This window comes from Prionailurus viverrinus, chromosome C1 (genome assembly GCF_022837055.1).
Source record: "Prionailurus viverrinus isolate Anna chromosome C1, UM_Priviv_1.0, whole genome shotgun sequence".
NCBI lineage: Eukaryota > Metazoa > Chordata > Mammalia > Carnivora > Felidae > Prionailurus > Prionailurus viverrinus.
The window spans coordinates 171,558,870-171,784,771 of NC_062568.1; the positions used below are offsets into that span (position 1 = coordinate 171,558,870).

The following is a 225,902-nucleotide window of genomic DNA, read 5'->3' on the forward strand; positions in this document are numbered from 1 at the left end:
AATGAGACCCAAAAAAGTTAGACTTTCATCTACCATATTTGTATATAAACATTTATGTACTATCTACTATGTGTCAAGAACAAAGTGGTTTATTTATTTTTTTTTGAGCTGTATATTTTTCCTACAATATTTCACTACAAATATTTGCCACTATATATATCCAATGGATTAAATATTTTTCCATGGATGGGGCCAGGAATACAACATAGAGTGTGGTATAACTTTTTTACTCCCCCAGAGAACAAATTATTGTAAGAACTAAGCACTGATTTACCACTGAAACTCTGGAATGCAGCCCACCCCCAGGTTCCATATAAGTGGTTTGGTACTTGTTATGTCTACAACTCAGTGGTAAGTTCTGTAAAGGCAGAGACCAACCAGGTCCCCACAGTGTTCACTAAATACTTCTAGAACAAATTACTAATTGGTTATGGAGAAGGTGGCCTAAGTGCATCTGATCTGTAAGTGCCCACACCTGTGCCCATGCTGTTCTCATGGTCTGGGGTCCTTCTATGTACCTATTCTCCAAAGCCTGGGCCTTGAAAAGCGGGGCCCTTGTCACTTCTGGGTCACAACCCCCCCTGCACTGTTGGGCCTGGGAGGGACCATTTCCTGCAGATGAGAAGCAGATGATTGGCCAGAGCCCGAGAACCAGTCTTGGAGTGCAGAGTTCCTCATGCCCCGGGCCATCCAGCCCAGCCTCTATAGCTCGGAGACCTGCTGTGACCACAAAACCCTCTGGGAGATCAGAATAACCCTTCTTTGGGGATGCCTAGTGGCTCAGGCAGTTAAGCATCTGACACTTGGTTTCTTGGTCATGATCCTGCAGGTTTCGAGCCCTGCGTTGGGCTCTGTGCTGACAGTGCAGGGCCTGCTTGGGATTCTCTCTCCCTCTCTCTCTGCCCCTCACTTACTTGTGCTCTCTCTCTCTCTGTCTCAAAAATAAATAGGGGCGCCTGGGTGGTGCAGTCGGTTAAGCGTCCGACTTCAGCCAGGTCACGATCTCACAGTCCGTGAGTTTGAGCCCCACGTCGGGCTCTGGGCTGATGGCTCGGAGCCTGGAGCCTGTTTCCGATTCTGTGTCTCCCTCTCTCTCTGCCCCTCCCCCATTCATGCTCTGTCTCTCTCTGTCCCAAAAATAAATAAACGTTGAAAAAAAAATTTTTTTTAATAAATAAATAAATAAATAAACCTTAAGAAAAAAAAAAGGTAACCCCTTTCTCTCTCTCTCAAGCCTCTAGAAGGAGAAAGAGGAAGAAAAGAGAAAATCAACTAATATTTACTTTTTACATATTTGATCTTCAAAACCATCCCACGGAGGTTGGGGTATCATGAATTCGCACTGGTAGCCTGAGGGAACTAAAGCTCAGAAAGGTCTATGGTCACAGAATTAATAGAGAGAGACCTGGCCTAGAATAATAACAGTAAGAGTATCAGTAACAGCTAACAATTATTGAAAGTTTGCCACAGGCCCGAAACCGCCAACCTGTTCTAAGAATGTGCATGCTGTATATGGTCCAGTAAAGTCCATGTAGCCAAAGCAGGAGGAAACGAGAACACGGCTTGAAAGAAAGATGTTCATTATGCTCACAGATCCCAGAGAGGGGGCCACTGCATGGCGCAGGGCAGGGCCACTGGGAAAGAACCAGTGTTGGTCAGGAGACAGGAGTGGGGGAAAAGTCTAGGCCAGAGCCTTTATATTGGGATTTCTTCAGGAAAGGCAGGCAGGGTAAGCAGTTTGAATAATTCTAGCAGGCTCTGGGCTATAAGGGTGGTCTCTAGTTGCCTGGGACCCAGCCCCAGGATGATTTAGGGTTTGGCGTGTGAGGGTTAGGTAAGGAGGTGGGTAATGGAGAATAGACTCAGGACTCACTGGTTTGCTTATAAAAGGCAAGCTTATGGGTAGGTTGACATCATCTTTAAGAATTAGCTAGCTCTGGGACAAGCGGTGTCTTCCTGCATCTGTAAAGCCCCCAAATGCTGGAGCATCAAGAATACAAGAAACTGTAGTTAATGTAGTCGGCCCTGTGATGAATGGATGCCCAATAGATAAATACAGCATCTAAGGAAACATAGAACACAGTGCTTTTTGTGCACAGTGCTGTCTAATGCTCATAAGCACCCTCTGAACCAGGAACTGTTATTAATCCTACTGTAATTGTATTAACTGTAACCCTCATCCTACTGATGAGGAAACTGGGCTCCTGAGAAGTTAAGTGACTCGCCCAGTGTCATCCAGCTGATAGGGGGTAAGGTGGTGGAGCAGGATTTACATCTATCTTCCCATCACTCCCAGCCCACTGTGCGACTTTGATGTCCCCTGTACCTGTACCAAGCACCTGGCTCAGAAGGAAGTAGGAGGGAAGGTGGCCACACCTCCATCCCCTCCCCAGTCTGCCCTCCTGGCTGCTCTTTGTCGATTGAAAACTCTTCTCTGCAGAAGCCAGGTGCTCTGGTTTCTCCTTCAAACAGGAAGTTAAGAAGTGCTGGGATCGAAACCCTGGCTGACTAGGGTTTGCTGACTAGGGTCAGCTTACTAGCTGACTACCCATTGGAAGTTTGATTTATACAGGTTTAAGTGTTCTCATTTGTGAAATAATGATGATAATATCTTCCTCACAGGGGTGCTGTATAGACTGGAGGAAATCATGTATGCCAAGGACACATCACAGAATGAGTGCTGAATAAGTGGGTTTTCTACTGGTGTTTTGGTTGAGACCAAGGCCTTCATCCACACTAGGAAATTTTATTTCTCTCAGGGTACAGATGTCTCCTCTCAAGCCCAAGAAAGTTATTCAGCCTCCACCAGTGAGGAGAAGGAGGTGCTCTTTCCTTAGATATGTGAGGGATGACGTCTGGGTAGGGAGAAAGTCTCACTCCCATTTGCCTGACCTGTCCGACTGCCTCAGAGTCTGTTAAATATGACGGCCCATGCCTTTCTGTTGAGTCCAGGTTGGATTGCAGGAAAAGCTGGCCAGGCCATCAGTTTTTGTGCTTTATGTTCTACATAAGTGGAGATATTGTGCCATACACAAGGAATCTAGAATCTAAAATGTTTCACCTTCCTTTAGGACATATGCCTACCTCTATTGGCATACTGAAGTTGTCTAGTTCTGTCTGGCTTCAAAAGACAGAACCTTCTCTCTCTGTCATGTTTGGCTTCCTTATACCAAACAACAAATGACTTGAATGACCTTTTAAAATTGTTAGTGTTCTCTGGCATCCCAAGGGAAAGATGTGGCCTTTTCAATGAAGATGCCCCTAGATTAGTAGAAGGATGTGAGCCTGGCTGGGAGGGACGGAGGGAGGAAAGGTGTTGTGCAGAGAAGCTAACTATATTTTAGGCAGTATTTATTATCTCACCAGTCAAAGCTTCCAAGTGTACAGTCCCTGGACTTTCTCCCTGAAAGATACCAATATCAGACAAAATAGAATTTAAAGCAAACAAATATTGCCAGAGATAAAAAGGGTCATCACCTAATGACAAAATGATCAGATTACAAGTTAATGGAAGTTAATAATATAGCCTTAAGATCTATAAATTACGATTTTTTCATTTTATTTTAGAGAGAGAGTGTGTGTGAGCAGGGAATAGGGGCAGAGGGAGAGAGGGAGGGAGGGAGAGAGGCAGACAGAGAGAGAGAGAGAGAGAGAGAGAGAGAGAGAATCCCAAGCAGGCTCCATACCCAGTGCAGAGTCTGATGCAGGGCTCAATCCCACTACCCTGGGATCATGACTTGAGCCGAAATCAAGAGTTGGACACAACCAACTGAGCCAGCCAGGCACTCCTTATAAATTACAAATTGAAAGGACAAGAAGAAAAATACAAACCTGGTATCACATCAGTAGATTTTAACATGCCTCAATCAGTAACTGATAGATCAAACAGACACAAAAAAGAAGTACAGATATAGAAGATTTGAACTAACGGATTCTCAAGTTTGATTTCATAGATGTACATATAACACGGCACCATCATCTGCAGGATATGCATCCGTCCCAAATACATGAAAATGTGAACATGGAAATCAAACAGGTCATAAAGCACATCTCTACAAACCTCAAAGGCTTACTGTCATAACTCTTTATTCTCTGTTCACAAGAGTTATTAAAAATCAATAATACACTTTTCAACAAATGGTGCTGGAACAATTGGATATCTACATTCAAAAAGATGAGTTTAGACCCTTCACCACATCACACACAAAAATCAATTCAAAATGGAGCAGACAAGATTTAAGGCTAAAACTATAAAGCTTTTAGAAGAAAACATAGGAGAAATTCTTCCTGATCTTGGATTAGGCAAAGAGTTCTTGGATGTAACACTAAAAGAAGGATTCATAAAAGGAGAAATTGATAAATCAAACTTAATAAAATAAATGTTTATACTTTAAAAGACACTATTAAAAAGATAAAAAGATAAGCCACAGCTTGGGAGAAAATATTTGCAATTCATAATTCTGATAAAGGTCTTAGATCCAGAATATACAGAACTTAACTGAGTTCAAGAAGAAGACAACCCGATTTTTCAAATAGGCAAAGGATTTGAATAGACATTTCACCAAAGAAGATATATAAATAGCTAATAAGCATGTTAAAAAGGTGGTCAACATCATTAGCCATTAGGAAAATGCAAATGAAAACCGCAAGGAGATGCCATTTCAAAACCACCAGGTTGACTATAATCAAAAAGACAGGAGCACCTGGGTTGTTAAGAGTCGGTTAAGCGTCAGACTCTTGATTTTTGGCTCAGGTCATGATCTCATGGTTTGTGATTTTAAGCCCCACATCAGGCTCTGCACTGATAGCATGGAGCCTGCTTGGCATTCTCTCTCTCTCTCTCTCTCTCTCTCTCTGTCTCTGTCTCTCTCAAAACAAGTAAACTTAAAAAAAAAAGACAATCATAGCTGTGAGAGTGGATGTGAAGAAACTGGAACCCTCATACATTGCTGGCAGGAATTAAAAATGGTACATCCACTTTAGAAAATAGTTTAGCAGTTTCTTGAAAGTTAAACATAAATTTATTTTTAACAACCTAGTCATTTGACTCGTAGATGTCTATTAAAAATAAATGAAAACATGTGTCCACAGAGAGACTTGTACATGAGAGTTCATAGCAACATTAATTCGAAAAACAAAATGTATGCTGTCCACACAAATAATACTACTCACCACTGAGAGGAATGATCTACCGATATGAATGAACTACTACATGATAACATGCTCCAAACATGGATGAACTTCAAAAATATTACCCTAAATGAAAGAAGTCAAATGAAAAAAAGACCACCTACTGTATGATTCCACTTATATAAAATGCGCAGAAAAGGCAAATCTATGGAGACAGGAAGCACATTTGTATCTGCCTGGGGCTGGGTATGGGAATGAAGATTGATGAAAGATGGCATGACGGGTGTTTTGGGGATGATGGAAATGTTCTAAAATTGGATTGTGCTGATGATTGCACAACTTAGTACATTTACTAAAAACCATTGAATTGTATGTTTAAAGGGGTGAATCATGCAGTATGTAAATTATACCTAAGTAAAGCTTTTCAAAAAAATAACAAAAGATAAATAGGAAAACCTTATGCTGGGAAGTTAAGAAACATGCATGTAAAAAATCCAAAAACCAGAAACCCTTTTAGCAAACTAAGAATAAAAGAGAACTCCCTTAATCTGATGAGCAGGACCTATAACAATAATACTTAACACCAAAATGTTGAAAATATTTCTCTTTAAGATCAGGAACAAGACACGGATGCCTGCAAATCATGATTTTTCATTCAGCTTTGTACTAGAGGTCTTAACCATGGCAGTAGACAAAAAATAAAAAAATAAAAATAAAATAAAATAAAATAAAATAAAATAGATACAAAATGTATAAGGACTGAATGGAAGAAGCAAAGCTATCATTATTTGCTCATAATATGCCTGTGTACACAGAACATCTTAAAGTATAAGAAAATTTACTAAGTCAACAGGATACAAAATCCAGGTATAAAAATCAATTTATTTCTATCCACCATAAACAGAAAATGCAATAAAACAGGATACTATTTACAATAGTATCAAAAACTAGAAAATTTATAGGACTAGATCTAAAAAACAGATATTCAACCCTTATGGAGAAAAATGATAAAGACAATTGAAACAACATCTAAATAAATGCAAAGGTTCATGAATTGGAAGATTCAGTATCATGAAGATGCCAAGTTTATCAAATTGATCAATAATTTCCATGCAATTATAATAAAAATCAGAATTTCTTTTTCTGGAACTTGACAAGTTTTTGTCTAAATTTTTCATGACTTTTTTGAAGACCTATACATTCCTGAAGAGGAAGAAAAAGACAAAGACTTGCCAAGTCTTGCTTGGCAAATAATCAAGAATTATTATAAACTTACAGTAGTTAAGACAGAGTGGTATTGACAAAGGTATCACAGATTCAAATATATAAAGAACTTGATTTTTTATTACAGAGAAGGCATTTTAGTTCAAGGTGAAAGGATAGATTTTTCAATATGCAGTAATGGGATAATTTGCTACCCTAAGGGAAACGTAATTTTTGACTCTTATATTAGTCTTTAACCAGATTGGTCAGATATATATGAGAAAAGTAAAAATACATAACTCTTAGAAATTTACATTGAAAAGTCGGGGCGCCTGGGTGGCTCAGTCGGTTAAGCGTCTGACTTCGGCTCAGTCACAATCTCGCGGTCCGTGAGTTCGAGCCCCACGTCGGGCTCTGTGCTGACCGCTCAGAGCCTGGAGCCTGTTTCAGATTCTGTGTCTCCCTCCCTCCCACTCTCTCTCTCTGACTCTCCCCGTTCATGCTCTGTCTCTCTCTGTCTCAAAAATAAATAAACGTTAAAAAATTAAAAAAAAATAAATAAATAAATGTAAAGAAATTTACATTGAAAAGTAAATTTATTAAGATAGGGAAGATTTTTAAAAGACAAACCTAAAGATATAGATAAGCCATAAACAGGAAACAGATATAAATGATGTGTTAATAAATATTCAGATTGTATGAAGAACAATATGAAAAGACAAACAACCCAATTAAAAATGGGCAAAAAAAAAAGAGCAGAAATTTCACTGAAGAGGAAACACAGATGGCTCACAAATGCATTAAAATATATTTAATTTCAGTAATCAGGGAAATGCAAATATACACCCTAATGTAATACTATTTCACACCTACCAGATTAGCAATAGTTAAAAATTAATCAATACCAAATGTTGGAGATCATATGTAGCAATGGGAACTTTCACACATTGTGGATGAATGCATCAATTGGTAAAAGTCATTTGGAAAACAGGTGGTATTACCCAGTAAAGTTGAACACCTGCCTAACCTATGACCTAATAATTCCATTGCTATGTATGTAACCTAGAGAGAGTCTTGCACATGTGCATATAAACATTCAAGAATGTTGATCGTGACATTGTTCATAGTAATCAAAAACCGGAAAAAACATAAATGTCCATCAACAAGGCTTGATAAATAAATAATATTCCATTCATAACACAGAATGCTTTATAGCAAATTAAAAAATAAATTACAGCTATACTCAACGGCATTGAATCTTGAGAGCTTGATAACATGGGGCTCCAACTCACAAACTGCAAGATGGGCCGAAGTCAGATGCTTGATCGACTGAGTCACCCAGGCACCCCAAGACCTCTGTTTTTAATTGTGGCATCCTTAGATTTTATTGATTATAGCTTGGGGCTAAGGGAAACACAACATCCCTTTGCTAGAGCAAAATTGCCCTGACTCAGAACCCTCCTAAGAGTTTGGATGCCATCAGTGGTCAGAGAGTCAAGCCAGCCTTACTCACCCCAACAGGAGTCAATCCCTGATCTTGACCTCTTGATCATTAAGCTAACGACTAATAGTTCTTAGCACTGTTGCCCATATTGTCATCCTCAAGTGCCACATTCACCATCAATCAACCAATCAAGGCATTAACAAGCTCTGGACTTAACAATGAGATAAAACGAGATTTAATTACAAGTCAGAGCCAGTTTACTTTTTTTTATGTTTGCTTATTTATTTTGAGAGAGAGAGCATATGCATAAGCAGGGGAGGGGCAGAGAGAGGGAGAGAGAGAATCCCAAGCAGCCTCCATGTTGTCAGCATGGAGCCTGACGTGGGACTTGAACTCACGAACTGTGAGATCATGACCTGAGCTGAAATCAAGAGTCAGATGTTTAACCAACTAAGCCACCCAGATGCCCCAAGAGCCAGTTTACTTTTAACCTTAGGTAACTCCCTTTCCTTTGCTGGCATCTCTTCCCCCCTCTATAAAATATTACTTAGTCTAGATTAGAGTACTTGACCATTTTGAACACATACCTTTTTCAGAGGAACAGAAAAATTTCACATTTCCCAGAGATAATGATGTGAACCTTACAGGGGAATATTCTCCTCTCCCCCAACCTTGGGAATTTTCATGGCTGGTGGGGTTAGGTAGAAACAGCGTCACTAGTCAAGAACATTTTGTTGAACTCTGTTGTTCAGGTAGTAAAAAAAAAGAGAGAATTTGTGTTTATTTTCCAAAAATAAAATTAGGATATTGACTATGTTTTTTTTTTTCATTTATTTTGAGAGAGAGAGAGAGAGAGAAAGAGAGAGAGTGAGTGCACACTCAGGGGAGGGGCAGAGAGAAAGGGAGACAGAGAATCCTAAGCAGCCTCCCCCCTATTGGTGTAGAGTCCCACATGGCTCAAACCCATGAACTGCGAGTTCATGACCTGAGCTGAAATCAAAGAGTCTGAAGCTTAACTGACTAAGTCACCCAGGCTTCCCTTGACCATGCTTTTTAAAGCAAAACTTCCTCAGAGGCTCTGTCATTACCCCCAAGGGGTTGTGCTGCATCCCGTCGCTCCTAGAGTAGAGGATCACTTAATCAGATGACTGGTCTGTGGTTGTGTCCAGCTCTGGAGACTGGTCTGGGTGGGTGAGGTCTGGGAGGGAAGGTTAATGGGCTGTTCTCCTGAGCTCCTCACTCCTGCCCTTGCAAAGGCCCATCTCTGGTCTGAAGGTTCTCCATGATCACTGCAGATCCCTCTTTAGCCAGGCTCTGACTGAAGGGTTCTGTGCCAGCTATCTGCACCATGTTTTCTTGTAGGATCAGCCCCCACCCTCAGCTCTGAGAAGGAGAAATCATCTGAACACAAACATTCCTGATGATGTGGAGGGATCTGTTAATCATGGGCTTTCCTGGGGACCAGTTCTCAGCAGGATTTTTCTTAGCATTCCCCACATGAGACTTTTCAGTGGTCACTGCCCACTATGGGAGAGAGGGTCTGGAAAAGATCGTTAGGGCCTATAGCCCAGTGCCTTCCTCCCCTCACCCTGATCCCATCAGTTGCTTGAAGCCCTTCTGCTATGTGCCCCCAAGATGTCATCTAGCTTTTGTTTGTTTTTCTCTGGGAACAAGGAGTTTACTACTTCTAGAGGGAGACCATTGCATCTTCAAACATTTATGGTTGTCCGATTCCAAAATGCTGAGGAGTTAGGCCTTAGAAACAGTGATGTGACAGGAAGGAGGGAAGGTAGAAAAGCTTTTGAATAAATTGTTCTTTCTGCTTGAGTTTTCCTAATTGAGGTCTCTATATCTTGCAACCATTTATTGAGCAGTTACTACATGCCAAGCTCATTAATTATTTTTCATGTAAGATTCTAAACTTCCCCCAAACCCTATGAGTTAGGTATAATTAATATTCTCATTTCATGGACAAGGAAGTAGAGATTCAGAGCAGTGAGGCAACATGCCTAAAAGTTGCACAGGTAGTTAAGGTGGGGCTAGGAATTAAATCCCGGTCTGTCTGACACCAAAGCCCTTGCTCTCACCATGGTATTTGCCTGTTCTGCAACACTTTATAGCCTCTTGAAGGAAGGAGTCATCTTTGAGTTGAAAAAGCAAAAGCTCAAGGAGGTCAAGTGACTTACTGAGAGCATTCCTCAGTGTCAGAACATGCACCCTCTGCCCAGAGCCTCCGTGCATCGCTCGCTTTTATTTTGACTTTTTTGAGAAACCAAAGCTCAGTCCATTTCTTGTTCAATTCCTTAATCTGATTCCCTAACATCTGTGGTCCCATCTGCCCAAGATCATCCTTTCCCCAGTCACCGGCCACTATGGCTCTGCAGACAGCTATCCTGTGTCCCCCATCCTGCCTCTCCCATTCAGCAACTGCTAACCTCAGCACCTTCCCAAAGGACATGATCATCTGGCAGCCAGAGGCAGCAGAGAGCAAGAGCCTGATCAGGTTGTACAGGAAGTGCTGGTAGTGGAGGGTGTTGCTCCCCAAGAGGCTCTACTCAGTTACTGCCATGCAGCCTCCTAGGTGGAGGCAATTCTGCACCATAAAGGCTGAAAAATGACAGGATTCTTTGAGAAGTGTTTCTGGGTTTAGGGAGAACTGAGTAGAAAGGGGGAGACTCCAGTTCTGTTCCTGACTTGGCACCTGATTTCCAAGTGGCTCTGCCTAGTCTTCTTTCCTTCTCTGAGCCTCAGAGAGTGGAGCAGAATATCTCTGGGGCTCCCTGTGGGCTTTAACCCTGGGTTTTGAACCCTTGATCCCGATTTTGGTGGCTGTATAGGCCCAAACAAGTGAGAAGGAGCGGGCTGGAAAGCAGTGAGAAATCACCTGGACCAGCTGTGGTCTGCAGTCTCTTCTATGCCTGCTGTGAGGCAGGATGGGCCATGCAGGGGAAGGGTAGACATCAGAGAAGGCAGAGCAATGGTGAACCTTGAGCAGCTGGTCCCAAGCTCTGGAGCAGCCTTACAGGAGAAGTTGAGCATTTTATACAAGAAAGAAAAGAAACCCAAGGTTAAGCATGATATGCCAAGAGGTGAGTGACTAGCATGATGTACTAGATATTTTGCTGTGTCTGCACAGTATATCCACTTCTCTGCTCCCACACACAGCTACAGGGTTACCATAGAAATGGCGATTTTAAACAATGTGACCCTACCCCCTGCCCCTATTGGCCACAGGTGATTGGTCCAGACTGGGCCAATCAGAATCTTCCCTGGGAGTTTTGGATTTGGAGTGAAACAGAGCTGCTGGTAGCCATGTTTCCTTCACGAGGATCAGCACAGTAGCAGAAATGCTTCATCTCTCCATTAGAGAAAGAACAATCTAGCACAAATATCATCACCAATGTAGGCTCAATGAGAGCAGAGATTGTTGTCTATTTCTGTTTGTTGCTTTATCCCTTGAATATGTGTGGCATGTAATAATAGTGATAATAAAAGGACCATGTATATAGTGCTTATGATCAGACAAGTGTCCTAAGTGCCTCTCCCATGTAATTCACTTAATTAACATAACAATCCTAGAAGATAGGATGTTATTATCCCCATATTCCATGAGAAAACTGAGACACAGGGTATCCTGTCTTAAGTCACACAGATAGTTGGTCTGGGAGCCAGGATTCAAACACAAGTCATCTAGTTCCAGAGGCTGTGCTCTTAATCACTATTTTATACCACCTCTTAATAAACATGTTGATGAGGAATGAATGAATGGATCAGTCATGCAGAAAGGAGAGAGAGAATTCTGTCAACAATTGAGAACTGAGTTCATATGGTCTTTGCAGCCCAACTCTGCTCTTGCCCTTGGGTTCTGTGAAGGCCTCACCATCCAGTCTTATAAACGGGATTAGTTCCATGGGCATCTGAAGGGTCCTGTGCTTGGTTTAATGCTCTGCTGTCACCATCTCTGAATTCTTAATAATTTATCTTTGAATTTGTGTTTTATAAGCAAAGTTGGACAGGCCCGTGGAGCATGATGTGAGCAGAGAAGATGTGTGCAGTATAAATGAACCCCGTCCAGTTTCTTGCCCCTCTGCTTGTGTTAGTGTATGTGGTGTCCCATGAGCTCAGAATTCCGGTAAGCTGGCCACACACGGACGTTCAGCAAGACTCAAAGCAAGTCCAAGGAAAGCATGTTATGTCTATAGCGGAGTCAGCAGGGGTGCTGTCAGCCATGAAAACACATGCTTTCCTCAAACCAGAACTTGCTTTGAACACAGAAAGGAGACAGTGGTGTTATAAGAAAGGCAAACGGTCAAGGAACCTTATCATATCCTTTCTTACTGGTGTAACTTCCCTGTGCTAGCCAACCACGGATACTGAAAATGATATAGAAGAGAAAGGGATACCCATATAGTTCCTTTGCTTTTCAGTCCTTCCCCACCCGTAAGCCAAAGGTAGAGGATGTACTGATTGGTAGAATGTTTATGTGTCAAGAGACAAAGACAGTTGAATTCGTTTTGTATGGTGTTTCCACTGCTCCGGTTAAGAACAAAATATATATACATGTATGGGCTTCTAAATAAAAATTGTGTCCTTTTGGTGACTCTGCATACAAGATAAATGCTCCTCTATTTGCATTTAAGAGTGGAGCTGCAAATATAAAGGTGAACAGGAAAATTCATGTTAATAATTTAAATTTTTAATTTTTATTATTTCAGAATGACATTAAATAGCAAACACAACAAACAAACAAACAAAAAAACCAAAAAATCCACCATAATAAGTTGAGAGAGAGACTGTGGAAGAAAGAAAAAGCTTCATATTTAAGTACATTTAATGCACTTTTTTCCTGCTTTTTGAACAAAAACCTCCACATGTTCCCTTTGCACTGGGCTTCACAAACCATGTCATCAGCCTGCGTATAAGTTTCCTTTTTACCTAAGCCAGTTTGATTTAATTTCCTGTTATTTTCTTTAAAAAAAATTTTTTTAACGTTTATTTATTTTTGAGACAGAGAGAGACAGAGCATGAATGGGGGAGGGTCAGGGAGAGAGGGAGACACAGAATCCAAAACAGGCTCCAGGTTCTGAGCTGTCAGCACAGAGCCCGACGCAGGGCTCAAATTCTTGGACCGTGAGATCACGACCTGAGCCGAAGTCAGACGCTTAACCGACTGAGCCACCCAGGTGTCCCAGTTTCCTGTTATTTTCTAACCAGAGTCCTAATTAATTTGGAATTGGAATTTGAACTTGCTGAGGGTTTTAACTTTACACTTTGCTCCAGCTATTATATTCAAATGAATGGAAGTATAATGCAATGTATAGGTATTGGAGAGGTTTACAAATTTGGGCAAAGTCACATAGCTTCCAAGGGAATGACCTGAGATTTGAATCTGGCTCATTGTGACTCCAGAAAGTTCAAAAGAATTTTCTGTGATAATGCAAATGTTCTGTAACTGCTCAATATGGTGGCCACTAGCCACATGTGGCTATTGAGCCCTTGAAATGTGGCTACTACAACCAAAGAACTGAATTTTAAGCCATATAATTTTCATTAATTTGAATGTATATAGTGTGACCGTGCAGATCCAGAATTTGTGCCCTTACCCTGTAACCCCAATACCTGACTGATTCAGCGAGTGTTTGTAGCAGGACTGAGTTGCTCACTGGTTCCCTCTGGTTCACGGCTCTTTGATAGAACCTGGCACATAGTAGGTGCTCAACAAACAGCAGCTAAGTGGTTTCATGGGTGCTCAGGCCCAATTTCTATAGATGAACAGTCTAGAAAGGAGTGGCTGTAAAGGGAAGAAGGACAGCAACATAAGAGTCACGTTACTCCACTGTCTGAGGCAAACATGGGAAAGGACCAGCCTCAGCAGAGGTCAGGACAGCCTCTCAGTGACTAACACTCACAGGAATCCACACCAAGATGGGCAAGTTGTCCGCAGAAAACCTTCCCGGAAGGACCCAGCCTAGACTAGGCTGGGAAGGCTTCTCAGGGAGGAGATTAAGGCACCTCTGGTATGTCTCTGAAAAGCAGCCAACAAGCCCAGAGCTGTCATCACCATAACCCAGCTAGGAGCTCAGACAGCTCAACCCAAACTCATTTCGATACATGGAGGAAGGGGTGAGGCCCCAGGCCCGCTGGCCACCCCAGCACACTGCTCCCCTGCAGGTTCCAGAGCCAGCTCTTCCACCTCCCGCCTGGGCTCCTCTTTCAGAACACGTTCTCCTCTTGTCTCCCTCTTGACCAGCACCCCCTTCCTTGGGTTAACTCGTGGTTTACTCAGGCCTCTGGCTAAATGACCCTTCCTCCAGGAAGCCTTCTCACCCCCACCACCCCGGGCTGAATTGACCCCTCTGCTGGCACTGGAGAATCATCAATCACTAACAAATAAATCCACCTTGGTGCCTGCCACCACGCCCGACGCAGAGTTGTTACAGTGGCAACGGCTTGCCTGCAAACTCCCTTCTGCGGAGTAGAGCAGCTGTACTTGAGTACGGCTCACATGGGCTGCATTTTTCTTTACGTTGCATTACACTTCCACTCAACTGGATTGGGCTCGTTTTTCACAACACTCTTTATCTTCTCTGCCCATAGCATCTTAATCTGTGCAGCTCAAGTCTCCCAGGAAGCATCTCTCAGGCTTCTCGCTGCCCAACAGTTTCAGCTGCTCTGGAGGGCAACTCCTTGCTCCTTGGGGTGCCCCTTGAGCCCCTAGTCTAAGCCTTCAACTTTGAAGGTGAACCCTCAAGGTGTTTTCAAGTGACATGGTAACAGAGACTTCACTCCATTCTCATAGATATTTATTTCCTTGTCTGAGCCACTTAAAAGGGAACCAGGGTTCGTGCTCAGGTGGTGACGGCAGAAGGGCCTGAATAGGAGGAAAGAAGGAATGTTGTATCTGGGATAATTAGGGAAGGCTTCAAGGAAGATGGGGCATTGGACCTGCATCTTTGGAGTCAGAGGGAAGAACATTCCAGGCAGAGGAAATAGCATGAGCACAGGGGTAGAGGCCTAAGAGAAATGCAGGGCTAAGGGACTTGAAGTGGTTGGTGTTATAGAAGCTCCAGATCTCTCGAGCAGGAGGAGGGGGTGTCCTGAAGAGGTGAACCAATGCAAGCCCCTGGGGCCCTCAAACCCTTCCGTAAGAAGCAAGGACTTCATCCGGGAGACTGGGATGTTCCGAAGTTGTGTTCCCCAAACACCAGACCCATGGACTTCTCTGCTGCAGAAGAGGGCTAATATTCTGCATCCCTACTCAGTGACTTCCTCCAACATATATTAGTATTGTAAAACTTAATAGTATAACTAATACTAACTACCTGTGAGTGTCTACAAGGCAGCAGGTGATGCTCTGAGCACTTGGCATGCATCACCATATTTGACCCACATCACAACTCTATGAACTAGGCACTATTGTATGTATCATTCCTATTTTGTAGAGAAGTCAAGAAGTTTGCCCAAGATCACACAGTTAGTAAATAGACCTAAAGTTTGAACTTGAACAGTCTGACTTTGAGCTGTCCTAAAGAACTTAACTTTGTTCCATCCAGAATTTCCCAACTTGTTTTTAATTATGGAAAACATTTGAATATCTAGTAACATTGTAAGGCAATTGATTCTGTGGGCAACAAAGAGCTATTAAAGGGTTCTTGGGGCACCTGGGTGGCTCAGTTAAGCACCCAGACTCTTGATTTCAGCTTAGGTCATGATCTCAGGGTTTGTGAGATCGAGCCCTGCATGGGAGGGAGCCTGCTTGGGATTCTCTCTCTCTCTCTCTCTCTCTCTCTCTCAAAATAAATAGATAAACTTTAAAAAAATAAAAAATAAATAAAGCGTTCTCATCCTGGACTCTGGATTTGATTTGCAAATATCCTTAGTAAGCTCATTATTAGTCACTTACACTTTAGTGTGAATTAGTTCTTTCTTAGCGTTCCTTGGCTACAGGCCAGGCCAGGACACTGACTGAAACACAAATCCAAATCTCTACTCCAAATATTTTCTCTTTTCAACAGTAACTGTACCGTCTGGTTAATTGGAAAATGAGACATTCATTGGAGTTGAAGGTTTATCGGGAAATTCCTGGTTTTAAGAATCACAGTTGGGGGCGCCTGGGTGGCGCAGTCGGTTAAGCGTCCGACTTCAGCCAGGTCACGATCTCGCGGTCCGTGAGTTCGAGCCCCGCGTCGGGCTCTGGGCTGGTGGCTCAGAGCCTGGAGCCTGTTTCCGTTTCTGTGTCTCCCTCTCTCTCTGCCCCTCGCCCGTTCATGCTCTGTCTCTCTCTGTCCCAAAAATAAATAAACATTGAAAAAAAAAAAAAATTTAAAAAAAAAAAAAAGAATCACAGTTGGAGAAAAAACACCTCTCAGACTGGTAGCCACCTCACTCTCACTGCCCGAAGCTATTGGCAAAGAGAGGCCCTTTAGAAGATGTTTCTCTCATCCTTTTTTTTTGAGACTTTTAATTTTTTTTTTTAAAGTAGGCTCCGTGCCCAAAGTGGGGCTCAAATTCACAACCCCCGAGATCAAGAGTCACATGCTCCACCGACTGAACCAAAGAGGCACCGAACCCCTAACAGCCCCCACCCTGCCATTTCTCTCATTCTAAGGAGGGCAAGGCTGAGGCCCAAAAAAGGCAAGGTCACAGAGCTGGTTAAGTTGGGACCAACATCCAGGGGTCCCCCTCCCAGTCGTGAGCTCTGTTCACAGCTTCAGGGCCTGCACCCCAGCCCCCTCTGCCTGGACCCCCCAGCCCTCCCTGCCATTCCTCGCCCTCTCCTCTCCATCTTCCTCCTTCCCCACTTCATCAGGGGAGGACCCCTTGTGCACACGCATGCTCTCCCTGCTGCTGCCTGACTGCCCCTAATGAGATTACAGACTCCTGGTGAGACAGACTAGCGTTAATTCTCTGTAGCTTTAAAGGGCAGGCCGGGCCACAAAAAAAGAGCGAAAAGAAAACTTTGCTCACAAAAATGGCTAAATGTGGACGATGATCCTAACAGCACTTTGCCCTGCTCGGCACAGTGCACCCTGCTTTCACAAATAATCTCTGGATGGGAAGTCACACCAGCGCTAATGGTGCTATTATTATGTTTGTTTTTCAAATGGGGAAACTGAGGCACCCTGAGCTTATATGGCTTGCCCAGGCCACACAGCTAGTAAACGGCAGAGCTGGGAATTGAATAGATCCCTTGGGGCTGTGTCATTTTAAAAAATAATAGTCTATAAGAGCTGACAGGGTTCCCAGCTTCAGGCTTAAAGCAACCTGAGGAATACACATCACAGAGAATGGCCAGCCCCAAGTCTGAACCCAGATCCACTGGGTTCAAATCCTGTAGCCCCCATAATACGGCTGAGCACTTTTGAAGCCATCTATCTATTCATGTGGTGGAAATCAAACCAACATAGGCCTGAATTCCACTCTGCTACTGCTGCCTCTGTGAAAATGACCAAGGGACTCTCACTCCTGGGGTCTCCATTTCAGTAAAATGAAGGTTGGAGTCTTAGGGTTGTTGGGTGATTCCGTATGATTCACATAAGTCAAGCAACTAGAACAGGCCGGCGCACAACACATGTCCTTTGCCTCAGTTTCCTCATCCGTAAAATGATACGTATCAGTACTTACATCTCAGATTCGGTATTAAGATTAAGTGCGCTATTGCAATAACGTGCTTCTAGAATAGCACCTGCTATGTGATAAATGCTTAATTAATGTTAGTGATTGCTAGTATCCTCTTGCTTTGCCTCCAGTTCTTTCTGGAATGAAGTGGGGGTAAAAATCAAACCAACCGAGCAAGCGTCCCTCTGTTCCTCCTGCAAGTCTCTGGGCCCCTCCCTTGTTTAAGAGGTGCACTTGGCTTTGAGGCCCAAACCCCCAGACCACGTGGCCTGCTCTAATTTCCCAGGCCCTGATCTGTTCCTGGCTCCTAATGACGCAGCCGGTAATAGGATTGTGGCTTCCCTCTGGGGCAGACACACAGGCCATGGCCGTGGGGCTGGCGACTGGTGCTTAGCAACCCTGACCACCTGCCTGCTAAGCAGCCAGTGCCCCTGGCCGGGACACCGAGCCCCCGGCTGGCCTCACGTGCATGGAATGGTGCTGTGCTTTGTGCCAGCAGACTGGGCTCACCATGGTGCCAGGCGCCGTCCTGGCACGAGGGAGGGATGTGTGCAAGCGGAACGGACTGCTCATCCTGTCTGTGCTATCTGTCACCGTGGGCTGCCTTCTCGGCTTCTTCCTGAGGACCCGTCGCCTATCACCACAGGTCAGCCACCCAGAGCTTCACCGGGTCCCCATCGAGGAGGGGTATGTGGGCCTGAGGGATCTGGGAATCACAGTCCCACGCCCCGACTCCCTGGTGACATGACAGTGGGTGAGGCACTCTGCCTCTCTGGGTCCCAGTTTTCTCATCTGTAGCACGGGTGTGATAAAACACTGCAGGACTGGAGTGAGGTCCAATAAAATGGTGCAGGAAGTGGTTACAAATGGCATCACCAGGTGAGTGAGAGGCAAGGACATCTCCTTAGAAGAACCACAGGGCCAAGAGGCATGGGAACAGGAAGAATGAGGACGTGTAAGAATGCAAGGCAGGCATCAGAGAACACCTCTTACAGCAGCTCAGATGAACAGAGAGCCAGGAAGGGTACGCCAGGCAGAAGTAACAGCAGGAGTGAGATGCAGGGCCATGAAAGATTTGGGCATGGATGGAGCAGGCTGTTCATGGCAGCTGGAACGTACACTATGAGGCAGGGGCTGGAGCTCAGGGGCCATCGGGCCTCTGGATCCCATCACCAAGCACAGGCCCAGGACAACTAGGAGCAGTTTGGGGCAGGAGAGTGAAATGGTCAGATCTCAGCTTGGAGAGATCATTCTGGTGCTGAGTGCAAGCTGAGGCAGTGATACAGGCAGGGGACCAAATGAGAGGGGTGGCTGCAGGGGTGAGACCTACAGCACGATGAACAGGGCACTTGTGAGACCTGTTTCCAAAAGAGGAGCCCTCAGGATGTGGTGGCGGATTGGATGCAGGGCAGGAAATCAGGGCAGGCCCCCAGGTTTCCGGCCTGTGTGACGGCCTGAGCAAGGGCCCCTTTCCCTCTCGGCACCCATCTCCCACGGGACAGGGAAGGACACTCATATGGCATTAAAGAAAAGATTATTCTGACACTTGTTGTAACAGTAAGGGAGACTTTATTCAGGACTATTCAGGACCATGGGAATAGGAGAGAGAGAGCAGGCTTAAGTCCGAACACAACAAAGACAGCTGAGGATTTAGAGCCAATGAGCATGGTAAGGGGCCAACAGATAGAAAATTGCTAAGAGGAAACATGGAGGGTGAAGGGATTCCTGCGAAATCAACTTAGCAGGATTCTTGCTGAAGGTAAAGAGGGGCCATTCTCCCTAAACTGACTTGGCAGGATTTTTGCTATAACTGGGCTAGGCAGGCCGAAGACAAGGCTAAGGATGAGGCCTGGCCGAAAAAGGGCTTCAAGTAGCTCGTCTCGCGTTTGTGCAAGGAGTCTTTGCTGATGGGCTCTTGGAAGATCCCCTATTTCATAAATTTCCTCTTCCTGCAGCTCACAGATACCAGATGTCAATACACCTGGGGCTCAAGGCATCAGATTTGGTCCCCCATGAAAAGGGAAACACCCCGTCCCTGAGAACTGAGCCCCTATTACAGCAGTAACACTGTTACGCCACTCTCGGCTATTTAGGGAGAAGCATGGACTCTGGGAGCAGTGGTGGCTCCCAGACCCCGGACTCTGACTCTACTAGTAAATGGCTGTGACAGGCAAAATGCTGTCTCCTTTCTGGGCTTCGTTTTCCTCATCTGGAGTGGGGGGCACTGTATGTCCACCAGGATTGTTTTGAGAATAAACAAGGATTCATACAGCATGTGGAAGAACGAATGAATTACAGCGGTGCTGAGTGGCTGGTCCTTCACTCCCCTCTCCCTTATCTACCTGTCCAAGTCCGACCTATGTCCAGGAACCATCTCATATTCCATATATTATAAAAGTTCTTCCAGACCTGCCTCACTCTGAACTAATACTCTGCTCCCACACTCATGCCACGCTCAGCCTTCTGCTGTCACCAGCTGCCAGCTGTCTTGCTTCAGAGCCCTTTGTGCAGGTGTCTATCCCTCCCATCAGAATTTAACTTGATGAATATCACATGGGCTTTCACGAGCCAAAATGTGAGTCTAGTTCAGTGCTTGTCACAGAGACAACCCTTGACTCTTTGCCGAATTAAACTGGCAATGGCACAAACAATCTGCAATCTACTTTCTTTAATTTCCCTGAGCAACAAAAAATATATTTCCTGCAGGAAGATTATTTTGTGAAAACAAATTGGAATGCTTCTCATTAAAAGCCAAGCTCCTCCGGGGCCTCCTTTGCCAAAGCGGCCTGCCCCATCTGCTTGGAAATGCAAATGTGTTCCGGTCTGGATTAACCTGCCAGATAAATTGAAGAAAGGATGTGAAGTCTTAGAACAATTATTTGGCAGGAATTGGCTTTCTCAGCATCTTACTTTGAAATCCAGGAGTTGTTTCTGTGATCTCTGCCAGTGACTCAGAAACTAAACCCTTATTTTGTAAGCTTATGCAACAGTCAAAAGTCATAAACAATTTGCACAATGGAAGAATGTCCTACTTGTGAAAAGAACTTAGAAAATCACAGATTTTCTCTTTGGAAATAATATCTCATTAAAAAAATACAGATTATTTTGAGAGCTCCGGTGAAACCACGGTGAATTTACAGTTGCATCCATCTTCCTTTCCTTCCTGGAATCCCACTAAAATTTTAGTAATGGAATTGTTTAAAGAAATAAACTCCCAGGAGAATATGAAAGGAGCTAGTGGAGAAAAGAAGTCGAGCGAGTACAATAAATTAGGCAAGAAGGGAAGTGGATAGAGTTGAATGATTGCACTTAGTAGGAGCACAGAAAGCTAAAACCTGTGTCTGTAGAAGTAGATGCCACATCACTTTGGCTTAGAGGACTCTAGAAAGGTTCTGCACTTGAAAGTGCACAGAGCTGCAGGAGGCCACGTGAAGTATGGAGGTGAAATCAGGGGCATTGGTTGGAATTTTGTTAACCAGAGCAGTTAGGCCCCTAAGTCCCCTCCAGTTCATGTAATGGGGAGACTCCTTTCCACCCATCTCTACTGTCCTGCCTGTCCCAAAGAGCCAGAGAAGCTTGATTTAGGGATATCAGGCCCACCTGTGTGTGTTGGGAGAGGGGAGGTGATGAGGCACATGCTTCCCACCAATTAGCAGGATCCCCAAAGATTGCTGTCACCTGGGCTTAGACACACCCTCACCCCCTTGTTGGAGTTAGGAAGAGGCTTCTAACTTAAGCCTCAGAGAAAACATCTCCAAATTCTGCTCTCAAGGGGATTCCTCCCCATCCCATCCTATCCCCAATACAAAAGTCAGACTGTCACCTGTTACCTTCCTTTGAGGAGCCATCACTTGACAAGCTTCACTCATGCACACAGAAGTTCAGTGCCTCACACTTACATATGAGCAGAAGCCAAGGTCAAAGCATCTAACAGAAAGAGACCAAACAGAAAAGAGGGTCTCTATGAAGCAGAGACAATGCAGGAAATAGAAAAAACATTTAAATCTTGTCTTAAGATTTTTGGACATGTGAGAGAAGATATCGTGACTGTAAAACAGAACAGGATGCAAAAAGAAAGAACAATCTAAAAACACAAAAGAGTTTTTGAAATTAAAGATCTATGAACCAAGATAAAAATGTCAGTAGCTAGCATAAAGTTGCAGGGATCTCCCAGAACGTAAAACAAGAGATGAAAATAAAAGAAAATATAAGGAAGTCAGAGGTGTCCAACATCCAACTCCCTAATAAGAGTTTCAGAGAGAGCTAGCAGAACATATGGAGAGAAAAATTTCACAGAGAATATAAGACATTTTCTCAGAAGCAAAAAATATGCACACCCCGATGAATTAAAAAAAAGAAAATCAGAAAATCTCGTCCTGTGGTACATCACCTCATGAAAATTACAGAAAACTGGAAATTGACAGATATTCCTTCAATGGATCTGAGGGAGTAGAACAAGTCTCAGCTAAGGGATAGGAAGAATGGTTCCAAACATCATAAGCAACTCTAGAATCTAGAAGACAAAGGGGAGGGAAATTCTTTCAAACTAAGAATCTTATATTTGGCCAGACTACTATCGGACATAAGGGTACAATAAAGCATTTCTGTTCATGCTCATGGGACTCAGAAGTTTCTCTCCCATTCACCCTTATTTTTTAAAGACTTTCTGGCTCATTGGAAACCACAGTAGAATGGGACAAGGAGGCTTGATTTCTGGTCCCGCACAGTCACTGCTAAGTCTCCTCCCTCTCTTGGCTCAGCTGAACTAGATCTTTAAAACCGCTTTCTCAGCACCAAAATTCTATGAGTTGGGGCTTTTCAAAGTATCAGACTATTAACCAAGTGTTATGTTAAAAAAAAATGGTTCCAAGTACAAAAATTTAACTTGGATGGTGCTTGAAAGTCCCTGTACCAGCCTCACCCACAACCTTACCCTCAGGAAGGTGGCCTCAAGCATGGTTTGCTAGAAATAGCAAAACAATTAAATTGAATTTAAAAACTTAAAAACAGCACACTCAGTTAAATTTGAATTTCAAGTGAACAACAAAAATTTTTGTTGGGGTGCCTGGGTGGCTCAGTTGGTTAAGGGTCCGACTTTGGCTCAGGTCATGATCTCACAGTTTGTGAGTTCCAGCCTGGAATCAGGTTCTGTGCTGACAGCTCAGAGCCCACTTTGGATCTTCTGTATCCCTCTCTCTGCCCCTCCCCCAGTAGCACACTCTCTCACTCACTCTCTTTCTCTCAAAAATAAATAAACATTTAAAAAAATTATTTGTTGTTCATACGAAATTCATATGAAATTCAACTGGGCTTAGTGACCCCTTCTACTTCAGCTGTCAGGTTCTGGACATGTGACTCTGGAGACAGCTGACGGGTGAGGAGACCTAATCCAAGGCCCCAAGGGTAGGCTAGACCCAGTGGCCTGTGAGGAAGCCAATGCAAGAACTCTGCCCGGTAGGGGCTCTTTATACTGGATGGTGTCCCACCAACCCGATTCTCTCTCCTTTGCCAGGAGGCTGGCAAGAACCCATGATGATGCCAGGATGGGTTGGGGGTGGGGAGGCACCAGATAATGGGCCCAATGCAGAAGAAACTGACTCAAGAATGTCATGCTCTGTGGATGAGTCAGTCTCCCCATAAACTAGACTGGAATTCCGTTGCAGGAACTGTGCCTAATTCATTCTGGGGTACCCAGCACGATGCTTGGCCATATGGGCTGAATGAACGTGTGAACGGTATATGGCCCTGTCCTCTTGCCACTTACCATCTGCTACATGAATTATACCATGAATAGGCAGATGAATGGTGCAGAGGTGGAGGAGAGGTGTCATTTACTGTGATTACTGAACATTTACTCTCATCCAGGCACTCTGCCAGGTACTTTATGTACCTCCTCTCATTTAAGCCTCCAAGTGATCCTATGAAGTAGTTGTTACCCTTGTTACAGATGAGAAAAACTCAGAGAGATCGAGTAACTAGCTTAAGGCCACACAGCTAGTTACAGGGGGTCAAGATTAGAACCCAAGTCTGTTTGGCTCCAAAGCCAGTGGTTCCTCTGTGGACTCTGCTGTCCACGTGCTGGACAGGAGAGGGTGGGTGAATCAGGACTTTGAACGTTGTAAAGAATGGAGCAGCTGTGAGGTCGGTACTGCCTGCTATAACCCCAGCTCTTCCTGCATTTTCAGGAAATTAGTTACTTCCAGTTTCCTGGAGAGCTCCTGATGAGGATGTTGAAGATGCTGATCCTGCCACTGGTGGTCTCCAGGTGAGGGAGGGGCAGGTGTTTGGCTGGGAGGCCAGGGCTGGGAGGGGAGAAGATTCTGTACAGATTCAGTAGGTGCCATGCTCCTGCTGTGGGTGGCTGGCCTGAAAACAGTGTGATTGGGGGTCTTTATGAGCACTCGGGTGTGGCACGGGCTGCTGAAGCCTGGGTCGTTCAGTGGCACCAGTTATTTCAGTCCCATTCAATGGACTTTTTAGTGACTTAAAAAAGTGACTTGGTGTCATAGGACGTGACCTGGCTCCCAGGTAGCTCAGGGCCAGGGAGTTCAGGGATTGCTTTCCAGCAGAGGGGCTCTTTATGGTGAATGCAGCTGGGTGTGGGGAAAAGACAACTTTGGAGACACTCATGAGATAATATGCTGGCTCAGCTCTGCAACCTTGGATGTTTCCCAAACTCCTCTGAGCTTCAGTTCCCTCACCTATACAATGAGAATAATAGCACCTACTCCAAAGGGTTGTTGCAAGGACTGTACGAGACTATATACTTGCATGTGCTAGATGTTCGAAGGACTGGGTCACAGAGTGTGAGGAAGGGTGGTGGGAGCTGAAATTGGGGGGAGGTTCTTGCCCCAGCATGAAAGACCTTTTATGCCAGGCTTAAGAATTCAGACTTTACTCACTGGGGGAGGACCACTGGAAATCACTGGAGATCACCTGTCTCTACCAATGGCATGCTGTGTGGCCTTGAGCAAGCCCTTGCCCCTCTCTGCGTCTCAGATTTCCCCACCTATAACAAGCTGGCTGCTCCAGGTGGTGTCTAAGAACCCTTCATTGCTCTGAGGCTGTGGGTTTGGAATCCTCACCTCCCAGGACTTCTCTGCAGGGAGGGAGGTGCACACATCTCTGAGACCTGTATGTGTGTGTTGGAGGAGGGTAGTGGGCTCTGTCCCTTAGGGCAGGGTCATCGCTTCGCAGCCTCCCTGCTGCTGAGCCCTGAGACATGAGCCAACTCCTCTCCCCTTTCCCTCTAGTGAGGGGAGGCACTCTCTACTCCCCGCAGGGGCGCTTTGTCAAGTACAGTTCGACTTCCTGCAGGCTGCACTTAGGTCTCTCAGGACTGAGCCTCCATCCCATCCAAGACTTTGCTGAAATGCAGCTTCCCTCCCTCCAGAAGCTTTCCCTGATTCCCCAACCCACTCTGCTTGTCATCTCCTCTCTATGCATCTTTTGAGTCATTCACTGGGTCAGTGAATCTGTCAAGGTCACCAGTAGCTTCCATGTTGCTAAATCCAAAGGACACTCTCAGTTCCTGCTCTGTGTGACCTCTCTCTCCACAGCAGTTGCTACACTCGATAGAGCAGCTGATCCCCCCTTTCCCTCTTGAAATCCTCCTCTTGGTGCTCCCATCCCCCCCCCCCCCGCCTCTGTGGTTGCCTGCTCTCTGCCCCTTTATCCTAGCTTCTCTTCCTCTACTCCACTCTGAATGTCGTCGCTTTCGAGACTTCTCTCGTCCATTCTCATGGCTTTGAGGTACGACCCAGAAGCCCAACACTCCAAGTACAGATTTCCCCCCCAGACCTCTCATCTGAGCACCACACTTGAACTACCTATTTGACATCGCTCCTGGATGTTCAACAGGTGTCTCAAATTTAGTGTCACCAGCCTGAGATTTTACCCCACAAACCAGTTCCTTCTCCTGTTTTCTGCTTGTCATTACACGGCAGCTCGTCCACCCAGCTATTCAAACCTCCTTGCTTATTCCCGTCCCATCCCCACCACCAGCCAGTCTGCCAGTGACTGCGTCTGGTTCTGCCTCCCAGTGCCAACCCAGCTTCACCCCCACCACACGGGTCCAGACTCCACAGTAACCTCACTGGCCTCCTGGCTTTGGTCCTTGCTCCCCTCCTACCCGTTCTCCACCCAGTGGTCAGAGTGACCTCCTGAAAAGCCATCTGGGCCATGCCATTCATTAACCCGAATGAACATGACATTCCATGGCATTTAGAACAAACTCTCCCGCCCTTACCCGGATCTCAGAGGCCCTGCCTGATCCTTCCCTGCCTGCACCCCACCTCATGCCAGGCCCCACTCACTCCAGTCCCACTGGCCTTTTAGACCAGACCGACCCTCCCCCACCTCAGGGTCTCCACACATGCTGTTCCTTCTGCCTCCAACACTTCATATCTCTTCCTCTTGATCTGTTTTTTTTTTTTTAATATAACTTATTGTCAAGTTGGCTAACATACAGTGTATACAGTGTGCTCTTGGTTTTGGGGGTAGATTCCTGTGATTCAACGCTTACATACAACACCCAGTGCTCATCCCAACAAGTGCCCTCCTCAAGGCCCATCGCCCGTTTCCCCCTCCTCTTCCTCTTCTTTAGATCTCCATGTCACCGTCACTGCCTTAGAAAGGCCCGCCCCACCCGTCCCCCCTCACTACCACCTTCACTCTGCCTCACCACACCCTATTCCTTTCCCGGCACAGCCCTTACCATCCACTGTTGTGCTGTATGTATTCACTTGTTTGCTTGTTTCTTGATCTCCCACAGGGACTGTAAAGTCTGTAAAGGCAGAGACAGTAGTCTGCTGAGGTTCCACTCTGGACCTAGCCAAGTGCCTGGCACATAGTAGGTACTCCTTAATACTTGTCAAGTGAATCAGTGAAGGGATTCAACAATCAGGCATTGTGCTCTCTGGGCACTTGGCCCTGTCCTGGGTGCTGCACATACAGAGATCAATGAGGGTCAGTCCCAGCGGAGCTCACAGGCTATGAGGGAGAAAACAGACAGTTGCATGACAGCTAGGTAAGTGTGTCAATGGAAGAAGCAGAGGACTCTTCTCTTTTCTCCTTTCCCCCTGGATTTATTATGATATAAGGCACAGGAATCCTGTTAGGTGGCTTTAGGGTCCTTTGCCATGACAGTCCTTTACTGCCCAGGTGTCACCGCGTACTCAGAACAGAAATACCTCAAAGACAGAGGGTTTGCATGGACTTGGAGGCCCACAGACCTGGGCTCCCACCCTGGCGCTGTTGGCTTCTGGCTGTGTGATCTTGGGCAAGTCATTTGACTTTTAAAAAGGCCTGGAGTCAGTCAGAGACCTGGGACCTAGACATGCTGCTACCACAAATTATCACATGATCTTAGGTAAGGCACCTTCACTCTGGGCCTCAGTTTACCCAGCTTACCTAGCAACTAAGGGCCTGTCCAGCTCTCCAAGTCCTGTCTCTCACTAGACAGAAGTGCTTTCTCTGGGCTGGGAATGGAATGCGGTATTAACTTGAGAAAAGCCAGTGTGTGTTCACACATTTCCTTTGTTTATTATACAGTTTGGGCTCGTGCAGAGCAATCGTGTCACTGAAAAATGGAAGTGCTTTCATATTCTCCTACTAAGGGAGAATTGAACCTTCTTAAGGGGGAAAAATGACACATTTCTAAGCCCCAAACCCTCTGTCCTTGAACTCACCTTCCTTTAGCTTCAACTGTGATCCATCCATCCATCGGTCGCCCACAGTTTCCTGAGCGCTTGCTCCTGGCCACTTCAAGGCTGTGACCCCTGTCCTCCAGGAGCAGCCACTCCCGTGTTACCACTCAGGGCAGAGCAAAATCGCCAGAGCTGCCTTGACAGTTCAGAGGTCAGGGATTTTCTGCAGGGTAACCGCTCCAGGGCAGTGGGAGGATACACATTAAGGCACATTTGCTCCCAGGTCCGATAACCTGCAATTCTGGGTGCCAGGCCACCTCTTTTCCAGCAGAACCTGCCACCCCGTTCTTATGCCACGTCCCTGGGATCAGACTGGTTACGTCAGTAGCCCCTAAGTGGGCCGCATGCTTTTCTGTCTCCATACCTTTGCTCCCGTTGTTCCTCCTTCCACGAATGCCCTCTTCTCTTCCCAATTAAAGCCTCACTCTGCGTGCAAGACCCAGCTCAAGGTGCCGTGTGCAGTTCTCCCAGCTCTTTATTTATTGATAACGATTGATGATGACCGGTCTCCACTGCAGGTGCTGCTCATAACCCTTGGTGTACCCAGTATTGTTAGTTCAATGAATTCACAGTCACAGCTGGCACACTGCATGATAGGGTACAGACCCCTTTTTTTGTACAGTAGTGAAACAGCATTCCTATCTGGATGAGCCACTCCTAGGCCAAGAATTCCCTCTGCCAAGGTCACCAGTCGCTGTGACCCCTCCATGGAGAAGGACCATGTGCATCACTGTGTTTTTATGTGAGATACTGGGAGGGGGTCGGGTTCATTGTCCCCCTTGTCAATGGTGGTGGTCAGTGTAACAGATTTTTGCAGGAGACAGAAAATGAATAGACGAGCAAAGAGGGATGATGAGGTATAAAGAAATATGGGTGGTAATGGTGGGCAGTTGACACAAAGGATGATAAGATCCTATGCCTGCCTTCAGGAGTCTCACCATCTGGAAAGGGGACAGTCACAGAAACACTTTGTTTTAGAGAAAGGACGCCCAACTCGAGCCAGCCTGGGTTGGAGCCCAGCTCAGTCAGTCTTCCCACAGTCTAGCATCTTCCAGCTCTTGGACATCTTGTCTCTAGAATCCACTCCAAACCAGCACCTGGCCTGAGCCCCCTCCTCAGACAGGCATGCCATAGCCCAGCTGAGTGCAACCTCCCCTTGGCCAGTTGTGGCTTCCTAATTTGCAGTGAGGGAGGTGAGCAAACAGTACTGGTAGGTGTGGCTGAGAATCTGCAGGAGACTCCAGGGGAAGAGCACTTACTGGACGTGTGACCCTAATCAAGTCCCAGCATCTGAGCCTTAGTGACCTCCCCTGTAAAATGGGGACAACACCCACCTCCCTCACAGGGTTATTCTCAGAATGAAATAAGATCATGTACTTGGAGCACCCAGCATAGCTCCTGATATATTATGAATGTAGCATGTTTTCTCTAACTTATTAAGGCTTCTCCAAGGCCCAGATGAGATGTTTCATGAACCTGTTTTGCACCCGTTTTGCTCTCAGCAGGCAACCCCTTTGGGTGACCTGTTCTTCCTTCGTGCTTTCACTTAGCACCTGCAGCTTACGTGTCACTCTCTCTGGAAAGTCTCTCTCGACTCAGGCACACCTGGGAACACTGATACAGACCTGCGTGTAGGTCTGAGTCCTGCACACCTGTGTTCATGGCAGCCTTCCCAGGCACGTGGACGAGGTGCCATGCACGTCCACACGGCACACACACGTCACCTGTGCCCAGAGCCATTTCCCGTGTGATAGGGTTCATCCTCCATGAACCCTAGTGCTCACTACCTCTGGCTCTCCTCTGCCCTCGCATTCCTGCAACTAGTCAGGGGACAGCCTTTGTCAGTCTCCCATGCACACACATACCCCTGCTTCAAACAGTACACAAATTTAGCAATTTTCATTGACAGTTGGGAGCAAGATCACAGGTAAGGATTACACTGAGAAGTGTAAGCCCTTCAGCCATCTCGTGGTTCTCTCTCTCTCTCTGTACATTCGTTATCTATTACTATGGAACAAATTACCACAAACTTAGCCAATTAACACAACCCCCATTTATTATCTACCACTTTCTGTGGCTCAGAATCCCAGGCATGGCTTAGTTGGATCCTCTGCTCGGGGTCTCATGAGGCTGCAAAGTGTAAGCTGAGCTGTGTTCTCCTCTGAAGTCTTGGCTGGGGAAGAATCTATTTCCAAGCTCATTTGAGTTGGTGGCAGAAGTCATTTCCTTGTGGCTGTTTGTCCGAGGGCCCCCCTCCTTAATGGCTATCAGCTGGAGGCCACCTTTGGGTCCTAGAGGCTACTTGTGGTTCTCTGCCTGCTGGCTCTCTCCAAAGGCAATTCCCAACATAGTTTTTTGCTTCATCAAGGCCAGAAGGAGGATCCCTCACTCTCCAGTATTCTGAGACAGTCCTTTATAGCATAATCATGGGAGGGACATCCCATCACCTTTGCCATATTCTATTAGTTAGACGCAAGTTCCAGATCCCACCTACACTTAGGGAGGGAGAGTATACAAGGGTGTGGATCATTGGAGGGTCAGTTTAGGGTGTAGCCACTTCTTTCTTTCTCTCTCCCCACCTCCCTTCTCTCTACCCCTATTCCAAGACCAGCCAGAAATCCTGTCCTCCTCGTCTTTTACAAGTCATTTCCACGCATGCCCTGCTCTTGGACTGGGGCGGGGTGGGGTGCTGCTCAGCTCTTGGTCCAAGTAGCTTATCGAGGAATTTCTTCTAAACAAGGACAACTCTCTTACTATAAAAATAATTCTGAAGAAAATAAGTTTCTCAGGGGACCTGAGTGGTGCAGTCGATTGAGCATCCAACCTCAGCTCAGGTCATGATCTTATGGTTCATGGGGTCGAGCCCCGCATCAGGCTCTGTGCTGACAGCTCAAACTTAGAGCCTGCTTCAGATTCTGTGTCTCCCTCTCTCTCTGCCCCTCCCTTGCTTGTGATCGGTCTCTCAAAAATAAATAAGTGTTAAAAATTTTTTTGAAAAGAAAATAAATTTCTCTATCTCTTTTACAGGAACATCCCAGGGCCTACTATAGGTACCAGAGTAGGTACCTAATAAATGAATATTAAATGGGTTAAGAGCAGTGGAAGGGCAGCTAAGGCAGAATTCAGGGAAGTTTCATGACCAACATTTGAACTGACGCTTGGAGGATGGTTAGGAGTTGCCTTTAAATATTTTTTTGTATTTAAAAAATTCTATAGGGGCACCTAGGTGGCTCAGTTGGTTGAGCATCTGACTCTTGATTTGGGCTCAGGTCACGATTCCAGGTCGTGGGATCGAGCCCCACATCAGGCTCCATACTGAGCATGGAGCCTGCTTACTATTCTCTCTCTCTCTCTCTCTCTCTCTCTCTCTCTCTCTCCCTCTGCCCCTCTCCCCTGCTTGTGCTCCCTCTCTGTGTGTCTAAAATTAAAAGTAAATAAATAAAATCCTATACTTATAGGCACTTTAGATAATTGAGGGAAAAAATCCCCCATTACCCTTCAGTCTTAATTCTGCCACTGTTATCTTTTTTCCCTATAAATGTTTGCTCTTATTCTTAGTAATGAATCACGAGGCCCAGGGTGTAGGGTGTAGTCCTTGGCTGACTGCTTCAGAAGCTCACCCTCATCTGAGCCCCTGCGCTGGCTGGGCCAGTCCTCTGATGCTGACAAGAGGCAACCAAATAAACCAAATGCCAATTTATTCATTCACAAAGTTATACATACGACTGGTTATACATACAACTGCTAAGGAGCACAGGTGCGCACAGTCTGGCCGGAACGTTTCTCCCTGTAGCCTCACCACTTGGGGAACCCACTGGTTACATGTTTGCCCGCAGGACGATTTGAGTTTTTAATTGTAAAACCAGTGTGACTTCAGGTTTGCCACTTTAGTTATTTTCTGGGTCCCACCTGGTGGAGTCCCATCATATGTGCATTTAACTTAAACAAAATCAGTTACGCCCTCCCACATTCATGCTCTGTCTCTCTCTGTCTCAAAAATAAATAAACGTTAAAAAAAATTAAAAAACAAAAAACAAAAAACAAAATCAGTTACGTATGCTGTGGGAAACAGAGAAAAATAATTTAAAGGAGCAGGAGGCTGCCCCCATTCAAAGAGCTGTGCTCTTGAGGTGGGTGTGCTTTGCACTAAGCCAGTCTTGGTCCCCATGTGCCTCTCAAAGTGTGAGCCTCTCCCTGCAGCAATTGTGATTCTAGGGCATGAAGAGGAGATTGGGTTTGTTTTTTTCCCCTTTACATCATGGCTTCTGAGTGTACTCAGACTGCTTCAGCTGGTGTTCACCTAAAGAAACAGCAAACCCATTTCAAGTCGGGAAGAAAACTGCCTTGAGTGAACTTATATAAAACTATGCCTCCTCAACTTCGTGGGCAACTTAAGGGACCTTCAAGGCAAATTTTTTTTTTTTTAATTTTTTTTTTTTTCAACGTTTATTTATTTTTGGGACAGAGAGAGACAGAGCATGAACGGGGGAGGGGCAGAGAGAGAGGGAGACACAGAATCGGAAACAGGCTCCAGGCTCTGAGCCATCAGCCCAGAGCCCGACGCGGGGCTCGAACTCCCGGACCGCGAGATCGTGACCTGGCTGAAGTCGGACGCTTAACCGACTGCGCCACCCAGGCGCCCCATGGCAAATTTAATTATACTTGGTTTTTGCTTTATGTACTGACTTCAGAACTGAATGTGCTGAATATGGTCCTACTCCTCTGTACAGCGGGAAGCCTAGTGTCTTCCTCTTGAGGCTCGTACCATTGGCCAAAGTTAGCTTATTTCCTTCGGTGAGCTTCCAGCCAAGTAGATGGAAGTGGAACATTGGATCTTACCTCTAGCCCTGCTGCTCTGGTTCCTACCGCATGGTGTCGCTGTTGAAAACAGGTCCTGCATGGTCTGGTTCAAGTCGGCACAATAAGCAGGTGCATATTCCTGCTCTGGCTCCTAGACCCACTGAAGTGCCCAGTCGTTGTTCCCCAAGGCAGCCATGCCCTGAGCGTGGCTCCTTGGGATTGAGCTCTGGTCCCTTTTCTCCCACTGTTGCATTAGCCCTGGGGGCTTTTAGTGCCAGCAGATCGTGGTCATAGGCACCCTGGTATACCCTGACCCTAACTTCAAATCACAGGGAGCAGGGGTTGGGATCTTAGTCTCTTTTCTCTCAGAAGGCTCCTGGGCCTCTCATGCAAACTGATGCACCCTTTCATAGCTCTGCATGCAGCTCTTAAAGTCTCAAGGTCTTAAGATGTGCCCGTCAACCCACAAAATCTCTCCTTTCCCCTGGACTAAGTGTGCCTTCTCACCTTATATTTGCCATTTGAAAACGTTTTCCAAAAATTAAGTCGGCTGCAAGGAGACTATAGAAGAAGCCTCAGACAAAATTTAGAAAATCCCGCCTCCCGTCACATTGGCCTAGCAATAGTCTGATGGTTAGGACCTGCCACAGCATTGTCAAAGCCCTTGAATGAGGGCTCCCCTCCCATGGGTGGTGCTTGGGTAGGTCCTGAGGGCTTTGCAGCTCTCAGTGCTCTTCTCTGTGCCCCATTGCTGATTGATCCCATGTGAATTATGCCTCTTCCACTAGAAAAGTCAAGCCTTTGGAGCCTTGGGGGCCTTCCTTTCCTGTTTCCTCTCAATGATAGCACCTGTCACTACTCCGATCCCTTTTCCTTTTAATATACAGTTTATCTCAAAGAGTACTGGCAATTTTCTGTTCCTTTACATTCTTGGAGGATACCTTATGTTACTTTCTGCAAAAAGAAATCTAGGTGCTTTTTCTTTTTTCTTTTTCACTCAATGTGATGTCATAAGAATTGTCCATGCTGTACCCTCATCTCCATAATCTTGTTTTCATCTTGCACTTGGGCTGGAACAGAGTTTGTGAAGCCCTTTTCCTTTCACTTGACACTTAGGATGCTGCTGGATATCCTTTTGGGGCATCACTGTGTCCCACGACTCCAGAGTTACCTACCTCGAGTTCTCTTATTTACCACACTCTTGGCCTCGGCCATAGAATAGACACAATGCCACCTGCAAATTTACAAAACAGTTCCCAGCAGGTGCTTTCTTATTTTTGTTTTTTGGTGGCCCATCAAGGCCCCACCGTTTGCTTGTAAGCTTGGGGAGTCAACTGAGCCTTGTTTTCACACATCCCCAGACAGGCAACACCAGAAAGCAGGGGTGGGTCAGCCCAGCATCTGGATCCAGCGAGGGCCTCCAATTCTCTGTTTGTTCTTTGCCAAACCCTCCTCTCCCCTCATCCTTCAATTTCTTAAACCAGGCATCATTCAAGGGAAACTGAATCCATGTGTTTGTGATTCACTGATGCCGAACATGGCAGAATGTTTTGTAGGCTTCACATCACAGCAAAGAAATCCAAGTGCGTGTGTGGGTTTGTGTGTGACTGCGTGGTGTGTGTCTTTACATGTGCATATGGTGTGCATGTATGTGTGTGCATGTGCATTCCTTTGTATTTATTGTTTTCCTTTCCATTTCTTGTAAAAATTTGAAACTGATTTTTCTTAGAATCAGGAAATCATGTTTGGCCAAAGAAACCTAACACTCCCTTCTCCCCCTTCCTGAGGAACTCTAGCTTGGCAGAAAACTCCCAAACACCCACGTTCTAACTTATTGGAGATGGTCCTGGGCCGAGCGGCTGTTGAAGTCTGGTTTGGAAGCCAGTGTTCAGGGGGCAGCTGTCCGGGCTCCCCAGCACACAGCGAGTGAGAGGGAGGCTGGAGGAACGGGCAGCCTGTGTTCTGGCTCCTCCCCTCAAGCCGTGGGGCAACTTTTCTTAGCAGAGCTCAGCTGACCTCTCAGATGGGAGCTCTGGGATTCTGTCCTTGGCCCTCTTGCCCAGTCAGCTGACCGCCTTACTCATCAAGAAGGGGAACATGGCCCAGCTGTGGGCTGCGGGTGGGGTCAGACCATAAGCCTGGTGACTCCAAAAACCTCCCCAATTTTATCACCCATCGCAGACTCTCTTGTCTTTCCCCCTCATGGTAAAGAATTCCTACTCATCCTGCAAGGATCCATTCAGCAGCCACCTCCTCTGGGAAGCCTGGATTCCCAGGCTAGGCCAGATCCTGCGTCTGGCCCCTGCCAATCATAGCCATGACCCAGCGTTCTGTGTTGTCCAGATGAAGGTCTTTCCACAAACTGGATGGAGTTCCTTGAGGACCAGAAACTCACCTCATTCATTTCTGGGAACCAGAACACCCGGAGAAAGTTTTCAACATGGGGCAGGCTGGGAACATATTAGAGTCTGGGGATGTGCAGGAGGTTTTGAAAAGCTCCCACTATCCTTCTTCGTGGAGAACCATCGCACTGGAGGGTCTCATTCGACGTGGAGAAAGCCTCATTTGGGCTGCCCAGCCTGAGTCCTCGGTGGGTAGACACCAGGACCCCCCTGGTGGAGGGAGAGGAGGCAGGAGACCTATTTTCCCTTACTCTGCGGTGTGGGGTGGTTTTTCCTTCCTCTGGAGTGGGGCTCCTTACCATGGCACAGTGGCATCAGTCATAACCAGGCATCCCAAGGAAGTTGTTCCTAATGGTAGAGCAGAGTAGTCATCCTCCACAGGAGCACTCTGGCTCCCTCACACCTGACATTCTTTGCCTAGTGGAAAGAAAGGGGTAGGAGTTCAGCTCTCATGGAATCAGGAACTGGACTTGACCCTTATTACACTTGGGAATACAGCCTTCCTCAAGTGGTTGAGAATGGTCAATGGTCAGACCGTGAGCTCTGAGGGCTGCAGCTTTAGCTCCTCCAGCTTTCACTTTTGATTCAGTTGAAGCTTGTTATTTGCACATCATCTGTGAGCATGTTATTTGCAAGCCCCAGTTAAGCATTGTCCTGGTGCCCAGGGGCCTGGGAAGGAGGGACCCTCAGAGGGTAGTTGGGGATGACAAGACAGCAGTGTCCCACTAGACACAGACCCATGCCTGGCTCTGTGCCTGCCCCCCTCCGGTCCCTCGTCCTTTTCCCACCCCACTTCTGTACTCCGAGCTCACAGCATCTAAAATGGAACCAAAGAACTTTGGTGTGTGAAGCTCCAGAGGACAGAGCTGGGCCCAGAATGGGGAATTCTCTTCCCTGGAGGTGGATTTCATTCTGGCACCAGGAAGGACTTTCTAATAAGCATAGCTAGCCCATATGGAGGAGCTGACAGAAGGTAGTGGGTTCTCTGTCCTTGGAAATGTGCAGGCAGAGGCAGTAGAGAAATTTGTGCCCTTGGTAGGGGGTACCAGGTCCAGATGATCCCATCTTTAGCCAAGTGGGAGTCTGGGCACCCTGCCTCAGGTCGTAGAAGGAGTTGGCTTGAGGGTGAGGGTGTGGCAGAGCCATCTGGGAAGAGTAACGCGGCGCTAACGTGGCACTTGCTGTCAGCTGCTGGGCCTGTCATCTGCTCTGGGGGGGGAAACAGCAAGGCATGATGCTTGGAATGGCTGAAGGGATTGTCATGGACCCCCAGATGCCTCCTTCCAGCTGCCTTTCTGATAGACTCCCTGCAGCTGCATCCTGGGGCCTGTTTGGGGGAGCCTCCATGACTGGGTCAGCTGAGGCCAGAGCCCAAGGACTCGGCCATGGGGCTTCCTGTCTCTGACATCCTAGTGCCAGGCTGTTGTGACTATGGATGTTGTCATACTAGTGGACCAGGGTTTTTGTCTACTTATTGGGTGGCCTTAGCAAGTTGCTTGCACACCTCCGGTGACTGGGAGTTCACTACTTCTCAAGGTGGTCCATTCCAGGGCAGAAAGTTATTCCTAGTGCTGAGCTGAAATCTCCTTCCCTATAGCTCTCCCCACCAGTCCCAGCATTCCCCCCCACAGCCCCTGCCCCCTCAGCTGCTTCCCCAGGCCTGCATCTCTGTCAAAGCCACCTACCCCAGCTGTAACACACACCTCCCTCCCCTGTCCTTTTCCCAGTGGGTCTCCACCTCAGGGCAAGTCCATGACCTTCTCGACAAGCTCCCCAGGCTTCTGACCCCACAGCCAGAGGCCCACCAGCCCTTCGGCAGCCCCGTTCCCCGGCTGACTCAGCAAGCTAGCAGCAAACACACCCCAAAGTCCCCTCCCCGCTTGCTGCTGCTGCGGCTCAGCACCCCCCACAACCCCCACCCCCAAATCCCACCCAGAGTTTGTGCTCTCCCAAGCTGTGGAAGCCAGGTCTGGCCCAACACGTGTCCGTGCTCAGTTTTATCATGTCAGACTTGGCCCGTGGTCCCAGCCTGCTGGGGTCTGCTTAGTCCCAACTCCCTCATCCAACACATTAGCTGTCGTCTACAAATCTGATCCACATGCTGTCAGTGGCCTTGGCCAAGCCATTGATAAAAATGACCAGGAAGGAGAGGCAGAGGGAACAGCCCTGAAGCACACCTCCAGGGACCCTCTCAGATTCTCTTCACTCAGGAGAGGGCACTGCCTCAGAGAGTCACTCCCAAAAGCTCCCATCTGTTCCCAAAAGTTCTGGTGCCAACTGCCTTGACATCACACAGACACACAGTGCCAGAGGCATCCCCTAAACCTGGCAAGAGGACCAAAGCTGGGAACCCACAATGGATGCTTATGGTCATCAGACCTAAGGCGCCCTTTTAATAGTCTCGTCTAGAATTGCACCCTGGTTTGACATCACACACATCAGCAAAGCTGCACCCAGGCTAAGCCAGGTCCTGGGCTTCGAGGACCTGGAACTGAGCCAGATTCATACCTTCCCTGGAGGAGCTCACAGTCTGCTGGGGCAGGACGTCACTTAAGAGACAATGGCATTGTAGAGCAAATGCTAATAATTGCAATGTATTGAATGTTTATTATGTACCAGGCACTGTTCTAAACCTAGATTTACCCTCACAACGAACCATCATTTACCTCCATTTTATCCTCCAGTGGAAACTGAGGCACCCAGAGGCTCAGGAACTTGACAAGGGCTCCCGGCTATTGAGGGATAAATGTGGGAGCATACAGGAGCTGCCTAGCCTACCCAGGTGGGCTCAAGGGGCCCTTCAGAGAGGTGGTGCCCGAGTGGAGACTGGAAAGATGAATAGCAGTAGGAGGGGACAGGAAAGGAGTGCGGGAGGGGCAGAGGCAAGGGGACTGGGTTCCTCACTGCTTCTCTAGCACTCATTCCCTGCCAGCCTGTCGTATGCTGGATTGTCGGTTGGGCCCTGGAGAGTCAGAGGTGAGCATACCAGCAAAGTGCCCCGTAACAAACTGGGAAGTGCGGGGTTCCCTGGCGCAGAGGGTGAGGTGACCCCTCAAGGATGTCTTCCCAGAGGAAGTGACATCTAGGCTGACTGTGGAAAGGCAGGTGGAAATGTATCAGGTTGGGGAAATGTGTGTGGGGTGGAAAAGGGGGCATAGAGAGTTCCAGGCTGAAGGAATAACCATGCAAAGGTGGTTCAGGGAGCAGCAGGAGGCCAGGGTGGCCAGAGCGCACAGGTGAGGAGCACGAGACTGAGTCAGGCCACACTGGACCCAAGGCGTGAAGGAGTGTGCACAGTTCTGAGGGCAGTGGGGAGCCACCAAGGGCTTCAAACGGGGAGGCCCTCCCGTCCCCCCCAGCAGTCCAGGTAGTCTGTCCACTGTCCACAGTGCGGGGCACGGGCAGCAGTGGGTGCCTCCTGGTGGCAAGAGGGGTCACGATACCTACCTTAGCAGTTGGCATTACAACCAAATGAGGGTCAGTAAACAGCCTTTTGCTTCCTCAGTAAGGAGCCTGGCAGCTGCTTCCTCCCTTCCCCCACCCCTGCAAGTGAAGCAGTTACCAGATTGAAACAGGCTGGGCCCTTGAGCCCAGCCTGCTTCCCAATCAGTGTAATCTCTTGATCCACAATCCCTGGGCTCTGGGTGGTGGCCAGATGGCTCGAGAGGGAATCCCAGACCTCTCAGCTCCGTGAGGCTCTTCCCCAGGGCCTGCAGGGATCATGCTCCACGGAGTACCCAGCCAGGCTAGGAGTAGGTGAGGCAAGGTTACCTGTTCTCCCCTCCCTGTAAATTACAGAGCCAAAAAGGACATTGGAGCCTCATGAGGAACCTCCCACTCAGTCTAGAAGCCTCGATCTAGCATCCAAACAGGTGGCCATCCAAGCTCCACTTGGATACTTCCAAAGATGGGAAGCTCACCACCACAAATCTACCATGGGACAAGTCATCAACACTGAGAGTTGAACTACAGATGCATTATATGGACTGTATCACATTAAAATCATGGTCAGCCAAAACTAGAAGACACTTTTCTTCCCCAGGAGTTAAACCAAGTCTGTCCCGTGGAGAGGCAATGAGAGTGGGGGAAGCCCCACAGCGTTCTGAATCAGAAACCCCTGTTCCACGCCTGACTCTACAGCTTACCAGCTGGGTGGCTTGGCCAATTATCTCCACCTCCCTGAGTTTTATTTCCTTTCTCTGTAACTCAAACTGTGCAGTCCAATAAGGTAGCCACTTGTCATAAGTAGTTATTGAACCGCTGAAATGCAGCGACTACAACTGAGGAACTTAACTTTTTAAAAAAATTACTTTAAATTAAAAATTTTAAACCTGAGGCAGTGTAGAAATTGTTATATTGATTACACATTGAAATGATAATATTTCGGATATACTGGGTTAAATAAAGCTAAATTATTAAAATCAATTTCACAAAAAATGAATTTCACCTTTTTTTTCAGTTTTAAAAATTTTGGGGGGTGCCTGGGTGGCTCAATCACTTAAGCATCTGACTTTGGCTCAGGTCATGATCTCACAGTTCGTGAGTTCGAGCCCCACATCGGGCTCTGTGCTGACAGCTCGGAGCCTGGAGCCTGCTTCACATTCTGTGTCTCCCTTTCTCTCTGCCCTTCCCCTGCTTGCTCTCTCTCTCTCTCTCTCTCTCTCAAAAAAAAAAAAAAAACCATTAAAAAAATTAAAAAATAAAAATGTGACTACTAGGAAATTTAAAATTTTTAAAAATTGTGGCCTACATTGTGATTCTATAGGGCAACGCTGAGTTAGAATATTTTTTAAGGATCAAGTGAGGTGGATGTTCCAGTGTTCGCAGACAGTTAAGCTCCAGACAATTTATGGTTTCTGTGGCTGCCGGCTACTCAAGGGATTGTGTTTTCCCTCACACAAGCAAGCCATGCTCATTCTGGAAAGAATAGAGAATGTGAATAAACAGTAAAACAAAATGAAAATCACCCATAATCCCACCACTCAAAGATAGCTACTGTTAAACTCTCCAGAGTTTTCTTCTGTGCATATCCATGTGAGTCCTCACAAAGCCTCCATACCCCAGCCTGTACGTTCTCAGAAAGGTCACTTTATTTATTATTTATCATTTGTTTGTTTGTTTATGGAAAAGTCACTTTAACAGCTTGAACCTCCTTTCTCGTTACCGTGAGTCCTTGCAGTGGCCATTGCCACACGCGGAGTCCGGGGCTTTCCTCACACTTAACCTCCCGACCTTCTTGCCCTCCGCTAACCTGCGGTCCCCCTGCACTGCCCGCACCAGCCTGGCTGTTCTGTCGGCTGCTGCCAGCAGTTTCCTCCCCGTGAGCTCCCTTCTCTATGGCTCGCCTCTCTCTCCAGCCAGGAGAAGAACCCTTCCCAGTTTAGAGGTTCCAGAGGGGAACTGACTGGGGTCCCAGGTGTCGGAATCCTTTCCATTTTATCCATCAGCCCTCTCCTTTCCAGAGCGCCTGCGTCAGGTCCCCTCTTGCTCTATGTAGAACCCACACCCCCTCCCTTCCCACATCCTGGTCTGTCCCCGAGTTGGCACCACCCCTGAGTTAGACCTCTTCTTCCTGAGGGTGGCCTTCTCAGGGGCCCTTTGCTCCTTTCTGAAATCCGGTTGTCATGTACGCCCCTGTCCTGCACCAAGGATGTCCGTATCTGGACTGTACATTCTGGAACGGGATCTCGGTCACAGGAGGCTCTGCGCCCTGCAGGCGCCCCTCCACTTAACATCAAGTAGAAACATCTTTCCATTGCCACCGTCACCTCTAATGGCTGCTTAGAACTCCATTGCATGGATATGCTGTAACTTTTAATCTAATTCTGCACTGATGATTTCTTGGGTTAGTCCCAGCTGTTTGCTCTTACAAATACCACTTCGGTGTCCTGCAGCCAGGAAATTCTGCTGGATGAGCTGTACTGGACCCCACTTCTCCCTCCTGTCCCCCTTGGCCTGGCACTCAAGGCCACTCCCACTCCTGAGCACAGCCCTATCTGTGTGTCCCCCATATCACCATGCCTCTAATGTGACCTGAGCTCTGACCACACTAAACAGCCCAGTGTGCCCACCCTTGGCAGCCTCCCTCTTGGCTTCTGCTGTCTCACTGCCCGCGATATCGGCCCCATCTTCAAATCTTCCTCTTCCTCACAAGAACCAACTCAGATGTTCCCTCCTCCAGGAAGCCTTTCTTGACTCTCCTAGCTAGAAGTGATCCCTCCCTCCTCTGAATAAAGACAGTACGTCCTTGTCCCCTTGCTTATGCTACTAATACAGCCACCCTGTCTCCTGGTTCCTTGAGTCCACTTGTGCCTGTGTCCCCGCCTGTCTCCTTCCTGACCCTACCCTGCCCCCGATATCAGGAGCAACTTGAGGTTGGGGAGCGATTCTGATTTCTTTCTGTGAACACAGGGCATGGCACAGAGTGGGCATGTGCTAAAGGTTTGAATAAATACGTGAAGGAAAGAGGACAGGCCTGGAGCTGGGGCCCGAGTTCTGGTCCAGCTGGCCACTAGTGTTTTGTGTGACCTCGGGCAGGTCTCCCCCTCAGGGCCACGGCTTCCCTGTGGACTTGGCTGGGGGGATTCTGTTGTGGTCAAAGGACTGCTTGGCCCTGCGCCTATGTGCTGGCTCCAGTCTAGGGATAATGGCTCCCATGGATAATAATTGCAGAGCAACCTCCCGTGTCCCTTGCCCGCACAATCCCGTTACGAGCCCTTCAGGATTTATGTCCGAGACCCACCCTAAGCCCATCACTAACATACGGCATACTGGTTGACAATGGATGAACAGAGATTGTAAACATTCATTCATTGATTCATTATTTATTCCCTCCTTCATTCAGCAAGCTGCTACCAAGCTCACTGCGGCCGGGCCCCGTGCCTGGCTCTGTGGACCCCACATTGAGTCAGACCCGGGCCCAGTGCTGGAGGCACTTTCAGTAAACAGTCAGCAACTCAGTGAGGTGGGGGCTGGGGCAGAGGCCAGCACAGGGCCTGGGGGAGCCCAGGGAAGGAGCCTTTGCTCCAGCTGGTCATCAGGGAAAGCTTCCTGGAGGAGCCTTCAACTGTATCTTAACAGAAGAGCAAGCCTTTGCTACAGAGAGCGGGGAAGAGCTGGGCACTCAAGGCAGCAGCTACAGCCTGAGGTGGGGAGAGGTTCACCTTGACCCTGGATGCTGCCTGCGAGTAGTCTAACGATAAGAGGAGTGGGATGGGGAGGGATTATCCACTCTTGTTTACATGATTGAAACCAGAAAAATACGTCCTTTATCTGAAAGAATGAAAGGGCTTTGAGGAAAAATCCTTTTGGCAGCAAAGCAAAGCACAAGGATCTCCTTAACTAATCCCTCTGCCCCACCCCGCCAACTGCCCTGGATGGCAGGCAGAGAGCCCAGGGCCAGGCAGGCAGGGGTGGGGAGGAGCCGAGGGGAGACCCACAAGGGCCCTCAACACAGCCTCCCACAGTGACGAAGGGGAACCTGGGCCCAGCGGGTAACCCGGATGGCCACAGGGTGGCACATCTCGGAGAAACCATGGCCCCACTTTAGAGATGGGATCCTGAGGCCCAAAGATGTCACACAGCCGGTTGGCAGAGCCAGGGTGGGGACTCAGCCCAGGGCTCTAACTCACTCTCCTTCGTGAATTCATTCAGCAAGGCTGCAGCAACCACCTGTGCCCAGAGCTCACTCTGTGCAGGCACTGGGGACCCAGAGAGAAGTCAGACCTGCCCCTCTTCTCTCGTGTCCTCAGCCTGATGAGAGAGACAGGTAGACAGTGACAACCAGGGTCATGACAGAGGCCATGAGCTCCTAACTCTGGGGGAGAGGCAGGGAGTCCAAGAAGATTTCGCCAGAGAGGTGACATTGAGCTTGGTCTTATCTGGTGAGTAGCACTTCAGGAAGTGGAGGAATCTGGTGATAGGACACCAGCCAAAGGAAACATGCTGGCAAGGGCCTGGAGGTGTGAAAGTCTGTGGCTGGTGACTCTAGGTGTGGGCCAGAGAGCAGAGCAGAAAACCAGGATGGAGGGGCCATAGGACTGGATGACTAGGGGGTCCCCCATGCCTGCATGATCCCTCCAGCACTCTGAGGGTGCTGGGCAGAGCCAGGAGGGGGTGTGAGTGGGTACACCTGAGTGCCCGTCCTCCCCCCCCCCCCCCCCCCAGCCCTCAGACACTGACCCACGTTGCTCTGGCAGCTTGATGTCTGGCCTCGCCTCCCTGGATGCCAAGACCTCCAGCCGCCTGGGCATCCTCACCGTGGCATACTACCTGTGGACCACCTTCGTGGCAGTCATCGTGGGCATCATCATGGTCTCTATCATCCACCCGGGGGGCGCGGCCCAGAAGGAGACGACAGAGCAGAGCGGGAAGCCCATCATGAGCTCGGCCGACGCCCTGCTGGACCTTATCCGGTAATTTTTGCCACTGATACCCTACTTGGGGACGCCATGCCTGGGCTGGGGTCACCGGCTCCACAAGCCTGGCCCCACATGTCTACCAGAGGCAGGCTAGGGCATGCGGAGAGGGGTGCTCAAGGTCTGCTCTTGAGGACTGTGGTAACGAGAAGCCACCACAGAGGCCACGCAAACAGTGTCTCTGTTCCCTCAGCCCCTATGCTACCCACTGGGGTCACACTGCGCTGTCTGCCTCCAAGAGACTGGGAGCACCTCAAGGGCAGAACGGGGTCAGCTACCTGGGATCCCAGCCCCAGCGGGCGGCCTGGCACGGAACAGGCATTAGCAGGTGTTTGCTGACTGACCGAGCTTGCTTGTGTGCACCCAGCCTCCCCAGTGGCCACGCCCCCCCTGCCTTTTCCTTGTCGGTCCTCTTCTCACAGATGAGGGAGTGAGGCTCAAAGAGATGACGTGACTTTTCCAGGGTCATCCATCAGGCAGGTCATGGAGCCAGGATTCAATGTGGGCCTAACTCCAAGGGCAGTGATATTTGCCCCATGGTGCTCTGCCTGAGCCACGCAGATGCTATTCACCGTCTGTTCCAGGGACTGAGCCCTCCTCCCAGGAAAGCTTTGTAAACCCAGAGATGCATCCACATCTGATCCCCCCACCTTTCCCAAGACTCCAAGTGGGCCACCCCTCTCCTCTCCATCACTCATTCACTCTCTTGCCAGTGGCCACCCTGGACCGGGCACTCAAGCCTGGCCCTAGCCCTGGAGGAGGGAAAGGCCCACGAACAGACAGGGACAACATGGGGGTGGGGGCTGTGATGAGGGAAGCACAGGCTGCGGGTGAGTGCAGAGAGCAGACTCAGAGGCGGCAAAGGTGCCCCAGGTAAAGTGTGGGATGAGAGGGAAGGCAGGGGAGCCAGGAGCCCACACCGGGTTAAGGAAACAACTGTGCAAAGGTCCTGAGCAGAGAGGGAAAGTGCAGGGAAAAATCCTCACCCACTCAGCGTGGCTGGGGCACCAGGGCAAAGGGGAGTGGACATCAGTGTGAAGGATATTGTGACCCAGGCCGAAACTTGGGTCTTGTCCTAAAGGCCACAGGAAATGGGCTTGAAAAACAGAAGTGGCACGATCTGGAAGGCTCCCTCTGGCTGTAGAGTGGAGGTGGAGGGGGGCAGGAGGAGGAAGGGAAGACAGGCAGGGATGGGGCCAGGGTGGTGGCCATGGGCACGGGGAGACCGCAGACGGAGGATTGCTCAGACAGTAAAACCAGCAGGAGACAGGAGGGAGGCACGAGCAGGAGGGAGGAGGGGGTGGAGGAGGTGGGCGGTGCTGATTGTGAGGGCACTGGGGCCTCTGGCCTGAACACCCAGCTGGATGGCGGTGTGCTCACCGAGTCACAGGACAATGGCAGAGCAGGTGTGGACTTCCTGGGGAAGATGTCAGCGGATGGTTGGCTGCTGGATCTGAGTCTTTGGGAGAGTCCGAGTGGGAGACGGAGGTTGGGAGACTGGGCCGCCGACTCTCATTTTCTCATATCCTGCATCCAATTGGTTGGCAAATTCTGTCAGCTCTACCTTCAAAACTCCAAACCTTGCCCCTTCTGTCCTCCTCTGTCACTCTCGCCATCTCCCAGACCACCATCACCTCTCATCAGAGTATCCGACCTCGTCACCCTGCTTTCTCTCTGCTTCCCTATGGTCTGTTCTCAGCATAGCCTTTATTACTACCTGACATTATCCTGTCTGTGTACTTTTTCTATTTCTCCTTGTGACTCCCTCACTGGAATAAAATATGTTCCACGAGGGCTAGATCTTTACAAAAATCTGTTCCCTGCTGTATCCTGGAGCCTAGAACAGCGCAGAGGAGGTGCTCGGCGTTTGCTGAATACAGACATAGGACACAGGGTCGCCAGTGGGGCTGGGGTCTAAGCCGTGAGGAGACACACTGGTACAGGGAGGAAGTGCCAAGTGTGTGGCTCAGAGGCCCAGGGCGAGCCTTGACCCACATTAGAGGTTTGTGTAGGGCTGATAGAGCAGGAGCAAGCAGAGGGACGGGAGGGGAACCACACCAGGAGAACAGATGTCCTAGAAACCAAGGGAAGAAGAATTTCGAGAAGCTTCATTTCTAAGATCCATTATTTCTAAGATTTAGCAGCTATGATTCATCCTTTCTTGGATTCTATGATTTGAAACAGCCTTTCCTTGTGGTGGAAGGAGTTGGTGCTCGGGGAGTCCCCGCCCTCCCCACCACGGCCTCCCCTGCTGAGGGGCTGAGGGCTCTGGATTGGACACACGTGTCAGAGTCAAATGTTCCAGGAGTGGCTCCTGCTCTTGGTTGCTTTTCACGTGGTGAAAATTGATCCTTCTGGTTTCAGGCTTTCCCCCAGTTGCTCTCAACCCCAAGGCAAGTTGTTTTGCAAAGCTGAGCGGTTGGACCTCACTGGAGCCATTTCTTAGTCAGAGAGTGGGACTGCAGAGAGAGGTCACATGCTTCCTGGGACAGGAAACCAGAACCTTGGGGATGTGAGGTCTTGTCACTGTGTGGTCCTTCCAGGCCCCAGTTTCCCCATTGGTTTTCAAGATCCCTTCTCACTCAGTAGTTCTGAAACACAGAGGCCTACAAACCAGGGAGGAAGCTGCAGGGCATGAGCACAAGCTTCCGGAGGTGGGTTCTGGGAGATGGGGTTGGGGGGATGGTGCAGAACCCAACCTTGAAGACCTTGAACCCAGGCTGAGGGGTTGGCTTTAGAAACAGGAAGCTGGTGAGTTTGGGAAGGATGGATTGGAGCAGGGCAGAGTGGACAGGATGTGACTGGAGGCAAGGGGATGCTCTGTTTAGGGTGCAGTCACTTCCGCCCCACCTTTATGAAACACCTGCTCTGGGCGAAGACGTGGTGCTGAGAGCTGGGGAGGGGGCAAATGCAAGTCCTTGCAGCAGGCTGCCCTCTGTTTTAGGACAGACAGACAAGAACTGGAGAGCCACTCTTGGAGATCCTTCCTAGCTCTGATGTTCTGGGAGGCCGTGCAGCAAATGAGAACATCAGGAGGGAGGCTTCCAGGGGTCCCCTCACCCTTGCTCTGGCCCAGAGCAGGTAGCTATCTGGCGTTGATAACTGACCGAGAACACGGATGGCCAGGGCAAGGAACAGGGAAGTGGGGACAGGTGTGACAGATGAGAAGTCAGAAGGATGGAGGGGCCACCTGAACACTGAAAGAAGGACACAGCATAACTCAGGGCTGGCAAGACATGCTTCCATCTCTCAAAGATGATTCCAGAGGAACACAACAGGCCACATCCCCAGACGACTCACCAAGACATGAATTCATTTCCCAGGGCTCCAGAAAACTGACGTCTTCTCACAGTGCAAACTCACAGAAAACAACCCAAACAAGAGGAACACTAATCAGAGCTGGGCCCCTTCTTTTTTTTCCAATCTTATTAAAACACCAGAGAGATGAGTTAATGACCTGGCTCTGTTTACAGCTCCCAGTGACCCTCTCAGGGATTGGATGAAGTTCTCAGGGGCTGTGCTTGCAAAGGAACAATCCCCACCTTGGGGCATGGGTTGGTGACATGGGGTTAAGGGCAAGTTTAGAACATCGCAGTGGGGACTTAGAAAGAGTAAGTAAGGAGAAGCGCCACAGACTGTGGCCCTGCCCCAAGTGATGTGCAGGAAGGCGGGGGCCCGTGTATACTTGATGGGCGTGACTACTAATGTCTCCCAAGCACATTACGTCGGAATTTATGCCACCAGGAGCCCAGGCCTCATGGGGCAAATGGGAAGACTTCTCATGGGTATTCAAAGCCACAAGAAAATATTGTACATTTTCCTCTTCAGGAATCAAAAAGTATAATTCATTAAAGACTACAGGAAAAGTTCATTGATTACTAGTATGAGCACATGTATTAGTCAAGAGTTGCTGTCGGCTGCTGGTTAAGAGAAACCTGAAGCAGCAGAGGCTTAACTGTGGTAAAGGCTTTCGTTTTCTCCCAAATCAGTAGTCCAGCGGTGGGCAGCTCATGGTCATCAGGATCCCATGCTCCCCCTATCATGTTTATCACTTGGCTTTTATCATCAGTGGGTCTCAAGGTCCAAGAAGGTTGCTGAAGCTCTAGGTAGTATGTCCATGTTCCAGCAGGAAGAAGACAGTTGGAGGAAAGGACCAAAGGGTCCTGGCTGAGTAGGCTCCTTTTCAAGAGTTTTCTGGAAGCACCCCAATGACTCCTACTTTCTCTCACTGGCCACCCCTTTGGCAAGAGAGGCTGGGAGACAAGGTTTGACAGCAAAGCCCCGTTGGTCCCGTAAATGCCAGGGCACCTGTCGGTAAGGAAGGAGAGAATAGAGACTGGGTAGGTAACCCTGCCACAACCCACATTTTAAATTATTCTAATTTTAAAGGAGATTGTAAAGAAATGTACATACGAGGTGTAAGTTCCATTCGGTCTCTTACAACTTTTGAAAGTTCCTAGTTTCAGACTAAAGCAGGCTTCCCTCTAGGTTTCATTAGAAAACTACCTTGTAAGTCACTCGAACCTCCTGGGGTTGTGCCCAGGAGAGATTTTCAGACTATTAACCATTGGCACAGCACAGGCATCCTCCCTTTTGGTCATGAGAACCCAGGCCCAGTGGACCGTTGCATTCTGGCAGCTCTGTGTCTGGCAAGCCCCCGGCATTAACCCTGGCTTTGGTGCTTTGGGTCTGCTTGATGTCAAAAGCCCTTGCAGGCAGTTACTATTCTGTTGGCAGAAATCTGCTCATAACTTGGAAAAAAAAAAAAAAGCCTCATTTGAGCTTCTGAGATCCCGGCCCCTGACCCCTGCTCCTTCTCTCTCTTGTGACAAAGCTGAAATTAGTGGGAAAAGTCATGACCACTCTTTCCCAGTTTCTGCCTTGGTAGCTCCTTCTAAGGTCTCTTCCTCCTGCCATATGCTTACACGGAACCTATATTTTAACGACGGTGGGAAAAAAATGATAGTTTCTGCTTCCAACAGTGGCTGCTGCGATGTGAGGTTAAGGAACAATGCATACTCGTGTCCTCGTATAGAATTCCATGTATGTATGAGCAGGGTCTTGAAAAAGAAGAGATTTGCCAAGAACAAGAGTGGGTGGTAAGGTCAGTCCACATGGCCGATTTAAGGAGATGCAAACATGTGAACAAAAATCTTTGTTAGCATCCCCGACTTGGGAAAGATTCCTAGAGGTGGGTTGTCAAGACAAAGGTGTAATAGTTTGCAGACCCTCAGGTGGAATTGCAAGTCGCTTTACAGAAAGGTTGCTGCCAGAAACATGTGGGGGTGTCTGGGTCACCAAACCTCCTCAGCACAGAGTATTGTCATTCAAAATTCCTTTGCCAGCTTGATAGGCGAAAAGGAAGTCTAATTTATTGATGAAGTCGAGCATTTTTAAAAAGCTTTTTTGGGCTACTCGTGTTCCTTCTCTTGCAAAGTGAATTGCCTGGTCATGACTTTCGATCGTTTTTCTGTTGAGGTATTAATAGTTTTGCGGTCAAATTATTTATGCAGCAAATACTTGCTGAGGGCCTGTTATGCGCCAGGCACTCTTCCAGTGGCTGGGGACACAGCAGTGAATTAAACAGAGAGATCTCTGCCTTCCAGGAAGCTGATGTTCTAGAGAGAAGAGACAGGAACAAGGAGACAAAGACAAGATTGGTAAAAGCTCTCTACAGATTTAGGATGATAACACTTGGTCACATAGTTTCCCTAGTTTGTCATTTGCTTTATAATTCTATTTCTATGTGAATCTGTCTCAGAGAATTCTCAATTTATTTAACCTTTTATTTTGGCATAATTGTAAGTTTACAGAAAACTTACAAACATACCCTTCACCCAGTTTTCCCTGAAGTCAGCAAAGTATGGAATGATGGCACAGATGTCAAAACTAAGAAATGAAATTAGTACAACACTATTAACTAAATTGTAGACCGTGTTTGGATTTCACCGATTTTCCACGAATGTCTTTTTTTTTCTGCCCCAGAATCCCACCAAGGATACCATGTTGCTCTTAGGAAATTCTTAATTTCTTTTCTTTAAAAAAAAATTTTTAGGGGCGCCTGGGTGGCGCAGTCGGTTGAGCGTCCAACTTCAGCCAGGTCACGATCTCACGGTCCGTGAGTTCGAGCCCCGTGTCAGGCTCTGGGCTGATGGCTCAGAGCCTGGAGCCTGTTTCCGATTCTGTGTCTCCCTCTCTCTCTGCCCCTCCCCCGTTCATGCTCTGTCTCTGTCCCAAAAATAAATAAACGTTGAAAAAAAATTTAATTAAAAAAATTTTTTTAATTAATGAATTTATTTTTTGAGAGAGTGCGTGCGTGTTCATGTGCACAAGAGCGGGAGGGGCAGAGGGAGAGGGAGGGAGAGAATCCTAAGCAGGCTCCACAGTCAGCACGGAGCACACACAGGGCAAGGTCTCATGAATGATGAGGTTGTGACCTAAGCCAAAATCAAGAGCCGGATGCTTAACTGACTGAGCCACCCAGATGCCCCTAGAAATTCTTTTGTGTGTGTGTGTGTGTGTGTGTGTGTGTGGTAGATTTCTTTTTTTTTTTTAATATGAAATGTATTGCCAAATTGGTTTCCATACAACACCCAGTGCTCATCCCAACAGGTGCCCTCTTCAGTGCCCATCCCCCACTTTCCCCTCCCTCCCACTTAATTCTTAATTTCTATGTAGTAAAATCTATTGATATTTTTATTGCTCATTTTCTTCTTAGAGGGTCCTTCCATATTCTGAGATCTGAAAAATATTAACCTATATTTTCTTCTAGCTTTTTATGTTTTCGTTTTTTTAATTTCTTATTTCTTTAACCCATATGGAATTTATTTTGGCGCAAAGTATAAATAGGGATTCTAAGTTGTTGTTTTCTTTTAATAGTTGATTGGCCACACAGTGCTCTATAATAAATCCTTCCTTTCCTCACTGATCTGTGAAGCAACTTTTATCAAAAATGAAGTACTTAGGGGTACCTGGCTGGCTCAGTTGGAAGAGCGTGGGACTCTTAATCTTGGGGTTGTGGGTTCAAGCCCCGTATTGGGTGTAGAGATTACTTAAAAAAAATAAGTACACTTTTTTTTTTTTAATGAAATATTTAGATGGTTCTGTTTCTGGGCTATAGGTTCTGTTCTATTGGTTTTTCTGTTGACAGCTGTGTCAATATTGCACTTTAAGAGAGAGAGACAGTGTGAACAGGGGAGAGGCAGAGAGAGAAGGAAACAGAATCCGAAGCAGGCTCCACGCTCTGAGCGGTCAGCACAGAGCCCGACGCGGGGCTCGAACTCACGGACCACGAGATCATGACCTGAGCTAGGGTCAGACACTTAACTGACTGAGCCACCCAGGCGCCCCAATACTGCACTTTAAAATTATATCTTTACAGAAGGTGTTCATATCTGATAGGACAAGCACCCTCCTCCTTTAGCTTTATGAAAATAATGTTAACAAGAATTATGATCTCATTCATGTGCCAAGTCATGTGTTGTGCAGCACAGATAAGATACGAACAACTGAGTTTTCAAGGAGGCCTAATCTGTGGGAGAGGCAGACCCCTGAGCCGCTGCCACACTGCAGCAGGCTGGAGCACAGGTGATCCACAAGGGAAGGCCCACGGAGTCAGCCAGCAATCAAAGAAGGCTTGGCCTCTGATTAATTGGAGTACGAGTTAGCCAGAGAAGCAGGAAGGACATTCTAGGCAGAAGGAACAGTGTAGACGAAGGGCCGGCTGCTGGAGAAGTGTGCAGTGTTTCTAGGGAACTGGATGCAATTGCCTTTGGAGCTTTGAGTACTGGGGGGTGGGGAAGAGATGAGACTGGAGAGGGAGGTGGGGCTAGGTCACGGAGAGCCTTGCCTGCCAAGCGGGGTGTTCAGATGACCCCACAGGCCCTCCTGTGCTGGGTTGTGGAATTCTTCAACTGCTGACTCTCTTCCCAGGAACATGTTCCCAGCCAACCTGGTGGAAGCCACTTTCAAACAGGTAAGTGGATCCCAGAGCGATGGAGCAGGGCAGGCAGGACCAGCCTGGGCCAGGCTGGGAAGGGACAGGTTTCCCCAGCAAGTCTCCCTGCCTCCTGGGGGCCGGATGCTGGAGAGGAGGGCAGGTGGGGAGACCTGGATCCTCACGGCCTCCCATGGCCACACCCCTGCCCTGAGTTCCAGCTTCTGAAGAAGAGAACTTACAAGGGTGGGGGGAAGCCACTGTGCTCTAGGTTTACACCCATGCTCACGCCCACTGTCTCAGTCAGTCCTCACAGTAACCCTGCCCTCAGTGTGCCAGCCCCTCTCCCGGATGAGGAAACTGAGGCACAGAAGGATTAAAAGATCTGCCCAAGGTTGTACCACCAGTAAATGATGGCGCTGGTAGGAAAACCCGGGTCTGTCTGGCTTCTAAGCCTGTTTTCTGTTTCTTTTTAAAAAGAATCCTTTACCCCCGTAATAAGAATAGTAACGATGTTCAGTGTAAAATGTTAGGAAAATACTAAAAAATATGAAGAAGAAAATAAAATCATCTCTTGTTCCAGCACCAAGCAACACCAAGGTACACTTTTAGTCTTATTTCTCTGCATAAATATGCTTTAGAAAAATAAAATTAGGTTAATGGTGCATAGACAGTGTGTGTCTTGCTTTTCCCCACTCCCATTACATCATGAGCATTTTCCCTGGTTATTAAGCATTTCTTTAAAATACAATATTTGCAGTGAGACAAGAGCCCGTGATAAAGCCAGGCTATAGTTTATTACCATGCCCCCTTTTGGTAGGCTTTTAGGTTGTTTTCAAAGTTTTTCCATTTTTAGAAATTATGGTAAATATCCTTGTGCACAAATTTTTGTCTGCCCTTCTAATAACTTCTAATGCTTTTCCCCTTGTAAAATGTTGGCTGCTTAGTTGACAATCCAGCGACCATTTCCTGACCCCCTTGCCTGTGCTAGGCCCTGCAGTGGGGACTGGGGACTGGGGACACAAAGGAGGAGGTTGAGGGTTGGATAGGAGGCTCCAAAATAAGGAGTGGTGAAATCTTGAGCTAATCTCTGTATCTTTCCTAATCTCCTGGGTCTTAATCTATGAAATAAGCCACATAGTGAAGGGCCCTGAATGGTAAGCCAGGGAGTTTGGGTTTTATTCCAACAGTGACGGGAAATTATTGAAGGTGTGAGAGAGAAAGAGTGAATGTTCCTTTGCTTCATACCTGCCTGGAATGCCCTTTTTTCTTTTGGCAAACTCCTACCCATCCTTCAAGACCCAACTCAAATATCCCCTTCTTTGTGAAGCTGTCTGATCCTCTGAAGCAAAGTAAGTTACTCCCTCCCCAAAGCTCTCAGAGCAGAATTCACGTCTGGTTCATCTTCGTATCCCTGGCATCCAACACAGAAAGTCCAATGTTGGAATGCTGACGGTAGTGGTGGCAGTAATAACAGCAGTAATGGCCACATAAGGCCACCATACACCAGGCACTGCTGTAAACACTTTACGTGTGTTGCCTCATTTATTCAAACGAGCCAGATAGTATTGTGACCCCCATTTTACAGATGAAGAAACTGAAGCACAGAAACTTCTGGTCCCATATATTTCCTAACTGGTTTCTCCACACCACCCTGTGCCCCAGAAGGCTTACCTTATTGATACTGTGGTGTTGGGAGGCTAGAAATTTCCCTTGTTTGGACTCCCAGTGCCTGAGGAATGAGGATTCCCTGGGGCAGAGGAGGAAAGGTAGACAGCATGGAGGCTCAGGGCTTTGCAGCTGGGACGTCTTCTCCTCCAGAAGGCTTGGGGCAACCTGAGCTTTTCAAATAGAAGGCCCAAGTTTCCATCAGTGGCAGGCAGGGCTGGCTGGCTATTAGGTGGATGGAAAATGATGTTTGGAAGGGATAGTTGGGTGAATAGAAAATTATCTGGGTAGAAGAGGAGATGGTTAGAGAGGATCCCAGATGGGTGTGATGATGCATAGAAGGAAGGAGAGGGTGGAAGGGACTAAAAGAAGCATGGCTGGGTAGGGCGTACTTGGATGACGGAATCCCAGTTTTCTTTTTGGTAAAATCTTGATGATACTCCTGCCTACCTCACAGGATTATCGTCCATCAAATAGTTCTCGACTATATACAAATGTGCCTCCAAGATACTATTATTGTTGTTGATGATATTGATAGCAATATTTGGTCCTGACTCCTTCCTGGTTGGGGTGTCGCCCACTAGTACCGTACCAAGACCACCCCCGTTGTCAAATCCCCCAAGATGGCATCAGAGGAGGCCCCTCCTCGGCAGATCCTCATCTACGGGGTCCAGGAAGAGAACGGCTCTCATGTTCAGAACTTTGCCCTGGACCTGACCCCGCCGCCCGAGGTTGTTTACAAGTCAGAGCCTGACACCATCGATGGCATGAACGTGCTGGGCATCGTCATCTTCTCTGCCACCATGGGTATGTGCTTCCTCCCCTTCCTGGCAGTGGCCGGGAGCCAGTCCCTTCGTGCATCTACCCTTCTCTGCAACCTGCATCCACTAATCTAAATAACCTGGAGTCTCCCATCTTCCAGGTGATTCCTTTCTTTCCTACCCAGTAGAGTGGCTCAAGTCCCTATTCCATTACCAAAGGGTGTCTCCAGCCCTCCCCCACGCCAGTCGAAGCTGGCATTCCTCACTTGGAATTCTCCACTCCTGGGTGCTAGTTTCCTCTCCCTTAAAGAAGACCATGCCTCAGGCTTCCTCCCAGCAGCCTGTTCCATTTTACTGAGGTCTGGGGATACTAGGGCAGGGTGGCGGGTGGGGGGATGGTCACAATAAAGAACAGGAAAAACCTGAAAATCTGTCATCCATCACTGTCTCATTAAAGTCCTCATTTCTCCCTTCCATTTCCAACCACAGGGGCTCCCCACTGGTCAACTCTGTCCTCAGACAAGTGTGTGTCATTTCTCAGGGCCCACAGTTGGCCTCCTTGACCACACCCTCCCCTTTGCTACTCTTCTTGCCAAGACCTTCAACCATAGGCTATCACCACGAAGTGGTGAGGCCTCACTAGCAAAGGCCTTCCTGTACCTTTTAACAACAAAACAAAACGAAACAAAACAAAACAAAACAAAAAAGTATTCTTTTTCTTAAAGAGAACCCCCAAATAGTATAAGCTTCGGATCCCACAAAACCTATGGCTATGCCTCTGCCAACAGTGCCTTCACCACCATCACCAATACACACACACACACACACACACACACACACACACCTCTTTTCCTTCTTGGAGACAAGCCATCCAGAACAATCTAGCTGTCTTGCTAGTCCCTGTCTTGTCCTTCTAGGCTATCAAAGGTCATTGTGAGTCTTATTCTAAAATTGACATCTACCTCCCTCTTCGCCCTGGCCAAGGTCCTGGCGAGGCCTCTCCTCCCTCTCTGACTTGTCCACAAGGTTTTCTTCTCACTGTCCTACTGGTTGCTCATGCAGGAAATCTGGGGGCTGTTTTCTGCCTCTGCCTCTGCCTGGCCCGCATCCAAATCTGTCAGGTCTGCTTCCGAAACTTCTCTCCGAGCCCACATTTCCCTCTGCTCACTGCCAGCATCACAGTTCGAGGCCACCACAGTTCACCATTCACCTGGTTTCTGCAAGAGCCTCCTGAAGGGTCTCTGTCCTGGTGTGTCCTCCTCACGGGCTCACAAAGTCCTGCAGTGGCTCTCCAGTGCACTTGGAAAGGGGTCCTGAACTCTGTACACGGCCTGCAGAGCTCTGTGTGATCTGACCAGCCTGCCTCCCGGCTTCTCTGGTCCTGCTCTCTTCCCCCAGCCATGCTGCCTTTCGGTTCCAGGAAGGTGCCTCTGCAAAGATCTGCCCCTGCCCCTTCCTCTCCCCCTGCACCTTCCCCTCCTTGCAGGGGGACTGTGGTCTTCGCAAGCATCACGTCCTCGGGAAAGTCTTCCTAACGCCCCCAGACTGCTCAGGTGCTCTTTGTTACTCCTTAAACGTTTGACCGCATTGCAGTTATCTGTTTCTGTAACTGTTTAGCGTCTACACAGAAGCATGCGTAAGCTCCATGCAGGCAGTGACGGGCCTGGCTTGTTCCCCATTTATCCCCACAGACCACCACACTGACTGGAGAGAGCAGGCACGCAGGAAAACCTGCTGGAGAGATGGGTAGATGGCTGGGAATGGACTGACCATGGTGGGTAACAGAGCTCTAATCGTCTTGGCCCAAATGTCGGGCATGCAGAGGGGCTAGGGCCTCAGGGACCCGAGCATGTGCCAGAACGGTGTTTGGAGGCTCTCACAGCACATCTGGCAATCAGTCCCCAATACTGGATATTCCCACTCCTCCCCAGCCACTGCCTCTCTTAGGGGTGGGAACATATAAACAGGACCTCTGTTGGCAGAGCAAAAGAAACCCTGAGACCCTCTGACTCACTGTTTCCTGGATGTGTGTAACTGTCTATGTGTCAGTGTGTATATGTTCGTGTATGTGTGCCCAAGTCAGCACGTGCCTATGCCTGTGTGTGTCCACTTCCATTTGGACCTGCATCTGTGTGTGCCCACATCTGAGTGTGAGCAGACACACCTGCACAGCTTCTCCGAATGCGGCTTTCTTGGGTCCCCACGACACAACCTCCTTTCCCATCTTGTCCCTGATGTTGGGACGCAGCTGATACTAAGGCCCCATTGGCCGGGACTGTTGCAGGAGGCCTGCCACCAGACCCTGGGTCCCCGGCACACAGGTGCCCAGCCAGCCTGAGCCCTTATGTGTCTCCTGGTTCGGGCGGGAATAGCCTGGGAGGAGGGACAGAGCTGGCAGGGGACCTGGGTCTCAGCTCAGCCAGGCTTCCACAGGCCCTATGGGCAAGGGCTAGGTTGTATCACCTTCAACTTGGGCCTCTCCCGCCCATACCAGCAGGGCCCCCATGTCATCCCATCACCATGTGGTAGCTGTTCTGCGGATAGTGTGAGTTCAGGGCTTCCTGGGGCAGGAAAGAGCCTCTCTCTGGAGTCACATGAGCCAGGGTTCAAATCCCTTCCCTGCTTCTCCCTGGCTGAGTCAGGTGATGAGCCCCTCCAAGCACACTGCCGGTAAGCTTTCTAAGGACAGCCACAGAGTGTGTTTTGCTCTCCATTTTTGTGTCACCAGAAGGGACAGCTGTCACTTGTCACTGTTTCAGGAGTGGCCTGATGGTGCCCAACTGCACAGAGCTCACCTGGGGAATAGTACACACACGAACACTCCCCAAGTAAGAGAATGACAGGGGCTCCGGGAAAGCCTTTATTATTCATTCATTTGTTCGTTCATTCATTCAGTGATTATTGTTGAGCACCTACAACGTGCCAGCTAAGGAGATACAGTTCTTTCCCTCATGGAGCTAACCTTCTATTGGAGGAGACAGAAAAAAAAAATAATAACAGACAACTGGAAAATAACACTTATAAGTTGTAATAAGTGATATAAAGGGATCAGAAAGACATGATACAGAGAAGAATAAATGGAGAGTTTGCCAAGGGGAGAGGGGGACAGGCCTCCAGGCCATGTGGGGAGCTGGGCGGCCAGGGTTTCAGGCACCAGGACCTACATGGGAGAGGGCCCTGAGGCAGTGAAAAGCTTGACGTATTCTAGAAACGTAAAGGAGGCCAGTGATGCCAGAGCATAGTGAGGAGGTGAAAAGCAGGGCCAGATGGAGGTGGGAGGTGTTGACAGAGGTCAGATCAATCGGGGCCTGAAGCAGGGGGGATCTTGGTTATGGTGGGAGTGTTCAGGAAGTCATTGCATGGGGGGTTGGCAGGGAACATTTTTATGGATTAGAGAGGAGGATGAGATGAGGGCCCTGGTCCAGCAGTAGAGGCCCAGGAGAAGGAGAGGAGAGGGTGCAGGGAAGCACTGTGCTTGATCCAAGGCTGCTGGGAATTCAGCCAAGGCCCGAGGCCCACATGTGCACGCAGGTCTGTCCCTGCTGGGCCGCCAGCGTGTGCTGGCACATGCCACTGTGGTGCGTGCCTGTGCCTCGGTGTGCGGCCTCTGTGACATGCTTGTGTGTCTCTGCCCCTGCAGGCATCATGCTGGGCCGCATGGGGGACAATGGGACCCCTCTAGTCAGCTTCTGCCAGTGCCTCAATGAGTCCGTCATGAAGATTGTGGCGGTGGCTGTGTGGTAAGCCTCACTGGGGGCAGAAGTGTCCTCTTCCACCTTCACCCCACCCCCTTTCAGTCCTGCCCTGGGAAGATGGAGGGATACCACGGCCCCTTCCACTGCTTTCCTGCCCTGGAGGCTCAGCCCTGGCCACATTCTGCCCTGCATCCCCCGGCCCAGCCCTGACCAGGTCTAGTTCCAGCCCCGGGCCTGCCATTTCTGGCCCGATCAGGCCCACTGGAGGACAGTTACAAGCTAAGCGTGGCCTTGCTCTCCTGGCCCAGTTTCCCCATCCCATGGAGTCTCATCAGCTTAGCTTTTGGAGAAGGGAAACACTGGAAGTGAGAACCAGCTGCCACTCCTTGGTTCAGAGCTCAGGCCTTAGGAATCTTCTAGTCCGACCTTGTACAGTTTCGATGGGGAAACGCAGAGGCCCGCCCCGGGTCACGCATGAAGTTTGTGGCACCGCTGGGCTGAAATGAGGGCCTGCTGAGGGCGGGGGCCCTCCTCAGAGACCTGGACGGGAAGGCAAGGAGGGAGGCCAGAGGTTGTGCGGGTTGGACTGGTTGAGCGTCGTGGTATTAATGAGGCCACATGTACTGGGCACCTTGGTACAGAGTCCCATTCAGTCCTCACAGGATCCCCGGGCGGCCAGGGGGCAGTGATGCCGTGCCAGGACTGCCCGGGACCCTCGCCTGCCCGGCACTGAACTGGCCGCCTGCCCCCAGGTACTTCCCCTTTGGCATTGTGTTCCTCATCGCCGGCAAGATCCTGGAGATGGATGACCCCACAGCAGTCAGAAAGAAGCTGGGTTTCTACGCGGTCACCGTGGTGTGTGGGCTGGTGGTCCATGGCCTCTTCATCCTGCCCCTGCTCTACTTCTTCATCACCAAAAAGAACCCCATTGTCTTTATCCGAGGCGTCCTCCAGGCCCTGCTCATTGCACTGGCCACCTCCTCCAGGTAGCCCTGGGTGACGGGCAGGGTGGAGTGATGCTGGCAGCTGAGCTCCGTTCATCTGTCCAGCCATCACTTGTCCATAGCCATAGAACCATGGAAAGTTCAGTATGGCCCACTTCACAAACTTGGGGGTAGCTATGGACAGTGGTAAATGAGACCAATTTTTGAAATGCATTGCTTGAGGCCCCACCGGCCTGAATGGCAGGAAGCCCTTATGGCCTCTTAAGGCCTTCCCCTCCCCAACTGCCTGCATCCCTAAGGTGCACTCAGTCCACATGGCGGTGGCTTCCACACATCTTGGGGTCGGGACAGCTGATGGGGGATGAATCTGCAATGGCTGTTGCCTTTTGCTGCCATACGGTGCTCCCGTTGGAGTCAGGCCCTGTGTTGTTTAGGGTCTTGGCCTGTCCACGGCTGCGGGGACATCCTGGCTGGATGCCCTGTCCCAGCCTTGACAGTGTAACTCACCCGTGGGGATTTGAATCATGGTTCCACCGTCCATTGGCTGTGTGGCTGTGGGCAAGTCACTTAACCTCGCTGGGCACCAATTTCCTCATATGCAGTTTGGGGATCAGGGTGGTCTCTGCCTCTAAGGGTTGCGTGGGAATTAGTGGAGATAACTCACTAGGGGCACAAAGGCTAGCCTATGAGGTGGCATCTGCTCTCAAGGATCCCGGCCCACAGTTGAGTGCAGAAGCAGAGTTGGAGGCATGCAAACCCACCCGTCTGTCTACCAAGGAGGAGAAAGTGCTCTACATACTCTGTGAAGAAAGGGTGGTTCTCCCCACAGCATGTGTCCAAGCTCCACGTGGAGGACTCGCCTGAGCTCAGGCCCATGTCTCTTCAGAGCCTCGTTCTCCCTTCCAGCCCTTACTGCTTTCTCTTCTCTGGGCCTCAGCTTCCCAATCTGTCAAATGGGAGTGAGGGCCCCCACCCTTGGCAGCAGAAGTGCCTCACACAGAACTTAGGAGGAGCAGGGCCCCAGTGAGGCAAAGCCCCAGAAGCCTCGTCCAGGAACCTCCACGCAGGGCAGAGCCAGGAGGTGGAAAGGAAAGGCAAAGTCCCAATGGCTGCCAGCTCCCATACCACAGGCCAAGCCCTGCTGGAGCCAGCAGCCCTTGGCCACCTCCTGCTTGGCAGAAACCACAGCCGCGGGCCCAGCGCATCTGGGGAGATCATCGCAGGCTCTGGAAAATGGACGTGGGCTCCCCAGGCAGTGGCCTGTGGGAAAGGAAGGGCACTGTGGCCAAACCAACCTGAGTTTTAGTCTCAGCACGGCCACCAGGAGCTCTAGTAACAGAGACAGTAACAATGACAGTAGTGGCTACCACTGACTGCCTGCAATGTGCCAGATACTGCTCTAAGCGCTTTCTTGTTGAATCATCACCCTAATAGCTCTGTAATCTAGGTATTGTTTGGGATAAGGAAACTAAGGCACACACAGGTTAAGGAACCCGCCAGAGCCACTTGGCTAGTAGGAGGCTGGAATCTAAATCCAGCAGGGCCGGCCCCAGAGCCCTACTGTTAGCCACTTTATGCTTGGCACAGTGGTATGACTTTGGGTCAGCCCCTCCTCCCCTCCGGGCTTCAGTTTCTTCATCTGTAAAATGGACTCAAAACCCCTCCCTCACAGGAAGCTGTGAGGGTCAGATAAGAGCGTGTGTAAAGCACAATGCCTGGCGCATAGTAGGTGCTCTGCTGATGGTGGCTCCTTTCCTGACCTGTGCGGCTGGTGGGGGGTCTCCAGGGCCTAGGCTTGGGCGGGTCTGGCTGGGCCACTGATCACACACTTGCCAAGAATGCCATTTGAGACCATTTTCAAAGCTCCTTCAGCCTGTCCTCCCCCGTGATGGGTGGGCTGCCTGGGGTGGGGGCGAGCTTCCCATCCCTGGCACACAGGCAGCCCAGAGCCCCGGAGTACCCTGGGAGACAGTGGTAGGCACGCGCTGGCCCCTCTGCCCACAGCTCAGCCACACTGCCCATCACCTTCAAGTGCCTGCTGGAAAACAACCACATTGACCGGCGGATTGCCCGCTTTGTGCTGCCCGTGGGCGCCACCATCAACATGGACGGGACAGCGCTCTACGAGGCTGTGGCCGCCATCTTCATTGCCCAGGTCAACAACTATGAGCTGGACTTCGGCCAGATCATCACCATCAGGTACACACCTGACACCCCATACCCAGGGTGGATTGGCCGGGGAAGAGGAGGGCACTGGAAGGACCTTCAGGATTCTTGAGCTCTCAGATCTGATGGGGTCTCTGAAGTGCAGAGGAGGCAAGGGGTTTGTTCCTAGCCACACGGCAAGTTAGTGCTGGGATGTGGCCTGGCTTCTATGACTCAGGGCTCCTTCCCCAGTGTCACCCTGCAGAGGGGGAGCTCCGAGCAGGATGGGAACTAAGGTCCAGAGGAAGGCCTGCAGTCTGGGCATGCAGGGCAGGGAGGGGGCTAAAGGCAGGCAGAGGGTGAGCAGAGGCCAGGGGTGGGATGAGGGGACGGGGGGAGGGTGACTGCTAGTGTGGCTGGAGGTGAGGGAAGGGTGCTGGGGTGAGGGTCAGAGGCCGTGGGGAAGGCCTTGTGTGCCAGCCTGAGGGCACAAGTCTGGCCCCAGGAACCAGGCCCAGTGGGAGGCTGGGCAGAGCCATGCAGGTGGATGACCTGAATTTCTGGTCAGCTGTTTGGAACCTGACAGAGGCAGTGGCCCCAGGCACACGCTCTTCTACAAACTCCTCAGGAGGTTCCACTGGGACCAGAGATGGAGGCCCATGGAGTCACAGGACCTTGAGCAGGGACATGCCCCCCACCCTGAGAATTTCCTGATGTGGCATTCCTAACAACCCCTGCCCCATATGGCTGTCCCCAGAGGCCCTGGCATTCTGGACTCCTTCTTGGAGCCAGGGCTCCAACAGCGAGGCCTGCCCCTCCTGCTCCTCCTCTTCCTCTCCCTGCCCCTCCTGCAGCATCACGGCCACAGCGGCCAGCATCGGGGCAGCTGGCATCCCCCAGGCTGGGCTCGTCACCATGGTCATCGTACTCACCTCCGTGGGACTTCCCACTGACGACATCACCCTCATCATCGCTGTCGACTGGGCTCTGTGAGTGGGTTTGCCCCCTACCTGCCTCATCCCCCAGGCAGCAGGCATTGAGGGTGGGCCGGGAGAACTGCCATGGTTTGGCACACTGACACCAGCCTTTGCGGGGGCCAGTTTTTAAAAATGAAAATGTGCCTACCCTTGTTCAAAAATATAAAGAATTTCAAGGGGGTGAGAGCAGAGCATCAGACCAAGCCCAGGCCCTTTTGAGCATGGGCACAGTCCACATGTTCCTGAATCCAGCCGTGCATCAACTTGCTTTGGCCTTGCCCGAGCAGGGGCAGTAGGCTTGAGAGCACCGAAAAGGCACTTTGCCACAGGCTCCAACCTGGCTGCCGGCTGCAGGTGCTGCTGGGCTGGGCCCTGCCTGCTGCCAGCTCCTCTTACCAAAAATAGTGCCCACCACTCACTGCCCACCTTGGCTCACCAGGGACCGTTTTCGCACCATGATTAACGTGCTGGGTGACGCGCTGGCGGCAGGGATCATGGCCCACATCTGCCGGAAGGACTTTGCTCAGGACACAGGCGTGGAGGTGAGAGCAGTGCCTCCCTCCCAGCCTGGCCGTTGGGAGGGTGGAGCTGGGATGGGGGTGCAGGTCTTCTCACCAGCTGGGCAGCCTTCTGCCAATCCCTCCCTGCCTCCTCGTCTGGACACGGGGTGACCGATTCCTCTCGCAGCTAGCTGTTGAGCACTCGTCATCGTGGGAGGAGCAGTGGCAAACAAAGAAAGATAAACCCTGTCCTCAGGGAGCCTGTACCTTAGTGTGGGGGTGCGCTCTATCCTGCCGACAACAATGCAAACATTTGTACGTCTGCACAGGGCTTCGTGGCAATAACTATGTGTAACAGGCTGTCCCACTCCCATTGGGGTGGACAGGCAGGGGACCCACCAGTTCCCTCACTGGACTTCTCCACTAAGACAACCTCAAAAGGAAGCAGGACAGATTGGAACTGGAGCCCAGAGAGGCTGTGTGTGACATATCAAGGTCCCACAGCACACCTATAGGAAAACCAATCACGTGGTTTGCTCTTTCAGTCTTCCCTGGTGTCTAACCTCACTCCCTCCTGCTGCTACCAAGGCCTGTTTCCCCTCCCCAGAAACTGCCGCCCCGTGAGACCAAGCCAGTGAGCCTCCAGGAGATCGTGGCAACCCAGCAGAATGGCTGTGTGAAGAGCGTGGCGGAGGCCTCAGAGCTGACCCTGGGCCCTGCCTGTCCCCACCACATCCCTGTCCAGGTGGAGCAGGACGAGGAACCAGCTGCCACCTCTCTGGACCACTGCACCATTGAGATCAGTGAGCTTGAGACCAATGTGTAGCCTGCAGAGCTGCAGGGGCCAGGGGAGGCCTCCAGGTCTAGGGGCCAAGGGCAGGATCTCAACTCACTACTTTTCCGAGCACTCGACAGGAGCCAGGCTCACACACTCCTCCCACCCTTGAGAGGCCAGGATTCGCCCCACAGACCAGACAATAGAGTCTCAGAAAGGGAAAGACTGCATGTGGGAGCCCCAGCTGGAGAATTATGACCTGGCACAGCCAAGGCCCCAGCTATGACATTTCCACTGTGTTAACCTATGAGGGTGGCAGCAGGGGCTATATGGTCCCACTTTCTGGATCACAGAGTTGAGACCCCATGAGCTGAAAACACTTGCCCCAGGTCTCAGGGCAGGTAACGTCAGGGCCAGGACTCTAACTCGTCTTCCAGGCCCTGGCCACTCTCTCCTGGAGGACAGGGGCCTGCAGGGCCAGATGCCAAGGGTCTCTGCCCCTCTGCAGGAGCTCAGCAGCCACCACTGCCTTCAGTTTATGAAGATACAGCCATGTTCTGGTTCTGCCCCAGCTGAGTCCCTGCCCAGGCCGGTCACCCTCCCTGCCCCATAACACGTGGCCTCAGACAAACAGCCCTCCCTGAGGACGGCCCAGCCCTAGGCCAAGGCCCGCTGCCTGCCACGTGCCACAGCCTGTCCCATCTCCCATCAGTCTCACCAGTCGTGTCTCACAAAGCTCAGCCCGTGTGGAGACAGCATGGCCTCAGAAGAGCTGCAGGGGCCCTTGGACACATCTGGGCCAGTCTCCCACAGGACAGGTGGGCCAGCCAGGACTGGGGAGGCAGGCTTGCCTGGGATGCTTTAGTCAAGCTGCCCATGGAGCCTTGGGGTCACCACTCTCCATGAGCCTGTGTGATGAAGTGGTGTTAGATTTTCTACTCCTTTCTGTGTTCGCAAATTCAGTGATAACTAAATAAAGGTGTTTTGTTTTTCAATTTTGTGGGCTTGGTGACCATACCCTGGCCAGCATTTTTTTTAATGTTGACTTATTTTTGAGGTTGGGGGGAGGGAAGAAATGCGAGCAGGGGAGGGGCAGAAAGAGAGAGAGAGAGAGAGAGAGAGAGAGAGAGAGAGAGAGAGAGAGAAAATCCCAGGCAGGCTCTATGCCATCAGCCCAACACAGGGCTCGAACTCACAAACCGTGAGATCATAACCTGAGCTGAAATCAAGAGTCTGATGATGCTCAACTGATTGAGCCCCCCAGGCCCCCCAGCCAGCATTTCTTTATTGGGCTCATATAGGCTGTCAGACTGGCCTGACAGGGCAGCCAGCGTATGAACAGACCTGCCCAGGTGGCCAGAATGTACAGGCTTGTCCATGTAGCTGGAGTGTAGACAGGTCTAGCTGGCCTGTCAGTGTATGTATGGACAGACCTGCCTGGGCAGCCAGAGTGCAAATGAGCCTGTCCCTGGAGGTTGGAATGAGGACAGGCCTGTCTGACCTGTCATATGCAGGAGGCAGAGTGTAAATCGGGGGCTTTTGCTTTGTTTAAGGAGGGGATGTGCCCAAGGACATTTCCAGACTCTCTCCCTCATTGTCCTTGGCCCCAGGGTGCCTCCAGGAGGCTCCAGGGGACACAGAAGAGCCGTGGCCACACTGCCTGTTCTGAATGTGCTTTGGGGAGAACATCTAGCTCCAGAGTCTTGCACAGAGGAGCCCATGAAGACACTGAAGCTGGGGGAGGGGATGGGCTTCCCAAAGTCACTCAGAGAACCAGGAGGGCACTTGCCTCCCAGCCCCCGCTCCTGAACTCCTTCCTATCCTCCTCGCACGGCCATGATCTGAGGAGTCCAAGAAGGGCCCCGATCCTAGGATCCCCGTCTCGCTGCAGGGCTGGGGGCTGTGGGGTCCACCATGGGAGCATCCTTCCTTCACTCAGGCCTAATCACCTAAGAGAGGTCAGAGGTCAAGCTATCAGTCATTCCCACAGTGGTGTGGACCGGCTTAAACATCCCTTCCCTGTGTCACATCTCTAAGGCCCTTTTAGCAACGAAGCCTGGCCCACCACAAGGCAGGAATCTGGTCTTTGACAGGAGCACGCTTACACACCTCCGGTAGTGGGAGGTCATGCTTCCTGGGCATCTCACCACCTGTGCTCTGAGCCGGGGGCTGCCTTCCAGTTCCAACTCTGGCACTGTTGGGGGTGGTGGGAGCACTAGGCATGTCCGTCACTTCTTCCCCGGGGAAAGCCTGCAAAGACCTGGGCCCCCAAGTAGACCCTGCTCTAGGTCTCAGGCCTGCCTCTAGTCCCCTTCCCACCCCAGCCATCCTGGGGACAAACCCCATCAGTAGTGCCCACTCAGTGCACAGGCGGTCCTCTGGGTGAGCTCAGATGCTCAGCCTCTGGAAGCACGGAGTGAGCTCACAAGCCCAGTGTGGTGGTGCTGGCCGGACCTACTGACCCCCACCAAGCTGACAGTCACACGTGCCTCCAGGCCTCCTCACCTGTGACTAAACCCTGCGTCTCTGGACCTCTGCCTGTGTGATTACTTTGTGGGCCCAAGAACTGAACTTCGTGCCGACTCCTGCTGGTCTGGAAAGGCTCTCAGGTGCTTGTATCCTGCCCACCCCAGCCAGGCACTGGCCTGGCACCTGGCAGGAAGCACACACGGACACGGCCATAGGCTGCCAGAAAGGGGTAATGCTTTTATATTAGTTTTTCTATAACAAGAAAAATCAGTTTTGTTTTTTATCATTTTTTTTCTTAAAAAAGAATTTAAAAACCCACGGCACCCAGAATATCCCACAGGCCCAAAGAATAAAAAAGGTATGTCATCAGGGCTGCTGGGCCCTTCCTCCTTGCCTGGCACTGCCCTTCCGCCTGACTTCTGCCCAAGGCCCCAGCAACCCCAGGAGACTTTCCCTCTGGCCTCAGTGGGGTTTCCCATCACAGACATGCCTGTGGCCGGCCAGGGCCTGGCAGGGAGTGGCTGCCTGGGCAGCTGGGAGTCAGGGCAGGCAGGCCAGGGCAGCAGTCCCAAAGGTTCCTGTCCCCAAAGGGAAGAAAAGGAACAAAAGTCAGCTTCTGTGAGTTCCAGAGGGTGGCAGGCACCTGGCCACAGAGAGCACCAAGATAACTCTGTCTTCTCCAGTGGACGGACGAACAGACGGATGAGCAGGTGGCAAGCTGTTCTGGCCAGTTCTGGCTGGGGCAAGATATGTCGGTGGCATAGGCCACTGAGGGCTGTTTTCATGGGACTCGTGTGTGTGTGTGTGTGTGTGTGTGTGTGTGTGTGTGCGCGCGCGCACGCCTGCACATGCGGGTCCAAGGTGAAGGGAGCAGGCGCCCGTGAGTGCCAGGGCAGGGTCAGACCCTTCCCTGAGTCTGCAGGAGTCCAAGGGCATGATGGCAATGGAGGGCGTGGGATGGAGAGGGGAACTGTATGGTGGGCTTGCTCCGTGCAGCCAGCAGTGTGTGACTGTGTCATGTTGCCTGCACGTGTCTGGCCGTGGGGTACTACAGGAACAAGGGGGAATGGGAGACTGTGTGTCCAGCCTGTGTTGTGGCAGTGGGGTGCAGGGTGGCTGGTGAGGGTGGCACTGGGTGTGTCTGTGAGCATGGCAGAGTGGGGCTCACAGGGCACAGGTACGTGCTGCAGAAAGGGGTCTGGCGGTCCGGTGTCCTGTAGAACACGTGGGAGAGTCAGGGAGGCCAGGGCAGAAGTGTCAGCTTTGGGAAGGTGGATTAGAGCTGGGGGGCCCCCAGGGGACTCTGGGAGGGCCAGGCGACTGCAGGCAGGAGGCAGAGTTGCCCCTGGGAGCCCAGAACCAGCCGGCCACCCACTGAGAGGTGTTCTTGCTGATGTGACCAGGCCTGGTATTGACTAGAGGGCTTTTAGGTCCCTCTGGCCACTCCCCAGGGCCTCTCCCAAGGCCCCACTCAACAGACCCGACCGAGGCCAATGTCCTCCAGAGAGGACAGATTCTCTCCCATCCCAGGACTCCCCATCCCCCTCAATGAGGGATATAGCATCCTCACTGGACAGCTGTTCACCCCCATCATTGACCCCTGGCTCTGCCTGAGGACAATGCCTAGAGAGAAGGATCTCCACTTCATACTCCTGGGCTCCGAGAACAGAGGAAGGGGATTCCCAAGAGCCTCTTCTCCATGGTGGGATAACCGCCCCACGCACACTCTTCTGTCAGCCACACCTCCCTCTGTCATCCACCCATGGGATCCTCACCACCACCTTCAAGTCTCCACTCTGACCCAAGCCCCTGCTTTCAGTGTCCTAACAGTGGCCCAAGGGCCCCTTCACATGGCCACAGCCTGACCCTGTGACCCCTAGCTCAGCTCATTCTGATATTCCCTTCTGACCACATCTCTCCTCCTGGCTACTCACCACACTGTGCCCACTCTCCAACGTCCCTCTCCAGAGACCCTGCCCACCCACACTCCTCCTGTCTGCACCTCCTTCCTTCCCAGCCTGACCCCCGGGGTCCACGACTGCAGCCATTCTCTTGTCAACACCCTCAACGTCCTTGTTCCTTACCCTTCTGTCCCACACACCTGGCCAAAACCCCAGCCATGGATGGATCCAATGGTCCATCTTCTCCACACCCACCCCGGTCTGCTGAGCACCTCCTGTTGCACAGAGAAAACAGAAGGCTGAAGGCATCGGGCTGATGTGACTTCATGTTCAGCCACCAAGCCACTGTCCTGTGTGTGACTGCAGCCTTCATCCCTCCTGACACAGTGGAAGGACTGAGCCTCCTGCCAAAGCCAGACCCTCCTACTGTGTCCACAGGGCTAGCTTCTCCCTGCTCTCCTCTCTTACATCTTTAACTTCCCCTCCCATCAACTCTGTTTCTGAAAAGGGTGCAGAGTAAACAGAGTCCCTCCTGAACTTCACACCTCTTCCCCATGCCTCCCTCTCATCTCATCCCTTTACGGCCAAACTTCTTGACAGAGTTGTCTATGCTCCCTGGGTCCACTCCTTGCCAGCTACTTTCTCCACCTTCACTGCCCTTGAGGCTGCTCCCCCACAAGGTCACGGGTAACCTTCTTGTGGATAAATCTGACAGGCCTTTGATAGTGCTCACCTCCACCTGCCTCTCAGCAGCACTGACACAGCTACTCTCTCCACCAGAGCCGTGGGGATGCACAGGTGTAGACACATGCATGCGCGAGTGCATGCAAGCATGCACACGTCCTGCGCCTGTGAATGTGTTGTGGAGTACATGTATGTGTGTCTGTGTGCGCTCTGTGTCCTGAGTGTGTGTTATCCATGCACACGTATGCATGTTTGGACATATGTGATCACGGGTACATGTCGGTTGGTGCACTGTGTGCACATGTAGGGTGCTTGTGTTGCATATGCACATAATCTGCCTCTGTCCCACCTCCTTCCATAGCCGCTCTGTGTCAGCCCCTTCTGCAGGCTCCCTTGCAGCTGGCCACGGCCTGTCACTCTCCCCAAGAGAGCTCCCCGAGCTTCCTGTGGCCTCATGACTATTTCCAGGCTGATAATGTCTGGATCCCCATCTCCAGCCCAGACCTCAGCCTCCAGCCCCAGACCCACATACCTGGCCCACCTCTGGGCAGCTCCCGAGCACACTCCAGGCCCGCCTAACTCGACACTCCCACCACAACAAATCTGCTTCCCTAGTACTATCGTCCATCTGGAATTCAAGTTAGACCTGGGGGCCTGTCCTCTCCCTCACCCTGGCCCAGCAGGACTACTCTGGCCTCTGGAGTCTGCCTGTCGCTCCCCCAAATCCCTTCAGGCCTTCTGCTTGTCTGCAACCTCACTGCGCACCCCCATCGCCTCTGGCCCGGATCGCCACAGTAGCCTCCTCCAGGCCCCCACATCCATGCCCTGCTTCCACCATCCCAGTGCCTGTGCCAGTCCCATCAGGGCGCTCATCGCCCTGGCGAGTTCCCCAGCCTGTGCTGGCCTCCCACAGCTTTGCCAGCCTCTCACCCAGGGCCTATACCGGGATCAGGGACAGGAAGCTGGTGGGGAGAGGTCAGTGTACCCCCCCGCCCCAGACCACCTACCTATGTCAAATCCGGTTCACCCCGTCACTATCGCCTTTCCTCATCCTCCTCATCCTCATCCTCCTCGTCTTCCTCATCCTCTTCCTCCAACTGGCCCCGGTCCTTGGAAACGTCACCAAACTCAAAGTTGCCTTCTATGTCCAAGACCTGCAGGTGCTTCAGCCTCCGGAAGGCACTTTCCACCACGGAGCCCACAGCCAGCTTGTTAAACCTGTGCAGGCCACCCATTTGGGGTCAGTGTCAGAGGCCTAACCCTCAGAGTCCCCACACTTACCCACTCTGGATGGTAAAGGGGAGGGAACGAGCTCTCCAGGAAGATGGCACAGGAAGCATAAAAGATGTGCGGGGGCTGCTAAGAAGCATGGTGTGTCATAAAAAGTCCCAGCTATTCAGTGTGGCTACAGCTTGGCGGGGCAGGAGTGGACGCTGGGCCACTCATCCAAAAGGGGAAGGTCCCTGTCTGCAAATGCTCTAAAATTTAGGAGTGGCGGAAACGGGTGCCTCCTCTCAGCCTGGGATTACCTCCCTCTGGGATCAACCCCAAGGCCTGAGGCTCTGGTGCTGCCAGCCTGGGGTTACTTTGAAGCCTGGTGTGGAGTGGCACACAGGCAAGGCCAGGGTTAAGCTGGGCCAGGGACACACCTGGGTTGAAGGGAGGCAGAGGCTGGGCTCTGATATCAGGCCCCCTCGATTCTTTGTGCCTTGGTCCCCATCCCCCCACACGAGCTCAGGCATAGGTCACACTCCACCCCAACACAGCCTGGGGCCTTCTGGGCCACAACTCCCCTGGGAGGGCACATTCTGCCTCCTCAGATCTGTCCCTTCTCCTTGAGTTGAAGGGATGGTTAGGTAGGGTGTTGGGAAGAACCACCCTGACTCTACTGTACCAAAGCTCATTTCCTGGGGGAGTTGGCTCCCCCATCAGAATCATTCTAAACCCCCAGAGCTCAGCAAGGGCCTGAGCACCTGCTCTGCTGGGTCTGAGGCCCAGGGAACAGCCTGGCCAGCTATGGGCACAGCCATCATCCGTGCTCCCTGGTTCCCTTCCTGCCACGGTAACATCAATAATGTCCACATGCACTGCTTTTAAAGTTCCTGAAGCCCTTTTACAAACTCATAAACCTTACCAGGCTTGGCCAGGACTGTCCCCTCCCTTGAGAGCTGAGGACACAGAGGCTCGGTGGGGGGGGAGGGGTTCTGTGATGTACCCAGGGTCACAGAGCCAATCAGCAGTGAAGCCAGGCTTCAAACACTGACCTCTACCTGGGAGCTGTTCCCACATGCCTCAACTATCCCACTAGAGCCAGGGTTGAACCCAGAGGGGCATGTGCACTGCCCCAGGGGACCTCCTACCTGAGAAAGATGCCTTTGAGGTTGGGCGTGGAGTCGAAGGCATTGGCAGGCACAGTGCTAATCTTGTTGTTCTGCAGGTACAGGTACTCCAGTGACTCAGGGAGCCCCTCAGGGATCTCTGTGAGCTGATTCCCAGCGATGTCCAGCAGCTATATAGATGACCAGGGGAGTCAAAACACTTAACATCTTGCAAAGATCCCACCAACCACCTGACCTATCTAAATCTTATGATAACCCTGTGAGGTGGGGCCTTTAACTGTCCCCATTTTCCAGGAGGGAAAACAGAGGTTCACATGGATTAAGAGATCTGTCCAAGGCCACACAGCCTGTATGAAGCTGGAACCCAAAGCACCTGCCTCCAAACCCTTGTTCTAACTGTTATATGTCCTACCCAGCTCCTTCTGTCTTCCCACATGAACTCACAGCCAAGATATCTGAGTGTCACAGTCCTTCCTCCTTAGTACACCTGTCACCCCTATCAGACTGAAGATCCCAGAAGGGCAGAGGCCTGGGGTCCTCCAGTGGTTGCATATCCCCACACTGGTCCCAGATGAGGGTGAGGGTGGGGTCCATACAGGTGGGGTTGCTCATTTGTGGCCTTCAGAGGCCATGTGGGCAGGGGCCAAGAGCAAGGGTTCAAGGCCCACTGACCTAGGCTGGTCAGTCCTGGGATCACCACATGCCTGGAGTCCAGGAAGCAGGTGGGCAGGGAAATGGGGTGGTTTTCCCAGGAAGCAGAGCAAACATGCAGCAGGCAGGAGACCTGGACGTGCACGGGCCCGGCTCACTGCCTGCCCCTCAGGCTGTCTGCACATACTCGCTCTGACACACACCTGTGTAGGCACAGGTGGGATTCCATCATCTCTAATCTCCCTTCCTCACCCTGGCAGGAGGGGACTCAGGGTCAGGAACTGGGGGCCATGAATCTAGATTCAAGATTCAAGGGGAAAAACCAGCTTCACACCTTAGGGAGCCTCCCAGTCTACCCAGCAGGGCTCCCTGCTCCCCACTGTGTCCCCTCCACACAGCTCTGGCACTTCCTCATTCATTCCGAACATCCTCATGCCCGCAGGTGCTGGGGAAATGGAATCCACTAGAAGCTGCCTCTGGCACTGGAGGTCAGGGTGGCGGAGGAGATGCACACAGAATCTGACAATGACAGCTGGTGGAATTGGCTGTGTTGAGGGAGCCCAGGGGAGTGGCCTCGACCCAGGCTTGGGTCAGGGGAGTACAGCAGCCAGCACAGGCAGGGGCTCTGAAGCAGTGGGGGCAGCTGCTTATAGAAAGATCTGACAGTGTAAGGAAGAATCCCCCCACCGGACACCTCATCCCTGACTGAATTCACATACCTGCCCATCACTGGGGGCTTCCTGAAGGAGATGACACCTGAACTAAGTCCTAGGCATATTATAGGCTCTAGGATGGTAATGACCCACCATCTACCTTACTCCCTGTCAGGTTCTCAGTTCTAGAGCTGTGTCTTACGTGGTGGAGGCCCGGGACAACTGTGGCATGAATGAGTGAGGTGTTCCCAGGGTGCTATGCTTCCAGCAGCAAGGCCAGTATGAGTAAAGCCCAGTGTGGCTGGGAAACCGAGGAGCTCAGCCAGGAGCAGAGGCAGGCCAGCCCTGAGAGCTGTGGCAAGGATTCTGGTCTGGGTCTAAGAGCAATGGGGAGCCACAGAAGGGTTCTGAGCAGGAGTGTAAGGTGAGTGTATGTGTTTCAAGATACCTACCGACTGCATACAGAGTAAGGGAGTGAAGAGCTCCTATGGAGCCGGGGTGCAGGTGAGAAAGGGGGGTGGCTCGGGGTATGGGAAGCAGGGATGGAGAGAAGTGAGTTGAGAGATGCGATAGTAGAACTGGCAGAGTTTAGTAACAATGGATGTTGGGGGCACGTGGTGTGAAAAAGGGGGTGTCAAGGGCAGCTTCCAGGTTTCCTGTGGGCACCCCCTTCAGTGAGTTAGGAAATGCAGCACAGCGGTACCTAGTGGCTCAGTGGGTTAAGTGTCTGACTTTGGCTCAGGTCATGATCTCATGCTTCATGAGTTCGAGCCCCACGTCGGGCTCTGTGCTGACAGTGCAGAGCCTGCTTGGGATTCTCTCTCTCCCTCTCTCTCTCTCTCTCCCCCTCTGATCCTCTCCTGCTCGTATTTTCTCTCTCTCTCAAAATAAATAAACTTCAAGAGGAGCAAGTGTGGAGGGGAGGACGATGGGATTCGAGCTCCTTGAGAATGGGCTCCTGAGGAAAACCAAGAGGGATTGACACAGGTAACGGGATCCTGGTGTCTGGCACCCAGCAGGGCTGTCTGGGTGAGGAGAGACCCCGGCTAACAGCTGCTCCTGTAAGGCCAGCTGCCTACCCCCAACTACCCCTGCCCTACCCTCGGGGCTGGGCCCCACCTCCCTGCCCCCCATTCTGTGGGCTCTCCCCTACGTTTCCCTCAGACATCCTCATCCTGACAGCTCCCCTGAAAAACGTGTACTGTGAGCCTACCACATTGAGGTCCTGCGAACACGACAGACTAAAATGCCTGCCGCGGGTCCCAGCAAAAGAGCAGGCAACAAAAAGCAGATGGATGACCTAATGCCCAGGAAGGATGAGGATCAGGAAGAAAAACAAAGCAGAGGAGGGTGATAGGTGGTGAAGGAAGACCTCCCAAGGAGGTGACATTTGAGAGAGAGGGAGGGGACATGTTGGGAAGGGGGCCCCGTAGGGCAGCAGAGTGGGGGGCAGCTCCTGACCTCGCAGCACCTAGGCCCTGCCTCCCAGGTTTCTCAAGTTCCCTTTCAGCCCTCACTGAGTGGGAAGTTTCGCTCACAGCCGATATCCCACCTGACTCCAACTGTGGCCACAGCAGCCACACCCACTGAGCAGCCCGGCACGCCTCAAGCAGGCTCCCCCGGCCCCCTCTGCAGACCCTGTGAGGTCAGCCTGCCCCCCAGGCCTCACCCCCTCCCCTGCCCCAAGCCCAGCCTTTCCCAGCCACCTGTACCTGAGCCTTCAGATGGGTGAGCCTGACTCTCCAGTGCCACCTGAACTGGCCCTGCCCGCCCCCTCCCCTGCCTGTCCTCCTAAACCGTGGGCCCCCTACCTGCAGCCATGACTTCTTATCCCCACAGCCCTCTGCAAGCCTGTACCTGCAGGTGCTGAGCTCAGCCTGGCCATACCAGCCCATCACTGCTGTATCCTGGCATGCCAGCCAGCCACTTCCTTCGTCCAGCCGCCCCACCCCCACCCCCACCCCCCTCACGGCCAGTTCCTCCTACCCACCCCTCACCTGGGCCCAGAAGATGGGTGGGCTCGGGGCAGCCATCCCAGTAGCACCTCACGCGGGCATGACCCAGCCGCTCTCCCCTCCCCCTTACCTGGAGGTGGGCAAGGTCGGCCCAGGAGCGGGGGCCCAGGGCGCGGCTGCGCAGCCGGTTGCCGGTGAGGTAGAGCTCACGCAGCTGGGCCATGCCGGCCAGCGCTCCGCGCGCCAGGGCTGCCAGTTCATTGCGCTTGACCTTCAGCACGTGCACGTTGCGCGGCAGCCCGGGTGGCAAGGTGTGCAGCCGGTTACCGGACAGGTCCAGCGAGCGCAGCAGGCGCAGCTTGCGGAAGGCATCTCGGTGCACCTGTGGGCTGGTGATGCGGTTGTAGCTGAGGTTGAGCTCCTCCAGGAAGTAGGTGGTGGCGAAGTCGTCGCGGCCAATGCCGGTGATCTGGTTGTGCAGGATCATGAGAGTGCGCACGCGCCGGGGCAGGCCGCTGGGCACGCGCTCTAGAGCGTTGTTGTACAGGTGCACCGTGTGCAGCCGCTTAAGGCCCTGGAAGGCCCGCGGGTGGATGCCGCGCGCGTGCAGCTGGTTGCTGTGCAGCAGCAGGTACTCGAGGCTGCGGATGGGCGTCAGCACATCTGCGTCCACGCTCCGGATGGCGTTCTTCTCCAGGTGCAGGAGCACGAGGCTGCGCGGCAGCCCTGCCGGGACCCGCGACAGGTTGTTGCTGGACAGATCGAGGTACTCCAGGCTGGACAGCTTCCTGTGGCAGGAAAGAATTAGGATGGTTGGCCGAGGCCCACGGTGTTTGGTCCCACCCCTACTCCCAAGGGAGATGGTGAGGGACCTGCCTCTAACTCAACGCAGCTCTGTGACTAGCTCACTAGGGGAGCTCAGTCCTCTTGGAGCCGGTCCTTGGGTTGATTCAGTGACACGTTGGTGAAGGAAGAATCTAGCATGGTTTTTGACACATAGAAGTCAATTTGAAGACCAATTATTTAAGGCTTTTTGTGGCTACCCTGGGCCCTAAAAAATGAAAACATATTTGCCTTCAGCAAGTATACTCCAGTTTCAACTTTGTACCACGAAGCCAGCCTCACTGGAAGTGGGGCAGGCCTTCTCTAGACATATCACTTGTTCTTGGGGACAGACGTGTCAGCAAAGGCACAAGCCCAAAGTTCCTTCTCCAGGAACCTGGTGGGGGACAGGTAGGTGACAGGCATGTGTGAGAGGACCCGGCAGGGTGGGCCCAGGGAGCAGCTTCCCGGTTACCGTGCTCACACGGAGGGCCCAGGTGGGGCTCACCAGAAGGTTTCGTTGTCCAGACCCTCGTCAGTCAGGTAATTGTTCTGCAGGTACAGTTCACGCAGGTTGCTCAGCTCACTGAAGGCACCTGGTGGGATCTTCTCCAGCTTATTGTTCTGAGGGGTGGGATGGTGGGGAGTATGAGGGACAGCTGAGGGGCAGGGGCGGAGCCCTGGATGAGATGTGGAGGGGAGTCTAGGGGAACCATGCGAGGAGGCACAGGCCTGGAGCATGCTGCATGTGATATTGACAGCCAGGTACCCAGGCTTCTGCCTGGTTCTCCACAGTGGACACTGTGCCCTCCGGCATGTGCCTAAGGCCCCACAGCCTCACCACGGTGCCTGTGTGGGCCTGGGCTCTTCCCCCACTGCAGGACCCTGCTCTTTTGCTGCCCCTCCCCATGCTCTCCCTCCCACCTTGAGGTGCAGCTTATAGAGGGCAGGTGGCAGGTGCTTGGGCACGTGGCGCAGGAAGTTGCTGGACAGAATGAGGATCTCGACGTTGCTGGAGCCGTTGAACATGTTGTCCGGCAGCCCGGCATCCGCCAGCTTGTTGTTGTGCAGGTACACGGACCTGGGGGATGAGGCACAGGTCCTCACCCACCCATGCCCACTCCTCTTCCAACCAGCTCATCTGATGAGCCTTCAGACCTTGCTCAGGTTGGGCCTGGGCCCAGGGCACCCTCCTCCCATTTGAAGGACCTCAGACCCCACCTAATCCAGTCCCTCCTAAACAACCAAGGAGACCAAGGACCCACCAGAGGCTGCCCCCTCACGTCAGTGGCAGAAATAGGATTTCCTGACCCCCAGTCTGTGCTCCTCCACACCCTTCAAGGTTCTCAGTCATTGCCTGACTGTTGCAGCCCTGGAATCCTGCATGCCAACCCCAAGCAGCTGGCTCTGAGTTCTGCAGGACTTCCCACAGATGGGGGCTATCCCCACTACCTCTTTGTCTCAAGTGTCCACTACAGAGCCTGGCTCAGAGGAGGTGAACTCTCATTCATTCAGCAAATATATAGTGATTGTCCCTATGTGCCAGGACTGTTCTAGACTCTGAAGATATAAGCAGTGGACACAACCAACAAGACCCTGCCTTCATGGAACTAACATACTAGAAGGAGCAAAGATAAAAAATGAGAGAAGATATTCTAAACATAAAAGAACTCATTCTTGCTGTGTGGCCTCTCGTGGGCCTCAGCCTTCTCATCTGTAGGATGGGACCATGCACAGTGACCCCATGGAGAGAATCAAGTGAGATGACAGATTCAGGGACGGAAGCAGAAGCAGCACCAGGGATTGTCAGTACCTGCCCCCCCCCCAACCACCCTGCCCTGCTCACACACCTGTGCTACTCTTCCCAAAGCAGCTCTTGGGGAGGGACAGCTCTGTCTGCTGGAAGATGCTTCCTTCCCACAGGGGCTGAGGAAGGAGGGAAAGACCCCCCCACCCAGCTCCCCACAGTTCCACAGACATCACTCTCTGTCCTTGCCTCTTGGACTGATTGCTTTCACTCCTCAGATCCTGTGCCCCTGCAGCCTGTGGGCATCCCTCACCACAGCCCTGAGCAAGGGCATCATGCCTGCACTGCCCAGCATGCCCCTCCTCCAGGGCCTGTCCTCTGCCTGGCTTGGGGCTGGGAGTGTCTCAGCTTCTCCCCCTTCCCCAGCCTGAGCCCAGGGCCCCCGTCTGACCTCTGACCTCAAGTTTGGCTTCTGGCCAAAAGTGAGCCCGTAAATCTTGGTGAGATAGTTGGCAGCGAAGTCCACGCTGATCAGGGTGTTTGGCAGGAACCGGGGTGCCAACGTCAGCTGGAAAGGGAAGAGTTGGGGCAGAAAGACCAATGGCGGGCAGAGGCCAGCTCTGGGTCTCACTGCCTGCTGCTCATCTGGGCTTCTCTTTGCAACCAGAGCCATCTTTCTAAACTGGAAGCCCGTCCCACTCCCCTGAGTGTGCAAAAACAGAACTCCGTGGCCCCCCACAGCCCTAAACATTCAAAGCCTCCTAGGCCTGTCCCCTGCCCTGCCTGTCCTCTTGGCCTCTCCCCTCATTGCTCTCTGACACAGACCCTCTGTCCAGCTACAGTGAGCACCCACTTCTCCAGACACGCCCTCCCCCTGCCCAGTGTCTAGCCTTCATTCATTCAACAGTAGTCTCTGAGTCTGCAACACTGCAGGCATGCGTCCAGGAGCTGGACGTGTCCTGAGGAACAAGACAGAGAAGTGCCTCCACCCCCACCCCCAAAGCTTACATCTCAATGGAGAAGACAATAAACAAGGCACAAAAGTATCCAATAGTGATAGCCAGTTAAAACAGGCTGAAGACGGAATAACTGGGTTGGGTGCTCAGGGAACAGGTGACACTTAAGGCATTAAGGCACCGTTAATGCCATCTGAGGGGAGAGCACCCACAGCAGCAGGGGCAGCGAGTGTAGGCCCCACCTGGGGGTTGCCAGGTTTGGGGGCTGGAGGAGAGGGAGCGAGTGGGAATAGGAGTTGAGAGAGGCAGGCGGGCCCACACACAGGCCATCTGCCATGGGGAGAAGTGTGGCTTTCATTCTGCGTGGAAAGTAAAGCCTCAGGAGCTTTGACATGGGGAAGGCGGGTTGGAGGGGTGGAAAGCAGGTGTGATTTTTAAAGGTCACTCTGGCTTCTCTGTGGAGAAGGAGGAGCAAACAGGGAAGCAGGGCCATCGTGGTGCAGGCTGGTGGACTGGGGCCAGAGGGGAGCCAAGGGCATGCAGTGGGACTAGGCGTGGGTGAGCAAAGCGCCCTGGATTTGTGGCTCAGCTGAGCGGCGCTGTAGGTGGTTGGAGATGACCTTTATGGGGGGCGGGGGAGAAGGCCGCAGGAAAATTGGGCTTTCGGGGTTGTGGGAGGCAAGCAGAGTTCTAGTTCCATTAGACATCTAGGGGAGATGTCGAGGAGGCGGGTGGATCTTTGAGTCTCCTGTGGGAGGAGTGGAAAGGGCTGGCGGCTGCCACTGGACATGGCCATGATGTAGATGGGTGCTAAAGCCTGGGGAGGGGATGTGTCACCTCGAGAGACCTGAGAGAAGAGGCCAGGACAGAGCCCTGGGACACACCAAATATTTTGAAGTTGAGTGCCTTCGTGCCTTTTCTCATGCTCTCTCTTTGGCAGTGCCTCCCCCTTAGGGCCCCTGGCTGAAATCCCGTTACCCTTCATGGCCCTGCTCAAATGCCATCTCCTCCAGGAAGCCCTCCAAGTGGCTATCACCTTCCTGCACTTCTGTAAGGCCTTGGCCTCCGTTTTCATTATCTGACCACTCTGATGCCCTGCAGTGAGGTGTGAGGTCTCACCGGGACCATGTCTGAGCAGCAATGGGGACCCAGCGACCTGAGCTCAGCCTCCAACACCAGGGGACCCCTTACCTTGTTATTGGCCAAGTACAGGTAGTTGAGGTTGGTCAGATGCTCAAACGCCTCCTCCGGGAGCCCTTCAAAGGACAGGCATCGGTCAGAGCCCTGGATGAAGGAGATGCTACAAGGGAGCACACCGCCACCGACCCCCCCAGTGCCCACCCCACTTGCCAGGACCGGGAGGGCCCTCCCTGAGGCACGTTGGGTTCTGATCCCTTCCCAACCAGTCCCAGCAGCCCTGTTTTCTTTCCCCTTGCTCCCAGGAGCCCCAGCTCAGAGGAGCAGGTAGACAGTGTCTACTCACAAACGACCAATTCTTCACCTGCTCGGGGGCACCCACGTGGGAATGGGTCCTCATAAGGTCAGGCCACGGGGCAGAGGACCCATCCCCACCCTTCCCCATCAGGAAGGAGTGCTTTCCTCAGGTGCAGCCCTAGAGGATCAGAGACCCTCCTCATACCTCTGCAGGGCAGAGCTGTGGCCCCTGTGCCCCCCCACCCCCGCCACCATCTGGCCCATCCCTGTCCCAGCTGGCAGCTGTAGTGTCAGGACTCGGCTGTTGCTGGGAGCCCAGCCAAACTGGCCCTTCTCCAGTCCTGAGGCCAGCCTCTGACACTCAGTTCCGGGCTCCCAGACCCTCAGATGCTGGGACGCACCCAAGCATCTAAGGAGAGGGAACGGTTACATAAACCGTGCAGGGTCCCTCTGTGGAATACCCGGCTGCCGCTGTGTGAAATGATGGCCACTGAGAGTTTTTTGCAACATGAAAAATGCTGCTTTGCTAACTGCTATTTGGAGCAGAGCAATTATGACAGTTATAATATCTAAACTGTAAGCTCAGCTATAAATGAAAAAACACAAAGAAAAGAGACTAGATTGAATTGTGGTGATGGTTGTACAACTATGTAAACTTACCAAAACTCGTCAAATTGTACTTTTATGTTGGGTGAATCTTACAGCATATAAGTAAAGTAGAAAGAAACATACCCAAACGTTAGTAGTGATTAACTCCACGTGGCAGAATTATAAGTGGGTTTTTTCTTTTCCATTTTGTTACGTTTCCAAATTTTCTGTTATATTTTCATCATCAGAAAAAAATAACTTTTTACAATGTGAGTGTTCTACGCATCTTTGATTCTGAAGGCCTTCTGTGAATATGAGTCTATGAGAGGGGTGCATAGGTGGCTCAATCGCTTAAGTGTCTGACTTCTGGTCATGATCTCGCAGTTTATGAGTTCGAGCCCCGTGTCAGGCTCTGTGCTGACAGCTTGGAGCCTGGAGCCTGCTTCAGGCTCTCCCCCTCTTTCTGCCCCTCCTCCGCACGTTCTCTCTCTCTCTTTCTCTCTCTCTCTCTCTCTCTCTCTCTCTCAAAAATAAATAAATGTTAAAAAAAATATTAACAAAAATAAAGAGTCTATGAGAAAGGTCCTGGGAATCTCAGCCTTTCCCCTGACCCAACTCCCAGGTCTCAGAAACCCACAGGGGTGACTCTTAGTCAACCACAAGGAGCCCCTGGCCGTGAGGCCCTGCTGCCAGCCCAGCCCTGCTGTTTCTCGTATCCCAGGATCTGCAGGGTGGAGCTCTTCCCATGGGCACCAGTCCCCACCCCCTCGTGTCCCTCTCCTGGGCTCTGGGTGATCCCTCACCTCGGGAAGTCAGACGGTTGTTCTGGAGGTTCAGAGTTTCCAGTCGATGCAATCTGGAGAGCTCCTGGGGGTAGATCTTCTCCAACTGGTTGTTCTGGGGAGTAAGGGCCAGGGGTGGTGAGGAGGCAGGCTCACTAGAGGCCTGCTCCCACCCTCAGTCCCAGTCCCAGGAGCCAGTCCCTCTGCTGGGCACCTCCCTTGGGATTCACCCTCATGCCGACAGGCCCGGGTCTCAGCGCTGGAGGGACAGCAGTGACCACAAAAGGCATGCAGGTCCCACCTCCTAGGAGCCCAGATGGGAGCATCTCCAGGTGGTTCAAACTTGGAGTGCCGCCTCCCCTCTAGACCCGCTCCCTTCATGTTCCCACTGGATGACAGGCATCCGCAGCCCATTCTCCCCACCCCAAGCCAGAAACTACTTTTGGCTCCCTTTCTCGGGTTGGGGGGAGGAACCTGGGTCCTCACTCCCTTTGGAATGCTTTAAAACCTTCCTCCAAAAGTCTTCCTGAATTGGATTGGGGCCAGACTAGGAACTGCTATGGGCCCCACAGCACTAGTCCTTCTGTCTCCATCTGTTGTCTTTACCTGTTTAGATCTCTGCCTCCCCCATAGGCTGTTCAAGTCCTCCCTACACGCCCAGCATCTGACACAGCACCAGACGTATCAAGCATGCACCCGGGAGACTTTTATGAATAAATGAGTGAATGAACCAACAGTAAGTGTTGTCCTTAACTTGTCCCTTTCCCTCATGGGCTACCCTGGCCGCGGGCTCCCTCCACCATCACCCTAGACCTATCAGTTTGAGTGACCATTGGGCAGATCACTTTCCTTCACTAGCCTTGATCTCTGGAAATGGGTACGAGAGCCCCTCTCTCTCCTCCAGAGCTGCTGGGCCACACAAAGTTGGGTGCACCAGAACTCCCAGAGTCCCCCATCTGGAACACTGTGTCCCACTTCTCAAAATCTAGCCTGCACCTCAGCTGGGGAGAATACTCTATCCTCTGAGCCCCCAGAGCATCAATCAGGGTCGACTTTCTCTTGTTCTCCTGGCCTGTAATGGTGTCTGGGCACCCCGTCCATTCAGAGGGTCAGCAGCCAGGCAGATCTGTGTCCTTTTTTCCCTCAGTCCAGACTCCTCCAAGTAAAACAAAGCAGTTATAATATCACGTTACTCTGTGACTGGGACATCAGAGCGGGGAATGCCCTAGCACCTTGTGTCTGGGGTTGGGGAGCCACAGGAACTGGGGGTTCTGGGCCAGGAGCCGCGAGTGTAGAGGGCAGCCCCTGGTGACCGCTGTTGCAATGGCGGCTTCACCTGCAGAGACAGATGGTTGGTGTGCTCAGGCAGGTCCCCCGGGAACTCACGCAGGTCAATGCCACCACAGTCCACAACACCTTCTTGGGAGCAGGCACAGTCTCGGGGGCAGTTGATGGTGGCAGAGCCAGGCCCTGGCTCCTCAGGGCTCAGGACCAACACTGGCTCCTCCATGAATTCGTTCTCTTCAGGGCTCAGGCTGTGGGCACCACCTCGGCCAAACCCCGGAGACCTCACCGTGCTCACCGGTCCCAGCTGCAGCTGCAATGGCAACAGCAACAGGAACAGCAGTGCCCTGCTCCGGGCCATGGTGCCTGCAGGAGGGGGTGAGTCAGACTTCACCTGTTAGGGACAGCAGGCACAGGGCTAGGGCCTATGGGAGTCATACTAGGGCCCTCCTAGGCACAAGACAGAGCCTACCCAGGGATCCTGGGCACACGTCCGATCTGCTGCTGCCCTCCCTTCCCTACCCACCTCCCCCTCATCAGGGCTACCCTCTGGAGGGAGGAGGTGAAGCCCTGTCCGTAGGCAAGTCTGCAAAACTTCCAGCAGCCCTTACCAGTCCTGGCTCTGAGCACCGGACACCCACTTCACAGAAGGGGAATCTGTGGCCCAGGAGGAACTGTGACTTGCAGGCGTTGGCCAGGACTTTGTGGAGCCCTTGCTGCCCTGGCACAGGCGGGGCTGACAGGCCCTGTATCTCGTCCAGAGCCACAGGCCATGGTGGGCCAGGAGCAATGGGGCACATCCCAGCTCTTCGGCTTGCTGTTCTAGGATGTTCAGGGCTTGACCCTGTCTCTCTTCCAGCACCCACACCCCAGTCATACAGGTCTATCTAGAAGTTCCTCTCTCCAGGCCTTTGCACATGCTGTTCCTTCTGCCTGGAAGCCCTCTCCCTCTCTTGTGAAGTTAGCAACTTCTCTAAGAACTAACACCAGTGATGTGTCCCCTGGGAAGACTCTGAGCTGCCCCAGGACCCTCCATCACTGTTCCCCCAGGGTATGAGTTGGGTTGGGCTGTGAATATGTGAAGGTGTCTTTCTCCCATGTAGGGCTGTGAGCCACTCTCAGTGTCTGGGTGGAGCCGGGCGTAGGGCAGGCATCAGTGAATGGTGCTGCTGCCATCCCTTCCAAGTCCCTTCCTGATGTTTGCACTCTCAGCTGGCCTCACCAGAGCCTGCTGCCACCTGCAAGGGACCACTCCCGAGCACTGCATAGCCCCCTAGAGCAGCAGGGGTGGGGCATTGGGGATGGCCTCAGGCCATGAGGAAGATGCAGGGTTCCATCTTTAGCAGCCCATGGACCTAGCTGGTCTCTGGGCTCGTCTCTGGAGTTCTCTTTACAGAAAGGCACTCAGCAAACATCTCTGGGATGATGTGACAGGCCATAGCTCAGGTATGCTGACTCTAGGTCCCACAGACCCCAGTTTGAATCCCTCTCCACCACTTAGTGGCTCTGACCCCCCCCTAGGCCTATTTCCTCACCTTACAAGGCAGATAATACATCTAAACCCACAGCATCCGGGAGCAGTCAGCAAGGTGACAGATGTGAAGCACCTGATACCTTCTGGGTGATGCGGTGCTGCTGTCACTGCTGCAGCAATTACAAATGCAGGTACATGGCAGGCACTCAGCCCCAGGGGACCCCTGCCCCAGTTTGAGGCTCTCTCCAAGGCACTAGATCGGGGACCACACCCCACATGGCTAGAAGATGCTGGGCCTGGGTAAATTGGGAGCTGGCCACCGCTGCCGATGTCCGGTTAGGAAGGCAGGCACTGGAGCCAACTAGCCAGGGCTGCGGTCGGCTCTGGCTCTCAGTTGTATGACCCTGAGCAAGTTTTGTCACCCACCAAACCTCAGCTTCCTCACCTGTCCACCCTCGTGGAGACACCATGAGAGTCAGTGAGATGCACATACTGTATACCCTAAGTGCTCAATAAATGTTAGCTCTTCCTACCACTAATATCTGATCCATGGGCACTGCCCACCCCACAACCCCCTGCTTCTTCCTCTTCTCTTGTCCAGATCCTGCTTGTGCTTTTCAGTCCGGTCCCAGGCCCACCTCCCCGCAGATTTACAGACTCCAGCCTCCTACGAATTCCTGCTGCCCTGTGGCCATTGCAGTATTTCAGACACTGCTTTGCCTCACTCATTGGCTCAGCCAGCTCTCCAAGGTGAGGTCTTGTCTGCCCTCAGCCCTGTGCTGGCACAGGGGACACAAGTGAGGTGGCAAAGTTCCCTGCTCTCAGTCTAGAGGGGGCAGCAGAGCCCAATTCAATAACTACTGCCCCTCCCTCCACCCCAGACTGGGTGAGCCCTGGTAAGCCATAAAGAGAGAGAGAGACAGAGAAAGAGATGTGTGAGGAGAGAGAAGAGGGGCAGCAGCGAGGCTTGTCTGACTCCATATAGGTCTACGAGGTCTAAGCAGACTCAGACCCCAGCTGCTGGCCCGGCAGAAAACCAGGAGGCCTACTAGCACACGCACAGCTCCCCGGCCGCAGGGGTCGGTTGGCAGCAGTAAGGATCACTTGCCGCAGCCTGGCCCTATGCCCACCCTACCACACCCTTGCTTCCCCATCTCCTGACCAAACGGGCAATGAATCCTCAGCCAGTCTACAGACCATCATCCCCATGCACACTGTAACTCCTCCCCTCCCCCTCCCCCCTCACTAGCTCAAAAGCCTTCAGTCCCCGGAGCCACCAGCATTAGACCAGTGTGTGACCCTACTGCAGACCAGGGCTCTGGGAGGGGGGAGTGTGGGCACAGTCCCCAAATCAACCAGGGCAGGAGGCCAGGGAGAAGGTTCCTCCCCACATATCCTGTGCACTCACCGGACCAGCGATTTTTCCTCCTTCCCCTTCGGTGTGTATCCGTGAAGACCTATAAAACTGTATCTGTTTATATTAACAGTATGAACCATATTGAAAATGTTATCACCATCACTTTATAGATGAGGGAGCTGAGGCCCAATGGGATCGGCCAATGTAACACAGCTGTTAAATGGTGAAGCTGAGCTCCCAGCCCAGGGCCTTAACCACAATGCTACGTGGCCCCTTCACTGGGCCAAGCACAGCTGAGCACTAAGGACCCAGACAGAGCACTCGGGTTGGGCTCCCGCCCTTAAGAAGCTCACACCTGCACCGTCCAAAGTAGTGGCTGTATGTGGCTACTGAGCACTTGAAATGTGGCTAGAATGAATTGAGAGGTGCTATAAGTGTAATCCGTAGTATATACGGATTCCACAGACTAGTACAAAAGAGGATGTAGAATATCATGAATATTTAGGGTATCTCACACAACATCTCATTTATTTTTATATTAATTATGTATGTTGGATAAACTAGTTAAATAAAATAAGCTACTAAAATTAATTTTACCTGTCACATTTTATTTTTTTAACCTGGCTTCTAGAAAATTTCATATTACGTACGCAGCTTGCATTTATGGCTCACGTTATATTTCTATCAGGCAGTGCTGGCATGGATGTAATAGACATAGGTGTAAACTGAGTATTATAATCCCAGTGTCATCAGAGGTGTGATGGAGGGAAACCAGAGTCCATAGGGGCCCCGAGGACACCTAACCTTGCCTGGGGCCAACAAGGCTTCCCAGAAGAAGTGGTGCCTTATTTAGCCACAAAGGGTGAACATCAGGCAAAAGGGAGAGAGTGATATAAGCAAGGAGGTCAGCATGTACAAAGGCCCAGGTGCAAAAGAGCCCATGTGGTGACCTCCACCAAGCTGGCTAGAGCGTCTGGTGGGTGTTGGGGACAGGGAGTGATGCAGGTGGGCAGTCCAGGCCAAGAAGGGACTTGAAAGCCTAGTTAGGGAGAGGGATCCTTATCTTAGGATCTTAGGAAAGATGAGGAGCCATTGAAGAGCAGGAGAGTGGCATGGGCAGGTTTATGGATGGACCGGTGAGGAGCTCTCTGAGGCTGTGCAACGGTACAGGCAAGGCCTCACAAGCCTGGTCTGGACAGAGAGACGTGTTGGGATGGAGAGGATGAGCTGGATGGACAAGAGAGGGAGGAAGAACAGACAGGGCCTAAAGAGTCCCACCTCTGCAACTTGGGATCCTGGGCAGCCCCAGCTCCACCACCTGGTTTTCTGTGTGGCCTTGGCCACATCCTGGCCCATCTGAGTCTCGATTTGTTGTTGTTGTTCTTCTAAGAATGTTGAGCCAGATAAGCCCCTAAAGCCCCTTCTGTGTGCTCAGCCACATTGGAGCTGTGTGAGGGAAGAATAAAGGAGAGAGCGGGCCCCTGGCCTCTTCGTGTCCTGAGTGAGGAGGCCCTGGTGAGGCACAATTTACACCGCTGGTTCAGCAAATGGCCAGCTAGAGGGGCAGCTCGGCCTGCAGTGAGCTCTCTATCAGGGAGCGCCTTAGCAACAGAAGGGCATGGGCTCCACTCCTGTCGGCCATGTGGGTCTGGACAAGGCCACTTCACCGCCTGAGCCTCGTGATGGGCACTCCTCGTGAGATAAGGCAATGGAGATGGGCACTCCTCGTGAGAATTAAATGAAATGACATGTCCACCTGTTGCTGGCATCGGGCTAGTGCAACACACATGGGGTTCCTGTTACTGAGGAAGTCCCTGGGACCAGCTGCCTCTCACCGCACCTACCTCCCCTAGGGAACCAAACCTTAAGGCCCAGAAGCGCTTAAGTGGAGATTAAGGCAAAACTAGAAGAAGGAAGGGGAAGGGAGACCCAAATCAGGACACAGATCCTCAGCCCCTAGCGGCACCTTCTTCCTCCACTCAAATACAGTAAAAATTCACTAATCCCCCACTTGGTGCTAAGCCCAAGATAGCTGCATCTTATTGCCTCTAATAGAAATCCCAAAACTAAGACATAATCTTCCTACTCTGCAGATAGGAAACTCAAGCACAAAGGGGCTCCCATAGCTGCCCATCCCCATCAAACTCCTACTCAAACGCCCCTGCTCTGGGAAGCTGTTGCTCCCCTTTGGGTGAGGAAGTTCTTTGGTGCTCCCACAGCACCACTGGCCCACTGAATCCTGCAAGATTCAGCTGAGCCTTTCCTGACTCCCCAGGCATGGAGTGAGTGTTCAGGAAATGTTTGTGGAACGAAGAAATGAATTTGTGAAAGGCAGAGTTGGAAAAGATTTGCAAAATTATCTAGTCTGACCCCCTCAGTTCACAGATTAGTATGTTCAAGTTAAGGCCAGGACTAGAATTTGTGTCTTCTGACTCCTGCCCAGAGCCTTGAACTGCTCTTGAAGACTGAGTAGGAGTTCTCCAGATGGACAAAGAGGAGGAAAAGCACTCCAGACAGAGGGAAGGACATGAGCAAAGGCACAGTGTGGGGATGGGAGAAGAGGGAGGTGCCTTTAAAGAAAGGAAAACAGGGGTGCCTGGGTGGCTCAGTTGGTTAAGCGGCCAACTTCGGATCAGGTCATGATCTTGCAGTTCGTGAGTTCCAGGCCCATGTAGGGCTCCGTGGGGACAGCTCAGAGCCTGGAGCCTGCTTTGGATTCTGTGTCCCTCTCTCTCTCTCTGCCCCTCCCCTGCTCGTGCTCTGTCTCTCTCTCTTTAAAATTAAATAAACATTTTTAAAAAAATAATAAAGGGTAAACTGGATGGGGCAGGGGATTGAGGATGTGACCGGAGATCCAAGTCTCCAAAGGCATCAGCCAGTATGCTAAGGTGCTGGTGATAGGGAGCCATCAAGGGCACCAGGCAGGTCATGGTCAGAGGTCTTAGTATGACTCTATTAGGCCTAAAGGTGCCACCATTAGTCACCCCTTACCTAAGATTCAGATACAAAGCACAAAGTATTTTCCCACAAGATTTTGTGAAAACAGCCATTTGAATCTAACATTTCTCTTTTTAAAAAAAATTTTTAGGGGCGCCTGGGTGGCGCAGTCGGTTAAGCGTCCGACTTCAGCCAGGTCACGATCTCGCGGACCGTGAGTTCGAGCCCCGCATCAGGCTCTGGGCTGATGGCTCCGACCCTGGAGCCTGTTTCCGATTCTGTGTCTCCCTCTCTCTCTGGCCCTCCCCCGTTCATGCTCTGTCTCTCTCTGTCCCAAAAATAAATAAAAAACGTTGAAAAAAAATTAAAAAAAAATTTTTTTTAATGTTTATTTATCTTTGAGAGGGAGAGTGAGCGAGAGAGAGAAAGAGAAGGAGGACAGGCAGAGAGAGAGAGGGAGACACAGAATCCCAAGCAGGCTCCAGGCTCTGAGCTGTCAGCACAGAGCCGGATGCGGGGCTTAAACTCACAAACCCAGAGATCATGACCTGAGCTGAAGCCAGACGCTTAACCGACTGAGCCACCAAGTCTTCCTGAATCTAACATTTCTTAACTTGCACTCTAGACTAGAATAGACTGGGTCCTTAAAAGGGGACATGACCACCCAAAGGCTCTCCTGGTTCATAGCAGTGGTGGCTCTTGGAGCTGCTAAACCACTGCTTCACCTTCCCCCGCCTGCCCAAGTCCAAGAGCAGCTACTCAGGTTGCGGGGGGCCTCAACAGGTCCATGATGCACTCCGAGCGCCAGGCGCGCATCCCTCTATGCCTTGGGGACCCGGGACGGTCAGCGCCGCTCTCATTCTCCTGCCGCGTCTGCTTCTGTCCCTAAGTCGCAGCGGTTGCCGACTCCCACCCCCCAGACCAGGCTGATGCCAAGAGCTCGCGGCCGCCGCCACCTCCTCTTCCACCTGACGGCGCATCAGGTATTCTAACCCCCCTCCCCAGCCTGGCGGTTCCAAGACCTACAACCTGGCACTTCCGCCGCTTTCGCTGGAGGGCGCCGACCTCTCTCCTCGCGCTCCACTCACCCCCCCCCCCCGACCCCCATTCAGTCCAGCTGTCCCAGCGGGCAGGCAGCCGCGTAGACAGACGGACACCAGGTGCCAGCTGAGAGCTCTGGCTTGGCGAGTGAGCGGCGCTGGGCTGGGGAACCAAGCCCCGAGCGGGTCCGAGCGGCTGTCGCGCGGGCTCCGCCTCACCTGTCCGCCCTTCCTGGAAACATATCTCTGCCCCTCTCTAGGCCTCAGTTTCTCTGTCTGTGACGAGGGCGAAGGGAGAACTAACTGGGGTGAGCTGATATAGTAAGACGCGCGCCTGGGCTCTAAATACAGGGGTCTACGCCCCTCCCCAGTTCCACCTGCCCCCACATTCCCGGTCACCAGCCCGCGTCCTTCCACCCCACTCCCCTCCCATCCGCCCTCAGATTCTTTCCAGATGTGCGCAACGGGGCGGGGGGGGGGGGGGCGCGAGGGCTGGGACCAGCCTGTGGCCAGAGAGGAGACAAGGCCCCTGCCCGGGTCGCGATCGCGTAGGGGTCGCACTCCCAAGGTAGAACTCTCGGCCGCGCACCCGGTGCAGGGCTCCCACCTAGGGGACTGGATGCCGCGGCCCCGCCCGGGGGGAGCTGCGGGGACCATCCGGACCAGGCGGGAAGTCCGAGTCCGCCGCCCAGGCTCTGCCCGGACCCCTTGGCCCACCCGCGCCGGGTACCTGCTGCGCCCCCGCGCCGCGCCGCGCCCTGCCGGCGGTACGCGCTGTCCCGATTCGCCGCTGCGCTCCGCGGGAGCGGGCTCCTTCCATTCAAGTCGAGCCGTGAGCTCGGCGACGCAAGTTTTGTTGTGGGTTTTCTCCTCCCCGCCTCTCCCCCGCTCCCCCCTCCACACCGCGTGCATCTGCTGGACGCCAGCCTCCTCCGGACACAGGCGTAGGGTCCCCACAGGCGCGGGGAAGGGGAGAGGGCCTGCCCCCTCTGCTCGTGGGCTTGGCCGGCCCCACTTCCCGGGAGGCAGAGCCCCCGCAGCGACCCCTCTCCCCCTCTCCGCCGCGGCGGGGCCGCCGTACCAGGCCACCCCCCTCCACCCAGAGCCTGGGAAGGCGGGGTGTCTAGCCCGCAACGCTTCCTAGTTCCCGCCTTCCGCAGTGGAACTGGACCCCCTTTAGGCCCCAGCACCTGAAAGGACGGCTGGGGAAAGGGCCCCTTCACCCAAGTGCCTCTGAGCCCAGTTTCTTCCTCATGACTGAGGATTTTGCAACCGCTCCAGGCACGAGTACCTTTCCGTTCACTCTCCCACCCTGGGGTCCTGGGCCGTGGCTAACAGGGCGGCCAGCCAAGACCCTGCTGGGCCCCTTCCCGGAAAAGTTCTCCGCCCTCCCCGTATCCCCCGCCCCCACACCCACGTTGACCCTGGTGAGACTTGAAGGACGGTAAATTGGGCTGAGAGTAGGGTGCATGCGGACCCCAGTCGCAGGGAGACAAGGGGCGTGAGGAGTGAGCCCTGGCGGCACCATATTGCTCCCAGGAGCTGAAAACGTTTCCAAGTAAAGGAGCATTAACTACTAGCAGCTGAAGCAACACTGTTTGGCGCCAGGGGCTTTGGCCGTAGAATGTGGTGGGGCTAGGTTTAGGTGGTACTTGACATCTCCACTGCCTATACAAGCTCTAGCCTGTGGGCAGAGCATCCACAACTACGTTACCTGGCTGCCCTCCTACCGGACAGGGAAGAAGGATAAATAACTCAAACTTGGGACCACTTGCTCAACCTAATTGCCAATGCCCCGAATGAATGAATGGCTCATGTAAAGGATCTTTCACAGGCTTCTACTACTGCAACCTGATTGGACCACATACATTACACTCTGAGCTTGACAATCCTACAGGAGAAGAGCTGCTACTGGTGCCATTCCCAGGTAAGGCCGTTGAGAAGTGCTTAACTGAGTAAAATGGCCAGCTTCACCCTTCCTCACAGCCTGAGTTCTTTCCATGATGTCAACAGGCAAGTAACTTGAGAAAGCAAATGCAGAGCCTGCATTTGAACCCAGAGCTGTTTCCATTACATCAATAACTCAGAAACTTACAAGAGGAAAAGGAAATATTTTGCCTTCTTTGACCTCAGATTTTAGTTTTCTCTGAGCTCAAACTTGAAAGCTGCTGTGATTCACAGGATTGGACAGGGGCCAACTCAGAGATGCATCTCTTAACATTGAGCATAGATTCAAGTGGAGCTAGAAGAATAAGATTCTACTAGCTTGAATACCCAGGAACTAAAGAAAATCTTCTAGAAGGACAATGAGAACCAGCACATACCGACTACCTACTAAGTGCCAGGCACTGCGTTAAATCCTTAAATATCTTAATCATCCCAACCTTCTGGGGAAGGTATTTTCTGTTACTGGTAACTGCTGGGGCCAGCCACAGGGCACACGACATCTTCCCTACCGCCCAGAGAAACAGGCTCTTCTATGGAACGCCAAACCAGTGCTCACACATACTCTGTAGCTCTCTGGAGCTGTAGACACACACTAACATCACCTGTCTGAAATAGAATTTTTAGCAATCACTTTGAATATCTCTGGTGGAAAATGGAGGTGACCCTGGTGCTCTAGAAAGAAATCTTCTATGGGCACCTGTGGCTCAGTAGGTTAAGGGTTCAACTTTGGCTCAGGTCATGATCTCACAGTTCGTGGGTTTGAGACCCGCATCAGGCTCTGTGCTGACATTTCGGAGCCTGGGGCCTACTTTGGATTCTGTGTCTCCCTCTCTCTCTGCCCCTCTCCCACTTACACTCTGTCTCTGTCACTCTCAAAAATAAGCATTTTTTAAAAATTAAAAAAAGAAAGAAAGAAAGAAATTCTCTAACTTTCAGAATAGCTATAAAGAATTGAGGACTCCGAATCCACTTGTGTTGCTTTGGCTCCTTCAAGCCTCATTTTCTGCTCCTGTTTAATGTTATTGTAGTGCATGCTGTCAAGTACAAGCTTTGGACTTAGATTTGGATTCAAACCCCAGCTGGGTTCAAATGGAGATAAAAATAGTACCTACACCCTCACAGATTGTCTAAATTAAATGAGAAAATAGAATCAAATGAAAAAATGGAAGTACAGAACTCTGCACGGCACCCGGCACATGGTAAGTGCTCAATAAATGGCAGCTGTTATTGTTACAAAACTGTCACCAAACATCTATAAAACATGATTAAAATAGAAATGTCAAGTGGCAAGAATTAAACAGAAATCTCTGCATTATCCAGGCTAAGTGCCTTCTAATTCAAAACAATAAGAAACAAGAAAACTCAAAAGAGGGGAGTAAAGACATATATGTGACCAGAGAGAGCTAGGAGTGAAAGACAAGAGGGTTCTCATGGGGGGTTGATGAGGAAAAAGGGGAGATAAGGAACAAGATAAGGGAAGATAAGGTGTTGTCAATACTTCATCATCAGAAATGAAGAAAATTCCTCTTACTTTGAGCTGAGGGCTCAAGACCTTTCCTTATTAAGTAGCAGAGTCCCAAATATGGAGATATGGCAGCAGCTTGATTTTCTGGACATTTAGAAATCAAATCACATCGTGTTATTTTGTGTATATGGACACATAATCCTTCCATCTGAAGGCTTTTGATAAAAGACACAGCATCAAAGAACAAGCAGGGTATTATGGAAGAACTACAGGCCACGTCAGATACAGAAAAGGTCTTCTGGGCTCCTGGAACATCCCATACAAACCCTTTTTATTATTGGACTTTTTTTGCTGTATGTTTTTCATCTCTTTCCCCCACTGGATTGTAAACCATCCAGGGCAAGAACCTCATCTCATCTTCTGTAAGGTCCCTTTCCAGCCCCAAATACCATTACTGTAGTAGGCAGAGTGAACCCCCAAAAATACCCATACCCTAATCCCTAGAGCCTGTGAATGTTACACTATGAAGCAAAAGGGACTTTGCAAATGTAATTCAGGTTATGGATTTTGAAATAGGGAGATTATCTTGGATTATCCAGTGGGCCTAACCTAATCACACGAGTTTTTGAAAACATAGAACATTCTCTGGCTGGAGGTAGGAGAGATACAGCAGAAGGGGAGATCGGAGAGATGTGAAACATGAAGACTCAACCAGCTTTAAAGATAGAGGAAATGTAGGCAGTCTCTAAAAACTGAGAACCCTAGGGTGGCTCAGTCGGTTGAGTGTCCAACTTCAGCTCAGGTCACGACCTCATGGTTTGTGAGTTTGAGCCCCACATTGGGTTCTGTGCTGACAGCTCAGAGCCTGAAGCCTGCTTCTGATTCTGTGTCTCCCTCTATCTCTGCCCCTCCCCCACTCATGCTCGGTCTCTCTCTCTCTCTGTCTCAAAAATAAATAAACACTAAAAAAAAAAAAAAAAAAAATTAAAAAAACTGAGAACCCTAGGCTGCCAGCAAGGATATGGGGATATGCAATTCCACAGCAGCATGGAACTGAATTCTGCCAACATCCTGAGTGGTCATGGAAGCAGATTCTCCCCCAGAGCTTCCAGATAAGAGCCCAGGGCAGCCAACACCTTGACTTCAGCCTCATGAGACCCGGAGCAGGGAAACCAGCCACACCCCCCAGACTTCCCGAGTTACAGAACTGTGAGATAATATATTCATGTGGAGGTAAGCTGCTACATTTATGGTAATTTGTTATAGCAGCAATAGAAAAGTAATACAAACATTAATAACCAAAACCTGTACAGGGTACTATAGCATTTTCCCAGATGTCACTTCACTGAATCTTCAACAAGCATGATGGTATTACTGCCCCCTTATTTTAAGAAACCAATACTCAGGGAGGATAAGTAACTTGCTCAGGTGACCAGCTAATGAGTACTCTAGGTAGAATTCACACTCAGGTTCCAACTTCAGTGAGAGTGGTCTCCTCCATGGCAGCTGCCATTCTGTGGCTTTAAGGCTCTACTGTCTTAAGCTAAGTAAAAATGGACTTAAGAAAAGACTAAAACAAACAACAACAACAGAAACCTCTCAGGCAGCTTTCACGCTATGAAAACTGAAAAGCTTTGAATACTCATTTCTGTTTCTTCCAAAGATAGCTAGTAAGTCACAGAACAAGTCAAGTTATAAACAAGTATATATATATATATATATATATATATATATATATATATATATATATATATTTTAAAAAAATCAAATCTTCTTTCTGACACATAGAAACAAGATTTTGATAAAAGGCAAGAGGAGAAATCCTCAAAAGAGTGGCTGCCAATGAAATATTTTCTCCCACTCAAATGCTCTTCTAGCCACTGTTAAAGTACACCTTTCACAGATGCCCTGTTTTGCCAGCCTGGTTTAGGAACGTCTCTGTGTTGGAGCTTTTAGTCCACTCTTGACCAGTTTTTATTGTCAAGAAGTTCAACTGGTTTTTAGTCTGAAATTCCCCTTTTATAGTTCTACCCATTAGTTCTAATAACTAAGCAAAATAATTCCTCCCTCTTGTTGGTGTTTCCATCTCTCAAATATCTGTGAACTGTCATCACACCCTGCCCTTGGGTATCACTTTGCCAAGCTGAAGGCTCTTTCTGCCCACCTAGGTCAATCTTTCCCTAATACTGTTGCATCTTCACATCTGAACTTTTCCATATATTTCTGTTCAAATGAGGTGTCTGATCTTGAACAGAGTGTTGTACACACGATAAAAGTGCTGTATTCTAAAAGGTGAATTACACAATAATCTATAAAGAAAAAGGAAATGTGCCACTGTTTGGTAGTTAATTAGAAAACTGTAGCACCTACTGCTTCTCTGCCTGCAATTTAAATAAGTAGCAGATAACAATGAATTTCCCCCAATTTTACATAAAAGTTTATGGCCACAAATTCAGTAACTAAAAGGTCAAACACTACATGCTGCTGAAAACAGCACTGTGAATATTTAGCTAATATTTAAATGAGTATTAATAGAAAAGATTAAGTGGAATCATGTTTTGCAATACATTTTGGATATGATACATTAAAAAAAATATTTCTCCAAGAAGTCTGGCTAAAATTCCATACCAGATTAAACTCCCTGCCAAATAGAATCAGACACATTTGTAAGGGCCAGAAATCTGGCCCAGTATTCTCTGTTCTTACCAAGAACTAAAGAGCTGTTTGTTTGCAGTAGTCTCCAGATAGATATTAATACTGGACCCTTCCAGTAGATTTTGTAACTCTCTATTGAGAAAAACTCTTAAAATTTGGCTAGACGTGGCTGTGGTTCCTGATAGCACGTAATTCTTTCAGGGCTCTTATTAGCTGTTTAGTACTATACCCCCAATTCTAATCGCTTCTCGGCCTTTTGGCTAAGATCAAGTGTAGTACTATACCCCCAATTCCTAATTCACATCAGTGTGGTCTCTAAACAAAAGCAGTCCCACAGAGTAATTTACCCAGTAATTTACAATCTGGATGATTACCATTTTTTTCTAGTCAACAACATCCAGCAAATTCTTTGCGTTCAGAAAGCAACTATGCCACAGGGTAGCTAGAACTGTAATCTTTGGCTGAAAATGCAGACCTTCTGAAAGTCAAACTAAATATTCTATATCCATTCACTAAGTTATAGAGATTATTAAATTTTAGTGATTCTTGAAGAAGAAAATGTAAGGATGTGGACAGTCCAAAAAAATAAGGAAACTGTCCCCAATCCTGAGGCTAGCATAATATCTGAACTCAAAAAAAAACTGTCATAAAATGTTCCAATGAATGAGTTGCTTCCTGTTAAAAAATGTCTCATGTAACATTAGGCACCATCTATTGAGTACCTACTATGTGGCTTGACATTTTACAGCTATAATTGCTAATCCTTACAGCCAGCAAGGTGGACATTATCATTCCTTTTCCAAAAGGAGAAGCAAGCTCAGAGTCCTTACTTATTATTAGCTCAAGGTCCCAAAGTTGTTTAAGTGTCAGAGCTAGGACCAAAACCCACATCTGATGGGCCCATAGTTTCCTATACCAGGCTGCTCTAAGGTATTATTTTCTAAAGTTTCAGAAGATAAAGGTATTAATTACAGGATTTAATTTCATTACTTCTTTCTTCTAAGGTGACATATATAGGGAAAACACAAGGGGTTTATATTTATATGTGATTGAACCTTTCAAAAGGATTTTACAACTTAAAAAGAACTTTAATGGGGCGCCTGGGTGGCTCAGTTGCTTGAACGTCTGACTTCGGCTCAGGTCATAATCTCACAGTTTGTGAATTCGAGCCCCACATCAGGCCCCACATCAGCTCAGAGCCTGGAGCCTGTTTCAGATTCTGTGTCTCCCTCTCTCTCTGCCTCTTCCCTGCTCATGCTCATGCTCTCTCTCTCTCTCTCTCTCTCTCTCTCTCTCTCTCTCTCTCTCTCTCTCAAAAATAAATAAATAAATATTAAGAAGAACTTTAATGATCATTGCCTAATACTTGAGAAACTTTATTGATGCTTACTCCGGTAGACACTGTATTAATACAAGAGACACAGAGATGAATAACCGAGAGTTTCTACCCTCAAGATGTTTACAGTCCAATGAGACTATTAAAAAAGAATTAACAGTGTCCCCCTTTAGCAGAGGAAGAAACCAAAGACTGGTGAGATTTAAGTGCCTTACCCTAACTTAGCTTCCCAGAGGCAGACAGGACCTGATCCAAGTTCTTATGATCACACTTCAGTGACTCCTCCACACTACCCGGACCTCCACATTCAGCACCCTAATTGTGCTCTCCATTGTTGTTGTTCTACATATTCAACAAGGATTGTAGAAATCTGAGAGTCTGAATTCATCTGGATAAATACAGCAACGGGGTTAATGATTTTCATGCACACAGAACTTACTAGGCCAATTTGTTTTTAAAAACATGTAATAAAACCACAAACTGACTTTTCTTATTACTCGAGCTGCTTCAATCTTAAACTGAAAGACTATTCTAAGAAGCTGCAAATATTCTCAAAAAAGAGCAGGTTAAGTCAGGCTAAAGGAGAATTTTTAATGTTCTCTTTCATCATCAGGGCAACAGAAGGTCACTGTAATAGAGAATGTATTTCTGTGACAAGCTTTCTATACTCAGAAACCCCCTGTGAATTGTTTTCAAATGGTTATTCAACTTATCTCATTCATTTACTTAATGACAGCAAGCCAAGACTCTGTGCTGGGGGGATCAAAATGGATGCATGAGATGCAGTCTCTGTTCAGGGAAACAGAAACAAATTACTACAAAGGAATGATTAACTCAACTTGGGGCAAACAGCTTCCTGAAAGCTAAGGCATGAAAAGGAATTTGCCAAGTGGATTGGGGTGGAGGCAGGGAGAAAATGGTGAGGGTGGGCACAGAGAACAGCAAGATGTTGTTGTTGCAAAATATGTGCTATGCAAGATGACCTAACTTAGAGCTAAAAGTATTAGCTAATGTGCTTGCTCTGTATTAATCATTTGGAAACTGAGCATTTCACTACCAAATGGAACTTTTCTGTTATTATTCATAGCTCTTTATGAAACCAATTCCAATCTAGCTTTTAGCCCTACTACTCCACTGAAACTAATTTTGTAAGTGATCACCAGTGACTTCCATGTTGCCAAATTTAATCCAAAACACACTTTCAGACATCATCTTACTTGACCTTACAGAGCAAAGCATAGATGACCATTCCCACCCTTTGACTACATATACTCTTTTCTAGAGAAACTTCTCTTAACCTCTAAGCCCCTCTTCTTCATCCCCTTTGCCAGATAGATCCTCGTTCTCCACCTGAACTCTAAAGCTGAAGTTCTTCAAGGCTTACTCCATGCCCTCCTTTCCTCCCCAGGTGATATCAGCCATTCCTATAGCTTTAAATACCACCCAGATGCCCATGACCTCCAAATGTATATCTCTAAGCTGACCTCATCTCTAAGCTCCAGTTTTGTAAATCCAACTGCCTCTCTGATATCTTCACTTGCAAATCTCTCAGGCATCTCAAAGTTAGTAAGTTCAAAAGTGGAGCTTATTATTTCAGTGACTGTCCCTAAAATCCCTTTGTCTCCTGGTCATACCAGTCATGACCCACCATTCACCTGGAAGTCATTCTTGCCCCTACGTCCAGTCATCAAATTCTGTCAGCTCTCCCTCCACCTACTTTTCCACATCCACATCCACATCTGCCACCAACACCCTAGTCCAGGACACCATCTTCTTGCACCTGGATACCCACTCTTTGGCCCTCTCCCCCCAGTAAAGGGGTACATTCTCCACACAACAACTACAGTGACAGTTTAAGTTCTTTCATTCCCTTGCATACGGCCGTTCTGTCTTTCATAAATACTCTAACTCCATTCTCTCCAGGTACCTGGTAAGATTCTGAAATTAGGTGGAGCATGTGACTTTCTTTGGACAAATAAATGGGAGCAAAAGTGATATGTATCACTTTGGGGTGGAAACTTTAAGAGCCAAAGTGTATTTTGCCTTTTTCTCTTCCTCTGCCTTGACGATCACAATGCTCCAGATAACAGCTGCTGCATTAACCTGGGTCCTAGACTTAGGGTATAATGGCAAAGTGGATAGGCAGCAGGAGTGAGAAATAAATGGATGGAAAGCCACATCTTCAAAAGATTCTAAGTGCCTTACCATAATGAACAAATTCCAATACAATTGGTTCCTATGTATCTACCTGTCCAACCTCATCTTGGACCTATCCTTCCAGCTCACTATATTCCACGCACATTGGCTCCCTTCCCACCCTTCCATGCACTGTTCTTTGCACCTTTATATCTCAGTTTAAATATCACCTGCTCAGAGATGTCTCCTGTAACCAGTCTCAATGAAGGCCCCTCACTGTGATTCTTCATCACAGCACCCTGACCATTTCCTGCATGGCACATCACTGTCTATAGCAGTCATCCATCTCTTTGGTAAACTGTCTCTCCCTCTCGACTGTAAGCACCATGATGGGAAAAGCTCACCACTACCTCCAGTGCCCAGCATTGCACCTTCAATATATTACCCTATGTTTGGTAGACACTCAATAAATATTTGTTAATGAACAAACAAAAAAAGATTCCAAAAGTGGGACATAAGAAAATAATAGAGACTTCATATCACCTATCACAGAGGCAAGAGGAGGCAGTAGTTGTGGGAACAGTAAGCGAACTCACGTTTACTAAGTGACTGATGTACCTAACACCAATTTAGGTGCTTTACATATGTTCTCTCTCTAGATTCTCAATAATCCTAGGAGGCAAATATTAGTATCTTCACTTTATAGATCAGGCAACTTGAGACTCAACCTGCTCAAATAGCAAAACCACTAACAGCAGCAGTTTTAACCCAGACCTGTTAACCTTTCCTGCAAGCCACGATGCTTCCTTCCCTAGAAATTAAACTGCTACTAATAATATTTCATCATTATCTATTATACATATAAATTGCATACATATGAAAATATTTCTGCTCCAAGAGCTAGTTTTCTTTTGTGTTTGGTGTTATTTGTTTTTTGGTGTTTGTTTGTTTGTTTTAAGGTTCATCCTAAAGCCTATTTCAGGCATCTTTTGTTATCTGGCACAAGTAACAGCAGAATGATAAAGCAAATCCAAACTACAGATAAACAACAGGTATTCTGTTGGAACTTTTTTTCTTGGAAGTCTTTTTCTTCTCAGGGTAAGAAGCTACTATGATTAGGAAGTAGGTCTGAATTCTGTTCTGAATTCATTTTATGGAACTTGAGACCAATTTATGTTGGTTTAATATACTGTCTTTCCCCCGTCACCAGATGCTTTTCTGTTGGTCACAGCACATGCATGCAAAGCTGAATGGTCAAAGGGGATCTGACCCATAATCCTGATTTGATTAGCACAGGACCCAAACATCTAGCCAATAAACCTGGCTTTTTACCTTTGGCCACCTTTTGGTGAAGAGACATGTTAACAAAAGAAAGGTGGGGCCTGTATACAACCCCTAGAACACTTCTGCTGGGCTCTGTGGCCAGGATTATCAGAGCAGAAAGGACCTTAGAGACCCCCTACTTAATCCCCTCTTTGAAAAGTCTTCTAACTGGGGCGCCTGGGTGGCGCAGTCGGTTAAGCGTCCGACTTCAGCCAGGTCACAATCTCGCGGTCCGTGAGTTCGAGCCCCGCGTCGGGCTCTGGGCTGATGGCTCAGAGCCTGGAGCCTGTTTCCGATTCTGTGTCTCCCTCTCTCTCTGCCCCTCCCCCGTTCATGCTCTGTCTCTCTCTGTCCCAAAAATAAATAAACGTTGAAAAGTCTTCTAACAGGCCCAGCAGGCTGCTATTTATTTGCCTAGGAGAAACAAGACTCCTGGCTCCTAGTCCAGTGCTCTTCCCACTACAACGCACTGCCTCCTCTATCAAGACCTAGTGATCACATCAAAGTAACGAGCAGAGCACACCTAGATAACCAGACTGTCAATCCCCCAATGTTTCTCTTATTCTCTATCAATAAGACTTGCGCTGAACAAAAAGAATATAAACAATAAAAACAAAGGAGATCAGGAAGAGTTATTTTAATTTTCTATCAAACATTCTTCCAAAAGCATTTTACCCTGTATCTTACTGAGTTATAAGAAATAACATTAGCATTAGAAAAATCAGGAAGAAAGATAAATTAAATGTGGCTAATTAGTTAAACCAAACTTATATGAAAAAGGAAAATTATAACAAAGGACTGAGAGCTTTACAAATTTAATTAAATGAGATTATACTTTGAAAACTGTGCATCTCAAAGCCAACTTTATTTGTTCAATTATTTTTAACAACAGCATTTTATGATTAATACACTGATGTTTCAAGAAGGAAACTCATCTTAAAAATATTTTTATTTTAAAAATAGGCCTGTGTTCACCTATAGATTTTTTGCCCCCAGCTCTGATCAGATTTATTTTGATTTGGGAAGAAAATACCATCTTGATGGCATGAAATGCAAAATTCAAGTTTTTTAAAACATCCCAGTACAGAATTAAAAACTATTAATGCAAAATAGGTTAAGGACATTAACTGCACAACACTAATTACCAGCTACTGGTATTCGGTTTCTTCCCTAGTTCTCCCAAGGAAAACTTAAAGTCAATTTTCAGCAGAATGCTCTTTAAATATACTTTATAAGCAAAATGAGAGCTTTTGTTTACATAGTTTTTAGATCTCGCTGTTCCTAATTTTATTCTGAAACTCAATTTTACCCCAAACCATAATTACCATATTAACTTTGTAATGCACAGTTGTATGCAATTCAGCAAAAGCAGCAGTACACCAGCAGGCTCTATTCACCCAGAGTTCAGGAAAAACAGGATTGGTCACACCCATTTAAAAACACATTATTTGCCAGTGTGTGGTTTCCATCTAAGTTCTGACAATGAAATATATGGATATGTATCTATATATCTCATCTTAATTTTCAAAGATAGGCAAAGGGACTTCTTCACAGCTTAGCTTTGCCTGGCTGAAGCTGAAGATTTTGTAACTTCATAGCCAGACCCATGTTGCCCGTGATTTTCAATTTGCCTTGAAAGAATGCCTGTGAGTAAAAAGAAAGAAAATTTATTACTTGGTGTTTTTTGTTTTGAGAATGCTGATATTTCTAGACGATCCAGCCCTGAGATCATTTATTTGTCCAGGTCTCTTAAACTTTATTCAAAATATGAAACTTGGCTTTCCGGAATAGATTTAGAACTAGATTCCTTGAGGCACCTGGAGGGCTCAGTCAGTTAAGCCTCCGACTCTTGATTTTGGCTTAGGTCATGATCTCGTGGTTCACAGGTTTGAGCCCCACAGAGGGCTCTGCACTGACAGGTTGAGCCTGCTTGGGATTCTGTCTCCCTCTCTCTCTCTGCCCCCTCCCACTAGCTCTCTATCTCTCAAAATAAATAAAAATGAACTTAAAAAAAAAATCTAGATTCCTCAAAAGGAAGGCTCTGTAAAAGGCATGCTCTACAAAGAGCAGTCACATGGCCCATCTTTCCCAAATGTCTTCTCTTAGAAATTGAGTCTACCTTTATCTGCCTTCCTCACAGAAGGTACCTTTTCCAAATAGTAAGCAAAGTGGATTCATACTAGATGGATTTTGTCTTACCACACAATGTGTGTTTTATCACACACGGATCAAGAATATGAAATGAGGGTGCCTGGCTGGCTCAGTTGGTAGAGTATGTGACTCTTCATCTCTGGGTTATAAATTCAAGCCCCACACTGGATATAGAGATTATTTTAAACTAAAATCTTAAAAAAAAAAAAAAAAAAAGAATATGAACTAAAATTTTCAGTAGTTTGCTGGGAGAAAAAACACATGCGTAACACTAAGTATCACTTAGATACTTGTGAGATTCAATACAATGTGGATGAAATGTCGCCAATTTTTTTTGGTTTACATGATAAAGGATTTACCCCTACAGAGGGAGGCCAGGCAGCCTGCTGAGACGGAGGTGCTGGTGTTAGTCTTTGGCTCAAGAAGAAGAATCAAACCAACCCGAAAGTGCAGAGCCACAATTTGTTCCATTTAACAACTGCCTGGGATTAGATCACTTGATGTTTGCTAAATTTATCACGTAATAAAATCCCAGGAAAACTTAAGAGAAATAATAGCAAAATTGGGAACATAGCATGATTTTCCTGCTATGATCTCTTTTAACAAAACTGTCAAAATAAGGAAAGGCTAGATTAGATGAAAAAAGTTCCTGGTAGTCTTAGCTTTCTAAGCAAGTACATTAAGAAGTTAGGAGCTCTTCTGCCTCATCCATGAGAATGCACAGAGCTCTGCTTTTTCTACACCTTCTGGTAAGGGTGACTAATTCCTTTTTTTTTTTTTTTCTCTCCTCCTCTGTCTGGACAAACTAAATATTTCCTTTCTATATGGCACACAGCCTTCTGTCTGATGACTTAAAGGTCAAGTGTCTCAGAACACAATATATTTAACATATGTCCTTAAAAATATGGACCAGTAGTACCTAACAGAGAAACTCACCATCTTTCCTTTTTTTAAATTAAAAGAGAAAATGACTTTTTATTTACTGAGTATTATAGAGAAAACACGAATTTTCACCCTTTAGGGAGTCCAAGCATAAGGATCGCTTTAATCTGAACCCTAGGTGTTCTTCATGTGTGCTTTACACTGGAGAGCACACTGCTTTGTTTCAACTGTAGCCAAACACTGAAATTATAATTTCCAGTGCATTTAATGGTTTCCAATCAAATCCTCTAAGCATAACGGAAGGCCATTAGCATATTAATAGAAATACCTGCCATTTTAATCTTTAATTCCTTTGAGTGCTAACAGGTGTTCAAAATTTCAAAAAAAAAAAAAAAAAAAAAAAAAAAGGCTGAAGGATACTTTGCTTCCCTGAATGGATGGTAAACAGATAAACTGAGAATGGAGGCAGCTGACATGTGAAGTCTGATCTCCCTGCCGAGGAGGTGCACGGAGTGCACAGTGGAACAAGGAGCAGTGGGTGGGAAGGACAAGGACAGCCAGCTCCTATACTGGTGGTCTCTATTTTGTCCAGATTTTTGGAGCAGGCTCCATGGGAGGAGATGTCAGTACCAATGGTGTGTAATCAGCTGAAACGTCACAGATGCGAGTCTCTCGCTTGTCAAAGCATCAACTGAAACAGGCTTAGTTGCTTAGAGAAAACATTTTAAAAAGGAATACTAGTGTGAGTCAGACTCAGTTGTTTTATCCAATCTTTTGAATTACCAGGGGGCTGCAGGAATAAGACCTGAAACAAAGCTGGCTGAGGCAACAACAACAAAAAAACATATACAATGGAAAGAAGCATCAGTTTCTTTTTGTTATCTCTGTCTAATGAAAGCTTAGTGTATGTATCAAGTCTGTTCAACATTGTGTGACTAAAGAGTATAAAAAGACCCTTGATGATTTGGGAACCAGGAAAATCTACACAAGGCATAAATACATTTTAGACAAATACAGTTTAATCCAGCAATTGTTTAGTGATAACCTAAAAATGTCAGGCATCATGCTAAGTTCTGGAGACATGAAGATGAATAAGGCATGGTTTGTTCCTTTGAGACACTCACAATCTAATGGAGAAGAAATAGGCACATCATGACTAATATAATGTGGCAAGTGCTAAGCTTGCTTCCAATAGATGGCCAGGAAGAGCGACTGGCTATGGTTCCCCAACAACTTGTAAGGAGGTCTTAGGGGATAACATCTGGGCTAATTTTGAAAGGAAAGGCGTTTGTCAGGGAAGGTAGTTCAGACCAAAAGAGCATGGGGCAAAGAAAGATGCGGAATGTACGAGGTCATGCCTTTGTTCACATTGCTCCTTCCCCCTGGATTGCTCCTACTCTCCATCTATGCACGGTTGACTTTTGGTCACTCTTAAGATTCAGTTCAAGTGTCGCTTCCTCTGCTGTGAGGCTTTCTGTGCTGGTCCAGGAAGACATGGCTGCGCCATCCCCCCACGTTCCCCTGTCCACAAGCTGGCCATGGCACCATGGATACTTGGATATACTTAACTCTTCTGCAGGTCTGTCTCATACCAAATTGTGGATGCCCTGTGCATGGGAACTCTTTCTTATTCATCTGGGTATTTCCAGCACACAAGACAGTGCCTGGCACATAGCCTGCTCCACAAATGTTTGTCATTTGTTAAGTGAACATTTTAGGGAACACTGAGTTTTGTGGGTTTGACCACTTTGCACTTTATGGTATAAGGCTGAGGTGGGAGATGAAATGGAATGGGCTAAAAGACCCATCTACTAGGAGGAAATAAGCCCCATCATACTTACCGACTGAGGATTCATTTTACCAGTCATTAAAGCCAGTAAGTCGGAGTCAGCCATCGTGATTGTGCAGTCAGCCTTCTTATCTAAAACAGATATGTAGGAAGAGAGAGGAGAAAAAGGGAGAGTATTCAGTTTCATGTGTACATTTTAGTCAAAACCCACTGACAGCAACAGATCACATCCAGTACTGGAGTAGTGTGCACAAGAGTACTCATGTACTCTTCTGTGGCAGCCTGGTAAAAGGTGGCATAAATTACAAGCAAACTCAATATTTTACAAGAGGGAACTGATTATCATATTCATATAATGGGATACGATACAGTCATTAGATGATATGGATCTACATTTATTGACCTGAAAAAATGCTATTGTTATATTGTTCATGATACTGTTATACAAGCCAGTTGCAAAACAACTGGCTTGGTCTGGTTTTTGCTTGGTCTGAGCATGGTCTGGTTTTTGCTTCAAAACAGATATTCAGGGTGCCTGGGCGGCTCAGTCAGTTAGGCATCCGACTCTTGATCTCGGCTCAGGTCATGATCTCACATCACGGTTCCTGGGTTCAAGCCCCAAGTCAGGCTCTGCGTTGACAGCACAAAGCCTGCTTGGAATTCTGTCTCTCCCTCTCTCTGCCCTCACTCACTCACTCGCTCTCTCAAAATACGTACATAAACTTAAAAAAAAAAAAAAAAAAACCCTGACATTCAATTATATACATATAGGAAAAAACATCTATAAACTTAGATACCAATATATTAATAATAGTTATTGTGGCACCCGGACTCTAAGGAGTCCCCTGTGATGCCTGCCTCTTGGTGTTCATGCCTTTGTATGCCTTTGAGTGTAGGCATGACCTGTGACTTGCTTCTAGCCAACAGTATGTGGCAAAGGAGATGGGATGTCATTCCTGTGGTTTTGTTTTGTTATGTAAGATTGTCCTGCTAGCAGACTCACTCTCTCCTGCAGGCCTCAAATAAGCTAGCTGCTATGCTGTGAAGTGCATAAGCAAAGGGCCATGTGGCAGGGTGCTGTGCTTTAGGAGCTGAGGGCAGACTCTGGCCCATTACCCCTAAAAAACTAAAGTGCTCATTCTCCATAGCTGCAAGGAAATGAATTCTGCCAGCAACCTGAGTAAACCTGGACACGGACCCTTCTGCAGTCAAGCCTCCAGATGAGAACCCAGCCCTGGCCAACACCTTTACTGCAGCCTATAAGATCCTATGCAGAGGACCCAACTAAGCTGTCCTCAGCCAACTCACCCATGGAAACTATGAGGTAATAAATGTGTGTGTTGTTTTAAGCCACTAAGTTTGTGGTAATTTGAGATATAGTAATAAAAAATGAGTACAATTATCTATATCAGGGGTTATCAAACTTTTTCTGTAAAAGATCAGACACTAAGTATTTTAGACTCTGCCTAAAGCCAGTAGGTCTCTATCGCAACTCTGCCTCTGTAGCACAAAAGCTTCCATTGATAATACCTAAACAAAAGAGGTGTGGCTGTGTGCCAATAAAACTATTTCCAAAACAGGTAGTAGACAGAGAAGGAGAAGATATTTGCAATTCACAGATCTGACCAAAAAACTTGTATCCAGAATATATAAAAAATTCCTCTTATTCAATTAGAAAAGTTAGATAATCCAATACCAAAACAAGCAAATAATAAACAGACACTGTACAAAAGATCTCCAAATGGCCAAAAAAGCACATGAAACTATGTTCAACTTCATTAGTCATCAGGGAAATGTGAATAAAAGCATGGGTGAGATACTACTACATACCTACTAGAATGAATGGCCAAAAAGGAAAAAAAAGACAATATCCAATGCTGATTACGATGAGGAGCAAGTAAAAGGTCAATACAATGCTGGAGGGACAGTAAAATGGAACAGCCACTTTAAAAGCCAGTCTGGAAGTTTCTCAGAAGGCTAAACATACATTGCCATATGACTCAGAATCCTACTTTTAGGTGTTTACCCAAAAGAAATGAAAACGTATGTCCACACAAAAAACTTTATGTGAATGTGCCTAGTGGCTTTATTCAAATGGCCAAAACTGGGGAAAAAACCCAAATGTGCATCAACTAGTGAATGGATAAACTATTCAACAAAAAGAAACAACCCCTCTCTCCCAAAGCCTTGCAATGCCTCCAGCAACTCCACCTTTCACATCACCCACCTTCCACACAACTTGAAGTTCAAATGCGCTCTACACGGAAGCTCATTTTATACATGAAGAGCAGTCAAAGCAAAATTACGTCTGTGTTTTTTCATTTTAATGATTCCCTAATGCATTAAAAAAATTTTAATCAACGGGGCACCTGGGTGGCTTAGTGGGTTAAGCATCCAACTCAGGCCCAGGTCTTGCAGTTCGTAGGTTCACGCCCCATGTCAGGTTCTGTGCTAAAGGCTCAAAGCCTGGAGCCTGCTTCAGATTCTGAGTTTCCCTCTCTCTCTCTGCACCTCCCCTGCCCACATTCTAGCTCTCTCAAAAATAAACATTAAAAACAATTTTCTAAAATTTTTTAATCAGAGGTAGTGGATTCCTAAATGATTCTAAAGCCATCTGTAATTCTCATTGTTGTTTTGTTCTGTTTTATCCTTCCTTTCCAGCTTTGGGTGCAGGGAGGGGCAGGTGACACAAAAGATTTTTTTATTGTTATAATCTTTTCCAATGATCAGCTGAAGATCTGCACTGGAATACAACTTATGTGCCTTTTGCATTAAAAAAAAAATTTTTTTGGGGGCGCCTGGGTGGCGCAGTCGGTTAAGCGTCCGACTTCAGCCAGGTCACGATCTTGCGGTCCGTGAGTTCGAGCCCCGCGTCAGGCTCTGGGCTGATGGCTCAGAGCCTGGAGCCTGTTTCTGATTCTGTGTCTCCCTCTCTCTCTGCCCCTCCCCCGTTCATGCTCTGTCTCTCTCTGTCCCAAAAATAAATAAACGTTGAAAAAAAAAAAATTTTTTTTTTTAACATTTATTCGATTTTGAAAGATGAAGAGAGACAGAGCATGAGCAGGAGTGGGGCAGAGAGAGAGGGAGACACAGGATCCGAAGCAGGCTCCAGACTCTGAGCTATCAGCACAGAGCCTGACACAGGGCTCAAACTCACAGACTGAGAGATCATGACCTGAGCTGAAGTCAGACACTTAACCGACTGAGCCACCCAGGTGCCCCTGCGTTGTTTTTTTTTTTTTTTAAAGTAAGCTTTGTGCCCAGCACAGAGCCCAATGCAGGGCTTGAACTCACAACCCCCAGATTAAGACCTGAGTTGAAATCAAGACCTGAGCTGAGATCAAGAGTCCAACGCGTAACAAACTGAGCCACCTAGGAGCCCCCACTTTTGCATTTTTAAAGCCTGCTTCTTGAATTTAAGCACAGTGATAGTGTTCAAAGAGCTGCTCAGTCTATAACACGTTTGAAAAGATGTATCTGCACTTTGAGGTCCCTTTTGAATGCCATTTGCTAGGCCTCTCAAGTGTTTTCATTGCTATGTTCAAGCGCCTCCCAAGTCCAAGATGCTGGATGCCATATGGCATGGAAAACACAAGACTTTGGGCAAAGTCTGTGGGCTTGCATTGGGGGAGGGAAGGGAACAGAATTTATTTGTCTGATTTAGAAATAAGGCATTTCAGAGAAGCCATTATTTTCTGTGTTTAAGTTAAACTGCATTTTTGTCTTTTGGTTGATATGAAATGTATTGTTCCAATATAAAACAGTAATTATTTGACCTTTAGGGAGAAAAATAAGGAAGAAACTACTGATGTTACATGCAACAATATGAATGAATCTTGGTGAAAGAAGCAGGCTTAAAAAACTATATACTGGGGCACCTGGCTGGCTCAGTCAGTAGAGTGTGTAACTCCTGATCTCAAGGTTGTAAGGTCAAGTCCCACTTTGGGTGTAGAGATTACTTAAAAATGAAATCTGAAGGGGCGCCTGGGTGGCTCAGTTGGTTGAGCATCCAATTCTTGATTTCAGCTCAGGTCATGATTCTAGGGTCATGGGATCAAGCCCTGCAATGGGCCCTGTGCTCTGCCCCTGTCCCCTACTCCTGCTCTCTCTCTAAAAACAAACAAACAAACAAACAAACAAACAAAACCTTAAAACAAAACAAAAAACTACATACTATATGATTCCATTTATGACATTCTGGAAAAGGGACAGAAATCAGAGTAGTGGTTGCCAAGGCCTGAGGGTGGGAGAGGGGGATTGACTACAAAGGGACATGAGAACACTTTTTGGGGTGATGGAAATATTCTATCACTTGACTTTTGGTGATGGTTACACAAATATATGCATTTGCCTAAATTGATAGAATGATACCTCTCAAAAAGGTAGATTTTATTATATTAAATTATAGCTCAATGACAGTAACCAGTACTGTCAAAAATGTGGAGCAAATAAAACTCTCATGTAATGTGGAAGGTAATGTAAAATAGCATACACACACGCGCACAAACGGGCTATATTGTACCTTATGACCTAGTATTTCTACTGGTTATATGCCAAGTGGAAATGAGTACATACATTCACTACAAGACCCATATGAAAATGTTCATAACAGCTTTATTCATAAGACCCCAGAATGGAAACATTGAAAAGATTTATCAACCATGGAATGAATAAATTCTGGGGCATTCACACAGTAAAAACAAACTACTGCTACATATAACAAATTAAAAAATCTTACGATGCTGAGCAAAAGAAGCCAGACCTAAAAGATAAATATTGTATGAGTCCATGTAAATAAATTTCCAAAATAAATACAATCAATCTATGGTGACAGAATTTGGAATAGTGGTTTCTTGTGGGAGAGGACAGTGATGACAGGGGGCATGAGAGAGACTTCCAGAATGCTAGCAACATTCTGCAGCTTGATCTGGGAGATACATATTCATCAGTAAACATTTATCAGGCTATACACTTCAGATGTATGCTTTTCATTACAAGACCTCAATACAAATTTTACACAAAACAAACAAAAAAACAGGTGGTGGGTTGGATTTGGCCCACATCATTTGTCAACCCCTGACATAGATGGTGGGATTCCAGGAGAGTAATTTTTCCATTTTGTTTCTCTGAGTCTTCTAATTTTTGTTTACACTACGTGCATATTACTTATAATAGAAAGTTTTAAAAATATTAATTTTAATATCAAAGTACAATGAATAAAAAGACTGTATAACAAAGACTCTAATATCTCATTGCTAAATCAACCATGTCTACCTTGGACAAATAAGAATTTTCAAGTACAAAAGAAAAAATTCACCCAGAAAAATATTTGCCAGCACTCAGTGTTTTAGACAATTAATATAACAATAATCCTCTAATGGCTGGCTCCTCCTCAAAGTTGGCCTCTCCCTGAAACCAAGTCATTTTCTAGCTTATTATTCTGTTTTATTTTTCTTTGTGGTACTTATCTGAAACTACCTTATTTATTTGTTTAGGTGTTTTCTGTCTGTATTTGTCCACTAGAATAAATACTTCAAGGGACAGAGCCCTTGTCAGTTTTGTTCACTGCTATATCCCCAGGTTCTTGAAGAGTGCTTGACACATAAAGGGTAATCAATAAATACTTGCTGAATAATAAGTAGGCTATGTAGAGTTCAAAAGATTGTCAAATCATGGCCCAATAGCTAATAAGATAATCTGTGCCTTAATAAGAGATTAGAGGATGCTATGGTCTGAATGTTCCTGCAAAACTCCCATGTTGAACTTCTAATGCCCTATGTGATGATATTAGCAGGTGGGGAGGTCAGGAGGTGGACCTTAATGAATGGGATTAATGCCTTATAAAAGTCTCCAGGGGCTAACAGTGCAGAGCCTGCTTGGGATTCTTTCTCTCCCCCTCTCTCTGCCTTTCCCCCTGCTCATGCACATGCTCTCAATCTCTCTCTCAAAATAAAATACTTAAAAATTTATTTTAAAGATTCTCCAAGGAGGCCCCCAGCCCCTTCTACTATGTGAACCCACAGCAAGAAAGCACCATCTATAAATCAGCAAGAGGGTCTTGACCAAGGCTGACACGTTGACCTTGGACTTCCAGGTTCCAGACTGTGAAAAGGAAATTTCTGTCATTTATAAGCTACTCACTCTGTGGTATTTTGTTACAGCAGCCCAAATGGACTAAGATAGTGGTAAATTATTAAAATACAGCATGCCCATTAAATAGTTAACTTTTATTATAAATAACTATTTAACTATTATTAAATAATTAAAACAAGATTGAAAGTTAAAAATTTTTATTATATGTGTTAGAACTCAGGGATAGCCCCTAAAAAGACTGATATTCAATGGCTATTCCATCTTTGCTTCTGACTAAATCTTCTTATTACTGGAAAAAAAAGGTGTGAAGCTTTGAAAATGAAGGGACTTACTTACAGTCTAGAAAATCTAGTTCCCATGTAGATTTATATCACCAAAGAACAGGGAGAAAGTTAGCAAATCGAGATTGTTGGACTTGATTTATAATTGGATTTGATCCTAATATTCCAAGAAAGGACTCTTAGTCATTGAAAAGTAAGTTTAGAAAGTGAAGCCTGCTGCTGCTGTAATATCAGCATTTACTGAGCTTTCACTATGCTGAGCACTTCACATACATGGACTCATCTGATCTTTATAACAACCCTATAAGGATCAGAGAAGTAAAAAAAAAAAAAAAAAAATTGCCCATGATCACACAACTAAATAAGAGGCTGAGCTAGATCTGAAAGCAGATTCCTGCTGCTGCTAAACCCACACTCCCAACCGCTAAGCGCTATGGCTTCCTATTGTTACAGGAAGGATTCAAACATTCAGTGGCTCAGTTTTAACTGGGCATTCACCAGTTCGTCAGTATCTGATGAATCTAGATACTTTCACAGTTCCCTAAGCCCTTCTGCAGTCTTAGATGAGTCCCATGTGTTCAAGCAAAACTATTATTTAATATATGTTGGGGAGGAAGCCACTGAGCACTTACTATGCTAAAGCACTTTAATGATTTATGTCATTAAATCCCCACAACAGCTCCATGGATAGAAATTATTCTCACCATTTTCTAGATGAGACAACTGGACTCAGGGAAGGTACACATCCAGTAAGTGACAGAGCTGTGGTCTGAACCCAGTTTGGGTGTCTCCAAAGGCAATGCTGTTTCTACTGTACCTTGGGGATGTGAGACTCTGAGGCCTGCTATATCGTGTGCCCCACAAAGGGGCAGGGTTGAGGACTCAAGTAGATGCTGAGAGGGCAGAATAAAGGAATGAAAGATAATGGTCAAGTTAGATTAATCAAAGTTGGCTTCCTAGAGATATGCTATGTGAGTTGTTTCAAAGGAGAGAAGGGAGGGGCAGAATTCATAGACAAAGGCACCTAGGCAGGAAGAAAAGATTACGCAAAATGCATAAAATCTAAAGGTCCTTAATATAGTCATCTGTATAATCACTATCAAACTCTTAGAATATAAGCAAATGAAATACATTTAAGGAAATCTTACTTTGTCAACAGTAAGTAAAACTCTCAACACTGTACATGCCAAAAAACCTAGCAATTCTCTTTAAGATGCTAGTTCAAACTAGGACAGGTTATTAATGCTTTAACATAGCTGATCTCTAACAAATGGGCACTTGTTGGCTGATGTAATAGGAGCTGGCAATTTCCAGTGGTGGCTTTCACTGGGTAAGTCCATATTTCAACGCTACTCCTAGCTGCCAACAAGTGTCAGTTTCAGCAGAAATTACCTTGTCCCAGGGTGAAATCCCTTCAGGTCTGGGATGGGGCACCTAATATGGGGAGAGTTCACTGCCAGAGTACACAGGTAGTAAGGTTTTTTGAAATTATGCAATAGCTTTCCATAAGCATATTATCTTTCATGACAAACAATGATAACAAAATACAGGAGAAATTTTTTAAATATCACCTTATCACCTGCCTGGGCATATCAAAATATAATCCTGAAATAGCTATTTTCCAAAAGTTCTTTTTATTTCTATAAGCTTAAATCTAGATGAAGCATTTAGTTTTTCTTCCTATACAACATAAGAGTGGCAGTTCATAGAATCCAAACACATCATTATTTTTCTGCCTACTCATTTTGAGGAAAAAAAGGGACTATATATAATTCAAAAACTTTCCACAATGCCACCATGCTGCCTGCACAAGATGCTCTTACTACTGCCTCAGTTCTTCCATCATGAATCTCTAGTTGATTCCTTATTCAACAGTGCTACTCTTAACATTTTCTCCTGTCTCCAAGTTCTAAACTTTATTCCAAGAGCTCTGCCAACCTCCTTTCTACCCCAAAATGCCCCTGAATATTTACCCTCTCAGAGAAGGAAGTATCCATCCCTCCTTGCTGCTTGCTAAAGCTAACCTTCCTTCCTCCTGTGCTCTTGATGTCATCTACTCCTCCAGGACCTTCCTCAATAAGGTACTAGTAAGGAAACTCTCCCATCTTTGATAGACTTCCTTCTCCTACACAGCTTCCAGGTCCCATCAATTTCACCCCAAATATCCCTGGCAACTACAACATAACATTTTTTTTTCTCACTGCCAACACTGAGGCTCTTCTTTTTGCTCAGATGGTAGCAACATCCAACCTCCCAATTGCTCTCTCTACCTCTGATTTCTCCCTTTGCAGTTTGTCAGATCTAATGCACCAGCTTCATCCTCTAAAGCACAGCCCTAACTTTCACTTTCTTACTTAAAAAGCTTTAATTGGATTGCTTATATATCAAGTCACTTTCAAAGTTCATAGCATGGTATTTGAAGCTCTCCAGAAAGGTTGTCTCCATCCATCAGATTTCTTAAGTACACCAGGCTCTTTCCAACAGGAGGCGTGTAACATACAATACAACATACAAAATGTAACCTGCTGAATACGTACTATGCATCATTCATTCTGCTGTTCATTTTTAAATTACATCATTCATTCTGCTGTTCGTTTCTAAATTAAATTAAAACTACCTTGGTTTGTGAACATAATTCATTCCAGAAACATGCTTTTAATCCAAAGCACTTGTATATCAAAGAGAATTTCAAGAATCACTGGCTTAGTTGTAATCATGTGATGTTTGGCCTCACATACTACTTGTATTGCAAGACATTGCTTTATCAAGTTAAAATTTACTAGAAATGTTTGCTCATCTTACAGAACAGTCACAGATCAAGTTACTTGCCATCCAAGGTTTTACTGTATTTATTTATCAAAGACCAACCATATATCAGATACTCTTGTAGGCAATGAGGATGCAGCAGTGAACCTAACAGTCAAAAAGCTCTATCTTCATGTAGCTTATAATTCAAGTGGGAGAGATGGACAATAAGCAAATAAGTAAAATATTATATGGTATATCAGATGGCAGTAAGTGCTATAAATAAAAATAAGGAACTGGAGAGTGTTATGCTAAGTGAAATAAGTCATACAGAGAAAGACAGATACCATATGTTTTCACTCTTATGTGGATCCTGAAAAACTTAACAGAAGACCATGCGGGAAGGGAAGGGGGGGGGGGGAGACGGAGGGAGGCAAACCATAAGAGATTCTTAAAAACTGAGAATAAACTGAGGGTTGATGGGGGGTGGGAGGAAGGGGAAAGTGCGTGATGGGCACTGAGGAGGGCACCTGTTGGGATGAGCACTGGGTGTTGTATGGAAACCAATTTGACAATAAATTTCATAAGAAAGAAAGAAAGAAAGAAAGAAAGAAAGAAAGAAAGAAAGAGAAAGAAAGATAAAGAAAGACAGACAGGAAAGGGCAAGAGGAAATGGTAACAGGTATGAAGTATGGTTAGGGAAGGGGCTCACTGAGAAGGTGACATCTGGGCAAAGATCCAAAGAAAATGAGGGAACAAGCCATGAGGATATCTAAGGGAAGACGAGTCCAGGCAGAGGGAACAGAGTAGAAAGCCCCTGAATTGGGAACACCCGCATGTCAACAATGGCAACGAGTATCCTTCCTGTATGACTGGAGCAAAGTGAGGGAAAGTGTAGTAGAACAGAGAAAACGGAGGCTAGATCATGTGGTGCCAGTGTAAGAACTCTGGCTTCTACTGAGTGAGCTGAAAGCCTTTGGATGGTTTTGAGCAGAGGAGGGTCACAATCTAACTCAAGTTTTTAAAGGATCACTCCAGGGTGCCTGGGTGGCTCAGTCATTTAAGCATCCAACTCTTGATTTCAACGTTTGTGAGAATGAGCCCTGAGTCAGGCTCTGCGCTCTCAGCTACCAGATAGCTGATAGCACAGGGCCTGCTTGAGATTTTCTCTCTCCCTCTCTCTCTGTTCCTCCCCTGCTCATGCTCTGTCTCTCTCTCAAAAATAAATATTTAAAATAGTAATAATAACAATAGCAATAAAAATAATAAATAAAATGATCACTCCAGCTGGTATGTGGCGAAGAACCTGTAGGGAGCAAGGTTAGAAACAGGGAGACCAAGCAAAACAATGATGGAAGCTTAGACCAAGAATCTGCTGATGGATCAGACTGTGGAGTGTGAGAAAAAGAGGAGCCAATGATGACTCCAAGGGTTTTGAACCGAAGAACTGCTAGGACAGAGAAGCAATTTTTACGGAGATGGGTTGATGGTGAGAGGAATACATAATTAAAGGTGAGTAGGAGGAAATCAGGAGTTCAGCTTTTTTTTTTTTTTTTCATTTTTTAAATGTTTATTTATTTTGGAGAGAGAGAGAGACAGAGCATGAGAGGGGGAGGGGCAGAAAGAGAGGGAAACACAGAATCCGAAGCAGTCTCCAGGTTCTGAGCTGTCAGCACAGAGCCCCATGCGGGGCTCAATCTCATAGACTGTGAGATCATGACCTGAGCTGAGGCTGGATGCTTAACCAACTGAGCCAACCAGGTGTCAGAAGTTCAGTTTTATACATGTTAGCTTTGAGATACCTACCAAGTATCCAAGTAAACTTGTCAGTTAGATATACACCTTGGAGTTCAGTGGATGAGTCCATGGTGAAGATATCTGGGTGTTATCAGTGTAGGGATGGTTTTAAAAGAATGAGACTAGAGATCCCCAGGGAGTGAATGGAGACAGAACTGAGCCTTGGAGCACTCTAATGTTTAGAAATTTGGAGGTGAGAAAACAGGAAGAGAGGCCAGGAAGGAACAGGCAGTGGATAAGAGGAAAGCCTAGAAGTGTAATATCATGAAGACTGAGAACCACTCAATTTAGCAATATGGTGGTTACTGGTGACCTTGACAAGAGCAGCTTTGGAATAGTGATGAGGATACAAGCTGAATGGAGTGGGTTCAAGAAAGACTGGGATGAGGGGCGCCTGGGTGGCGCAGTCGGTTAAGCGTCCGACTTCAGCCAGGTCACGATCTCGCGGTCCGTGAGTTTGAGCCCCGCGTCGGGCTCTGGGCTGATGGCTCAGAGCCTGGAGCCTGTTTCCGATTCTGTGTCCCCCTCTCTCTCTGCCCCTCCCCTGTTCATGCTCTGTCTCTCTCTGTCCCAAAAATAAATAAACGTTGAAAAAAAAATAAAAAATAAAAATAAAAATAAAAAAAAAAAAGAAAGACTGGGATGAGAGGAAGTGGAGGTAGTGATTGGGTATAGACAGAACTTTCAAGGCCATGTAACCACATGCTACCACATGTGCTTTATAGGATAATTAAAAGATAATTCTCTTAATCTTTGCATCAACCTTATGAAATAGGTACCATTTATTATTCCCATTTAGAGATCAGAAAACCAAGGCTCAGAAAAGTTAAATAATTTGTTCAAAACCACAATCTGTGAGTGGTAAGGCCAGGATCCCAACACTAGTTTGTCTAATTCTAAAGCCTAAGATTGTCAACTCCGTGATGGAGCCTCCCAATCTTTGGGAGGAGGCAGCTGTGACATATTCCTGTTCTCAAGGATTCACTGGTTCTTTAACAAGGTCCTATACCTCTACAGCCACCCCTTTTAGGAAACACCAAAGCAGACCCCTATTTTCCCTTGTGAACTTGTCAGTGCTCCTGTAAATGAAGTCATTACTTCACTGACCTGAGTTAGGAAGCACTGATCCTTTGCCATTCTTCACATCCACCACCCAGGTGGCTTCTTTACCCCCAGGGCCATCCTTCACCTTGAAGGCAAAAATACCACCAATTTTCTTCACAAACTGTTCCCCTTCCTGTAAAGAAAAAACAAACAAACAAACTCTGGGAGTTATATGAAGTTCGTTTCTCTGGCTTTTTCCCCAAATTAAATGTTTAAATAGATACATGATGTGAACAGCCAGGCCTGCTGCAATCCCCAAGCTCCCTTAGGATCTTTTACCCAGAAAAATCTGAAAGGAACAGGCAACAACTCCCTCATCTGCCAAATCCTTTGTTGACAATGGCTTTCTGGATACAACTGGTGGAAGGAAAGGGAGGATGGGGGTGGGCACAGTAGCATGTTCTACTGAAGCAGCTTTCCTTTGTCCTAGTTTCGGAAAGATTCACTCTGGCCTGCCTAAATACTGGACCCCCCCTCCCCCCACACACACACCCCAGTCTCTCTCTTTTTTTTTTTTTTTTGCAGATAAATTCCTTTACATGTGTTTCTGGTTTTCCACACTTAGAACTTAAACATAACTGGTTCTGAAAGCAAAGTCTTTTTGGGTGGAGGGGTCAACTTATTTTCTGGGTTAGTATAGAGAATTATACAAGTAATATGTCAACCACCAATTACTTTTGGATCTTGGGGGAATGAAGCTGGAAAGTTATTTTAAGTTATTTTAAGTTACATTTAGGAGAAATTATTAACGACAATAATAATCTTTTCAGGGCTATAAAGTTTTCAAGTGCTTTCATATACATTATTTCCTTAATCTCCATAAACCCCTGTAAGTAGTTGGACAGGTACTAATATCAGCTCCTTGAAAAGAAAAAAACAGCTGAGATTCATAAAGGTTAAGAACACGTCAGACTATGCTCTATCTGGCTGCTGAGTAATCCACCTAATATAACTCATCTAACATTAACATAAGCCATCTAACACATCCAAGTGGAATTTCTTAAATGTGGCTCCCCATACCCTATAGAATGAAGTCTGTCTTTACGTATCACTCAAAACTCTTCAAAATCTGAGGGATGTTTATCTGTTCTTAGCTTCAGCTACTTTCTCATTCTCCTCAGTCTTCATGTTCTAACAATACTGATCATCCTGAATTCCATAACCACATGTGCCTCCATGCCTTTGCTCATGCCCCATCCCAGCTCACTCACCTCCTCCTAGTCACATTCTCACACAAACCTCATCAAGTCCCTGCTCACTTGCTAATTCTTCTGGGAAGGTATTTCTGTCTCTACTGGACACTTTGATAGCCCTTTGCCCAATGCATCCATGGTTCTAGTTAAAGCAGTTATTTTTTTTCCCCTGGGAAAATTTTTCCATGTTTATCTTCCGACTAAACGCTGTTCCTTGAGGGGCAAGGACATATGGCTAGTAAATTGCACGACCAGAACTCAATCCCAGTTTGGTTTAATTCTAAATTCAAGGCTCTTGTCGTTTGACCATACTGTATTACAAAGTAGGTTACATCAATATTTCCAACTTTAGCCTATGAAAGCAGTTTCTGTCTCCATAAAGGAATTTTTTTAAAAGCAAGTTCAAGTCTTCTCCACATTCCTTGAGATCTTTTATCTCTCAAGTTTCTGTGAAAACAATCTAGAAGAGGGAGTTAATAATCCTGATATAGTGGGCCACCCAAGAGCCAGGTTTCCCTTGGGGCCAACAGCTCATGAATGACTATTTCCAGGTGCATCCATGCCATCTGCTTGCATAATGCCTCAGGAATAGAGCTATGACAGACACCAACAAGTCAGAGCAGGAAAACCCCAGCAAACATTTAGGAATTCTACCTAACATACTTGGAGAGAAATTCCACCTGCCTCCTTAAAACAGATGTAGATTGATTTTGCACTTGTTGTTACTTTTAAGAATCAACTGATCCTCTGATAAAATAACATTTTTCACTGAAGAGGACGTGAGAGAGTAAGGAAATGGACAAGGAGAGAGCTAAAAGGGAGAAAATACACATTTTGTGAAACTAAAGATCATTAATACTAAGAAAGTTCTAAGTGTGTCCTTGAGTGAAGAAAAGTACTTCTTTCTGAGTAGGCAAAAGGTCAAGGAGTAGGGCCTGTCTCAAACTTAACTGGAACAAAAAGTTAAGACAGAATTCAAAGAAGGGCAATGGGGTATTGCTAACAACGACAAAAGTGGAAATAAAATCTCTTGCCAGACTTCCTTTGCTAATGCAGAAAATGCATGAATTGACAAAAGATTTCAAGACTTTCACTCTTTCTAGTCCTTACAAACATTTAGGAAACTTACAATCGTGGGAAGGAAACAAGGGGACAAAGTCCATGCAAGTGAGGTTATGGAGGGAGGAGAAAAGGATTAAAATGGGAGCAGGAGGAATACATTTGCAAAGTTAAAAGAAGATGGAATAAAAATGGAAAAACAGGGGCGCCTGGGTGGCGCAGTCGGTTAAGCGTCTGACTTCAGCCAGGTCACGATCTCGCGGTCCGTGAGTTTGAGCCCTGCGTCGGGCTCTGGGCTGATGGCTCAGAGCCTGGAGCCTGTTTCTGATTCTGTGTCTCCCCCTCTCTCTCTGCCCCTCCCCCGTTCATGCTCTGTCTCTCTCTGTCCCCAAAATAAATAAACGTTGAAAAAAAAATTAAAAAAAAAAAAATGGAAAAACAGCACTGGTTTGTTCATCTCAATAATGAAGTATTCAGTGATTGACATACAGCCATACCAGATACTCTCTAATTACTTTTATTTGATTTTTTTGACAGAATAAAGTTGGAAAAAATGGGGTAACTTGGCAGAAGCAATTATCTGATGGATTGCTCTGCAGGCAAATATTGGTGGCAAGAAAAAAAAATTCAAGTTGAACCCTTATAGAGTCCAGCTTCAGTTTAGTGGACATACAGAATGAAAGAAATTAAACAGTAATGAGAGGGGGGCCTCAGAGCTGGCTCAATCAGTAGAGCATGCAACTCTTAATCTCAGGGTGGTGAGTTCGAGCCCTATGTTGGGGGAAGAAATTGCTTTAAAAAAAAAACAATAATAAGATATTTTTTCCTATTAGATTGGTTTTTATAAACCAGCCAACATAGCACTAGAGAAGGTGTGAAGAAAAAACAGTCACACCCACGAACTGTTGTTTGTAAATTAGTGCCCTCTTTTTGGTCAGTGGATAGGTTGGCAATATATGCCAAAATGCAAAATAGATATCCAAACCAATAATTTCCCCCTTTAATTATTTATGCTAAAGTGATCATGGTGTTAAGTACTTATTTTTTTAACTTAAAAAAATGTTTATTTTTGAGAGAGAAGGAGACACAGAGCAGGGGAGGGGCAGAGAGAGAGGGAGACACAGTATCTGAAGCAGGTTCTACACTGACAGCAGAAAGCCCGAGCAGGGCTCGAACTCACAAACCATGAGATCATGACCTGTGCCGAGGTTGGTCCCTTAACTGACTGAGCCACCCAGGCACCCAGCATTATGTATTTAAAGATGAGTTAAAAAGGGAAATTTACTATACCACTCACTATTTTACTTGCAAAATTTAAATACAACCAATGTTCATCATAAGAGACTAGTTAAATAAATGATACATAAATTCAAAAGTGCACTAGGTGGCCATTAAAACTAATGGTAAGGATTTATATGTATGGGCATGGAACACACTGTTAAGAGAAAAAAGCGGGTTATAAAACAGGTATTTCCCCCCACCCCCTGCCACCCATGCAGGTATATCCCCACAAGATGGTGGCAAGACAGGTCTGCGGCTCCTGGGCTGGTGCCTGCCTGCTCAGAACCGGCAAACCTTGCTCTCTGTCTACCTCTGGAAGGTTGTTGATCATGAAAATCTTAGAAATACAGGGACCTTTGTCAAAACACCAGTCACACTGACTCTTTTCCCACCCACAGTTCAATCAATCACTTTAGATGTTAATAAGTTCTTTGTGCTACAATAAGGAGGAGAAATGCACAATGTATGCCTTTCACACTGTATCATGAATGAAATACACAGTTTAACTTTTCTGAATCCTTTTATTTCAACCCACTTTGGTCACCTTAATAGATGTTTAATTAGAACTGTGTGGCTGTGGCTATAACTGTGCCTTATTGGTCTGAAACTTAATATCAGTAATGATATCCCAAGATGCCTTTAGTTTTGAAACAATGAAGTAAATATGTAATCCCATCTAAAGAGAATAGCTCTCAAAGAAAAAAAAGAGAGAGAGAGAGAAAAAGAATAGCTCTTTTTGAAAAAAGTTAGTTAAATTGCCTTAGTGTGATTAGTATCTATTAAGAGCTAATTATTGTACATAAAAATAGATTTGTATACAGAGTATAATTTTAAAAACCCAACACATATTATATGTTCCTAGTTATGTAGCACTGTATAACATAGAGAGATGTCTGAAACAATGTCAATCACTGTTAACATTTTAGTGAACTCAAAGTAATGGAATTGCAGGGGATTTTTTTTTAAATTTTTTTTTTTTTTTAATGTGTGTATTTTTGAGAGAGACAGAGAATTGGCTGGGGGAGGCACAGAGAGAGAGGGAGACACAGAATCAGAAGCAGGCTCCAGGCTCTGAGCTATGAGCACAGAGCCCAATGCAGGGCTCGAACTCACAAACCATGAGATCATGACCTGAGCCAAAGTTGGACACTTTACTGACTGAGCCACCCACGCACCCCTGGAAATGCAGGGGATTTTTAATTTTTCTTTTCTATATATAGCATGAATTTCCTTTAAATTAGCATTATTTTTACAAGAAAAACCTACTTTGAAAAAGCTCAAGCACAAAAGATTTATTTTTAAAAAGAGTTTTGTTATTAGGCACATTTAAAGATACACTTTATTATTCTTTCTGAGGCACCTGGATGGCTCAGTCAGTTAAGCATCTGACTCTTGATCTTGCTCAGGTCATGATCTCACAATTGATGTGATCAAGCCCCATGTCAGACTCTGTGCTGCCAGCACAGAGCCTGCTAGGGATTCTCTCTCTTCTTCTTTTTAGTTCAGAAAGAAATCACACCAAAATAAATTAGAATCTCTTTACATACAAACTTTGTCCAAAATTATTATCTCCCCAAAAAAGAAAACTGAGGAGAGTGACAAGGATATTATTAGCCTTTCCTCTACAGTTCAGATTTTAACAGAATTTTACCATAGGTTCTTTATATTACTCAAGTTTGGAGATTTACACATCTCTGAAATACAGTCTTACCAGAACTAAGAAGAAACTATAATAGACACTCAGGAATCTAAAATACATGCAAGGGGTGCCTGGGTGGCTCAGTTGGTTAAGCTTCAAGTCTTGATTTTGGCTTAGGTCATGATCCCAGCATCCTGGGATCAAGCTCTACATTAGGCTCTGCAGTGAGCATGGAGCCTGCTTGAGATATTCTCTCTCTTTCTCTCTCTCTCTCTCTCTCTCTCTGTCTCCCCCCCCTTCTGCCCCTCTCTCCTGCTTGTGCTCTGTCATTCTCTCTCAAAATAAATAAAACGAAACAAAAAAAAGAAAAAAAGTCTAAAATACACTCAATACTTGACAGTATCATATAAATTTTCAACTTGTACCCTTTCATGGCAACGACTGGCTCAAGGCTCTAGGCTCAAGGTCCTCCCCGTAGTATTTTATACAAATCTTACTTACCTCTTCAAGTTTCTTCTCAATCTCCTTAAAGACAAGATTTGCCTTAAATCCATCAAACGCAGAGCTAGTTGGAGCAGCCTCAATTTGATGAGTTCTAAAAGAATTGGAGAAAAGAAATCAATTTCAACCCATGGAGTCATGCAGATATTAGGTTTTTCAATAGTTAACAATAGTAATTTTCAAAAGTCCTAAGAACAGAGATGTTGTGGCTCTTACCAAAGAAAACCATAATTAAGCCCATAAAATAATTAAGCTTTTTTCCCCATTTTTCTACAAATATTTAGTGCTCACTAGGTGGTAGGCACTGCCCTTAAAAATACATAGACCAAACTGGGAATGCAAGCTGGTGCAGCCACTCTGGAAAACAGTATAGAGGTTCCTCAAAAAACTGAAAACAGAACTACCCTATGACCCAGCAATTGCACTACTAGGCATTTATCCAAGGGATACAGGTGTGCTGTTTTGAAGGGACACATACCCCCCATGTTTATAGCAGCACTATCATCAATAGCCAAAGTACGGAAAGAGCCCAAATGTCCATCGATGGATGAATGGATAAAGAAGATGTGGTAAATATATACAATGGAGTATTACTCCGGTAATCAAAAAGAATGAAATCCTGCCATTTGTAACTACATGGATGGAACTGGAGGGTATTATGCTAAGTGAAATGAGAGAAAGACAAAAATCATATGACTTCACTCATATAAGGACTTTAAGAGACAAAACAGAGGAACATAAGGGAAGGGAAACAAAAAGAATATAAAAACAGGGAGGGGGACAAAACAGAAGAGACTCATAAATATGGAGAACAAACTGAGGGTTACTGGAGGGGCTGTGGGAGGGGGGATGGGCTAAATGGGTAAGGGGCACTAAGGAATCTACTCCTGAAATCATTGTTGCACTATATGCTAACTAATTTGGGTGTAAATTTTAAAAAATAAAAAATAAAATTAAAAAAAAATACATAAACCAAAGAAACCTACCCTCATGAAGCTAGTTGGGGAGAGAGATAATGAACAAGCAAAAAAAATGTGAAATATAGTTACTATGAAGAAAATAAAGCAGGTCAAGAAGATATAGATAAATTATATATGTGTGTGTTGGGTGTTCTATTTTAGATAGTCTGGTCAGACAGGCCTCTCTGAGGGGGTGATATTTAAATTAGGTTGTAAATTTTGTAAATGAGCTAGCCATGTAAAGATAAACGACTATTCAAGCAGCCTCCTAACCATTTTCCCCACCTCTGTTCTCGCCTCCCCCCTCCCCAATTCATTCTGCACACTGTTGTAAGAACTATCACCAAGCAACCTACAGTTGACCCTTGAACAATGTGGGAATTAGGGGTGCTGACCCCTGTGCAGTTGAAAATTCTCCAGAGCTTTTGATTCCCTAAAAACTTAACAACTACTAAGAGCCTATTGTTGATCAGAAGCCCTACCTATAACATAAAAGGTCAGTTAACACATATTTTGTATGTTATTTGTATTATGTTCTGTATTCTTACAATAAAGTGAGCTACGGAAGAGAAGGTGACATTAAGAAAATCATAAGATGGAGCACCTGGGTGGTTTATTCGGTTAAGCGTCCAACTTTGGCTCAGGTCATGATCTCACAGCTTGTGAGTTCAAGCCCCATGTCAGGCTCTGTGCTGACATGACAGCTCAGAGCCTAGATTCTGCTTTGGATTCTGTGTCGACCTCTCGCTCTGCCTCTCCCCTGCTTACACTCTGTCTCTCTCAAAAATGAATATTTTTAAAAATTAAAAAAAAAATAAAATCATGAGGAAGATGGAGCACCTGGGTGGCTCAGATGGTTAAATGTCTGACTCTCAGTTTCGGCTCAGGTCATGATCTCAGTTTTGTGAGTTCGAGGCCCACGACAGGCTCTGCACTAACGGTGAGAAGTGATGGTGGTCTGAACCCCAGTGAAGGCAGTCTGCCAGTGGAAATGGAGAGAAGGAAGTGCATTCAAATACATTTTAGAGACAGAATCCATTGGCTTTGCTACCAAAGAGTAATGAGGAGGATCTAAGGGTGGGGGGAAAGGACACGAATATTCAGGTGTTCCTGAATAACTGAGGGGGCAGCGGTGCCACATATGGATAAAAGGAAGAAAGCAGTGGAAGTAGAGGGGATCGAAGTTGCATTTTAGACACATGAAGTAGGAGATGTCTGTGAGACAAAAAGGCAGTTGGATATGAGAATCTGGAGCTCAGAGGAGAGGTTGAGGCTGGATGTAAAATGGGAATAACTATCAACATAATCAAAGTATTTAAATCCATGGGAACTGATAAGCTTCCCTTGAGGGAATTATAGACAAAGAAGAAAGGCCAGGACAACATCCTATGGAACTCCATTATTTAGAGAAGAGGAAGCAGCAGCCAATGATACAAGAGGTGTTGCAGAAGCTGAGAAAGGAGAAAGAATTGGGGAGGGAGGAGTAAACTATGTCAAATGCTGCCAAAGGTCAAATACCCACTGGATTTGGCACCATGGAGAGTAAAGGTGACTTTGACAAAACAATCTGAAGAAGTAGTGGAAGGCAGAAGTCAGATTATAGTGAATTAAAGAGTGAATAGGAGAGAGAAATACAGTGTGCTTCTTTTGAGATATTACTTTGAGAGGAACAGGGAAAAAGAGTGGTCTCTGGAGGGGATTACGGTATCAAGGAAAATGTACTTTTTGTTTTTCTTTTTTAAGATTAACATATCAGAGCATTTTTGCCTGCTGATGGTAGTGAACCAGGGAAAAGGAGCTAGAAGAACAAAAGACCTGAGAAGGTGAGAGAGGATGAGATCCAGGGGCCTATGATAAGAAGAAGAGGTGACTAAATGGAAGAAAGAGAATCAGATGGGTGCAAGTCTAGATTAGGTCTTGGAATGGAAGATGAAGGAGTCTGGTCTAATGGCTTCTATTTTTTCAACAATGTATAAGGCAAAGCAATCAGTTGAGAATAAGAGTGAACAAGTAGGTATGGGAAGTCTAAGAAGCCGAAAAGCAAGCCTACTAGAGGAATCATAATAATATCACTAATGAGGAATGGAACCCGCACCCCTGCCATGCTGAGATACATACAGTAAGTACTTAGAGCATGGCAGGCTACCCCACACTTCCATGCCTTTGTCAGTGCTACTTCCTGTATCTAGAATACCTCTGTCTTAGCCTTTATTTTATCCTTCAAGATCCAGGCCAGGAAACTCCTCTTCTGTAAAACCCTACTAAATGACAGCTTCTCCAGAGCAGATACCACATTTAAAAAATAAAATAAAAAATTGTGTCTCCTGTTCCCAGCATACAATTGGTAAACAGTGACTGAATGGAAGTGAAATTACATTGAATTCTCTCCCTTACCTAAATTCTTATGTTCTCCTGTTCCATTTAGAGCAGAATTATCTATGGTACACTATCTTCCAGTCAAAAGTCTGAATGAATGACCTCAAATAAAGTGGCCACAACTAGTCCTCCACAAGCCCATTTCATTTGTCTAACTTTGCAACTTTTAATCATCACTATGCCCTTTTCTAAGCTTGTCACTTCCTAATTGTATATGATAAAATACTAACTGATACACTGATAAGTAGCACTTTTCAGTGTACAAAGTATCTTGATACTTCATGGAGCAGAGTCCAGACTACAAGCTCCCACAGGCCACAGATACAAGTATCCTCTGCTATCCAATGGTTCCCTTTACGTCACTTTGCTTTTATGAAAGACCAACATTAATCTCTGTTTTTGCTGACCAAAAACAAAACAAAACAAAACAAAAAACCCAAAGAGGATTTTAGCTGCTACAACATGGTAATTGCTTCTTCACTCTGCACCATTTCAACTTTTGAAAGGTTTCATAGGAAAATGCTCTATTTTCAGATAGCAGGGGAAACTTCTTTATCTTGCCTCCAGATATGATGTGCTAAGAAGGATATCATCACTTCAGTGGTATTTTTTTGCAAAAAAATGTACAATCTGAATCTAATTATGAGGAAACATCAGACAAAGGCAAATTGAGAAACATTCTACTCCTAAGGAATGTACTTGTACTCTTCAAAAAAGTCAATACCAAGAACTACAAAGAAAGGCTAAGGAGTTGTTTCAGATTAAAGAAAGCTAAAGAGACATGACGACTAAGTGCATTCAGGATCCTAGGTTAGAATCTAGACAAGGAGAAAAAAATGAAGTTTATAGTATCTTTTATAAAGATACTATTGGAACAATTGTCAAATTTTGAATATGTTTGTTGGATTAGGTATTATTAGTATGTTATGTATATTAAATTTCCTGATTTTGAAAACTATACTGTGATTAAGAGAATGTCCTTGTTTTTAGAAACATACATTAAATTATTTAGGGATAAAGTATGGGGCGCCTGGGTGGCCCAGTCGGTTAAGCGTCCAACTCTTGGTTTGGGCTCAGGTCATGATCTTATGGCTCGTGAGTTTGAGCCCCATATTGGGCTTCATGCTGATAGTGCAGAGCCTGCTTGGGATTCTCTCTTTTCCTCTCTCTCTCTCTGCCCCTCCCTCACTTGCTCTGTCTCTCAAAATACATGAATAAAAACTTGAAAAATTTATAAAAAAAATTATTTAGGGATAAAGGGGCATAAGGTCTCCAACCTCCAACTACTTCAGAAAAAAATATGCACATATATAAATGTATGTAGAGAAAAAGAGATAAAGTAAATGGGGCAGGGGCGCCTGGGTGGCTCAGTCAGTTAAGCAGCTGACTTCGGCTCAGGTTATGACCTCACGATTCATGGGTTCGAGCCCCGCGTCAGGCTGTGGGCTGATAGCTCAGAGCCTGGACCCTGCTTAAGATTCTGTCTCCATCTCTCTCTGTCCCTTCCCTGCTTGTGCTCTCTCTCTGTCTCTCAAAAATAAATAAAATGTTAAAAAAAAAAAAAGCAAATGGGGCAAAATGTAAGCACAAATAGTAAAACTGAGTACAAGGTATATAGGAGTTCCTTGTAGTATTCTTATAATTCTTCCCTGTATGTTTTCAATTATGTCAAAATAAAGGGTTGTAGTTAAAATAAAAATTTAGAAAATGAAAAAGCTAATCACCTATAATCCTATCAATCAAACTAGTTTCCTATACTCAATTTTCCATATTGCTTCTTCTGGTCCTTCTAGTTTACAAGCATATATACAGCTGTAATCATTACATGGATACACCTTTACTTCTAACTTTTAAATTCTTATATCACTTAGGGTTTTCACACGTTGAGTTAAACTTTCAAGCTAATTTAGATAATTTTCCATAAACAAAACAACAACAACAAAACTGGAGCAATCTAAATATGCCTCAACCATGAAAAAGGGCATCATATCATCATAATTATGGGGTCTATCCATCAAGAAGAGCTCACAATTATAAATGTTTATGCATCCAATTTGGAGGCACCCAAATATATAAATCAATTAATCATAAACATAAGCAATCTTACTGATAAGAATACGGTAATTGCAGGTGACCTGAATACTCCACTTACAACAATGGACAGATCATCTAGGCAAAAAATCAATAAAGAAACAATGGCCCTGAATGATACACTGGACCAAATGGACTCGACAGATATATTCAGAACTTTTCATCCAAAAGCAGCAGAATACACATTCTTCTTGAGTGCACATGGAACATTCTCCAAGACAGATCATATTCTGGGTCACAAAACAACCCTCAATAAACATAAAAGAACCGAGATCATACCATGCATATTTTCAGATCACAACACTATGAAGCTTGAAATCAACCACAAGAAAAAGCCTCCAAATGGACGGAGATTAAAGAACATCCTGCTGAAGAATGAATGGGTCAACCAGGCAATTAAAGAAGAAATAAAAAAATATATGAAAGCAAATGAAAATGAAAACACAACAGTCCAAATCCTTTGAAATGCAGCAAGGGCAGTCCTAAGAGGAAAATACATTGCAATCCAGGCCTATCTCAAGAAACAAGAAAAATCCCAAATACAAAATCTAATAATAGCACACTAGAAGGAACTAGAAGCAGAACAGCAAAGAAATCCCAAGGCCAGGAGCAGAAGAGAAATAATAAAGATTACAGCAGAAATAAACAATATAGAATCAAACACACACACACACACACACACACAGTAGAACAGATTAATGAAACTAAGAGCTGGTTTTTTGAAAAATAAACAAAATTAATAAACCACTAGCCAGACTTCTTAAAAAGAAAAGAGAGAGGACCCAATAAGATAAAATCATGAATGAAAGAGGAGCGATCACAACCAACACCACAGAAATACAAACAATTATCAGAGAATACTATGAAAAATGATATGCCAACAAACTGACAACCTGGAAGAAATGAACAAATTCCTAGACACCCACAGACTACCAAAATTCAAACAGGAAGAAATAGAAAATTTGAACAGACCCATAACCAGCAAAGAAATTGAACAAAAAAATCTCCCAACAAATAAAGAGTCCTGGGCCAGATGGCTTCCCAGGGGAATTTTACCAGACATTTAAAGCAGAGTTAATACCTATCCTTCTTAAGCTGTTTCAAAAAAACAGAGATGGAAGGAAAGCCTCTAGACTCATTCTATGAAGCCTTGATTCCCCAAACAGACAGAGACCCCACAAAAAAGGAGAATTACAGGCCAATATCCCTAATGAACATGGATGCAAACATTCTCAACAAGATACTAGCAAATTGAATTCAACAGCATATTAAAAGAATTATTCACCATGATCAAGTGGGATTCATTCCTGGGCTGCAGGGCTGGTTCAATATTTGCAAATCAATCAATGTGATACATCACATTAATAAAAAAAAGGATAAGAATCATATGATCCTGTCAATAGATGCAGAAAAGCATTTGACAAAATATAGCATACTTTCTCAATAAAAACCCTCAAGAAAGTCGGGATAAAAGGAATATAGCTTAACATCATAAAAGCCATATATGAAAAGCCCATGGCTAATACCATCCTCAATGGGGAAAAACTGAGAGCTTTCCCCCTGAGATCAGGAACACGACAGGGATGTCCATTGTCACCACTGTTGTTTAACATAGTGTTGGAAGTCCTAGCCTCAGCACTCAGACAACAAAATGAAATAAAAGGCATTCAAATTGGCAAAGAAGAAGTCAAACTTTCACTTTTCACAGATGACATGATACTCTACATGGAAAACCCAAAAGATTCCACCAAAAAGCTGCTAGAACTGATACATGAATTCAGCAAAGTTGCAGGATACAAAATCAATGAACAGAAATTGGTTGCATTTCTATACACCAATAATGAAGCAACAGAAAGAGAAATCAAGAAATCGATCTCATTCACAATTGCACCAAGAACCATAAAATACCTAGGAAGAAACCTAACCCAAGATGTAAAAGATCTGTGTGCTGAAAACTATAGAAAGCTTATGAAGGAAATTGAAGAAGACATAAAGAAATGGAAAAATATTCTGTGCTCATGGATTGGAAGAATAAATATTGTTAAAATGTCAATACTACCCAAAGCAATCTACACGTTCAATGCAATCCCAATCAAAATTGTACAGGCATTCTTCTCAAAGCTAGAACAAACAATCCTAAAATTTGTATGGAACCACAAAAGACACCAAATAGCCAAAGTTATGTTGAAAAAGAAAACCAAAGCAGGAGGCATCACAATCCCAGACTTTAGCCTCTACTACAAAGCTGTAATCATCAAGACAGTATGGTATTGGCACAAAAACAGATACATAGGCCAATGGCACAGAATAAAAAACCCAAAATTGGACCCAAAAATGTACGGCCAACTAATCCCTGACAAAGCAGGAAAGAGTATCCAATGGAAAAAAGACAGTCTTTTTAACAAATGGTGCTGGGAGAACTGGACAGCAACATGCAGAAGAATGAAACTAGACCACTTTCTTACACCATTCACAAAAATAAACTCAAAATTGATGAAGGATCTGAATGTGAGACAGGAAACCATCAAAACCCTTGAGGAGAAAGCAGGAAAAAACATCTCTGACCTCAGCCACAGCAATTTCTTACTTGACACATCTCCAAAGGCAAGGGAATTGAAGGCAAAAATGAACTACTGGGACCTCATCAAGATAAAAAGCTTCTGCACAGCAAAGGAAACAATCAACAAAACTAAAAGGCAACAAACAGAATGGGAGAAGATATTTGCAAATGAAATATCGGATAAAAGGTTAGTATCCAAAATCTATAAAGAACTCCCCAAACTCCACACCCGAAAAACAAATAATCCAGTGAAGAAATGGGCAGAAGACATGAATAGACGCTTTTCCAGAGAAGACATCCAGATGGCCAAGTGACACATGAAAAGATGCCCAACATCACTCATCATCAGGGAAATACAAATCAAAACTACAATGAGATACCACTTCACACCGGTAAGAGTGGCTAAAATTAACAACTCAGGAATTCCCATTGCACTGCTGGTGGTAATGCAAACTGGTGCAGCCACTCTGGAAAACAGTGTAGAGATTCCTCAAAAAATTAAAAATAGAACTACCCTACAACCCAGCAATCGCACTACTGGGGATTTATCCAAAGGATACATGAGTGCTGATTCATAGGGGCACATGTACCCCAATGTTTATAGCAGCACTTTCAACAACAGCCAAATTATGAAAGAAGCCTAAATGTCCATTAGCTGATGAATGGATAAAGAAGATGTGGTTTATATATACAATGGAATACTACTTGGCAATAAGAAAGAATAAAATCCTGCCATTTGCAACAACATGGATGGAACTGGAGGGTATTAGGCTAAGTGAAATAACTCAGTCAGAGAAAGATAGATAGATATATGTTTTCACTCATGTGGAACTTGAGAAACTTAACAGAGACCATGGGGGAGGGAACGGGAAAAAAATAGTTACGGAGAGGGAGAGAGGCAAACCGTAAGAGACTCTTAAATACAGAAAACAAACTGAGGGTTGATGGGGGCGGGGGGCAGGGGAGAGGGGAAAATGGGTAATGAGCATTGAGAAGGGCACTTGTTGGGGATGAGCACTGGGTGTTGTATATAAGCAATGAATCACAGGAATCTACCTCCCAAACCAAGAGCACACTGTATACACTATGTTAGCCAATTTGACAATAAATTATATTGAAAAAAAAAGTCTTTATGTCAAATTATAAAAAATTAAAATAAAATAAAATAAAATAAAAAAGCCTCAACCAAGGAATGGATAAACAATCTGTGGCACATCCATATAATGGAATGCCTGCCACTCATCGATAAGGAACGAGTTACCAGTATGTGCAATAACATGGATGAATCTCAAATGAATTATGGCCAATGAAAGAAGCCAGACTCAAAGCCTTTTTGGTTCTTTTCACATGATATTCTGGAAAGGGAAAACTGCAGGGGCACAAAACAGATCAGTGGTTGCCAGGAGCTGGAGGGGAGGGGGAAGGGTTGACTACAAAGGTGAACAAGGAATTTTGGGAAGTGATAGAACTGTTCTGTATCATGATTACAGTGGTAGTTACATGAATGTATATGTTGGACAAAACTTGCAGAACTATGCATTAAAAAGGTGACTTTTACTATATGTACATTATACCTTAATTAAAAAAAAAAAAAACAAAGTTGGGTTTTAAAAATAGGTTTCATTGGGGCACCTGAGTGGCTTAGTTGGTTAAGCATCTCTTGATCGTGGCTCAGGTCATGATCTCATGGTTGGTGAGATCAAGCCCCTGCAAGGGGCTCTGTGCCAACAGTGCAGAGCCTGCTTGGGATTCTCTCTTTCCCTTTTCCTCTGCCCTTCCCAGCTCATGCTTTTCCCATACATACATACATACATACATACATACATACATACATACGTTTTATTTAACAGAGTATAGAATGCAAATCTATCCTCCATCTGTATTGCAAAAGCTCTCAACTTACATAAAATGAATAGAGTGTTATAATACAAAGTCAATACTCATATTCAAAACTGGTCTAAATTAAGGAGCTTCCCTCTACTTGCTAATGGGATGCTGCCTGATTCATGAATCACTTAATAAACTGAGTTGAACTTTTGTTCTTAATAGTAGGCATGATCATTAATTGCATTTCCAGCTCCTCTCTGGAAGATGGGGAGTGGGACTGAAAGTTTCAAGCTTCTAATCAAGGCTTGGTGTTTCTGGTGACCAGTCCCCATACCAGGGTCATGTAGGAGCCCACCCAGAGTCATCTCACTAAACAAAAGATGCTTCTGGTGAACTTGAGAATTTACAAGGGTTTCAGGAGCCCTGTGTCAGGAAACAGGGTCAAAGTCCAAATATTTATGTTTTCCGTTATCTCACACAAACCAAGACCTATTGTCCAAGGCAATGGAAGAACGACTCCAAAGGCAAGGAGATCATCAGAGCTACCCCTCCCTTCACAAACCCAGAGTGCAAGGACCTTAGGGGCAGAACAATTTAAGAAAGGAAGAGTCACCACTGCCCAGTGCCATCTCACTTCATGGGCTCTGCTCCCCCTCATTCTAACATCCCATTCCTCTGCCACCCTAGGCTGGGCTCTGACAGGCTCTGGTGAAGCATATGCTGCACCCAGCAAAGCTGTAGGGTCATGACTGCCTCCTCCTAAATTTCTAGGGATGCCTCCAAGATCCTCAGGGTCCAGGCAGAGAACCACCATGGGAGTGAGGCCACCATTGAGAGTCCCCACTAGGGCAACACCCAATGGAACCTTGGGGGTGAAGCCATGTCCATGACCCCAGACCAGCAAAGTCACCCATGTGCAATTCTAGACAATCAGAGCCACAAAATGAGCTGTGTCCAGCAAACCCATAGGAGCAGGGCTGCCTAGAGCCTTGGGGGCCCACACCCCACCCCAGTGTGTTTAGAAGGCAGGACCTTCATCTCAAAGTACCTGGAGGGCAGAACATGGAGACAAGGATTATTTTCAAACCTTAAGGTATAATGATGTTTTCCCTGTTGGAGTTTGGATTTGCTCAGGACTCTCTCTTTCCTATTTCTCCCTTTCAGAATGGGAGTGTCTATCCTGTTCCAGTCCCGGAATTCTACTTTGGAAGCACATATCATGTTTGATCTCCCAGGTTCACAGCTGGGGAAGAATTTGCCTTAGGATGAAACACACCTTGAGTCTCATCCATATGTGATTGAGATATTTAAATGACACTGTGGACTTAAGACTTTTGAGTTGATGACATGATAAAGACATGAATTTTGGGGGCCAAGGACAAATTTTGTTATAGCAACCTGAACAGACTGACAGCAGACCTCAATTTATGCAAGATACAACTCAAAACCAGACTGTAATAGCAGAAAAGAAAAATACTGTTCAAAATTGATCTAACTTAAAAGACAGAAAAGTTTAACTATAAATTAAATGCAATTGGTCACCGCCCTTAAATATGACTTCTCATTTTCTCAGTTCCTACTGCAGCACTGAACATTTTTTTAAAATGTTTATTTATTTTGAGACAGAGAGAGAGGGAGGGAGGGAGAGAGAGAGGAATCTCAAGCAGACTCCCCTCTCTGTGCTAAGCCCAGTGCGGGGCTCAGTCTCACAAACTGTGAGATCATGACCTGAGCCGAAATCAAGAGGCAGACACTTAACCGGCTGAACCACCCAGGTGCCCCAGCACTGACCATTTCTTATCCACCCTGCTGCAACTGCCTCCTGAGAGGATTCCTGACCTCTGGTCTCTCCACCTATCAACTCAAACTAATGCCTGACTGATCTGCTTAAGGCACAATATAATCACATGATCTTCTGTTAAAACTAATTCTGTGGGCTAAATTCCAAACTCCTGAAGGGAGCATTTGAAGGTTTCAAAACCATACCCAGTCTAGTTACAAATGTATCTTCTGTCACCTGCACACTATTGACTCTGCCCATCTACCAAGGCACACACAAAACAATCTACTCTGCACCCACACAGTACAACTACTCATCAAACCTTGTATCTCAACTCTCTGTACCCATCTACGTACCTGCCTGGAATATCCTTTCTCTACCCTTTGCTGGGCAATCCTAGTCATCTGGTTTAAATTAACCTTCTTCATCACTTCTCGACCTTTTGGCTAAGATCAAGTGTAGTATCTGCTCTTATCAGTTTAAATTTACCTTCTTCATAATAATTTCTTCCTCTGGGCTTCTACAGCATTTTGAAAAACCTATGTCTGCCTTCCCCACATACACAGAGGACCATTCTGGGGGCCTAACCATGTAGCAATTGCTCCATCAAAGTTAGCTAAATTAGAAACTAAGTAAATCAGATCATGTACAATGGGTATCTGCAATATAATGATTTATAAGAAATATTATTTGGTCATCAGATGACTAAAATATATTTCTCAGATAGATTTGGTCTTCATCCACAGTTCCTGAAAATGCTTCAAAGTCATAAAGGTAAACTGAGTGTCTTATTATTAATGAAGGTGACTTTGGACCCCACCACACACCACTACCATATGGGAGGGGAGAGGAGCTGGAGGCTGGCCCATGGCTGTTGACTTGGTCAATTATGACTATGTACTAAAGCCTCCATAAAAACCCAAGAGGACAGCTTTTGGTCCTTTTCAGAGAACTTCCACACTTAGGAAACCAGAACCCTTCCTCATACCACCAGATCAACCAGGCCCCAAGCTCCTTTGTTTGGGACCTCGCCCTATTTATCTCTTTATCTTATTGTTGATTTGTATCCTTTATCATATCCTTTAATACACTGGTAAATATAAGTAAGTGTTTTTCTGAGTTCTGTGAGCCTAGCAATTTGCTACTAATCTAGCAAATTAATCAAACCTAAGGAGGAAGTCATTGAAACCTCCAAACTGTAGCCAGTCTGAGGTTTTTGACTGGCATCTGAAGTGGTGGGTGTGGGTCAGTGTGGTACCTAACACTTAAGCTGTGGAATGTGATGCTATCTCTGGGTAGATGGTGTCAGAGGAGTTGAATTCAGACCTACTGGTGTCCAAGAATTGTTTGGTATTTGGGGATGGGGAGTGGGAGTTCCCACTCCCCATGTTGGAACTGGGTCCAGGAATCCTAAAATAGTGCCTTAAAATGACTTCATTTAAAGTGAAACCACAACCTCGCTTTAAAACTATATATTTGTGCCATCAGATTTAGAATCGTTTTCCCAACTTTGGCCTTTGTCGTGAGTTATGTTGGATCACTAAAACTATCAGTACTACCTTCAATATTTTCTTATTAGTCATTCTTTTTTTTTATGAATATAATTTATTGTCAAATTGGCTTACATACAACACCCAGTGCTCATCCCAACAAGTGCCCTCCTCAATGCCCATCTCCCATTTTCCCCTCTCCCCCAGCCTCCATTCACCCTCAGTTTGTTCTCTATATTTAAGAGTCTCTTGTGGTTTGCCTCCCTTCCTTTCTGTTTATAACTATTTTTTCCCCTTCCCTTCCCCTATGGTCTCTGTTAAGTTTCTCAAGTTCCACATATGAGTGAAAATATATGATATCTGTCCTTCTCTGTTATTAGTCATTAATTCTTATTAGTCACTAGTACAGGTATAGTTGTTTTTCAAACGTTCCATGTTATGCCATTTTGCTTCTACAAAAGACCTACATTAGTACCTGTTTTCTCTAACCAAAAGAAATCCAAAGAGGATTTTGGCTTTTACCAAAGAAGAAGCAAAAAGAGACGATAGAGTTCAATGTTCGTTTTGCAGCAAGCCATCACAGAGGCAGTGCATGTGTGGAGAGTGGCACTGTCCCCAAGCTCTTTCCCCAAGAACTACACTCAGCAGGGAACCACAGCTTTGAACTGTATCTGTGAACACCTGTGCTTTATCTCAATTTATTTTGTGCATCTGTTAGTAAGATGTGTCCTAAGGTATCAGAAAAGCATAAAAGAGGTTATTTGGGGGGTCTGGGAATACTCAAGAATTTTTCCATATAAAGTAATGGTAATTGCTTCTTTGCTTTATATCATTTTGGCTTAAAAAAAGTTTCATAGGAATGCTTTACTTTTGGATAGCAAGGGAAACCTGTACACCAGCTGGATTTGTTCATACTTCTGCTTTCCCAGAAATATCACTGTAATTATTTTGAACAATTCAATCTCCCAATTACTTAGTCTCCTGAAATTAAAAGAACTATGAGAATTCCATGTTTAAAATAGAATTTATTTCCCCAAATTCATAACCTTCTAATCCGAGCAAATTAGAGAGTTACACTAATATGCTGACTCAAGTAGCTATAAAGTAACTTTAAAGTTTGGATTTTACTGAGAGTTTTCAACTGCAAATATGAACTGGACGGAATTCCAGAAGACAGTACAGACTAATGATCACATTTAGGAGGAAACTAAAAAATTCAACATCTTAACACCTTTTTATGTGATTCAATTCAAGAAACATTCACTCTCTATGACAGAGATCCTTAGACGAGTGGAGTGATGTCACAGTCTTAGGCCTCAAAGATTTCATATGAGGGGAATAAAAATGTGGATACACTACAACTAAACCAAAACTAGATAAGGGTGCAGGAGGTGCAAAGTGCTGTGGATATTTAAAGGGAGACGGTACTCAAGATGGGCCTTAAAAACAATGGAATTTTCACAACAGAAATGATATTCCAGACAGAGAAAGAAAAGTGAAAGGACAGATAGAAGAGACTCAAGAGCTTATAAAACAGAATATAATCAATTCTGAAAAGAAGTGTGTCACATATCCTTTGTGGAACCAAAAGTGTGAAAAAAAATAAATAAATAGGGATGCCCGGGTGGCTCAGCCGGTTAAGTGTCTGACTTTGGCTCAGGTCATGATCTTACAGTTTGTGAGTTCAAGCCCTGCATCCGTGCTGACAGCTCAGAGCCTGGAGCCTACTTTAGATTCTGTAGCTCCCTCTCTCTTTGCCCCTCCCCTGCTTGTGCTCTGTCTCTCTCTCTCTCTCTCTCTCAAAAATAAACATTAAAAAGGGGCGCCTGGGGGGCTCAATCAGTTGAGCGTCTGACTTCGGCTCAGATCATAATCTCATGGCTTGCAGGTTCAAGCCCCATGTCAGGCTCTGTGCTGACAGCTCAAAGCCTGGAGCCTGCTTCAGATTCTGTCTCCGTCTCTCTCTCTCTGCCCCTCCCCTGCTCACGCACTATCTCTTTCTCTCTCTCAAATATAAATAAACATTAAAAAATTTTTTTAAATATATAAATAAAAATAAAAAATAAATAAACATTAAAAAAAAGAAAGAAAGATGGGGCACCTGGGTGGCTCAGTCAGTTAAGTGTCCAACTTCAGCTCAGGTCATGAGCTCATGGCTCATGAGTTTGAGCCCCATGTCGGGCTCTGTGCTGACAACTCAGAGCCCAGAGCCTGCTTGGGATCCTGTGTCTCCCTCTCTCTTTGCTCCTCCCCTGCTCACACTCTGGCTCTTTCTCCAAAATAAATAAACATTAAAAAAAATTAGGGGTGCCTGGGTGGCTCAATTGGTTAAGCATCTGACTTCGGCTCAGGTCATGATCTCGCAGTTCATGGGTTTGAGCCCAGCATCAGGCTTTGTGCTGACAGCTCAGAGCCTGGAGCCTGTTCCAGATTCTGAGTCTCCGTCTCTCTCTGCCCCCCACCCCCTTCCCTGTTCGTGCTCTGTCTCTCTCTCTCTCAAAAACAAATAGACATTAAAAAAAATTTTTTTAATTAAAAAAAGAAAGAAAAAATAAATAATTACCAAGAATTTCAGGAGAAAAGGGGAGCCAATTAGTGTTGACAGCTACATCAGGGTTAAAGAGAATAAGAACAAAATAAAGACAATATTTCATAATCAGATTGCTCTTGGCTTTACCTGACCTCAGGGGTGAAGTCAAAAACCAAGACAAATATTTCAGCATAGATAAACAAAAGTGTCCCATTATAAAAGGCTCATTATGAAAGAAAATAAGGCAATAAGAAAAATAAATGTTTATCATCTGTCAGAGCTGAACATGTTTGCTAACAGACAGGAGTCAATAGGCAAAGATGGAAAGACTCTAAAGGGAGAAGATATACTTAATATTTAGAACAAAGTTACAGAAAGTGGTTGGTAACAAAAGCATTCAAAGAGGAGAGCCTGGCCTTGGAAAGGAAGAGGGCCTTTTTGCCTATGGGAAGAACAATAACACTTCTCTGAGACAAGAGCAAGGAAGTTGAGGGATCCTGAAAGGCTTGGAACAGAAAGCACTTGGAGATTTGAGGAGCAGAGGAATTTGATAAGGACAGGAAGAAAATCAGCAAGAGACAAATAAAAGGAATTCTAGCAGCAGTGAGGGCTTGGCTGGATTCTGAAACATACATGTGCAGAGATCCAATCAGCGTATTTGATAACTTTCTCCAAACAACCTCAGAAGCCTGGGAGGATATGTACAGACAGAGAAAGCAAACTCTGAAAAAGGAGACCAAAAAAGTGACTTGCCTAAATTAAAATCACTCAGGTTAGCCGGGCTAAGACAAGTATTTTTAGTTCAGCACTCTCTTTTGACTATGCTGCCTCCTCTTTTGAACAAAATTTTTTAACAAAATTTTCCTAAGGCTGTTTAAGTTTAAAAGCTAATTGCCAGTTTTAAGGTTTTAAAGCCAAGCTATCAAAGCAATGTTATGATATACTTATTGAGTACTAAAGCAATAAAATTTGGACTTTTTACATATACAACGTCATCGGCTATGAAAAGTCAGGATTCATTAACAGACAAAACCCAGAATGCCACTTACCTGGCAGCTTCAGGAAAACCCATCTTGTACAGCGTGACAACCACAGCTCCTCCAATGCCTAAGTTATGCTGCAGAGCAACCTTTGCACCAGGAACTTGCCTTTTTCCGGCTTCCCCTCTCAGCTGCCAGCAGAGTTCAGCGCACTGAGCCAGACCTAACAAATCGAACACAGAGCAATCAGATTCCATTGCGTTAGAAAGCTGCCCCAACCAGCTTTCTCAAGCCCACTTTTAAAGTCAAGAAAATGCATGCATAAATAACTTCTCTTGAAGGGCAAGAGGGTTTCTGCAGCTAGTTTTCCCCCTTCCTAAGTAATCTCCTTACTTATTTTTACTTTATATAATGTATTTATTTTTTATAATTTACATCCAAGTTGGTTAGCACATGGTGCAACAATGATTTCAGGAGTAGATTCCTTAATCTCCTTTCCCATTTAGCCCATTCCCCCTCCCACAACCCCACTAATCTCTGTATTTAGACAATACCCAGGCTTAAGAAATCCCATGAACTCTAACCTGTCATTTTTTGGCAATGTTGGAAAAGAAAACACTGAATATACAGTTCTCTAACCCAGGTAAAATGGCATACAATAATTTAATTTTACCATTTTTAATGTATCAAAAGAAAAAAAAGGGGCGCCTGGGTGGCGCAGTCGGTTAAGCGTCCGACTTCAGCCAGGTCACGATCTCGCGGTCCTTGAGCTCGAGCCCCGCGTAGGGCTCTGGGCTGATGGCTCAGAGCCTGGAGCCTGTTTCCGATTCTGTGTCTCCCTCTCTCTCTGCCCCTCCCCCGTTCATGCTCTGTCTCTCTCTGTCCCCAAAATAAATAAACGTTGAAAAAAAAATTAAAAAAAAAAAAAAGAAAAAAAAATCTAAATTTGGGAGTTCACTTTCCCTAAAAAATTTAGCTAGTATGGGGAATTTTCCTATGATTTCCCCCAAACAGTTCTCAACAAGAATAGATTTTCATAAGAATAGCATTTTGTCCCCTGTATAACAAAATCAAAGGTTTTTAGAACTGGAAGGAATTTAATGATGTCAGACTGAGGAACTGTAAGATTAAATACTTTGTGAATGGTCACAAAGCAGGCTAATTCCAGAGTCAACTTTAGAATTCCTGTCTCCTGATTTATATTTGTTTGTCTTTCTAACAACCAGCTATTCAAGGATCCCTGAGTTAAGAAATGTTCTCACAGGATAGACTGGCTTCACCATCCCAGAGGCAAAGTTATATAGGTCCAACTATAACGTCTGTTCATCCACCTACATCACCAATCACAACTACTGATTCCTCAGTACCTGTGACAATTTCCTACATAAAGCGGTTAAAAAAGAAAACCACAGGGGCATCTGGGTGGCTCAGTCAGTTGAGTGTCCAACTTCGGCTCAGGTCATCATCTCAGAGTTTTGTGAGTTTGGGCCCCACACTGGGCTCACTGCAGACAGTGCAGAGCCCACTTAGGATCCTCTGGCTCCCTCTCTCTCAAAAATAAATAAGCATGGAAGGAAGGAAGGAAGGAAGGGAGGAAGGAAGGGAGGAAGGAGGGAAGGGAGGGAGGCAGGAAGGGAGGAAGGGAGGAGGGGAGGAGGGGAGGAAGGGAGAAAGGGAGGAAGGAAGGAAGGAAGGAAGAAAGGAAGGAAGGAAGGAAATTTAAAAAATAAATTAAAAAAAAAAAAAAAAGAAAAAGAAAACCATAAGCCCCAAACAGTGTCATTTAGACTGAGTTCCCAAACCCTGCTTAAGTCCTAATCTAACTGTAGTTTCGACCTCCCCCAGAAATGCAGTCTTAACCAGTCAGGAATTTTTTGATCAGTGCCACCGAGTCTGCCACCTGGGCCCTCTGCACCCCCCCAAAGATGAGGTAAAGCTGCATGATAAGACCCTTCGCTTTTCTTCTTAAGGGAAAGCAGTCTTGCCTGGAACAATCCTTTTCTTTTGCTAATAACTTTTTTGCCCCAGTCTCCTATAAAAACCTTCCATTTTGTACAACTCTTCAGAGCAACCCCCTACTTGCTAGATGGGATGCTGCCCAATTCATGAATCATTTAATAAAGCCTATCAGGTCTTTAAAATTTACTCAGTTGAATTTTTGTTATTTAACAAACCCTAACCTCCTCAAGAAATATAACTCCTGGGGCGCCTGGGTGGCGCAGTCGGTTAAGCGTCTGACTTCAGCCAGGTCACGATCTCGCGGTCCGGGAGTTTGAGCCCCGCATCAGGCTCTGGGCTGATGACTCAGAGCCTGGAGCCTGTTTCCGATTCTGTGTCTCCCTCTCTCTCTGCCCCTCCCCCATTCATGCTCTGTCTCTCTCTGTCCCAAAAATAAATAAACATTGAAAAAAAAATTTTTTTTTAAAAAGAAATATATTGGGGCGCCTGGGTGGCGCAGTCGGTTAAGCGTCCGACTTCAGCCAGGTCACGATCTCGCGGTCCGTGAGTTCGAGCCCCGCGTCGGGCTCTGAGCTGATGGCTCGGAACCTGGAGCCTGTTTCCGATTCTGTGTCTCCCTCTCTCTCTGCCCCTCCCCCATTCATGCTCTGTCTCTCTCTGTCCCAAAAATAAAAATAAATAAATAAATAAATAAAAAATAAAAAAAGAAATATAACTCCTACTTCTTATATCCAAGCAGTGTGTATATACTTACAGAATATATATCTTAAGCACTGTTTTAAAATAGGTAACTCCACAACCTATTAATGACTTTTTGAACTATGAACATTCTGAATACTAATGAAGAAGATCAAAGTGAAACTTTGGGGCACTTAATTTTACTAGAAATCTGCCATATAGAAAGCTCAACCATTTAATGAATATGAAAAAGGCAAAAAATATTCACACTAGTCTTATATACACATGGGCAGGAAAATACAGCTAGTCTTCTTCACAAAATAATAAATATACATAGTTCACAATATTAGAGAAAATACTCAACCTCACCTGATTAAATAGAAAAATGCCATTTTTAACGAAATTGGTAAGGATGTTTTTTTGTTTGTTTTGTTTTGTTTTTGGTAAGGATGTTTAAAGCATAATCCATATGCTGGGGAGACTAGCAAGACAGCCACCTCCATACAGTACTGGTGAAAGTTCAAATCATTACAACCTTTTTGGAAAGTAATATACAAAATTAAGAGCCTTGAAAATGCCTTGAAAACCATTCTATGGAAATAAGCACAGGTAAAATTTTACACACAAAGCAATCTCTATCACACTGTAACAGTGAAAAACTAAATAATCTAGAAGTGAAAGAACTGAGGAATAGTTATATAAATTATGAAGTATCTATATGATAAAGCACTATGTTTCTATTTTAAGTGTTTAATGAAATGTCTAACAATTCAGGAAAATTACTATTATGATAGGTAATATTCATAAAAAATGCAAGGAACCAATATTTGATGGGGTTTTGGAGTGATGGTGGGGTTTGGAGCTGATGGCCAAAAAAGAATTCTTGAAGACGTCTTTGGTGCAAAAAGGTGATTTTATTAAAGCATGGGGACAGGACCCGTGGGCAGAAAAAAGCTGCACTGGAGTTGTGAAGAGTGACGATTATATACTTTCAGGTTGGGCAGGTCAGAGACTGCGTACGTCTCCAAGGAATTTTGGAAGCAAGGTTTCCAGGACCTTGAGCGGCTAGCTGGTGTTAGGAAAACCATTTGTTACTGTTTAGTAAAACCTCAGTCCTGAGACCCTTCAGATGTATATCAGAGGCCATATGCTTGGAGTATAATTGCCAACATATCCTTGGGGGTTAAAGATAAAAGAGGTTTGCAAAGGAACTTTTATGTGTTTAAGGAGACTCACAGGATTCTGGGGGGTCAGGATAATGGTAAGCCAAGATTCCCTTTTGCTCCTAGCAAAGTGTCATCACCAAGGCAGCTGAGCTCCTAGAGAAAGGTCACTCTGCTTGTTTCAAGGACTTGTCAGTGGGCTGTAGGCAGTAAGGGAATTTAATTTTTCATTTGCCTTTGCTTCCAACATCACCATGGCAAGAACTTAAACCCACATCTTGATGAGGGCAATATTAGGGCTCCAGGAAACAGAGTCTAAGGTTTCTGGAGATTAGGCTATAAATAAATTTGCCTTTTTCTTATAGTTTAATAAGTTATCGTAAACTCAAGGAGACTCCTATCGTTCATGACTGTGATCTCTATCAGTCAACCATTTGCTTTCTTTCCTTTCCCCCGTTCTTGGGCAGCCAGCAGTGCATGAGGAATATCACACATATCCACCTGGGGCAGGAGGTGCTATTAGCCTGTAGTGGGCCCTCAGCTTGCCCCATGCTCCTTCATCATTACTGATCTACCCATTCATCCAACAAAGACTTTATGGCCCATTATGTGCCAGACACTGCTTAAGGCTCAGAAGACCCAGCAAAAACAAGATAGGCATAGTCTTTTCCCTCAGGAAGCAGATATTCTTGAGATATAAAGATGCAGGCATTTACAATACAGTCTACATTGGGAGTAGCATTACATTAATGCTACCGTGGGGGTGGGGACTAAGGAGGTAGGCAAAAAGAGGGAGAGAGCTGGAGAAAGAGAAAAAGGTCTTGCCATTTAATTGCTTTCAATAAAAGACGAGTGTTAGTAAGAGAGCATACTGATTATTTGAGCTTTCCGGTTGTCTACTTTCAGAACAAACTGGCGTTTCTTACATTTCTAGAATCTGGATCTATAAAGGCTAGAAGTCAAAAGTTGGCCTCAGAGGGGCACCTGGGTGGCTCAGTCAATTAAGCATCTGACTTTGGCTCAGGTCATGATCTTATGGTTGGTGAATTCAAGCCCTGCGTCAGACTCTGTGCTCACAGCTTGGAGTCTGGGGCCTGCTTTGGATTCTGTGTGTGTGTCTCTCACTCTACCCCTCCCTGGCGCTCTCTCTCTCTCTCTCTCTCTCAAAAATAAACAGACATTAAAAAAAAAAAGACTAAAAACAAAAAATGTTGGTCTCAGAAATCCATTTGCCAAGAAGGCACAGCAGTTACAAAAGCATTAGCCTAGGACTCTACTACCTATAGTCTGGTTGCTACTGAAAATAAACCATTCAAACATGTACCAATCACTCCAATAAACAGCTAATAAAGATAAGTACTAAGTCCAATGGAAAACCTCAGAGTGGAAAAACTACAGGGAAAAACATCTTGAGATACTACCTGAGTTCTTTTCTTTCTCCTGCTTCCTTGAACCCATCATTATTCCTTATACCATTAAGACAGTCAAGTACAAAGAAGTCATAATTCAGCTTCAGTTTACATTAGACATCTAAAGGCCTTAGCATAAACAACATAAAAAAAGCATGGTTTTCTATTATTGGAGCCTGGCTGAGAAAGAAAAGGTTTGCTGAGCTTCAAAGAGCAAAAAGCTTTAATGGACTCAACATGCACTGAAAGATGTGTATTTATGTAAGAGCAGTTTTTCCCTTTAAAAGTAATCAATCTAGAATATAATATAAAATATAGTTCAAAAAAAGTAATATAAAGAAATTTTTAGACACACAAAGCTGAAATATTTCATTACCATACTCAACACTGATGCTGTATAAATGTTAAAGTCCTTTAGCAGAAGGAAAATGGTAGCAGATAGAAAAAAAGGATCTACGTGAGGGAATGAAGAATACTCGAAGTGGTAACTACATGAGTAAATGGATAAGGTTTTCTTTTTAATTGTTTAAATCTCCTTATTTATTTTTAATTTACATCCTGTTTAAATCTCTTTAAAAGATAATTGATTGTTTAAACAAAAATAATTTCCTATGGGGTTTATAATATATGTAAAAAATTTCAAAACAGTATTATATGCCCTAACAGGAGAAATGAAAATATACTATTGTAAGGTTTTTGTTTTTGTTTTTTACTATATGTTAAGTAGTATAATAGACTATGATAAGATAAAAATGAAATAGAGTCATAAAAAGTAATCCAAAAGAAGGCTGGAAAAAAAGGTAAGAGAAAATAAAGATTACCAGGGACAAAGAGAACACAAATAACAAGACAGACTCAAACCTAACCCTATTAATAATCACGTAAAACGTAAATAGTCAAAACACCCCAATTAAAGGCAGAGATTGTCAGAAGAAAAAAAGCAAGACTCAACTAAATCATGCTAATGCACTTTAAATATAAAGTCACTAGGGGCGCCTGGGTGGCGCAGTCGGTTAAGCGTCCAACTTCAGCCAGGTCATGATCTCACGGTCCGTGAGTTCGAGCCCCGCGTCGGGCTCTGGGCTGATGGCTCAGAGCCTGGAGCCTGTTTCCGATTCTGTGTCTCCCTCTCTCTCTGCCCCTCCCCCGTTCAAAAATAAATAAACGTTGAAAAAAAAATTTTTTTTTAAATAAATAAATATAAAGTCACTAAAGAAGGTATACAAATGGCAAATAAGCACTTTAAAAATGCTCAACATCATGAGCCATCAGGAAAATGTAAATTAAAACCACAAGGAGATGCCACTACACATTGGTTAGAATGACTAAATGTAAAGATTGACCATACAAAGTGCTGATGAACATGTGGAAGAACTAGAACTCTCCTACACTGCTATGGGAATATAAAATGGTATGACCACTTTGGAAGTCAGTTTGACCATTTCCTAAATGCCAAATTATGGAAAGATCCCAAATGTCCATCCAATGATGAATGGATAAAGAAGATGTGGTATATATACAATGCAATATTATTCAGCCATAAAAAAAGAATGAAAGCTTGCCATTTGTAACAACATGGATGGAACTAGAGTGTATAATGCTTAAGTGAAATAAGTCAGTCAGAGAAAGACAAATACCATAAGGTTTCACTCATGTAGAACTTAAGAAACAAAACAAATGCTCACAGGGGAAAAAAAGAGAGAGGCAAACCGAGACACAGATTCTTAACTATAGAGAAAAAACTGATGGTTACCAGAGGGGAGGGGGGTAGAGGGATGGTTTAATTAGGTGATGGGGATTAAGGAGGGCACTTGTTGTGATGAGCACCTGGCGTTATACTGAAGTGTTGAGTCACTAAATTGTACTCCCGAAACTAATATTACATGTATGGCAACTAACTGGAATTTAAATAAAAACTTTTACAAAAAAGTTAAACACGCACCTAGTATATGATCCAGTCATTCCATTCCTAGGTATTTACTCAAGAGAAACCAAATGTTCATAGAAAGATTTATACATGAATGTTCACAGTTCACAGCAGCTTTATTTGTAGTAGCCAAAAACTATAAACAACCCAAATACCCATCAACAATAAATTGTGATATATCTATACAATGAAATACTACTCAGCAATAAAATGGAATGAACTACTGATACATGCAAAAATATGGATACATCTCAGACAAAAAGAGAGTGCATACTATAGGGTTCCATTATGTAAAACTACAGAAAATGCAAATTAATCTACAGTGACAGAAAGCAGATCAATGGCTGCTTTGGGATGAGGGGTGAGGAGTAATGAGAAGGAGGGATTACACACACGTATATATGAAGAAACTTTTGGTTGATGGATATATTCACTATCTTGACTGTGGTAATGGTTTCACAGAACTTATTAAATTATACATTTTAATATGTTCAGTTGATTATATGTTGATTTTACCTCAATAAAGCTGTTAAAATAATAAAATAAAATATGAGATATGTAGGCCTGATCTTCCTTCTCTCTTCTTTTTACTTAGCAAGAACAATAAAAGCCAGGGCCTGCTCCTCCTACCTATCTCTACCTGCCAATAGGTATCAAGAGAAAATGCTCTCACTTGGGTTCCATTTCTCCTGGCACTGGAGAGTATTCATTATAGTCCAACAACTAAACTTACCTCTCCTCACACCTCAGTGGCAAAAGTCAAAATTCTAGGCAATGGGAATGAGGACAGGTGGCCTATAGGATATGAAGAGAGGTAAAATAGATGCTCTGGTGAAAAGCTATTTAGGCTTTATTGACTTACTGACTTTTTAGAGTCAGTATTATATTTAGCTCTTGCCAGTCATTGTCCTAGGATGTATTTCTTTTAGTGACCTCTTACAGAGTAAAAGAGGCAAGCCATAGTTTGAGTATGCTAGGTCCCCTGGCTCAAATTCCATTTACTTTCATTTCATTTTCACCTGAATCTTTAGAGCCTATGTTTATAATACCTATAAAGGTATTAAAACATGTAAAGAAAAATCACATGATAGAATAGTATGTGTACTGTTAAAAACATCCAGAACAATGCAAATTAAGGAGGAGAAATAACTGTATCACATTTGGGGATCCAAGCATCTTAGGATTCGAAAGGATCTAAGAGGGGTGGCTCAGTCGGTTAAGCATTCAACTTCGACTCAGGTCATGATCTCACAGTTTGTGGGTTCGAGCCCTGCATCAGGCTCTGTGCTAACAGCTCAGAGCTTTAGATCCTGTCTCTCTCTCTCTCTCTCTCTCTCTCTCTCTCTCTCTCTCTGTCTGCAACTCCCCTCCCCCTGCTTGCACTCTGTCTCTCTCTGTCTCTCAAAAGTGAATAAATGTTAAAAAAAAAAAAAAAAAAGAAAGAAAGAAAAAAGAAAGAAAGGCTCTAAGAGCTCATCACATCTAAGGCCCTAACAAATGAGCAATCCCCCCATGACATTCCCATCACGTTGTTAACTTGTATTTTTTGTGCATAGCCTAGACTGTAATTTCCTATATCGGCCCAAAGTCAAGCTTCCCATGAATTCTTCCTATTTTTTCCCATAGGAGACAAGTTTATCCCCTCTGCCCCATATCACCTTTCAGATATTAAAAGAACAATTAATTCAACCATCCCCTTTACATGTGCAAACTCTTGTACTGAGCACTGTTTGGGGTACAGAGACAAATGAAATATGGATTCTGCCTTTATAGGCTCTTAGTCAAATGGAGAGATTTTTCTTTAAAAGCCATAAATAATTACCATATGTACTATATAAGTATAAATGCCAAAAAAGAAGCACTGAGAAAGTGTCATGAGTTCAGAAAAGGGAAAGATTATCCAATCTATGGAAAGGATGAAGAAATTAGGGAAAGTTTCATAAGGTAGCTAATACTTGAAATGGACCTTGAAGATGGGCATTTCTCCTGAGGAAAAAGCTTTGTAGTGAAGGTAATGGTTAAGAGCTTAGACTGTAGAAATACATTGCCTGAGTTTGAATCCTAGCTTTACCACTAGTTTAGTGACTTTGGGCAAGTTGCTCTGTGCTGTTATTTTCCACTTTGATAAAATATAAAATGGACATGAGAATTAAATGAGGAATACTTAGAACAGTGCCCAGCACTTAGCGCTGCGTAAATGTTTGCTGCTGTTGTTATTCAGAAAACATCAAAGACAGAGCTTGCACAGGTGAGAAGGAATTAAAGACGTCTTGGAAAAGCAAACAGTTCAGGTTATTTTAAACATTTCTTCCCATTTCTGCATCTCCACATCCAAAACCCAGCTAGATATAAATGCTAGCACAGACCCTCGCCTGTGGTAGGGAAGTAATAAATCTTCACCTTGCCATTTCTCTTTCCCTTTTTCTTCTCATAGTTCTGGTTTATTCTTTGCCTGAGTTTCTGTAGCAGGTGAATATTTACATTTCAATAATTCATCATCCCTATTCAGGCTTCCAATCAAGTCATCAACATCTGTAAGATCTATAAGTTTGCATAGTAACTATTTGCATTATCACATTATCTGCCACTTGTATACTTCAGGAGGGCAATGTTTTCTTGTATATCCTAGCCCTAGATCCCAAACCCAGCTGTGCAGGAGAAGCTCTTAGCAGATCTTAAAAATATATAAGTTGTTGGGCTCAACTAGACCTAGGAGAGAGAATTTCCAAGGGAAGGCAAGAGTATATACATTTTTAAAAGCTATAGGAGATTCTATATCAGTACCTCACATAGACACGATGTTTGAGAGTCAATTAATTACAGCACCTAATGATAAAGTCGGCACACAATAAGCATCTGTTGAACTTTCATGGACCGAAGATCAGGACCTAAAACCAGGTTGAAGCCACAATGGAAAGGCACTAAATGCCAGGCTTAATTTAGTTTGGCACAAAAGGCCAAACTAAATAACCAACCTCCAGCTTCAAAACAACAATCCCTTGTAAGGAACTCTATCTCAAATCACTTTCATGCTCTTTCAGGAGATCACAGACATTAATATGCATGTTCAAAAATTGGAAATAGCTAATAAGCTAAAATGAAATTTTACTTATTCATTTTATCTATTTTTAAAGTTTATTTATTTTGAGAAAAAGAGAGAGAGAGAGAGTGAGAGAAAGTGGGGGAGGGACAGAGAGAAAGGTAAAGAGAGAATCCCAAGTAGGCTTTGTGCTGATAGCCAACACGGGGCTTGAACTCACAAACCATGAGATCATGACCTGAGCTGAAATCAAGAGTCAAATGCTTAACCAACTGAGCCAGCCAGGCACCCCACTTATTCATTTTAAATAGCGTTCAGTAAGGGTTAATGCAATATATGTGAAAGCACATTAAAAACTAAAATAAAATATGAGGGGCGCCTGGGTGGCTCAGTTGGTTAAGCGGCTGACTCTGTTCAGGTCATGAACTCATGGCTTGTGGATTCAAACCCCACATCGGGTTCTGTGCTGACAGAGCCTGGACCCTGCTTCAGATTCTGTGTCTCCCTCTCTCTCTGCCCCTCTCCCGTTTGTGCTTTGTCTCTGTCTCTCAAAAATAAATAAAAATGTAAAAAAATGTATAAATAAATAAATAAATAAGATACTATTATTTAGACACTAATAATTTAAAAACCTAAGTTTTAATGTGATTTTTCTAATTGAAAATTCTGAAAGGAATTCATGATTTTAAACTGACAGTAAATAAAATATTCACTTCAAATGCTTAAATCTTTTTTTTTTTCTATTACAGGTCCTGTTATGGCAACTAGAATTTTTTTTTTATGCAGATCTGTACAAGTTAAAATTGGAAACTATATCATGAAGCTTTAATTTTAAAACTAATCCTCCAATACTGAGTTTCCACCAAAGTAACAATATCTTACAACTAAACTAATACTATTTGTAGAAGAGAACCTTCCATCTTCCCCACTCCGTCATAAAAGTCAGTATGTTTTGGAAGCACTTGACTATTTTCTGATTCACTTAGAATCCTATTGCAATTTGTTATCCAAGTAACCAGGGCAAAAATATTTAAACTGCTCAGAGCTATCATCCTGATATATTTTCCAGGAGTCTGAATTCTTTCTTGGGCTACAGCTAATAGCTCTGTATTTACTTAAGTATATCCAAATTCTCAATATGTAGCAGGTAAACATTTACACTTCAATAATTACTCATCCCTATTCAGGCTACCAATCAAGTTATCAAGATCTGTAAGTTTTTCCCCAAAAATGCTACCCCACCACTAACATTATTCCTAATGACTGATGATAACAGGAAAATTTTACCAACAGTGTAGACTAAAATATTGGAGAGGGTTTTCAAAGGATATTGTAGAAGGTATAATACTCTTTGAAGTATTTAAAAATTGAGTAAATTCTATCTTCCTGAGGTATTTTAGGTTAGCTTTTTAGTGCTAGGGGAAAGAAGTAGATGACCTGTCAAGATTGACAACATTGTTTACATTTAATATTTTAAAATCCAGTGTTGCACACAAGATTATAAAAAAAGAAGTACTCTCACATTCTGCTGTTGGGACTATACACTGGTATAATCTTTTTTGAAAAAATTTGGCAATGTCTACCAATTTTTAATGATATACTATCCTTTGACATAGTGAGGCCATTGTTTTGGATTTATCCTGAGTATACATACAAAAGTGTACAAAGACACAAAGATGCTTATTGCAGCATTGTTTATAGTAGCAAAATTGACATCACATATGTCTAGTAGGTATGCTAGGTAAATTTCTTATAATGAGAATACTGTGCAGGCATTAAAAAGAATAAAGAATATCTATAAATGATAATATAAAAAGATTTTAATATGTAAGTAAATAAAGCTGTCTGCAATGTAGTAAATATACATATATAATACATACATAAAGAAAAGCTGTGGGGTGCCTGGGTGGCTCAGTCGGTTAAGCACCCAATTCTTGATTTTGGCTCAGGTCATGGTTCATGGGATGGAGCCCATGGGACTCTCTCTCCCCTTGCTCTCTGTCCCTCCCCCACTCATGTGCATGCACTCTCTCTCTCTCTCTCTCAAAACACATAAATAAACATTAAAAAAAAGAGAAAGGCTGCATACAGCCAAGATATGGAAACAATACACGTGTCCACCTATAGATGAATGGATAAAGAAGATGTGGTATGTAGATAGATAGATAGATACACACACACACACACACACACACACACACACAGTGGAATATTACCCAGGCATAAAACAGGATGAGATCTTGCCACTTGCAATAACATGGATGGACCTAGAAGGTACTATGCTAAGTGAAATAAGTCAGAGAAAGACAAATACCGTATGATTCTACTTATGTATGGAATCTGAAAAACAAAACAGATGAATGAATAAACAAAAAGCAGAGATGGATCCATAAATACTGAGAACAAATTGATGGTACCAGAGGAAGGGGGTAGGGAGATGGGCTAAATGGGTCAAGGGGAGTGGAAGACAGGCTTCCAGTTATGAAATGAGTAAGTCATGGGGATAAAAGATACAGCATAGGGAATATAGTCAATGGTATTGTAATAGCATTATAGGGTGACAGATGGTTCCTATACTTGTGGTGAGCATAGCACAATGTGTAGACTTGTCCAACCACTATGCAGTACTCCTGAAATTAATGTAACATAATGTGTCAAGTATACTTCAATAACAAAAAAAGAAAGACTGTATAAACACACACTTAAATATGCACTTGTATAAGCATAACAATTTGAGGGAGAATATAAAAAAAACTATAAAAGAGGTTGACTCTGAAAAATAGAACTAAGGGTAAGAAGAAAGAGAAAGACATGCTAAATGTTAAACTTTGTCATCCCATTATAATATTACAAACCATGACAACACTTTAGAGAACTATTTGGCAGCTTCTTATAAAGTTAAACATACATCTGCCCTCTGACTGAGCAATTTTACTCTGGGTTATTAACCCAAGAGAAATGCAAAAGGTGTGTCCACAAATAGACTTGTACAAAAATGTTCATAGCATCCTTATTTATAATGCCCTCAAGCAAGAAAAAACTCAAACATCCATCAACAGGAGAATGGATAAACAAACTGGTATATGGACTACAATTTAGCAATAAAAAAGAATGAACTACTGATACAGGAAAAATCTGGATCAGTCTTAGCCTGATTGAGGGGGAAGAGTTTGGAGAATGGGGAAGATGTTTGAGGGAAGTCAAGGTCCATCTATGTTGTAGCATCTGCCAATACTTAATTTGTGGCGTAAGTATATTCTATTGCATGAATATAACACATTTTGTTTATTCATTCATCAAATGATGATCAACATCTAGGTTATTTTCACCTTTTTGGCTATTATAAATAATGCTGCTATAAACAATTGTGTTTTTGTGAGAACTGTGTATTTTATTATATGAAAATTATACCTCAATTTTAAGATATAATATGGAGTGAAAAATCATATTGTTACTACAAAGCATGATTTCTGAGTTTCAGTGAATAGCAGAACAAATTAATTATAATGGCAAACAAATTAATTATAATGAAAATATGTTCCTTCAGAGGAGAAAAAAGTTATGTGTCAATAAAAACAGTTAGCCTGAGGGGCACCTGGGTAACTAGTTGGTTAAATTCTGACTCTTGATTTCAGCCTAGGTCATGATCTCGCAGTTCATGGATTCAAGCCCCACATTGGGCTCTATGCTGACAAGGTGGAGCCTGCTTGGGATTCTCTATCTCCCTCTGTCTCTGCTCTTCCCCCACCCAAAAAATAAATAAATAAACATTTTTAAAAAAAAAAAACCACACAACCTGAAATGCCACATTCATCTCTGGGATGAAAAAAGTTTCAAAAAAAAAAAAAAAAAAGAAAAAGGAGTTTTTTTTATATGAGAGTGAGGAAGCTGTCTGAAAGAAGAATTTAAATCACTGTCTCTATTGCAAACTGCTACTTTTTGTCTTTTTAAAAATTTAGTTCCACTGGAGAGTGTGATGCTAAGTGAAATAAGCCATACAGAGAAAGACAGATACCATATGGTTTCACTCTTATGTGGATCCTGAGAAACTTAACAGGAACCCATGGGGGAGGGGAAGGAAAAAAAAAAAAAAGAGGTTAGAGTGGGAGAGAGCCAAAGCATAAGAGACTGTTAAAAACTGAGAACAAACTGAGGGTTGATGGGGGGTGGGAGGGAGGGGAGGGTGGGTGATGGGTATTGAGGAGGGCACCTTTTGGGATGAGCACTGGGTGTTGTATGGAAACCAATTTGTCAATAAATTTCATATATTAAATAAATAAATAAATAAATAAATAAATAAATAAATAAATAAATAAATAAAAATAAAAATAAAAATAAAAATAAAAATAAAAATAAAAATTTAGTTCCAGTATAGGTAACACATAGTGTTGTATTAGTTAGAAGTATACAATATAATGATTCAACAATTCTATAGATTACTCAATGCTCATCAATATTATTTTACTCTTGCCACACCTGGGTAGCTCAATCAGTTAAGCATCTGACTCTTGATTTTGACTCAGGTCATGATCTCACAATTTGTGAGCCCCACTATCAGTGCAGAGCCTGCTTCAGATTCTCTCTCTCCCTCTCTCTCTCTCTCTGCCCCTCCCCTGCTCATTGTCTCCCTCTCTCCTCTCTCTCAAAATAAACTTAAAAAAAAAAAAAAAGGTTACTCTTAATCCCCTTCACCTATTTTACCCCCCACCCCCCACCCCACCTACCCTTTGGTAACCATCTGTTTGTTCTCCATAGTTAGAATCTCCTTTTGGTCTTTTTCTTTGTTCATTTTTTTTTCTTAAATTCCACATGAATGAAATTATATGGTATTTGTCTTTCTCTGGCTTATTTCACTTAGCAGTATGCCCTACAGATCCATCCATGCTGTTGCAAATAGCAAGATTTCATTTTTTTTTTATGTCTGAGTAATATTCCATTATATATAGTACATCTTTATCCATTCATCTATTGATGGACACTTGGGCTGCTTCCATAATTTAGCTACTGTAAAAAAAGCTGCAATTTACATAGGGATGCATTTATCTTTTCAACTTAGCGTTTCAGTTTCTTGTAGGCAGCATGTAGATAGTCTCGCTTTCCTATCCATTCCATCACCTTCTGTCTTTTCATTGGAGTGTTTAGTCCGTTTACATTTAAAGTAATTATTTATAGGTATATACTTATTGTCATTTTGTTACTTGTTTTATGTTTGTTTTTATAGTTCTTCTCCGTTCCTTTCTTCTCTTGCTCTCTTCTCTCACGGTTTGCTGGCTTTAGTGATATACTTGGATTCTTTTCTCTTTATTTTTTGCATTATGTATTACTGGTTTTTGATTTGTGGTTACTATTAGGTTTATATGTAACATTTTATGCATACAGCAGTGCATGTTCAGTCGATAGTCACTTAAGTTTGAACCTATTATTTACTCTCCTCCCCAACCCCATATTTTAGATATAGGGTGTCATAATTTACATCCTTTATTCTGTGAATCTCTTGACTTATTTTTATAAGTATACTTATTTTTACTGCTTTTGTGCTTCCTACTTTTCTTACTCCTACTTATGGTCTTTCCTTTCTACTCAAAGAGTCCCCTTTAACATTTCTTATAGGGCTGGTTTAGTGGTCATGAACTCCTTTAACTTGTGTTTCTCTGGAAAACTCTTTATCTCTCCTATTCTGAAAGACGGCCTTGCTGGATAGAATATTCTTGGTTGCAGGTTTTCTTTTTTTTTTTTTAAGCACTTTGAATATATCATGCCATTTCCTTCTGGCCTGCAAAGTTTCAGCTAAAAAATCAGCTAACAGCCTTATGGGATTTCCCCTGTATGTAATGGTTTTCTTTTTTCTTTTTTTTTTAACATTTTTATTTACTTATTTATTTTTATTTATTATTATTTTTTTAATGTTTATTTATTTTTGAGACAGAGACAGAGCATGAACGGGGAGGGTCAGAGAGAGAGGGAGACACAGAATCGGAAACAGGCTCCAGGCTCCGAGCCATCAGCCCAGAGCCTGACGCGGGGCTCAAACTCACGGACCGCGAGATCGTGACCTGGCTGATGTCGGACGCTTAACCGACTGCGCCACCCAGGCGCCCCTTCTTTTAAGGTTTTTGGTTGGGTCTTTTGTCCCAATTATCAGCACCTCAGGCACCTATGTTGTTAAGCCAATTGTTGTTAATTATTCTTAACAAGTGATTCTGGAGAAAATACTCTGCAAGTTCTGTGTCAGGTTACATAAAGACAAGCATTTTAAGAATGGTTTACCAGGGAACTGTCAGGTCAAATAATGACAATTCTTTAAGAATGGGGCTTTGAAAGAACTCCAATTCCATTTTGACTCCTCCAGTGCTGGCCAGGCTGCTGGTTTCTACCATGATTGCAGGCTACTGCTTTCAAGACTACCATGGAGCTGGGGCAAGGGGGAGTGGTATTACAGCAAGTCAAAACGCCATTAAAGCTTAGTGTTCTTATGGAGATTCAGCAGACTGCTTTTAAAAATGTTCCCCCAGATTGTTGCAACCCTTTGGTTAATTTCCAGAGTTCTGTAAAAACTTGATCTTGACAATTTTTTTTTTATTAAGTAGGCTTCACACCCAGTGCGGAGCCCAATGTGGGGCTTGAACTCACAACCTTGAGATCAAGACCTGAGCTGAGATAGAGTTGGAGGCTTAACCAACTGAGCCACCCAGGTGCCCCAGTCTTGATAATTTTTGCAAATGTTCTTAGTACTTTTATAAAGGAGAGTATTTGTCAGATATTGTTATTCTGTCACTCCCAGTGATATCACTCTCATTCCCCTCATTTTCAGATTACTTCGAAATATACTGGATTGTTCAGAGCAATAATAACAATAGTATACTGTGGGGTTTACAAATATTTTGGAAGTGCTTGGAAATATGCTGTTGTAAAAGTCCCTTACATTATATGTAAAATGGCATAACATTATTTGAAGGTAGACTGTGGTTAAATTAAAGATGTATGTTGCACATTCTACAGCAACCACTAAGAAATAAGAAAAAGAAATAATTCAACAGAAAAGAGAAAATAAAATACTAAAAAACACCCAATGAACAAAAAGCACAAAAAAGAGAAAAGAACCAAAGAACAAACCAGACAAAATAAATAACAAGGTGGCACCTTATACTGTAACTATCTATGTGTGCACATTTGTCTACCTCTTACTCTCTGTTTACAAGTATCTATTCACTAGATAATAAGCTTACTAAATTTAAGTGGTAAAGAAAAATAAACCAGTTAATTGCTATAATGAATACACTATTAATTCTAACTTCTCTATTTTGGAATTTGTAATAATTTATAAAATATTTAATATATAAGACAATATGAAAAAATACAAAGCTCAGCTATCTTCATAAAAACAAATCCCAGATTTTAGTACTAAATTATTTTATAAACTTTTTTGGTATAATTTCATTTTACAATTAAGGAAACTAAGATTCAAAGTGATTAATTGACTGATAACTAATCAAAATAGTCACATGGCCAATCGGCAGTAAAGTCAAAGTAAAATTCTTATTTCATAACTTCTAGTCCAATTCTCCAGAGAAAAAAATTTCCATGTAACACCAACCACATATACAACTATATACAAATAATGTGCTCATTTCAAGTTATTCTTATCCATCCAGCAGGTCTAGCAAGATCTCTATTTGGAACATTTTAATTTAAATTGTACACCTATTTGAAAATAATCAAACTCAAAAAATATATGTATGTTGGGGCGCCTGGGTGGCTCAGTCAGTTAGGTGCCTGACTTGGGCTCGGGTTGTGATCTCATGGTTCATGGGTTCGAGCCCCACATCAGACTCTGCACTGAAAGTGTGGAGCCTGCTTAGGATTCTCTCTCTCTGAGCCCTCCTCTGCTTGCACGCTCGCTCTCTCTCTCTCTCTCTCAAAATAAATAAATAAACATTAAAAAAATATTTTAAAAAATATATGTATGTTGAATTTAGAGTTTCATGTAATTCAAATTTTCATCAGTTAAGATTATTAAAATGCACTATACTTAAAGGAAAATTTAAAATAACATGACTAAATAATCATTTAAAGCACTGGCTACCAGGTTCAGAGAATACAATCCTTCATTCAAATCAATGGCTAAACCATTCACACTTATATAAAAAATGATAACAAAAAAATTAGGAAATGTGTGTGTAGTATTACCTGTAGCTCCCAGTGGATGTCCCTTTGAAATCAATCCACCACTAGGATTTATGACCCACTTTCCTCCGTAAGTATTATCTCCCCTATCAACCAGTTTTCCACCTTGCCCTAAAGGAAAAATAATATTCACAAAGGTTAAAAATAACATTGGTCCAAGTGATACTTTTTTTTTTAATTTCAGTATAGCCAAGATCTTCTTATAGTAAACATTTCTTAACAGTTCAAACTAATATCAAACTGATATAAGTAAGCACTTCTGTTTTAAAAAAAATTTTTAATGTTTATTTATTTTTGAGAGAGAAAGAGAGTATGGGGGAGGGGCAGAAAGAGAGGGAGACACAGAATCCAAAGCAGTCTCCAGGCTCTGAGCTGTCAGCATAGAGCTGACACAGGGCTTGAACCCACAAACACTGAGATCATGACCTGAGCCGAAGTTGGATGCTTAACCAACTGAGCCACCCAGGCACCCCCTGATATAAGCACTTCTAAAAGCTACATAATAAATACTGAGTAATAAAGATTTATATTTTAAGAACATTTCATACATTAAACAGAGTTCCTATTTAGAATTGCTTAAGAGCTCTCTGGCTTCCAAAATTGCTACAAATATAACAGAGATTCAAAGACCCTGAAGAATGGAAGTGGATCCAATACTATAACTAAAATAATTGCATCAGCTTTAAAAATCCATAATTGTGCCCAATGTATTCATTTTTATTTTCAATTGCACCGTTATATGATCTATAAACATTCCCAGCAAGCCGAGGGGAGAGCATGGGACATGAAATGAAGGGATGAAATGAAGTAGATGAAAATACTGTTGAGCCATAAGCATAAGCTTAAAAGAAAATGAAAATTACATGCTTGGTGGCTTCAACATTTCTATCAACTCTCTGGTCATTCTTCCAGGTGGTTAAGGAGTAAATAAAAATCCATGTAGGCTATAAAATATTCTTCCAGCTGGTATTTCTGATAATGAAGTGGAACCTCCAAAGAAAGATGGTGGTTATGGTACTGTCAGAGATAGCTAATAGCTTTTATGTCCTCCCTTTGTGTCAGGCCTTGTTCTAATTATTACATATATCTACATAATTTAATCCTCAACACTATGAAGTACATGTTATCATTCCCATTTTACAGATGAGGCAACAGTCACATAGATGTTAAGTAACTAGCCAAGGCAACAGCAGGGGACTAATTTAGGATTAATCATCAGGCAGCCTGGCTTCATAGCCCATGTTCTTAACCAATATATTTTATTGCCTTCAAAAACCAAAGAGTTTCTCTATTGGTAAAATGAAACACACTAATCACAAAATTTTTTATGACTCACACTTCTTTTTTTTTATGAGTTTATTTTTAAGTAATTTCTACACCCTATGTAGGGCTCAAACTCACAATCCTGAGATCAAAAGTCACATGCTCCACTGACTGAGCCACCCAGACACCCCTATGACTAACACTTCTAATTTCACTTTAAATCTAGGTTGTAGATTTGGGGCGCCTGGGTGGCGCAGTCGGTTAAGCGTCCGACTTCAGCCAGGTCACGATCTCGCGGTGTGTGAGTTCGAGCCCCGCGTCGGGCTCTGGGCTGATGGCTCAGAGCCTGGAGCCTGTTTCCGATTCTGTGTCTCCCTCTCTCTCTGCCCCTCCCCCGTTCATGCTCTGCCTCTCTCTGTCCCAAAAATAAATAAAAACGTTGAAAAAAATTTTAAAAATAAATAAATAAATAAATAAATAAATAAATAAATAAATAAAAAATAAATCTAGGTTGTAGATTAAAAACCATCCACTGAGGCATTCTTTTATTTTTTGGTGTTTCTGACATAGAGCCTGATACAAGGCTCTGGTCATAACAGGTATTCTACCTGCCATTACTGCTTTTAGAACTCCTAAATATTGTTACTATACCAAGTAATAGCAGACTGAATACAAACCAACCCCAAGAATGGAATAATTCACTGCATTTTCTTTTTTATAATATATACAACCTATTAAGTATTAGAAGATTCCACTGGCAATATCTTGAGCCCATCAACTAAAAGTGATCCAGAGATGAAAGTACTGTAACAACCATTCTTATGGGCCACCGATAAGAAAATAAATAGAAAGCAATTATGTGCCAAAAACTGCACTGGAAACTAGGGGATACAGCAATAATGAAGCAAATATCCCCGTTCTAATGGAATTAACTTCACTGTCAGGAGAGGTGTAAGGAAGAGACAGACAATATGTAATGAAAGTAAGATATATAATAGAGTGGTGATAAGCACCATGGGGTGGGGTAAAGGCAGGAAAGGGGGTACAGTAAGTGTTGGGACCAAAAAGACAGGGTAAGGAGTTCACATTTTAAACCAAATTATGGGAGAAGTCTTCCACTTTGACATTTGGTCAAAGACCTTAAGGGAATAAGGGAGCAAATCATATGGATATGTGGAACAAAGAAAGGCCCTGTGCTAGAAGTAAGTCTGGAGTGTTTGAGGAAAGAGCCCAATGCAGCTGCAGCAAAGTAAAAGAGTTGGAGATGTAGAAGTCAGAAAGATGTGAGAGGGGAATAAAAGGGACCGATCACATTTGGCTTTTACTCCTGAATGAGACGATCAGAGGAATGATATTGATCTGCTGTATGCTTTTAACAGGACCATGAAAGCTTCATTATAGGAAATAAACCATAAGGAGACAAGGCAGAAGAAGGGGTGCCAGTTATGAGACTACTGCAATAATGTAAGTGAGAAATAACGGTGGTCTGGACTAGGCTGGTAGTGATAAAAAGTGGTAAGATATGGTTGTATTCTGGATATATTTAGAAGGCAGAGTCCATAGCCACCAGGAATTAGAGATGGATTCAAAGGGGGCTATGAAAGAAAGAGAGGAACTGGAGCAACAGGAGGATGGGGAAGACTGAGGAAGGAGGAAGTCTGGGTCACAGCAGAAACTCAATTTGGACTTGGATTTGAGATACTAATGAGACATCCAAAAAACTCTTGAAAAATAGGCAGCTGGACATATAAGTCTAGAGATCAGGGAAGTGGTGTAAGCTAGGGATATAATTTTGAAAGTCATCATCATATATCAAAATGTGTATATATTTAAAACCTTGAGATTATGTTCCAGTTCTACTAAAGCAGCATAGCATATATATTCACTATAGCCTGTGTCTCCCACTGTTTACAATATAAAACACTAGATAAAATACAAAAAACAACTACTTGAAGACTCTGAAAAGTCAACAAATGCAGGGGAATCAAGGAGAGTTAAAACTTGGAGAAGCCACTATACAAGGGTAAATTCCAAGTTTTCTCTTTTTAGGCTCTCTCAACAGCTTTGTTCCAAGGGTGAGCACCATCCTGGAGCATTACTGGCAGTAGGGAAGCATAGGTAGCCAAAACTCTAACAGAAACTCCATCTTTCTAACCAGAGGAACCAGGAAAAGAAACCCATACAGGTCAGAGAGTAAAAGAGAAAGTTCACAGAGGAGAGAGGCAGAGAAGAGGATCCCTTATTTCTATGTATTAGAAGTATTAGGCATTTCGTGGGTAGAAACCAGGAATGCTGCTAAACTTCCTGCAATACACAACCCCCAAGACCAAGAATAATCTAATTCATCAACAACATTGAGGTTAAGAAACCCTGCAACCACTAAAACAAAAACAAAAACAAAAACCAAAAAAACTGGGGGTGTTAAATGGGTGGCAGATGAGCATTAAGGAAGGCACTTCTTGGGATGAGCACTGGTGTCATATGTAAGAGATGAATCACTGGGTTCTACTCCTGAAGCCAAGACTATACTGTATGTTAACTAACTTGAAAATACAATACAATACAATACAATACAATACAATACAATACAATTAAATTAAATTAAAAAACAAAGAAACTAAAGAGATATGGCCAAAGTTCAATACACAAAATAAAAGTCATACTAAATGTATTCAAATAGGGGTGCCTGGGTGGCTTAGTTGGTTAAGTATCTGACCCTTGACTTTGGCTCAGGTCATGATCTCACAATTCATGGGATCAAGCCCTGCATCCAGCTCTGCACTGACAGTGTGGAGCCTGCTTGGGATTCTCTCTCTCCCTCTCTCCCTCTCCCCCACTTATACGCATGAATATTCTCTCTCTCTCTCTCTCTTTCTCTCTCTCTCTCTCTCTCTCTCTCTCTCTCTCTCTCTCTCAGAAATAAATAGGGTCACCTGGGTGGTTCAGGAAGTTAAGCCTCTGACTCTTGATTTCAGCTCAGGTCAATGTCCCACAGTTTTTGAGTTTGAGCCCCACATCAGGCTCTGTACTGACAGTGTGGAGCCTACTTGGTATTCACTCTCTCCCTCTCTCTCTGCCCCTCCCCATGTGCTCTCTCTCTCTCAAAATAAATAAATAAATAAACTTTTTTTAAAAAACTATCTTTAAGAAATAAAAATATACATTTAAAACCAAAAAATAAAAACATAAAATAAAAATATTCAAATAATCCGAAAGAAAGCAGGAGAGGGAGAACAGAACAAAAAACAGCACAACAGGTAAGAGATAAAAGTGGTCAAGTTAATGATCTTAATAATCTAAGTCACACTGTCCAACAGAAATATAATGCAAATCACATATGTACTTTAAAATTTTCTAACATATACTTTGTTTAATATACATTTTATTTAACCCAATATATCCAAACTATTTCATTTTAACATGTAAGCAGTAAAAAAATTAATACTTTACATTCTATTTTTCATATTAAGTTTTCAAAATCCAATGTGTACTTCACACAACACATCTCAATTTGGAACAGCCACATTTCAAGGATTCAATAATTATACATAGTTAATGGTTACTGTATTAGAGCAGATTTAAATACTCCAGTAAAAAGGTAGAAATTGACAAAGGCTAAAAAATGATACACTACTACCTACAAGAGATAAACAATATAAATAGATTAAAAGCTAATGAATAGAAAATATATATCATGCAAACAGTATGCATAAAAAGGTTGGAGCAACTATGTTAGTCAGACAAAAAGAGACTTCTAAACAAAGACTATAACCAGACATAAAGCAAGATATTCATAATGAAAAAAACAGAAGATATACAACTATAAATGTGCTTGTGCTTGCAAAATAAAGCAAAAATTGATAGAACTAGAAGGGAGAGAGACCATTCCACAATTTATGTAGGAGATTTTAACACCCCTCTCAGCAAATGATAACAGCAAAACAAATAAATCATTAGAGACACAGATCTGAAAAATCCTATCAATCATCTCAATTTAATTGATATGTTTAGAACATTACATCTGATAACTGCAGAATCTGCATAATTTCCAAGTGCAATGATAGATAAATTCACCAATATATACCACATGTTGAGCCATAAAATAAAAATCATAAATTTGAAAGGATCAAAATCAAAGTGTATTCTCTTACTATAGCACAATTAGAAAGCAATTAACAGTAATATATCCAGGAAAATTCTAAATACTTGGATATTAAATTTTTTTAATGTTTATTTATTTACTTTGAGGGAGGGAGGGGCAGAGAGAGAAGGAGAGAGAATCCCAAGCAGGTTCCATGTTGTCAGCACAGAGCCCAACGTGGGGCTCAATCTCACGAAATGCGAGATCATAATTTGAGCCGAAATCAAGAGTTGGACACTGAACCAAATGAGCCACCCAGGTGTCCCTCTCCTATTATTCTTTTAATGTCTATAGGATCTATAGTGATAACTTCTTTTTTATTCCTTGTATTGGAGATTGGTGTTCTTCTTTTATCTTGATCCTACCTAGGTAGAGGTTTGTCAGTTTTGTTGAGCTTTATGAAGATTCAGCTTTGGCTTTGTTAATTTTCTTTATTGTCTGTTTTTTCCATTTCATTGATTTTGGCTCTTCAATTTTAACTTTCTTTAACTTACTTTGGGTTTACTTTGGTTTTCTTCTTTTAAGTTTCTTACAAGAGAACCTTAGGTCATTTATTTTAGATCTTTCTCCTTTTCAAATGTAAATATTTAAAGTTGCACATTTTCCTCTAAGCAGTATTTTAGCTACCTTCTACAAAATTTGATATATTTCATAATTATTCAGTTCAAAAATTTTTTTAAATGTTTAAAATGATTAAGCATCTGACTCTTGAGTTCAGCTTAGGTCATGATCTCACAGTTTGTGGGATAGAGCCCCAAGTCAGGCTCTGTGTTGACAGCATGGAGCTGCTTGGGATTCTCTCTCTCTCTCTCTCTCTCTCTCTCTCTCTCTCTCTCCCCCTCCCCACTCATGGTTGCTTTCTCTCGTGCTTTCTCTCTTTAAATAAATAAACTTAAAAAAAAAAGAATAATACGAGAATACTTCACACAAGTTCAGACAATAAATTTGACAACTTAAATGAAATGGGTAAATTTCTTTAAAAATACAACTTACAAAAATTGATAGACACTGGAAGACACAGAAAATCTGAAGAGACCCATATCTATTAACAAATTTTTTATCAACAACTTTCCCAAAAAGAAAACTTAAAACTACTTGATTACATTGGTAAATTCTTTAGGTTACACAAACTTTGTCAGAAAATATAGAATGGTTACAGAAAATATTAAATGGTCAATTTGTTTTATGAGGCCAACGTAACTCTAATGCCAAAACCAAGAAAAGAAGAAAACTAGACTTTCTCTGTCTGACTTATTTTACTTAGCATAATACCCTCTACATCTATCCATGTTGTCACAAATGGCAAGATCTCATTCTTTTTTATGGCCAAGTAATATTCCATTGTAAATATATATGTATATATATGTGTGTATATATGTATATATATGTATACATGTATACATATGTACGTATATGTGTGTGTATACACACACACACACACACACACCATCTTTATCCGGTCATCTACTGATGGACACTTGGGTTGCTCCCATATTGTGGCTGTGGTAAATAATGCTGCAATAAACATAGGGGTGCATATATCTTTTCAAATTAGTGTTTTTGCTTTCTTTGGGTAAATACCTAGTAGTGGGTTACTGGATTGCATGATGTTTCTATTTTTTTTTATATATTTTTTTGAGAGAGAGAGAGAGAGAGAGAGGGCACAAGTGAACAAGAAGCAGAGAGAGAGAGAGAATCCCAGGAGGGGCAGAGAGAGAGAAAGGGAAGAGAGAGAGAGAGAGAAGCGGGGCTCACTCAAAGCAGGGCTCCTGTTCATCCAAAGCATGGCTAGTGCTCACCCAATGCAGGGCTCAAGCTCACCCAATGTGGGACTCAAACTCATAAACTGTGAGATCATGGCCTGAGCTGAAGTCAGATGCTTAACAACTGAAGCACCCAGGTGCCCTCTATTTTTAATTTTCCGAGGAACTTCCATACTGTTCTCCACAGTGTTTATAACAATTTATATTCCCATCAACTGTGCATAAGTGTTCTCTTTTCTCTACATCCTTGCCAACACTTATTTCTTGTCTTTTTGATATTCGGTATTGTGACTGATGGGAAGTGGTATCTCATTGCGGCTTTGATTTGCATTTCTCTGACGACGAGTGATGTTCACAATCTTTTTCATGTGTCTGTTGGCCATCTGTATGTCTTCTCTGGAAAATGCCTATTCAGGTCCTCTACCCATTTTTTAATCAGATTATTTGGGTTTTTTCATGTTGACTTATATAAATTCTTTATATATGTTGGACATTAACTCATCAGATATATCATTTGCAAATATCTTCTCCCATTCAGGAAGTTGCCTTTTTGTTTTGTTGATAGCTTCCTTTGCTGTGTAAAAGCTTTTTATTTTGGTGTAGTCCCAAAAGTTTATTGTGGCTTTTGTTTCCCTTGCCTGAGGAGACATATCCATTAAAATGTTGCTAAGGTTAATGTGTCCAAGAGATTACCACCTATGTTTTCTTTTAAAAGTTTTATGGTTTCAGGTCTGAACTTTAGGTCTTTAATCCATTTTGAGTTTATTTTTGTGTATGGTGTAAGAAAGTGGTCCAATTTGGCTGTCCAGTTTTCCTAGCACTATTTACTGAAGAGACTGTCTTTTCCCATTGTATATTCTTGCCTCCTTAGTTGTGGATTAATTGACCATACAAGAAGTGGGCTTATTTCTGGACTCTCCTGTTCCAGTGATCTATGTGCCTATTTTTATGCCAGTGTCATGCTGTTTTGATTACTACAGTTTTGTAGTATATCTTGAAATCAGAGATTGGGATACCTCCAGCTATTATTCTTCTTTCTCAAGATTGCTTTCGCTATTTGAGGTCCTTAATAGTTCTATACAAATTTTAGAATGATCTGTTCTAGGTACACCTTGGTGGCTCAGTTGGTTGAGCATCTGACTTCAGCTCAGGTCATGATCTCGAGGTTCGTGAGTTCAGGCCCCACATTGGGCTTGACACTGTCAGCAAGAAGCCTGCTTTGGACCCTCTGTCCCTCTTTCTCTGTCCCTTCCCACCTTGTGCTCTCTCTCTCTCTCTCAAAAATAAAAATAAACATTAAAAAAATGAAGTATCTGTTCTAGTTCTATGAAAGATACTATTGGTATCTTAATAGGGATTACATTGAATCTATACATTCCTCTGGGAATATTCTTATGGATATTTTCACAATATTCATTCTTCCAATCCATAAGCATGGTATATCTCTTTGTGTCATCTTCAGTTTCTTTCCTCTATGTCTTATAATTTTCAGAGTATAAAACACTTTCACCTCCTTGGTTAAATTTATTCCTAGGTGTTTTATTCTTTTTGGTATAATTGTAAATGGAATTGTTTCCCTAATTTCTCTTCCTGCTACTTCATTATTAGTGTATAGAAATGCAAGAGATCTCTGTATGCTCATTTTGTATCATGCAACTTTCTTGAGTTTACTTATTAGTTCTAATAGTTTTTTAGTGGAGTCTTTAGAGTCTTCTATATATAGCATCATGTCATTTGCAAATAGTGACAGTTTTACTTCTTCCTTACCAATCTGGATGCCATTTATTTCTTTTTTTATCTGAATGCTGCAGGACATCACATACTCTTTTGAGTGGCTAAAACATTTAAAACTGACCATATCAATATTGGTGAGGATGTGAAGCAACTCAAACTCTCATACACTGCTTATGGTAATGAAAAATAATACAACCTTTTTATAAAAGAAAAGAAAAAAAATCCTCCAGATCTCACCAACTAGTTTTCACATTTTCCTTTCTGCAAGTCTTTATTCAAACACAATATGGGGGAACGTGGGTGGCTTAGTCAGTTAAGCATCCAACTCTTGATCTCAGCTCAAGTCAGGATCTCAGGGTTCGTGGGATCAAGCCCTGCACTGGTCTCCACATTAGCATAGAGCCTGCTTGCGATTCTCTCTCTCCCTCCCTCTCTGCCCCTTCCCAGCTCTCATGCATGGGCACGCTCTCTCTCAAAATAAATAAATAAACTTAAAAAAAAAAAGAACCAAGGGGCACCTGGGTGGGTCAGTCAGTTGAGGTGCCCAACTCTTGATTTCGGCTGAGGTTATGATCCCAGGGTCATGGGCTCCAGCCCCATGTCCAGCTCTACACTGACCATGTTGCCTGCTTAAGATACTCTCTCTCTCTCCCTCTACCCCTCTCCCCCGCCTCATGCTCCCTGTCTGGGAAAAAAAAATACAATGTGAAATATCTGGAAGTACATATGTAATTTTTATCCTTTTTTTTTTTTTTTTTACTTAACAATTCATTTTAAGTTCCTCTGATACACATAATACAAATTATTTGTATAACCTATTACCTCAGTGGTGGTATTATCCAAGACTACATGCTCTAAAAAGTCCAGTATTGGGATAGCTTACATTTACTTTGCACAGTATGGCAGAGTCAACATGAAAGGAAAGGCAATTAGTGAATTCCTTTTTTTAATGGCAAAACTGAAATGTCCTCAGTGACTTTACTAAGTTAATCTGCATCTCACCAAAGATATTACCTTCTGGACAGAGTCCCAGTGCTTCATAAGTAAGGAGTTCATTGACAGAAAAGCAATCATGAAGTTCTATGACATCAATATCACTTGGTCTCAGGCCAGATTTCTCATAGCACTTTCTAGCAGCTTCTTTGCTCATATCAAAGCCAACCTAAAACCAAAACCACATATAAGTAAGTTAAGGGCATCAAAATTGGGACTTTTATATACGATTTCTGAGAGATTAACATGTATAACCTTTACAGTTGAAAACTGACTATGCAAATTAAAATCTCAGTTGACATTAATAATCAAATCTTAGAATGATTCTCTATTACATGGAAAGTCTAAATAAAAGAATATTCAGGATGGAGAATGTACATATTAAATTGTATACTATAAAAAACAGAATTTTAGGGGCGCCTGGGTGGCGCAGTCGGTTAAGCGTCCGACTTCAGCCAGGTCACGATCTCGCGGTCCGTGAGTTCGAGCCCCGCGTCAGGCTCTGGGCTGATGGCTCAGAGCCTGGAGCCTGTTTCCGATTCTGTGTCTCCCTCTCTCTCTGCCCCTCCCCCGTTCATGCTCTGTCTCTCTCTGTCCCAAAAATAAATAAAAAAACAAAAAAACGTTGAAAAAAAATTTAAAAAAAAACAAAACAAAACAGAATTTTAGGGGCACCTGGGTGGCTCAGTCGGTTAAGCATCCAACTCTTGATCTTGGCTCAGGACATGATCTCATGGTTTGTGAGTTCGAGCCCCACATCAGGGCTCCTCACCAAGAGCATGGAGCCTGTTTGGGATTCTGTCTGTCCCTCTCTGCCCCTCCCCTGCTCTCTCTCACTCTCTCTCTCAAAATAAATAAATAAACTTAAAAAAATATAAGAAAAAAAACAGAATTAAAAAAAATGTTTATTTATGTTTGAGAGAAAGAGAAACAGAGTGCAAGCAGGGGAGGGGCAGAGAGAAAGGGAGACACAGAATCCAAAGCAGGCTCCAGGCTCTAACCTGTCAGCACAGAGCCCGATGCAGGGCTCAAACTCATGAACTGTGAGATCATGACCTGAGCCAAAGTTGGATGCTGTGCCACCCAGGTGCCCGGAAAAAACAAAACAAAACAAAACAAAACAAAACAAAACAAAAACCAGAATTTTAAATAAATATATAAAAAGGACTTAAAATTCCTTAGGCCATATCTTGCACAGTTATAAAAACTCAGTCAAACCACACCTTGTTGTTGTGGTAAATAGTTTGAAGAGATTGAGCAATAGATAATTATGATTCAGATACACTAAAAATATAAGGAATTTCTATGTGACAACAAACAATCTTCTTTTAAAAAATCATATAGGATAACATTTTTCCAAACCCATGCTCTTAACCCCCTTTGGTCTCAGACAATAACAAGCAAACTCTCCAAGGCATAAAATTGTGGTGTAAATGTATTACACAGAAAATCTGAGAAGTTCCACCTCAACCACATCCCAGCTTTGTGATCTTGGGCAAGTTATAGAGACATTTTCAAATTCAAAGCATTGTTGTAAAATCATTTTGTAAACTCTAATTACCTTATCATTGTTATACATTTGTGTATACGTGCACGGGTACATTTTTAAATATGTATGTGTATATCTTCAAATATTCAACTAACTCTACGTCTGAATTGTCATTTTTTAACTTCTTCCACATTTACTCAATCTTTAATCAAGATTTTTAAAGTGCTAAGGTCAAGAAAGTTTCCTGAAAATATCCTTGTTTTTCCCTTAACTCTGTAAGAAAGGAGTTGTGGGCATATCCAGTCAACTCAAAAAAAAAAAAAAAAAAAAACCACCAAAATAGTACGTCTAGTTAATTAAAAGTGCACTTATGGCTCTATCACAAGAAGCATATGTTCTCATCAGTTATTTTCCCTTAACAGATTCTTAAGGATGGATTATAATATTAAATATTCTGGACTGAATTTTCTCAAGTAAGTAACTTCCAGAGCTAATGACAACATGAGGTCACCTTGAAATTTTAAAACAGAAAGCCCTCAATTGATAAATAAAATAGAATCTCAGACATACCATTTTAATAATGCTGTTTTCTTCAAATGAGCTTGGCAAATCAGTTACCATCTCTTGTGCCACAATTTCCACAGCTTTGGATTCTAGGCCATATTTCTGTACAAATGTTTCACTAGCCAAAACTGCTGCTGCAGCACCATCTGAAGTGGGACTAAGAGGAGGTAAAAATAATCATTTACACCCAGTGCACCTCTATCTTAGGATTTCAGACCAAGAGTTCTTTCTATGTGGAAAGAAAAGCTGATTATGCTTGCTGGTCATTCCACTGTCTTCTTTGTGAAATCTATAGTTAAAAATTATACATGCTTCCCACCTGAGAACTGAATCTCTATCAAGAACTTAAACACTATCAGCCACTGCTTGGTCTGTAAGGGTCTCTCCCAAAACATTCTTAATGCAAAGAATCCTGAATTTACCTTTGCAGATGCATAAGGCATCTTCTGGTGACTTCTGAGGAGTCAACAAGGTTTTTCCTATTCTAGTACAATAAAAATCTTCTATGGGCCTAACTAGCTCTAACATTGTTATCTCCAAATAATCAGTCTTGGAATCCTTTTGAAACTTGGAAAGGACAGAATAGGAAATACCAGAAAGTCCAAACCAGAAGGTGGGGTTTAGTTAAGAGATCTCCTCAAAATAGATTTTTTTCCTTATAGCAAAGCTGTGAAGGAAAATGGCAAACACAAGAAGACTTCTCTGAGTTCAGCTGGACTTTATAAATGGGCAGACCTTCATATTGCAACAGATAAAAGCTGACCCCATTTATTCAATTGCATCCTACCAGGGTCTTCCAGGTGGTAAGCAGGAGCTATACAGTACCAATTCAACCTTCTGGGAAACAGATATTGTCAAGCAATTTTCAAGATGCAACTATTATTATTATTAGAGCTATTTTTTTCTTGTTTTAATTTTTCCTATTTTATGTTTACTCTTAGCTACTATAACTGAGTAACATTTCCTAAGATAGAAGCATACAGTAGAGAAAACAAAATGCTCAAGGGAGAAACTCTGGACTCTACTGGCCTCCTAAGCCACATTTAAATGAATAAAATACAATTTTTAAAAAGTAGGTAGAACTCAAGAATGAAGGAAATGAAGTACATAATTTTCCAAGAGAAAAGACAGTCTGTCTCCAGATAGGAATAGGAAGTAAAGGGGCCCCTGGGTGGCTCAGTCAGTTAAGCATCTGACTCTTGATTTCAGCTCAAGTCATGATCTCATGATCGTGGGACTGAGCCCCACTTCGAGCCCCACTTCAGGCTCTATGCTGAGCTCAGGCTCAGTGCTGAACATGGAACCTGCTTAAGATTCTCTCTTTCTCTCTCCCTCTGCTCCTACACGTGCACACTCTCGCTCTCTCTCTCTCTCTCTCTCTCTCTCTCTCTCTCTCTCAAAAAAAAAAAAAAAAAAAGGAATAGGAAGTAAGGGCGCGCCAGAGTGAGGACTTCATTAGTAGGAGCTCTATACAAGCAGATACAGTTACAGATATACCCAGATGGAGCAGTTACTTCTATTAAATATTAAAATATGGTTTTCTTACCAACATTGTAAGATAGTCAAATAATCAAAAACTTCTCGAGATTTCATCACTTCGTCTAAACTGTATTCCTTCTGGAACTGGGAATTCCTAAATACAAAATAAGTAGTTACAGAATACGAAGTAGCAGTTATAATTTTTGTTGAAAATGTTCTGATCCAGAAGTCAGAGAATAATATGTAAATATTATTTTTACAAACAAAAGATAGGCTTTTATGAAGAGTTTCAACCTTTTTTTTTCAATAAATATTAACTTTTTATTATGGTTATTATGAGTAATATAATAAGTGCTACGCTAAAACTGGTAATACTATAGGCATCTTCATTTAATATATATATATTTTTTTCATTTAATATATTTTGACTGTTCTATTAATATAAGATTCTCTTTTATTTTTTAATTTTTATTTATTTTTAACTTAAATCCAAGTTAGTTAACATATAGTGTAATAATACATTCAGGAATATAATTTAATGATTCATCATTTACATGTAACACCCAGTGCTCATCCCAACAAGTGTCCTCCTTAATGCCCCTCACCCCTTTAGCCCTTCCCCTGACCCAACCCCCTGCCAGCAACCCTCAGTTTGTTCTCTGTATTTAAGAGTCTCTTATGGCTTGTCTCCCTTCTCTGTTTTTATAACATTTTTGCTTCCCTTCCCTTATGTTCATCTGTTTTGTATCTTAAATTCCACACATGAGTGAAATCATAGGATATTTGTCTTTCTCTGATTGGCTTATTTCGCTTAGCATAATACACTCTAGTTCCATCCACATTGTTACAAATGGCAAGATTTCATTCTTTTTGATCGCCAAATCCATTGTATATATACACCACATCTTCTTTATCCATTCATCCATTGATGGACATTTGGGCTCTTTCCATTCTTTGGCTATTGTTGATAGTGCTGCTATACACACTGGGGTGCATGTGCCCCTTTGGACCAGCACTCGTCTTTCCTTCGGATAAATACTTAGTAGTGCAATTGCTGGGTCATAGGGTAGTTCTATTTTTAATTTTTTGAGGAACCTTCATACTGCGTTCCAGAGTGGCCGCACCAGTTTGCTTTCCCACCAGCAGTGCAAAAGAGATCCTCTTTCTCTGCATCTTCGTCAACATCTGTTGTTGCCTGAGTTGTTAATTTTTGTCATTCTGACAGGTGTGAGGTGGTATTTCATTGTGGTTTTGATTTGTATTTCCCTGATGATGAGTGATGTTGAGCATGTTTGCATGTGTCTCTTAGCCATCTGGATGTCTTCTTTGGAAAAGTGTCTATTCATGTCTTTTGCCCATTCCTTTTCTGGATTATTTGTTTTTTTGGTGTGGAGTTTGATAAGTTCTTTATAGATTTTGGATACTAACCCTTTATCTGATATGTCATTTGCAAATATCTTTTCCCATTCTGTTGGTTGCCTTTGAGTTTTGTTGATTGTTTCCTTCGCTGTGCAGAAGCTTTTTATCCTGATGAGGTCCCAATAGTTCATTTTTGCTTTTGTTTCTCTTGCCTCTGGAGACATGTCAAGTAAGAAGTTGCTGTGGCTGAGGTCAAAGAGGTTGTTGCCTATTTTCCCCTCTAGGATTTTGATGACTTCCTGTCTTACGTTTAGGTCTTTCATCCATTTTGTGTTTATTTTTGTGTATGGTATAAGAAAGTGGTCCAGGTTCATTCTGCATGTCGCTGTCCACTTTTCCCAACACCATTTGCTGAAGATACTGTCTTTTTTCCATTGGGTATTCTTTCCTGCTTTGTCAAAGATAGTTGGCCATTAAGTTTGTGGGTCCATTTCTGGGTTCTCTATTCTGTTCCATTGATCTATGTGTCTGTTCTTGTGCCAGTACCATACTGTGTTGATGACTACAGCTTTGTAATACAGCTTGAAGTTTCAACCTTTAATAAGTAAGTTGTTTGAACTGAATTTTTTAAAAATATGAACTCCAACATACAATATGTTGTAAAATAAAAATGTGTTTAATCTTCATCCTGGCTTCCTAGCATGGAGCTTCTAAAACCTGTGCAATTTCCTGAGTGACAGGAGTGTCTTTGTTATGCTAATATGGTGACATAGTGGGCCCCCTGTTAACTGTATGGGGGGCGGGGGCTGGTCACCAGAAACACCAACTGTGTGAATATAGGGGTTAGGACTTTTGAGCCAGTTTGACCCCTAAGGAGAAGGGAGGGGCAGGAGATTGAGTTCAATCTTGTGTCAATGATTTAATCAAGTACGTCTGCATAAAGCCCCAGCAAACACTCTGGACACTGAAGCTTGCTGAAGCTTCCTGGTTGGTGAGTACCTTCACATGCCAGGAGGGCAATGTGTCCTGACTCCATGGGGAGAAGGTACAGAAGCTCTGCTTTAGGAACCCTCTCAGACTTTGCCTTATGTGCCTCTTTGTTTGGCTGTTCTTGAGCTATATACTTTATAATAATACTGTAATCATAAGTATAGCACTTTCCTGAATTCTGTGAGGAACTCTAGTGAATTATCAAACCTGAGAGGTCATGGAAACCCCTGTATTTATAGTCAGTTGGTCAGAAGTACAGGTGGCCTGGAGACCCTACTTGTGGCTGGCATCTTAAGTGAGGGGAGTCTTGCGGAGGACTAAGTTCTTAATTCCTGGGGTCTGCATCAACTCGGGTGGTTAGTGCCAGAATTGAATTGCAGTATACCCAGTTGGTGCCAGATCAGTTGGGGGTTAAAATGTAATACCACCACCACCACCACCACCACCACCACCACCACGAGAATTATTAAATACTAGTTCCTTAAGAGCAAAACAAAATTACTTGCAATTCAGCCTTTTGTGGGGATGATATTATACAATTACTTTTAATGAAGATGAAGGCTAATGGAGTTCTTAAATAAATGTAGAAAACCTGTAATAAATTATCTGCATACTTCAAAACACATTTCCTTTCTGTGAAGAAGAAACTTAACCACTGCAAAGAAGAAACTTATTTTTATTCCCTTTGGCTCCTCTAACAATAAAATGAGATGATTTCAGAAACTGCTCTGGCAAAAATAGCAGAAGCAGTAGACACCACAAAGGAGAGTCTATAAGCAAACTTCAACTGGTATGGAAATGAACAGCAATTCAAATGTTTAGAAATAAAGGCCATGTAACTTAGATCTGCATACTAGTATCTGTACCTTTTCTTCTAAAGTTAACTTTGATCATCACCAACTTCCATAAAACACCTAATTTGTGCCAGATCCTGTGGTAGGCATGTGGGACATAGGCCTAGTCCTTACTCTCAAGGAACTCAGTATGAATCTGTGGCAAATAAATACAATATGATAAATACCATGACAGAAATGTTATACAGAGTGCCACGAGAGCATACAAGATGAGCATCAGACCCAGATACCAGAGGGAGCTTTCCCTCTGGGGTTAGCAAATAACAGGAAGGAGGAGACAGAGAATTACTGGCAAAAGAATCAGGATACGCAAAGCCTCTTGAGTTAAAGTAGCTCACTAAAGCTAGGGCATGAAGTTTGGGAGGAAATATAGTCACAAGGTGACAAAGATGGAGCAAGAGAAATAAACAAAGATCAGATCATGAAAGGCCAGTATATGGTATTTACATTTTATACTAAAAACATTGAGGAACTACTAAAGGATATTAAGCTGGAGTGTAACAATCAGACTTGTATTTAAACAGGAAGGCTATTGGGGCGCCTGGGTGGCGCAGTCGGTTAAGCGTCCGACTTCAGCCAGGTCACGATCTCCCGGTCCGGGAGTTCGAGCCCCGCGTCAGGCTCTGGGCTGATGGCTCAGAGCCTGGAGCCTGTTCCCGATTCTGTGTCTCCCTCTCTCTCTGCCCCTCCCCCGTTCATGCTCTGTCTCTCTCTGTCCCAAAAATAAATAAACGTTGAAAAAAAAAAAAATTATAAACAGGAAGGCTATGGTACAAAAAAGGGATGGTAAAGGGCATTATCAAAAGCAACTAAACTAAGAGATGAGAGCAATAATTAAGGCAAGAAAGGCTAAGGGCCTAGAGTAGGGAATTGGAAGTTAAAGATAGAAAGAAGGGATGAGTTCAAGAGACAGTAAGGACGCAGCATTCTGTTCATCCTCAACTCATCTGCAATTCATATGGGACACTGAGGAAGAAAGCAGAGCTAAGAATGACTTCTAGTTTTCTATTATTAGGTATATATTGATGTCATTCATGAAGAATACTAAAGTAAAAATAGGGTTGAGAAAAAATGATCAATTCTGTATGGCCATGTTGACTCTGAAGCACTTATAAAGCATCTAAGTAGAAACAACTAGGAGCAAGTTATAGACACGGGTCTGAGGGCTCAAGTGGCATGAACTATCCCTAATTCGACACTACTTATCACAGATTCTCACTGCCTTTAAGTATTCTTATAATTTGTGAGGAAACACTTGAGAAGAGTTTTATAATTCAACCTTCTTAGAAATATGTAACCGGGTATCTATAACAACTAGTGAGCAAACATAGGATTCTCTTTCTTTCCTCGCCAAGGAAAACCTAGTGCAAGAAGTTGGCATCTGAAATTTCTGAGCAAAACCTAGAAGGCTATTCTTGGCTGTTACAAAGAGTTTTACATGATGAAACGGACATCCAGAAATAACATTTGCCTATTCAACATAATTGAGAACTTACAATATGAAATGGAAGACCACTGGGGACAAGGAACTTATCTATCTTGTTCACTGCTGTATCACTAGCAGCTAAAGGTATGTTGCACACAGTAGGCCGCTGAATACATATTTGCTGAGTGAATGAACTCCCTTTAGAAGAATGCTATAATGAGTGGATAAATGATGCCTGGTTAGGCAGGGTGTTAAGTAAGAGAAAGACTTTGATTCTCTAGAGAAAGTTAAGAGCTACTCCTTGAAGCCTCAAAGCCAAGAAACTGCAGTGTTGTCAATTCCTCAATGTATTGGTATAGTTCCTTACTACTTAGGAAATAACAAGGATATTTGAATGGTTCTCCAAGTTCTAAGGACAAAGAATTTGCTCTAGATCATTTTCATGGGCTTAAGACTACTTATTCAAACTCTACTATTCAGGTGCTTGCTTCGGCAGCACATATACAAACTCTACTATTCAGTAACAGCAAAGTTTTATTGAACATATACTGTGTTCCCATACCCTGCTAGATGCTAGCGATACAAGATAAGACAGAATCTCTGCTCAAGGACCATCATCATCAAAGAAAGACTTATAAATAACTAAGTGGGACAGGGTGATGTGTTATAATAGAGGTATACAGACAGTGCAATGAAACTCATGAGAAAAAAAAAAAAAATTATGCCCAGGAAGCTTTAAGAAGGTGTTTAGAGAAGGAATGACATTTGGGTTGGGGCTTGATGGGTAAATAGATATTCACCAAACAAAAGAAAGACAAAAGGATATTCCAGGGAGAGTTAACAGCCTAAGTAAAAACACAGAAGTGAGTACTGTATACTACACTTGGGAAAAAACAAGTGATCTGGTGAAGCTAGAGACTGTAAATAACCAGAAAGTAGTATGAAATAAGACTGGCAAGGTAGAGTGGGCCAAATTATAACAAGCTTATTAACTCATATGAAGGAGTTTCTATTATATCATATAAGCAATGAAAATTCACTAAAACTTTATCAGCAATCATTCACATTCTTTCTTAAGCTTAAATAAATGACATTCTAAATATAAACAAACCCAAAGCTAAAACTGTAGTTAAAAGTTTACCTGGGTACAGGCCTTTTATAAGAAAAATAATGAAACATTCTAGTTAATATCTTTGATGTCTTCCCCTTACTTTTTAAGTATAAAGTTGTATATTACATAGCAGGATAACTCAGATTTTTACAATTTCATATTTCTGAAATACTTACGGGTTATTAACTGAATGTTTATGATTTTTCCATCCAATTTTTGCAAAATGTTCAACCTTTGTTCCTGTAGAGAAAACAAGTAAATGCTTTCATATTGCTTATTAAATGTTACAATGGTACGCAGTGTCCTGCCAAATATTTCTGCATTTTCCCTTGCACAGATTGTCAATATTGGTCATGTCAACAGCTGATCCCTCACATAAATATTTAATTAAACTTGTGTATATTTAATGAATTGAATCCACTAATAAGCATATGAATATGAATATGAAAAGCACTGAATATGAAAATAGTTCAAACTGGTTAATTCTATCTAGTATAAGTGAGAGTCCAGTTTCAAAAACCAGAATATATAGCCTGGGATTCTCAGTGGATATAGGGCAGGAAAGCACTGCCAGCAATTTTTTAAGGAGTTTGCCAAAGTATCCCAATGCCCCTGGGCTAAGTGAATTTTACAACCCACACCCTCCAGGACCTGGTCCTTCTCCTTCCTTATGAAAAGGCAGAAGAGTCTTTAGAAAAGTTATAACCTAGGGGTACCTGGGTGGCTCAGTTGGTTAAGCATATGATTCTTGGTTTTGATCTCATAGTTTGTGAGCTTGAGCCCCACATCAGGCTCTGTGCTGACAGTTCGGAGCCTGCTTGGGATTCTCTGTCTCCCTCTCTCTGTTCCTTCCCCGCTCATGCTGTCTCTCACTCAAAAATAAATAAATAAATATTCTTTAAAGTTTAAAAAAAAGAAAAGAAAAGTTATAGCCTAACAAGAAATATGTATGTTTTTAAATTCTTTAACAGAAAGTTTAAAGATTAGTGTCAGAAAAACAAAAGGATGTATTAAGGAAGTTAAATACGCAAAAAGTTTTTACTACTTTAAAAAAGACAAAGCAGTATAAGATAGGTTTTGAATCCTGCTTGAGAGCCAGAAAAACCAAGGAAGGAAAAGGAACACTGATAGCAGCTGATAATGTTATGTTAATAGATGATGGCACAGGAAAATGAAAAGCCCCCATTTCTGTTTCATCTCTATCATCTCTGTCAGGAAGATGATCTTCAGAGCAGAAATGACATACATATAATTGAGCAAATCTTGTCTCAATTCTAATAAAAAAGGAAGAAGGCAGAATCCACACTAGTGATCTCATACAAAGAAGAGTGATAATCAGGTGGCAGCCAATATGGGTTCAGTAGGAACAAGCCATAGAAGATTAATACCTGTTTTCATTGGTTTGACTGGTAGATCAAATGAAACATAGTATCTGATTATCAGCAAGACAATTAAATTTTTTAGGACATCTTTTGGGACAAGGTAAGGAAATACTATACTGTGGGTTTTGGTTTTTGTTTGGGGGGAGCACAATGATGTTACTTTAAAAAATGAGGATTCTGTCAAATACGTTTAGATAATACTGGGTTAAACAAAGTGAAACAGGTTTCTTTATGGCAAGACATTCAGAGCCTTTACTATTATTATATGTGTATCATGACTGTCCAAAAGGGGGTTAAAGAATCTGAAGCATCTCCCAACTTATCTGACCCACGAAATAGAGAATCTTATCAGGTTACTGTCCCACAGAACACATATTGGGAAACCACCAACATTGACTAATATAGGTTAACCTGCAGAAAAGTCTCTAGTGCTAACCTCTAACCTCAGCCATGCTCTGGCTAATATGTCTACCAAAAATTGGATTAGAAAATTAAAGGCATGTTCACCAAACCTGAATGTGGGAAGGACTGCTATAATATTGAATCCAAATAGATTCAACAAAGCTTATTAATGGGATGGATCAGAATATATTCAAATTAAATGACCAATTCTATTCCTGGATCCCCAAAACAATCTGGGAAAAGGAGCAGCAACTATGAGAAATGCTCTGAGGTTCTGTTTGACTACAAGTTCAATATGATTTAATAGTGTGACGCAACTACCATAAATGCTTACATGTGATCCCAGTATCCGCAATTAGACTTGATGAATTATGAAACAAGTCAAATGAGAACAGTTACACAGTTAAGTGAGAAACAGTTAAAAGGAAGTTAAGCACAAGGTCTGGCAGGTTTCAGATATTTGAAGAGCTATAGAAAGAGGCTCACCTCCTGTGAGCCTCAGAAGACAGAAACAAGACCATGGATGGAAACTATAGGGAGAGAGATTTGAGTTCAACATGGAAAAGACCGCTGTAACAACTGGAATCACCCAAAAAATGGAAGGAGTGACCATTGGTGGGACTAGAGTGATGAAAATGTTCGGTGGGACTGGAGTGATGAAAATGTTCTGAAACTAGAAAGTGGTAATAGTTGCAAAACTCTGAACACATTAAAAATCACTGAATTGTATACTTTAAACAGGTGAATTTTATGGTATGTGAATTATATCTCAATAAAGCTGTCATTAAAAAAAGAAAATGAATTAAATTCCCAACTCAAAAACTAGAAAAACAACAACCAAAGTAAACCAAAAGAAAGCACAAAGAAGATAAAAGCAGAAATTAATTGCGGGAAAAATAAAAAGAGTAGACATAATCAATCAAGATCCTGTTATTTTGAAAAATTTAACAAAATAAGGGCACCTGGGTGGCTCAGTAAGTTGAACGTCTGACTCTTGATTTCAGCGCAGGTCATGATTCCAGGGTTGCAGGATGGAGCCCCATATTCGGCGCCATGAGCATAGAGCCTGCTAAGAATCTCTCTCTCACTCCCTATGCCCCTCTCCCCTGCTCATATGCAGGCTCTCTCCATCTCTCTCTCTCTCTCTCTCAAATTAAAAAAAAATTTAACAAAATAGACAAATACCTAATTTAATTTTAAAAAGGAGAAGCAACGGGTTGCCTGGATGGCTCAGTTAGTTAAGCATCTGACTTCAGCTCAGGTCATGATCTCGCGGTTTGTGAGTTTGAACCCCACATCGGGTTCTGTGCTGGTAGCTCAGAGCCCGGAGCCTGCTTCAGATTCTGTGTCTCTTTCTTTCTCTCTGCCCCTCCCCTGCTCACACTCTGTCTCTCAAAAATAAATAAACATTTAAAAAAAAAGGACAAAGCATGAATATACAAACATAAAAAATAACAAGAGGGAAATATCATTGAAATCGAAAAAATTGTAAAATTGCAAAAGACTACTTTTCAGACTTCAGTACAAAGATTTGGAAATCTAAATGAAGTGAATAATTTCCTAGAGATACATAAACTACCCAAAATAACCTCAGTGAAGATAGAATATTTAAACATAAGGAAACCAAGCAACTACCAAAAAGGAAAAAAAAAACAAAAAACAACAACAACAACAAAAAACAGGCCAAGATGAGTTCACAGGGAATTCTATCAAACCTACAAAGATTAGGTAATCTCCATGCTCCATAAAGTGTATCAAAGCATTAAAAGTAAGGAGAGGCTTCCTATTTCTTTTTATAAAGGAAGTATGAAATTAACATAAAATCACTTACAAATGTTGATTTGAAAGTACTATATAAAATAAAATAGTGACAGAATCTAACCCCACATTAAAAAAAAGTCAATACTTCACAACCAACTGGCATTCATTCGAGATATGCAAAGTTGGTTCAATACCAGGAATCCAGTAATAAAATATTCTAATAATAGACCTAAGTGCAATTAACAGAGGCTAGAAAAAGCCTTTAACAAAATTCAATACCCATTCCTGAAAGAAAAAAAAAAACTCAAGAAAACAACTGATGGATGCTTTCTGAACACAACAAAATTATATATTATATATTATACTATATATATTTAATCATAAAAAATTTTATATTACATATCTTTTATATATATAAAAGATCCTGAGGCCATCAGCCAGCATCTTACTTAATGGGATAATAACATCTGCCATAATGGATTGTTGTGAGAATTGAATAAGAGAATATAAGTATGGAAAGTCATTCATTCATTCATTCATTTACTCATTCAACAAGTATTTATTGAGTCCTTTCTGCCCACAGACACTGCTGAGTAAGCATCATTAAAGTCTCCCCTCGCACTGCCATCATGTCTAAGTCAGAGTCTCCCAAAGAGCCTGAACAGCTGCGGAAGCTTTTCATCGGAGGTCTGAACTTTGAAATAACCAATGAGAGTCTGAGGAGCCATTTTGAGCAATGTGGACCGCTTACAGACTGTGTGGTAACGAGAGATCCAAACACCAAGTGCTCCAGAGGCTTTGGGTTTGTCACCTATGCCACTGTGGAAAAGGTGGATGCAGCCATGAATGCAAGGCCACACAAAGTGAATGGAAGAGTTGTAGAACCAAAGAGGGCTGTGTCGAGAGACAATTCTCAAAGACCTGGTGCCCACTTAACTGTGAAAAAGATTTTTGTCGATGGCATTAAAGAAAATACTGAAGAACATCATCTAAGAGATTGAATAGTATGGGAAAATTGGAGGGATTGAAATCATGACTGACCGAGGCAGTGGCAAAAGGAGAGGCTTTTCTTTTGTAACATTTGACTATCATGACTCTGTAGACAAGACTGTCATTCAGGGGCGCTTGGGTGGCTCCGTCGGTCAGGCGTCCGACTTTGGCTGAGGTCATGATCTTGCGGTCCGTGAGTTCCAGCCCCGCGTCAGGCTCTGTGCTGACAGCTCAGAGCCTGGAGCCTGTTTCAGATTCTGTGTCTCCTTCTCTCTGTGACCCTCCCCTGTTCATGCTCTGTCCCTCTCTGTCTAAAAAATAAATAAATGTTAAAAATTAAAAAAAAAAAAAAAAAAAGACTGTCATTCAAAAATACCATACTGTGAAAGGGCACAACTGTAAAGTAAGGAAAGCTTTATCTAAGCAAGAGATGGCTAGTGCTTCCTCCAGCCAAAGACATCGAAGTGGTTCTGGAAACTTCAGTGGTGGTCATAGAGGTGGTTTTGATGGGAATGACAAATTTGGCTGTGGAGGAAACTTCAGTGGGTGAGGTGGCTTCAGTGGCAGTCAAGGTGGTGGTAGATATGGTGTCAGTGGATATGGCTATAATAGATTTGATAACAATGGAAGCAACTCTGGAGGTGGTGGAAGCTATAATGATTTTGGCAATTACAACAAGCAATCTTCAAATTTTGGACCCATGAAAGGAGGAAATTTTGGAGCCAGAAGCTCTGGACCATATGGTGGTGGAGGCCACTTTGCCAAACCACAAAACCAAGGTGGCTATGGTGGTTCCAGCAGCAGCAGTAGCTATGGCAGTGGCAGAAGGTTTAAATTACTGCAAGGAAACAAAGCTTAGCAGGAGAGGAAAGCCAGAGAAGTGACAGGGAACCTACAGGTTACAACAGATTTGTGAACTCAGCCACACATAGTGGTGGCAGGACTTAGCTGCTACAAAGAAGACATGTTTTAGACAATACTCATGTGTATAGTCAAAAAACTCGAGGACTGTATTTGTGACCTGTACAACAGGTTATTTTAGTTTCTGTTCTGTGGAAAGTGTAAAGCATTCCAACAAAGGGTTTTTTTAATCATGACATTGAATAAACATGTCCTTTAAAAGAAAAGACACACAAATATTTATTATTTACATATGGTAGGGACTGTAGAAGAGAAAGGGGAAAAAAACAACAACGTTCTTCTATCTAGATTACATGCCAAGCACTGTGCTAGGCTGGATATATTGAGAGTAAACAAAACAGACATGGATCCTGCTTTCATGGAGTTTACAAAATAATGAGGAAGACAAAAATTAAACAAGTAAAACTACACACACACAAACACACACAAACGTTTATATATATATGAATATAAATAGTGCTAAATGCTATGAAGGAAAGCAATTGGGGGCTATCTATGAATGAGAATAATAGGAGGGACCTGCTTCAATTTGAATGGCCAAGGACAGTCTTTCTTTGTAGAATAATTATAGAATACCTGCTTTGTGCCAGGCACTGTTCTAGGTAACAAGAAATGAACAGGGAATAAAACAAAAGTGAGTGGCCTTATGGAACTTAGATGCTAGTTGGAGGAGACAATCAGTAAGAAAAAATATATATGCCAGGTTTTATAAGTGTTATATAAAATAATTCAAGAGGAGACACAGAGGATAGGGAGTTCCAGGAAAGAGGGTAATCAAAGAAGCAGATGACAACTTTTAAGCAAAGACCTGATGGAAATAAAGGAGCTAGCACCAATGATATCTTAGGGTAAAGTATTCCAGAAGTGGAAACAGCAAGGCCCTGCCTCAAGCAGGAATGTGTTCACTGTTTTCAAAAACAGAAAGGATAATGTGGCTGGAGTAGAGTGGTGAAAGAAAAAATGGTAACAGATGAGGTCAGAACACTAATGAGGGTAGGGGAGCAGATCGTGCAGAAGTTTGTAGGCCACAATAAGACGTCTAAGCTTCAATCTGAGTATGATGAGAACATATGGAGAGTTTGAGCAGAGGAGTGAACTCATCTGGCTTATATTTTAAACACATTGCACTGAAGCAGGGTTTAGACTGTTAAGTGCTGATATAGCTGATATAGGATATAGCTGTTAAGTGCCGTGTTGTCACTCCCCCTGCTCAAAATAAAGTTGTTTCTTAACTATACCTGTTTGCTATACTCCTGTGACAGCAAGGGACACTTGGTCTCATACACGTCAATAAAATTAAATACTGATTTGAATGGCGATTCTTGAATTAAAAAACAACAAACAAACAAACAAACCACAAAAACAACAACAACAACACAACAACACTGCTCTGGCTATATAGTAAAGAACTGACTGCAGAGATACACAAGAAGAGGCAAAAAACCAAAAACAAAACAGGACTCCTATAATCCAGATGAGAAATTAGGGTGACCTGCACTACAGTAGAAGTGGTAGAAAGGGTGAGAGATGTTTACTGAGAAATGAGTGAAAAGGTTTGCCAATATACTCATACTGTCAAGTTCAAGCAGAATCAAGAACAGCCCCATGGTTTTTGGCCAAATGTCCTAGAAAGATAGAGTTACCATGTATTGAAAGGGGAAATCTTCAGGAGGAACAGAGGAGAAGGGGGGAGTTCAGAGAAAGAATTAGGACTTCAGTTTTAGACCTATTAAAGTTGAAATGCCTATTATAGACATCCAAGTGGAGATACCTTGGTAAAGTGTTGGAGATATGAGACAGGATTTTTTTAAGACCTAATGGATGAGGACAGCCAATCTTGAAAGAATGGAGTAAATAGCACTGTAGCCAAAGGGAATATGAGACTCTGAGGCAGAAAACAGTTTGGTTTACTGAAGACAATGAAAGAAGGCCAGGACAATGGGAATGAAAACAACAAGAAATTATTTTTTAAAATACAGAGTCTCATTGTTTTACAATAACAAATAATGAATACATATTTTAGTACCTAAATGCTACAGACTGTGTCCCTGACAAAAATCATATGTTGAAGCCCTAAACCCCAATGTGATAGTATTTGGAAACAGGACTACTGGGAGGTAATTAGGGTAGTGAGGTCACGAGAGTGAGGTCCCCATGACAGATTAGTGCCCTTACAATACTCTTAAGGGGCGCCTGGGTGGCTCAGTTGGTTGAGCGTCCAACTTCGGCTCAGGTCACGATCTCATGGTTTGTGAGTTTGAGCCCTGCGTCAGGCTCTGTGCTGACAGCTCAGAGCCTGAAGCCTGCTTCGGATTCTGTCTCTTTCCCTCTCTGCCCATCCCCACTTGTGCTCTGTCTCTCTGTCTCTCAAAAATAAATAAATGTAAAAAAGAAAAAGAAAAAAGAAAAGCAATACTCAAGAAGGAGAAGAGAAAGATGTTTCCTTCTCTCTCTGTCTCATTCTCTCTCTCTCTCTCATTCTCATTCTCATTCTCTCTCTTTGCACCTACACAAAAGAAGAGGTCAGGTGAGTACACATGGAAGGGCAGCCACCTACAAACCAAGACAAGAGGCCTCAGAATAAAATCTATCTTGTACCTTGATCTAGGACTTCCCAGCCTCCAGAACTGTGAGAAATTAATTTTTGTTGTTTGAGCCACCCAATCTACGGTATTTTGTTACGGCACCCAAGCAGACTAATATACTGGAACTGAGGTTACACTAAACAAAAATGTAAAATACATGAATGGCTTTGGAACAAGGAAGTGGGTTTTAAGGAAACTGCTAGTGAAAGCCTAAATAAAGTGCCTTAAAGAAACTATTAGTAGAAGCCTCCAGATCCTGTGAGGATGCTGTTGGTGAGGGTTTACAAAACGATAAAAACCTTACTGAGGAACAGAGGAAAGGAGATCCTTGCTGCAATGCTTGCTGACACTATAGTAACACTATTATCTCCAGTTATGTGAAAATCAGATAATAACCAAAATATTGAAGGTGCCACATGATTTCTTCTTGCTATTTATAGTAAAAATCTATACTGCTATACTGAAGAAAGGGCTGTTAAACAAAAAGAATTCAGGACCTGATGGCATTGAAAGTTCAAGCCTCTCAAAGTGGGAAAAGATGCTAAAATTAAGTAACAGTCTTTGAGCAAAGATCAAATCCAGGGCACTGCTTGTAAAAAATGGTACAAGGATGAAGCCCAAGGTATGACAAATCTTTTGCTATGATCTCAGAAATATCAAAAGTGACGCCTCAGAATATAGTTCAAACAGACAATAAAGCCCTCTAAAGAAAAAAAGGTTGTGCCTCACAAATCCTCTCACTCAAAGAATCAAGAAGCTTAAGAATGTTGTCCCTCAGCTGTTTCAGAAGGGACCCAAGGTAGAAGAAAACTTATCTTTATCTTTTTTTAAATGTTTATTTGTTTTGAGAGAGAGAGTGTGTGTGTGCAGACAGGTGAGAGGGAGGGGGAGAGGGAGAAGGAGAGAGAGAATCTCAAGCAGGATCACAGAGTCTGAAGGACTTGATTCCACAACTCTAGGATCAAGACCTGAGCCAAAATCAAGAGTCAGACATTCAACCAACTGAATTTGAAGTTTATTTATTTATTTTTGAGAGTGGGGGTAGAGAATGAGCAGGGGAGGGACAGAGAGAGGAAAGAGAGAGAATCCCAAGCAGGCTACACACTCAACACAGAGCCCAACTTGGGGCCTGATTTCACAACTGTGAGATTCAACACAGAGCCCAACTTGGAGCCTGATTTCACAACTGTGAGATTAGGACCTGAGCCAGAATCAAGTTGCTTAAGCAACTGAGCCACCCATGCACCACCTGTATATTTATGTTTTGTGTACTTCTCTGTATTGAGTTATAATACCCATCAATGACAAATTTTTTGATTTTTAAAAAATGCTGGGTTCAACCCGCTAAGCTGATCCCATCATTTCCTAGCAGGTCACAACCCACAGTTTGAAAAACTCTGGTCTAGGGTTAAGAGCTGTGGTAATAAAAGGAACTGGAAGGAGTCTGGAGTCTTTGTTTTAGAGTCTGCAGGTAGAAATGATAGGACATAATGGGACTGGAGGGACTGGAATAAGAATAAGAAGGGAGAAGTGTCAAAGATGACTCATGTTTCTGCCTTGAACATCTGAATAAATGGAAGTGCCACTTAGATGAGGAAAACTAGAGGAGGAACAAGTTTAAAATTATGGGAGAAGAGAAGAGTTTGCATTTGAACATGTTAAATTGAGATGCCTATTAAATATACAAGCAGATATCCAAGATGCCACCTGGTTATGTAAGTATAGAAGCCATCACTGACTGCCCTAAGTTTGCCTTCCTCACCCCACCCTTGTTTTTTTTCTTCACAAGACTAATAACTACCTGAAAATTACCTTCATTTTTTTCATGTGTTAATATCTCTCCCGTACTAGAAATGTAAGCAAAGACTTCATATTTCATCTGCTTATTTATAGCTTATGAATGAATACACTAATATACTTAATTCTTTTTCCCTCTTAAATGTCCTTTGAGGTCTGACTTTGCAGTTTCCTACAACAAAAGAAGTGGAATGTATTTCCCTATCCCTTGATTCCAAGTTTGCAATGTAACTTGCTTTGGTCAACAGCTGAAGTCTCACAAGGCTTTACATGCTGCAGATTACTCTCTTGTCCTCCTGCTGTCACCATGAAAAGGACATGCCAGGGCTGGCTCTCTGGTCCCAGGAGGAAGAAAGATATATGACCCAGTCAAACAAGAGTAGAACAGAGCCTCCAGTCATCCTATAGTCATATGATTAACCCAAACAAGAAAAGCTGAGTTCAGCTTAGATGAGCTGATTCCTAGTCAATCTCCTTACTTGTAAAAAATAATTATTGTTTAAAATCACTGAGTTTTGGCATGGTTTATTACAAAGCAATAGCAAACTGATATACCGATGTATCCAATGCCTAGAGCAGTGCCTAGAATATAATGACAGCCCAAATAATATTTTAAATGAATTATTTAATTGAAAAAGAAATAGATAAGGAATAGCCAAAGAGGTAAGGAAAACCAGGAGAATGGGGTGTCACAAAAGCCTAGAGAAGAGTATGTTTCAAGAAGGAAGTAGTCAAAAGGGATTAATGGTGTTAAGGTCTATTAAATTAGGATTAAAAAATATTTACTAGATATGGCAACATGGTGCTCAATAGTAGCCTTGCGAAAGAAGGGAAGCCAGAATGGAACAGACTGAGTTTTAAAATGCAGGAAATAGCATTAAGAAAGAAAATTCTCAGGGTGCTTGGGTTGCTCACTAGGTTGAGTGTCTGCCTTCGGCTCAGGTCATGATCTTGGAGTTTGTGAGTTCGAGCCCCATGTTGGGCTCTGTGCTGACAGCTCAGAGCCTGGAGCCTGCTTTGGATTCTGTGTCTCTCTTTCTCTCTACCCCTCCCCTGCTCATGCTCTGTCTGTGTCTCAGAAATGAGTCAACATTAAAAAAAATTTTTTTAATAAAAATAAATAAATAAATAAATAAACAAACAAACAAAATTCTCATGGCCAAAAACTGGCAATGTTCTTCCCACCATTCTTCCTTGAAAATTTTTTTCCTTTCTAATTATTTGATTTTGGTTATCAAACAACCTGGGATATTTTTCCTGCAAAGAATAAGAAAGCTGAACTTCATGTAGGATTACTTACTTTCTTATCTCATAGTACATAGCAAGGCACTGGTTCAGGGTCATACCATTAAAAAAAAAAAAAATCCTAGGGGCGCCTGGGTGGCTCAGTTGGTTAAGTGTCCGACTTCAGCTCAGGTCACGATCTCACAGTCTGTGAGTTCGAGCCCTGTGTAGGGCTCTGGGCTGATGGCTCAGAGCCTGGAGCCTGCTTCCGATTCTGTGTCTCCCTCTCTTTCTGCCCCTCCCCCATTCATGCTCTGTCTCTCTCTGTCTCAAAAATAAAAAATAAAACATTAAAAAATTTTTTTTAAAAATCCTATCTGTACTATCCCATGCTTTAACTAACTGGCTAAGGCAAGCCAATCATTGATTATCAGTCAAAAAATTAGGATGTTTACCTACAAAAGGCAAATCAACTATGAAATTTAAACCTCATAAAACATTACAAATGACCAATGATGGACTCTTGATGAATTCAAGCACTAAGAATAAAATTTGACTATATAAACCTATTACCAAGAGCAAGCTTTAAGTCTCGTCATATTCAGAATGGATACACCTCAATTTATAATTCATGATTATAGGGGACAAGACTTATGTTACTTTTCCTATTTCAATTTCTTGGTATGGAACATTCTAGGTACCTCCCATATGATATCCTATACATAAATACCTTCTCTACAATTAAATCCTACATGAACTATTTCTTCAATTTAATTCAAAAACCACTTTATATTTTATAGATCCTGATATTTTCCACAGTTCCTAAATAAATTCCTATTGTTTCTCTTCACATGCATATAACTATCGATAGGCCTTAAAATGTTTTTAACATACCATATTTTTCCATGTGTTCTTTTCCAGCAAACCCAAACATCTGAGGAGCAACTGGTTTGGCACACAATCCATATTTTTTTATCAGGACCTCAAGATGCTTATCAACTGGATTGGTCTTTTGTGAAGTCTAAGAGAGGGGAGAAAGAAATAAGTACTTGACATGCTAAGTGTCTCTTTCAACTATTACAGTGTTACTTAAGACGTCTGCTTATTTTAAGCCATAGTAAACCAAAAATAAGCAATGTGAATAAAGTCAGTCAGGAAATACTTTGCAGGGAAACATGGAAAGGAAAAATAATCAAGTGAGGTGTTAATTTTTTCATGAAGTATTTATAAAGAATCCAATATGTACCCATACTACTCAAGGTAGTATGCTCTGCTCATCTGGCATTTACAACTGAGGCAGGGAGGGGACAAAAGGTGATGAAGATAAAACTAAATTAAAATATAAATAATAATGCTATAAAGAAGAACAAATTCAAGTAAGGGGATAAAACTGAACGTAGGAAGTGCTACTTTAATTTTTTTTTTTTTTTTTTTTGAGAGAGACAGAGTGTGAGCGGGGTGAGCAGGGGAGGAGCAGAGAGAGAGGGAGACACAGAATCCGAAGCAGGCTCCAGGCTCTGAGCTGTCAGCATAGACCCCAATGCGGGGCTCAAACTCACAAACAGTGAGATCGTCACCTGAGCCGAAGCTGGACACTCAACCATCTGAGCCACAAGGCACCCCTAGGAAGTACTATTTTATACACAATAGACAAGGAAGGTCTCATTAACAAAACGATATTTGAGCAAGAATGTGAAGCAGTAAGGAGTAAGTTATTTGGGTAACCTTGGGAAAGGAGCATTCTAGGCAGAGAGAACAGCAACCAAAAAGATCTTAAGGCAGAAGCATGCTTGGGTTTTTGAGAAAAGAAGTGAATTAGGGCTAAGATAAAGAGTGTAATCACCTCAGAGAGTGTAATCACCTTTGTTTCCTAGTTCTACAATATAAGAACATAGTTACTACCACAAATATTTCACAAAGGGAAAGCTAACAGTTTCTTCTCAGTTTCCCTGCTAGACCATGAACTCCCTGAAGGCAGGAATCTTTTCTCATACACCTTTGCACATACACCCAATGACTAGCATATGGCCTGCCACACAGCAAACATTCTATACTTGTTGAATGAATAAATGAGGATTATTTTTTGGTCCACAAGGAGTTCCAAAGGGAATACTGCTAAGCCCTTCTCTTTGATTAAGAAAATATAGGGGTGCCTGGGTGGCTCAGTGGGTTAAGCATCTGACTTCAGCTCAGGTCATGATCTCACGGTCTGTAAGTTTGAGCCCCACATCGGGCTCCGTACTGACATCTCAGAGCCTGAAGCCTGCTTCGGAGTCTGTGTCTCCCTCTCTCTCTGCCCCTCCCCTGCTCATGCTCTGTCTCTCTCTCTCTTTCAAAAATAAACATTGAGGGGCGCCTGGGTGGCAGAGTCGGTTAAGCGTCCGACTTCAGCCAGGTCACGATCTCGCGGTCCGTGAGTTCGAGCCCCGCGTCGGGCTCTGGGCTGATGGCTCAGAGCCTGGAGCCTGCTTCCGATTCTGTGTCTCCCTCTCTCTCTGCCCCTCCCCCGTTCATGCTCTGTCTCTCTCTGTCTCAAAAATAAATTAAAAAAAAAAAAGTTAAAAAAAAATAAATAAAAATAAACATTGAGAAAAAAAAGAAAAAATATAGGCCTAAAGAAAGAAAATTATTTAGTTAGATATGATAAACACTTGACAATCCAAATGATATTTTGATAGAAATGGGTCTTGTGAATCTCTGAACACAGAAATATTAAAAATAAGAGTTCTAAAGAAATTTTTAAAAACAAAGAGAAGGGGCCCCTGGATGGCTCAGTCAGTTAAGCATCTGACTTCAGCTCAGGTCATGATCTCATGGTTCATGAGTTCAAGCCCCAAATCAGGTTCTCTGCTGTCAGCACAGAGTCCACTTTGGATTCTCTTTCTCCCTCTCCGCTCCTCCCCTGCACCCTCTCTCTCTCTCCCTCTCAAAAATAAACATTAAGAAAAAAAAGTTTTTTGGGAATGCAAGCTGGTGCAGCCTCTCTGGAACACAGTATGAAGGTTCCTCAAAAAATTAAAAATAGAACTACCCTATGACTCAGCAATTGCACTACTAGGCGTTTATGCAAGGAATACAGGTGTGCTGTTTCAAAGGGGCACATGCACCCCAATGTTTATAGCAGCACTATCAACAACAGCCAGATTATGGAAAGAGCCCAAATGTCCATCGATGGATGAATGGATAAAGAAAATGTGGTATATATATACAATAGAGTATTACTCGGCATCAAAAAGAATGAAATCTTGCCATTTACAACTACGTGGATGGAACTAGAAGGTATTATGCTAAATGAAATTAGTCAGAGAAAGACAAGTATCATATGACTTCACTCATATGAGGACTTTAAGACACAGAACAGATGAATATAAGGGAAAGGAAGCAAAATAATATAAAAACAGGGAGGGAGATAAAACATAAGAGACTCTTGGGGCGCCTGGGTGGCTCAGTCGGTTGAGCGTCCGACTTCAGCTCAGGTCACGATCTCACGGTTCGTGAGTTCGAGCCCCACATCAGGCTCTGGGCTGATGGCTCAGAGCCTGGAGCCTGCTTCCGATTCTGTGTCTCCTCTCTCTCTGCCCCTCCCCCATTCATGCTCTGTCTCTCTCTGTCTCAAAAATAAATAAACATTAAAAAAAATTTTTTTAAAAAAACATAAGAGACTCTTAAATATGGAGAACAAAGAGAGGGTTGCTGGAGGGGTTGTGGGAGGGGGGATGGGCTAAATGGGTAAGGGGCACTAAGGAATCTACTCCTGAAATTATTGTTGCACTAGGTGCTAAATAATTTGGATGTAAATTTTTAAAAATAAAAAATAAAATTAAAAAAAGGTTTTTTTAAAGAGAAAATGTTCACTGCTAAGTAAAAAAGGGGTGCTAATTAAAACAATGATATATAACTTCTGCTTCTAGACAAGATGGATTACAGAAAACATATTTATCCTTCTAGCTTAACCATCTAAAAGCTTGGACAAAATATATAAAGCAACAATTTTCAATGTACAAGTATAAAGCACAGCATAGAGATCTCTAAGAGAAGGAAAACAAATAAGATGAGCATTATGATTTTCCCCAGATTGCTACTTGGAAAGAACAGGGAGGAGTAACATGGAGTCCAGCAATCTTCCTAAGTTGAAGAAACAGAGTTCAGAATTCAAAGAGACCAAGCCATCTAGAATTCACAGAGAAGGGGACTGGAGACAAAAAGAGACAGACAGAGAACACATATGTGCACATGCTCTGAAATGGATAGCAACATGCAGAAAAATGAACCTGGACCACTTTCTTACACCACACACAAAAATAAACTCAAAATGGATGAAAGACCTAAATGTAAGACAGGAAGCCACCAAAATCCTCGAGGAGAAAGCAGGCAAAAACCTCTATGATCTTGGCTGCAACAACTTCTTACTCAACACATCTCTGGAGGCAAGGGAAACAAAAGCAAAAATGAACTATTGGGGCCTCATCAGGATAAAAAGCTTCTGCACAGCAAAGGAAACAATCAACAAAACTAAAAGGCAACCAACAGAATGGGAAAAGATATTTGCAAATGACATATCAGATAAAGGGTTAGTATCCAAAATCTATAAAGAACTTATCAAACTCCACACCCAAAAAACCCAAAAAATAATCCAGTGAAAAAATGGGCAAAAGACATGAATAGACACTTTTCCAAAGAAGACATCCGGATGGCCAACTGACACATTAAAAAATGCTCAACATCACTCATCATCAGGGAAATACAAATCAAAACCACAATGAGATACCACCCCACACCTGTCAGAATGACAAAAATTAACAACTCAGGCAACAACAGATGTTGACGAGGATGCAGAGAAAGAGGATCTCTTTTGCACTACTGGTGGGAAAGCAAAATGGTACGGCCACTCTGGAACACAGTATGAAGGTTCCTCAAAAAATTAAAAATAGAACTACCCTATGACCCAGCAATTGCACTACTAGGTATTTATCCAAGAGATACAGGTATGCTGTTTCAAAGGGGCACATGCACCCCGATGTTTATAGCAGCACTATCAACAACAGCCAAAGTATGGAAAGAGCCCAAATGTCCATCGATGGATGAATGGATACAGAAGATGTGGTATATATATATATATATATATATATATATATATACACACACACATATATACATGTATATATATATACATATATACGTATATATATATATACACATATATACATGTATATATATATACATATATACATGTATATATATATATATATATATACATATATACATATACACACACACACACACACACACAATCGAGTATTACTCAGCAATCAAAAAGAAAGAAATCTTGCCATTTGCAACCACGTAGATGGAACTAGAGGGTATTATGCTAAGTGAAATGAGTCAGTCAGAGACAGACAAATATATGACTTCACTCATATGAGGACTTTTAGACACAACATATGAACATGCGGGAAGGGACACAAAAACAATATAAAAACAAGGAGGGGGACAAAAACATAAGAGACTCTTAAATACAGAGAACAAACAGAGGGTTGCTGGAGGGGTTGTGGGAGTGGGGGATGGGCTAAATGGGTAAGGGGCATTAAGGAATCTACTCCTGAAATCATTGTTGCACTATAGCTAACTGACTTGTATGTAAATTTAAAAAATAAATTAAAAAAGTGTATTCCAAGAGTTTTATGGAATAAAAAAAAATCCAATTAAAAAAAAACTAAAGTGAAATTACACACACAAAAAAACTCAATTAGCAGAAAACAAAGAGAAAACGGGAAAAAGAAGACATTGAACAACAACAACAAAAAAAAAACAAATAGCAAGATAGTAAGATAGTAGATTTAAACTAGTGCTGTCCTTGGGGCTTCTGGGTGGCTTAGTCAGGTAAGCGCCCGACTTCGGCTCAGGTCGTGATCTCACAGTTCATGAGTTTGAGCCCCACGTTGGGCCCTGTGCTGACAGCTCAGAACCTGGAGCCTGCTTCGGATTCTGTCTGTGCCTCTCTGTTTCTGCACCTCCTCTGCTTGTACTCTCTCTCAAAAATAAATAAACATTAAAAAAATTTTAAACTAATGTTGTCCAAATAAACATTTACTAACAGGCTCATGAGGGTTGGGGAGGCATAACTAATGTATTTGCCAATTTTTGTGATGTAAATACTTCCACTACAGCCAATTTAAATCACTGAAAGCAAAGATGAGAAGAGTTGTGCACAATCACGCAAGAGTCTCGCAAGCTGGTAGAAGCCAGTAGGTATTAGTTTCAGCTATTAATTTAAACCCTATATATCAATAGCCACATTAAATAAAAAGGATACAAAAAGCCCAGTTAAAAAGAGGAGACTGATAAATTGTTAAAAAGCAAGACCCAACTATATGTTGCCTACAAAAATCTAATTCAAAAACCACACTGATATATCACCTCATACCTGTTAAAATGGCAATTATCAAAAAGACAAGAAATAATAAGTATTGGAAAAAGGGAACCTTTGTGCACTACAGGTGCAAATGTAAATTTCAGCCACTATGAAAAATAGTATAGCAGCTCCTCAAAAAATTAAGAAGAGAAATACCATATGATTCAGCAGTTCCACTTCTGGGTATTTATCAAAAGAAAACAAAAACACTAACTCCAAAAAATATATGCACCCCCATGCTTACTGCAGCATTATTTACAACAGCTAAGATATGGAAACAACCTAAGTGCTAAGTGCCCATCAACAGATGAATGCATAAAGACAATGCGGGCTATATAGACATATAGATACACACACACATATATACATATATATATATATGTATATATATATACACACACACACACACACACACATATATACACACACATATACATACATGCACATACATATAATAGAATATTATTCATCCATAAAAAAGAATGAAATCATGGGGTACCTGGCTAGCTCAGTTGGTGGAGCATAAAACTCTTGATCTCAGGCTTGTGAGTTTGAGCCCCAAGTTGGGTATAGAGATTACTTGAAGGAGAAGGAGAAAGAGGAGGAGAAAGAGGAAGAGGAGGAGGAGGAAGAAGAAGAATGAAATCTTGCCATCTATGACAACATGGATGGACCTTGATGCATTATGAAAAACTAAGTGCAATAAGTCAGAGAATGACAAATACCATATGATCTCACTTACATGTGGATTCTCAAAAAACAACAACTGGCTCACAGATACAGAGAACAGATTGGTAGTTGTCAGAGGGTAGGCAAAAGGTACAAGCTTCCAGTTATAAAATTAAAAAGTCATGGCCGAGGCAGTGGCGGGGAACCTGGCTGGCTCAGTCAGTAGAGCATACAACTCTTGATCTCAGGGTTGTCAGTTCAGACCCCATGCTGGGTGTAGGGATTACTTAAAAATAAAATCTATTAAAAAGTCATGGAGATATAATGTACAACATGGTGACTATAGTCAATAAGACTTTACTGCATATTCAAAAGTTGCTAAGACTGTAAATCTTAAAAGTCCTTAAAAGTTCTCATCATAAGAAAAAAGTCTTGTAACTAAGTTTGGTGACAAACACTAACCAGACTTATTGTGGTGATCATTTCACAATATATGCAAATATCAGACCATTATGTTGTACACCTGAAAGTAATATAATTGTGCATCTCAATTACACCTCAATTTTAAAAAGCCTAATTCAAACAAAGACAGAAATAGGAAAAAGGATGGGAAAAGATATACTATTCTAATTCTAATCAACAGAAAGCTGAAATGCCTATGTTTATATCAGACAAAATAGATCTAAGATCAAGGAACACTACAATAAAGAGGATTATCTCACAATGATGAAGGGGTCAATTATCAAGTACCTAACAATCCTAAATGTTAGTATACCTAATATCAGAGCTTGAATACATGAAACAAAAACTGACAGAACTGAAAGGAATAGACAAATCCACAGATTTAGCAGAAGATCTCTATACTTCCCCTCTGAATAACTGACAGAACAAGCAGGCAGGAAAATCAGTAAGGATATGAAGATTTGATCAATATTAACAACCAATATGACTTAGCATTTACAGAACACTCCACCCAATAACATCAGAATACATATGAAAGTGCACAGACTATTTATCAAAATAGACCATATCCCAAGCCAAAAAGTAAGTCTCAGTAATTAAAAAGTATTCATATCATACAAAGTATATTCTCTGACCACAGAGATTTAAAATAGAAACAAATAGGGGTGTGTGGGTGGCCTGGTGCCTGGGTGGCTGGATGGTTAAGCATCAAATTTTGGCTCAGGTCATGATCTCACAGTTGGATCATGGTTCCAGCCCCGCATCAGGCTCCTGCTGTCAGCGTAAAACCTGCTTCTGATCCTCAGTCTCCATCTCTCTCTTCCCCTCCCCTGCTTGTGCTCTCACCCTACTTCAAAAGTTAATAAACATTAAAAAAAATGTTTTTAATAGAAACAGAGAACAGAAAGATATCTGAAAAATGCCTAAATATTTAAAAATTAAACAACATGCTTCTAACACATGGGTGAGAGAAGAAATCACAATGGAAAATTTTTTTTCAAGTTTTTATTTAGATTCCAGTTAGTTAACATACAGTGTAATATTAGTTACAGCTGCAGAATTTAGTGATTCATCACTTACATACAACATTTGTTATGCTCATCATAACATCCCTCCTCCCCACCCGCCTCCCCTCTGGTAACCATCAGTTTGTTCTCTACAGTTAAGAGTGTTTCCTGGTTTACCCCCCCTCCTTTTTTTTTTTTTTTTTTTTGAAATTTAAAAATAATTTGAAATAAATGAAAATAAAAGTATGACATAAAAAAACGTATGGTATGGGGGCCCCTGGGTGGCTCAGTCGGTTAAGCATCCGACTTCAGCTCAAGTGATGATCTTGTGGTTCATGAGTTCAAGTCCCACATTGGGCTCTGTGCTGACAGCTTGGAGCCTGGAGCCTGCTTCGGATTCTGTGTCTCCCTCTCTCTCTACCTTTTGCCCACTCTCTCTCTCTCTCAAAAATAAACATTAAAAAAATTTTTTTTTAATTTACAGTATGCTGCTTAAGCAGTGTTTTAAAAGAATGTATTGTATCAAATACCTACATTTGAAAAAAGGCCAGATTTAAAAGCAATGACCTAAGCCTCCAACTTTATAGACTATAAAAATAAAGAGCAAGTTAAACCCAATGTAAAAAAAAAGGAAATATTAAGGATCATAGCAGATGTAACTAGAAAGTGAGCAGAATGAAATAAATAGAAATTAGCAGAATGGAACAGAAAACAGAAAAAATAGAGAAAAACCAATGAAAATAAAAGCTGGCACTCTGACAAGATCAATAAAATTGGTAAACACCTTTTATTTTATTCATCATGGGAAAAAGAGAGAAGACAAAGATTAACAACATCAGAGGAAGAACAAGGACACGTCTAAAAATCCTATTTTAGGGGCACCTGGGTGGCTCAGCCGGTTAAGCGTCCGACTTCAGCTCAGGTCATGATCTCAAGGTCCATGAGTTCAAGCCCCACGTCGGGCTCTGTGTTGACAGTTCAGAGCCTGGAGCCTGCTTTGGATTCTGTGTCTCCCTCTCTCTGTGACCCTCCCCCATTCATGCTCTGCCTCTCTCTGGCTCAAAAAAATAAATAAACATTTAAAAATAAATAAATAAATAAAAATCCTATTTTAGATGCCTGGGTGGCTCAGTTGGTTAAGCGTATGGCTTCAGCTCAGGTCGTGATCTGTGGTTCATGGGTTTGAGCCCCACATCAGGCTCTATGCTGACAACTCAGAGCCTGGAGCTTGCTTTGGATTCTGTGTCTCCCTCTCTTTCTGCCCTTCCCCAGCTCTCTCAATCTCTCTCTCTCCCAAAAATAAATAAACACTGCGCAAGGATGACATGCAAATTCGTGAAGCGTTCCATATTTTAAAAAATAAATAAATAAAATAAATAAATAAATAAACATTAAAAAAAAATAAATAAAGATCTTACTTTAAAGAGATACTATGGGAATAACATGATCAACTTTTTGTCAATAAATTCAACAATGTAGATGAAATGGACAAATTCCTTAAAAGGCATTATCAAAGCTCCCTCAAAAAAAAAAATAATGACATAAATAGTAATATATTTACTAAAGAAACTGAATTACTGGGGTGCCTGGGTGGCTCAGTTGGTTGAGCATCCAACTTCAGCTCAGGTCATGATCTCACGGTTCGTGGGTTTGAGCCCCGCATCAGGCTCTGTGCTGACCACTTGCTCAGAGCCTGGAGCTTGCTGCGGATTCTGTGTCTCCTTCTCTGCCCCTCCCCCGCTTACGCTTTGTCTCACACTGTTTCTCAAAATTAAATAAATGTAAAAACAAAATTAAAAAAAAAAAACTGAATTACTAAACTTAAAAGGTTAAAAACTTTCCCATAAAGAAAACTCCAGACCTAGATGTGGTTTTTAATAATTTTCAAATACAAGTTACCAAGATACTTATCATTCACTACTTAAGAAAAAAAGTCAATTTTTCATGTGTCATAAATATCAGGTACTCTCATTAGGCATCACCTAATCTTATTTCATACTCTTCTCCAGTTGCCACCCTCCAATCCAGTTTTTCAAACTGTCCCCTAAACATATTATATTAATTACTTTTTTTTTGTAGGCTCCATGCCAATGTTGGGCTTGTAGAGTCACATGCTCTACCGACTAAGCCAGCCAAGTGCCTCTGAACATATTATATTATGTTTATTCCACCATCCATGACTTAGCTCATGATGTTTTCTCCCATACCCAGAAAGATCTCATGCTTCTCTATCTTTAATTATCTTTATTATATTATTATAATTATCCATATTTATTATATAAAAATTTCATATAATTATTATCTCTTATTGTCTTTAAGACCCAACCTAACATCTCCTACTTTCTTAAAATGTTCTCTAATGAAAATGGGAAATAGCTCTTGTTGATTTCAATGCCTGTGGTTACTAAGAGATACTGTCACATATATTTAACTTAAGGTAGAGGTCCTTTAATGTTTGAACAGAAAGAACTGAATCAGATTGACCTCATAAGTCTTAGATGAATAGGCTAAAAGTTATCTTCAACTCATTTTCTAACAATGATTCTAGTTTTAGGGGCGCCTGGCTGGTACAGTCGGCAGAGAATGCAACTCTTGATCTCAAGGTCATGAGTTAGATGTTGGGTGTAGAGACTACTTAAATAAAACTAAAAAAACTAATAATAGGGGCGCCTGGGTGGCGCAGTCGGTTAAGCGTCCGACTTCAGCCAGGTCACGATCTTGCGGTCCGCAAGTTCGAGCCCCGCGTCAGGCTCTGGGCTGATGGCTCAGAGCCTGGAGCCTGTTTCCGATTCTGTGTCTCCCTCTCTCTCTGCCCCTCCCCCGTTCATGCTCTGTCTCTCTCTGTCCCAAAAATAAATAAACATTGGAAAAAAAAATTAAAAAAAAAAATAATAATAATAAAGCAATGACTCTAGTTTTTGTTTTTGTTTTTTTTAAGTTTATTTATTTTGAAGGGGGTTAAAAGAGGCAGAGAGAGGAGAGAATCCCAAGCAGGCTCTGTGCTAACAGCACAAGCCATCCAGGCACTGGCAATTTCTAATATATATATATTTTTTTTCAAGGATAATTGCTTCTTAAATTATATACATGAGGCACCTGGGTGGGCTCAGTCACTTAAGCATCTGACATTTGATTTTGGCTCAATCACCATCTCATGGTTCCTGAGATCAGGCCCCACATTGGACTCCATGCTGACATCCCAAAGCCTGCTTAGGAGTCTCTCTCTCCCTCTTTCTCAGCCTCTCCCCCACTCACATATGTATGTTTGAACACACTCACTCATTCTCTCTCAAAATAAATAAATATTTTTTTAAAAAGTAAAGGGATGGAAAAGATATTTTATTCAAATGAAAACTAAAAGAAAGCTGAGGTCACTAATATCAGATAAAATAAACTTTAAGACAAAGGCTATAATAAGAGACAAAGAAGGTCATTAAACTAAAATCCACTTCTATTAATTACACATAAGATTCAAATATTCAATCTAAATAAAAACGCTTAATCATTTTGGCTCTCCTCTACATTCACATGTTGATATACTTATTAAAGTATAATTATGTCTGGTCTTATTATTTTAAGTCAGGTTTAAAACCTCAAAACCATCTATCTAATGATAAAGGGGTCAGTCTAACAAGATGACATAACATTTGTAATTTTTCATGCACCCAACACAGTAGCACCTAAATATATAAACCAAATGTCAACAGACCTAAAGGGAGGGATAGACAGCATTCAATAATTGTACACAGAACTTTAATACCCTACTTTCATCAATAGATAGATTAGTCAGACAAAATCAATAAGGAAACATTGGACCAGATGGACGTAACTGACATATACAATACATTCCATCCAAAAGCAAAAGAATACACATTCTTCTGTGGTGTACATGGAACATTTTCCAGAATAAATCGTGTGGTAGGCCCTTAATAAATTTAACAAGACTGAAATCATCAAGCATCTTTTCCAACCATAATGGCATGAAACTAGAAGAAAACTAGAAAATGCACAAATATGTGGAGATTAAACAACATGCTACTGAACAACCAATGGGACAAAGAAATTAAAAAATATCTTTTTTAAGATGAATTAAAATGGAAATAAAACAACCAAAAATTATGGGATGCAGCAAAAGCAGTTCTAACAGGGGGAAGTTCATAGTAATAAACTCCTATACGGAGAAATGAGAAAGATCTCCAAAACAACCAAAAACAAAAACAAAAACAAAAAAAACCCACATGACAAAACCCTAACTTTACACCTCAAAGAACAATAAAAAGAACTAAGCCCAAAGTTAGTAGAAGAAGAACATAACAAAGATCAGAGTGGAAATAAATGAGACAAAATATCAAATAGAAAACATCAATGAAACTGTGGGACCCAAGGAATTTAACAAAACTCCCCTATCCCTGGACAAGCAGAGCAAGACTAACTCCATTTTACGCTACACCCACCATCTCATGTATAACCCCCACATGACCTACTTATTGCTTAAGACACTCCCCTACCCTAGTCAAGCCGCAGAGCACACTCTTACTGGAAACCGGCTCATATAGGAATATGGAACCCCTAACTGCCAAAGAATGTAAACCCCGCCTTTTGCCCGCCAAACTTGAGTGCCAATTCCGACCAGAGTGATAGGCTAGTTCAAACAGTTCACTATAGGGTAAATTGTAATTCAATTGCCACCTGCATGTGGACTAACATCACTATGCAACTTTCTGTGTGTTACAATCTCATTGGCCATTGGCCCCTATAAAACTGCTATGCCTCTTAACCTAGGGGTCCAAGTCCCTGCTCCGCTGTGTCAGGTATACTTGGGCCCAAGCTCGAGCTTGCAAATCAACTCTCATGCTTTTGCATCGGTATCGGCTCCTTGGTGGTCTCTGGGATTCGAAATCGGGGTATTACAAAACTAAACACTAGTTTTTTGGAGAAGATAAACAAAATGCCCAAGCCTTATCTTCTCTCACCACTTCTTCTCCATTAATTCCAATTAAACATAATTATATCTTATCACACTATCATCTAAACTCTTTTTATCTTTTTTCTCTTTAGAGTGTATACTAAATAATTATTTCTAACCTAGTCCAGTTTCACTAATTCTCTTTTTAGTCATGTGTAATCTGCTATCAAACCTATCTTCTGATTTCTTACTTTTAATCATTTTATTTTTCTTTTCTATAAACTCTACTTTTTTTTCATGACTATCATGTCCCTTTTTGCAGTTTCCAATATTCTTACAATATTTCCAATTATGGTGCCTTGTTTCTTTAATGCCTGGTTATTACTGCATGTCTTAGATAATTATTTGAAAAGTTCTCAAAGCCTCCAAAAGAAGATGCTTTCCTCCAAAAGAAAACTCACACTTGTGTCTGTTAAGTACCTAGGTAATTACCATTCTGGAACCAATTTAGACTGAATTCAAAGTTTGAGGTTTCTCTAACTGTCCTGTAATGAGAATTTTGGTAGCAATCTCATATGAGGAATATCAAAGAAAGATTTTTCAGTGAAAGGTTTTTCTGGTGTTTTGTTTTTGTTTTTTTCCTTCTCTTTTTTCTCCCCTATTCTGCTCGGTACCAAGACAACTCTCACAGGAAAAAAAGACAGTTTTTCTTTAGATTTGCCCTTACCCAAAGGGTTTATCCCCGCAGGGCCCCAGTTTAATGTGCAGAGTGAGTATTAAACTTCTGATCTTGGGAGGACTACTTGCCTCTTCACTCCAGGGGACCATCAAAATTAAAGCTCACAGCTTCCTGATCAAAGGCATTCAAGGCAAAAGTGCTTCAAATACTTCAAACTCTCTGGCATTCATCTGCAATTCCTCTCTCTTTAGCACTTCCTTGCCTTTAGGATTTTTTCTTTATATTCCAATACTTTGTCATCTCTAGAACTGGTTTAAATAATTTGGCTTCCCATTCCCAGAATCAGAAATCCCACACTTTATTAATCCTCTTCAATTTGTTAAGTTTTTGAATTAATGACTCTCAAATAGGTAAGTCACCTCAAATTCAATCATTTGACATTTCTGAACATCAGGTTTATCATTGACAAAGTAAAGAGGTTGAGCCAAATTATCTCTGATTCTTTACTGTTCTAAAATACCAGAATTTATGCATACATATACAATGTCACATTTCAGATTGTGAATATATCAGCTCATTTAATAACTATGCCAAATTATGCTTTCTGTTGCTTATTAACAGGTTCTTTTATAGTAGTCAGATGGGCAAAGTTTTCTCACAGTACTATTAACAACTCCAGAGTAACAGTAAGACTCACATTTGATAAAGGGGAAAGGGAAAGGGGTCCCTTCTCCATCTTCTCAAACCCAAGAGCCAAGACACAATCTGCCATACCTTGAAAGAAAAATGTAATCATTAGGAAAAATTAAATTTCAAGACACCTAACCAAATACCATTAAATACTTTAAGTAATTTATATAAAATTGAAAAAGATGCTATAATCTGACAAAATGTTTAATAAGTGAAAAATTAGAGTAAATTCTTATATGATTCCAGATAAGAGGAAAAATTACGTATTTAATTCTTTTATTCTAAATAATTTGTATGCTAATAAAACTTTTTATTAATATGGAAATATGGTTCAGTGAAAACAAATATAAACAACCAATTTTGGGTTTTTATTAATTATTTTTTAATGTTTATTCATTTTTTGAAACAGAGCGTGTGCACGCACACGAGACAGAGAGAGAAAGAGCGCCGCATGAATGGGGGCATGTAACAGAGGGAGACACAGAATCCAAAGCAGGCTCCAGGCTCTGAGCTGTCACCACAGAGCCTTATGTAGCACTTGAACTCACGAACTGCCAGATCATGACCTGAGCCAAAGTCATACGCTTAACCAACTGAGCCACCCAGGCGCCCATAAACAACTAATTTTGAATTTTAAAACAAATAAAATTTGAAAAATTTTTAAAGGATCCTGATTAAAATCTTAACAGAATTATTTTTGGAGGGAGGGGATGCCTTAAAAATGATGTTAAAGTTCAACTGAACAGCAAAATAAGAATTACCAAAATTTTTCTTTAAAAAAAAAAAAAAATGAAGAAACCTAACAAAGTGAGGGGCACAGAGGACTCAAGCATTATCAAACAATAAGACATTATAAAGCTCCAACAATTAAAATAACAGTGGACGGGCACTCGGGTGGCTCAGTTGGTGGGGCATCCAACTCCTGATTTGGGCTCAGGTCATGATCCCAGGGTTGTGCAATCAAGCCCCAGGTAAGGCTCTGCATTGAGTGCCCTGAGTGCGGAGCCTGCTTAATTAAAACTCTCTCCCTCTGCCCCTCTCTCCCACTCGAGCACTCTCTCTGTTTATCTCTAAAAAACAAAACCAAACAGGGGTGTGCCTGGGTGGCTCAGCTGGTTAAGCACCTAACTCTTGACTTCAGCTCAGGTCATGATCTCATATTCATGGGTTCAAGCCCCACACTGGGCTCTGCACTAACACTGTTAGTGCTTGGGATTCTCTCTCTCTCCCTCTCTTTCTGCCCCTCCCCTGCTCTTGCTCTCTCACTCTCTCAAAATAAATAAATAAACTCAAAATAAAAAAATAAAACAAAACAAACAAAAACAATAGTGGAGTAGTAGAGCAATAATCAACAATCAACCAACAGAACAGAATAGAGGGCCTAATAAAATACATTGGAATATTTGGAAATCTAGAATATGATATATACTCAAGAGAACTAAAAACACATGGCCACTAAAAAATGTACATAAATATTTATAGAAGCATTATTCATAATAGGCAAAAAATAGAAACAATCCAATGGCCATTAATTGATAATTGGATAAACAAAATGTGGTCTATCCATACAATGGAACATTATTTGGTCATGAAATATAATGAAGTAGGGATATATGCCACAACACAGATGAACTGTGAAAACATTATGCTAAATGAAAGAAGGCACAAAAGGCTATGTATTATATGCTTCCATTCATTTAATGTTCAGAATAGGTAAATCCAGAAACAGAAAGTAGCTTAGTAGTTACCAGGTGTTTAGGAGAGGGGAAAATGAAGAGTGACTGCTGATAGGTTCAGGGTTTCTTTTTGGGGTGATAAAAACGTTCTAAAACGCTAGATAGTGGTGATGGTTACATGAAATCTGTGATTATACTAAAACACACTTAATTGTATAGTTTCAAAAGGTGAACTTATGGTACATAAATTAGATCTCAATAAAATTTTTATTTTTTATTTTTTTAGTGTTTTCTTTTTCTTTTTATTTTTGAGAGAGAGAGCGTGAGCAGGGGAGGGGCAGAGACAGAGGGGGACAGAGGATCCAAAGTGGACTCTGTGCTGATGATAGCAGCGAACCCAGTGAGAGGCTCAGACTCACAAACCGTGAAATCATGACCTGAGACAACATCGGACACAACCGACTGAGCCACCCAGATGCCCTTACAGCTGTTATTTTTTAAAAAGATCTACATTATAGGGGTGCCTGGGTGGCTCAGTTGGTTAAGCATCCAACCCTTGATTTCAGCTCAGGTCATGACCTCACAGTTCACAAGATCGTGCCCTGAGTCAGGCTCCATGCTGACAGCGCAGAGCCTGCTTGAGATTCTCTCTCTCTCTGCCCCACCCCTGGCATGCATGTGCACAAGCACACTCTCTCTCTTTCTCAAAATAAATAAATAAACTTAAAAAAACAATTTAAAAAAAGATACACATTATAAAAGCAATCCCTCTGGGGCACATGGGTGGCTCAACTCGTTAAGCATATGACTTTTGATTTTGGCTCAGATCATGATCTCATGGTTTGTGGGTTTAAGCCCCACCTCTGGCTTTGTGCTGATGGCCTGGAGCCTGTTTGGGATTCTCTCTCTCTTTCCCTCTCTCTGCCCCTCCCTTACTTGTGCTTTCTCTCTCTCAAAATAAATAAATAAACTTTAAAAATCAATCACTCAATCAATCAATCAATCAATCCCTCTGATGGTCATAGAGAGAAATGATGAAAGGGCAATAGATATTGCCCCATGTCTATTTAAGTACAGTAGACAAATAAACAATCCTCACCACCCTGTATCAGCTGCCGGGCCATAAACAAAGCAGTAGAACCAGTAGCACAGTTATTGTTGACGTTAATTATAGGAATTCCAGTCAGTCCCAAACTGTGATAGATAGACCTCTGTCCACAGGTAGACTCACCTGTACAGAAAAAGAAACAAAAACTGTAATATCTACAACATGGGAATTTATGAAGCTGCAATCCAACATAATACCACAGTATGGTTGTTGTTTTTTTTCCAGTATTATGCCTTTGCCTAGCACACAACACAGGCAGAACAATAAATAAACTGACATCTTACTCAGAAAAAGGTTTTGCATTAAGCATCATTTACACTCCAAATATGAAAAATCCTCAAAACACAGTATGATATGTACTTTCTCTACATGTTACAATAGGAAAGTAGAGAAATGACCAAATAATAGCGAACAATTCAATCTGGCTAGTGCTACATGATAAAGGAAGCAATGTTTCATTTATACTTCTTTACAAATCTTTAAAACTATACCATCTGATTAAAAGGCTATGACTTTCTCAGGGAGCCTGGTTGGCTCAGTTGGTTAAGCGTCTGACTCTTAATTTCAGTTCGGGTCATGATCTCAGTTTGTGAGTTCAAGCCCAGCATCAGGCTCTGCGCTGACAGTGCGGAGCCTGCTTGGGATTCTGTGTCTCCCTCTCTCTGCCCCTTCCCTGCTTGTTCTCTATCTTTCTCTCTCAAAATAAACAAACATTTAAAAATAATAGTAATTTAAAAATAGAAATAAAAAATAAAATAAAATTTTAAAAGGCTATGATTTTTCTCTTCATATAAAGGTTCCACAACTTCAAAAAGTTTAAAAGATCCTATGAGGCAGGTCATTACAAAAAATAGTGATCCAAGCTGAGTACACATTTGACTCCTTTTGCCAAGTAACACGGCCACCAAGGCAGACATGCTAGAGCAATGTAATGGGAACATCTGAAGGTATAGACTCTTCAGAAGTCTTCAGGGAAAACAGCAAAGTTCAGGACCTCCTTTTCAATAAATACATTGTGTATCTCTCTGACCTAGTAAATTTCCCTTTGAGAATTCTCTTGGTATCTTGAAATCTCAAAAAAATAACCACAGATATGCACACAAACTCACCTACGGTTATGCTTACTATAGCCTTTTTTCAAAAACTTTTTTTAACGTTCATTTATTATTGAGAGACTGAGAGAGACAGAGCGTGAGCGGGGGAGGGGCAGAGAGAGAGAGGGAGACACAAGTTTGGGAAGCAGGCTTCAGGCTCCAAGCAGGCTTCAGGCTCTGAGCTGTCAGCACAGAGCCCAATGCGGGGCTCAAACCCCTGAACTGCGAGATCATGACCTGAGCTGAAGTCAAATACTTAACCGACTGAGCCACCCAGGCACCCCAAAGCCTTTTATGATAACTAGAAATCAGAAAAAATTTAAAATGTCCCATGAATGAATGAATGAATAAAGAAAGAAAATGTCCAAGAACAGGATATCATTACTACTACTAAATAAACTGCAGTAAATCCCAAAGACTAGAAAATCATACAATCATTAAAAAGGCTGTAAAAAGACTGGGTACATTCTAAATGTCCATTGAAAGGCAATGGATTCAATAAATTATGATATATCTATTCAATGGAATTTTATGCTATCATAAAAAATAGACCAAGGAAGCTCTTTATGATACAATTTGGAACAGTAGCCAAGAACTACTAAGTAAAAAAGAAAAAAAAATTTAAGATACAAAATAGTGTGTATATTATGCTACCAGGTATGTAACAAAAGGGGAAAGGGGAACTTACACACTCACACATACTTGTATATGTACAAATCACTTCTGAAAAGATACACCAGAAATTAGTGAAACTGGATGACTAAGTGAAGGTAACCATGAGACAGGGAGACAGGAATAAGTGTGAGATTTTCCACTATATAACCATCCACCTTTGGTATTTTTGTACCATGTAAATACTTCATCAAGTCCAGGAAAAAAAAAAAAAAACTTAATTGAAAAAATGCTGGGGCACCTGGGTGGCCCAGTGGGTTGAGCGTCTGACTTTGGCTCAGGTCATGATCTCGCGTTCCGTGAGTTTGAGCCCCGTGTCGGGCTGTATGCTGACAGCTCAGATCCTGGAGCCTGTTTCAGATTCTATGTCTCCCTCTCTCTCTGCCCCTCCCCCACTCTCACTTTGTCTCACTCTGTCTCTCAAAAATAAATAAATGTAAAAAAAAATTTTTTTTTAATGTTAATGATAACATAAAGGAAAACCTAATGGAGAATACTGACAATACTAAAATGAGAAAAGTAGGTTACCAAAAAGTATGTATACTAGGACCTCATTATTTTTTTTCTTTTTTAAGTTTTATTTATTTATTTTTTTTTAAATTTGTTTTTTTTTTTTTTTTCCAACGTTTATTTATTTTTGGGACAGAGAGAGACAGAGCATGAACGGGGGAGGGGCAGAGAGAGAGGGAGACACAGAATCGGAAACAGGCTCCAGGCTCTGAGCCATCAGCCCAGAGCCCGACGCGGGGCTCGAACTCACGGACCGCGAGATCGTGACCTGGCTGAAGTCGGACGCTTAACCGACTGCGCCACCCAGGCGCCCCAAGTTTTATTTATTTAAATAACCTCTACACCTAATATTGGACTCAAACTCACGATCCAGAGATCAAGAGTTGCACATACTTCTGACTAAGCCAGCCAGGTGACCCAGGACCTAATTTTCTTGAAGAGAAAGTTGTATATGCATGCATACTCACATGCATTCATATTCACTGAAGGACAACACCAAAAATTAATGGTGATAATTTCTGAACTGGACAATGGGATTACAGGTGATTTCTTTTTTCTTGTCTTTTTCTGTTTCCTTTTTTTGTTATAATTAGTGTATATTCTTTTCCTAGTTAGAAAAAGTTTGATATGGGAATGCAAGCTGGCGCAGCCACTCTGGAACACAGTATGGAGGTTCCTCAAAAAATTAAAAAGAGCACTACTCTACGACCCAGCAATTGCACTACTAGGTATTTATCCAAGGAATATAGGTATGCTGTTTCAAAGGGACACATGCACCCCAATGTTTATAGCAGCACTATCAACCATAGCCAAAGTATGGAAAGAGCCCAAACGTCCATCGATGGAGGAATGGATAAAGAAGACGTGGTATATATACACAATGGAGTATTACTTGACAATCAAAAAGAATGAAATCTTACCATTTGCAACTACGTGGATAGAAATAGAAGGTATTATGCTAAGTGAAATTAGTCAGTCAGAGAAAGACAAATACCATATGACTTCATTCATATGAGGACTTTAAGAGACAAAACAGATGAACATAAAGGAAGGGAAGCAAAAATAATATAAAAACAGGGAGGGGGAACAAAAGCATAAGAGACTCATAAATATGGAAAACAAACAGAGGGTTACTGAAGGGGGTGTGGGAGGGGGGATGGGCTAAATGGGTAAGGTGCATTAAGAAATCTACTCCTGAAATCATTGTTGCACTATATGCTAACTAATTTGGATGTAAATTAAAAAAAGAAAAAGAAAAGAAAAAAGTTTAATAAAAAATTTTATTGGATACAAAAAAGTAAATGTTTACAAATTTTAAAATAACAAAGAACAAAAATTTATCTTCTGAACGGTATCTTTATATGGTAGAACTATGGGCAATTTTTTGTTTTTTAAAGATAAACAATTTTTTTTTAATTTATCTCCTGTTTTGGCAATAAACAATGGCAAAGACATATATTAAACTAGGCTAACACATAAGGGAAATCTAGGAATGATAGGAATAAGACTCTGAATTCTGATTTTTGAGGGTTAAAATTTACAAATGCCTCTGCACTGTTTATGAAGTTGCTGCTATATTAGGTGAAACACTTTTAGAATATATAGTTTACCACATACCATAAACGTAGCCAACACATGCCTGTTCCACTAATGAATAAGGGATCTTTGCATCAGATAAAGCTTTCTCGCCTATAAAAACAAAAGCGTTTAATCAAATAGTGCTTTGAGTATTTGCTTTAGGTGAGTAAAAATTAAGTTTAGAGTTTTCCCAGAGTAGATCTACCTCCAAATAGTCTACATGCAATTCAAATGACAAACCTTCATCAAATCCTCTCAGACCTCTCCATTGAGAAATAACCATTTCTTCCTCTAAGCTACTACATCACTTTTCCATACCTCCTTTATGATACTTATATACTAACTATAAATATATTAAACCCCAAAATCTTAAACCCCCTTAGTGGCAAGGTCCTTGTCTTACTCATCTCTGTGGCTCCACTGTACCTCTAAAGGGCAAAATTGGAAAGAATATCATTATTGGGGGGCAGGGAGGACGCCCACAGAGCCCCTTGCTGTCACACTAAACAGTTGGATAGTACATAAAATCAAAGGCCACTGTTTGCCCTGGCTATCTAGCTAAAAATTAGCCCAAGCTCTTTTCCCTTTGTCCTTCCTAATGAATCAGTAAGCAATTATCTATTCTTCTCCTTGACCCAGGATTCTTTTTACGGTTGCAAGGTTGTTCCACAATCAAGATAGACTACACAGTAACATCAATGTTCAAATACCTAAATTTTCTATTTTACCTGCTTCTTTTGCCAAGTCAGGATAGTCTCTTGAATTCTCAAGTCCAGGCTTTAGGAACTAGAAATATAGAAGGAGATAATAACAGAAGCAAATACAGTTAGATTTTTCTCACAACAGAGCACTGCAGAAATTCATTCATCTATTAGCTTACACAAAAACACACTGAGCACCTAACATACTGAGCACCTATCATGTTCCTGGACTCTGACAATAAATAATATACAGTCCTTGCACTCGGGGAGCTTCTATCCAACAGAAAACAGAAAATTATACTAGTGTCCATAAGTACAGAATAATTTGGGAGGGAAAACTACATAGGTTCAGAGGGAGGATTAGAAAGGCTTCCCAGAGGAACTGACATTTACATTAAGTCTTTTAGGATGGAGTTTTGCCAAGTCAAAGAAAACAAAACTTCTAGGGCAAAGGTCTAGAAGTGAGAGAGTATGGCTCAATCCAGGTACTATAAACAAGTTTATATTGCAGCAGTTGAAGTGCAAGTAAGTTACAGCAAGTGACAGGTACAGAAGAGTAACTTAGGTCCAAATGATGGTAACCACTAACATTAATTGGGCACTTACTGTGTTATGCATTATGCTAAGCACTTCACATATATTAACTCATTTAATCTTCACAATAATCCTAAGAGGTGGTCACTATTATTATCATCACTTTACAGTAAGAAAACTAGGGTATATAGAGAGATTAAGTAATTTGCCCAAGGTCACATAGCTAATAAGCAATGAAGCTGAAACTTCAGACAGTCTGGCTCTGGAGCCAACTCAGGGAACGTTATATGCATTCCTTTGACGTCTGAGCTTTATCCTGAAGACAATGGATTTTTTTTTTTAAGAGACTGGAAAAAAAACAACGAGATACTGCTACACACCTATTAGAATGGCCAAAATCCAAACACTGACAATACCAAATGCTGACAAGGATGTAGAGCAATAGAAGTCTCACTGCTTGTGGGAATGCAAAATGGTATGTCCACTTTGGAGGACAGCTTGGTGGTCTCTTACAAAACTAAACCTTCTCTTAACGTTAATCCAGCAATCCTTGGTATTTATGCAAATAAGTTGAAAACTTATGTCCACAACAAAAGCCCACAGAGGCACATTTATAGCAATTTTATTTTTTTTATTTATTTTTTTTTTTTAAGACTACTGGCATATCTAGCTTATTTATTTTTTTCTACTGATTATGTGCCCCTTAAATATAGATACTATGCTAGTTTTTGGCTTCATATCCTAGATCTGTCTCTTCTACTCTTTTTTTTTTTTTTTTTTTTTTTTTATGAAATTTATTGACAAATTGGTTTCCATACAACACCCAGTGCTCATCCCAAAAGGTGCCCTCCTCAATACCCATCACCCACCCTCTCCTCCCTCCCACCCCCCATCAACCCTCAGTTTGTTCTCAGTTTTTAAGTCTCTTATGCTTTGGCTCTCTCCCATTCTAACCTCTTTTTTTTTTTTTTCCTTCCCCTCCCCCATGGGTTCCTGTTCAGTTTCTCAGGATCCACATAAGAGTGAAACCATATGGTATCTGTCTTTCTCTGTATGGCTTATTTCACTTAGCATCACACTCTCCAGTTCCATCCACGTTGCTACAAAAGGCCATATTTCATTTTTTCTCATTGCCACGTAATATTCCATTGTGTATATAAACCACAATTTCTTTATCCATTCATCAGTTGATGGACATTTAGGCTCTTTCCATAATTTGGCTATTGTTGAGAGTGCTGCTATGAACATTGGGGTACACGTGGCCCTATGCATCAGTGCTCCTGTATCCCTTGGATAAATTCCTAGCAGTGCTATTGCTGGGTCATAGGGTAGGTCTATTTTTAATTTTCTGAGGAACCTCCACACTGCTTTCCAGAGCGGCTGCACCAATTTGCATTCCCACCAACAGTGCAAGAGGGTTCCCGTTTCTCCACATCCTCTCCAGCATCTATAGTCTCCGGATTTGTTCATTTTGGCCAGTCTGACTGGCGTGAGGTGATACCTGAGTGTGGTTTTGATTTGTATTTCCCTGATAAGGAGCGACGCTGAACATCTTTTCATGTGCCTGTTGGCCATCCGGATGTCTTCTTTAGAGAAGTGTCTATTCATGTTTTCTGCCCATTTCTTCACTGGGTTATTTGTTTTTCGGGTGTGGAGTTTGGTGAGCTCTTTATAGATTTTGGATACTAGCCCTTTGTCCGATATGTCATTTGCGAATATCTTTTCCCATTCCGTTGGTTGCCTTTTAGTTTTGTTGGTTGTTTCCTTGGCTGTGCAGAAGCTTTTTATCTTCATAAGGTCCCAGTAATTCACTTTTGCTTTTAATTCCCTTGCCTTTGGGGATGTGTCGAGGAAGAGATTGCTACGGCTGAGGTCAGAGAGGTCTTTTCCTGCTTTCTCCTCTAAGGTTTTGATGGTTTCCTGTCTCACATTTAGGTCCTTTATCCATTTTGAGTTTATTTTTGTGAATGGTGTGAGAAAGTGGTCTAGTTTCAACCTTCTGCATGTTGCTGTCCAGTTCTCCCAGCACCATTTGTTAAAGAGGCTGTCTTTTTTCCATTGGATGTTCTTTCCTGCTTTGTCAAAGATGAGTTGGTCATATGTTTGTGGGTCTAGTTCTGGGGTTTCTATTCTATTCCATTGGTCTATGTGTCTGTTTTGGTGCCAATACCATGCTGTCTTGATGATGACAGCTTTGTAGTAGAGGCTAAAGTCTGGGATTGTGATGCCTCCTGCTTTGGTCTTCTTCTTCAAAATTCCTTTGGCTATTCGGGGCCTTTTGTGGTTCCATATGAATTTTAGGATTGCTTGTTCTAGTTTCGAGAAGAATGCTGGTGCAATTTTGATTGGGATTGCATTGAATGTGTAGATAGCTTTGGGTAGTATTGACATTTTGACAATATTTATTTTTCCAATCCATGAGCAGGGAATGTCTTTCCATTTCTTTAAATCTTCTTCAATTTCCTTCATAAGCTTTCTATAGTTTTCAGCATACAGATCCTTTACATCTTTGGTTAGATTTATTCCTAGGTATTTTATGCTTCTTGGTGCAATTGTGAATGGGATCAGTTTCTTTATTTGTCTTTCTGTTGCTTCATTGTTAGTGTATAAGAATGCAACTGATTTCTGTACATTGATTTTGTATCCTGCAACTTTGCTGAATTCCTGTATCAGTTCTAGCAGACTTTTGGTGGAGTCTATCGGATTTTCCATGTATAATATCATGTCATCTGCAAAAAGCGAAAGCTTGACTTCATCTTTGCCAATTTTGATGCCTTTGATTTCCTTTTGTTGTCTGATTGCTGATGCTAGAAGTTCCAGCACTATGTTAAACAGCAGCGGTGAGAGTGGGCATCCTTGTCGTGTTCCTGATCTCAGGGAAAAAGCTCTCAGTTTTTCCCCGTTGAGGATGATGTTAGCTGTGGGCTTTTCATAAATGGCTTTTATGATCTTTAAGTATGTTCCTTCTATCCCGACTTTCTCAAGGGTTTTTATTAAGAAAGGGTGCTGGATTTTGTCGAAGGCCTTTTCTGCATCGATTGACAGGATCATATGGTTCTTCTCTTTTTTTTTGTTAATGTGATGTATGACGTTGATTGATTTGCGAATGTTGAACCAGCCCTGCATCCCAGGAATGAATCCCACTTGATCATGGTGAATAATTCTTTTTATATGCCGTTGAATTCGATTTGCTAGTACCTTATTGAGAATTTTTGCGTCCATATTCATCAGGGATATTGGCCTGTAGTTCTCTTTTTTTACTGGGTCTCTGTCTGGTTTAGGAATCAAAGTAATACTGGCTTCATAGAATGAGTCTGGAAGTTTTCCTTCCCTTTCTATTTCTTGGAATAGCTTGAGAAGGATAGGTATTATCTCTGCTTTAAACGTCTGGTAGAACTCCCCTGGGAAGCCATCTGGTCCTGGACTCTTATTTGTTGGGAGATTTTTGATAACCGATTCAATTTCTTCGCTGGTTATGGGTCTGTTCAAGCTTTCTATTTCCTCCTGATTGAGTTTTGGAAGCGTGTGGTTGTTCAGGAATTTTTCCATTTCTTCCAGGTTGTCCAGTTTGTTGGCATATAATTTTTCATAGTATTCCCTGATAATTGTTTGTATCTCTGAGGGATTGGTTGTAATAATTCCATTTTCATTCATGATTTTATCTATTTGGGTCATCTCCCTTTTCTTTTTGAGAAGCCTGGCTAGAGGTTTGTCAATTTTGTTTATTTTTTCAAAAAACCAACTCTTTGTTTCGTTGATCTGCTCTACAGTTTTTTTATTTTCTATATTGTTTATTTCTGCCCTGATCTTTATTATTTCTCTTCTTCTGCTGGGCTTAGGCTGCCTTTGCTGTTCTGCTTCTAGTTCCTTTAGGTGTGCTGTTAGATTTTGTATTTGGGATTTTTCTTGTTTCTTGAGATAGGCCTGGATTGCAATGTATTTTCCTCTCAGGACTGCCTTTGCTGCGTCCCAAAGCGTTTGGATTGTTGTATTTTCATTTTCATTTGTTTCCATATATTTTTTAATTTCTTCTCTAATTGCCTGGTTGACCCACTCATTCGTTAGTAGGGTGTTCTTTAACCTCCATGCTTTTGGAGGTTTTCCAGACTTTTTTCTGTGGTTGATTTCAAGCTTCATAGCATTGTGGTCTGAAAGTAAGCATGGTATAATTTCAATTCTTGTAAACTTATGAAGGGCTGTTTTGTGACCCAGTATATGATCTATCTTGGAGAATGTTCCATGTGCACTCGAGAAGAAAGTATATTCTGTTGCTTTGGGATGCAGAGTTCTAAATATATCTGTCAAGTCCATCTGATCCAATGTCTCATTCAGGGCCCTTGTTTCTTTATTGACCGTGTGTCTAGATGATCTATCCATTTCTGTAAGTGGTGTATTAAAGTCCCCTGCAATTACCACATTCTTATCAATAAGGTTGCTTATGTTTATGAGTAATTGTTTTATATATTTGGGGGCTCCGGTATTCGGTGCATAGACATTTATAATTGTTAGCTCTTCCTGATGGATAGACCCTGTAACTATTATATAATGTCCTTCTTCATCTCTTGTTACAGCCTTTAATTTAAAGTCTAGTTTGTCTGATATAAGTATGGCTACTCCAGCTTTCTTTTGGCTTCCAGTCGCATGATAAATAGTTCTCCATCCCCTCACTCTCAATCTAAAGGTGTCCTCAGGTCTAAAATGAGTCTCTTGTAGACAGCAAATAGATGGGTCTTGTTTTTTTATCCATTCTGATACCCTATGTCTTTTGGTTGGCGCATTTAATCCATTTACATTCAGTGTGATTATAGAAAGATACGGGTTTGGAGTCATTGTGATGTCTGTATGTTTTATGCTTGTAGTGATGTCTCTGGGACTTTGTCTCACAGGATCCCCCTTAGGATCTCTTGTAGGGCTGGTTTAGTGGTGACAAATTCCTTCAGTTTTTGTTTGTTTGGGAAGACCTTTATCTCTCCTTCTATTCTAAATGACAGACTTGCTGGATAAAGGATTCTCGGCTGCATATTTTTTCTGTCTAGCACCCTGAAAATCTCGTGCCAATTCTTTCTGGCCTGCCAAGTTTCAAAAGAGAGATCAGTCACGAGTCTTATAGGTCTCCCTTTATATGTGAGGGCACGTTTACCCCTTGCTGCTTTCAGAATTTTCTCTTTATCCTTGTATTTTGCCAGTTTCACTATGATATGTCGTGCAGAAGATCGATTCAAGTTACGTCTGAAGGGAGTTCTCTGTGCCTCTTGGATTTCAATGCCTTTTTCCTTCCCCAGTTCAGGGAAGTTCTCAGCTATTATTTCTTCAAGTACCCCTTCAGCATCTTTCCCTCTCTCTTCCTCCTCCGGGATACCAATTATGCGTATATTATTTCTTTTTAGTGTATCACTTAATTCTCTAATTTTCCCCTCATACTCCTGGATTTTTTTATCTCTCTTTTTCTCAGCTTCCTCTTTTTCCATAACTTTATCTTCTAGTTCACCTATTCTCTCCTCTGCCTCTTCAAGCCGAGCTGTGGTGGTTTCCATTTTGTTATGCATTTCGTTTAAAGCGTTTTTCAGCTCCTCGTGACTGTTCCTTAGTCCCTTGATCTCTGTAGCAAGAGATTCTCTGCTGTCCTGTATACTGTTTTCAAGCCCAGCGATTAATTTTATGACTATTATTCTAAATTCACCTTCTGTTATATTATTTAAATCCTTTTTGATCAGCTCATTAGCTGTTGTTATTTCCTGGAGATTCTTCTGAGGGGAGTTCTTCCGCTTGGTCATTTTGGATAGTCCCTGGAGTGGTGCGGACCTGCAGGGCACTTCCCCTGTGCTGTAGTGTGTAACTGGAGTTGGTGGGCGGGGCCGCAGTCAGACCTGATGTCTGTCCCCAGCCCACCACTGGGGCCACAGTCAGACTGGTGTGTGCCTTGTCTTCCCCTCTCCTAGGGGTGGGATTCACTGTGGGGTGGTGTGGCTCGTCTGGGCTACTTGCACCGTGCCAGGCTTGTGATGCTGGGGATCTGGCGTATTAGCTGGGGTGGGTAGGCAAGGTGCTCGGGGGCAGGAGGGGCAGGCTTAGATCGCTTCTCCTTAGGTGATCCACTTCAGGAGGGGCCCTGTGGCAGCGGGAGGGAGTCAGATCCGCTGCCGGAGGTTTGGCTCCGCCGAAGCGCAGAGTTGGGTGTTTGCGCGGAGCGAGCAAGTTCCCCGGCAGGAACAGGTTCTCTTTGGGATTTCGGCTGGGGGATGGGCGGGGGAGATGGCGCTGGCGAGCGCCTTTGTTCCCCACCAAACTGAGCTCTGTTGTCAGGGGGCTCAGCAGCTCTCCCTCCCTTTGTCCTCCAGCCTTCCCGCTTTCCGAGCAGAGCTGTTAACTTATGACCTCCCAGACGCTAAGTCGCGCTTGCTGTCGGAACACAGTCCGTCAGGCCCCTCCGCTTTTGCAAGCCAGACTCGGTGGCTGTGCTTGGCCGGCGAGCCGCCCCTCCGCCCCGGCTCCCTCCCGCCAGTCCGTGGAGCGCGCACCGCCTCGCCGCCCTTCCTACCCTCTTCCGTGGGCCTCTCGTCTGCGTTTGGCTCCAGCGACTCCGTTCTGCTAATCCTCTGGCGGTTTTCTGGGTTATTTAGGCAGATGTAGATGGAATCTAAGTGATCAGCAGGACGTGCGGTGCGCCCAGCGTCCTCCTAAGCCGCCATCTTGCCGCCGACCCATTTATAGCAATTTTAAATCACTGCCAAGACTTGTTAAGTAACCAAAATGTCTTTAGTAGGTGAATAGATAAATAAACTGTGGCACATGGAACACTACTCAGTACTAAAAAGATATGGACTATCAAGCCATGAAAAGACAGAGGGTGGTGCCTGGGTGGTTCAGTCAGTTAGCATCTAAATACTGGCTTTGGCTCAGGTCACGATCTCACAGTTCATGGCACGATCTCACGGTTCATGGCACAGAGAATTCCTTGTTGGACTCTGCCCTGACAGTTCAGAGCCTGATTGGGATTTTCTCTCCCCACTCTCTCTGCCCCTCCCATTTGTGCTCTCTCATGCATACATTTTCTCTCTTTCTCTCTCTCTCTCAAACGAATAAACTTTAAAAAAACAAAGAAAAGACATGGAGGAATTTTAAATGCATGTTACTAAGTGAAGAAGTCAATCTGCAAAGCCAACAGACTGTATGATTCCAACTATACGACATCCTGGAAAAGGCAAAACTATGGAGATAGTAGAGATTAGTGCTTGTCAGAGGTTGAGGGAAAAGAGGGATGAACAGGCAGAGCACAGAGGATTTTCAAGGCAATAAAACTATTCTGTATGATTTTTTTTTAATGCTTGTTTATTTTTTGAGAGAGAGAGAGAGAGTGACAGCGAGGGAGGGGCAGAAAGAGAGGGAGACACAGAATCTGAAGCAGACTCCAGGCTCTGTGCTGACAGCATAGACACAGGGCTCGAACCCACAGACCATGAGATCATGACCTGAGCCAAAGTCAGATGTTTAACCAACTGAGCCACCCAGGCACCCCATATTCTGTATGATATTACAATGGATACATGTCATTATACATTTGTGCAAACCTAGAATATACAACACCACAACGGAACCCTAATGTAAGCTATAGACTCTGAGTGACAATGATGTGTCAGTTTAGGTTTACTGATTATAACAAATGCCCCATTCTGCTGCAGACTACTGATAGCGAGTGAGGCTGTGTATGTGTGGGAGCAGGGAACATATGGGAACTCTACTCTATACTTTCTGCTCAATTTTGCTGTAAACCTAAAACTGCTTTGAAAAATAAAGCCTTATCTTTTAAAAAAGAGAGAGACTGGGGTGAAAAGAGCTGCATTTTAGATTATTATAGATGTAATGTGGAGAAATGAATGAAGGGAATAGGCAGGAGGCAGTGAGGACAAATGATCCTGAAACAGTCCAAGTAAGAGTTGACTAAGATAACAGCAGAAAAGATGAAAAAAGTAGACAGATTTAAGAAACATAAAAGAAGAAAATCTACCAAACTAGGTGGCCAACTAAATAAAGTGGAGTGGTTTGCTGGTCAGTGGAGGTGCTAGCAAAAAATTGGCTTTCAAAAAATTTTGACTGCAAGCCACAAAAAATCCATATTACAACAAACCCAGTAGACACATATATACATACATAATTGAAGCTAAATTTTCATGAAATACTTATCCTTGTTATACTGATAAAATATTTTCTATTCGATTTCAAGTTTTTAATGCTAGAAGCAACCTACCAAATTTACTTTTCAACCTCCCAGTGAGTCACAAAACCAGTCTTAAATATTATATAGAGACTTGACTTAAATGCCACATTTCATTGCAGTGCTGAAATACATCTGTTGAACTTGAACCAAAAGAAAACATTTAACATTTCTTCCCATTCTGTCTCATCCAATTTCTTCATAATTCCTGCATTAGGGAATCCTTCATAATTCCCTAATTCAGTACCTAAAAATTGCCTATTCCACCCCTACTTATTCTTCAATTCACTATCCACAATCAGATCATTTACAGAGAGCACTCATATACAGAGAACAGTATGCTAGGTTCTAACTGGTTATACCAATTCATGATTAAATTATAACCCATGTAGTGAAACAACTGCACTTTCCCAGTGCTTACTGAAATCAAGGTAATTTTTAAATGACTAGCCAAGCAAATAAACACATACAGCACTACTTCTTCAAAATAAAAAGCATAGTTAGGTGGAAACTACCTAATGTCCATTAACAGCAGACTGGATCAACTGTGGTATGTTCACACAGTGGACTACATGACATCAAGTAGAATGAAAAATCCATAAATACACATACAATTATGGATAAATCTCACAAATATAATGCTGAATAAAAAAGCCAGGACTAATCTATAGCATTAAAGGTCTAGAGTCAGGATAATGGCAATCCTTGCAGGTGAGGAGTCAGTGACTGAAAAAGCGCACAAAGGAGATTCTGAGGTGCTGGTAAAGTTCTATTTTTTTTTAGTTTTTATTTGTTTCATCAAAGAAATGCAAAACAAACAAAAAGCACCATAAGGCATTAATAAAAACGGCAATTCAGTTTCACTACTCTCCACACACTAGTCTTACTTGTTCCCAAAACATCCACTTTTAATTCTTTTAGACATTTCTTTTTTTTTATAAACTGCCATATTTCTAAATGTTCTTATACTATCATTTCTTTATCAATTTCAGAAATTATATCACCATCTCCAAAAAGGGCCAGTGAGGATTAGGTCTCTTTAGCCCCCCCCCCCCATATATACATTTACACTTACTCCATCCCACTTATACAATTGAATAATTTTTTATTTAATCAGTACTCATTGTTTACTTCATTAAGTAAATATTTTTTATTACTGGGCCAAGTTGTGTGCTATACTTACATTTCCTATGGTACAATTTTTTTTCTAGAGTTATTTTTAAAAGTTTTAACCTTTTGGGGGCACCTGGTTGGCTCAGTCAATAGAGCATGTGACTCTGAATCTCGAAGTTGTGAGTTTGAGCCACAGGCTAGGCATAGAGATTATTTAAAAACAAATGAATAAATAAACTTTTTTTTTAATAATAAAAAAGTGGCGCCTGGGTGGCTCAGTCAGTTGAGCGTCCGACTTCTGCTCGGGTCATGATCTCACGGTTTGTGAGTTCGAGGCCCACGTCGGGCTCTCTGCTGACAGCTCAGAGCCTAGAGCCAGCTTTGGATTCTGTGTGTGTCTCTCTCTCTGCCCCTCCCCTGCTCATTCCCTCTCTCATTCTCTTTCAAATAAATAAATGTTTAATAAATAAATGATAATAAATAAAAGTTTTAGCCTTTTTAAAGATTAATTGTAAATAGCAGAGATACAGAATACCACACACAAAACATGAATTACTCTAAGGCAAACACTCTTGCAACCACTGACAAAGATTCACCAAACTCTAGCCAGGCTCCCCTGAGCCCTCTTCTCTAAGCCACCACCTTGGCTTATAAAAAACAAACATTAGCACAGTTTCTAACAGCTCAAGTCCACATCCCTAGGATGACTCTAGCCCTACTTAAAGTGCCTCAAGGCTACCAAAAAGAAGTTACTGTTTGTTCCCACAAACATAAGAAGATAGGACCCCTGTCTCCAAGTCTCTGTGGGAGAGTGGGAGCCCAAGTTTGGATAAGCACCAGTTAGCAAACCCAAGTGGATTTCACATGGACCAAGACCCCCCTTCCTCCTTTTTGTAAGTTTTCATTTCCCTAGCACTACACTACTGGACCCCAACTCACCACCCTCCCTATTCCCTCATTTCCCTTTAAAACACCCAGTCACCTCTGTATACATCAAAACTGAGTGCACTTCACACTGGACTTTCCCTTTCACAGTCATATGTTACTGACTGAAATATGTCCTGATGCTTTACCTAGTGTCTGCCTTTCCTTACCTTTCACACCACCACCCAGACCGATAAGTTGAACTTTGCTTCCATTTTTACTCCAGAAACTCCTCTAAGCACTCCGTCCCAATCTCAATCTCCTCTTACTATCGTTCTCTTACAGCAATCACTTCTTTGTAATATTTCATTACTTTATCGGCCAAGTATGTATCTGTAGACACTACAGTTTAGTCTTGCCTTTTATCAAAATTCCATGGGTCTTTTAATTCTCTTTTAATCTACAGGTCCTCCTCCACTTTCTTTCCCTCTCAATGTATCTGTTTAAGAACCTAGAACATTTGACCTAGAGCTGCCCAGATAAGTGTTGCTTTAGCAAACTTGTTTCAGTTGTGTGTTGGGCTGGGGGGCGGGGGGAATGTAAAATGTATTTCTTCTGTAAGTCATGAAATTATCATACATTAAAGTATTAGGAAAATCAAGTGCTTATTATTTGGTCCTAACTATAAGGGCACCAGAATTTAAAAAAAAAAAAAAAAAAAAAAAGTGACCAGAATAACTTAGAGCGAGTTGAAGAACTAGGAGAAAATATAGTACTTGGGTACTTTGCTATAGACTGAATGTCTGTGTCCTCCCAAAAGTCATATATTGAAATCTAATCCCCAGGGGCGCCTGGGTGGCTCAGTCGGTTAAGCGTCCAACTTCGGCTCAGGTCATGATCTCCAGTTGGAGTCCCGTGTCGGGCTCTGTGCTGACAGCTCAGAGCCTGGAGCCTGTTTCAGATTCTGTGTCTCCTTCTCTCTGACCCTCCCCCATTCATGCTCTGTCTCCGTCTCAAAAATAAATAAACGTTAAAAAAAAAATTAAAAAAAAAAAAAAAAGAAATCTAATCCCCAATATGGTTGAATTTGGAGGAGGGGCCTTTAGGAGGTCATCAGGATGGAGCCCTTACAAATGGGATTAATACACTTATAAAAGAGACCCCAGAGAGCTCCCTCACCCCTTCTGCCATGTGAGGACACAGCAAGAAGATAGCTGTCTATGAACCGGAAAGCAAGACCTCACAAGATACTGAATCTGCCAGTGCCTTGATCTTGGACTTCTCAGCCTCCAGAACTGTGAGAAATGAGTATTTGTTGCTTAAGCCACCCATGCTACAGTATTGCTGTTACAGCAGTCCAAACAGATGAAGTCAGACCACTTCTTGAAATAGGTAGAAGGTAAATCTATGAAAAAAGGGCATATCAGAAGGTAAGCAGCATAAGCAAAGGGACTTGGGCTGCTATCAGCCAGGTGGTGGTTGTGACTTAGTTGTATTAAAACCTGTTGGGGCGCCTGGGTGGCGCAGTCGGTTAGGCGTCTGACTTCAGCCAGGTCACGATCTCGCAGTCCGTGAGTTCGAGCCCCGCGTCGGGCTCTGGGCTGATGGCTCAGAGCCTGGAGCCTGTTTCCGATTCTGTGTCTCCCTCTCTCTCTCTGCCCCTCCCCCGTTCATGCTCTGTCTCTCTCTGTCCCCCAAAAAATAAATAAACGTTGAAAAAAAAATTTTTTTTTAAAAACCTGTTGACATCCACCATAGAAATTCTAACTTATTTCCTATACTGATAATAAAATCTCATTACGAGAACTTCAAGTTGTATGGGGAACTCAGCTATTCACATTAAGAACCATCACACAGGGGTGCCTAGATGGCTCAGTCCATTAAGCCTCCGACTTCAGCTCAGATCATGATCTCATAGTCCCTGAGTTCAAGCCCCATGTCAGGACTCGTGCTGACAGCCTGGAGCCTGCTTCGGATTCTGTGTCTCCCTCTCTCTCTCTCTGGGAGACACTGCTCACACTCTGTCTCTCTCAAAAATAAACATTTTCAAACATTAAACAAACAAACAAAACTATGCTGGCTTCATGCTGAGAGGCTGAGCGTAATTCCAGGAAAGAAGCCTGGCAGTCCCACTCTGGCTGATGCTTCAGGTGCTCACTGCCTCTCTAACAACTCCCCGAAAAAAAAAAAAAAAATGCTGAATGCTACTTTCACTTTTTGCCTTTTTCTAAAAGCGAAAATCCTCTTCGAATTTCAGCTAACGAAAATAGGCACTAACACAGGTCTCTGAAATACAGGTGAAAACGAAACGGCACAACCTGTACTTGCCACAAGTTCAGCCGCACCGAAGCAAAGGTTAAGGATGGGACTCTGCGGGAAAGTCGGGAGGATCAGAAACTTCTTGGAGAAGCTAAGATCCGAACCAGTCTTTTAAAAGTCCGAAGTCAACCAAGCACAAGGAGTAAGAACAAGAGAAGGAAAGCAAGAGAAGCACAGAACAGAGTGCGGGTGAAAGTAATAAAGCAGTTTGGCATGACTCTCGCTTAGGAGCGGGGAGGGCGTCAAGAAATGAGGCCAGGAGCCTCTGGATTCCTGAGAACCAAGCAGAGTACCACTGCGGGGACAGAAAGGGGGTCGGAGGATCCAGGAAACCTGCCACTTGTGCCAAGACACTGCACATCACCGTTTCTCCTCGTCCACACTTCTAACTGTGCCTGTAAAGGAATCCTACGGGGAGTACTCCTGGGTGTGGAGAGCTGGGGACATTCCCCTTTCCGTACCTGCTTCCCTTTCCACTGTAAGGAAGGACCTTGCCTCGTCAAAGAGCCACATACCTTGGGATTCCACTCAGAATCAAAGGAGGTGTGGGTTTTCGGTTATGTTGGGGTGTCCATCACAAAGCCTGATCCAGGGAGAACGGAAAAGGCGGAAGGGGAAAGAAATGGCCACAGGAACCACCCCCCAGACAGCGCCGTACCTCAGAGACAACCCTGCACCGCAACCCATCCGAGTCGCCACTCTCATGCCAAGAAGCCGGAACGGGCCAGTGGGGTGCCCGGGGCACCCTCCCGGTAGGAAGGACAAACCGCCGGCCAGCGCCAGGCCCCTGACCTTCCCGCCGTGCCCCTGTCACCTCGGGGCTCCCCGACTCCTCGGCCTCTCCGGCACAGAGCGAAGAGGTCCGCGGCTCTGTTTACCTTGGTCATCCCAACCCCCACCACGAACACCCGGTGCCGGGGCCGAGGCTTTACGGCCGTAAGGAGCATGGCTCAGACTGTGCGCTGCGGCGGCTGATGGAGCAAGCCCTGAGGAAGCCGACGCGGGCGCTCACGGACTAAAGCGGCAGTGACGCCTGCGCTCACCCAAGAGCTAGGGGCGGGGGTGGGCGGGGGCACGCTCGGGCGGCGGGCACGCTCGGGCGGCGGGCACGCTCGGGCGGCGGGCACGCTCGGGCGGCGGGCACGCTCGGGAGGCGGAGGTGGAGCCAGAGTAGGGCGCCTGCGCGTGCGCAGAGGCGGCCGGTGGTGGCGTTCTTTTCGGGGAGGGGGGCGTTCAGCAGTTCTTTGTCTGCGAAGCTCTGGACCCGGCTCACAAGCGGATGGGAATCTGAGTCCACATCACACATCAGGAAAAAGTTTCATAACCTAGTACAGCCATTCGGGTTTACGTTCTCTATAATGAGAGGAGTAGCGCCTGAGGCTGAGAGCAGAGGGTGGCCTGAAACCGGACTCAGAAAAGCGTAGCCTGAGGAAGGGTTTTGGGAGTGTTCTAATTGTTCTGTATCCTGTTACTGTTGGTACTCAGAAGAATCAGTGCAAGCGCAAAAAGTCCTAAGGCTGTACACCAACAAGACTATGGGGAGTGTTTTACTGGATGTCTTAAAACAACCAGATTTCATTTCACTAGCTATGTGACCTTTCTTGTTAATCTCTGAATCTCACTCTTGTTTTGCTCCCGCAAATTATGCTCAGAAACTGAGCTTTTGTCTTTGCCGATGGTTTATTTAGCACAGATTTGCTGTAGGGATTCTAATTTATAATAGTAATATTTCACAAGCCAGTAGCATACGGTTAACGTCTCTTAATAAGCTCATAAAGAAATAACATACTCCAAACCAAAGATAGGTTAACTACGTTATAGTTCCAGGCATAAGGGAGATGAAATAAAGTCCAAGTTTAGTTGTGATGTACTTTCTATGAGTTAGTTGGTCCTCTGTAAATCAGTCCTTCCAACTAAGCTGGGAATCAGCTGCCAGCTTAGGTTCCTTACTGCTGAGGCACACAGCTAGCTGGCACCGAGTTGACCACTACCTAGGAAGAGTAGGCTTGCCAAGGCAGAACAGAAGTCTGTCTTCCTGAGACCACTGTGCCTTGAATACCACTCAGGACCAAGGGTAGGGTGGCCACCCCACATGAGCAAGTGTCTCAAGACCTTCAGAGATCTGTTTTGATCAGCAAAGAGTAGCCTTGCCCAAACAGAACATTCTCAATAAGTCCTCATAAATTCTTGGTATTTAAAGTTTAAATGTCCATTATATCATAGTTGCTCCTCCATATGTTCCTATCTATAAGCACTCAGCAGCACAATTCTGCTATCATCTTCACATGGCCTCCCAAGTTCACCCTCAGATCAGAACAACTGCACATAAGTCATAAGTGGATTTGAAATCTTCACAAACCAACACATTCTCATAAGGTGTTTTGTGAAGATGATCCTAATAAATACACAACAAGGACCCTTACTCAGGACTCCTGTCTCCTCCTGGACATTAACCTCTCTCATATTCAATTCTGCATCTGCTCCCTTGCTGGACAAGAGAGAATTCCAGACTCAAAGTCTGTGACACCTATGGCCGTACTGTTATTACCACTTTGTCCTATGCCCATTGCTGCTCTGCTGATCTTTCTTGGAGACCTAGGAATAATAATAATGTAGAGGAAGGGGGCACTTTGTTATTTTAAAAACCAGGCACCAGATTTCCTCTTAACAAAAGGAATTATTTTATTGGTGTATTAGTTTGCAAGTGCTGCTATAACAAAGGACCACAGGTTGGATGGCTTAAACAACAGAAATTTATTTTTCCACAGTTCTGGAAGCTGAAAGGCTGAGATAAAGGTGTCGGTAGGTTGATTTTGTCTGAGGTCTCTCTCCTTGGCTTACAGATGGCCATCTTCTCCCTTTGTCTTCACAGGTCTGTCCTCTATACCTATCTGTGTCCAAATTTCCTCTTCTTATAAGGACATCAGTCATATTGGATTAATGTCTAGCCTAATGATCTCATTTTGAACTTAATTACTTTTTTGAAGACCCTATCTGCAAACACAATCATATTTTGATGTACTACGGAATAGGACTTCAGCATACGAAATTAGGGGGACATAATTCAGTCCACAACAGTTAGCATTAACCTCATTAAGTATGAGAAGTGGGGTCCCATAGTTGATCCCCAACCTTTCTTTCTCATGCATTCTTGTGTCTACTATTCTTTAAGGAGTGAAGGAGTTGGAGTTGTGTCCACTAATATATAGAAAAGGGACACAGAGGGATGGCCAGATGATCCATAACCTGAATTAACTCATTGGAAGCAAAGGCAAGGGATCAAAAATGGCTAGGACTGATACAAACCCCAATTAATCTTTTAGGTCACACAGAGGAACTTAGGGTTTCCCATTAGACCCAGGAAGGAGATGAGAGCACATTTTTGCTTAAACCTTACTAGACATAGTGATGACCTCAGCAAACACCAATGACTTTGAAAAGAGAGAATGTTAGGGGTGTCTGTGTGGCTCAGTTGGTTAAGCATCTGACTTCAGTTCAGGTCGTGATCTCATGGTAGTGAGTTCGAGCTCCGCGTCAGGCTCTGTGCTGACCGCTCAGAGCCCGTAGCCTGCTTTGGATTCTGTGTCACCATCTCTCTCTGCTCCTCCCCTGCTCATGCTCTCTCTCAAAAATAAATACACATTAATTTTTTTTTGAAAGCCATGGCCTTCAAAGAAATAAAAAGAATTTTATTTCTAGATCACCTAATAGTGCAGCCATTGGCTGGAGGCATGAATTATTAGTGACTTTGGGGTCATTAACAAGTGGAAGGCGAGTGAGGTAGAGTGTTCACTGAACACTCTTTATTGATCCACCCAGAATGAACTAAACAGGGCCACTGATGACCTCTGCAAAAGCACTTTGGGTAGATAGTGGAGGCAGAGGCTAGGGATTCACATTCACAAATATTTTTGCCATCTAATTAGTGAGCATAAATTTGGGATGATTGAAGAGTAACTGGGAGGTGAGGCAGTGAAGCCCATGAATGTAGACAACATCAGAATGAATAAATGAAATGACATTTAAAAAATGGAATAAGAAGCAAGGTTCACACACCACCATTCAATCATCATAATACCACCATGACATAGTGACAAAGATTCTCTTCTTGACCAAATTCTAGCCATGCCCCTCTGAGCCCACTTCTCTACTAGGCCTCAACCTTGGCCTACAATGACTTGAACACTAACATAGTTTCTAGCAGATCAAGGCCACATTCCTAAGATAACCCTGGCCCCCCTTAGAGTGCCTGGAGGAGAACACTTAAGCCAACTGTAGAAATTAATAAAGGAAAACCCTCACTAAAATGTAGTCAGGAGGCCAGAAAGAGGAGTTCTCATGCGATACCCCTGGACATCAATTACAGGAGGAATTGTCAATTATAATAGACTCAACAGGAGAGGGTGTACATTGTATCTCCTACAAGAAATCCAGTAGGTCAGCCGCTCAGCCCATGAGAAACTGTGATCACTCTGACCTCTTGCTTTTCTCCAGTGGGTTTTGGTTTTAAAGCAACCACTCCCAACTTCTCCATAAAATATGGTTTCCTCCTCTGTTGGACTAGCCTGTTTTTTTTCCCGTGGCTTGTTTGTCCCAAATTGCAATTCTTGGCTGTTCCCAAAGACACCTATTTTTGCTGGTAAAACAACTTTTATTTTTAAGGTCAGCACTGCCAAAAGAATTTACTGCTTGTTTCAGCCAACACCTGAAGACAGCACTCCCACTGTCTGTCACCGCTGCCACCAACCCCAGTCTCTGTGGGAGCCTAAGGTTGGATAGGCACCAGTTAGCTAACACAGATGAGTTTCACGTGGCCAAACGCCTTTCCTGATTTTTGTAATTCTTCACAAGCCCGGTTCACCCACCTCTCTCGTTCTTCTTTCTCCCTTTAAAATTCTCAGGCACCTCTGTACAAATGGAAGTTGAGTTCAGTTCACATATGA

The 225,902-nt window shown here is 43.8% G+C and overlaps 3 protein-coding genes, 1 non-coding gene and 1 pseudogene across 9 annotated transcripts; 3 read left to right on the plus strand and 2 right to left on the minus strand.

The window, feature by feature from the left end:
• The first annotated feature begins 17,906 nt into the window (after window positions 1–17,906).
• Window positions 17,907–62,173, plus strand: SLC1A7 (solute carrier family 1 member 7). Its single transcript, XM_047868883.1, has 11 exons — window positions 17,907–18,041; window positions 23,581–23,660; window positions 42,503–42,718; window positions 50,654–50,696; window positions 52,910–53,132; window positions 56,727–56,826; window positions 57,534–57,767; window positions 59,730–59,924; window positions 60,725–60,859; window positions 61,287–61,389; window positions 61,955–62,173. The coding sequence occupies exons 1-11, from the start codon at window positions 17,907–17,909 to the stop codon at window positions 62,171–62,173; spliced, it is 1,683 nt and encodes a 560-aa protein (XP_047724839.1).
• Window positions 46,612–88,090, minus strand: PODN (podocan). 5 transcript variants are annotated; one of them, XM_047870494.1, is made up of 11 exons: window positions 87,926–88,090; window positions 80,440–80,781; window positions 79,125–79,218; window positions 77,491–77,555; window positions 75,802–75,911; window positions 74,521–74,677; window positions 74,105–74,220; window positions 72,905–73,562; window positions 69,537–69,685; window positions 68,184–68,394; window positions 64,804–65,805 (listed from the first exon to the last, which is right to left on the minus strand). In XM_047870494.1, the coding sequence occupies exons 1-10, from the start codon at window positions 88,013–88,015 to the stop codon at window positions 68,211–68,213; spliced, it is 1,965 nt and encodes a 654-aa protein (XP_047726450.1). In that variant the 5' UTR covers window positions 88,016–88,090; the 3' UTR covers window positions 64,804–65,805; window positions 68,184–68,210. The 5 variants fall into 5 exon arrangements, with proteins under 5 accessions (XP_047726447.1, XP_047726448.1, XP_047726450.1 ...); XM_047870495.1 differs by having other exon boundaries at window positions 80,440–80,753; window positions 87,926–88,053; XM_047870493.1 differs by lacking the exon at window positions 87,926–88,090 and adding an exon at window positions 83,270–83,318 and having other exon boundaries at window positions 80,440–80,753.
• A 10,589-nt stretch (window positions 88,091–98,679) lies between these two features.
• On the minus strand, window positions 98,680–221,996 carry SCP2 (sterol carrier protein 2). 2 transcript variants are annotated; one of them, XM_047871455.1, is made up of 17 exons: window positions 221,838–221,992; window positions 214,990–215,058; window positions 207,945–208,002; window positions 207,256–207,327; window positions 203,354–203,485; window positions 200,586–200,662; window positions 186,648–186,774; window positions 174,868–174,931; window positions 169,019–169,105; window positions 167,479–167,629; window positions 165,441–165,588; window positions 155,529–155,636; window positions 137,235–137,388; window positions 120,573–120,666; window positions 114,903–115,032; window positions 102,932–103,011; window positions 98,680–99,701 (listed from the first exon to the last, which is right to left on the minus strand). In XM_047871455.1, exons 1-17 carry the CDS (start codon window positions 221,904–221,906, stop codon window positions 99,606–99,608), a joined length of 1,716 nt encoding a protein of 571 aa, XP_047727411.1. In that variant the 5' UTR covers window positions 221,907–221,992; the 3' UTR covers window positions 98,680–99,605. The 2 variants fall into 2 exon arrangements, with proteins under 2 accessions (XP_047727411.1, XP_047727413.1); XM_047871457.1 differs by lacking the exon at window positions 214,990–215,058 and having other exon boundaries at window positions 221,838–221,996.
• Window positions 132,592–132,708, plus strand: LOC125174332 (uncharacterized; annotated as a pseudogene).
• On the plus strand, window positions 181,308–181,433 carry LOC125174250 (small nucleolar RNA SNORA63). Its single transcript, XR_007155364.1, has one exon. It is a non-coding gene; the product is annotated as a small nucleolar RNA SNORA63 (small nucleolar RNA).
• Window positions 221,997–225,902: the final 3,906 nt, after the last annotated feature.

Coding starts and splice junctions, on each gene's coding strand:
- SCP2 (XM_047871455.1), bottom strand. CDS start 221,906: ATGCTCCTTACGGCCGTAAAGCCTCGGCCCCGGCACCGGGTGTTCGTG. Junction 174,932..186,647: donor AGAACACATGGAAAAATATG/GTATGTTAAAAA, acceptor TTTTCTCTACAG/GAACAAAGGTTGAACATTTT. Junction 167,630..169,018: donor TTGACTATCTTACAATGTTG/GTAAGAAAACCA, acceptor ACCTCCTCTTAG/TCCCACTTCAGATGGTGCTG.
- PODN (XM_047870494.1), bottom strand. CDS start 88,015: ATGGAAGGAGCCCGCTCCCGCGGAGCGCAGCGGCGAATCGGGACAGCG. Junction 77,556..79,124: donor CAACCGTCTGACTTCCCGAG/GTGAGGGATCAC, acceptor TGTCCTTTGAAG/GGCTCCCGGAGGAGGCGTTT. Junction 69,686..72,904: donor CCGACCTTGCCCACCTCCAG/GTAAGGGGGAGG, acceptor TCATCTATATAG/CTGCTGGACATCGCTGGGAA.
- SLC1A7 (XM_047868883.1), top strand. CDS start 17,907: ATGGTGCCAGGCGCCGTCCTGGCACGAGGGAGGGATGTGTGCAAGCGG. Junction 23,661..42,502: donor CTGCCACTGGTGGTCTCCAG/GTGAGGGAGGGG, acceptor TTGCTCTGGCAG/CTTGATGTCTGGCCTCGCCT. Junction 42,719..50,653: donor GCCCTGCTGGACCTTATCCG/GTAATTTTTGCC, acceptor CTCTCTTCCCAG/GAACATGTTCCCAGCCAACC.